Source organism: Ictidomys tridecemlineatus, chromosome 4 (genome assembly GCF_052094955.1).
Source record: "Ictidomys tridecemlineatus isolate mIctTri1 chromosome 4, mIctTri1.hap1, whole genome shotgun sequence".
Lineage (NCBI taxonomy): Eukaryota > Metazoa > Chordata > Mammalia > Rodentia > Sciuridae > Ictidomys > Ictidomys tridecemlineatus.
Window position 1 is genome coordinate 73467877 of NC_135480.1, and position 288358 is coordinate 73756234.

General features: G+C 39.6%; 2 protein-coding genes and 1 pseudogene across 8 annotated transcripts; 1 reads left to right on the top strand and 2 right to left on the bottom strand.

Annotated features, from left to right (window-relative positions):
* Positions 1-8037: 8037 nt before the first annotated feature.
* LOC101955481 (protein tyrosine phosphatase type IVA 1) lies at positions 8038-12625 on the top strand. The gene has a single exon (XM_078046826.1). The coding sequence runs from the start codon at positions 8038-8040 to the stop codon at positions 8557-8559; it is 522 nt and encodes a 173-aa protein (XP_077902952.1). The 3' UTR covers positions 8560-12625.
* An 824-nt stretch (positions 12626-13449) lies between these two features.
* Me3 (malic enzyme 3) lies at positions 13450-205180 on the bottom strand. 7 transcript variants are annotated; one of them, XM_005323295.4, is made up of 15 exons: positions 204907-205180; positions 204350-204547; positions 119093-119226; positions 116102-116251; positions 84104-84179; positions 72671-72832; positions 62064-62167; positions 37811-37920; positions 22688-22785; positions 22290-22403; positions 20457-20562; positions 19750-19892; positions 19007-19180; positions 15006-15104; positions 13450-13688 (listed from the first exon to the last, which is right to left on the bottom strand). In XM_005323295.4, the coding sequence occupies exons 2-15, from the start codon at positions 204530-204532 to the stop codon at positions 13527-13529; spliced, it is 1815 nt and encodes a 604-aa protein (XP_005323352.1). In that variant the 5' UTR covers positions 204533-204547; positions 204907-205180; the 3' UTR covers positions 13450-13526. The 7 variants fall into 7 exon arrangements, with proteins under 7 accessions (XP_005323352.1, XP_077902951.1, XP_077902948.1 ...); XM_078046825.1 differs by lacking the exons at positions 204350-204547; positions 204907-205180 and adding an exon at positions 204089-204228; XM_078046822.1 differs by lacking the exons at positions 204350-204547; positions 204907-205180 and adding an exon at positions 153254-153402.
* A 38634-nt stretch (positions 205181-243814) lies between these two features.
* Positions 243815-244696, bottom strand: LOC106144802 (heterogeneous nuclear ribonucleoprotein H3 pseudogene; annotated as a pseudogene).
* Positions 244697-288358: the final 43662 nt, after the last annotated feature.

The following is a 288358-nucleotide window of genomic DNA, read 5'->3' on the forward strand; positions in this document are numbered from 1 at the left end:
ATCCATTCTTAACTCTTTATGAGCTACTGAAGAGGACTTACCTCCCTGGTAAGGTATGTTCAAAGAATTTATTCATTTATGTTTACCTTTTTACCTCTTCTCCCTCTGCCCATTGATTAGAGTGACATCTGAATTTCTGAAATGCAAATGCCAGGAAGAAAATTTTTTTACAATGAAAAATAGGAACATATTGAATTCTGAATAGTTAAAGAGAAAATACTGATGCAAGCTGAACTTGTCAGTGCATATTGCTAATGTTACCTTTTTGGATGGAATCAAACATGCCTGATGATGACTGGAATTCTCTTCCCCAACTTTCCTACAGTGCCATCTCCTTGAATTTTTTCTGATGATCACTCCATGAAGGTCTAAGCATCATCAAGCTATATTTAAAACAATAGCCTTTTACCAAGATTGGTCCACCTACGGAACCCAAACCTGTGTACCTGTGAAGCAAGTCTCTAGTATATAATAAATTATTATAATAATGATGTTGTTTTAATATTAACTAAAATATAGATTGCTTAGTTAAGGAAAAATAAAATTTTGATATGTCACAGTGAACTGATTTAACATCTATGACATTTTTACTGGAGGAACTGAACTTATAATTTGCTATAATTTGAGTAGCAGTACTCTTACTATATGCCAAGTACTAAGGTGATTTTTGGTGACTTGGAGATTAAGACCTTATCAACCACTTTGGAAAGCAGTATGGAGATTCCTCAGAAAACTTGGAATGGAGCCACAATTTGACCCAGTTATCCCACTCCTCGGTATATACCCAAAGGACTTAAAATCAGCATACTATAGTATGCCTTAGCCACATCAAGGTTTATAGCAGCTCAATTCACAATAGGTAAGCAATGGAACCAACCTAGGTGCTCTTCAAAAAAGGGATAGAAAATATGTGGTATATATACATGATAGAATATTACTCAGCCATAAAGAAAAATGAAATATGGCATTTGCCAATACATGGATGGACATGGAGACTATCATGCTAAGTGAAATAAGCCAATTCCCAAAAACCAAAGGCTGAATATTCTCTTTGACACAAAATAGATGGGGGAGGGAAGAATAGAAGTTCATTGGATTAGACAAAGGGGAATGAAGGGAGAGGAGGGCGGATGGGAATAGGAAAGACAGCAGAATCACCTGGACATAACTTTCCTATGACAAGACCAGTGTAACTCCTGGTACAACCACAAGAATGGGAAGTTGTACTCCCTATAAAATGTATTAAAATACACCCTACTGTCATGTATATGTAAAAACAAATTGTGTAGAAAAAAACCCCAGTTCATCAGTCCTTTCCTGCTTTCAGAGCTCTGTCTAGTGCAAAGGTGAGATGTGATAGAAGCTTTATATAACAAGGTAAAAACTTAGTAGCACTCTGCATTGATTGTTATGGACCAGCAAGGTGGAGTCCTCCTTGTTCCATAAAGCAAGCTAGGGCTATCTCAATTTTATTGATCTTTCAAAGAGTCAACTTTTGCTTCCATTTTTCTGATTTCCACACTTTCCTTTCTTTTGCTTGCTTTGGGTTAATTTATTTATTTTTTCTTTTTTTGTATTTTATCTAGAAACAGGGTCTCACTGGATTGTTTAGCCCCTCGCTTTTGCTGAGGCTGGCTATGAACTTGCAATTCCTCTGCCTCAGCCTCCCATGCTGCTGGGATTACAGGTGTGTGCCACCACATCCAGCTTTTTCTGGCTTTATTAGGAGGGAACTCAGATTATTGATTTGAAATTTTTCCTAATATAAGGATTTAATGCTATAAATTTTCTTCCCTCTAAGCACTGCTTTAGCAGCAGCCTACAAATTTTGATGTAATTCATTTTTATTTTCTTTCAATTCAAAATATTTTCTAATTTTTGACTTTGGACTTCCTCTTTAATCCATAGCTTATTTAGAAGAACATTGCTGATTTCTAAATTTTTGGAGAACTTTTCAGATACTCTATTATTGATTTCTAATTTAATTTTATTGTCTTTAAAGAATAAATGTGTGATTTTTAAAAACGTATGATTTTAATTCTTTTAAATTTGTTAAGGTTTGTTTAACCTAGGATACAGTACATCTTGCTGAACATTCCATGTGTACTTGAGAAGAATATGTATTGAGTGATGTGTTCTATAAATGTTAAGTCAGGTTGATTGATAGTGTTATATAGATCTTCTATATCATTGCTAAATTTCTAATTATTCTCTTAATTTCTGAGAGAGGAGTGCTTGAATCTTCAAGTATGATTGTGGATTTGTTTATTTCTCCTTTCAGTGCTATCAGTTTTGATTCACATATTTTGACACTGTTGCTTGGTGCTCACCATTTAAGATTGGTATGTTTTCTTGGTGAATTGACTCTGTTATTATGTAATTATGTAATGTTCTCCTTTATCCATTGCCAGTATTCCTTATTCTGAAATCTACTTTGCCTGGTGTTAATACATAGCCACTCCAGCTGTATTATGATAAAGCTTTAATGGTATATTCTATTTTTTTTGGTACTGGGGAACAAACCAAGGGCCTCACATATGCTAGGCAAGTGCTCTACCACTGAGCTACATCCCCAACCTTTTTATTTTATTTTGAGATAGGGTCTTGAATTTATGATCTTCCTGAATCAGCTTCCTGAATAGCTGGATTATAGGTGTGTGCCAGTATGGTTGGCTGATTCTTTTATTCTATCTATGGCATTATATTTTAAATGGATTTCTTATAGATAGCATACAAATACAATTAAAAATCCAATATGACAATCTTATTTTTATTAAATTGTCATTTGTAATTATTGATAAATTTGGATTTTGAACACTGTATTCTTTTGTTTGTCCCCTTTGTGTATTTTTTAGTATGCTATTTTAATTTATCTTTTGGATTCTTGTGGGTTAAATCTCTTGATTTTGTTTTTTAGTGGTTGTTTTAGGAATGAACCCTAATTTTTCACTGATTAAATTTGTTTATTTCTTCAAGTAAAATTTAGCAGCTTTATAATCACATAAATTACTTGACCATTTTATCCTTTCTTTGGGTTAAACACGACTTAATACAACTACATACACTGAAGACCCCAAAAGGCAATGTTATAATTTTTGCTTTAAAACTCATGTAGTTAAAAAACCAAAAGGTGGGGGCTGGAGTTGTGGCTCAGTAGTAGAGTGCTTGCCTGGCATGTGCGACACTCTGGGTTTGATCCTCAGCACCACATATAAATAAATAAAACAAAAATGATCCATTGACAACTAAAAAAAAAAATTAAAAAAGGAAAAAGGTAGTCTATTATTTTTGCTTAGATACTATTTCTTTTGCTCTTCCTTCACTCCTGAAGGTCCAGTTATTTTTCTGGTATGATTTCCTTTTCATCCTGAAGAACTTCCTTCAGCATTTCTTTTGAGTAGATTTGGTGGCTACAGGATCTGTTAGTTTTCATTCATCTGAGAATGTCTTCATTTTGACTTTATTACTGAAGGAGATTTTTACTGGATATATATGAGTCCTAGGTGGTCAGTTTTTATTTCCCTGTACTTTAAAATTGTTAGCCTACAGTTTCTGGTTCCATGATTTCTGATTAAAAAAAAAAGAATCCAGTTATTTAAATAATTGTTCTTTATTGGTAATGTAATGTTTTTCTGGCTGCTTTCATGTTTTCTCCTTTTCTTGGTTTTCAGCAGTTTATGATGTATTTTTTTTTGGTGTGGCTTTTTATTTTTTAAAATATTTATTTTTTAGTTTTAAGTGAACACAATATCTTTATTTTACATTTATGTGGTGCTTAGGATGGAATCCAGTGCCTCAAGCACTGGTGAGCCACAACCCTAGCCCCTGGTGTGGCTTTTTAAAAGTTTATTATGTTAGAGCACACTGAGTTTTCTTAATTAATTTGTCTTTCACTAAATTTTGGAATTAGTCCAGTATCTTTCTTCCCTCATTTAGGGACGTTGATGAATTACAAAACTTTTTAATATAGTCCAAAAGGTCTCTGAGGTTTTACTCATTATTTTCACCCCCTTTTCTTTCTTTTTCAAATATGAATTTCTATTAATTAGTATTCAGACTTATTGATTTTTTTTAAAAAAACTTATTTTGGAGATGGTGTTTTGCTGTTATTCACCATGACCTTGAACTACTGGGTTCAAGTGATTTCCTGCTGCAGCCTCCTATGACCCATCATACCCAGCTTTAAATTTTTGATTAATATGTATTAATTGTATATGCTAATAAATTTTGGTGTGACATTTTCATACATGCATCCAGCATGCACTGACCAGATCCTACCTTCTATTTTCCACCCTTTCCAATCTCTAGTAATTACTATTCTACGTTTTTTAGCTTCTACAGTACATATGAGAACATATGCTATTTTCTTTCCATATCTAGCTTATTTTAATGTGATTTCCTCTACTTCAATTCATCTTCTGCAATTGACAGAATTTCATTCATTATGGAGAATACTCCTCCATCATGTATATTTATACCATATTTTCTGTGTCCATTTGTGTTTGATTTCTGTTACTGTGACAAAAGACTTGAGACAAGTAACTTAAAAGGAGGAAAGGTTTATTTTGGCTTAGTTTCCATGCTTAGTTGGTTCCATTGATTTCGGGGCCTTTGGTGGGGCATGCATGGTAGAAAAAAGCTGCTCACCTCATGGCTGAAAGAAAGCAAAAGAGAGGCGGGGGCTAGAGAGCATGTGGGAGTTTCTTTTAGGGGTATGATCTGGAAGGAATCCCCCTATTTCTTACTGTGTCTCTTTGGAAGAACTTAGTCACATGGGCACACCACACTTCAAAGGAAGTTTGGGAAATGAGTATTTAGCTCAATAGCCTGTGTCCAGTGGAATATTTAGGGAATTCAAATCAAATTTAGGAAAAAATAGCTTGTAGTGGCAACTGTCCATCCACCATAATCTGAAATTATGGGGAAACAAAGCTACAAGATAGTTATAATGTTGGCTAAAATATTTTAAAAATGTAAAGCTTCAAGAAAAGTCTCCAGAAACAGGCAAAAAATGAGAGCAAGAGTCCAGAAAAGAGAGTATCAGCTGATTTCTTATGATTCAGATCTTTTAAAAAATTTGTTCTTTTTAGTTGTACATGGCAGTAGAATGTATTTTGACATATTATACATACATGGAGTATAACTTCCCATTCTTGTGGTAGTACATGATATGAGGTTACACTGGTTGTGGGATTCATATATGAACATAGGAATGTTATGCCCAGTTCATTTTACTAGACCTAGATATTTTTTTTTAAAAAAATTAATGCTAAAAGATAAACTTTCATTTCATTTCAACCTTACAAAGAGTATTCAACATAGTAAAAATAACTTCTCCCTCAGAACTATATGGGAGCAGGTGTCTGATGTATCTTTCATTACTCCTGAGTAACTCAGGATACATGTCTTACAAATAAGGGCATTCTCTTCTGAACCATGATAGAATTAACATAGATTCATTAGTACTATATAATCCAGAGTCCATTGAAGTTTTGCTAATTTTCCCAATAACATCCTTTAAGCAAAAGGATCACATATTACATTTAGTAGTCATAGCTCTTTAATCTCTGTCAACCTGGAACGGTTCCTCAACTTTTCCTTGACTTTCATTGTTGACACTCTCAAAGATTACAGTTCAATTTGGATTTATCTGATTTTTTTCTCATAAATTCCAGGAACATATTTTTGGGCAGGAATATCACAGATGTGATGCTATGTTCCTTGTACTCCATCCTCTCAGATGGTACACATTTCAGTTTGTCTTGGTACTGGTTATCTTAACTTTGATCATTTAAGGCTTGTGTCTGTAAGTTTTTCCACTGTTTTAGTTTTTTTCTTTGGTGAAAAATTAGTTTTTTTGGTGGTAGGCATTTATTAAAACAAATATCCAATTTCACATCAGCTTTCACCCCTAGTCTTACATAAGTGATGTTTCTGTGCTAAACAAATGACACTCTTTATGATTGCTAAATAAACATTTTTCTAATTCCATCATTTCTGCTATATTTATTTAGTTTACATTCTACTGTAAGGCAAAGCTTTTGTTTTTCTCACTTGTTTATATCAGTATGGATTCATGGATTTGTTTTTATTTTGATGAGATATAATCCATTCCTATAATTTTTAGATAGAGATCTGGCCAGTGGAAGCCCTTTAAGCTGGCTTTTATGATGTTTTAGATAAACAGAAATGTAGCAATGATATTAAGAGAGTTTCTTATATACTAATCCATTTTTCCCTATTAACAGCTTACATTACTATGATACATTTGTCACAATTAAAGAAATTGAACTATTAACTAAATTTTACACTTCAGATTTCATTACTTTTCCCTAATGTCCTTGTACTGTTCTAAGATTGCATCCACATTACAGCTGTCATGTCTCCATAGCCTCTTATGGTCTGTTTTGTATGTCTGTTTTTCATATTCCGTTCATTCTTGAATACTTCCTTACTTTCTGTCATAACTAGATTTTCAGGGCTACTCTTGTACTTTCCCTGCCCCGGGTCTGGACTCAATGATTTCTCCACGGAGACTTGTAATTTTTTTTAATAGAAAGTGGTATTTAAAAATCACGATGGGGCAGTACCTGTGTCCATTGCTATGGGACGGTCATTGCTTCAGGCCCTCTTTATTTGCTGTAGGGGAAGTTAAGGAATTCACAAACGTGTACACACACACACAATTTCTATTCCCATCTCTAAAATGGGAATCCACACTGATACCACGAATTTCAATCTAAGATCAGAATTAATTCTACTTTTTTCCTTTCCATATTTGTAACTCCTGTTTCTGACAGTAAGAAATCCGATTCCCATTATTTTCCACTTCGTACTTGAAGAACTCCTGGTAATCTCTGATCACTACTGCCGTCCCTACATGTTTAGTAGGGACTACTGTCTACTCCTCGTGGGCTCTGATAACCTGCGGCCGCTACTACCATTACTAAACATTTGGGTCCAAAAGCACAAAACAATAGGGCAAAAATGATAGCTAAATATTTTAGTTTAAACACAAAGTTTGTCAGACTTAAAAAAAAAAAAAAAAAAGCTAAACGTTCCCAAGAGGTAGTCAAAACACGAAGCTGACAGACTCCGTAGCTGGAACCTTCTCTTCCTGGTTCCTGTCCACCCACGTTTCTCTTCAGCCTCTTCCAAACTCGGCCCCACCTCCCTGCGTCCTTTCGCGCCCCTCTTTCCTGCCAGGAGGCAGGAGACCACGCAGGTTCGGCGCTTCTCCTTCCGCACAGGTTCACCGAGCAGCGGCCGTGGTGACGTTTGCGGGGTGCGGGGGGACGGGTCTCGCTCATTGGCTCTCGGCCCGCTCGACCGCGATTGGTGCGGGCGTTCGCACGTCGCGCCGGCTATAAAAAAGAGGGCTTGTGACGCAGGGCCGTCTGGGCGCGCGCGCACTGCCTCCCTCGAGGCTTTTCTTCCGAGCCGCTCGGCCACGGTAGAGCTAGGTGTCCCGCCGTCGCCGCCGCTGTCGCCGCCGCCCCGCGACGCCCACTACCGCTCCTGGGCCTGCAGCCGCCGCTGCCGCCTGTGTCGCCGCCACGGGACTGGCTGTATGATTAGGCCACAATTTTTCATGAGTAAACATATTCCTTTCTGTGGTGTTCTTGGTCACGCATTTATGGAGTTTCTGAAGGGCCCTGGAGATTACTGCCAGGCACAGCACGACCTTTATGAGGACAAGTGAACTGTAGGAAGACATTACCACTCCGGCAGGAAGCCCTAGTGGAAGCGAGTAACCTGGACACAGAAGTGCTGAAGTCATCTGAGCATTTTACAAGAGTTCTGACTGGATGGGGTAAACCTCCGTGCACTTCCTTTCTATTGACTCCGTTTTAAGGACTTGAAGAGCTGCTGTGGCTTGTTAGGAGGTTCCTTTCGTTTCCTGTCACTCCCAACTTCATATTCTGAGCGCTGAGAATTTCATCTGGAGTGCGTTGGAGTAGACTTCAGTTTCCTCACACCATTACTGTATTCAAAAAATTTTAATTTTTTCCGTGACTTTTGAAAAACTAGATTAACATGGCTCCAATGAATCGCCCAGCTCCTGTGGAAGTCACATACAGGAACATGAGATTTCTTATTACACACAACCCAACCAGTGCAACCTTAAACAGATTTATAGAGGAACTTAAGAAATACGGAGTTACAACAATAGTGAGAGTGTGTGAAGCAACTTATGACACTGCTCTTATGGAGAAAGAAGGAATCCAGGTTCTAGATTGGCCTTTTGATGATGGTTCCTCACCATCCAACCAGATTGTTGATGACTGGTTAAGTCTTGTAAACATTAAATTTCGTGAAGAACCTGGTTGTTGTATTGCCGTTCACTGTGTTGCAGGTCTTGGGCGAACTCCAGTGCTTGTCGCCTTAGCATTAATTGAAAGTGGAATGAAAAATGAAGATGCAGTACAGTTTATAAGACAAAAGCGGCGCGGAGCTTTTAACAGCAAGCAACTTTTATATTTGGAGAAATATCGTTCTAAAATGCGGCTGCGCTTCAAAGACTCCAATGGTCACAGAAACAACTGTTGCGTTCAATAAAACTTGGCTGGCTGATGCCATTGCCTTGAAAGTGAAGCTTGAGACAGGACTTAATTTATCGTACATGTTAGTCATCATATAGGCTTAGTGAATATAAGTCTAATGAAGCTTCCATAGGAAAATTGAAAAGCCACAAGCTTGACAAAATTGCAACCTCTGTTTTTCTTACTACTATCCCATGCCAGAAACAATATATAAGAAATTTAGTGAGATATGAGGTACCAAGATACCCAGCACAATACTTGTATATTTTTAGTTATACAGAATTAAAATCCCAGGAACTATAAGCACTCTAGACCTTATGTGATTTATTCCTTCAGTTATTTCAGCATTGCAAGTAGGGTCTATATAGTTATTTGCTTGCTTCTTTATGCTTACCACCTCATTGTGTATGGGTATACATCAGATTTGTGCAACAATTGATTTTGTTCAATTATTACCAAGTCTCATGGTGATTATTTTATGTCTCTGTAGATCTCATTTTATGTTATGAAATCCTCCATTTTGGAAAATCAACTTCTGGTTAAAAGTTCAAGCAAAATCCACATTGTACAGAAGCATATATGTTTAATGTCTTCAGATAAAGAAGCCTTATAGTAAATGTTTACATTTGGGATGACTGTACTGGGGACCTGAAGACAGACAGAATGGAAGGAGAATATGAAATATTTCTAGTAAAATGTTGCCTTTGTCTTGTATAGGAAGTAGACAGTAGACTCTTTAGTTAAAAAGAAAAGGTAAACAATGCTTAATTATAAAATTTCTGAAAATCTTGTAATTCTTCCCCATACCCATTGGAAGTTACTTATTAACTATTATTTTAGTTTGAACTGTGATATTTTTCCTTGTCTTCCCAACAAAAAAAGTAGATTTCTACTAATTAATTAGAACTTTAAAATTTTATATGCTTTTTTGAACTATAATATTGGGATACTTGATAATTATTTATTATGAGATTGATAAAATGGTGATATGTTTTAATGTTAATACAACCATATTTTCATACTGTCTTGGAATAAATGGTAGAGTTCTGTGGGAGAAATAACTTGTCAGCTAGTACAAGAGCTTATATATCTAAATAAAGAATTGCAAGTGAAAGACTTTAAGATGACATAGGTATGTTAATAATGGTAAAAGTAGCAGCAAATGTATTTCTAGATATGAGGAAAATCACAACTGAAAGTTTCAAGAGTTTGAATTCATGAGAAATTACAACATTTCTAAACTTTATGCATCTAATAACATTAATCCAAAAATATATAAAGCAAATATGGACAATACTATAGGGAAAATAGAAAAGTTTACCATAGCAGTGGGAAATTTTACTATAACTTTCAGAAACAAATAGACAAAAATCAGTAAGGATGTAGATTTGAACAAGTTTGATCCCATGAATATTGAAGGAGCATTGCATTCAACAGTATGAGAATGTGTTCTTTTTAAGAGTATATGAAATATTTAAAAATTTATTAAATTTATAAGCAAATTTCAGCAAATTTCAAAATATTTGAATGATTCAGAATAAACTTTTCAGACCATCAGTCAATTAAATAAGGAAATAAAGGGCTGCAGATATAATTCAGTTGATAGAGAGCTTACCTCACATGCACAAGGCCCTAGGTTCAATCCTCAGCACCATCTCCAAAAAAATAAAAACAAAAAACAAAAATCCATACATTTGTAATTTTGAAAATCTTTGTCTAGAGACTTTCACTTCTAGTCAGGCTTTATTACATTATGGAAGCCCAAGTTGGTGCACACTGCAACAACCAGAAAAATGTGGAAAAATTACAAAACTCATAGATTTAAAGATATGTGAGTGCTATGAAAGCAATTAGGACTAGGTGACTAGGAGTTCCAGAGAGGGAGGAACCTTCCTGAGGCAATCAACCTCAGGAAAAATTTCTTTTCTGCATTATTTACTGATTCTGGACATGGACTAAAAAGGATCAGGCTTGGTTTATGCAGAAGGTCTCTCCTGGGGTAAAGAGAAACCCAGAAAAGCTTTTGGTCATATGGGACTGGTGCAGAAAAATTGAAAATTTGAAAAGCCTGACTGGTTTCTTCCATTGTTTTAAGCTGAGTTCCCCAGGAAACAGACACTGAATCTGAGATTTGCATTCAGAGATTTATTGGGGAGTCTTTTCAGAGATAACACCTGTGAAGGGATTGAAAGAAGCAGAATGGGTTTAGGAAGTTGAATGGTTGATACATAGTTACAGTTCATTCCCTTTCATGGGGAGCTCTGCAAATGGGATGGCTACTTAGAGACATCTGCCACTGAGGTCCTTTGAATTTAGAATCAGCCCATCATTGGATGCAGGCCACAACTGGGAACCTTGGGTGAAGCATCTTCCTTTAGTTAAGTAAGAGCAATTCCCAGAGAGGGTTGCAGCTATGAGCTCTCAGCTAGTAATTAAGTGGGGTTATGAGAATTTCAAACCTGAGTGGTGCCACCACAGCACCCATTATATTACATAACATTTGTTGAATTCTGGGGCTATGTATCAGAAGCTGAGGAGCTAGAATGAAAATTTCCTTAATTTCGTAGTGCTTAAGAGAGAACACTGGAAAAAATTCCAATTTCTCCACAACCTCAATACATTATTATTTTTTTAATGATAACCATTGTGGTGACTGTGGAATGGTATTCCATTTTGGTTTTAGTTTTCATCTGAGTAATGATCTTTTCATGTGCTTGTTATCCATACACACATATTTTGCCCATTTTAAAAAACTGGATTATCATTGAGTTGTAAGTGTTCTTTATAAATTATGTATCTAATGCCTATATTAGATAAATGAATTGGAAATATTTTCTCCTACTCTGATGTTTTTTCTTAATTCTATGCTTCAAAGTGCAGAAATTTTAAATTTTGATGACATATATCACTTTTCATTTTATGAATCATGCTTTTAAAATAACATCTAACAACTCTCCTCAACTCAAGTCCCAAGGATCTTCTACTTTATTTACTTCAAGAAATTTATAGTTTCAGCTTTTACATTTAGTTTACTATCCATTTCAAGTTAATTTTTGTGTGTGGTATGAGGTGTCAAAAGTTTTTCTTTCCTATTTTCATGTGGATATACAGTTGCTTCAGCATCATTTTTTCAAAGGTCTCTCCTTTTCCTATCAAATTATCTCAGTAGCTTTGATGAAAAAATCAATTTACCATAATTTTAAGGACTATTTTCAAACTATCAGTTTTTTTTCATTAAATGTCCACACAGTCTTGATCATTGTACAATTGTGTAAGTTTTGAAAGTAAATAGTGTATACTTTGTTCTTTTTCTTTTTAAAATGTGGCTATTCTTGGTTCTTTGCATTTCCATATATATTTTAGGATCATCTTGTCAATTTCTGCAAAACAGAAATTGGGTGTTTGGGACATGATGGCAAAAAAGATAGTGTAAATAGTTCTCTGAAGTTCAGATTTTGGTTTCATTCTTTAAACCCTCTTCTGAATAGTTTCTCATTCTGTGTGAGCTCAGGAATAAGAGGAGGGATAATTTCTTAGGATTTTCTTGGCTGAACACTGGAACCAAGGATGCAGATGTTAAACAGAATAAAATTTGAGAAAGAGGTGATTGATAGCTTTGCTAATTATTCTTCTAGAAGTGTAATAGTCCACCTTGCTTGTCACTGAGAAGTGGACATGTAGGACTTACTTCTTGTGGGAAGTGGGGAACTTAAGGCTGAGGTGGTAGTAGGGGCAGGTTCCTAAAGGTGATTTATACAAAGAAATTAGAGATTGGAAGCTGCTATCCCCATAGATCTTAGCAGGGGCTGCAACCTCTATCTCATCCTTACTTCTCATGGTGTGGGCTTTGCTGGACATGAGGGAAGTGGTTAGTGCTGAACTTGGTCTAAGAAATACCTAGGACAACAAATTAGAACAAACACATTTTAAAAAATAAATAAAATACAAAATAGGGCTGGGGATGTGGCTCAGTGGTCCAGTGCCCCTGAATTCAATCCCTAGTATCTGCAAAACAAACAAACAAACAAACAAAAAAACCAAAACCAAAACCAAAACCAAAAACAAAAAAACAAAACAGAAAATACCTAGGACAGTCTGACATCACCTCTACAGGAAAGCTGTTACTGATTGCTCAATTATTTCAGAGTGTAAAGGATGGAAGAGAGAGTGCATTCCAGAGCCAGTAAAATAAAGTTCCTTAGAACTTCCCATTGCACTCTCACCTCATTGCCTCTCTTCCTCCTCACTCACTGGCATGCTGACCCTCCACACCCACATTTCTCTGGTTTTTCTTTTAGTAATAACCTAAAAAGAATGTTTATTACCCAACAGTCTATTGGGCAGTGAGCATTCCTAACTAGCTTCTGAACTACCTCCAGTTACTCAGCCCTCATACCCTGCTGACTCTTGAGGGCAGTGTTCAGTCCCTCTGGCAGGGACTAATGGGTGGGCCACATTTTCTGGCTAGTGACTGTGCTTATATTCCTCATCTCACCATGACTCCCACCCATCCTTCACTGTTGGGACTCAGTGCAAAAAACTGCTCCCATCTCCCTGAGCCTATGTGCTCATAGGAAGTATTTTCTCCCTTCTGTTAGCACCCTTGACTTCTACCTGCACATTTTTCATGATTTGTGTTAAATCTCCTCTACTAGGTCCTGAGCTCTATAAACATGGGATTCTAGGCAGGATTCGGTATTTCCCACCAGACCTAGACAATAGTTGGCAATTAGTGGATGAAGAAATGCTTGGGAAAGAATTCTGAAAAGGGTCATAGGAAAGTGAACTTCCAGGACCTTTAGGCACAAGGCTGTCATTCATTGTATGCCTCAGCATCTCCCCTTACATCATAATACTCAAAGGAAAAATACACACACACACACACACACACACACACAGACAAGGATGACCATTTTGGAACCTATTTATATTGTGGGTGTTACTCTGGGCTTCATCCAGCCTCATACCAGCCCTTGAGACTCATCAGACTGTCTGAAAATTCATGGCTTCCTTGGGCCAACTGTAGCTGTCCAGTGTAAATGAGTCATAGTCTGGAGTGTAGACGAGGGATCTTATGAAAGCCTCCTTGTTCTCAGGCTCTGGGTAGCAGGAAGCCAGGTTGTGTTTGTAGGCATAGTCGAGGACCTAGGGAAAAACATTTGTGATTGAAGAACTGGATCTAAGGAAAACCTGCCTAAAGGCCCTTGTTTGAGAGCCTGGGGTGGCAGAATACATTCTGATTAGCCAATCATGTTCTTCTCATGAGTTTGGCCCATGAAACCACTGGATAGAAAGAATTTTAAGCTTTCTGCCTAAGAAGGCAGCTTTGACATAGTGGAATAAATACTGGGCCAGGGTCAAGAGGCCCAGCCTAAATTCTGCTTGCTTGTATCTGCCCACGAGTCCCTAGCCATGATATTATCCTTGCTGAGCCTCAGTTTCCTTATCTGTAAAGTGAGGGAATGATGCTTTTATCTGGAGTTGTGTGAGGATAAAATTACCAAATTTTGTTTTGGATGGGAGTTGAACTGGATGAACATCCTGAACACCTTCTCTAGGTATTAGATTTGGCTTCAGGAGAACGTGAATCTAAATATATCCTCAAAAAAAAAATATATATATATATATCCTCAAAGGAAGGAACTAAATGAGGGAAAACCCTGCACTGAACAACTCTTAGAGACTGTGTACTGTTAGGCAATGCATTTTTTGAAATTATTTTTAAAAATTATAGAAAAACATACGCACTAACAGAAATAATAGCATATTGAATCGTTATATATTCGCTATCCACTGTCAACTATTATCATCTGGGGCCAGTATTTACTGGACTATGCTCTGGTTCTTTGAAAACCCATCACCCTTCATAGTTTCATAGTCTGGAATATTCCACAACCATGATCACTCTATGGCCCAGTCATTCTGAGAGGGGAAGAATAAACATCTCCTCTGGCCAGGCAGGCACTGGTTATGAAGCTTTATTACTGTCCTCTATCAATCCTTTCTAGAATTTTGGGAGACAGGCATTACTGGCCTCTTTGGAAAAGGAGGAAACTGAGGTTCAGGGAAGTGAAGTGATTGGGCCAAGCTTGCTTCACTGTTGATTCACAAAGCTGGGACCCCAAGGCACAAGCCCTTTTCCTCACGTAATGCAAGCTGACCTTTCTTATAAATGGGTGATTATGATTCATTTAAAAAAAATTCCACCCACGTTCTGGCACACAAGACCATGGGCTTTCATGACTTTTCTGTCCGCTGTTTTGAAGGGAAATCCAGGAGCTTTCCAGAACTGGCCTGGGCAGGCTTCAGGCAGGAGTTTGTTAGCCACCCTCTGGGTTGTATGCAATGCAGCCTGAGGAGCTAAGTATATCTCCAGAGCTGCTGTCTCCTTGTCTTTCTAAAGTCACAAAGAGAAAGTGTTTGTGCATCACTCCCCATTTATAGGTGTAAGATGCCTCTTACTTTGATGGCGATTCTCAGAGATACATCTCTGATGGTGCTGAGTGGTGGGTACAGTCTCCCTTGGGATAGGTGATGCTCAGAGACCTCCTGGGCAATATGCTAGAGAGAGGGAGAGAACCAAAAGGAATAAGCCGAGTTTCTGCTTTCAAAGAACAAGGTCAACCCATTACCTCAGAGATTTACCCAATCCTGCACATGTGGTCAAATGCTGCAGTTCCTACTGTTAACTCTGCTGCCATGTGGCACCAAGGGAGCTTAATGCTTAGCCTTAAACAAGGACAAAACTTTTCTGTACTGTGATGGTTGAGGCTTAAAACATGGGGATTTTTGAACTCTAAAGGAAAATTACTAAGACTAAGATGAATAAATCATGGTTTGCAAAGCAAGGACTATGGGATTTCTTCTTGGTTCATCCAGTCTATTGCACAAAGATCCTAAGTTTCTCGCTTCCTTGCTTTCAGCCTCTTCCCATGTTTGGTACCATCCTGATTGCCCATCTAAGAAACATTCCTGTATTCAGGGCTCCATGAACTCTCCAAGCCACGGTCTCAGACTGAGGAAGGCCTTTTCTCCAGTAAGTGAATGGCACGAAACCTCTGCAAGCCTTCCAGCCTCAGGTTCTGGTGCCCAGTCAGCTTCGCAGGTCAGCTTTTTAAATGAGTATCTTTGAAAATACTCCTACCTTATCTTCTTGTGTCCAATTTAAATTTGAGTAGATTCTTTGTATTTTCTGAGAATTGTTTGTCCGTGAAGTGACAGGGCAATGAAGTTGATCTCACCTTAGAGTTTGCAGACATTATTTCAAAGGAGTGAGTTTCCCCCATTCCCTTTCATTCAGGCACACATTCACTGAGCTCTACAGCCTGATGAGCTCTGTGCTAGGTGCTGAGGACTCAAGGTGAAAAGACTTTTCCCTCACAGAGACTGCTCATAGAAGGCAAATAGAAACAATTCTAACAATTATAGTGGGGAGTGCAATGAGAGAGGGCATAAAGACAAAGAGGAAGACAGAGTCTCATGTGCTATGCAGAAAGGGCTTCCTAGAGGAAGTGTCAGAGACTGACAGCTGATGGACTAAATAGGAAATAGTGGAAAAGAGGAGATACATGAAAGTATAAATTATATGCAAATACTTGTAGGTGAGAGAGCAAGGACCTGAGGCTGAAAAAGGCACGCTGGATGGGTCTGATGATAGGGAGAGGCTACAAGAAAGGCAGAAGAGGAAAGGAGGGCCTGGTGATGAAGTACCTTGTATGAAAACCACAGGAAAAGGTTTGAATATTATTCTATAAATTCAAGAAGCCTGTTATGGTTTGGATGTGAGGTGTCCCCCCCCAAAACTCACATGTGAGACAATGTAAGAAGGTTCAGAAGAGAAGTGACTGGGTTGTGAGAGTCTTAACCCAACCAGTGAATTAATGCCCTTTTGATAGGGATTAACTGAGTGGTAACTGAAGTGGTAGAGTAGCTGGAGGAGGTGGGAATTAGAGGTGTGGCTTTGGGGTATATATTTGTATCTGGTAAGTAGAGACCTCTTTCTGATCTGCTTCTTGATGGTCATGTGAGCCACTTCCCTTCACCACACTCTTACACCATGTTGTTCTGCTTCACCTTGAGCCCCCAAGGAATGGAGCCTGCTGTCAATGGATTGAGACCTCTGAAACTATGAGGCCCCAAATAAACTTTTCCTCCACTACAGTTGTTCTGGTCAAGTCTTTCTGTTGCAGCAGCAAAAAAAGAGCCATACGAAGGTATGAAATTAGAGGAGATTTGGCCTGATCTGTGTTTTGAAGTGTTCTCTTTGTGGAGGTACAGAAGACGGATTGGTTAGAAAGAAACAGGATTGCCATGACTAGATCTGCATATAGAAAACTTGTCCTGTGAGGAGATAAATCATGGTATTATGGGCACTTCTAAGGTGCAGGGCACTGGTAACGTCTTGCAGCATGATGTCAAGTAGCCTGGGCCATCCTAGTGCTATGGCTCACAAGCCTAGAGATCTTGGGAAAGTTCCTTAAAGTCTCTATGCCACATATTCCTTGTCTATAACATAAGGATACACTCTATACTTAGTTTTACAGAATTGTTAAGATTTTGAAATGAGGTAATGCATGTAAATCTCCTAAAATCTATATTAATTTTCCATAGGAAAATAAAATTCAACATAAATTGTCTTTTTTTATATTTATTTTTTTAGTTGTAGTTGGACACAATACCTGTATTTTATTTATTTATTTTTATGTGGTGCTGAGGATCAAACCCAGGGCCTTGCATGTGCTAAGCAAGTGCTCTACCACTGAGCTACAACCCCAGCCCTCAACATAAATTGTCTTAATGAAAAGCATCTTTTTCAGAAATATAAGCTGTCAGGGCTTTGAAGATAGGACTGTCAGCTCCTAAAAGTGAGAGACCTGAGCTGGGCATGGTGGCTCATGCCTATAATCCTAGTGCCTTGGGAAGCTGAGGCAGGAGTATCTTAAGTTTGAGGTCAGCCTCAGCAACTTAGTGGAACACTAAGCAACTTAATGACCCTTTCTCTCAAAAAAAAGCAGGGGGATGTGGGTCAGTGGTTAAGTACCCCTGGGTTCAATCCCTGGTACAAAAACAAAAACAAAAACAAAAAAAAGTGAGAAAGTTTATCCTGCTCACAGCAGATGCTTAATGAGTAGATTGAGAAGAGTTTCCTGTAGAATCAATGCACACTCATCATGAAATGAGGGAGTTGAAGTATTCCATGGCACAGGGTGTTGGGTGTGCAGATGTCTCAGGGTCCTATAGGAAAGGCTATAGCAACTATGTTTCTGCACAACAGGGAAATTTACTTGTAGTCTCTCTTTAAGCAAGAGTGACTCTTCTCATCCAAAGGGGATTTCAAACAGCTCTGCCCACAGTCATAAGACAAGAACACCATTTCAGCAATAGGAAGAAATATGAATGCAGGTTACTCAGACAAGATGGACAGAGGGCTGTGGCACAAGGTCATAACTGGTGTGCATAGCATGGGAGGTGGCTTAAAATTCTTCAGGGAACATTACTTTACGGCCTTGCAGTGCAGGTGATCAATGACAAGACACAGTAAAAAGGGATCTAGGATGTGTTACAGTTCCCTGTGGGGACTCATAGGGTGGATCTGGACAGAGATTCATGGAAGCAGTTCTCATGCCTCATTGGCTTAAATTTTTTTTACCAGTGCCATGGTGAGAAGGAATTCCAGAGGAGGTTAGGAGTATAAATTTATTTACAGGTTAGAAGTAAAAATATATTTAATATTTATATATATCTTTGATTAATTTAATCCTCCCCTACTCAAGAAAAACATTTCTAGGCAAAGGATTCTTCAGAGTGAGAATAAATGTCAAGTGCAGGTTATTTGATAATGTCAGCAATGTAATTGTTATTCATAACCATTATTATAAATGTGAAATGTCGTCCTTAATGAATTTTTTCATTGTAAAGAAACCATTTCTTCCAGTAAAGAACCATTCTGGGGCTTTTTCTTGTATGATGCTCAGAACAGGTATATGCTCAGAATTCCACCTGCTTCTTGTGGAAAGTGTCCTAGTGGGGCTAACTGTTGCCAGTTGCCCCAATGATATAACCAATGCACGTGGCTGGAAAAATCCATCATCTGTCATGGTTCACAAGTTCCCAGTTTCAGGTACCTTTAGTTACATCTCTATCTAGGCATCTAGATGACACGCTGGGAGGTGGGGAGCAGTACTAGACATATCCCTTCACTGCTGGTTCCTTCTGACAATAGCTCTTCTTCCAACTACTTCCCATCCTTCTTTAAAAGCCTGCATGCAATTGGAAAGAAGGTCAAGCCTGAGATAATCTAGAAAGATGTCTGAGGTTTAAGTACTTTGGGGATCCATTGCCAAGATTTGGAGCAGGCAGGTAGAAGAGACAAAAAGAGGAGGAATCTTTAAAGACCCAGTGTAGGACCTAGTGTTAACCCCCAGGCTCTGTTGAAAGCATTCAAAGGAGCAAGGACAAGATACCTCTGCTGTTAGGAGGAAGATCTCATCTGGGATGTGCCGGATCCCGCCAGCAATGACTCCCAGTGCCACTCCAGGGAACACATAGGCATTATTTCCCTGTCCAGGAATGAATGTCTTTCCATCTTCCAGAGTCACACTCTTAAAAGGACTTCCACTGGCAAAGATCCCTCGGCCCTGGAGCCAGGAAGAAAACCAGAGGTTGGAGTTTAGAGATGGGTTTGGGGCAGTAATGATAACTTGTTCTTGTCTTCCATATGTTGAACCCTTCTTCATCCTTTCCCAAATGCCCAGCATTGTGCCGAGAACATGGCAAGTACTCAAAGCATGTTTATTCATTTGATTAGAAAGCTCAGCCCCCCCACCCCCAATTTATCTGACCACCAAGAATTTCTGATAGATGATAGAGTTCATCGGACCCCTTTTACCTGTCATCTCCTGAGAAGGCCAACTCAGGACATGACAGCCATGAAAGTATCCTAGGGTTTATAAGAGCCTTGGGTTCTGGCCAAAGCTTCATGTTATTTAGGAGAAACTTGTCCAGCATTGCCTGATTGTAAGAGCTTTGGAGTTAGAGCTGGGTTTGAGGACCAGCTCTATATTAGCTCTGTAACTGTGGGCAAGTTACTTCATCTTTCTGAACCTCAGTTTACTGATGATGAGGATTTTTTTCACCCTCAAAGGGTTACTTATGGTTATTGTTACTATGTCCTCTCAGCTGGGGGAAGGAAGGACTCCCCGCTGACCTCGGTGACCCGGTAGCACTTCTCAGCTGTGCACTCGGCCTTGCTGGTGGGATTGCTCAGGGCAAAGATGATAGGGCGCTCGTGGAAGGAGGCCATGTCCCTCAGAATCTGCTCCGTGAAGGCTCCTGCGATGGCAGCAACACCTACAGGGAAAAGTGGGGTAGTGGGGATACCTACTCTTCATTAATAACCCATTCCTCTCCTGGGGAAACTAGGTGTACCATATAAGGCTCAGGAGTCTTGGGGATAGCATGTGCCAATGAGATTGAGAGAGAAGAAGGGAAGAGCATATTCTTGCTTGAGTTGCCTGAGGCCTCCTGTTCATCTTTAAGGGACTACTGGTCTACTTCCCTGCCATTTAGATGCATCTTGAAGATGTTATTGGGCTTTGCCATTGAAAATGGGTTGCTCTCTTAGTACAAGGAGAGATACTAGGATCTCTGCCTTGGTTGGGGGAAAGCTCATATCATTTGGGTTAGAGATATCAGCCCTGCACTTTTCTATTATACTATATAAGCCCCAACTCTGGTAGCTTAGTTCTATGGTTTTTATATTGTAGTTTTTCCATAGAAATCTGTGACATTGAATTTGGGGATAGAGCTGCATTTCTATAAGTTACTTATGTTTCCTGGATAAGTCTTAGTTTCTCCATCTGCAAGTCAATAGAGTTAGTTGGGCTATACAGCATATCACCTGCATCTTCCTACCTATGATGGCTGTGGGCTTCACCAGCCTCACCACCTCCTCCAGGGAGTTCACTTCAGGATGGTCTTGGGCAAACATTTCTTTTTCATGGTTCAGGTGGCTTCTCCCCTACAGGAAAAAAAGGTTCGTGAAAAAGTTGTGGCGCTGAGAACCTGTTGGGCAGGGGCAAGAATGCTTTTGGAAACTCTGAGAGCATTCCCTGCTGAGCCCCATAATTTTGATCTTTCAGAAGTCTTAGGGCCTGACCTCTTGATCAGATTTCCCAGTAAAGCTTAACATGTAGTGTGTGTGTGTGTGTGTGTGTGTGTGTGTGTGTGTGTGTTTCTTTAACCCAAACCACATCAGGAGAATTCACAAGGCATTTCTTTGAGCTGGGTTAGAACAAAAAGCTTCTAAGGAAATACCTGACTCTGACCAAGTCCCTTTGCCCCAAGACATCCAGGACCAGGCCCATATGAGGGATAGGGGCTTGAGCCATCCAGGACCAAAGATCCTTGGCACTGGAGCCAGGAAGAAAACCAGAAGTTGGAGTTTAGAGATGGGTTTGGGGCAGTAATGATAGCATGTTTTTGTCTTCCATATGATGAACCCTTCTTCTTCTTCATGGAGCTAGTGTGAATATATTTTATATGAGTCATTAGCCTCCCTGTGAATAATAATAAGCTGAGTTCCAGAACAGGCTTGGAATAGCTGACTGACTCTATATTTCTTCCATTTTCCCAAATGGAGGTCCTTGGGAGACAGGCTGGCATGATTACTAATAAATGAGCACAAACATTTCTGATGACTCCTTTGGACCAGCTGGCCTCATGAGAAACAGAGAGACTATGTCAGCTTTGAGAGTTCCTTGGGCAGGGGTGAGCTCCATGGGGTGAACCAAATTATGGTGAAAAATGGTCAAGCGTGGCAAGCTTTGGCAACCTATACTTGTGACTGGATTATGCTCTGGAATGACATAGAGTGGGAGGAGGAATCTTCAGGCCTAAGTTCCTATGGCAGTGATCTGGCTCTATAGGAAGACCAGTTTCTGAGGAGGGTATTTGCTATTCTTGGTATATGATCCTATGCACTTCTCCATTCCTACTATGCTCATTGTTTTTCATCTCTCACTGACATTCCATGCTAGTGGAATTCTGGAAATTAAAGGATGAAGCTATGAATCAAGCTCTAAGGGAGAGAGGTAATCTAGTTGTGTCCCTCTCCACATTCTAGTCAAAAACTGAGCTGTTTCTCTCTCTCATTCTTTCACTCATACATCACACATTAATTACATTAATTATGTGCTTACCAGGTGCCAGGCATTGGTAGCTTAGTGGACAAGTAAAAAGCATCTGTTTTATATAGTAGTGGGTGCAGCCTATGGAAGGGGAATGCCTATGTGAGCATAGATGTAAGAAAAAAACCTAATGCTCTTAGAAAGCTTCCTGGAGTAGCTAATATTTGAGTTCAATCAGAAGGTAAGGAGGAAACTATGAAGGGGGATTGAGAGTGGTATTTGGAAAAAGGGAGAAGAACATTCCAGGCAGAACAAATGTGCAAAGATGTGGAAGAGAGGGAATGTGTGACTTTTGGAGAACTACCATTCAATAAGGCTGAAGATTAGTGCAAGGCAGGAGTAGTGGGAGGTAAGGCTGGAAGGAGCATACGTACACACTCACACACACAAATTCAGAGTGTTGGAACAAGAGCAATTAAGGCTACTTTGGGATGAATCTTTTGTTTTGGAGGTTAGGCCATTGCCATTGCTCTCCTTCTTTATTCTGAGAACTTCACCCCTTAGGGAACTCTTCAAGTTTAGTTCTTGGGAAACTTTCAGGTCTCCAGACTGACAGTACCTTGACAATCAGTCCCTTGGAGTCCACCATCCAGATCTTCCTTGTAGCCTCTGCCTTGGGTACACCTTCTTTCTCCAGGGCCATGACAAGAAGGTGGGCGATGCCCATAGCTGCCTGAGAGGTACCATAAAGAAAATGTTTAGACACAGGAGAAATAGCTGCTCAGCATGGATCAGATATCTCACCAAAATAAGCCCTTATTCTTTCCTATAGCCCCATGACTCCCAGGAGGCCCAGGTAAATTCTTGCATTGATAAATAAAATTGTTGAGGTTCAGGCAGCCGAGATGATCAGAATATACTGATCAGAATATACTGAACACCACCCTTCTTGATTCTCTTCCATGCATTCTTATTTTTCAACTGCAACAACAGTAGAGACCCCCTGGTGGCACCTACCTCACCTGCACCTTGGAAAACAAACACATGATTGGAGAGCTTGTTCTTGGTGATTCTCAGAGCAGCCAGGATCCCTGCCACAGCCACAGAGGCTGTGCCTGCAAGAGAGTGGACTGTGATCAACTCTGGCCATTGGCTCCCAACCTCCAAGAGAAGACCCTTGACAGAGTTTACAACACTTAGGACCTGTGCAGGAAGAAACAACATTTTTCATCCCTTATGTATGTCAAGGCTAAAGGCATGAAAGCCTAAAGCCATGCCCTCTTTTGTAGATAACTGTTCTTCTTCTGATGGGCAGATCCTTAATTGTTTCTTGACTGCAGGAGAGATGACCAGATAGCCAGGTTCTGCTACTGCCATTGTCCATAAATGAAATAACAGGATAAACATAATTTAATAGATGACAAAAGGAAGTGTAAGTCTCCAGAATGCTTTAAAGGTTAAGTGGACAAAGACATCTTTTAAAATAAGAGGACAGCCTAACCATCAGACATTAAGAGACCATATGTCCTGACCATATGTCCTGAGCTTTTCCATCAAATCATAAGGTTGGTTGTTTCTGGTAGCATATTATCAACAAATGGCTTGAGTATGCCCAGAAGGAATAAATAAGTTGCATGAGCAGGTAGTTGAGACTTGATAAAGCCACTGCTGTATCACTTCCTCTCCCTCAGTCCACATCTAAGGACTTATTGGGAATTTTTTAGACTACAGTCCAGGAAGGAAAAAAACCTTAGGCTCAGTTTATAGATTGTTCTTAATGCTATATTGGCACCAACTAAGTGTCAGGTTGCAGCTTCACAGGCGGATATAAAAGATAATGGCAGAGGGCAGTGGACAGACATGACTTCAATGGTAAATCTGGTTGTTCTCTTTGATCCAAAAGATGTCTAGTTCTACTTTTATTTTTTAGGGGTGCTGGGGATTAAACCCATGGCTGCATACATACTAGGCAAATGCTTTATCACTGAGCTAATCCCCATCCCCTGGATCTCATTTGATTCATGATCAGTTGTTAATGGTTGAGATGGGTGGTCAGGGACTTGGAGAGAACAAAATTATAAGATTGGTGATGAATGGGGAGTGGGGAATCATTATCTGGCATAGAATTTCATTTTACAAGATGAAAAGAGTTCTGGATGTGGATAATAGTGATGATTGCATAACCTTAAATATATTTAATATTACTCAACTGTACATTTGAAAGTGTTTAAATGTCAAATCTTATGTGTATTTACCACAAAAATTAGAGGTAAAATCCCTATAATCAAATATTTAAAAAAAATAAGATTGGTGATGAATGGTTCTGGGAAGTGGAATGAGGATGACCTCTTGAATAGGAATAGAGTGTGACGAAACTATGCCTCATGTGAAAACTCACCAAAGTATGTAATAAGAATAGTTTCTCAATCACCAAGCAGATAAAATGTAATGTTCTCTAAATATGAGCTTGACAGCATCTTTCCCCAGCCACCTAGGGTTTGCCTAATGGGCTTACATACAAAGTAGACATGGTGGCCAAGGATGGAGACTATGCATGGACTTCCTTTTACCAATGCTGATCTGTTACTGATACTGCTGAGTGACTAACTTGTCAATGGCAGAGACCCAAGTTGAACTTCTGATATCCATCTGGTGGATGGCTGGTTAACTTGGACTCCTTCCATCATAGACAAGCTTTGGAATACATAGCTAGTCCAGAGAGGAACTTCTTTCCTTGTCTATCATGCTGCTGCTAGTATCATCATCTGTAGATGTTTAGAACACTTATTTATCATCCTGTTATAATCCAAACAAGGCTCCTATAATAAAAAAATTAATTTCACAGTAAAAGAAGTGCAATAGAAGGCTCAAGCTCAAGGAATTCACTGGTCTTAATGTATTCCCAATCACTTAGAAGCAGCTGACCTAACAGATCAGTAGAGTGGCCAGCTGACCAAGGAGAAAGAGTTGGGTTGAGGCAACACCCTATACAGATGATGTTCTATCTTAAAAGATACAATATATAATCTGATTTAGCAAATAATATATTGGGTTCTTTCTCAGAATACATGAGTCTGGAAATGAAAGTGATCCCATTTTCCCTAATAATCCACTTGCAGAATTTTTATTTCCTGTCTTTTCTCCTTTGTGTCCCACTGGATTGAAGGTTTTAGTTTCCAAGAGAGAAGTACTTATACTAGGGTACACAGCATGTTGAATCAGGAGTTGAGAACCACTACTTGACCATTTGGAACTCTTTATACCACTACACCAGTGGGCAAAAAAAGAGGCTTTTGATCTAGTTGTATTGATTGATCCTGGTAACCAACAGGAAATCTGGGGCAGGAAGGAGTATATCTGGCACTGAGGGGATCCTCTGAGGTGTGTCTTAGTATTTCCATGCTCAATAGTAAATATCAATGAACACTATTGCAACTCAAGGGAGGCAGGAATACTAAAGATTCAGAGGTCTTAAAACTGAAGGTAAGTTTTTATCTACTGGGTAAAGACTGAGGACCCTGGCTAGCTGAGGTCCTCTCTGAGAACAAAACAAAACAAAACAAAACAAAAACCCAACAACAAAAACAAAAACACGGAATAGGAGGTTGAGGAAGAAATTTATAGATATCAGCTATGGCCTCACTTCTAGTTAAAAAATAAGAAATGTAACAGTCATGCATATTTCTTCCTTTATTCTTACGTAACTATAACAATAGTATAGATTAGATAATTTCTTCTCCCTCTCCCTTCCCTTTATTATGTTATACACATTTGGTTGGAGGTTTACTTCTTTGCTTTAGTGTTCGAGTAACTGAGTTTATAAGTGTGACTATAACTGAATTTTAAGAGTGGTTAATCCTTTCCAGAAGATGAAGAGTATGACTATCTTCCAGTAATGAATAAAATGACTATTGAGACTGTCTCATCCCTTTTTGGGGAGAAGGTGAAAATGTATTCATTTCTTGGAGATAGTTGCATTTTGTTAGAGTAGTTTTTGTTGTCTGGGAGTAAGAATGTGTAGAATAATGTGCATGGATTCTAAAGAGAGCCAAAAAAGGTGAACTGTGCCACTTATTGGGAAATTGTTTTTCAGCTCCCAATATACCCTTCTCTTACACTGTTTGATCTGCAAACCCTGTTCAACTTTGCCAACTGGCTCTGTGCTGGGATTTGGCACTAGAGGGAGACTGGAAAGCTAGATGTGGGGTAGTGAGGACACTTTTTCTGCATCGCCTCAGTTGCCAGGTAAAATGCAGGACACCTAGTAAAATTTGAATTTTAGGTAAACAAGTAATTTTTTAGTACAAGCATACCCTTGCAACATTAGCATGCATATTCTAAGAAAGTTTTTCTTATTTATTTCATATTGAAATTCAACTGAGCAGCCTTGGTTCTGCCCCTCCACAGCAGCAGTTGAGTCCAGTCTGCAGATTGTTCATTACTTATCCTCATAGCAAGCCTCTCCCACCCCACCCCAAGACACTAATGCCAGCGGGCTACCACCTCTTCTTTCCTTTGTTCCTTCAGCCTCAGGGGTGGCAGCAGAACCTTAATGTTTCTTTTCTGCTTTTCAATTCCTTAATACATAATTGACAATTCTTTATTTAATTTTCTCTGTCAAAGCAAATGGTGTAGACTCTGACTGATAGAGTTCATAATAAAAACCTAATCACAGTTGGCAATGTTAAGTTTCCATGATGAGCAAAGAAAAGGAAATTAAAGTGAGGCTATTTATGGCTTGTTGAATTTTGCACAAATTAAAAAAAAACCCTAATATTTTCTAGTGCTAGTGAGGGAGCAGTAAAAACTAAAATGTTCCAACACACTTTGCATTTTGAAGGGCTACAATCCTTTTTTGGAAAACTATTTCCTGGTGCAGACCAAAGCATAAAATGTTCATGCCCTTTGACTTCATACTTCTACTTCTGGGAATTTGTGTATAAAAAATTAGAAATATATGTTCTAGGACATTTATAAAATGTTATTTGTGATTCAAAGTGGCTGGAAATTACCTTAACATCTAATAAAGGAATAGTGATCAAATCGGCTGGTGTAGACACTCAGTAGAATATTTTGCAGCTATTAAAAATGAATATTGTGTAAGCAGTATAAAAATACTATGAGTTAGTAACATCAGAGATTTTTCTAAGTGCCTTACATGTCCTAATATAAATATATTTGCTCATTTAATCCTAACTTCTATCATCCCCATATTACAGAGTGGGAAAATGGACAGTTTAGTTTGTTGAGTTGTTCTAGATCATATAACACAAATCAGATTTGGACCCAGGGAATCAGACTATAAGGGCTTATGCCTTTAACCACTGAACTTTTGCTTTATTGAATTTGTTGGAAAGAAGAGAACCTTAAATAGCACACATATCGTGGTTCTAATCCTAACACACATACACAGACACACACACAGACACACAGACACACAGACACACACACACACACACACACACACACACACACACACACTCAGAATCCAGAAGGGACTACAAAAATATACAGTTGCAGTCTGGGGTATTTAAGTGAATCTTCTGTGTTCTATTTCTAGTTTTCCAGATGGTTTGCTTTTTGCTGGCTCAGGAGTGGGATTTTCTTCTAGAACAAGAGTTGGACTTATGCCTGGCTTGGAGACTCTGTGTTGGGCTGAGATAAGGGGCTTAGTAAGCATTTGGAGTCTAGTAAGTGCACATTCATCATTGTGGACATCAGGAAGTAGGACTCTAACCAGGAACACACTCCCTAGAAGATGGGGTGCAGACTTTCTTGTCTTCACATGGCTGTGGCCTGGGGAAACTACTGAGCTGTCAGCAGGTCCCAGAGGCATGGGTGAGGACTAGTGGGATTTCCCAGTTCCTTCTAAAGGTTCCCAGAGTGCTCCTTATGCCTACCAGATGCTCCATGTGCCTACCAAAAATCTATGGAAGAAAGAGAAGACTCTGACATAACCCCTGCCATCGGGGAATACCCTGCTTACCAAGGCTTTGGTACAATAACTATAACAATCAGCAATCAGAGGTCTTTGGAAATAGTTACATTCATTTAATTAGTGAGCAGCACGTATGAACCAGACTGTGGATACTGAGGGTACCATAGGTATCCAAATAGGCCAGGTTCACTCTTTTTTCCCCAGGTTCACTTTAAAATGTAAAGAAAGAAGTGATTAAATGATTACAAAGGTGAAAAGTGTTATAAAGAGGTTTGTAAATTAGCTTGTGTAATTTAAGAATAGAGAAATATATTATCAAGTTACTTTTGTAGCCTCATGCCTCCATATACCAGTAGCATTATTCATGGCTCCTAAACATTGCACCTAGCTTTTGTTCATGCTGTACCCATGATCTAGAGGAGCTTCCGTAGTTCGTTATTTATTCCTTAAAACTTAGCTCAGATGATCTTCTTTGCTTCCCCAGGTATCATTAGTCACCCCTTCCTCCCCTATATTTACATTTTATTCAACCTGAACAAAGCTAGGCTATCACACATCCAGAATTAGCACTATACTACAATCAAACAAACAAAACAACATCAACAAACCGTCCAAAAATCACATCCAACAAAGCAAATCTAAATAATTATTTAAATTAATCAAATCAATTATTTAAAGAGGTGGTGAGGACTATTTCATTATATGATCTCTTTCCAAATCCCCATTGTCCGTTTTTGCCAAAGTCCACTTGTGGTGGCTGTTCTCCATATGTGCCTCCCTGTAAATAATCCTATCCTGCTTACTCTCCCAGTCCCTCAAAACCTGCTTTCATTTTAGATCTACTGCATCAGCATCTGTGTTTCAAAAGATCTCTAGATGATTTTCATGCTAATTCAAATTTGAGATGCATTGAATTGAATGGCTTCTCTTGGTGAAGTACTAGTTTCCTGTCATTTGGACAGAAGGAATTTTCTGCTCATCTAGTTCTACTTCAGCAAAGCCTTCTGCCTGAGAAGAGGCGATGCGCAAAGCACACACCACCAGATGGCGCTAAAGATATTCTCTCAGAGTCGTTCTCAACGACCCAATTTTCTTTACGTTTTTTTTTTTTCCTTTCTTTTTTTGGTGTCAAATATCACTTGGAGTTACATAGAACTTGAAGGTTTAATAACCGAGCTTAGCTGCAGAAATTCAGTGCTGGAGGAGAATCAGAGATTGCAACATCCTCTAAGTGTACAGATGAGAAAACTGAGGTCAGAGAGAAAAGGGGAAGTAAAATAGGGAAACTTGGAGAGGTGCTTGTGCCCATATAGGGTCTGCAGCCCAGATAGCCTTTCCTGACTGGAGTTGGAGGTAGTGAAGGGACATTATAATTTTCCTGGGGGAGAACTATGAAGTGAATGGTAAAGTGGAGGCAGAGAGAAGGGAACTTAGGCAGGAGATGTCACTCAGATGCTTGGCTGTGATTCTGGAAAGAGGGGAACACAAAACAATGGAGAGGAAAGAATTGCACATTTCTGTACAAGAACACAAAGGCAGCTACCATTTATTGATCCCTCTTATCATGACCTTGGCTCTATGCTAGGGTTTATTTGCCTTTGCTCACATAATCTTCACAACAACTTTACCAAGTAGGTTCTGTCATGTCTCCACAATTGTGCTTCCTCTCTCTCTCTCAGAAGAGGACCATGAGACTCAAAGGAAATAGAAGCAATCAGGACAGAACCTGTGATGCTCTCACCACCAAGTCTGCAAACTCTTTTTCATGTCCATGTACTTCATGCTTCCAGCTGTAACCATAAAGGTCCTATCACTGCTCCTAGCTAAAGCCACTTCTCTTTGTGAACTGGATCCCGTCATTTTTGTCTGCTCAAGGAATTTTTCCTGGGATTCTCTTCCCTGTTCTTGCATCCTCAATATCTCTCTCTCTACTGGGTCATTCCTATCAGGATGCCAACATGTTGTAAAGTGTCCATTTTTAAAAAACCTTCCTTTGGCCTGATGTAAGTTCCACCTTATTTTTTACTCCCCATTATGGCCATGCTTTTCTAAAGAGCAGAATTTACTGCTTTGATTTCTTTTTCTTCGTTTTTCTGTGAAGATGAATCTAATCAAATGACTGACCCACCTCTTCTTGACGTCACCAAGCACCCCCACCTTGCCAAATTCCGTGGTCAGGTCTTAGCCTTTATATTCCCTGACCTGTCAGCAGCACTTGATATTGTTGCCCATCCTTTCCTTTGGGGAACTCTTTTTGCACTTAATTTCTGAAACTCCACACTCACTGTCTACCTGTGGCTACTTCATTATGATCTCCTTTCTGGAGTCCTTTTTTAAGGCCATTCTCTGAGGTGGCAAGTTATCCTAATTATGGACCAGAACTTATCAGGCAAAACTGCAGTTGTTAAACCCAAATTATAAATTTTAGCAAATAAAGTTATCACATCCATTATTAAATTTCGTGAAGTGTTATGTGGGGGTGGTTCTTGGGCTGCCTGCCAAGAATTTAAAAATGCATAGGAAGGAAATTGCTTAGCTTTTTGGAGGTAACCACCCTGAGAGGCCTGGGGGTCCAGGGATGTACAGAAACATGGCTTGTGCTCATAAATGTCGTGGGCAGCTGAAAGCGTGACTGGTTGTTCCCATTTGTGATGAAAGAAAAACAAGCTTTCTTTTAAAGAGGGAGCTTTCCATAATTACATTTCCTGCAAACTGAATACTTGAGGTTGTAGATTCAGGAAATAACACAAAAGCACAAGCCAAGTACGTAGTCTCTGCTTTTAATAGTCACATTCAACAAAGTTAAAGGAGTTTTTGGGCTGATCAACAGATTATTGGATGAAAGGGGAGGAACTCCTTGCCTTATCAGGAGAAGGCGACACCTAGGAGCCAGGCAACAAGGACGGGCAGAGTACCACTCCATCAGGGTCTGGCCAATGTGGCCTTGGAGCCTGGGCCCCTGCTGGACTGGAGAGCCTCTGCAATGAAGCCAGGCGTGCAGGAGTCTGCAAGAGTCATTCCCACAGCAGCCAGCTACTGCCATCAATTAGTCGCTAGTGCCTCTTTATCACTTGTTCTGGGCCTTTAAGGGACAAACTCTTGAATCTATAAAGAGGAATGAAATAGGCTTGTTCTTCAGGAGATGCCACCAAAAGTGTCTAGAAAAATCAGTTCCCCTTACTGAACACCAAGCAAAGGCCTTGTAAAATACTTTGACACTATTTTTGTCTCATGAAGGAATTTTCCAGAGCCCTTGAATCCTCTAGATGGTAGTTTCTGGCCCACAGAGAAGGCAGGGCTAGGCCTATTCTGCCACAATCTGAACCAGAGGGATACTACTACTACTAATAATAATAATGATAATAATTGCCATCATCTCAGCTTCTCTGGGATTGTTAGTTGCTCAATAGGCTAAAAGAGATGTCCAAGGAGCCAGGTTCAGATATGTGAGAACAGAAAGAAATTTAAAGAAGATCTTAGAAGATGGAAAGCTCTCCCATGCTCTTGGATAGGAAGAATTAATATTGTCAAAATGGCCATACTACCAAAAGCACTATACAGATTTAATGTGATTCCAATCAAAATCCCTTTGTCAATCCTTATAGAAATAATAATAAAAAAAATCATGAAATTCACTTGGAAAAATAAGAAACTCAGAATAGCCAAAGTAATCCTTAGCAAGACAAGTGAAGCAGGAGGCATCATAATACCAGACCTTAAATAGTATATACTACAAAGCTATCGTAACAAAAATGGCATGGTATTGGCATTAAAATAGACACATAGACCAATGATACAGAATAGAAGACACAGAGACAAATCCACATGAGTACAGTTATGTTATACTAGACAAAGGTGACAAAAACATACAATGGAGAAAAGATAGTCTCTTCAACAATGGTGCTGGAAAACTGAAAATCCATATGCAGCAAAATGAAATTAAACCCTTATCTCTCACCATGCACAAAACTCAACTCAAAGTGAATCAAGGACCTAGCATTTAGACCAGAGACCCAGTAGAGAAAAAAGTAGGTTCAAATCTTCACCATGTTGGATTAGGCCCCAACTTTCTTAACAAGACTTTTAAAGCACAAGAAATAAAATCAAGAATTAATAAATAAGATGGATTCTAATTAAGAAGCTTCTTCTCAGCAAAAGAAACAACCAATGAGGTGAAGAGAAAGCTTACATGTTGGGAACAAACTTTTACCACATGCACATCAGATAGAGCACTAATCTCCAGATATACAAGGTCCATGTAAACCTTAGGACTGGGGCAGCTCTGGAAGCAGAGCACTACCTTGGTAGACAGGATCTAGTGAAAGGAAGGCTTTGCGGATTGGGAAGTAGGTAAGATTGGGGGACCATGGGGGAATTGCACTGTGGGGAAGACCAAGGCAAGGCCTGGAACTATTGCTCAGTATGTGATGTGTGAAGTGGGTCAAAGGAAGGCAGTGGACCCCTGACAACCCTAAATAACTACTGGTTATTTATAAACAAAACACACCAGCTGGACAAAGTCTTCAGAACGGGGCTATTCATGTCATTCTGCTTGTTCCTACCATGGCATCTGTAGCCCAACTGGACTTCTCCCACCCCTACCCAGGGTGTCATCTTTCAGTGATATGATTCACATCTCTTGGCCATTTGTGGCCCCAGGGAACTGTGAAGCACCCTGCAAAGTGGGCAACCAATGCCTGGTACCACTTTTGAGAGCTGGAGAAGGAGGGGTCATCCAGACATCTGTAGCTTGGCCTTGGATGCAGTATCTTGGTTGGTGGGGATAATACTTGAGCTACTAAGGATAAGCCCAAATTAGCCATGAGTGGGAAGAGAGTTCTAGGCAGAGGGATAAGCACATTAAATATTATAGACTTGGCAGAAAACTCACAGATCAATGAGTAATGTAATGTGCTGGAGGAATATGTGGGAAGTGGAGGAAAGTGAGCTGGGCCCTCCTGCCCTTCCTTTAGGCTTCCCGTGCCCTGTGCACACACTGGGCCTCTCCTCATCTCCTTCAGAACTTCTTTCTGGGCTCTCAATCCATCCTTCATGTCAAGAGTCTCTTATGTACCACAAGCTGAGTACTGCTACATGCCTGTCCCTGCCTATACATACCTACAATCCTTGCCACAACTGGTATTGTAAGTGGAGAGTGATACCGGAAATACTTAACAATGAAGTAGCACAGGTGTCAACTAACCAGAACAGATGCTGGCCTTTGGAAAGCATCCAGGCCATTCTGGTGGTACCAGCTGATTGGTAGACATGGCTGTTAACACCATTTTGTCCATTTTGCAGGTGAGGAAAAGAATACTCTGAGAATTTAGGCCACTTGGTCAAACTCACAAAGTGGAAAGGATTCAGATCTAGACTTGCCTCTGTCCAACGTCTGACTGTTGAACATCCAGGCCCACAAATTAAGGCTTAAAAGTATGAAGGGGAGTGACACAGGCCTGATGTAGCAAAGGACACCCTGACAAACAAGCTCTCTGGCTCCAGGGATGTGGAAGGACTGGGGCCAAGGCAAGTCCAGGGAAGGCTGGTGGGGTAGAGGATCCTCTGGAGCAGATAAGTCAACCAGACTTTCTTGACCCCAGCCACTCTGTGTGGTCAGCTTGCAGCCCAAGGGCACTAGGCCAGTAGCATTCTGGCCTAGTACCTGGTTCCTTGCATGCTCTCCTTGCCAAGGTCAAAACTGGCCTGCCCCCAGCATGACCATTCCTACTGCCTTTCCCCTTCCAGGCCTCTTTCCTCCCATAAGAGTAGAGATGCTTCTTTGGTTCCAGCTGAAACAACAAAAGTCACCGGAGATTCTGCCTATTCCAAAATTCCTGAAGAGGCTGCCAGCAATGAGTCAGAGCATCAGCAACCCAGCTCACCAAGGACCAGCCTGGCCTGGCCCGATGCTTCTTGAGTCTGAGTTGGGGTGGGAGCAGAGGAGACAACCAAAAGCCCTGGGGAGCTCTTACCTCCAAGTGCAGTGGCCCAGCCTTGTGGCCAGCCCTATGGGGGCAGTGCTTCTGAGGTGCATGGTGCAGTGGGTCTTGCTGGGAGACAGTTCAGTTAATGTGTCCCAGTTCCTATGCAGCACCAAGCCACAGTCCTGCCTTCATGGAGCTCAGCCTTGGAGGCTCCTGAGGACTTCAGTTCTTTGTTTCACCGAGAATGTGAGTCCAGGCTGGTGTTCAGAGAAGGAAGCATGATCTCATTTTCATGGGGCTACTTGGTTCTAATCCCTGAAGTCTGTGGGTTCCAGGAAGATTCTGAGAATCTGTCTCCAAGACCTATGGGGATGAACTAGGCCTGTCCTAGCTCACACATCCAGTGTTCACACATTCAGAGGATCACAACAGCAGGCTATGGGGAGGGAGCAGCAGTGCCTACAGCATGTGAGTCTGGAATGTAACTCTCAGCAAGAGGATCTGTCCCATCATCTCACATATTGGGGAGCAATTGGTAGCCTGATGTCATGGAGAGAGTGGAGAATTCCGTCAGAAATATCTGGGTATAGTCCCAGCTTTGTGCTTGTCTTGCTAAGTGACCTGGAACAAGCTTTCACCCCTTGTACTTTAGTGTCCTCGCCAGTGACGTGGGAAGGCAACCTCTGTCCCACCGTGAGGAGAAGCAGGGTATGGCCAAGAATTTGTGATATAGTATGGACAAGAAGCACTCTGAAACCTGAAATTTCATGTCCATGCAAAATGCATTATGTGGCACAGTTTGTATCCTCTGGGAAGATTTTGAGACATGAGTGTCAGGATGTTTTTAAGAGGGTGGGGAAGGAAGCAACATGAGACAGAGAGAGAAGCTCAGTTATGATGTAGGCCCTAGCATCTTGGCCCCCATTGGGAGCTCTGTCCTGCACTGAACTGAAATGGTTGGGCCTTGGTATTAACTTATCACCGAGTAAGGGTAGCTTCTGGCCAGGTAGGACCACGGGCAAGGTGGATCTCTATAGCTGAGCCTCTACATGATGTGCTGGTAACCTCGCAGTGAGCTGGGGTAACAGTTCTTTCCTTGAAGGAGTATCTGGGTGGTGTATCTCCATGACCATGTCTTTATTGTTAATTATGTGGTTATACCTAAATATCAGACTGTGTTCATCAAAGGCAGGAGTAATAATAGAGCTCCTGCCATTCTGGTTCTATTGAGTTCTAGATGAATGTCTTTAGTCTTTATTTCTGATAAAAGAATGGAAAAATTCTCTTTCTTTTTCTGTGAGGCCCAGAAAACTATTCAATTTGACTTTGCCTGGGAGTTCATAGGTAGGACATAAAAACCAACAAATTTAAACAAATGAATTGATTTCATTTTTAAAAATCTCCCTATGTGTGCATGTTGGTGTGCACATGTGAATATATACATACATCTGAGCATGAGAGCACATGGGGGTGCATTTATACATGAGTATATGTATGATAACTGGGATAAGAGAGAAGCCGTGGAGCAGGTGTCCAGTGTAGACATTCCCACATGAATGAGTAGGTGAAATTATGAGAATGTCCATTTGTATGTGGAGACATCATTCACTCACTCTTTTAACATTTAGTAACATTTATAATGTGCCAGGCTTTGTGCAGGGAGCTGGGAAACAAGAAGAGATACGATCTGGTAGCTACTACTGGAAGTTTATCATCTTGTAGGGGAAACAATACAATATAGGCATCCCAGGTACAGTGAGGGAAGAGATTGTACAGAGGGATCACCTGAGTGGGCCCCCAAATCAGACCGAAACATCCATTGCCAAAAAATAAAAAAAATGGTCTTTCACAACCATAATAACTTCTTGGATTTTCCAAATACAAGGAGTATTCCAATCAAGGAATCAGGACTATTCCTTCCCTGGACTTGAATGGAATATGTGCTGCTGGAAGGATAAGCCTGAGAGACCCTGGCACCAGGGACCTAGAGCACTTCTAAAGCCAATGTGAAACACCTTCTGTTTCAGAGGAACAGAGGCAGGAGACCTGGAGCTGTGTCTTGAAGGGTAAAGGTATTACTCAGGCAAAGATGATGGGAAAGGGTGAGCCAGACTTTCACATGGCAGGGAGAAATGACTGGTAAGGAGATTATAGGAGTGAAAATGGAGAGTCAGAGGACAGAGGAGAGACCTCAAAGCCATAGACTTGAGTGAAGGAGTATGAACTTTCGCACAAACAAGGGGTAGCAGACTAGTGTTTCCATCTTAGGGTTACATTCTGGCAGTAGTGTGGGGGCAGATGGAAACTGATAGATGGCAGGGCCGGCTGGGTATGTTCCTGTACACGTTTATGAGGCTGTATACACATGGTGCTGTGTGTCTGTACATCTGGAGTCTGTGCACCAGGTGTGCCGCCCACATGGACTTGTTTTCTACTCCTCCCCTCTGGCTTAGGCAGCACAAAGGCACGGGATGGCTATCCTGCTGCTGACTCATGGGTGAGTGCCGTGATGGGGCTAGCTGGCAGGTGCTTCCTCCAGGGCCACAGGCACACCCCTTCCCCTGGACTGACAGTGAAGTGACTGGCAGGCAGTGAGAGGATGGCTTCTGCGACTGGACTCTCCTGTCTGTGTGATGGCTTGTCTAGGAGAGGCTGGGCTTGCCTTGTTCCAGGCTCAGCCATCAGGGTGAGGGGCAGACAGAATGGAGAGGCTGTGAGGACAGGGGCTTAGCTATGGCCCAGCTTTGCCTTTCTGGGTCTCCCTCTCTCTGGACACTCACTTTTCAGGCTCTGAAGTCATGTATTTGAACTCAATTATCTAACAATGTACTATAACCATGCTATCCTACCTCTTGAAAATTCACAACAAATCTAAAAAAAACTAATTCATCACATTTCTTATACCCCACATATGGATCACAGGCTCTTGGTTTTGTGGGATGAGTATAAACTCTAGAATGGCATAGTAAGTAGTTAGGAACTTGGAATTTAGATTCCCAAAGTGTGCGTTCAAACTTCAATTGTACACTCAATGGCTGAGTTACTTATTCTCTCTGTGCCTCAGTTACTTCATTCACAAGACACAGATGCCAAAACCTCATAGGATTAAATGTATAAAGTTCCTAAAACAATGCTTGATGTATCATAAATCTTCAACTATAAACCTTAACTAGTTTTACTAGCTCATCTCGGCTGGTTCCTCAGTTCTAGGGAGTTAGGGAATTCGATTGATGACAAGTTGAGACCTCTTTGGGACTCTAGAGGAAACGTGTTTAATGAGATGTTGACCCATGTTTTACTCTCAGGGACCAAGACTTGTTCCCACCAACTCATTCTTTTTATTTGATGTGTGTCTTTGGTTTTAACAGGTTTTGGCTGTCAGACTTCATTTGCTAAATAATAACCTATGTGGACCCATCAAGTGTTCTCTTGGACCTTACAAAATGCTAGGAATGGTTCCCAGTGCTCCTCACTGGGAACTTCTGGATTGGATGAGATCATCCTTGGGAGGCCACCCTTCCTGTTCCAGCTTCAGATACTGGCACCTCCACAGCAAGAAGCAAGTGCCTTCAAGTATTTCTGGGCCTTATAATAAGTGGCTAAGTGGACCCTAAAACAGAAGGTGCTTCACATTGTCTTTAGAAGTGCTCTAGGTCCCTGGTGCCAGGGTCTCTCAGGCTTATCCTTTCAGCAGCACATATTCCAGCCAAGTTTATGGGAGGAATAGTCCCAACTCCTTGATTGGAATACTCCTTGTCTTTGGAAAATCCAAGAGGTTATTATGGTTGTGAATGACCAACTTTTTTTTTTTTTTTTGGCAATGGATGCTTTGGTCTGATGGAGTCCTAGGTACTAGTGCGTTCTCTATACCAGCTCATTAAATTTTCACAAAACTCTCCTGAGGTGACTGTTGTCATCTCTATAGATTAGAGAATAAAATTGGTCAGAGAAGGGATTTATTCAAGTACCAGTAAATGGCAGCATTGTTTGGAATTTCTTACATTCATTAAATCACAACATTCTTACCTCTGAAGTAGTAATGATCTCCAATTTGTAGATAAGCAAACTGAAGCTTAGCAAAGTTAAGAGACTTGTTCAAGGTCATAGAGCTAAGAGTTAGCCAAGTGGGAGTTGAATCCAAGTTTAATGTTCTGTCTCCGACAGCTGCTTGGAATGAACTGGCTATGAGGTGACACCTCTGCCCTGCTTTGGCATCCAGGTGAGCCTTGTGGAAAGGCAGGTTTTAGTCCCCAGTGGTTTTGTAGGGTGGAAGCCTACCTTGGATGTCATCGTTGAACATGCAGTACTTGTTGCGGTATTTGTTGAGCAGGCGGAAGGCATTGGCATTGGCAAAGTCTTCAAATTGAATGAGGCAATTTATTCCAAACCTGTGGAGAGAGAGGAAGGAGCACATGACTGACTCCCTAAGACAAATCCCTGCACATCACAGCCTGCATGGGAGAGTGGGTAGGCTCAAACAGGAGGTGGAGGGAAACATGGCTCCTTCATCTGGGTTTTTTGCCATCTGGCTGGATCTGGAACTCCTGGGCTTGGAGTTCTGCCTATCCCATCATATGGATAGGGAAAGGAGAGAGTAGGGGCACCTGGCTTAGTTGTCAGCCAAGCCAACATCACTGTATCTAAGGTGGACTAGTGGCTCCCTTGGGCTTCCATGGCAGGCAGTGGGCATGCCAGGAGGGCTGAGATGGAGCTGCCTTGTCTGTAGCCTTTTGCCAGCAGAAAAGTTCACCCACTCCAAGCTCAAATGCATAAAGAGAGCCAGGCTTCCCCACCAGAGATGGCTGGGGAGCTTCTGCAGCCTCTAAATATCTCCCTGTCCAGACTCCGAGGCCAGGAGCTCCATCATTGGAGACTCCTCAAAGTTCAATCATTGGTCCCTGACATGATGCAAGGAAGGCTGGGAAAGGCCAGCATGTGAAACCACTGTCATCTATTTACATCTTGGTGATGTTGTTTTCCAATTTGCAGAAGTAGAAGAGAATCAGGTAGGGAGTGCGTTTAAAATGCAGATCTCCAGGCCCATCTCACAGCCTCATTCAGAAGGTGGATGAGGCTCAGGAATCTGCATTTTAACCAGCAGTCCAGATTGTTCTAATTCTGCCATCTAGAGAACTTTGAGAAACACTGCCTTGGTGGATGAAGACAATGCCCAATAAGCTGCTTCATGGGCCTTATTGGAAATCTGTGAGGCAGTGCTGTCTAGATTGTCCCATCTTCCTTAAAAAGGGAAGAGGGGCTTGGTTAATTAGAGTTTCATAACCTATTTTTCCTTTTAATATTTGTTGTCTGTCAGGAAGCTGAGAGAAAAATTCCCATCTATTTACAATAGGCATCCTTAGTCTGAGATTTCTGCCCACAGATTTCCCTCTTACTTCATGCTTGCTCTTTGATTCTGATGTTTGGTAATTTTATTGGTGTCTTGGTCTTTACAGAATCAGGCATGTATGGATTCTTAAAAATTACTTAACACATGGACAAAAAATAATTTTCATCTCATGGGTCAATTTGTGATCGAGTAATGGTATCTGAGATCATGTTCATTGAGAAAAAAGTCCTGATTGATCCACATGAAATTCAGGAATGTCAGGGTATGTGATAGGGAGAAGTGGCTTGCTATTTCCAACCTGGTGTGAACCACAGGCTTGAAGCCCTCTTGAGATGAAGAGGTGGGTGGGCCACCTATGTGGCGGGCTTCCTATGCTCTTGAGGCATCTTTCTGGTGAGGTTAGTGCCTGTGGGGGAGTGGATTGCCCTGAAAGATCCAGAAAGCAGTTTTTCCAGCCTCATAATTTTCGGCACAGCCTACCCTGTCCAGCACAAATGCCAGTGAATGGGTAAATATTTGCTTCTGCTATGTTTTTTTTTCAGATCCTTAGCTGGTCAGAGCTGCTGTTGGAGGCACTGGAAATGGGGTCATGTTACAGGGGCGGAAACGAAGGGGTGGTGACTTGTTGTAATCTAGTGCTAAAGATTTCCAGGCTTGGATCAGGAGGCTTGAAGGCCTGACAACTGAGTGGCCTTGTACCTGTCTCAGTTTTCAGTGGGCACACTGTTAGTCCTCTGATTGAGGACTAACAGCTGAGGATATGTTTTTTTCAGCTTACTGATGTATAATTGATAAATAAAAATGGTATGTATTAGATGTACAACATGATGATTTGATGTACGTTTACATTGTGCAATTATCATCACAATCAAGTAAGTTAACACCTCACATAGTTATCTTTTTAAAATTATTTTTGGGATGAGAAAGCTTAAGGTCCATTTTCTTAGCACATTTCAAGTATACAGTATAGCACTATTAGCTATATATAGTCTGAGGCTGATTTTAGACTGAAATCTTCTAGCCATAATTCTTATCTACAATGAAGAGTAAGTGCTCATGAGGTTTGTGGTGGGATGGTAGGGTAGGGTGTGGCAGTGGTGGGGGGCTTGCTGTCTCCTGACCTACTGTTCAGCTATTTTCTCTTTGTACAGGAGATTTTGAGAGAGAAAAGGTCACAGATGCTATTTAGTAACAGTAGCAGAAAGGATACTCAGCCCAGCTCCTAGGCTTGAGATATCATTGGATCGAGAGAGCACACAGCCTTGAGAAGTTATAGGGAAAGTAGTGGCCTCAGGGGAAAGCTGAATTTCAACAAAACCAGGAAGACAGGGAGTTGTCAGAGGAATGAGAATATTTGGTATATATATATATATATATATATATATATATATATATATATATATATATACCCAATTTGTGAATATATATATATATATATATATATATATATTCACAAATCCAGTTCCAAAAGACTCTAGAAAAGAGTTTGGGAGGAAAATGAGGTGTAAGATATTGGGTTGGACCATGGAAAGCATAAAACACTTGCTTTGAACTTCTGTGAGCTCCTGAGTTGACTTTATGACTCCTCCCTGGGCACCTCAATAGGACAGTTATAGATAGGGTTACAAGATGTATCTCTTTGGGGTCATCTTGGAATCATTAGGTACAATCATTAACATTTCCATCTGTCTGTCTCTGTGCATAACTAAATATAGATTGTCATTTAAAAAATGTTTTAAAAGAGAAAGTCATCTCATAGTTTGTCTCAATAATGCACTCCATGATTTGATAATCCTTTAACAATCAGTATCAAGAACAGTGCCTGATACATAAGTACTCAACAATATAATACCTTCATATCTGCAGGTTCTACATCTGTGGATTCAATCAATCCTAGATTGGAAATATTTTTTTAAAAAATGCATCTGTACTGAACATTTACAAACATTTTCATTGTTATTATACCCTACATGATACAGTATACCAATTATTTACATAGAATTTATGTTGTATAAGGTATTATAAATAGTCTAGAGATGTTGTGAACCATTCAGGAGGATGTGGGTAGGTTACTATGCTATTTTATATAAGGGACTTGAGCATCCATTGACCTTGATATCCACAGGGGATTCTGGAACCAAATTCCCTTGGACACTGAGGGAAAATTGTACTATGACTAGAAATGATAAATAAAACCTCCCATGCACAAATTTAATGCCATGCTTGCCAAGCAAAATTTACTGTGAATTTTTGTTCAGCGTATGAATTTCAAGTATTTGAAGTGGAAGTGGGGAACAGAGTGTCTTTGGTTGTTGGTGACAATTTACTCTATATAAGTTGCTTCACAACTAGCCTGGGGCTAAAATGTTGAAAAGGTCAGACAGCAAAGCAAATGGGGCACATTCTCTTGCACACACCACACACATGACCCTTAAGCAACACCACCACTCATTTGCCAAGGTAAAAATAAGGCAAGCATTATAAATACCATTGTGCAGTGTATTGTTACTGTTTTATATTTAATTCAATTTTACATATTCTCCTCCTTCCGATGGAACAATTTAATAGAATATAGAGTAAAACCTCATTAACTCAGGTCACTTTAGTCCCAGCTTGAAATTGCACAAAAGGCCTAGGGACCAACCATCCAATGATGCAGACTGAGTTCCTAGGACTCCAGAACCTCTAGGACCCTGTCCTTGTACACACATCTCCAGGGCTGCTCCCTGGGCCTTCCACTACCAGGAACTACCCCTGCTCTAGGGTTTCACACTGTCCTCCTTCAGCCTCTGACTGCAGCCTCTACTTCCCTTCACTTTTGCTGCTTCTGCTCTGCATCAAGGCCTCTGGGTCCTTAATCACATCATCCAGTCCCTTGGCCTCTTCCTTATTGCATTTCATGAAACCAGGACAGTCTGGATCAAGAGTGTTTACTTCAGTCACTGTCTCAGCACCGTCCATCCACCATCTGTCTATCCACCCCTTGTTCTGCTATCCATCCACATTTATTTTGAGCACTGGTGATGAGCCAATGCTATAATTCAACAATGTTTCAGGAAAGTATAGATAATGAAGGAGCTGGTGAAAATGTAGTATCATGAATTTGTAAACTAATTAAAAAAGTTAAGTAAGATAAAAAAGCTTAAAGTGAAAATCTAAATGGCTCAGATCAAAAAAACTTTTCTCCATTCATCCATACACATCTGAATAGGTTCTCTTCATAACATAAGTTTAAATGTTAGTTATCAATTAATTTATGTACTCGTCAAAATGCTAAGAACAATGGTAAAAAAATGATCATCTTTATTAAATATTTATTACCTGCTGGGCATTACACTAAGTTCTTTACATATCACTCTTTCAATGCTGCATGACCTTAAGAGGCAGTTGCCATTTCCAGAGAAGGAATGTTATTTGCCTAGGGGCTGTTTACACTATTGCACTTGGTAGGTGGTGAAGCTGGAATTTGGATTTGGCTCTAATCTGACTACAGAATCTGTCTTTGTTTAACTTTAAAAAGCAATACAGATTTGTAGAAGATAAAATTAAACAGGTAATAAAGCTGGATTTCTTTTTCCACATGGAAAAACATACATCAAACAGGGAGACAGAAAATGGTCTTCTATCAACCTCCTGATCTACCTGCTGGAGGAGGAGCATAAGCTACTTAGTGTCTGGGGTTGAAGTGGGCATGCTAGGAACTTCACTCAGATTTTTCTAGCAGACTAAGTGGGAGGTCTGACCCTTCTTAGCATGAGCAACAGGGGGCAGGAGAATCTGGATAGTGGGTGTCTTAGAGTCCTCTTTGTGCTTACACAAACCAGATCAGCAGGTGGCCACCTTCCAGGGCTGTGGGAGCAGTCACAGGGCCCCCTCCCAAGAGGCCTGCTCAGGAACCCCTACCCTGAGGCTCTGGGCAATTTCCTGATTTTAGAGCTGGCTATGTGCTGCTGTACTCCTGTCCTTTCAGAAGCTGCCCTTTACTAGAGAGGTTCCAGGGTATCTGTCCCCCTTTCCACCTTTGAACTCTTCACCTTGTATCCCTGGCAGCAGTGGAGGAACATTTGATGCTTCTCCAGTGAATAATTCCTGAAATGGAGAAAGGGCACCTCCCCAAGCCACATGGAGCAGTCTAGACCTCTTGACCCCAGAGACTCAGCTGGGAAATGGCCTTGGAGCCTCAGGGAAGGCATTCTAAGGTTAGAGCTCACTTAAAGAGAGGATGTTGGATGGATGTTTGATTCCCCCGGCCCCCCAACCCCTCAGTGCTAAGGCAAGAGAAAGTTTGCAAATGTTAACCTGAGTCTGGGTATCCTAGCAAGCTGTGTGACAGTGTGATGAGACCTAGGTCAGGGCCAACAGAGCTAGACACTAGATACCTGGGATACAGCCCCCAGGGTAAGAGGTGTTCTGCCTTTCCCCTCACAAGCTGACCAAATGCAGAGCAAGGGCTATTGGCAAGAATCAAACATTCCAGGGACTCCAGACCTGGTTTCTCTGTTCAGAGGTCAGGACCCACCATTCTTTCAAACACCTGAGTCTGACCTCTTTCAGGCCTGAATAAACACAAGGGACCTGGGAGGAGCAGGTGAAATTGCTCAGCCTGTTTCCAAATGGAATGACTAAAAGCTACCACTCAGATTTCCATGGGCGTCTGCTCTGTTCTTCCAATGCAAAACACATGCAAGACTTCTACAGCAGTGTGTAAAGTGAGAATAACACACCCAGAAACCCATTTTTCTTGTTTCTTTCTTCTCGTCTCTTCTCTTTCCTTCCAGGACCTAGAGCTGATAGAACCATGAAACTCTAGGTCTTTTTAAATTTTTACATATTCCATTAAACTCTGGGCCCTTGAGATGCTCTTAGAAAGAGATTCTGTGGAAATGCTCTTTATCTTACGTATTGCTTATATAATGTATTTCAAAAGCTCTGAAAAGTCCTGCATTAAGAAACCTGTTCGACCCAGCCTTATCTAAGCTTATTTGACCAGAGACCTTCCCCTACTGCACCTCTGCCTACTCCTCATCCCCACATACGGTAGAGCACACTTTGAGGGACATGATTCTCTGCAGAAAGAACTTTGTTCAAGTGGGTTTGGATGGATTTAGGGTGAAGCCATCTCTCTGGGATCGGAGAATCTCAACATTTGGCTCTGAAGTAGGGAAGGGTGACAGCCACTGGGGGATGCAGGACTGAAGGATAGATTTGTTTTGGAGATGAGAGGGGTACATAATGGGATAAAGGAACCAGTGTGGTTCCTCCCCAGTGTGGAGGAGAGATGAGAGATGAGGGATGAGGGATGAGGCATGAGAGGATGGGGAGAGCCTGGGATGGGGTGAGAGCTAGAGTACAGCTGGAATGTGAAAATGTGGTCAGAAACCATGGGACAGATATGAGCTGTCATGCCCCAGCTCAGCCACAGATTATATGAGGGAATGATTCATTGGGGATGGGGGAAGTAGGGAGGTGGGTGTTGGGGAGGCATCCATAAGGATGTTCTGTTGGTGAGGAAGCTGGAATCCGTGGATTGGAGAGAGAGGACACTGAATCTGAAAATGAGAAGACAGAGTGGAATGAGGCACAGTGATTCACTTCATAGAAGGGCTGTTCTGTGGACAAGGAATTAAGTTGACCTATTTTTGCATAGTCTTGAGGGAAAAAGCAGAGCACGAGGTGGAAGACAGAGAGACCCAGATTTCAGCACCATATAAAGCAGAGATTTTGAACACTCTAGACAGAGGCCGCTGGTCACTAGAGGTGATTCTGTGGTCACTGGAGCTCTACTTGGCAAGGAAGTCATGGAAGGGATTCCAGCCCAGGGTGTGAGGCTGGACCTCTGAGGTCCTTCCCTTCCCAGCTCCCAGACTGGGAGATTCCCTGGTGTGCTTGCCTGGCAGCCAGACTGGCAGGCTCCTGTGACTGGCATTTTGGCCTTTGGGGGAAAACCCCCATCAATTTAGCAAGATAAGTCACAGGAAGTAGCAATTTCTAAACAAAGTCCCAGGAAAATGTGGCCATTCCTCAGTTACTGCTCTGATGGCGAGTGCAGGCCAGACAGAAAACACTTCAGAACATGAGGATTTCCTCCCGAATTTCCCTGTTTGTCTGAGTTCCGGGGCAAGCACACCCATGGCGTCAGGAGGACCAGTGCTGGGAAGAGGGTGGTAGCTAGTCTGCTGACCTCTCAGTCCCTCATAGGTCAGTGGCCTGTGCTGAATTTTCTTTCTAGGGCACAGGAACTCACTTCTCAAACTCCTGCTCATAAAGCTCAGGTGCTTTATTCAGATATCAACTCACTGGTTAGCTCAGGGGCTTTACTTAAACCAGTTGTATGTGCCCAGATGTCATACAGCCACTGACGAGGCTTCTATGAATAGTCTGGCCCATTTGTATCTCTCTATTCAGTCTAGTACTTAGTGTTTGCACTACAGTCTGTGATGCTGTAACATCCAGATCCTCTGCAGAGTCTGTCTCACAGAACTGGTTAAACTAGAATTATGATAGTTAGTTTTGGGATAAAAGATGGTAAAGTAGGGAAACCTAGTCTGTGTGTATGGGCTTTTAACACTCAAATGAGCCAAAGTCAGAGAGGGGAAGAAACTAAAAAGACCAGTCCAGGTTAAGCAATGCTCTGGATTGAAGCAGGCAGTAGACAGAGTTCTAGAAGGCAAGGTGCTATCTTACTTTTTATTGTGTTGAATGGCAGCTAAAGAAGAAGCTTTAATGAACTCCCTTTTCTGCCTCCTGCTCCGGACAGGTCAGTCTCAGACACCTGTGTTGAGGACAAAACATTCTGCTACTTATCTGCTACCCTGTGCTTTCCTGGCTCGGTCAATATTTGTTGAACAATCAACAAAAAAAGAAAGACAGAAAGCAAGCTAGCAAGCTGCAGAACAGTCCCTCCCATGAGTATCCAGTTGTGCACATTTCATATGATATCACCAGCTACCCCTGAAGCCAAATTCTCCTCTTCTAGAAGCCTGATGACAAAGTATTGCTATATTATAATATTTGAGGCTTCTTCCTTGTGCCCAAAGGGTTCAAGTTCACATGAACGAGCACCACCAGCAGGGCACATCTTTCTAGTTAGCAGAAGGCCTATGGACCCTCTATGGTCAAAAGCTTTGGGTTTTGTAGTCATGTGAATTTGAGAGTCTAGCTGGGTCATTTGGGAAAGTTTACTTATAACCTTTATAACTTCAGTTTTTTGGTTTCAGGGTTGCTGTGATAATTAAGTGTAATACACCCAGCAAAATGTAGATGCTCTATAAAAGATTTTTCCTGGGAATAAGACTGTGACTTTTTAAGTCCAAGTAAGTATCCCCTGTCCCTTGACAAAACTGAAGACAGGGATATTAGCTAGGTACACATTAATCTACACAAACACAGCATTAATTATTTGGGCATCTCTCCCCCCCCCCACCCCAACCCCAAGCAGATTGTAAGCTCCATGGCAGCAAAGTCTTTTTTTTTGACTTTGCTATCTTCAATAAATGTTGGTCCAGTGGATGAATGGATGGATATTATTTATATGAATAATAATAAAAACCCAACTAATGGCATGCTGTCCTGAATTATTTTTCTTAAAAATTTTGTTGTGGATGGACACAATACCTTTATTTTATTTATTTATTTTTATGTGGTGCTGAGAATCAAACTCAGTGCCTCACACATATTAGGCAAGTGCTCTACCACTGAACCACAACCCCAGCCCCCCATCCCTGAACTATTTTATAATTATCTTATGTGTCCATATTACAATCCCAGGGAAATTTGAATTCTTCATGATCAAAGAAAACCACATTCTTTGTATCTGTCAACATTGTAGGACATACAGAAGGCATGTACTAAATTCAGGATAAATGGAAATTTTGTAAATTATATAAATGAGAGAAAAGAGCTAGATAGATTCCCCTTAATTTCTCACTACTTTTCCCATTATTTGGCCTTGGGGAAACAGTTTTCTCTTGTGGTCTCAGTTTCCTCACCTATAATGTAAAGGAGTTGGATCAAACGAACAAGTTGTTTTTTGCTAATTTATTCTAAGACTGTTAGATTTTAGTCCCATGGAGGCCCAGGTAGGAAAAATAGAATGGTCACATATAGATTGAATCACAAAGGAATTCCTAAAATTTAGGTGCATATGGAAATACTGAACAGTGAATACTTCTGTTGAGAGAGATTCAGAATGTGCACATCTCCTTGAGACATTGCAATCAGGGCTCAGGGCTAACAGCAATATTTTTATAGTCTTTTAAATTAAAATAAAACCCTTAAACTCTCGTTGTAGCCTGGATGCTATAAGCTTAGGGGTTTTTCCTTTGCTTATATTACTTTAAAACTAATAGAAGAAACTTGAAGCCCGAGAGCCCCAGTTTTCCCCCTGGTCTGGCCTGAGCTGGCTGGGGTTCGAGGTTTGTTGAGAGTCTCAGCTCTAGTAAATTATGGGGCAACTGGACAACTGGCCCTTAAGTAATCAAGAAGGAAGACCAGGAGAGTCAGTCAATTAACAATTAATGGACTTCCTTCTCTACTAGAAAATGGGAACTGATGACCAGCCTTCCATTGTTCCCTTATAGTGAGGATGGGTGGGACACTAACCTTGCCCTTGGATGAGTCACACAGAGAGAACACATATAAAAAAGGTAAGTAGAATGCTTTTCAAAGATCTTCCTTCCATTTATACTCACTGTCTACTATATCAAGAAGGTGTCTCGAGTGTATTGGGATGTCTTTTTTTTCTATGGAAGAGAATAGAAGTAAAGAAAATCCAATTTAGAGGGTGAGTTCTGGAGTTAGATCAACTAGGTTCACAGTTTGTGTCCACGGTTTAGTGAAGTCATGACCTTGGGCAACTTTCTTAACTTCTCTGTGCCCAGGCCTTTCATTTGTAAAATGCGCATTCATTCAATAAATATTTATTGAAACTTCACATGGTAGTAGGCATTGTTTTGGGGGCTTGAGATAGAATAGTAAACACAAAATATAAAGCTCCCTCCTAGAACTTGTATTTTAGTGGGATAGGATGATAATTTATTCACTTAATAGGGTTTGGATGAACGTCCCCCTAGGGTCTTTGTGTTAAGAGTTTGGTGGTCCCTAGGGTGGGATGACTGGGAGGTAATGTAGACTTTTAAGAGGTGGGGCCTTATAAGAGGACATTAGGTTATAGGGGTTGTACCCTCAAAGGGCATTGGGACCCCAGAGGGTCATGAGATGAGCAGTTTATTCTACCACATGTGCCCTGCCATTGTCCCCACCAGAGGCCCAAAGCAATAAGTCTGTCTGATCTTGGATTAGAACCTCTAAAGCCATGATCTAAACAAACATTTTCTCTTTATAAGTTAATTCTCTCGGGTATTTAGTTATGGTGATGGAGAGTTGACTAACACAGTGTTTTAGTGGATGTTTAATAAATTGATATATGTGGATTGCTTGTTGTCCATAGAAGCTAGGTTAGCCTAGTGCCCAGTTCACCACAGGGTGAAGGGTAAGATGTCTGCTTGCTATATTAGTTACTGAATTTTTTTAAATGCAAGAAACTATCTCTGGGTAAGAGTTACTGCTTAACACATTATTTCAAAATTCATTGTTTTTTCTAATTACAAAAGAAATGCCTCTGCATAAACAATCTAACATTACAAATATGAATGACTAAGAACACAAAAATCTCTGGCAATCCCATTCCTTAACTGTAATCACTATTAACAGTTTGGTGTATACACATCCAGATATTTTTTTTTCCTTACATAACTTATTTTGATTAAATCATTTGTTTTTAGGAACTTTGTTTTTTTGTGATCCAACTTTATTAAAAAACATCTGGTAATCTTAATAAAAACAACAAAACAGAATAAGAAGAAGCTGTATGTGTGTGTATGGATGAGCATGACATGGAGAAAGACAGAGAAGATGAGAATAACACTCTATGCCATGGGGTGGGTGGGGGCTGCTTCATTCTTTCCACATGAGGCTGGGATTTGGGGGGTCCCAGAACCTATCTATACTTTCTTTCCCTCCAGAAACATTCTGTTTCATCAAGTCTTCCTGGTGAAACATTCCTATTTCTTAGGGTTCTAATTCCTGTACTGGTTGCATATCTGATTTTCCCACATTGTGGACCATTTGCCTGTGGGTTGTTATGACTCATGTGTGCACTTTCCTTGGGGAATTAAGTTCTTCGTAGCATGGGCTGTGGGAGTATCCCTAAGGACAAGTTTTACTTTTCCTGTTGCCAGGGCAACATTTTATATTCATTTATTAACAGGAATTTTTGCTCCAAGTAGATGTTGTAAATGTGAACTCCAAATCCCCAATGTGGTGGAGGCTTGGTGTTTTGGTTTCTCCTGTTTCTTTCACATTTTTTTTTCCCTAGATTGGTGATCAGGACCTATTTCTTCTTGAAGTTGGGGACAGCCATATGAGGCTCCCAGTTACTGGTAGGACTCTGTTCCTTTGTGCCCTGTTGTTCAGAACTCGACACTTGATCCTTCCTGGTTGTGGACCCATCTTTAGGTTGGAATGATGAGGAGAAACAGCCATAAAAATGGAAGGACATTCACGATTGGAGAGTTAACAGCACGTAACAACGATGATGTGTTTAAAAAGCAGCCTGAAGACCAGTAACTGGAATCCAGGGATCAAGGGAGAGGGTGGTAGGAGGTGAAATCATCAAAAGTATCATTCTAGATCTGGAAGAAAAGTTTGGGGCTGCCATAGGTGTAATCTTTTAGTAAGTCAGTAGCAGTGGGTGGGCTTTGGATGGGTTAGTGACTTTCTTTTGGGCAAGTTTATAGTTCTCATTTCTGTACCAAGAAATGTGTCTGTGTCATAATAATCATGTGTTTGATCATGCAAGATGACAATTCTCTCAGACTGGTAGGTCTGCAAGGCTGAAACAACATTCATCAGAAAAAAAAAAAAGGTACAAAGTGTGAGAAGACCCTGCCCTCTTGGGCACATGGACACTCCTGCTCTCTGGGTATACATGGGTTGGGTTTACACAATCTCTTTCCACTGGGTGGGGGCAGTAGGGAATGAACAAAATTTACTAATTGTACATACCAGGGATCTAAAATGGATGAGTTACACTCAGGACTGTTGCTTTTGTTTTTTCCTATTTAAGTTCAGCATTGGGAAAGAGAAAGTAATATTGGAAGGGAGAGGATGGATGGGTGGGGCACTATGGAAGGCAGTGATGTATAGATTAAGTCAGACATGGATATAGGAATGTAAAAATAGCACTAAACCACTGCCTAAAAAGGAGTTTTAGAATTTTCCTGAATTAACAGTAATAATAATAATGTATAATAGTAAACTCTACGTGTTTATAATCATTTAGGTGAATGTTAAGTATTTTATATAGATGGTTTCAGCTAGCCATTATAAGTACTCTACAACTTATTCTTAAAAATGCACTTTCAAGGGCTGAGGATGTGGCTAGTGGTAGGGCATTTGCCTAGCACATGTGAGGCACTGGGTTTGATCTTCAGCACCACATAAAACAAATAAACACATAAAATAAAGGTATGTGTCATCTACAACTAAAAGAGAATTTAAAAAATGTACTTTCAAGCTGAGGAAACTGAAGCACAGATAGGTTAAGTAGTGTATTAATAAGTATCTTGTTAATAGAGGTTCCAACTTAGTCTAGCTTTAGAATTCATGCTTTTAATGACCACGGTTAATAGTGGGGTCTTCCATGGGTCCCTGTATTTGGTGAGACAATTATACTTTAAAAACCTTCAGTTTCTTCATCTCTTACAATGAAGCTAATGATAGTACCTACATATTAGGGTTGTTGTGGGAACTAGGTGAGTTAATGTTGTAGGGACTTCCAGCATTAAAAAAAGAACAAAATCATGGAATTTTCAGGTAAATGGATAGAGTTGGAGAATATTAGGCTAAGTAAGCCAATTCTCCCCAAAACAAATGCTGAATGTTTTCTCTGATATGAGGATGCTGATCCATAATGGGGATGGGGTGAGCATGGGAGAAATGGAGGAACTTCAGGTAGGCCAAGGGGAGGGAGGAAAGGGATGGGGTGGGGGGGCGTGGAAAGATGGTGGGATGAGATAGACATCATTACTTTAAGTGCATGTATGAAACACGAATGGTATGACCTACTTTGTGTACAACCAGAAACATGAAAAATTGTGCTCTATATGTATAATCTGAATTCATTGTATTCTGCCATCATATATAACGAATTAGAATAAATAAGTAATTTAATAAAAATATTGTAGGGAGTGATTATACACATAGTGTGTGTGTGTGTGTGTGTGTGTGTGTGTGTGTGCACATAGTAAACAATTAAGTAAGACTTGTTGCTATTAATCCATTGAGGGAAATCAGAACTGCCATTCCTTCTCCCTCCCCACATATGCAAAAACACACCCTTCTATTACTTCATCTCCTCTACTATAATCTGAAAGTTTCAGGTCTGGACATGATTTTGTTCCTATTCTTGAAGTCAAGCTATAAAATCAGGCTGCTAAAAGGAAACAGCCATCTGGCATCACTGAGTCCACTCCCTGGCCAATGGGTTTCTTCTAGCACATTTGGCCTCAGTCCTGAGGCTGGACTTAACTAGTGAAGTGTAAACTCTTTCAGTTATTCACTCTACTTGATCACCAAGAATATGAATAGGTCCTAAAGAGTTGGTGCCAATTGCGTTTTGATACAGTCTTCTAGCCCTTTCTGTGACCCAGGACAGATTCCTTGCAGGCTTGGGAGTCCATCATCATGCAACATCTGGCTCCCATTCTGATGGGAATATGTAGGGGCCAAATTGTCAACAATTAGCCATATCAGGCTGAGACTGTCCTGCTTCTTCTTCAGAGGCCAAACAAGCCAGAAGGAGTTTCAGAGTTCCTTCCTCTGAGCTTCCTCAGATGTGGTCAGATTCACGGCCTTTGTACATTCTAATTGATAGCTAGCCTGGGCAAAGTCTTTTGACCCATTAACCAATGAGCCAATCAACCAACCCACCTTTGCCAGTTCCTGAGGGCCCTCTATAGTGAAGCCATGTGCCCTAGGAAGTATCAGTCTGGTAGTGATAGGACTCCAGAGAGGAATGATCTATAAAGGCCATCCACTCCAGACTACTTCAATACTTTAAACTTTTACATTGGTTCAGGCACATCTGTGCCCAATCTCTTCTCTGACTGTGAAAGATTAAAGTACCAACCAACAAACAAAAACAAAAACAAAAACCTTAAAAAAACACTTGACAATTATATATGTCACAATATGGTACATGAATATTTAGTAAGTGAAATATATATTTCATCGGATAATAAACAGGGAAAGAATTTCAGGTCTTGTTGGTCAGGGTTGATTTCCCTATGTTGGGCAGAATTTGAATTGGGACCTTGCTATGTGTTCTGCCTCTGGTCTCCTCTCACATCCTGTCAATTTTAATACACTACTTTTATTGCTCAGGAACATCCTGTAGCTTCATATTGCTCACTGTATCAAGACCCACATAAGGTTATTATGTGGATCAGTAGGTTTCAAACATTTTCAGCAGAATCCTTTAATGAAAAAATGAGCAGAAACCTGATACAGAAAGAAATTAAAAACAAGGTAATATAGTATTTCTTCAAGTTTAGATCTTTTATGGTTGATGGAAAATATTTCATTTCTAGCATCCCTGATGCACACTTGTAGAGTCCTGGGCTCTAGGAAGCTTGTATTTTAAAACACCGAATTAGATGACTGAAGCCCTTTCCACTTTGGAAATGATAACCTTCTCTGTGGGTTTCAAGGCCTATTATAGTGCAATGATCAATTTAGATATCAACCTACCTGGAATAAGGGTTACTCAGATAGTTGGTAAAGTATTATTTCCAGGTGTGTCTGTGAGGGTGTTTCCAGAAGGACTGACATTTAAATCAGTGACCAAATAAGGGAGATCTACCCTTACTCAAAGTGGAAAGGCACCATCCAATTGGTTGAGGGTCAGGATAGAACAAAAAAGCAAAGGAAAGTTGAATTTGCTCTCTTCCGGATCTGGAACATCTATTTTCTCCTGACTTTGAACTTCAGAACTTTAGGTTACCTTAATTTCTGATTCCAGGACATGTACTAGTGGCACCTCTTCCCTTCCCCAGCCCTACTCCAGGTTCTCAGGCCTTTGATTTGGACTGAACTTGGTCACCAACTCCCCTGATTCTCAAGTTGATCTATTGCCTATTATAGGACTTAGTCTCCATGGTCGAAGGAGACACTTCCCTTTTATTTATCATTATCCATCTCTCATTGATTCTGTTTCTCTGGAGAAACCTGAATAATATGTGTAGTTTGTCTCACTTCTATTTAATCTGAATTTCAACCAGTAAGCCTTTACCTCTAGTTGGTGAGTCTTGTAGCTCTTGTAGAGTCTTCTGTGTACACCTTGTTTTACTGTGTTTTTGCTTTTCTTATGATGTTTTGTCTACATGAAACAGCATTCTTTTTCCTACTGTTTTATCAAGTTTGGCCTCAGATTTGGACAATGTCTATCCCTCCCCAGTTATCACTGATTGTTTCTTTTCTAAATTTCCATTAACTGAAGATCAATACCAAACAGTTAAGTACTTAAATCTTCCCTAATTATTTTTATTAAACATATTGTTTTCTCAGAAGCACTGTAAAATTCTTTTTTGGAGGAGTGGGGTGGTACTGAAGATTGAACTCAGGGGCACCTGACCACATCCCCAGCCCTATTTTGTATTTGATTTAGAGACAGAGCTTCACTGAGTTGCTTAGTGCCTCACTTTTGCTGAGGCTGGCTTTGAATTTTCGATCCTCCTGCTGCAGCCTCCTGAGCTGCTGGGATTACAGGCGTGCATCACTGCACCTGCCATGGACTGTACAATTCTTAAGAGCACAACCCATATCTTTTTAATTATTTTGAGTCTTGTTACAGTGCCTAAAAGAGTGGTAGGCATGTTTTAATTATTCAAGAATTCTGGCAATGGATGATAAGATACATTATGAACATTTGTTGCTTCTAGCGTCTCAGAGTTTTCTCACTCGGTGGTGAAAATAAAGTTCAGTTCTCAGAGTTCTGAACTTTATTTTCAGTGACCAGCAAAATACATCCATGACTTTATGGGGCACATTTACCCTTTCCAGTTTGAAAATTCCAAAAAATTGATAAATTTTAGGAGTGTGGTGTGATATTCTGTTTTTTCACAGGAAGCTTTTTAGAAGAAATTCCCTGAACAAGGCAATCACCATTGTCTTCATCTGATGCACATGTTTGCCATTTCCTGTTTTCAAGCTTGTTAGCTGTCATGAAGTCAAGGATGAGTCCAGGAAATCAGGCTCATGAGTCAGGCAGGCCTGACTCTAGCCCACGATGTGTCTTCTGACCTGGGTGCCCAGATGCATGAGTGCTTTCTCTAAACATGGAAATGCAGTGATGCCAGGCATGAAAGCAGCTCAGGGTCCTTGGGGCAAAGGGATGCCAGCAGAACCAGGGGCACAGTCCTGCTTGGAAGGACTCCAAAGTAGAAGGAAGGCATTAATGTGGCAGGTGCATTGTTAACATAGACCAGCACAAAGAATGAAATCTTTTACCTTCATTGCCATTTCTACCAATAAAATCCCAGTTGAATCCTAAATTATGTTGGGCACTGGGACTTGCAGTTATCCACAGGGCACAGTTCAGAGATGGTGATGTGCCCTATTCTCTTCTGTTTCTACCTTCTTTTCCTAGGTGAATTTAATCTTCCCCTTGACTTTAAATAACATTACGGGATGGAAATTCCCAACTTTATATATATATTTCCGCCTCAAAACTCTTCTTGAGCTCCAGATTTTACATAGATACTCAGAGGCAAAGAAAGTTTAGTAATCAGTTTATATAAACTCCAGTAGACATATGAAATATTTTTGGCTGCAAAACTCTTTGAGAGCAGGACTAGTCCTCCAACCCCACAACCCTGTTGGATTTCTCATCATGCCTACTTTAGTATCTGGCATTTAGCAGGTTCTAGGTTAAAATGTCCATAGATTTTACATAATACATTTCTCTCTGTGTGTAGTGTGTATATATATATCCATATTTACACACATTGATATAAATCTGCATATATGTATACATATAATATGTTATTATTTTCTTTGCTCTTTTTTCATTTCCAGGGTGCATCTTCCTATAATGCTGGTGCTCCCATATCTTGTCCCTCCCAGGCTGTTGTATTGGTGGCTCCCAGTGAACCAAGCCTCCTGATATTTATGTCCTCGCTTGGAGCCCAGGATAGGCCTGTGATTTGCTTTACCCAGTGTAATGTGGTGGAAGTTATACTGTGCCAGTCTGGGGTGTCATACTTGAGAAGGCCTGGCAGTTTCTATGTTATGTTCTTGGGATCCCTGGACTTCCATGTAAGAAGTTCAGCTATCTTGTTAAGAGAAGAGGCCACATGGAGAGGCCCTGAAGAGTCAGAGAGACCTTGACACTTTATACATATAGGGAAAAGCATATTTCCAGTGTCTCAGCTGAGCCTGCTTCCAGCAAATCTTCCAGCTGAAAGCAGCTTTAAACATGATCACTGGCAAACCAGCAGATGAACCCACCTGTTGAGTGAATCAAGATCAAGTAACACATTAGGCCACTAAGATTTGGGGTGGTTTGTTACATAGAAATAGAAATGGAGGTGTGTGCCTTGATATCATAGACTAGGGGACAGTTAACAGTCTTGCAATCACACCTCCTTGTTTCTAGTTTTTACTTGAGTGTTCTGCTTTGTATGAAGACTGGACAAGCACTTGTTTCTTTGCTCCCTGTCAATCTGATCAGGGCACAGGAGACATACTTAGTTGTATATTTAGTATCTTTGAATGGAAATCTTTGGAGTACTTACCAACATAAGGGTAGAAACAATGGAATGAGCTGCAGAAGGGAGATAGAATTAGGGAGTCCCATTGAAATTGAAGGGACATGAGGAATGCATGCTGGAGATCTTGGGGTTGGCTCAGGAAGGGCAGGGGCTCACATCAAATTCGAAAGGTAGCAATAATGGGTGGGCCTATGTAGTAGCTAGCTCCAGAAACAGAGATCCAAGGCTGTCTAAATTTGTTTGAAAAGTTCTTCTGCAAAGAAAACTAACAGTGAGCTAATGACTTCCACTACCGTGTGAATTTCATGTAATGTGTGTGTGTGTGTGAAAAAGAGAAAAGGGCGGGGGGAGCACGCCGTGGGGGAACCAGACAGAAAAATAGAAATGCTCAGAAAATAAACTTTCTTGGAGCTAAAAAGGAAATGACATATTTTAAAAAGTGAAAAAAAAATTCTTTTTCTTTTTCTTTTTTGTAACGGGGGATTGAACTCAGGGGCACTCAACCACTGAGCCACATTTCTAGCCTTATTTTGTGATTTTCTTTTTTATTTAGAGACAGGTTCTCACTGAGTTGCTAAGTACCTCGCTAAGTTGCTGAAGGTGGCTTTGAACTCATGATCCTCCTGCCTCAGTCTCCCGCGTTGCTGGGAATACAGGCAGGTGCCACCTAGTAGAGTTTCTTTAACTATGTTGTTCCTTCTTATTTATCACTCTTATCTTTGCAGCTTAAGAATCCCTACATGTGGAGTTTGGGAAACTAGAGAAAAAGGAGGTGGTTTCCTTTCCTGGCCTGCCTAAAGGTTGAAGCTGCAGGTAACATCAAGCTTCTGTCCAACCCAGGCCAGTTACTAGACAGCTGGGGCTCTGGGGCCAGACTTAAGATAGATAGCCCCCATAATTCTGCTGTAAGTAACAGAAATGAAATTGGAAACTTATCATAGCAGGATATGGTGCTCAGGTGCAGTGTTCTGGTTCCCCTGCAAGGCAAAGTAAGCCCAGGAAGGATGGGATGACTAATCTCTGCCAGGGAACTTCAGTCTTGGTCTCAGCTTTGAGGAGGATGCTCCCAGCTTTCTGTTGTTGTGAATCACTGACTTAAATGGAGATTCCCTCTGTCCTTCTTAGTGGCCAAACCCAGGACAGGAACTGAGCCACAGTGAGTTTTTTTTTTTTTTTTTTTTTAGGCCAAAAAAACCCCTTAAGACATCTGCCAATGAGTGGGGAGGGGTAAGAAGATGAAGATTTTTATTAGCAGGATGTTTGGAGATGTTGAAGGCAGGAGTCAACATTTCCCAAGTTTTTTTTTTTTTTCTTAAAATACATTGTGTGGGGCTTCAGGACTTTTGAGTTACCTTAGGCCAGGCATTCCATCTTGGGGTTACTATATTTCCAAGTAGTGCCTGGGGAGACTAGCTCATTCCCCACCTACAGTATCCACAGGAACATCTGCTTTAGCTTATCAGAAAGTCAAAACACCCGCCCGTCAACCCTCATCTTTTCTGCTTAAAGACACATTCCTGATGTCTGATGCTCAGCCCTCCCCAGGAGTGCACCCCTGGGCCGCCCATGTGAGTGTGTAAAGCTGTGAACTGATCTTCATGATCCTTTGAAGAGCCTCTTACATCCTAGTTTGTTTAACCTTCTCACATGCATAGCAGGACTTCTCTTTGGGGAATCATGGAATGACTACTGACTCATTAGATAAGGCAGGAGTCCTGGAAACGGGAAACTAAAAACAGGCTGTGAAACCAATTTCATTCCCTTCTCTCAGGTAATTCAGAATGTGGAAAGCAGCCTGGACTCTGAGTCAGCACACTGGTGTTCAGCTCACAGTCCCACTAGGTACTGGATGACATGGGACAGGCCCTGTGGCCTCTCAGAGTTTAGTTTTCTCTTCTATAAAAACGGTAATAATAATACCCATGTTTCCAGCCACACAGATTCTGAAGAGGTCAGAATAGAATAATGGGGTGGGAAGGCATGTTAAGAAGCATCTGATGCTTGAGTTCATTCTTATAGTATCATCACCAGTAAGTCATGAATCCTATCCTGGAATTTCTCTGTGATGGGGATCTCATTCTTACAGAGGGCAGTATATTGTGAGATGGCTCTGATTTATTTTGTGCTTTAAACAGCCTCTGTTGGCATCTTACCAGTTGATTCTTCTTTGCTGGATACACAGAATTGAATGAAATACTATTCTGAAAGAATGTTTTTCAGATGTCTGGAATTAGTACTGAACTCTGATACACATAGAGCACAATCATTGTTATGATTCTCCAAAGATGCTTTAGGTAACTTATGACCCTTGATGTACCTTGTCAGACTTAAATGTGGTATTCAGGATGATTTGAAAGGGGAAGAATGAATTGGGCATTCACCTCCCTTCTAGATACTCTGTCTGTATTAATGGCTGCTGAGTCTTGAGTTAACTTTGCTGGTGACCACATCCCAATGCACTTCCTCCATAATATCAACTGAAATCACCGAACTTTCTGATCACTACCTCCTTTCTTTCCAGCTTATTCCGCCTTGCATCTAGACCTCACCAGGACTTATGGACCATCAATCCTGTCACCTTTTCTACCTTACTTCCCCTGCTGCACACATCCACATGTCCCTTTTTACTTAGCCTAGACCTTCTGGCACATTGTTAGAGTTATTCCTTTGAATATACTCTCAACTCCTGTCTCTTTCCCTTTCTATCTTGCCTGGCAAAATCCCAACCCTGATGATATCTTACTCTCTGTCTCTTCCTGCCACATACCCAGACAGTTGAACCTAGGTAGAGAAATACAGAAACAGTTTAACTGATTGTCTTAGTCTGTTTTGTGCTGCTGTAACAGAATACCATAGTCTGAGTAATTTACAAAGAAAAGAAACTTATTTCACACAGTATAGCTGCAAAGTCCAAAATAAAGCTGCCAGCATCTGGTAAGGGCTTTCATACTGTATCGTCTCATGGCGGAAGACAGAAGGGCAAGAGAGTAAGAAAGTAAGAGCTTGAAATCACAGCTGTGATCCCCACTGCTTTTTTTTTGGTACTGGGGATTGAACCCAGGGGCTCTTAACTTCTGAGCTACATCTTCAGCCCATTTTATTTTTTATTTTGAGACAGAGTCACACTGAATTACTGAGACTATCATCAAACTTGCAATCCTCTTGCCTCAACCTCCCAAGTTGCTGGAATTACAGGAGCCCCACCATATCCATGTACTTTTATAATTGGTATCAACTCATCTGTGAGAGTGGAACCTTCATGACCTAAATGCCTTCCATTAGGCTCCACATCCCAGGATTTGGTGCATAGGAAATTAAGGTTCCAACACACACTTTTTTTTTCAATTTAAAATAATGCTTTATTTCCAGTAAAATAAGCTATAAAAATATATACAGTTTTTTTTTAAAATTACAGGTTATACAATATGTGTAGTATGATCCCACTTTTAATAAAGAGTATGATAATTTAGTACACATTTGTGTGCAAAGGAAAGGGCTGGCAAGAGTAATCATCAATCTGCCTTAAAGAGGGGAATATATGAAAATATAAAAAATGTGACATTCTCAATTTATATAATTCTGACAAGTTAAAACTATTTTTCAAAATGCATATGTTTCTGTTGTAAATCTTAAAAAAACTTTAAAATATAAGTTAAAAATTATAACTTAATTAACAGAATATCATTTTACTTACAATTCAGAAAAATGCCACAAGGGCAGGTGAAATGACTATGAATCCTTGAAAATGTAGTTTGAAAAGTGTCTCTCTATGTTAATTGATAAGATGGGTGTTTGAAAGTACTTGTATTTCGGTTCTATTGAACAAATATCTAAGACCAAACAACAAACTTGGTGAAAAGTTCTATTAAAAGAAAAATGCAAATATGTTATTAAGAAAAGAATCTTTGAGAAAGGAATTAAGCAGAAGAAATCACTTTAAAATGAAAACAAGATTGGTTATCACTTAGCACAGGCAGAATGACCCTCCCTTCATAGGCTCCACCATACTTTGGAAACATGAAAACGTGCCCTTCACACACAAATCCTTAAGGCTGGAGATTGAAACCTGGGCCACTGGAGAAAGTTAGAGAAATATCACTGGGAGTACAAGGTCAGGCCCCTTACTTTCCTCCATAAAGACTACACTGAACTCACAAGACATTTTTTAGTATTCCTCCTCATCCTCCTCCTGTTTCTCCTCCTCCTTTCTTTCTTTTTCTTTTTCTGTTTTTCTTTTTTTTTGCTTTTATAGGTTTTATTTAGAACTGGGTGGGCCTATCTGAAAGCTATCATTAAAGATATAGGTTTTTCTTAAGAACCACCATTTGACCCAGTTATCCCACTCCTTGGTATATACCCAAAGGACTTAAAATCAGCATACTACAGTGATGCAGCCACATCCATGTTTATAGCAGCTCAATTCACAATAGCTAAACTGTGGAAACAACCTGGATGCCCTTCAATAGAAGAATGGATAAAGAAACTGTGGCATATATATACACAATGGAATATTACTCAGAATTAAAATACAATAAAATCATGGCATTTGCAGGTAAATGGATGGAGTTGGAGAATATCATGCTAAGTGAAGTAAGCCCATCCCCCCAAACCAAAGGCTGAATGTTCTCTCTGATATGTGGATGCTAACACATGATAAGGGGAGGGGTAGAGGGAAGAATAGAATTGGAAGGGGAATGAAGGGAAAGGAGGGGAGATGGAAATAGAAAAGATAGTAGAATGAATCAGACATAACCTTCCTATGTTCATTTATGAATACACCACCAGTAAAATTCCACATCATGTACAACCACAAGAATGGGATCCTAAGTTATACTCCGTGTATGTGTAATATGTCAAAATACACTGAACTGTCATGTATATCTAAATAGAACAAATAAAAAGCAAAACAAAACAAACAAAAAGATCCAATAGGGCTTCCAGATCCCATATCTGTAGAAGATGTTTTTTTGTACTTTTAACTTTGATACTTGTTAAAAGGGAATTCCAACACAAGCTTTTTCGGGGACAGATTCAAACCATACCACTGACCTAGGCTAAATTCATGACCAATAGCTTCAAGTGGGTCGATGGAGCTGCTCAGAATCACACCTCAGTCCCCAGGTCTAAATTCCCCCACTTTCCTAGATAACTAACTCACACCTCCTCCATCCTTAAAGCTTTACCACTTCTTTCTCCAATCTCAAACTTACCGATGACCTTATCTACAACTAGACTGGACTCCCAAATGCTCCTTCCACCATGTCTACCCACCTTCTCCCTCTGTGCCCAATATTCTTCCTTCCCTCTCTCCCTGTGATTGGTTTCTGTGCTCTTCAGAATAAACTCTCCAGGTGTGCATTGGATCCTTGCCTTCTAGCCTACTCAAGAACTTTTTCCCCCCATCCTACATTCCATCACTGACTTCTCTACAGGACCATTCCCTCCTATATGACCACAATATTATTATAATATTTTTTTTCAAATGAGGGGACCTGCTTTATCTTAAGAGGCCCAATGAACTGCAGACACCCTGATTCTCCCAGCTTGTGTTGGACTGTTACCAGGACTCCATCCCAGCAGCATGCCAGCTATGGCAGGGTGAGTGTGTGGCCAAGATGCCAGACAGTTGGGGCAGGCAAGTTGGGTGGGGCTGCCAATATTGTGCACCCCAGTGAAGAGATGACACCTCATAAATCTAGCTGGCTCAGAGTCCATGTGGTCTGTTTATTAATACTGCCTTGTCTTCACATGGTGGTGGTGGAGTGATGATAAATGTGGCAAGCTGCCTTCCAAGGTCATTTTGTCATAAGAGGAGTGTCCTCTTTTTACCACCTGCAACATTCTTATTCATGCCAAGAGCTATGAACACCTCAGACCAAGAGAGTTTTCTTCCTGGAAAAACATACTTTTCCTACAGATTACAGAGATATTGGCCATCATCCCTCCACTCCCCTCTCTACTGCCAAAGATTCTCCCAGAGAATGAGCCCATTCAACCTCCAGTCTTCCCAATACGTGGGGTCCAGTTCGAATATTCAGACCACCCAGAAAAGTGTCTTCTAACACTTGTTTGTGATTCTAACAAAACCAGGGTTGACATCAGTCATAGTAGCTCTTAAGAGCCCTCCTTCCACAGGAAAGATGATGGAATGTGATGGACATTATTACCCTAGGTACATGTATGACTGCACATATGGTGCAACACTACATCACGTACAACCAGAGAAATGAAAAGTTGTGCTGCAATTGGGTACAATGAATCAAAATGCATTCTGCCGTCATATATATCTAACTAAAATAAATAAATAAATATTTTTAAAAAAGAGTTCTCCTTCAAAAAAGCTTGGCCTACTTACTTATCTGTCACAGCCTGCATGAACTCATCCAGCAAGTCATCGTACTCCTTCCCACGCACACGCTGGTGTTTCAGGCCGATGTAAAGAGGGTCTCTGAGCAGCTCCTGGAACAGACAGCACCCATTTACTTACTTGCTCCCACTGTTCCCGATTTACTATTATTATTATTGGTTCTTTTGGGGGGATGGTACCGGAGATTGAACACAGGGGCAGTCAACAACTGAGCTCCATCCCCAGGCCTTTTTTGTATTTTATTTAGAGATAGTGTCTCACTGAGTTACTATTGTTTTTAAAATAAGTGTTTAGGTTGAGTGGGAAGGAGCAAGGAGGTGGAAGAGGAAGAGAATCCTTCCACCCCCACCAAGGGGTCAATTCTGGAAGGGTCTGCAGGCCAAGCCACTGACAGAAGGTGGACTCCCAAGTGGTCCCCACTTTAGGAACAAATGATGCTTTGAACAAGGCAAGCCTCTCAAACACAGTCCTCTAACCCTGACTGTAGGCTCTGGGTTTATTTCAGGATTTCTCAACAGTACCACTATTGGCATCTTGGCTTGGATAATTCTTTTTTAAAAAAATATTTATTTTTTAGTTGTAGTTAGATACGATACCTTTATTTTATTTATTTATTTTTATGTGGCCTCACATGTGCAAGGTGAGTACTCTACCACCCCAGCCCCAGGCTTGGATAATTCTTTAGTACAAGGGCTGATTGACCGATATCTTTGGCTTCTAGCCAGTAGAGGCCAGCAGCATCCCCAGTCATGACAATGAAATATGTCTTCAGACATTGCCAAAGGTCTTCTTGAAGGTGAAACTGCCACTAATTGAGAATCATTGTAGCTGACTTTAGGCAGCGTCTTGTATTGAAGTTTTGGGCCTCATCCAAAGCTCCTGATTGGACTTAGAAAATCATTGATTTATTTATTGATTGATTGATTCATTCATTCCTTCAATGAAATCTTACCTACCACATGCCTCACACATGGGATACAAATATAGAATGATACAACCAGAAATAGCTCAAGAAAGATGCTCACCTTAAGCCCTAGCCTGTGACCACTCTGCCATTTGCAGTTCTTGCCGTCAAAGCAGTCACATGCTGTTGGGTCATTTGCTGTGTCTACACTGGTCTGAATGACCTCTCCCACTGGAGTTTCCACCTTTTCTATCCCCTATGAATTGGAAACTCATTCATGCATGGTATGTTTTATTTATTTATTTGAATTTTTATAGAAGTTTTATATGTAAGAGCCAAAAATCTGGAAACAAAACCTTAAATGTCCTTTAAAGGTGAATGGTTAAACAAATTGGCACATACATTCTATAGAATATACTACTCATAAAATTATTGGAACAAACTACTGATACATAACAACACCTGCACTAATCTCAAGAGAATCATGTTGTGTGAAAGAAAGCTAATTCCAAAAGGCTACATCCTACAAAACTCCATCTAGAACATTCTTGAAATGACAAACTTATAGAGATGGAGAATAGGTCAGTAGTTTCAGAGGTTGGGGAGAGAAAGGAAGGAATGTGGGCTTGGTTATAGAAGGACAGCATGAAATATCCCTGCGAGGATCTGCTCTGTATATATACTGCTGTGATGGTGCAGGAATCTACACATGTCACAAAACTACATGGAACTAAACACACACACACACACACACACACACACGAATGTAAAACTGGTGGTGATATTGTACAGAGCTATGTAAGATGTTACCATTGGGGGAACTAGATAAAGAGTATACAGGATCTCTCTTATTCTTTTATTCACATGCTGAAACAGCATGTTAATCCACATTATTTCAAAATACAAAGTTCAAAACTAAACAAAGAACTTCATTAAAATGTTTGCAACTTCATATAATAAAGATGACACACTTATTGATCTTCTACTACTGCTGATGAGGGGCCCCCAGAGGGGTTTGGAGGTGAGTGAGAAATGGTTGCTGCCTTCAGGGTGCTCAGTCTATTGCAGGTAAACTAACTCTACTGCAGGGTAGGGAGACAGTGTTTGGAACAAAGTGAGGCACATGGAAGCACAGAGGAGTGTGGTAATTTTCCTCGGCTGTTGCATGTGGGGTTGTGTTACAGAGAAAATTGTCAGGCACTGAAAGACTGGCAGGTTTCAGCAGGTGGACTGGGCCCTCTAGGCAGAGGTGTTGGCACAAAGAAAGGTTGGGGGCTGGAGCATAAGAATAAAGAAAGTACCTGGTGTGTTTGGGGAATGTGAAGTAATTCCATGAATAATGGTCTTCTGAAATTACCTATTTTTGTATTTGGATCACCAAAAATAAGAGTCCAGGACAGGAGGACAGGAGTTGTTTTATCTTCATCTCCATCTGAGCAGCTACTGCAGGATGCAAAGATAAGGATGACACCTTACTACCCTCAAGGGCCTTAGTGTAGAGTCTCACCCTACCATCCACAAGCTGTGTGACTTTGGGCAAAGCATGTGACCTCTTTGAGCCTCCTTCTCGTCTGCCAAGTGGGGATGAAATACTAGCTGCAGAGGATGGTTGTGATGATTGAGTGAAATAACACCAAAGAGCTTTGTGAATTATAACACATGCTATGAAATAATGGCAGCAGTTGCCGTTTTCATAGTGTTCCTATGTACCATGTTCTGTCTAGAGCAATTAGCAGCCTAAAGTCATGGAAGCCATTGGAAAAGTGAAGCTCACAGGTGAATCTGCTGAAGGGAGGGTATTTGGTATCAACCTTAAGCTGCTCAATTACTGGTCACTGTGCAGGGCTGGGATGGGCCATTCCTGCCCACCCGAGATTCCCGAGGCAGTCTTTGCTTGGGGACTTTCCATTGGCCAGACTTCCTCTCCCTGGGCTGCACTGCAGTCAGAACTGTTCTTACTCAATTCTAGATCCTTTCTTCTCTCCTTTCATAGGAGTCTGACCTGTTTAGTAGTCTGAAGATCCTGCCCATCTCCTATGACTTTGGAAGCCCTCCCACTTTACTTTTGTTTTCTCTAGGAATTTCTTACAAAGGATCTGAGAGACAGGTCTCATTACTTTCTTTCATGTTACAAATGCAGCAGCAAGATACAGAGTGGTTAAGCAACTTGCCCTAAACCTTGAACTAGTAAGGGCAAGAGTCAAGATTCAAACCCTGAGTCCACGGTCTCAACATGCAGCCATGCTGCTTTGGTGGCTTTTTGGTACATCAACAAAAATTGACTTACAAGTTTTTAAACCCTCTGCTCTCCTTCTGTCCTATTTTGATGTCACTGGAGGAGGTGGTGGGGAAAGGTGCAGGGACAGAAAATAACAGGTAATATTTGCCTTTACAATCCTTCATCCCCAGTTCTGGGTCCATATAATCTGTGGGTTTAGCACTTTGTTTAACAGGTCTGCATTTAGAAAGTGGATCCTCACCTCCTTCTCTCATTCTCTTTGTTCTCTGGATTGATCCTTGAAACTGTTAGGGCTCTTTCTTGTTAGGGGTGTGTGTGTGTGTGTGTGTGTGTGTGTGTGTGTGTGTGTGTGTGTGTAGTGGGGAACAAATAAAAGGTTGAAGGTGGGACATATTTGGTGGTCACCCTCCACATGCCTCTTTCAAAGTAACCATCTAAAGGACTCTTAGTAAACACCTAGTGAGGAGGAATGATAAAGTAAATGATGGTGTAACAACTCCATGGACAGCTGGGCAGTCATTAAAATGGGTTTTTAGACTTTGCAGCCACCTGGACAAATGTGGATGAGACTATTTAAAGGGAAAAAGCACAATACAAGATTGCTCAAATCATACAGGTATCATGATTACAACTATCTAAAAACACATCCACACAGGCACATATAGAACCTAGAAAGACAAACACAGAAATCATTGAAAATAGGGCAACTCCATGTTTTGAGTTCATGTAAAAATTAGAAGGATTCATGGTAAGTTATAACTTCTAATATTTCCAAGTCACAGATTTGAATCATGATGCCGCAGGGAGCATAAAATGAATTTCTCAGTGCAAAATATGGAGTTTTGGGGGTGAGTCAAATTCTCCAGGGGCATGAAAGAATTTTTTGATTTTTCAAAGTTTCTCATTATATCTCAGTGAAGATCAAAGCTCAATCATGAGCCAGGCACTATGAAGCCTGTAATCCCGGTGACTTGGGAGGCTGAGGCAGGAGGATCTCAAGTTCAAAGCCAGCCTTAGCAACTTAGTGAGACCCTGTCTCAAAATAAAAAAATAAAAAGGGTAAGAATATAGGTCAATGGTTAAGTACCTCTGGGTTCAATCCCTGGTACCAAAAAGAAAAAAAAAAGTCAACCACAATGAGATACTATTGAGATATGAGTGGCTCTAAAAAGGTTTTCTAAAAGTCCTTATATTTATTTTTGTAATAAAATGTTCTCTGCCTCAAATACTTCAAAACTACAATCAATCAACAAGTACATGGAAAAATGCTCACCATCTCTAGCAGTCAGAGAAATGCAAATCAAAACCACCCTAAGATACCATCTCACTCCAGTAAGATTGGCAGCCATTATGAAGTCAAACAACAACAAGTGCTGGCGAGGATGTGGGGAAAAGGGTACACTTGTACATTGTTGGTGGGACTGCAAATTGGTGCAGCCAATTTGGAAAGCAGTATGGAGATTTCTTGGAAAGCTGGGAATGGAACCACCATTTGACCCAGCTATTCCCCTTCTGGGTCTATTCCCTAAAGACCTAAAAAGAGAATGCTACAGGGACACTGCTACATCGATGTTCATAGCAGCACAATTCACAATAGCAAGACTGTGGAACCAACCTAGATGCCCTTCAATAGACAAATGGATAAAAAAATGTGGCATTTATACACAATGGAGTATTACTCTGCATTAAAAAATGACAAATCATAGAATTTGGAGGGAAATGGATGGCATTAGAGCAGATTATGCTAAGTGAAGCTAACCAAGCCCTAAAAAACAAATGCCAAATGTCTTCTTTGATATAAGGAGAGTAATTAAGAACAGACTAGGGAAGAAGAGCAGGAGACGAAGACCAACATTAAACAAGGATGAGAGGTGGGAGGGAAAGGGAGAGAGAAGGGAAATTGCATGGAAATGGAAGGAGACCCTCAGGGTTATACAAAATTACATACAAGAGGAAGTGAGGGGAAAGGGAAAAATAATACAAGGGGGAGGAATGAATTATAGTAGAGGGGGTAGAGAGAGAAGAGGGGAGGGGAGGGGAGGGGAGGGGGGATAGTAGAGGATAGGAAAGGCAGCAGAATACAACAGACATGAGTATGTCAATATGTAAATCAATGGAAGTGTAACTGACGTGATTCTGCAAGCTGTATACGGGGTAAAATGGGAGTTCATAACCCACTTGAATCAAAATGTGAAATATGATATATCAAGAACTATGTAATGTTTTGAACAACCAACAATAAAAAAATAAATAAATAAATAAAAATACTTCAAAACTGACCTCCAAAATGGAAACAATTTCATTATTGAGATGACACTAATATTATAGATATGCATCTATATTTATGTATACATATATATACTAATATATACATATATGTACATATATATTATATATTTTGAAGTATATATACATATATGTATATATTAATATATATTATGTATACTAGACGACATCAATATTATATACTTGATGACATATATATGCATATATCTATATTAGTATATAGATATATATACATATATATTATATATATTATATATACTGATATATATATACACACACACATATATATATATATATATATATATATATATATATATATATGTTTGTGTAGAGCTTTCAAGTAACTTACTTATTTGAACCTTCTAATCCTTCTAATAGTCTGACCTATTCTCATTTCTGTTTCACACACACGGAACTTGGAGTTAAAGGGTTAAAATAAACTGCCCAAATCATAGAGCCAGAAGTGGCTAAGCTGACTGGAAGCCTTACTCTAAAGGGGTATCATGGCAGTGCCTGCTCCTCCCCATCACTTGATGTTATGGGGATCATGGAACTAGGCAGCAGCTCCTTGCCCATTATCTGGTTTTCTTGAAGAACTCAGTAGTGGCTGGGAAGGTTCAGGGGTTCAGGTTTTTTCTCTCTGCTTTCTTTTTCTTCTCTGTTATAAAGGCACAATAATGTCTGTCACCCATGATGCAAGTTCCTTGAGAAAAGAGTCCATCCTTCTTCATGTGCATCTCCCCAGAGATTTGTACAGTGCCAGCAAATGGGTAAAGCTTTTAAAAAATATTTATTGATAATAATTGCATGAGTCCCAGGGCTGGGTTAAGAAGATGCTAAATGAAGAAGTGAGAAGATCTTAGAAATCACTTTGTCCAGCTTCCCCCAAATGAATTTCTGAGTCTTGGAAAGGTTAAATGAGCTGTCCAAGGTCAAAAAATATTGGCAGGAACAACAGAGAAGAAACCATGATTTCTGGACAAAGAAAGGTTACCAGGGTTGGATCATTCTGAGCTCTGGTGTCCAGAAGGGTTCCCTTACAACTGTTATTAACTGAATAACTGAATATTTTATCTCTCTTGGATAGTTATCAAGTTCCCTTTGGAACTAAATGAATCAATGATTACAATTTTTAGGTGAGGGCATTTTCCAAAGCAGGTGAACCAGAATTCCTCCTCTGTCATAAGAGTTAGAGGGTTGAATATGCCCTTTGGGCTGTTTGCCTAGCTCTGCCTTCCTAAGGTTTTTCTTGGAGACAGAATGACATGGAAAACAAAATTGTTTCTTTCTCTTCACTGGACATATCTCTGAGTGTTGGATTTAAGTTGGAAGTAAGATGCACTTCCTGGTCTAGAAAATATTTATGATGCATAGCAACAGGTACACCAAGTTGTTTTGCAGAACATCTGTGGTTCTGGGAGGTTGTGGGGCTGGGTGTATGCTGTGGGCATAACTCCCTTCCTTTGGGGTAGCAGTTATGCCTACTGCTAATTTCCTGGGAAGCTCAGTGAAGCCCAGGAGTAAGCTACAAAGATCCCAGGAAGTACATCTTCATTGGTCACGTGTGTTCAGAGAGAGAGAGAGAGAGAGAAAGAGCTCTCTGATGGCTCTGTGAGGTGAATGCGGAATGTTTATTAGTGGCAGTGATCATAATCTTGCAACACCCAACTTAGCTGCTGACCCTATGCTCCTGTAGCAATCCACTCAGCCTCTAACGCATGGTTAGGAGGCTCTGCTCATGGTCTGCTCCTGTGTCTGTCGACATGCCTAGTTGTGAGTTCCGGAGTTCCACATAGCATCTCCTTGTGTGAAGTTATGGAGGCCCAAGACTTCAGCTAGGAGAAGAACTCCAAGGCTCAGGGGCATCATGGTAAAGCCAAGTCCCAGGGTGTTGCCCTGAAGAACCTTGGCTTGGAGAAGGAGGAGCACAGGGCTGGGAGCCAGTCCTTGGGGGAGCCATTTTCACTCTGGGTCTCTTTTCCTATGTAAAATGAGGGAAGGGAGTTATATCAGATAGTGTTTTAGATCTCTTCATGGACAGTGTGACCATCATGTATTTTGTTTCATTTACAAAATAGCTGACACTGAAAGGGGCTCCTTTCCCTTGTCCCCTTGAAACTGATCCACGGGATGTCCCCTTTTTATGAGATCACGGGTCCAAATGTTTATTTTTCCAAACCTCTTTGCTGTTGGCAGGTAAAAGTGACTCAGTTTCAGCGCTGTAGACAGCACATGTTTTCCTTCAACAGGAAACCTGGAGGGGTGTTTTCTTTGACTCTGATTAAAGCTCCCATTGCCTCAGGAGGTTAATAGAGACATACACACAGATGGTCTAGTTATTCTGACACTAAAACTCACAATAGCATCTTCCCTGCCCTGATGTGACAGATAAAAGTCGCAAGGTCAACCCTCTCTCTTCTATAGCTCGGTCTTTCTCTAGCAACAGATGTATTCAAGACTTCTGGGGAGAAAATCTTGTAAAAAAAATTCTTTTTTAAAAGAAAATGGAGTATGGGAGCTGATGTAATAAATCCATTTGAAGAGCTAAATCACCATCTTCCTAAACTTGGTAATTTTGCAACTTTGAATTCTTGTGTTCTGAGCATAGCTCTCGGGGAGAGAAGCCAACTCGGAGTAGATATAATACATGACCCATGAAAATAATCAATTAGGTGACAGTGTTGAAACTCTGACAACTAGAATATTCCATCCAGGTCTGGCTGCCATTTATCTCCATCATGCCTAGGAGAGAGCCTGACACCTACTAAACACTCAATAAACATTTACTAAATAAGTAAAGAGAGAGAGAGTGTTCATAAAATAATCTTAATTGAAAAAAATTAGAACAAAATCACAGGTACATTATGATTGCAACTAGGTAATATCTATGCAGATATTAGAAGGGCACATGAATGCAGCTTGTGGGAGAAATGCCATTTCTTTTTTCTTTGAAAAAATTGAATAATGTTCTAAAATTAGTAACAAAAATTTTAAAAAAATTAGTATTACAAATTCTAAAAGTCAAGAGATTATCTTTATTTATAAAGCAACAGAAATCCAGGCAGGAGTATGGTATGGGAAGAGGAACATACGCTCTAGTCAGAATTCTAGTCTTGTGACTTCAAGTATCTTTTGAGCAAATTAAACTCTACAGGTTCCTCAACTGGAAAAAGAGGGTAGATGACAGATGCTCTGCTCATGGGGTTATTATAAGACTTAAATTGGGTATAAAGGTATGGTCTTTGATTATGACAGGCTTCTTGTTTCTGGTGGGTTTGTTACAAGTTGGGGTCAGCCTTGAACTTCAACACACTGTTGCTGGATGCTGAACCTTCAACAATAAAGAATCCCAATAAATCTGCTAGAGCTAACCGACACCTAGGTCCTCAGTGCTCTGGGAAGGGATCAGGTCAACAGACGTACTGTGACTTACCTGGCTCATCAGTTATACCAGGATCAGGGTCCTGGCTTCTCAGTCCAGTCCTTTTCCCATGCCCCTTGCCCTCCCTCTTCTCATCCCACCTCCATGATTTCCCAGCTCTTAAGCAAGGTCGACCTGGTGCTCCCTTCTTTGATGGTATCTGTGGATAAAACCTGATGAAGCATTGTTCTTTCCAGGAGCTACAGTGCTCATTCATGTTTAGAAATGGGAACGTGATTTCTAGAGAAGCAAAGTCTCTCTCTGAAGAGAGATCACTGATCACTGAAGAAAGCATATGTGTTACCTTTTTTTTTTTTGACAATATGAATCAAGAATCTAAAAAGTGACAATTTTATTTGCCACAACATTTTGTTTCTAGAAATTTATCCTAAGAGAAAAGAATCATCGATGGGGACAAAGACTGACATGAAAAAAAAAATGGGTATCAGCACAACTTATCTCTGCAGAAAACCTAGGAATTAAGTAAATATTCAATGGTGGGGGGATTTCTTACATAAAGATATATAAGTCAGCTTTTCAAGTGACATTGTGGAATAGTGGTTAATGACCTGAGAGAAAACTCTTTCATGCTTTAAGCTTCAAAAGGGAAGATACAAAAACTGTACCTGCAATATAACCCCAAATTTGGTTTTATAAGTGCTTTTAGGGGAAAAAAAAAAGACTGGAAGGAAATAAACCAAAAATCTAAAAAATGATTAGCACTGATCATATGACTCATATTTCATTTTCTAATGCTTTTCTGTATTTTAATTTTAATTATTAATTAATATAATTTATTCATAGTACTGGGAATTGCACAGGCTAGGGGAATGTTCTACCATTAAGCCACCCTGCCTCAGTCCTTTGTAGTTTTTAAATTTTGAGTCAGGGTCTTGCTAAGTGCCCAGGGTCCTCCTGACTTAGGATCTTCCTGACTCAACACACTGTTGCTGGGTCCTGAGTAGCTGCAATTATAAGTGTGTATCACCCCATCTTACCGGATTTTAATTTTAAAAGGTGAATATACACCAGTCTCAGACTTGGTAATAAATGTCTCTGATGAGGAATTTTTGGGTGCCTTTTTCATGTTTTATGACACAGACATAGGGCTGAGAATCATAGACATGTACAAATACCATGTCTTACTGTGCCCCGAGCAGACAAATGCTTGGTGGGGTTTGAGTTCCTTCAATCCCAAACCACCTGGCATCCTGTGGGTAAACCTCACCCTCGGCTTGGCTCAGTTTCTTTCACTGGTTTGCTTGCAGAACACTCATTTGCCTGGTTCAGGCATTTCAACCCTTGGAGATGGTGCTTTCAATTTTAATCCTTCTCCTGAGGCAGCTTAATTTGAAAACGCTGAAAACCACACCTACTTTCAACTCCATGGGCTGCTCTCTCAACCAGTAGGTTAGAGAGTGGCCCCATGGGGAATACAAAGGGTAGAATCATGGAGGTAAGGGATGAAAGAAAACCCAAGCAGAGCACAGAAGTCTTCACAGAGGTAGAGGAAGGAGCAAAGGGACCCAGAAGTGGAAGAGGGCTGAGAGAAGTGGAGTGGGTAACTAGGGAGAAGGAAGTTCCTCTACTCCACAACTGTGTAGGGGGAGGGCCCTGGTCAAGGGAGGGGGTGTGAAAGAAATGGCCCATTGCTATGTAGATAGAATCACCCTGCAAAGGCACCCCCCACATCCACCTTCTGTGCCCTTCTGGCCCCCAAGCTCCTGGCCCGGACAGCCTGTTACCTCGTTGTTGGTGCCGACGTCCAGCAGGACTGGGAGGCACTGCTGTGGGTTCACCCCTCCACACGCGGTGTACAGGGCCAGCTTGCCCACAGGGATGCCCATGCCGTAGCAGCCCAGGTCTCCCAAGCCCAGTATGCGTTCTCCATCAGTCACTACCACAGCCTGAAAAACACAGCAGGTGCCATCAATCAGGGCCAGAGCCTCCTGTGACAAAGTGCTCATTTCCATGCCCCAGCATGTCAGGCTTGACAACTGCATGCCTGCTGACTTTGCAGGGGCTGAAACTGCTTGTCTGGAATAAGGCCTCATTCAACTGCAGGTGGCTGTTCCTTTCTGTCAGGCTGATGAGAAATCCCACTGAAGCAAAATGACAGAAAGACACCTGCCCTGCATTCTGAGGTTTGGGGTGGGGGCTTCAGAAACAGCTGGAGGGAAACCACATCTAGTCACTCTCCCTCCAAGAAACTAAACAGATGCTCTCAGCCTGAGACTTGGTGGGGGAGGGCGAGAAAGGGAGGGAAGGACATAAGGAAAGGAGAAAATGAAAAACAAGTGCTCAGCTGCAGCTGCAGTTCTGGGTTTAGAGACCAATGTAAGTGCTCCCTGGCCTGCTCCTGGGCTCTGATAAATCCGACTTGCAAAGAACTGAGCTCCTTGTTATGTCTCCTAGGATCACTGTTTCACATGAAACCAGGAAGATATGGAGCTGTATTGGGATTACCTTTTGTGTTTTGCAAACACATGGACCTGGGGGAGGTCCATGTATTAGCGCAGGTTCAAGGTTTCATACTGTAAATTAACAAATGAGGATGAAACTGATAGTGCTGATAAATATTATTATATGATTAGAATGGATGTTCTTTTGTTTGTTCACTTAATACATATTTATGAAACATGTACTTTGCCTAAGATACTGTGCCATGTTCTGGGGGAAGGAGCTTCAGTTTGCTCATCTACAAAAACAAGTATGTATGAACTCAGCCTTTAAAGAATTATAGGGCTGAAAGAGAGATGGAATGTGGATGTTAACAATGATGACTTTGGGGGGGAGTCCTGAGTGCACCAGACCAGCACAAAGGGCTGCAGAGTTTAAGAGATGGGAGATTTACCCCTCATAAGTAAGGATTTTGTGGGTGAGGGAGCACATATACCAGATCTTGGACAAGGGGGGATTGTGAGGATGCAGGTCAGGGGTGATCAGTTAATGCAAAGCAAGTTAAGACATAGAATAGACATGTTTATAACAATGCAATTCACAATAGCCAAGTTACAGAACCAGCCTAGATGCCCATCGACAGGCAATCAGATAGAGAAAATGGAATTTTCTATTTATAAACAATGGAATTTTATTCAGCTATAAGGAATGAAATTATGGCATTTTCTGATAAATTGATGGAGCCGGAGAACATCATGCTGAGTGAAATAAGCCAGAGTCAGTGAAGTGTTGAATATTTCCCCTCATATATGGAAACTAGAGAGTGGGGGGAAGGAATAAAAAGGAGTACTCTCACAGAAATAGAAAGGAGACCAATAGAGTGGAGGAAGGAGATTGAGAGAGGCAGAGGAAGGGAGGGCATAAGGAAATACTGGGGAATAAAATATGCCAGATTATGCTAGGTTCATGTACAAATATACCACATTGAATCCCACATATATGTGTGTGCATATATACACATATACATATATATAAATGATAATGCACTAATTAAAATGATAATAATAACAACAATAATAATAGAGGAGAGATGAGACTAGAGTAAATGGATTGGGGGAGGGGGGAAAGGAAGTACTGGGGAAGGAGACTGAGCAAATTGTTATGTACATGTACAAATATGGTATAATGAATCCCACTATTATGTAAAATTATAACGCACCAATAAGAATAAAAAGAGACAGGGTAGAGGTGGGGGATGTAATATGTAGGGGGAAGAACTAAGAGGTATAGCTTACATGAAAGGAAACAATGGAAAGTCAGGCAGAAATCAGACAGTGAAATCAGGCTAACAACAACCTATCAGAGTGTCAGTGAAATTGTTTATAGATTAGCTTACTATCTCTCCACTGGAACCTGGCTTTGGGCCACAACGTAGGACCAGCTTCAAGCTATGAATATCCTGGTTGGTCCCAAGCATGGTACCCACAGGGTTTAGATTAATCTATGAAGTGGCAATGTTGAGTGCACCAGGAATAAGGAAATGAAGATCCATTCTTGACCTGAAATAGTTTATGATCCAGTACCCAAAGGGTCCATGGTATCTTCTCACCTTGGTTCTCTTTCTCCAGGGGTGAGAGTGCATAAAGGCTGGTGCTGCCTTTTGGTAGAATTGTAGCAATATCAAAAAACACTTTTCTACTTCTGGAAAGAGGGTTATGGAGAGTGCAACAGACCCATGGAAATCATGATGTCCCCTCTTACATTGGTCCGTGACCTCTGTGGACAGTGTTCACAGCCCACACCCTATCTGACCCTCCCAATGGCTTGGGCAGGTAGAAATGTCTGAGACTGTTAACTGTTTTACAGGTGAGCAAACTGAAGCTCAAGAGCTTAGTGTTCTACTTATATTTGTTAGGTATCAGTCATGTGCCAGGCACTGGGCTGGATGTTTTCACATTGGTTATCTCACCAAGGTCATCTTGCTTGTATATGTGGCAGGGCAAACTTCTAATCAGGCTTTGGTTCCTGGTTCAGGGCTCCATCTACTGCCCCCTTCCACTGGGTGAAAGCACCTGTGTTCCTGGTAAAGTCATATCCCACCTCAGTATCACCCTCTCCGTAGCCCACCTCTGACCTCATCTTGGCAGCTCTCCTGGCAGGAGCTTGTGTCCTTATACTGCCTCTGAGGGCTGGAACTCTGAGCATTTGTCTACCATCTCTCCTCATCAAAGCTTCCTTATTTTGGTTCTCTCAGAATCTTTCTATCTGCTGAGGGGACAGTGAGTGACATGAAATTAAACTGAGGACCTCAGGTACTCCAGGACATTGTCCCTACAACCCTAGGATGGTGAGGTGCCTTCCCACCCTGGACGTGTCCAAGGGCATTCTGCTGCATCCCCTCTGAGGGGATGCCTCACCTCTACCTGTTGTCCATCCTCAATCTTATGGTGGAATGGTTGGTTTGTTGCAATAGCTTCACAGACTGCTTGCCCCTCGTACTTTCTTCCTTCTAATCTCTCCTTGCCAACCAATGTCAGATTCAGTGTACCAAAAACTATCATTGCGGCATTTCCAGACTCAGAGACCTTTAGTGTCTTCTATCTATAGCATAAAGTAAAAAAACATCTAACTCTTTAATGACCTGAACCCAACATATCTTCTGAAACTTATCTCTGTATATACAGCTGAATACAGTTGCATCTTCTGGCCAGTGGTTTCCTCAGTCTCCCCAGACTCTCCCCAGATGCACCTACCATATATCCCTCTTGACTTCTATATTTCTCCTTCCTGGAAGGTCCTTCTCCCCATTTTCCAAAAGCACAAACCCTCCATTAAAATATAATGCATTTTCTTTTTCCCCTGAACAGTTAACACTTGTTATATGCATTACACACTTCTGTCACCTGCCTGCCTTCCACAAATATTTATCAATTACCTACTGGATGCCAAGACCTGCACAAGGTGCTACTTAAACATTGGATGGTTATAACATTTCAGTTCTTATTTGCTATGTTTTGGATGGGGTTTGTCTCCCAAGGGTTCATGTGTTGGAGGATTGATCTCCAGTGTGGCAATGTAGAAGGGGTGGAATCTTTAAAGGTGGGGTCTAGTGGGAAGTTCTTGGGTCACTGGGGATACTCTCCTCTGAGGAGATTGAAGTAGTTCTTTTGGGATCTCAGTGTTTATAAGAGTGAATTATAAAACAAACTAAGGCTGGTCCCTCTACACTCTCTGTGGCTTCCTGTTTCTTCATGTGATCCCTCCCTTCCACACATGATCCTATTATTGTAAGGCCATCTGTCATGGGGTCCTCACCAAGCTGAGCTGATGCCAGAACCATGCCCTTAAATGTCCCAAACTAAAAGAGATGAATAAACCTATTTTCTTTATACATAACTCAGCCTCAGGTGGGTTCCATTGGGAAATGGAGTAATACATCATTTTAACATTTTTTAGAATGCGTATTTTTGTCTTACTAAATAGTCTAAAGGTTACAGAAGGGGCTTTGGAGTTGAATATTTGAATCTAGGCTCTTTGATAATGTGCCATATGTAACCTTGAGTAAATAGATAACTTTTCTTAGCTTTAATTTTCCACAAAATGGGTAAAATAATAATACCTAACTTTTCATATTGTTATAAAGATGAAATGAAATAGAACATGTCTCATTTAAACCTGGTGCCTTGAATAAAATAAAGGTGACCAGCAAATGGTCACTGCTCTTGTGGTAATAATGATGATTATCATTTGGAGCAAAGATTATACATTAGGTTTTCAAAATTGTTTTTCAATCTCTGAAGTTCAGAATTACCACAGAAAAAACATGTAATAATTATCTGTCAAGTGAGTGAATTTAAGAGAAACTAAGGGCAGGGGGACTGTGGTAAATGCAACTTTTAAGAAAGTCTGGCTATGTGGGTTTAACAGCATTTGAAACTTGACATCTGCATCCATCCCAAAGGCTTCTGCTGTTGTTTCTTAAGTATATGACGCTTGTAGCTAACTGCTAGGCACTGCCCCTTGGATGTGAAATGTTCTTCTCAAATTCCACAAACAAATTCCAAAACAAACAAATTCCAAAACAAACAAAGTCCCTAGCAAACAAATTCTCTTTTCCTTCTTACTCCTTCTGCCTTTTTTACTCTGCTGTCTTCCCTCTTGTTTCCCCACATATCTCAAGTTCTAAACTATCTATGCTTTGATTCTTCTCTGTCATTAGTTAACTATGGCCATTTGTCAACCATGTTCTGCTGATTTCACCTGCTTCATATTTATGACATCTGTTTCATAGTCTTCATACCAGGGCTTCTTCCGTGGACCTGCTGTCCACCTCTCAGTTGTCTACACATTGGTCTTCTAGCTCTTCTCTCCATTCTTGTACCTGCCCCATTTCATTAATTTTTTTTTCCAAAGCACATCTAGATGTACCACATTCTTGCCCCAAATATCCAGTTGTTTCATTCCTATTAAAAAACCCTTAAACCTCTTAGACTGACATTTAGATTTTCTGTAAGCCCAATTTACCCTTTGAATTTTCCCTCATCTTCTTCTTAATTTACAGTTATATACATTTCCTCATCCTTTATAGTACCTCTAAACTCTTGATACATACTCAATAAACGTTGAACAATGTAATAAATACAACACAGAGCAGAAAGTTATTTCTGCCCAGTTATTTGGGCACAAATTCAGAGTTGGTGAAGATTTACAAGTTCAGAGAACAGATGCTACACCCCATTTTCCATGACAACAATGAAGCTAATGTTGAGTAAATAGATAACTTCTTATTTGCTAAGTTTTGGATGGGGTTTGTCTCCTAAGGGTTCTGTAGATCATCAAAAGGCTTAGGGAAAACCTGGGCAGCATCTTTCAGTTGTAAAGCCCAGCAGCAATTTTATGGAATGACAGAATCACATTTTCCTTGCTTGGAAGTTTTATAACTCATAACTCCCTTGTTTTTCAGATGACTAGTGGGAGATTTGGAGATTTTGGGGTGGTATGCTGCGTTTTTTCTTTACCCACCTACCTCAGAGCTATAGTGAACTTGGCTTAGGTGACTCAATGGGCTTGACCCAAGACTGACCTGAGGATATGATTCTTTGCTTGCTGTGGGGCTTCTATGGCTTGTAGCTATGGTCAAGGGCTGCCTGCAACACTATATGTACAACCCTCTCCTTCCTCTTCCTTTGTTTCATTCTTCCCTCTCATCTTTCCTTTCTTCCTCCTCCTCTTCCTCTTCCTCTTCTTTTTCTTTCTCCTCACCTTCACAACATAGACAATGCATAGACTTTAGCTTCAAATTTTGGTTCCACTCCTCACTTGAAAAAAACTTAACCTTAGTTTTTACGTCTATAAAGCAGCAATAATAATGACCTCTATCACAGGTTGTCAGGAGAATTCAGTGGGTTAATCTACGTAAAAAACTTACTTAGTATAATACTGTGAGGTGGATATGGTGATGTGCTGCCCAAGATCGTCCTGTGGAAAGATCTTTCCCCATTGCTACTTTCAGCTGTCGGTCTACCTGAGGAATTTCGTCTAGTGAAGAAAGTCATCTTGCCCAACATGACACTCCATTCCAAGGATAGCCTGCTACCAATGACTGATCATTGCAGGAGTCTGAAGGCCCACTCCCTGGCTTCAGCTCAAGATGTCTTTGAAGGGGGTTGTTCTAGCTCCAGTGTCTCCTCTGGGCTCAGCTTAGTTTTCCTTGCACTCTCAAAGTGCAGTCCAGCCTCTCCTTGTGGTCTATATTGCCTCCTTCTCTTCCACGAGTGTTGACCCAAGAACACTACCTAATATGCTAATTTCCATCTCAGAGACATTTCCAGGAACATCTCAATCTCTTGACACTGACCTCAGAGTGGGGCTTAACACAAGCCTGTCCTGTGCGTGACAGGTAAGCTGGGCCCTAGCAATTTGGTCCAGCTTGAAATATCTCTGTGGTTGGTGCCTAGCAGCACAGGACGCTTCCTGGGCTCCCTACCCATCTACCTCTCAGCCTTTCTTCTCAGAAACTGTTGAGATTGGGTGAGGGGGAGATTTAGGAGCCTGGGAAAAGTGTTGGGGAGGAGGATGATTCTTAGCTGAGCCTTTCTCTGGCTCCAGGCAAGGGCCACTGTGGGAAAGAGTCAGAAAAGCAATTCTCACTCCTCGTTTTGATTTATGCTGGACAGTTCTGGGTGGCCTGTTGTGGCCTTCCTCCTCCTTCCTAAACAAGAAGGTCCCACAAAACCTCATACACTCCTCAGTCCTGGGCTTTGGCCCTGTTTCCCTCACAGTTTACTTCTCTTACAGATGTTTGCAGTTCTGCTTTCTCACTGAGAAATCACAGAAAGTCATTTTTTCCCTTCCACGTTGATTCAGAAGCTCCTCCAAATCTGCCCTCCTTTCCCACCAGGAAGTCAGTGACACCAGGGTCCAAAGATACCTGAACCTTGAAAAACTCTGCCTCCCCAGCTTGCAGCTGGGGGAGAGGCTGCTGAGCAGCAAGGTCTGGGTTGGGCACGGATGCTTAGGGGTTCTCTTGGGCACACCACTTAACCTCAGCTGGCTCATCTGAACAAAACACTCTCTGTTCTTCAAGACCCACCTCGGGGGTTTCAGAAGCAGTCCATACTGCACACTGATCACAGTGCCTATGAAGATCTGATCAAACGGTGAAGTCCTACATGAGCTCCAAAGTGCCATGCAAAGGATAATGAACAGAGATCCCCTACCTAGGTAGGGAGACTGTTGCCTCTTATTAAGGCAACTGTAGAAACACATCAGAAAACAAGAAAGTTCTATGACTTAGAACTTTCTGAGTTTCTGAAAGGGTACCCTGTGAGAGGGAGAAGGAACATTCAGAAAAAGCCCAGTGAGTGGGGCAGGGTTGGGGTCTGGTGTGTGTCAGGTGCAGTCCAATCAGCCATAGTGGGCTTGATTATATGTCAAACTATAGGTTCAATATTCAGAGCTTTTGGTTTTCTCAAAGGACCCAGAAATCCACGGATTTTGATATTTTTAAAAATAAACCCCCTTACTTAAAAATGATGTGACATATATAAAAAATGGAGTATTACCCAGCCATAGATAAGAATGGAATCATGGCATCTGCTGATAAATGGATGGAACTACAGACTATCATGCTAAGTGAAATAAGCCAGTTCCCAAAGCTCAAAGGTTGAACGTTTTCTCTGATATATAGTAGCTAATCCAAAGTGGGGTTGGGGGCAGGGAAGAAAGAGAGAGAGTGAGAAAGGAAATAAAATAGAGGGATTCCATCAAAATAGAGGAAAGATCAGTAGAACAGACAAAGGGGATTGAGGGAGAGGAAGGAGAGACAGGAAAAGGGAAGAAGAATGGAATGAATCTGACTGAACTTTCATATGTACATCCATGAATACAGCACAGTGAATCTCAACATCAAGTATATTTATAAGACATTAACTTAAAAATACTATAAATAAACTGTAGAAAGATGAGTAGAGAGAGGGAAGCAGGATGAGAGAGCAGAGGGGAGAGGGCATGTGCTGGGGACTGAATTAGAGCAAATTATATTCCATGCTTTTGGGATTATATAAAAATGTATCCTAATGTTATAAATAACTAAAAAGAATCAATAAAAAATAAATGAAAAAAATGAAAAAAAAACGTGAAAAGGAGAATGACTTTGAAAGCCTTCTCTACTCACTATATAGCTGTATTCCGAAGAATATTCTAGCCTGTTTCCAAATTCTGTATTGAAAAGCATTTTGGATGTGTCTAAAATGTCATTTAAAAATTTTAAAATCTGCAAGAAAGTTTGTCTAAAAATTCAAAAATTTCAACTATTACTCAGGACCAAATTGATGTATCCTACTGCTCATTTGTGGCCTCTGATTCCCAGGTAAGAACCCCTCCACGGTGGCCCCTAGGCTCTGTGTGCTACAGCTGTGTCTGCCACCTCTGGTAATAACAATGTCCACTCAAGTTCCCTTCAATGTGTACACACATTATTAGGGTTAGTCCCCAGGAATTCTTATAGAATAGGTGTTTATTGAATGATGACCAAGTGCAACTGAGTTAGATGCCTCTCACTGGCCCAGATCTGCTCATAACTTACACTGTTCTTAAGGGTATGGATGTCTCTCTGGGCTTGTTTGAGTCCCACTTCTTCTAGGGTGATCCCAAAACCTCCATTTCTCCTCCTCTAAAATCACTGTCTCCATCTCTCTGGTAATTAGCACTCCATATTTAATAGAGTCTCAAAATATGTTCAGCGAAATCAGTGGATATTTGGCTCCTAAGTTTCTTTTTCTTTCTTTCTTTAAAATATTTTTAGTTGTAGATGAACACAATACCTTTATTTTATTCATTTATTTTTATGTGGTGCTGAGGATCAAACCCAGTGCCTCACACATACTAGGCAAGTGCTCTACCACTGAGCCACAACCCCAGCCCCCTAAGTTTCTATTTTGAATTCATATCATGATTTTCCAACCCTAATATAAAGCATTTTTGGGGCAGAGTTCATGCTTTTCTTATTTTGCATCTCTTGCAGCATGGCCCTGGTAACATTTTTACAAATTGTGCCCTATGAAACGAAGCAACTGAAACCTGAAATCCAGTCCCAGTGCCAGCCTAAAGGAATGGGTGCCTTTTTATTTCTGCTTTAGTTGGTGTGCATTGGGGGAACTTTTCCTTCTTCTATTTACTTGTAATTTACAAAAAAGTACACTGTTTATTAATGGGGACCCCTCTGCTGTTCCTGGCACAGTGCCTGATACATGGAAGTTGCTCAACACAGTTGTTGACTGAGTTCATTCAACTCAGCAAGATTTCCTGAGTGCCTACTATGTCCAAGGTTTCCCATGGTTGCACTGTCCAGGAATGTGAAAAAGATTAGCTTGCAGGCCCTCAGCTATGCCTACTCAGGTTAGCCTGGAGTTTGCTCCCCTTCGAGTGAACTGGCTCTTCTCAATGTTCTCAAGATTTTATGATAGCTTCATCCTAGACATGCCCTGGAAAATTGATTCCCTGGGACTGAGACCCAAACCCGAAAGGCCAAGGCCTACATATAACTGGAGTCTAAGCAGATCAGCAGGAAAGAGAAGCACAGGGCAAATTACATGCACACAGAAGTCCTGCTCCACCATCCCCCTACCTGCTGTGGTTCTTCATGATAACACTTTCCAGAGACGGTCAGAAGTGGGTGGAACACAGACACAGATAGGAAAAAGAAGCTATATTTGGTGCCTTTTGTAGAAGGCAAACTGGCAGGGATAGAGGGAGGAGGGAGGCGAGAAAATAATGTTGGAGTGCCACAGCCTCCCAGTGGAGGCAGGGTGGTGTGAACCTCGGCTCTAAGGACTACTTGTACCACATTTGGTTAGCTCCAGTGCTTCATGGATCATGTACCAGATATACCCTCACTAGGCAGCCAGAAGTTGTTTTGCATTTTCTTTCACTCATGTTGTTTTCAGAAGTGACAATGACCATTGATGGTAGAGACCCTCCCTCAAACTTGTCCATAGAAATCCTTATGGTAGGAGGAGATCTGGAGATTTAGCCAGAGGCTAATAAATTTCTGCAAAGTTGTATATGTTTTATGTTAAAAAATTAACATAACAGTTGCATTCCATATTCTATCCTCTTTGTTATATAAAAATGTTTTCTCCCTAAGTTTTTTTTAATTAAAATTGGTACTCCAGGAAGAAGTTCCAGGTTTGCTTTGTCATTCTGTATATATAGCCCTACTGTCGTGTATACCTGGGGTCCATGAACCGGAGAGGGAAAACACTGCTCACTAGAAGCTTTGTGTAGAAGATCCTCAGCTATGCCCCAGTCTACAATGTCTGACTGGTCCAAACTCAAGGCCCTCTTCGAATGTCTTTTTCCTCTTGAAGTCATCCAAGACTTCCCCTGAGCTAAAAGTAGTCTCTTTGTCTACCCTTAGTTCTTCCTGTAGACTTCACTTTTCTCTGGTCAAGTTCTGCTTTGCTAGTCTTTGGTGTGTGTTGTGGTTTGGATCTGAGGCATCCTCCAAAAGCTCACATGTGAGACAACGCAAGAAGGTTCAGAGGACAAATGATTGGGTTGGAAGAATCTTAACCCAATCAGTGAAATAATCCCCTGATGGGATTAACTGAGTGGTAACTAAAGTGGTAGGGTGTGGCTGGAGGAGATGGGAATTGGGGGCATGTCTTTGGGGTATATATTTGTAAATGGAAAGTGGAGACATCTCTCCCTGCTTTCTGATCACCATGTGAACTGCTTCCCTCTGCCACACTCTTCCTCCATGATGTTCATCCTCACCTTGAGCCCCGAGGAATAGAGCCAGCCTTCTATGGACTAAGAACTCTAAAACTGGGAGCCCTCAAATAAACTTTTCTTCGTCTACAATTGTGCTAGTTGGGTCTTTTAGTCATAGCAGCGAAAAAGCTGACTAAAACAGTGTGTATATTTTATTCCCTTTATGGCATAGCAGCTACTTGAAAATACGGTCTGATTTCCCCCATATTCATCATGGAAATTGGCACTATATATTTGCAGATATGATGAATATATATTCTGGATGATGATGATGGTGGTGACAATGATGATAGGCAATTTCATATGGGTGCCTTATTAATGTAAATCTCTGCTCTGTGGTTTTACTATAACAGGTCTCTGGTCTGGTCTTGAGAAAGGTGTGCAGTATGTATCCTTCTGTATCATAATCCTCATTTTATAGGTGGAAATGACTGATGGCATTCACCCAACATTGAAAGAATTCACCCAACATTAGAGCAATAGCAATGAAAATAGAATCATACCTTGATATTGTCTTCTGGCCAAGAGTTCAACATTGTTGCAAGATGGCCTTTGTCATGAATGGTGATAAACAGCCCGCTAGGGAAACAAACACATAAACACAGAGAAACCAGGCAGTCAGACTTGGAACAAAGCAAAAATCATGAGCGCTAGGCATTGCATCACTTAATTTTGCCCATAGACCTGGGTAAGAGTGATCCCTTCCCAAAGCCACACATTTGGAAGGTCTTATTCTTGCCCTCCTCCAATTATTCTTCTCCATGGGGTCTAGAGCCCATGGGGCCAAGGAATGTGCCCCCCCAAGCCTGTGTTTTCCAGAGTCTGCACCCTTTTTTCTCCCTCTATACCAGGTACCCAAGACCCCAGAATTAAAAGACTGAATGACCCTAAAGATGCTTCAGAAACTGTGGTTCTCTTCCCCAGGTCCCTCCTCCTGAGTACAGATCACCCTGCAGTGGTTGGACTCCTAGACTTGGAGCTATGACTAGAACTTGGACATGTAGGTTGAGATATCAAGACTCATGTGCAGGCAGTCTCTGAAATGGGGTATGGAACAGGGATGGAAATGGGATGGGGTTCTAGTCATTGGATGGTTTTCTCTGCATCACTGGCCAAATTCAAACTTGGCCTTCCAGCCCATCAAGAAGGTATGTTTCTAAAAGTAAGTTAGTAGAACATATTTTATTTAATAGCTTATTAGCTTGGTTTAGAACATTAAATGTTTAGACCTAAAGTATGTGGATATGAGTCTTCTGCCCTTTCTCTTTCACTCACTCTAGTAGATGTCCCATGATCTGTCATCATCCATTAAACATGCCCAAGTCTTTATTGTCCTAAAAACAAAGACAAGACTTTTGGCTTCTGATAGTGACATAGTAGCTTATATAGAATAATCTTCCTGCAGATAACAATTATAAAATTATTCATAACTAAGCAATTATATTATTGTTATGTTATGAAGTGTGTGTGTGTGTGTGTGTGTGTGTGTGTGTGTGTGTTTATGACAATGGAGGTTAGCCAAATGTAGGTTAGCTTTCTTTGGAAAGAAAGAATTACACCTTTAGAAATTTGTGAATTTGCAGCTCTTTGCCCGAGGGCAGTTCAATCTTCAAGAAATTTAGGACAGCAGAAAGTGAAGGTTTTACTAGGTTGAGGTATCAGAGAATAGAGCTTGGGTAGAATAACAGCCAGGAAGTGCAGGGGGAAAATGCTGAAGGGGAAGGAGCTGCAGCGGGGATGAGCTCCTAAATCTGTGTATTAAATCTTTCCAAGTCACTGACTGTTGAACTCTGCATATACAGGGGGACTGGGGAAAAAACAAAAACAAAACCCCAAACTATTGCAGCTGGAATCTGAAAGAACTGAGCAGAAATGTTGATTACTGCTGATCAGGAGAGACATTTCCTTCTCACTGTTATTCTCTCTCTATGTGATCTCATCAATGTCAAAGCATTTGGCCAATGATTGTCAGATATCTGAAAACCAGGATTTCTTACCTTTGGCACTAATGATATTTTGGGTTGGGCAATTCTTTGCTTTGAGGAGTGGAGTTGTCATGTGCATTGTAGAATGTTTTGTGGCTTCCCTGGCCTCTACCCACTAGATGCCAGTAGCACCTCACACTCTGTTGTGACAACTAAAAACGTCTCCAGATATTAGCAAATATACCCTGGGAGTATATTTGCTAAAATCATTCTTGGTTTTAGAGTCCTTGCTCTAGATCTTTGTATTTAACTGTCTACCTGACATGTGTCAAAGCGACTTCATACTTGGGACACCTGAAAAATCAATGATCTAATTAATCTTCCACCACTTGTGACTCAAAGGCAAGACAAAGCAAAGACTCATTCCTCCTATTCTCTACTCTTCAGCCACACGGGCCTTCTTTCCAGTCCTTCAAGTGCCAAGTTCTTTCTACCTCAGGGCAGTTCATCTACTATTCTTTGTCTGGTACAGCTGCCACTTCTCATTCTTCTTTAGTTAATTGCTACCCGTTCTTTTGATAATGCCAAACCAAAGTAGAGGCTCCTTGTGATGTGCTCCAAGTTCCTCATCCCTACATATGCAAACTTACAACATTTATTTATGTGGCTACTCAGGTAATACACCTTCACACCCCAATTAGACCAGAAGCTTCATGAAGGCAAGGTCTGCACTTATTTTTGATAGTGTACATCACTGTAACACCAGGGTTAGTCAATAACAGATGTACAAGACAAATTTTTTAATAAATGGAGAGGTGAATAAATTAATAAGGACAATGGTTGAGGGATAAAGATGAAAAGTGTTGAATAAAGTTGGATCAGAGTCAGAGCACAGGCAATTTGCAGGGGTATTATCTTGTATCCAACTCAAAGGTCATGTGCACTGTGCTGGCTAATGCTGGGTGGTGCTGGACAATGCTATGCTATCTTGTAGTAGGGAAATAAACACCTGGAGGATGGTGGATGGGCAAAGGCAAAGGAAAACATTCAAGATGTAGGGTTCAGGGCCCTGTTTGGTTTAGAGTGTCCCCCAGAAGTTAATGAGACAACACAAGAGTTCTCAGGGGTGAAATGATTAGACTTTGAGAGGTATGATCTAATCAGTAGATTAATCCACCAAAATGGATTTACTAGGCAGTAATTGTAGGCAGGGAGGGTGTGGCCAGAGGAGATAGGTCCCTGGAGGCATGCTTTCCGTGTCCCTGGTAAGTGGAGCTCTCTCTCTTCTTCCTTATTGCCATTTCCGGAGCAGCTTTCCTCCTCCACACCCTTTCCCTGTGATGTTCTACCTCACCTTAAGCCTGGAGGAATAGAGTCAGTCAACTATGGACTGTGTCTCAGAAACCATGAGCAACAAATAAACTTTTCCTCCTCTAAATTTTTTTTTTCAGGCCTTTTGGTCATAGTGATAAAAAAGCTGATTAAAAAAGGTGTTATGCACTACATTGAAGGGAGCAGTGTAGGCATTTGACTTAACTTACTCATAAGGTTTGAGAGCAAGCTGCAGGTGAAGGGTACCTGAGTCTGCCACCCCAAAGCATGCCTCTTTAGTCCTGCATGGGCGAGGGAGTAAGTACCCATCGGAGAGATGGGCTGGTTCTGAAATAAGTTATGAAAGCAATATATCAAGAAATAAAGAGGAAAAGGCAAGAATCATATATTTTCAGAGCAGGGGTGTGACAGTTGAGCTGACCAGAGGGGTCCGACTTCTAACAAAGAAAAGGCCTGCACTTGCTTTATTTATATTGGTACAGATCAAAGGGGATGGATAGGGATCTCCTTCAGCAGGAACAGGATGGGAGTGGAGATAAATAGGTTGTTGGTGCTTGGCAGGTTATGCCCATCTCCATCAGCTGTGTTTGAACTTGGAGCTGTGATCTAGTTCAGAATGCCAGCATGATCTGGGCTTTCTTAAACTGGGGAATTTCACCTAGGAGTTCCCGGAAAAGCGGCTTCCCTGCCTTAATGAATCGAACATTGCCCAGTTCACACACGGCTCACACATGGCTCCCAACAAACTGTTACTTTGCATTAATCAGGGATGAGGGAAAACCTCTAAAAATTGGGTACAGTTTTATTTTTGAAAAGGAAATTTACATTCATAAAAAAATTTCCATTTGACCAAATACCTCCCTCTCCTGTATCAAAAGAAGGACTCTTATCAGTGAAGCAGGCACTGACTTAAATCTACATAATAGAACTTGTTGCCATACTTTTCCTGGACACCTCTTTAAAAATCCCTGCCCTTCCAAAGCCCCAACCCCCCTTTCCTTTGTTTTAATCTAGAATAGTATTAAATTACAAATTCTTTTCCACCCCTTTGGGTACTCATGAATGCTCCAATGCAGAATGGACATATTTTTTTTTTGTTTTTCTCTTGTTAATTTATCTCTGGTCAGTCTAATTTATAGGGCCTCAGCTTCAGAACACAAGATGCATAGCAGAAAAGATTTTTCCCTTCCCTTTTACAAGTATTTGCCAGGTCATTTTGAAATGACATATCAGTTAAGACAAAAACTAAGCATTGGATTGGAACTTGTGTCAAAAGATGATCTCTATGAAGCTTAAGTTTGGTAAATTATACTGTGTGGATAATAATGAGTCTCAAGGATTTCCCTGGATGAAAATAATAGTTACACATAAGTCTCTGAAGTTTAAGTAGGAGTAGGGGTATCAGTAGGATAAATGAGCCAAGTGGAACCTATAAACCTAAATCCTTTTAAAGAACTCTTAGGCCAGGTCTTTTCAGCTGCCACTCTGAGGTTTGACTTGAGGAGGTCTTGCTAGAGAAACCTCTCATATGAGTTTGTTTTTCACCCATAGATGTGGCTTTAATATTTCTTCCCTGTCAGTTCATCTAGAGCATAGTCACATAGGATGATGATACTAATGTAGGACATCAAGAATACGGTACCCCAAATATCCATGACTATGTACCAGTGGGGCACTCCTTTGTGGGTTGTCCTTTGCACGGTTACTCCTTCTCTCTTTGCCTAGCATTCTAAATCCTAAAGAGAAGCTGCATCTAAATAATGAAGATGTAAACTGCTAAATAATCTTTCTTTAGATTTACGGAACCCAGAACATCTGGTGACCCTCAGATTACATCAGAATATGTAATGCCCCTCCTTATTCCTTATTTCTGTACATAAACTAACACAAAGCATGTCAACTGCTATGAGGTTTAACTTGCAGAAAATTAATAGGTCTATCTAAAGAACTATACAAAATAGCTCCCAGAGGTCAAGGTCCATTGCAATTCTCTAGTCAGAGAAGAAGAGAAAAGGAGACACACTGTGGTTGAGGAAGACTCCCCCTAGCATGTAGGTTTCCTACCTGTTAATCCTTACACCCTACAAAGATGGAATGAGCCCCTTTCATGTACCTGAGTTTTCCAGGATGGAGCTTTGAGGATGATAGCTCATTCCATCGTCTTAGGACCTAAAGTAAATAAATGGATTTCCTTCTTATCAACTGTCAGCTCTCAAGTACTGACTTTCAAGCAGTGAGTGGCTGGACCTTGGTCTCATATAGACTATAGGAGACCAGACTATGCCACCCCAAAATATGCTACTGAGGATTATTTCAAGCTATTTATTTTGAGAAACTGCAAACACAAGGAGAAATTCTGAAAACAAGTAAAAATTATTTTGTTTAAAGATAAATTTACATCTACAAAAGAAGTCTCATTTGCAAGAAGGTCATCTCTGTATCAGGAAGATGATGATTCTAAATCATTGGAAGCTCTTATTAATAAAGGTGGCATCAATTTAACCCATGTCACAGCCTTACCTTTGTTTCCTAGTTACCTCACCATTATTGGTTGTCCAAAAATCTTCTTTCTTTGTTTCAGTGCAAAATGATATAGAAGTCTGAACTCAAAAGTCAGATCTTTGAGAATTACTCATTCTCTGGGTTTCTCCCAGAGGTATATATATTCTTAATTTTTTCTTTTGTTAATCTGTCTGTGCTTACAGGAGTCCGTCCCAACTAAGAAATATGAAGATACAGTAAATTAGGTTTACTCTCCTACACTAACAAGGAGGCCAATTATTTTAAGTTAGAAGAAGAGGGTCTCAGCCCCAGGCTCACTGATGACCTCCAGAATGACCTTGGGAAAGTCACTTAATCAACACTAGCCAATCCTTGGATGTACTTCTGGTTTCTGGATGCTCTTAACTTGGCCCTGTTCTAGAAATATCTCTCAGCCAAACAACCTTGATTCTCAACATTCCTTCTATGACCAGAGCCCAGATAGAGACTCAGTAAGATGCTCAGAAAAAAGGTCACATATTGAGAAGTTAAGATCTATGTCCTATTTTAGACTTTAGCAAAGCTTTGGTGTGCTTCATTGTAAACACAGGAAAAGTGTGATTCCTGAAATTAACTAGAACATTAAAATAAGCCATCTTTGTTAATAAGAGCAAGGGGGAGGATGGAATACTTGAAAAGAACTTTTTTTTAACATTTAAACTTGAGCTACTAAAAATTTCAGAAGAGTCTTTTTTTGTATCTATAATTTCATGCTCTGAATTATAACTTTATCTTGCTTCAAAAGTATTACCTTTTGAGATATATTAAGAGATTTTTTTTAACCACTTCTCAAAGTGCACCTAAACCTACAACTGAAGTTCTGGTCAGCTGAAGAGTGCAGAAACTCACCCCTCTGCATTCCTTCTCAGTGGTTTCAGAAAGAACATTTAGGTGCCTCAGGAGTACTCCCTCCTGGTTCTGCATAGTTCCACTCTGAGAACACAAACACACAGAGCATGGAGTGGGGATTTTCAATCTATTTACAATAATATAAAATACTGACAAGCAAAGAAGTTGCAAGCCACTCAAGTGAAATTTTAGAAAAAATGTCAAAGGGAAGGAAGCATAGATGGGGGGTTAAATGCACATGCCCTGGATGACAATCCTTCATTTCAGTGTAGATTGGAGGAAGGAACATCACCTACTTCTTACCTTTGCTATAATGATTAAATAAGGTGATGCAGGTATTATAGTGTCTGCTGGCACATGATGAAAACTCAACAAATGGTAAGTAGCTCTTTGTGTTGCTGACTTAGTGTAGGATTTAATAGTGTGATCAAGAGTCAGATCATCCTGGTTCAAAGGCTGACAATATGTTCATCAAGGTGCCTGGCTCATGGTATCTAATTATAAATTAGTATTTTAACTAGAATGCTACCCCATCAATGCAGAAGACATGACTGACCTTTATATGTGGCTTTTACTGGTAAAAGAGGAAGGTGGTCATAGAGTGTGGCAGGCGGAAAATCTTTCATTACATGGGTCAGTGAATGGGGGGAAAATAAAAAGGGCCTTTAGTGATACACAGTTGGGACTAAAAGTTCTCTACATGGGCTGCAAGAGCTCCTACTCAATGAGAATGAGGTCAAGGACAGCTTGAAAGGGAAAACAAATCAAAAAAGGTCGACATTCATTGATTTGGTCAATAAACTCTTTTGAGTGTCTCTGTTGCAAGGACCCTGGCAGACCCTTTGTGTACATCATCACTCTGCTTATGCAGTGCAACATCATCGTTCTACAGATGAGATGAAGAGGCAGCGTCATAAAGGGGGAACTGAGATCCACACATGGATCTCAGAAACATGACCCCATTAGGTGTGTGATATGGGGCAAGTCATTTCACCTCTCTGGGCCTTAGTTTTCTTAGTGTTATCCATCACAGAATGATTGTGAGGATCAGTTGAGGCGGTTTGCCAACCTCCACCCAACGCAAAGCCTTACAGACTTATGAAATTTAATATTTGTCTGACCCCATCCAATATGGTAAGTCTGAGCAGCAGTGCTAATGTGAGACTCTCTGAGCACATGCTGCTGCTCTGGTTTCCTTGGTAGTCCTGTCCAGATGTTTGGGGGTACTAACTTAAGTGCCAAGAGGCGCTCTGTGTTCCGTAGCTGGGTCTGTTTCAACCTTCTGTCCTTGAGAAGGAGCCAAAACCCCGGGAAAGAATGATGCCTGGAGGGGCCCTGTCTTTGACAGCTGTGTGACTCATTTTAAGTGTGATGTTACCATCCTGCTGGAGGCATGAAGGGAAGCAGGGAGGTGGGACGCTCCCAAAGGCCCACGCCTGGCTTTGAGCCCAGAGATATCTCCAGCTTTGGAGTAAATTTTAGGCTGCCTGGGGATCCCCAGGTGCTGGATATCCTGTGGGAAGCAGATGCAGCCTGAGTACTCTTCAAGGCTGGTGGCTCCTCTGAGTAACTAGAACTCCTGGGGCTGCAGAGATGGGCATCTGGGATAGAGGCACTCATGGGAATCTCTGTTAATAGCTGCTAACTGAAACAGCGCAAAGACAAAGTAATTTAGGTACTGATGACTTCTCCCAAGTTTTTCCTGTTTACCTCAGGAGAGCAATTTTAGAACTTGAGGGGAATATATATCTATATATATTTCTTCTTCTCCTCCTCCTCCTCCTCTTCCTCCATCTCTCCTTTCCTCTCTCATCCTCTCTACCCCCTCCCTCTTTCCTCTTACTCTCTCTCTCTCTCTCTCTCCCCCCCCCTCCCAGCTGCCATAAGCTGAACAGCTTTCTCTGCCACGCCCTTCTTTCATAATGTTCTGCCTCACCTCAGGCCCAGAGCAGTGAAATCAGCCAACCATTAACTAAAACCTCTGAAACCATGAGCCAAAACAAACCATTCCTCCTCCAAGTTGTTTGTGTCAGTATTTTGGTCACACCGATGAAAAGCTGCCTAGTAGAACCATAGCATCTGATTTATGGCTTTCCTCAAGTTTGGATTTTCGTTCTGCACTTCTTTAAAAACAGAGCCCAAGTTCTCTGTTATCTGATGCATAGTCATCAGGGCCCACTGAACAAAACTGAGAGGAGGTATCCTAAGAAGGGACATGGCTTCTCTTGCATGGCCACTTAAGGACAAGTGCAGGGAGGAAAGGGAAGACGTTCGTGCTGAACAAAACCCACGCTGAATATTTACTCTCTCTTTCATGTACTTAGTTCATTTGAAAGGCATATTTGTTGTGGGATGCTCATCCTAGAATAAGACTGAAAGTCTTCTTTCTAATCATATGTGGAAGCAATTAACTCTGCCCTCCAAAAACATCGTACGCTCTCTCATCCAGGCACAAGACAGAATGCTCCATGATTTTCTGAACTGAAACACAGCCTGGTGACCTGCTTTGGCTAATAAAATGTGAGTAAATTCAACCAGATACTTCTAGGTGGAAGTGTTTAAGGCCCATTGTGTGATCTACCCTTGTTTTTCCTCATTGTCATTGCAACCTGTACATTCCAGATAAGGCTACTTTATTAGCCTAGTCCCTGGAATGAGGATGACACAGAATACAGTCCCCAAATTGGGTTTGGGATTGGTAGTGATAGTGGTGGTGGTGAAGGTGGTTGTGTGTGTGTGTGTGTGTGTGTGTGTGTGTGTGTGTGTGTGTATGTACATGCATATGTGTGAAAGCAAATGTACATAATGTAGAGGCACAGAGTAAACTTTATTTCAAGCATTGAGAGTTCAGGGCTGCTTGTTCCACAGCATAAGCTGACCTTGGTATAATTTAACAAAATCTTTCAGAGATGCTCAATATATAAAACAAAATATTGGTCTCTGCGTAAAACAGAAACAAAGGCCACCCCCCTTTGAGGGATTTCTCATTCCTTTTCATCCCAGCAGCCATTAAATACCTCAACAGACCTCTGGCAATGACAGAAAAGGAAATGAATTCCTTCTTGGAAGCAGTGCTATGGCATTGGAAATTAGTAATTGAGATTTAGGAGATTAGATCTGTAACACATATCTCCTCCCACTACCCTGTAAGTTCCAGGAGGCCTGGAGAGCATCTGTCTTATTCACTGCTGTAACCTCAGGCCTAGCACAGTCAGGCATACAAAAGGCACTCCATAGGCAATATCTGCTTTAGGTACCATGTGTTGTCTAGATTGTGGTGCTAGAGTGAGACAGATTTCGTTCTTTTCTTCTTTTTTGCAGTTATAAACTGGTTTATAATAAAACTCCAAGGTGTTTCCGTGAAGGTATTTAACATAGGACTCCAGTTCCTTGGAAGAACTGAAAAGTCACACTGCAGTCTACCTACTTCTTAGGTACAAAGCCATTTGAATTGTCCCTCCTGCCTTCAAAAAAATCAGTTGACATTCTTACTTCAAGTACCTGTGATCTTATTTGGAAATAGGGTCTTTGCAGAATAATCAAATTAAGATGAGGTTTTTAGGTTGAGTTCTAATTCAATAGAACTGACATCTTTACAAGAGGAAGATATAGGCATACAGGGAGAAGATGACCATGTGATGTGGAGGTACAAATGGTGGCAATGTACCTACAAGGAATGGGATGCCAAGAATTGCCAGAAGATAGCATAAGATAGAAGAGGTAGGGAAGAATTTCCCTAAAGGTTTCAGAGAGTCCCTGGCCCTTCTGACATCTCACTTTCAGATTTCTAGCCTCCAAAACTGTGATAGAATGCACTTCTGTTGTTCCAAGCCACCCAGTTTGTGGTTACTTGTTATAGCATCCCTAGAAAGCTAATATGCACTACTAACATAGTAGCCACTAGTAAAAGTCATTTAAAGGAATGTCTGTACATTCCTTTAAACTCAAAGTCTGTTGGAATTTCGTAAGGGCAAGTGCAGGTGAAGTTTCCTCCCAAGGAAGGCTGGTAAATTACATCACTATCTCCAGTTTCCATCAGGAGTCAGAAAACTTCTCTTGAATTTCAGAACTTAGTTACATGAGAAAGAAAAACAAAGATAATGTTCACTTAAGGGAATGTTATTTCTTGAGAAAAAGACTCTTAGGCCTTATCTCAGCCTGCAGAGGAGTGACCCTTAGAAATTTCCTAAAATAGAATTAGGAAAAAAAAAAAAAAAGACCCAACAACAAAACCCATTGAAATAGTGTTTCTTTAGGCTTCTTGGCACCAAGTCCAACACAAAAAGAGGACTTAATTAAAACAGGGTCAATGACATTAGGCAAATGACTGCAGCAGGCTCAGAAGAGGGACATGTACTTTCAACTCTGTAACAAAGACTTGCTGTTGCCGAGGAAAAGCACCATTCCACACATTTTTTGGCAAGAAGGGAACCTGTCCTCCAAAAACCCACAGAGGCTATTTTTAAAGCCCTGCAGCAGCCTTCCAAAGCCAGCAGCATTGCAGGAGAGAGCACTTCTAAGAAGACCAGGAAGTAGGTCTAAGAAATAATCTACAAGCCAAGCACCTAGAGAGGCAGAGCCCTGAGAGACTGCAGGGAGGTCCCTGCCATGCCTGGAGGAACTGAACAGTCACACTGCAGTCTGAAATGTCCTCAGGGTAGTATGACTGAAGTGGGAGATGGGTGCCTATAGATCAATCACCGGGACAGTGGTTGGTCACCTACAGTCCATCTTGGGTTTTACTTTCTCTCTTGAGGACATTTGGATTATTTAAACACACTGAACCACCATGGCTGATTTCCTGCACTCTGGATGGCCCATCCTGTTTCCCTCTGAGGTGGGACGTTACAAAGGGACTGGGTGTATGTCCCTTTCCCTGCCTGCTGGAGGTCCCCTTTCCTCCTGACCTTCCCAGATAACAGTGGATGTGAAGCACTCCTATCTTTGGAGTAAGGCTTAAAGGTATGGACAGTGTTGTCTGTCCAGGTGGTGCCATCAGTGGGACCTTGGAGTGGGCAGGGCTTCCTGGATTTTATTGACAATTACCTTGACCCCGCCTGGACTTTAAGAATTCTGCTTTGTGTCAGGTATTATGCTGGGCATATTGGACACAAAGAATACAACTTTGTGTCTAAACCTGAAGGGTTTTCTGATTTAGGCAGATCAGGATAAAAGTTCAGTAAAATGGGTTCTAACAGAGACATTAATGTAGGAATGAGGAAAACCACAGGATAAGCAAGCCTGGAATGGCTGGATCACAGAGCCAGAGAGCAGCAGAGAGCCTTTTGGCCTTCCCCTTTCTCTGCCTTCCTCTTGCTGTTGGGGTGGTTTTCCCTAAGTAGACTTGAAACCTTACAAGTGTAAGGACCACATCCTTTACTTCCATTGATTTCCAAGTTTCCCTCAATGTAGCCCTGTAAATACCAAATCTACTCGAGAAAGAGATTTCTAAATAGATGGCATTTCTTTTCTCCCCTTCCCTAATTGTGGGAATGAATCAGTTACAACAGAGCAGTAGAAGTTTTTCACCACTATATCTAGACATGTGAATTTCAGAAGGTTACTAGAACTCTACGAATATGTTTCCTCATTCCCCAAGTGAAAGGAATAGATCAGATAACCTCTAAAATTCTTCAATTCTATGTATATAATCTAGCTATCCATGGAACAGATCCAACAGATATCCATAGAATCATTGCAAGAACACAGATTTGGAGCTAGATAGACTCGATTTTGAATTTCAGATCCAATCCTTATTCACTTTGCAAACTTACCTTACTTCTCTGGGTTTCGGTTGCTTATCAGTAAAATGAAGCTGTCATCACTAAATCAGTCTCACTCAGTCCGTGTGAGCATATACATGTACCTGTACAGTGTCAGTCATAAAAGAGCCTCTTGATACATTTAAATTGGAACTTTAGAAATGTTTGCCAAAGAAATGAATGTCAGTTTCCCTCCAAGAAACAGAATTTCATATCATGGTTAACAGAGCAACTTCATATTCTGGTTTCCCTGGTCTTGACAGAACTATTATTTGTTTTCCTTCTCACTCTCTAGAACCTGCTGATCTGCAGATCCATTGTATTAAATTCAATACCACAAACATTTATTGGGTGTCAACTATAAAAGGTCAAACTCATTCTTCTGGTGGCATTGTTGGAACCCCTTCCCTGTGTTGTTAGTTATTCATCAGAATCCTAGTAATAACACAAAACATATGCAAAACGTATCACCCAAAGTCTGTGCCTTTTTGATACTGTTATGGAGCTGGGGCCTTCTGAGAAGCTGAGGCACTGTGAAGACCACCTCTTCAAACCCTGATTCTTGCAACCAAGTCAGAAGGATTTCAGACATGTCATTCAGAGTAACAGGAATGAGTTTATTGAAGGGACAGGAAAAAGTAAAGGGAGCACTCTCAAAGAAAAGAGTGGGTCCTTTCAGAGAGGAGAGGGACAATATGCATCACCTGCACTCTAGTTTTATTGGGGATCTCAGAGAAAAAGTTTCCAGAGAGTCCCACCCAGGTCCATCTCTTGATTTTTGACTGATGAAAGGGTGACCAAAAAAAAAAAAAAAAAAAAAAAAAAAAAACATCCCCACTGTCATGGCAACTCTAGGTCACCTTAGCCCATGCTGACTGGTTCTAACTGGATTTTTAACCCTACATTCTTGCAGATTTTATGGTTAGGAGGAATATTTTATCTCCCAGAGTTTCAGGACTCTCACAAGAGTCTCTTCCTTTGGGGTAACTTGGGTTCCTCTTATCAACAGTATTTTGGGCCTGCATTTCTCCTTCAGTGAACAGGTAGTTTGCTGAGGAATGTAACATATCCTGTCCACTGAGGCCAGGCAGGGCTGTAGGTAAATTGCTTCTTAGAAAATAAAGCATGTGGAGGTCAGCACAGTGGGCCTATTTTACAGAATTATTCTCTTAACCTCGTGTTCCCACTATCCTCATATGTCTGTTCCCTAACAGTACCATCTGTAATGCACTATTTGCTAAACTCTGCATAGTTTTCAACACAGACAAAAATGATGAAGTAGTAAAGGTGTTAGATCAGCATACCTCAGGCCTGGTCTTGGCTCCTTGGGGTCCTAATCTTTGGCCTCAGGTAAGTCATGTTATTATTACTTTATGTCAAATTTACAAAGTAAGAAAGAAATAAATCAAGATTTGTTTTGTACCTACTGGGAACATTTACAAATGCTACAGCATTAACTTATGGCCACAAGCCTGGAGGCAAGGATTGTTGTCCCTGCTAACACCTGACAGTAGTGGGGCTCAATGAGATGGGATTATATTACTGAGGTAAGGAGTAGCCAATAGAGGGGAGAGCAGGAAAGAAGCTACTAGGCCCTCCTGTGTCTCCTGTTAACGTTTCAGGGGAATCCGTAAAACACACAGCCCTTTAGAAGACAGGCCTCTATTAACATACAGAAAAACTAGAATAGGTTTCTAATTTGCTTTTATTCTCTTATTCTTTCCTGGAATTTGCAAATATCATTTATTGCTTCAGGCTCTGTGTTGATTATGAGATAGTTTTTGGCAGTTAAAAAACATTGAGTTGAATTCCAAGCATTGGGGGAATTTCTCCATCTATTCTCTTTGAATAAGAAGGATCCTGATAAGGTATGTAACGAGGCAAACAAGTGAAGTTTTCATTCAAAAGTATGAACACATAGAAAAGCCCTGTATCTCCATCGCATCATTAGCCAGTGGAACACTTTATAATTAGGAGAAAAAGGCCTCATAGATGGGAATTTTAGCTGAAATTGACACTCCTGTTCAAGTAGAAAATCACTTCGGAATCTGAAAATTCAAATTCTGCAACTCACAGATGCTTTCAATTAGAACAAAGAAGGTTAATGTAGTTTCAGCTGTTACTTGAAATGCTCAAATGTGCCAAGAAACTCAGAGTTGGTACAAAGGAGTTTTTTTTCCACTGAAATATTTACTCCTCCAGAAATAATAATCACAGAGGCTTCAGGCCCTCTTTCCCTGAGAAGTCACACTTAGCACTCTTTACTTTCTTTCATGGCTGTGAACATGGCAAAGACCCACACATGTCTCCACTTTATAAAACAAACATCTTCCTGCTGCCTACAAGGCTTTTGGTTAATCTGGGTCTCTGGGCAGTAAATTTTTTGGAACAAGTTTCTGTTCTAACACAAATGTCTGATATCTAAAGCTAATAATGACCTGAGATTCTGAAATTGTTGTCCCCCTGACTCAGGGGCACAATGAGTCACTTGTTTATATGTATGTACAAAATAAAGAGAAAAAAACATCCTATCTGCTTGTTTTTCCAAAGCAGGTTTGAGAATTACTCACACATTTTTTTTTTCCACTGAGTCATAAATCTCTACAGTTTCAATTTGAGAAATAGGCTAGGAGCTCAGAACCCTATGAAGACATGCTGAAACAATAGGCCCCCAAGCCAAGGCTGAAGTTGTAAAAGCTCGAAATCCATTTTATGCTAGCATTTATGAGGCAATTCTATGGCCAGGCATCTGAGTCTTATCTTGAAGCAATTTGTAAGCGGAAGACCCTGCCCACTTTAATTTATCACATAAACATTTCTGGAGTTATCATTGCATATTAGTCATGAAAGCTGAAATTTAATAAGAGAGAACAGAATGCAGTTTCAAAGAGGACAAAAGTTCACTGGGAAAACATATGTTTAAATCGCAGGGACCCTGATCACTGGAAGCAAATGTAAGAGACAGCTAAGTGCCTGGAACTAAATGTCTGAAAGGGCCACTCATCAGATGCAATTAGGCAAGAGGAGGGAAGAAGGACACATTTGACCTAATTTGTTGTTTTGACTAAGTTTAGCCCCAAACTGCAAATCTCTTTCAAGGAAGAATCTCAGAATGTTCAGATCAGGAATTTTCAAGGCCAAGGAAGTATTTGCTTTCAAATGGCAGGAATGGTGAGACATAAGTCTCAACAATGTTATTATGAATCTTAAGAACACAGGCTTTGAACTAAATTGAACTAAATTCCAGGTCTAGATTAGTAGCTGAGCAACCTAGGAAATTATCACATTTGAACCTCAGTTTCCTTACTGTAAAATAAGGCCAATAAATGTTTCTAATAAAGTTATATGTGACAATTCAAAGCGGTGAGCACAATGCCTGGTTCACTTAGATTAAAATAGTCTATTTTTTTTAAACCAAGGATTGAACCCAAGGGCATTTAACCACTGAACCACATCCTTTCTATTTATTTATTTATTTATTTATTTATTTATTTATTTATTTATTTACTATTTTTAGACAGGGTCTCACTAAGTTGCTTAGGGCCTTGCTAAGTTGCTGAAGCTGGCTTTGAACTTGCAATCCTCCTGCCTCAGCTGCTCAAGCTTCTGAGACTGCAGTTGTGTACCACTGCACCTGGCAAAAGCACCTAATTCTCTGGAGGAAAGATTCAAAGCATGCTACTGCTGCCAAACCACAAAAGAAGACAGAAGAGAATAATGAGTCTACAAAACCTAGAAAACAATTAACAAAATAGCAGTAACCTGTCTTTAGCCATCAATAATTACTCTGAATGTAAATGAATTAAATTATCCACTCAAAAGGCATAGAGTGCCCAAGTAGGTAAAAAAATAAAAACCAACTACATGCCGCCAACAAAGGACTCTTTACCTTTAAGGACACACAGAGTGAAATCAAAGGGATGGAAAAAATATTACATAAAAATGGAAATCAAAAAGGAGTAGAGGACTAGGATTATGGCTCAGAGGTAGAGCGCTCACTTAGCACCGGCGTGACCTGGGTTCAATTCTCAGCACCACACACACAAAAAAGGCATTGTGTTGTGTCCATCTACAAAAAAAAAAAAAAAAAAAAAAAAAGATTCTCTCTCTCTCTCTCTCATTTTAAAAAAGGAGTAGAGATCAATAAAGTAAAAGAAAATAAACATTAAGTATAAATTGTAAAAAAACAGATTTGAAGAAGGTAGTGATAGTTGGGCATAACAGTGATTAAGGAGGCTGAGACAGGAGGTTGTGAGTTTAAAGGCAGCCTCAGCAATTTAGCAAGGCCCTAAGCAACTTAGTGAGATACTTTTTCAAAAAGAAAAAGAAAGAAAGAAAGAAAGAAAGAAAGAAAGAAAGAAAGAAAGAAAGAAAGAAAGAAAAGAAAGAAAGGGAGAGAGGGTTGGGGATGTGGCTCAGTGGTCGTGTACCCCTGGGTCCAATCTTCAGTTCTTTAAAAAAAAAAAAAAGAAAAAGAAAAAGAAAAAAGATAGTGATATGGAGTCAATCCATCAACAGGATATAACAATTATAGTACACAAGCACTTAACATTGAAGCATCTAAATATATAAAGCAAATATTCGGAGATTGAAAGGAGAGATAGGCAGCATTATAATAAGAGTGGGGGACTTCAATACCCAATTTTTAACAATGGACAGATCATCTAGTCAGAAAATTAATAAGGAAATATTGGACTTAAACTACATTTTGAATCGACAGACCTAACAGACATAAACAGAACATTTCATAGAACAATAAAAGAACATATTATTTTCGAACGCACACAGAACATTCTCCTGCATGGATCCTATGTTGGCCACAAACAGGTCTTAACAAATTTAAGACTCCAGTGGTATGAAACTAGAAATCAACAATAGGAGGAATTTTCAAAAATTCACAATATGTGGAAATTAAGAAATATTCTTCTGAACACCATTAGGTCAAAGAAGAAATTTAAAGAAAACTTTAAAAACATTTGGAGACAAAGACAATATACCACAAATTGATGTGGCAAAAGCAGTTCTAAGAGAGAACTTTATAGCAATAAATATCTACATCAAAAAAGAAGAAAGATCTCAAAGAACCAACCTATTTCATATCTCAAGAAACTATAAAAGGAGCAAACTAAGTCCAAGGTTAGCAGAAGGCAAGGAATAGCAAAGATCAGAGCATAAATATATGAAATACTAGAAAAACAATAGAAATAATCAACAAAACTGAATTAGTTAACTGAAAACATAAGATTGACAAACCCCTAGCTATGTAAGATAGTTTAGGAAAAAAGGAGAAAAACAAAATAAATAAAATCAGAAATGAAATAGAAATTGTTAAAATTGATACCACAGAAATTCAAGATCATAAGAGACTACTATGAACAATTATATGCTAAGAAATTGGAGAACCTAGAGGAAATGAATTAATTGCTAACCTACCAAGACTGAATTATGAGGAAATAAAAATTTTGAACAGATTAATGACAAGTATAGAGATTAAATTAGTAATAAAAATCTCCCACTAAGACAAGCATAGAACCAAATGGCTTTGGATTCTATCAAACACTTAAAGAAGAGCTACTACTTTTTTTTCTCAATCTGTTCCAAAAAACATTGATGAATATAGATGCAAAAATCTTCAACAAAATACTAGCAGACTAAAGTTGCACTATTGGGAGGTGATAGATATTTTAGGACATGGGGGCTAGTAGAAGGAAGTTAGGTCATTAGGATCATGCCCTAGAAGGGAATATTGGGACATTGGTTCCCTCTCCCCCACTGCCCACCTATCATGAGATGAATGGACTTCATCCACCATGTACTTCCACCATGACACACTGCTTCATTATCTGCCTCAAACCAACAGAGCCAAGTTATCGTGGATTAAAACCTTTAAAACTGTGAGACAAATAAATCTTTCCTTCTTTGAAGTTGATTTTTCTCAGGTATTTTGTCACAGTGACAGAAAGCTAACTTCATACCACTTATATTTAACACAGTACTGTTAGCCCAGCCGGAGCAATTAGGCAAGAGAAAGAAAGAAAAGGCATCCAAACAGGAAAGGAAGAAGTGAAATTATTTCTCTTTGCTGACAACATGTTTTTACACATAGAAAATTCTAAAGACTTCACTGAAAAAATTTGTTAGAACTGATCAACGAATTCAATAAAGTTTTAGAATACTAAGTAAACACACAAAATCAGTAATGTTTCCATATACTAACAATAAAATGTGTAAAGAAATTTTAAAAAATCCCATCTATGATAGCATAGAAAATTCTTAGGATTAAATTTAACCAAGGAGGTAAAGGTTGTGTATGCTGAAAACTATAAAACATTGATGAAAAAAGTTGAAGATCACACAAATAAATGGACTGCCTAGAATATTTAGTAAATTCTTAATAAATGAAGTTATTTTTATGATTGCTATTCCTTGTAAACAATCCTAGAGGATTCTTCACATTCCAGTATTACCATTAGTAAAGGAATGTAATAACTAAGGTTGAAAATAGAAACAGTTGACTTGCTCTAAATTATGTGGGTTTGAGATAAATGTTTGCAAGGTTACTGCTTTTTCTCTATTAGAATACCTTAGGTCCACCCAGCCAAACTCCAAACTAGTCAATGAAGGGAGTGTCAAATAGGGATCTCAATCTTAATCTGTTCAGGAGACTGTGACAATATTGATGTCGCAATGAAAAAGTCATATCGTTAGGCTGGGAACATAGTAGGTCAATTCTCTCGTTTCCATTGGTTTGTGTAAACTAAATCACTCATTTATTATTTCAATAATTATTTAATAGATCCATCCATGTAGTGGGTACTTTTCTACGCACTTGAGATATTTATCTAGTGAATAAAACAGACAAAAATTCCTGCCTACATGGAACCTATATCTACTTTATATAGTCATTCACTCATTATTTCACCTTATGGCAAAGGAGTTAAAGAAAAGGAAATATACAAAGAACATAAAACACATGCTGTCTAATGAGCTTCCTGCGTGAGAGAACAGAGAGTAACAGGACAGATCTGTAAATAGCTATTGAATTATAGTGCAGTAAATTCTACAGTAGGGTATTAGTAGAGGGTGCTGTGCGTGTCTAAGAGGGAACAAAGTATTCTGCAAGTGAAGAAGGGAGGACAGAGCTCGAGGTGGCAAGAGATGGATATTTGAGATGAATTTTTAAAGAACAAGCAGTGTTTGTCACCTAGATAAGGTAGAGGAATGTCATTGGGCAAACTGAAGAGTTTTTTTTTTTTATTTCTATCAATTAACAAAGTATAAGGCAGAATGTAAGATTAAAGGGACTGTAAACTGGTGTAGCCAATATGGAAAGCAGTATGGAGATTCCTAGGAAAACTGGGAATGGAACCACCATTTGACCCAGTGATCCCTCTCCTCAGTTTATACCCCAAAGACTTAAAAAGAGCATCCTACAGGGACACAGACACATCAATGTTTATAGCAGCACAATTCACAATATCTAAACTGTGGAACCAACCTAGATGCCCTTCAGTGGATGAATGGATAAAAAAAAATGTGGCATATATACACAATGGAATTTTGCTCAGCAATAAAAGAGAATAAAATTATGGCATTTGTAGGTAAATGGATGGCGTTGGAGAAGATAATGATAAGTGAAGTCAGATAATCCCCACCCCAAAAATGCCAAATGTTTTCTCTAATATAAGGAGGCTGACACATAGTGGGGTAGGGAGCGAGAGCATGGGAGGAATTGATGAATTCTAGATAGGGCAGAGGGGTAGGAGGGAAAGGAGGGGGCAGGGGATTAGTAAGGATGGTGGAATGTAATAGACATCATATCCAAAAGTACATGTATGAAGACATGAATTGGTGTCAACATACTTTATATACAACCAGAGATATGAAAAATTGTGCTGTATTCATGTATTAAGATTGTAATGCATTCCGTTATCATTTATTTAAAAAAATCAACAAAAATAAAATACAATAAAATTAAAAAAAAAGAAAGTACAATATATAAACTAAATTAGCTTATTTGGAAACTGTTATAAATCACTGGTTATTCAAACTCAGCTTTTGTTTTGTTTTAAAATGAGACTCAAATAAAAAACAGGCTTTATTAGCCCTAAGTTTTTCCATGAGGTGAGAAGAGTTGAGTGGGCTCCAGCTTGGATCTTCTCTCTGATGTTCTAAGCTTACTAGTGCAGGGTTTATGGGAATATAGTTCCATCAGATCTCTGCTGGAGAAGGAAGGTATGGATAGTTTTTAAATGAAAAATCTTGGACTCTTCTCCTGACATGATAGATCAGAAGCTTGGGAAAAGGAGCTGGATTCTGTAAATTTTCATAAGTAGACTCTTAGTGAAGTGGCACCCTTTTTCTCCACAGAAAAGTCTTAACTGGGCTTCTCCAAAAATCTTCACCATGGCTGATTTTAGGACTGTCAGCAAAAGAGCCTCTGCAAAATAGTTCAATGAAGATAAATTTCCTAGTTTCATGCCACCCTGTTTTACTTGGTCACTGGCCAAGAAGATACCAGCACTCCAGGTGCTGGACACCCCCTTACTAATTTTTCACAAACAAATCCAGTGGAGTAGTTTGTAGAAATGTGCAAACAAGGCCTCTGGCCTTGAGCTGGGACTTCACAGAGATGTCCACATTTTTAAGATAAGTTACCAGCTGGGCCCCATGGTAACAGCTGGCAAGGGGAGAGAAAAAGGGGGAGAAGAACCTCTCCCTTTCTCGGGTATTATCCTTGAAGGGTTAACTTGCCCAAAACAGTGAGAGAAAAAGCTGCTTTTATGTGAACTTCTGCAGACTGTGAACTTCTGAGCCCCTCCCCTTATATACTGGGTATAAAGTTCTGAAACTACCTGAGCTTGGGGTTCCGGGGATTGATTGATTACAGCAAAAGCTTGCCCTCTGAATCTGGCTGCAGCCAAATAAAACTGTTGACTGCTATCTTTGGTGCCTTGCCTCATTTATCCCCACAACATTAGGAAAGTTTAAAAACACAGACCTAGATAAAGACCAACTTTTAACCACCGCTTCCTCAGTTTGATAATCAAAACTATTTACCTGGCATCTTAATGATTCTAGTCAGCATCTGACCTGCATTTGTTCTACTATTTGTTAAATTAAAACTTCCTGTACTTTCTTTGTCTAGAGAGAATTCTCACTGCTCCTCGTTACTGGATAGCCTGACTTCCACCCCCATGTGAAGCAAAGAGGGTGACTCCAGCTTCATCTATTCTTCTAATCAGCAAAAAAGTTACCATGACAACTTCACTTCTATGTCCCTCTGCTTGGCTGCACATGAGAAGCACGGATTGGCTCACCCAGGGTCCATTGCGCACCAGCAGGCAAGGGCAATCTCTTCACTCATTTGTGATGAGGATTGGACATTGTTATTAACCCTCCAGAACCAAAGATCCTGGATGTGCAGGTCACGATCTCACTTCACTCAAGCTATTTATTTCTTCCCAATAGGCTTGAATTTGGGGCAAGTTATTTTTCAAATAATCAGTAAAGTTTATTCTTTAATTATCTTAGTAACATAGAGACTCTTCAACTACTTTTATTTCCCCATTCTAGCATTTAAATAATTAAATTCTAGAAATATTTACTGAGTGTTTACTATGCAATCTTCTTATTGAAAATTCTTAAAGTAATTAAGCCACTTTTTACATTAATGTTTCAAAAATTTAAGACCCAAGCATTTAAAACAGTTATAGAGAGTTATAACTCTTTGCCTTTAAATGGAGCCATTCATAATAGAAATTCACTCCCAGGGGTTCTATTAAAAATCATCAGGAAAATAAGATCCTGAATTCTTTTGTCTACTCATGGATCCTCTCATGCATCCTCCTTTCCATCTAACAAGGACCCTGTGGCAAGCCCTGTGCTGGGTGTTGGGTATACAATAGTAGTTCCTCTTTATTGGAATTCTACAGCCCAGAAGTGGAAAGAGTCCTGGATGCAAAGAGAAAGCTCCACACCCTAGGCTGGGTTTTTTCTCTTACTATTTATACAGCTTTGGGGAGTCACTTAACTGCTTGACTTCTCCTTTCTTTGTGTGAAGGGAGGCTCCCCTGTTTCATAGGGCACTTGAAAGAACTGTATTTGAATTCATTCTACAACTTTGATACATTATACAAATATAAATAACAATTGTGAATGAAGTTTGATTCAAATAGTGTGGGAATAATATCTCTTTGTAAAAATAATATCTTTGTGTAAAAATGGAGAAAAGTAAAGAGTTTTGGAATAAGAGGCAAGAGATCTGAGTTTTAGTCCCACCATTTCTACTGACTTGTGTCTCTGGTGGGCAGAGTGTTACTTCCTCTCTTGGCCTTGATTTGAGCTGCTTGATTTATAGCTCTGTGATCCTGCCAGTGCATGCTGCACGGAGAGGCAAGCCTGCAGAAATGCAGAACTCAAGGGTCTCTTAATGTCCACCAACTCCATCCATTCAAAGACAGGATTCCATATACTCCTTCTTGAAGAGATTTTACTGCTTTCAAAGATCTCTTAGGAGGCAAATTCCTCAGTCTGTCTTGGAACTCCAATGTGGGGTTATCTGGGAGTGCTTGCAAGTGGGCTACAGGGGCATATAGGTAACATTTGTGTTGGCTAGAATGCTCCACAGGCCACACAGGGGTCTTTTTAATGTACAGGCCATTAAATATCCTCTCACCAACTCAAAGGAATATTGTGGGAGCTTTCAGGATCCTTGCTATGTGCCTAAAAGGCTGTGCCTGAGCAGGTGTGAGAACCTGGGCAAATCCTGACATTTTCCCCTGAGGCACTTTAACCAAGTACCCTGACTTTGCACTGCAATTCACAGCTCCACTCATCTCCTCTGACTGCAAGGTTCTCTAGTCCTGAGAAGGAAGCACATGGACTCTCTGTAGGTACCCGTTGCTAATTTCATTCAGTATACAAATGTGTTTGCTTTTTGTTCTTGGGGAAAGAGGGGGGTTGGGGCACATTTTTGGGAATACACATGATTCAGAAATGCTGAGTTTTAACAATGTAGGACCATAGTTTCAAGATGGAAGTGGGAAAAGATCTTGGAATAGAAAGACACAGGTTTGGGTCCTGCCACTTACTAACGGCAATGGCCTTAGGCAAGTCTCTCTTCACTTCTGAACCTCTGATCTGGGACTATGATACAATCTGAATTCTTGAAACTACTGGGGATTCAAAGATAATAATGGCAACTTGACCACTCTATAAAAGCAAGTGGTAGTAGTTGTAGTTATAATTCAGCTCAGTGTACCATTTCTGGAGCCCAAGTTCAACTTTGCACAATTCTCAGTCCATGACAACACAGTTAATAATCTGAGAACTCTCACTTTCACCAGTCTGCATGCACTGCAGATTCTGTTTCTTGGCATCCTGAGTTTTCACCCTTCATTTCCCCATCTAGGTCACTAAGGCTCTTGTGAGCATGCTAGCTAATACAATAGCTTCCCTTGGGCTCTCCTCTTTAGTCTTCCGAGAATTATCATCCTCAAGAAATGCTTCCTTGACAGTATCCTCCACTCAACAGTGGCTAGCCCAATCTGAACTCCTCACTTTGCCTTACATCCAGCCTTATCTTCCCCATCCTTGTCAGTGGAATGATCTCCTTACATACCCTGCACATGCAAAGGTCAATGCCATGGAGAGTCCTCTGTCCTGGAGATGGGTGATCACCGGAGAGAGGCTCATGAAATGGGGAGAAGACAAGGGTTTACAGTTTGAAGCCTGGGAATAAACTGTGACTCTACCATGTACCAGATGTATAAGTCAGGTTAACTCTCAGTGCCTCAGTGTCCTCTTTGTGAAAATGGGACTGATACTGCATAGCACAAGAGATGTTGTGGATCTGAATGAGTAAAGCACACAGAAGAGTGCCAGTGCATTGGAAGTTCTGCATAAACAGATGTGAGCTATTGTTACATGACAGAGGCGATTCAAGAAACCCATCAGAGAGGGGGGGATTGCTTTTATCTATAGGTAACAGACACCAATTGGTTGAAAACAGGAAATTTATTTCATATTACAAGAAGTTCAGAGGTAAGTGCTGCAGAATTTGTTTATTTAGTGGCTCAACAATGTCATCAATGTCATCAGACTCATCCTTGGCATTTTACTTGGCCCTACGGTTGTTTTCCTCAGGTTCCTGGTGTCCCAGCAGATATGAGAGTTTCCAGGAAGGAAAAGGGGCTCTCTTTAGTGAGAAAAACCTTTCCCCAAAGTCTTTAGGCAGACCATTTCCCATCTTTTTGGCCAAACTTGGGTCATGTATCTACTCCTATGTGAATCACTGGCAAGAGACAAGAGTACCAAGATAGGTAGAGATTAATTTTGACCCACTGCTTTATTCGGAAAGGGCCAAGACTCAAAGTATGTGGCCATTTGGAGGGAAAAAAACCTAAGGGAAAAACTGGGGATGTTAAGAAGGAAGAAAAGGCAACCCAGCAGTGTCCTTCCTACTCCCAGTCCTGAGAGTCTATGGTTCTCGGTTTGTTCTAGTCATACAGCTTGTCTACACAGTTTCTCCTACTTGGAACCCATCTAATAAATTTGTATGTACCAGGGACTGTGCTGGGCCATCTTCCCAATGTGAATCAAAATCTTTTCAAGGAATAGATCAAGAACCAACAATTAAAAAAAAAAAAACCCACAACAATTCAGTGGGGACATTTCTTAACCACAGTGAATTACTTCATCAATACTCACAAAGTAAACTAGATGATCCAAACCCCACATCCCTCATTGGCTTATGTTGCCTTAAAATTGTTCTTAGTTGGACCATAAACTCCTCAAGGCCAGGGACCACGGAATTACTTCATTATTTCATTTGGATCTTTCAGGTGCTCATGGTGGCCAACCATAAAGATGGGGCTCAACTGATACTTGTGGAATCTAATCAGAAGTTTTGTTTGGTTTGTTTGTTTTTGCTGCTGAAGACCCAAACCAGGGCCTTGTGCACGCTGGACTCTACCACTGAGCTCACTCCCACACCCAGAAGATTGTCTTTAGTTGCTCTCTCTATTAATTGCTTAAAAGTACACTATGCTCAGCACCACAGGAGATTCAGGGGAGAACAACAAGCAGTTCCTCTTCCACAAAACCTGTGATTTAGAAGAAGAGAGTGTTTAAATGTCCCAAGTGGAAGAAATCTGTCTTCCACCACCCACACTCTTTCTTGTCCTTCTAATCTTTTCACTTGTTCCCCTCCAGTAACCTTTTGAACAATGCTGATGTCACCCTACCAGAGCTTTGTTTCTGTAAAAGACAGCACTCCAGACAGGCCCCTCTCAATTTCAGATAATATCTATCCTCTCTAAATTCCATTCTCTACTGGCTTGAGAAATGCTAGTTCGAGTTTCTAAAAAAATCAAGTTCAGAAATGAAGTTTTCAATGTTATGCCAACAGGGCACCTGGGAAATTTGAAGGGATTACTATGGGTAAAATGGACTAAGAGCAGAACATCAATATAATAAGGAGCATTGTGGACTGGCCAGCTGCTGATGGGGTTCATTTGGTCTGGCCTTCTGGGAAAGCACCCATTTTTGAATCACAGCTTTCCGCAAAAATGACACTTCAACAGATAAGCCCGCAAGTTCTGTACCCGTGATCCTTTACTTCTTCTGTAGCCCAGAACTTTCAAACCATTTGCACTGCTTACAGTTTCTCTGAAGAAGCCATGCTTGCTGGACTAAATTCAGTGTGAGTGGACATCACTCTCAGTGCATTTTACAGGTCAGTGGGAGATCAAGGTTATCTTTGGAAAGGTCTACTCAACCCCTGCTTGTATGTATTTATTTCCTTCTCGGAGTAAGGAAATTCTCCCCACACTTACTCTTTTGATCACTATGGCTAGGATAGGCAGGGACTTAGGGGAAAACACAGTGCCAGATTAAAAAAAAAAAAAAAAAAAAAGAAACAAAAATCCATGTGTTTAAATTGCCAGGGAGATCTGCCTCTGGCTAAAGGAAGTCAAACTCAGAACATCCTGTTCTACTTAATAAAGTTTATCCCTGCTCCAGGAAAATATCATCTTTGCCTCCGTGAGGAGCTTTTCAGCTGTTGAATCCCCGCCTTCATTCTCAGTCTTCTTTACCCAAACTCATGGATGACTGGGGAGTGTCCTCTGTCCTCCCCACAGAGAAAGAAGATCCTTTGGGTGCTTAATTGCTGAGGAGGTCCGTTAAGTACATACTTTTTTTTGAAAGTAAATCTCAAAACTTCCTTTGAAAAGGAACAAGCCAATTCTCTCAGTGATTGAAACCCATGTGACTCAGACATAAAAATAAACGTTCCTTCTTGCTATTCCAACGTGTTTCAGCAAAGTGGGGTCCAGGAACAATTTAACTTACTCCATGTGACATTCCTGTCAAATAATAGCTGAACAACCTCCTCCTGCTTTGGAGGGGCTCCTCATGCCACTTTTCTTAGATCTATTCCAGCATCCATTCCGAAGCCACAACACCAAACAACCCATAACAGATCCTGAACTCCCCTGCTGGCCTTCTGGGAAAGTACCCATTTTTGAATCAGAGCTCTCAGTAAAAATGACACTTCAACAGATAAGCCTGCAAGCTTTTTCTTGTCAGAAAATGAAAAGCATGTGTTTTCTTGTACTTTTGCATTTCTTTTCTCTAAAATGCCAGAAATCAGGAGAGGCAAATTTATAGCCATAGTTTCCTACTCTGCTCCAAGAATTAGAGACTATCAGGGTTGGAAGGAACTCCTGAGATCCCCTAGTAAAGTTCCCTCACTTTTTCGATGAGGTCTAGAAAGGGGGAAGGATTTATGGAATTTCATACTCCTAGTTGGTGACATGAACTGGAACCAGAACCCATATCTCATAACTCTCAGCTCTTTCTACTAATGTGCAGCTGGGACTGGAGGTACCTGTTCCTCTGCTTCCATCAGATGCTGTCTACATTTTACAATGAACTACTTTAATCTAGGGTTTCTCAAAGGGTGGTTCTTGCACCAGCAACATCAGTATCATCTGGATATTGTTAGGTATGAAGTTTCCAGGCATCTTCCCAGCCTTGCTGACTCTGTATTTTAGCAAGTACTCCATGATTCCCTGATGCTTTACTTTAATGTGTTAGCTTTATACAACCTATTAACAAGCGGATTAGGAACTAATCAGATCCAGCTGATTTCACAGGTCTTTTTCAATTTAGCTCTTCTAGATGCCCAATTTGGAGGTTGAGTTACTTCTTGAGAAAGAGGGTGTATGGTAAATTTGTGAACATGAATTAGTGTGTAAAACTGTCATGAACCAACACAACTCTGGGGACCAATCAGTTTCTGCCTCTGTCTTCCATCTCTTCTCTCTCATCTGGCCAGTTCTCTCCACAGGCTCACTCCTTTACTTCCTGTTCTTTTTCTGTTCCTTCATAACTGGCATTTACCTTTGGTCCACCATAACTTGACTCTAAAATGTAAACCACAGCATCTTCTTCTGCCTTTGTTTCCCTTCCCAACTATAAAATTCTTTCTATGTAGCTTTTTCCATGTCTTAGTACAAGTTCCCCAAAAGGACTGCAACTGGCCAGTTCATTTTTAGAGGCAGGCCACCCCAGCGACATATTTGCACAAATAGCTCACCCTTGAGTATGATGTTTGCTTCTATCTCATCAGTTGTTGGCATCAGATGGGTAGGCAGCTATTTCCATTACAAAGTGGTAATGGCACAGGAGAGCCAGGAAACTGGGGGTGCAAGTTGGGAGAGTGGTGATAGGAGCTGCAGGAAGAAGCCTAGGGAGGGAGGAGGACGTGACTCCCCTGTTCTACAAATCCTGTCACTGAGACATGAGGGAAGTTGGAAATGGGACTCAATTATTTGGCTTGCTGAGAGCCAAATAATTTGAGAGACTTTTTTTTTTTTTCTGTATGTGACTATAAATGGGCTCCAGTGGATACTTAGGAAGCAGAAGCACATGATTCATTTACCAGGGTTCCTTTTGTAGGTGTGTATTTTTGTGGGTGGTAGAGGTAGAGTGGATGAAGAGAAAAATGTTCCAAGAAAATGAGGTTCACCAGATGTATTGACCAGGAAGCAAGAAACTACAAGGAGGAGAATGTGTGCCTTAACCATACAACTTTGTGAGGATTAGGATGAGGAAGAAGAGATGAAAAAGTAACACCCTTTAAATTTATGAGGAACTTTGCAATTGATAGGGTATATTCACAGGCATTTACTCATCTGACCTTTGTAAAAACCCCCTTGGAGGTGGAGTAACAGGACACAGGTTATTAGGGACTGACCCATGGACTCTGGACTCTGGACTCCAGCCCCATTGCTCTGTTCATCATGGTATCCTGCCCCTACCATGTGTGTGTGTGTGTGTGTGTGTGTGTGCACGTGTGTGTGTGTATGTGTGTGTGTATATGTGTGTATGTGTGTGTGTATATGTGTGTGTGTATGTGCGTGTGTGTATGTGGGTGTGTATATGTGTGTGTGTGTATGTGCGTGTGTGTGTGTGTGTATGTGTGTGTGTCTGAGTGTCTCCCCATGTCCCTCTTGTGTGCAGACTCACCAAACAAGGGAGTTTATAAGAAGGCAAGCCTGCAAATGTTTATGTCAGAGGCACCATGTTTACCAGAGCCAAGCAAAGCTGGCTTGCATATTCAGGAAAAACACGGGGAATTGGCTTTGAGTCAGCTATAATGTCTTAGACAAGTTAGTTTACTTTTATTCTCTATAAAGCACCTTGTAGGGTTGTTGTAGGGCTCAGATAAAATGTACATTAAGTACCTATCCTAAGGCCCACCATGATTGTTGCAAGCATTTAGTAAATGGCAATTGTTAATAATGTGTATTAACTGTTACTGCTGGGTTACTGGCCTGTATGCAGAAACCCACCTGTTTGTAGATAGCAAATTGGCTTAGGGTCAAGGGCTGCTGGCTTTGTCCAAATCCAAATATTTCTTCAGGTATTATCAACAGAGCGAGCCTCCAACTATATAAAACCATGACCCACTCGTTTCTGGACCTCTTTAACTCATTACAGTCTGTTGTCTAATTCCTCATAGGACTTTCTAATGGATTTACTAGTTAAGCACAAGTACAGATAATTTGAAGTCTGAATCCCAAAACAGAAGACAGTGATATTTCAGGGGACTGAGATGCTCTCAGTGGGTTTATGGTTTACATTTTTGGGTGGGGTGTTTCAGTCAGATGTCCCATCCTGGGGATATGGGTCAGACAGTTCATGGCTGCTGAACATCTACTAGGGTGAGGCCCTTGACATATTGTATCTCATGAAATCTTCACAAGAAGCCACATGAATAGGTAACATTCCCATTTTACACATGAAGAAACTGAGGGGGCACTAGCTAATTGTAATGTCATCAGGAGCTGAGAGTCAAGGTCAAGATTTCCTGACTTCCAAGTCCAACCTCCTTTCACACCATAACCTAGCTTTGACCAAACTTTTAGTTAGGCTACTGAGCTTTCTTTTTGACTAGGCTTCTCTTTCTGTCCTTGAAGTACCCACTTTGTGAAAGAATCTTACTAAGTTCAGCAAAAATTTCCCACCCTTAGTATTTAACCACCTTGAAAACTTATCACCCTGGCTTGCCTTCAGCAATAATCCTATCAGACAATTTAGCCAGGAATTCCTTATTCTTGATGTCTTCTTTTAGTAATTTTTCATTCTCTGACTCCCATCAGGCTCACTGGTTATAGAACCTTACTCGTCCTTGTTGGAGTTGAGGCCAGTTTTCTTCTTTACTTCTGTAACCACTGCACTCTGTTGCAGTCATCCCTATACCTCTGGCCATGGCCCCCTTGAATACAGTTTGCTTCACCATCTTTAATAGGTGTCTTGAAAGTCTTTTTCTTTAACACCGATATGACCCATACAAATTAGATCTCACACTGGAACTGGAAATTTAAGTTCCACAAATATGTACACTTTGAAATCTAAGAAGATGAAGAAGGTGAAGGCAATGCTGGTCAAGAGGAGGTGGCCTGGGGAGGAAGAGTATTCACTGACACTGGATACCATGTAGCTTCCTCTCCATACTCCTCTTCTGAGTTGAATTCTGTCCTGGCCTCTGTCACAGCTGGCTTTCATTATTTCTAAGTCACATGCTGGTGACCTTCAGAGGGCATTCTTGCAAGCCAGGCCTATAAAGGCACATGGAAAGAATGGGCCAGGAGAGAGGAGTATAAGACAGGGGGGCGGGGCTACAGAGTCCAGAAGCTTCTCCTGTGTCTGGTTGCCCTGGACCCTCAGGTGCCCCTGAGATACTCTGGCATCTTCTTCCGGGTTGTGAGGTGATGGCAGAGCCCAAGTGTGTTGGAGATTCAATTTTAGGATCAGCTGGACTTAATTAGCTTTGGTGGAGGGCCAGGCCCTTTCACAAAGGATTCCATTGTTCCCAGGAACCTGGCAGGAATGTTTTATCATTTCAGAAACCGAGAAGTCCTGGCTCTCTTCCTCTTGGCCTCAGGGCTGTCCTCCCTTCAGATGCTAATCCATAAAGCCATTCTAAGCCAGGCCTCAGAGGAAGCTCAGGGCTGGGGTGGAGCCAAATGCTCATTTCCCCCAGGAACAAGGCAGGTGTGAAATCAACACCTGGAAAGCAGCCAGATGGAAACCTAGAGCAACAGCTCAGAATGGCAAATGTCAAATGACTTAATTGGGTAATCATCAGAAGAAGGGTTTGTGCATAACACATGTGGGAAGTCTGCACCAAGATGGGAGGGACTAATCCAAGAAGATGGTTCAGTCTGCCCAAGCTGGCCTCAGGCTAACCCAGCTGCATGCTCCAGGACTGGCTGAATCAATTCCTCCCAGGAAGGCTTTGGAAATGGTACCTGGTAATCTCTACCTTAGACTCCTGGGAAGTCAAATATACATGGAGCTCAATGGCACCCACCCTGAATGCCCACCAAATGTGCACAGACCTGAACCATGAAGCAGAATACTGTGATGGTTATGGGTCCACCTGATGTACTCAGGTTCCAAAGGCGTGGTTGAGTCCTGGCTTTGAGAGTTAGGAGCTGTGTGACTTTGAGCAACTTACTTCTCTGTCCTCTGCTTCCTCATCTGTAAATAGGAAAGTGCCTACCTACAGGGGGGACTGTGATAATTAAATAAGATATGTAAAGATTTTAGGATTGTAGTTGGTCTTGACAGTTATGATTTTCTCCTGGTTCTGGTTCATTTATAAGCTCCCTGCTTGGTCAGTTTCATACTCATTTCCTATGCTGTGCTTCTAGCTTCTGTAATACACTTGTCTACCTCCACTGAAGGATAACTTGGTTCTCTGGGAGCAAGTGATTGGCAGAGGCCGGTTTGCACCTGCATGGAACCCTTCACTGCTGCCACACCAAAGTCTGTGATTGACCTTTTGGAGGACCTTGAGTGAAGCTTGAACCAGTATGAAGCAGTCCCCTATTAGTCCAACCCCCTTGGTAGTGTGAAGGAGACAAAGGACTCTCACTATTGGGCAGAATCCCTTGTCAATTCTACTCAGTTCCTCTACTCTCCTGTTTCACCACTACAGAATCCCAGAGCCCATGCATTCTAGTCAGAATCTGTGGGTATGCTTGGATCACTGTAGACAAATGCTTTTTTGACTCAATTCTTTGCATTCACCTTTCATGACAGCACAAATTTAAAAAGCTGTCATAGACCCATGATTACCTGCTCTCCCTAGAACACATCAACTGTAAACCCTGATTTAGAAATTCTATATAAATGTAAATTACACATCTATACATGGTACACTGTATGTTTACATATCCTAACACAGTAATAATATTCTCTGGTAATATTCCATTATATATAACACTAATAACCACTAATCATTAGTGCTAGAACTGTGTATTTCTATATCAGGCACTTGGCACTGAGGGCTCTTTGGAAAATCTTCCCACTTTTCCTATTAAAAATTATATATATGTGTGTGTGTGTGTGTGTGTATATATATAAATAAATGAACTCAATACGACAAAAAAGTGACATCTTTAGAAAACCATCCCCAAATTCTTTAGTTCTGGAAGGAAATGCAATGCCAATATTTTTGCCTAATAACATGTCATTATTGCCCTCTGTGGAATGACCCCCCAGATCCGCTCACCGTGGCCGGCGGAACGTCAGGCCATAGTGCTGACAGGCCAGCCCCACGGTAGGTGTGTATACAATCGGCATGAACTTCTCCACGTCAGACGTCAGCACTCGGTAGAACAACTTCTCATTCCGGTCTTGGAGCGTCATGAGAATGATGTACCTTGTAAAGGGAGAGAAGCAGCAAGCTGAGCTCAGGATTACCGCAGGCCCTTGATACTGCTGCTATGGAAAGGGCTGAGGCCACTTGGGTTGGTGTGAAGCTAGGGTTTGGGTCTGGCTCAGCTGCCGTGGGACATTCAGGGACAAATTATCTGTCTCCCCTAAGTCTGGGAATTGACCTCTAAGAAATGTGGAGAATATGAGCTGCCTTCAGTTTTTTTTATCACTATACGCAGTGTAGGTACTGTCCAAAATAGGTTTCATTAAAGCTTCCAGTGACTTGTGAGATTGGTACTATAATTCATGTTATTTTAGAGATAAAGAGTCTAATGGACAGAGAAATTAACTTACCCAAGATTTCATGGCACAGTAGGGATTTGAACCAAAGCAGTCTGATACCAGAGTATATGCCCTCAAACAATGTATGAGATAGTGATATTACTATATGGACATTGATGAATGAAAATAGAACAAAAATACTCTGGAGGTCAAGTAGGCCCAGTGAAGTACTAGGCAGGAGTGCCATACAAACTGTCCTTTCCTACCACCTATGGCTATTTTCTGTCCTGAGCAGAGTGCACAAACAGCTCAGTAGCAAGTCATCTCAAGAGGAATAATATGAAAATAATCTTTCTTTTACCTGTTCCCAGAAGCCTGAAATCACTAAGCTAGGAAAAGAGCCTTTCACTCATACTCCTAAAAATGCAAAAACCCCTGGGAGAGAAAACTCAGGGGTTGAGGTTCACATTGAGGTCTGGCTGCTGAATCGGTCTTTCTGGACAACCACTTGGGAGAGAGGGTGGGGGCACTGGAGGCCCTTGCATGGAGTGGGCTGAGGGAGATGCCCTGGTAGGGGAAGAGACCTGGGCTGTAGGGGAATGAACCCTGGACATGGCATTGGCACTCTGGGTTTGACTTCTAGCTCTGCCACTTACTAGCTGTGTGACTTTGAGGAAGTCTTGTGACTTCCTGGAGCCTCAGCACCTTCTTCTTCATGAAAGACACTGAACTCTGCATTTTGGACAATGTTTTTAGGAAGGGAAGACTTACAGTAGGGATGGCCAGGATCTCAACTCATTGCCAGTGTAGAGGATTCCCATACCCAGTAGCCATCTAGGCACATCTCTTCTCAATTCTACATTCCGCTCCTCTCACTCCCAAAGACAGCCAGTTATTGAACATTTACCAGCCCACACTGCCCTTACCCAAAGGAAGCTGAGAAGCTTTCTTGGCATTTTTTGAAGTACCTACTGAAATGAGGGAGTCCTGGGAATGAGTGGGTCAAATAGTTAGCACAGCATTCAGAGTGAGCCTTCTAGAGCTCGCAGGGGTGGGCACTCCCATTTCTCCTTGAGCCTCCAGTGCCTTCCTGGCAAATGAGTGAGACCTATCTAGCTGGAAAGAACCATGGAGGGAAGGACTTGGGGAGTTTAATTTTTAAAGTTCAATATCTTTAATAAAGAAAATCTCACTTTGGACTTATTTTAATTTTTATGAATTTAACAGAAGAGGGGGAGGCTCAGATTGTTCAAAGTTGGGGTATGTTTCATGTTATTAGTTGAATTTGTTATATAATTTTTGGTTTGCTTTTCCAGGTGACATGGCTACTGAGTGGAATGATCAAGAAGGAGAGAATATTTGACCTGGGTTGCAGTAGGGCCTTAGAGTTAATGTGAGTAAAATCCTTAGAATCTAGTACTTTGGGCGTGGGGGTGAGCTGAGGCTTGCTTGTTCACTACCTCTCAGAAGCTATGGTTGATATGTGGAAAACATAGGGAGATAGGTGTAGGATGACTGTGAGGTGCTGCTGACCTCTGCTCTAGAGGGTGGCAATACCATCTGATCCAAAGACTTGGTCATTTAGCTCTAAGGACATAGAGGGAAATTTTGTCTTCTTCCAACATTTCTTCTAGACCCCATAGCAATGTGACACATGCATTTAACAAACTCTTACACAGTAGTTACTATGTGTCAGGCACTACCCCAAGCACTTCATAAAGACTAACACATTTTAGCTTCATTTAAGCTCTAAGAGTTAGGTACCTTTGACATATTCATTGTATAGATGGAGAATGACCCAGAGAGGTGAGGTAACTTGTTATTAAGCGGTGGAATGTGGATTTGAACTCAGTTTAGAACTAGAGTCTAGTTTTATAGCCATTAGGTTCTGCTGTTCTTAGTTGGGGCATAACAGAGAAGTTTAAAGTATAGACTCTGGATTCAATCATCTGTGTACAAATCCTGGCTGTGCCAATTTGTAGCCACGTGACCTGAGAGGTGACTACTTTCTTTAGTAAAGCTGCTAAACTGACCCAGGGTCTCCCACGTGGGGTCTGTGTGTCTACCTTTCTACTGATGGAGATTCAGAGAGGAGGCAGGGTTATTGACTGCTGCCTATCCAACTGCCAACACAGGACAAGGTGTCCCTGTCCATATGCCTTATCCCCCACCACATTCCCTTTATTCCAGGAACCATACTGCAAGTACCACTTCCTAACATGCCTCTTTATACATCTTCACCTCATTTCTTCCTTCTCAGTGAAATGCCCTTACTGAACCCCATTGCTGTTTGCTGAAGTCTTTGTGCTTCTTGGCTGACTCCTCTCCTGCCTTCCCAAAAGACCTCCCAGGTACCACTGGTTGAGTTCATGTTCCCTTCTCTGTTTTCCAAGAACATGTTGGCTATGACTCTGACATTATAATTCTCTCTCGAAAACACCATCACTCTAATGACAGGCTGGGTCTGGGGTCTCTCAGAGTTCTCAGCCTTTGCTAGCTGGAGAATATGCAAACAGCAGCTCAGCCCGATAATCAGATAGAGAGACAGACTCCAGGCACTCACTTGTCCAGGTCACTCTGCTGCTTCTCGTAGTATCTCATGATCCGGAGGAGCTGGACATCCTGGCTCAGGAAGCAGGGGGGAATCAGGCCATGGATTCCTAGCTGCAGCCTTTCTTCAAGTGTAAAGGCCATCCCCTGGGAAGAAACACACACATAGATAAATGGGTGTGCAGGAAGCCGAGAACAGAGAGTCTAAAGTCAGTGAGATTTAGTAGAAAGGGCCCTGTACTCAAATTGTACCTCTGCCCTTGAAGTAGGGGGCAATCTTGCACCAGTTACTTTGAGGTTCCCTCACTAGACAAATGACAAAAATACCTACATCATCAGGTTTTTGATTTGTTTAAAATTTGCTTTTTAGAAGTTTTAGATTTACAGAAAAACTGGGAAGATGGAACGGAGTTTGCAAATACCCTCCTTACCCAGTTTTCCAATTACTAACTTCTTAACATTTGTGTGATACATTCATTAGAATTAACAAACCAATAGTGAACCATTATTATAACTAAAGCCCATAGTTTATTCCTTAGTTTTTAACCTAATGTTGTCTTTGTTTTATTTATTTATTTTTTGTTGTTCTAGGATCTCACCCAGGAAACCACACTGCTTTTAGTTGATCACCTTTTCTTCATCTCTGACAGTATCTCAGATTTTCCTTATCTTTGGTGACCTTGGTAGTTTAGAGGAACACTGGTCAGGTGTTTTGTACCATGCCCTGTATGGGAATTTGTCTTATGATTTTCTCATGATTACAATGGAGATGTGGGTTTTTCAGGGGAAGATCACAGAGGTAAAGTGCCATATTTGTGACATCAGGTCAAGGGCACACACAATAGACATGATTTATCCCTGTTGATTTGAGTCTTCACCAGCTGGCCACGTTAGTGCTTTGTTGGATTTCTCTACTGAAAGGTTACCACTGTTTTGGGATTATGCTGCAAAGGAAATTTGTCTCTGTCACCATTTATTTATATTAGAATAGACTCATGAGTATTTATTTTATACTTTGGGTTATAATTCAATACTGCTTTATTTATTTTGATGCTTAGACTGTTTCAGCTTGGGCCAATGGGAGGCTTTTCACTTGGCTTCTGTGTCCCTTTGACATTTCCCATAATGTATTATTATTATTTTTTGAATGATTCCTTACTTTCTGGCACTAAAAGATGCTCCAGATTCATTTGATGTATTGCCTGGACTTGTCCCTTCAGCCATTTTTTCAAGAAGACCTGATTCTTCTTGTGGCATGGTATTGGTAACCCAAATCTTGGCATTGCATTTAGCACTATGCTCCTTACTCTGGGTTTCATTTTCTTTTCCCTCTTGACAGAGAGAACAAGGTGATATACTTGTGTCTGTTCAAACCTGGGCATAAACACATATCTGTAGATGTTTTTGTATTCAACTATCTGAACCTACAATAAGTTTCAATCAGTTCATACTAATGTCTCCAACTCTAATACATGACCACATGGCTCAAATCTGGCCTGATCTGTAAATTCTTACTCCAACAGCAAGAAGCCTGACTCCCAACATCTGCCATCTATTTAATCAATTGCTCAGTTCCAGTATACACACCAGGATAGTGTCAAAACTGTTAACTGTGCCACCATGGAAGCAACTTTGTAAACTGGAGGACTTAGGTACAGTTTCTTTTGCCATCAGTCTTACAAACCCCACTGTTTCCCAAGTTACTTTTTCCTTCCAACCATTTTACTGAGATTGTCATGTACATTTATAACACAGGCATGACAATTTTCTTGTCATATAGTTTGCATACATTCCTTGGATCCCCCAACCTATTAAAAGATTTTTAAAAACAAATACATTAAGGCATTGTGCTGTAAAATTGTGTGGTTTCTGATAAATATATAATTTGTGCATCCACCACTAGAGTATCATGCAAAATCATTTCAGTGCACAAAAATTCCATAGGCTGTACTTATTGTTCCTTCTTTCCTCCTCTAAATCTCTGGCAATTACTGATCTTTTCTATATGTACAGTTTTGTCCTTTTAAAAATGTCATAGAATAATAGAATATGTAGCTTTTTCAGACTTACTTCTTTCACTTGGAAATAAGCACTCAATGTTCATTCATGTATTTTCATGACCTGACAACTCATTTCTATTTTTAATCATTGAATAATATTCCATTTTATGTTTGTACCATAATTTGTTTCTCTATTTACATCATTGAAGGACATCTTGGTTGTTTCCAGTTTGGGGTGATTACAAATAAAGCTGTTATAAATATTCTGTGCATGTTTTTGTGTGGTCATAGTTTGAAATCAATTGGGTAATACATAAGATTGTGATTGCTAGATCATATGGTAAGGTGATGTTTTTAATTTTATATGAAACTCTTTTCTAAGGTAATGTTCACCATTTTTCATTTCTACCAGCAGTAAAAGAATTTTGACTGCTCCACATCTTCTCCAGGAACTTGTCATTTTGTTTTGTAAAAATTTTAGTCATTCTGATAGGTAGGTAGTGATATGTCATTATTGCTTCAATTTTCAATTCCCTATCAACATATGATATTAAGCATCTTTTCACATGCTGACTTCCTATCTATATTTTTTTTGTGAGATATCTGTTCAGTTATTTTGCTCATTTTAAAATTTGGTTTTTTCTATGTAGTTGAATTTTAAGAGTTCTTTAATCTACGGTTTTCATACAATCATTATTCAGATTCTCATGGTCTTTTTTTTTTTTTTTTGCAGAATAGAAAAGCTGATTCTGAAATTCATACAGAAGAGTAAGCAGCCCTAAATAGCCAAAACAAGTTTAAAAAAGATTTTTAAACTTACTACAAAGCCAAAGTAATCAAAACAGTATGTATTGATTTGAGAACAGACATACAGATCAATGGTAAATTGATTTTTGACAAGGATATCAAGTCCATTCAGTGAGGCACGAAGAGACTTTTTAAAACATAGTGCAGAGACCACTGAATTTTCATGTACAATGGAATAAAATTGAAGCCCAACTTGCTTTTTACACAGATATTAACTAAAAACAGGCAATTACAGAAACAGAAGATTGAAAACCAAAACTCTAAGAAAAACCACGGGTGTACATCTTCATGAACTTAGATTTAGTAATCGATTCTTAGATATAACACCAAAAGCACTAGCAACAAAGAAAAATTAGATAAATTTGGTGTCAAAATGAAAAACTTCTGTGCACCAAAGGACACCATCAAGAAAGTAAACAGATAATACAAAGAATGGGAAAAATATTTGAAAATTGTAAATCTGATAGTGTTTTAACATCCGGAGTATATAAGAACTTATATAACACAACAGAAAGAAATACAACCCAATCCAACATGAGTAAATCTTAAATAGACATTTCTCTAAACAAAATATACAAATGGCCAATAGCATATGAAAAAATGTTCAACATTATTAGTAGGGAAATACAAATCAAAATGACAATGAGATATCATTTTACATTTTTTTAAATTGTTGTTCTAGGATCTCACCCAGGAGACCACACTACTTTTAGTTATCACCTTTTCTTAGTCTTTGACAGTATCTCAGATTTTCCTAATTTTTGATGACCTTGATAGTTTATTGGAACACTGGTCCTACTAGGTTGGCTATGATTTAACACACACACACACACACACACACACACACACACACACACACAACCAGCTAACAAGTGTTGGTGAAGATGTGGAGAAATTGAAAACCTCATATATTGATAGTAGGAATGAAAAATGTTGCAGTCTCTATAGAAAATAATTTGTTTGTGCTTCAGAAAGATAGACATAGAACTAATGTAAACCCATCAATTCCACTCCTCAGTATATACCCAAGGAGTGGAAGCAGGGACTTGAACAGAAACATGTATGCCAATGAGCACTGCAACATTATTCATACCAAAAGCACTAGCAACAAAGCCAAAGGGTAGAATTGACCCAGTGTCTATTGACAAATGAATAGATGAACAAAATGTATAAGCATGCACTAAAAATTTATTCAGCCACAAAAAAGAATAAAATTCTGATACATGTTACCACATGGATGAACATTGAATGTTTTATGATAAATGATATAAGCAAGACACAAAAGACAAATACTGTATAATTCCACTTACATGAGATAGCTACACTAAGCAAATTCATAGAAAAGTAAATAAGAGGTTACCAGGAGCTGAAGGGAGAGGGAATAAAACGTTATTGCTTAATAGTTACAGAGTATCTGTTTAAGGTAAGAAAAAGCTTTGGATGGATGGTATTTATAGCTATCCAACATTGTGAATGCATGTAGCAATATTTGATTATACTTAAAAATGGTTAAAATTGCAAATTTTGTTTTATATATTTTAACAAAACTTTGAAAAGTTGATAATGTAATTTACTCTAAACTATTGAGTTATACAACCTGAAATGGGAGAATTATATGGTACATACATTATATCTCAATAAAATCTTTCATTTAAAAGAGTTCTTTGCACATTTTGGATGGAAGCTTTTTATTGGATATGTGTTTTGTACATATTTCTCTTAGTGTGTTGCTGGTCTTTTAATTCTCTTAGCTGTATCTTTCACAGAACAGCATTTTCTAGTTTGAATTGTTGCAGAGAAAGATGGGGCATAAGTAGGATGTCTTAGAATCTGCTTCTTGGCCTGGTTCACAGGAGAGTGTTTGAGGGTAGAAGGAACTGACCTTATATAGGATACTAGGAGACATAGGTACACAAGCTGTCTCCAGATTATAAAGTGCAATGCTTGTTGAAAAACAGATCTTTTATTGAAGAGCTCTGGGGACCCCGGTGGAGAGGGGGCTTCCCTGGCACTGCTTAGAAACTTCTGGACACTTCCTCACTCTTTCCTGGAAGGCCTGGCAATAGCAATAATAGTCAGTTTGGGATATGTTACCTTATTAAAATTTTATGTTTTGGTAAAATATAAAAAATATACAATTTGCCATATTAAGCATATAATTGTCATTAAATACATTCTCAATGTTTCATGCTACCCATTACCATTGTCCACTTCCAAAGTAGCCAGCACTGAATGGCTCCATGGGTGGTGGACATCAAAGAAGGGAGCCAAATTTGCATGGGGGCATTATGTGGAGGACTGAGAATTAATTAATTTTGTTTACTTGTGACTTCTGTATTCAAGATTGATGATACCAGGCAACTCTGGATAAGTCCTCTATTTGTAATGAATATCAATGATTCCAATTTCTTCCTAAAAGAGAAGAAGGCAGTACATGTAATAAGGGAGACCTCAACTATGATGCTGGCAGTCTAGTTTCCCCCAGACTCTCTTGGGGAAAGGAAATTGCAAAGGTAGGGAACTCTGATGCTTCATTCCTCTGCTAGCCCAAATCTCATCTATAACTATTAGAAGTTCTTTTGTAGGGTGTTAGCAACCATAGAAAGATTAAAATACATATATCAATCATTCACACCTTAGAGTTGTTGCTAACATTGGCTCTAAGGAAGGAGCTCTCATGCATATCCAATTTATATACTTCACTTAAAACTGCTTCATGAGAGAGGTGTTACAACCTCCACTTCACAGATGAGGAGGCTAAGCAAGAGAGGTCTCTTAATGCTCCTGAAGTGCCATACCTATGAATTCATGCTCTAGTGCTTCCTAAACTAGAATGCATCATATAATCAACAAGTATGTTTGGCATTATTTTTTTTCTCATGATCTTCTTTGACTAGAGCTAATAGGAAGAACTAAGATTTGGTTACAGGTTGCATTCTTTCCACCATAGAATATCTCCCCAAGAGCTTCAGGAAATGTGGAAATGGAAGGGTGGCAGGGAGGTATAGGAAAAAAGAAATAGGTGGTGGTTGGTGAAGAGAATGAAAGACTCCTTGGCTACTCCCAATTTCCTCTTTGTCTTCATTTTGTAATATGGGGATGTCTAATACTGGAATTCTCTTTATTTTTTTTTAAATTAATAATGATAATTTGACTTCTGTAAATCTTGAATTGTTCCTCCTCCCAGAAGAACTGCTGGAACTGTATGAAAGATCTATGTTAAAATAGATCCTACTCAATTTGAAAGCATGATTCACAGAAACTTCCCAAATATTACACATAAGAAGTTCTAAATTTTTTTTTCATCAAAGCCCAAAGTCACCAGTTCATAATCCCCTGTGATGGCCACCTCCTTTGTAAGCATGGAACAACACTGAAGCTCCTGGATCCTTCTGCAGGAAACCACCTCTCCCTGGAGACTGCACACTTTCACCAAATGCCATTATAGGCGACTGTGCACTGTCCTGGTAAAAACTGCCATCACCTCTCCTTGGCCCCGGGGAGCCCAGACATTTAATTATGACATCATCTTTGTTAATGACCACTGTGGTTTTAATAACAGTCAGCTTCTCTCTGCAAGGCTAAGTGTTTCTCTTGGCTAGTGTCCACTAACTTCTTTTGTACTTGAGGAAAAAGAATGACTGTTTAGCAACTGGTAATTTCAGGGATTTAAATAAAATATGTTCAGAAGCTTCTTTTCATCCTGAAGGAAATGTTAAGGCAACTTCAGATTTACAAATTTGTAAAGCAGAAATGCAGGCAGTTTAAGGGCATCATGCCTCAAAAAGAGGATAGGCACTTTTAAGACCATTCAGTAAGGCAGAGAGGAAAGGTTTGAGAACTTTTATTTATTTTTTAAAAATATTTACTTTTTTAGTTATAGGTAGACAAAATACTTTTATTTTGATTTTATGTGGTGCTGAGGATTGAACCCAGTGCCTCATGCATGCTAGGCAAGCACTCTATCTCTGAGCCACAACCCCAGCCTGAGAATTTGTATTTATCTACAGAAGAAGTACATTTTGCTAATTGGCACTTGGGCTTTTGGTCTATATGTCAAAGAATCACAATTCCCATGAGGTATACCAGGGGTCCTGAGGCAAGCATAGGTATAGTACAATATGAAGAAATCAACTTACTCTTTCTTACCACATTGAGAAATTATTTTCTGTGTGCATCATAAAGAGAATGGCAGATTATATTATCTAGTTTTAACAAAACCCTTGAAATAGGACGAGTGGCTTTTGAAACATGGCTGGCTCCCATAATTAAATTTAAATGTCATGTCCTTGTGGAATTTAACTAGGACCTACTGGCAGGGGCTTACCAGTTGGTACTAGTATGAAACATTTCGGATGTTACAGAGCTACTGCTCTGACCACTCCCTGTAGCAGAGTGTGCCTCTCCACCTGCTCTGAATTCTGCCAGGGAACCACTGGATGCTCTAGGATCCAACAACCAATGAATTAACTTCTAGCGAAGTGGGGAGCATCAAGACCCACTTTAGCGCTCAAGGCCTATGGCAATTCCAGCTGATCAGTGCCTAAGCCATGCCAGGTTTAGTCTTATCATCCCTGATTTTACCTATTTTGTCACCTTCCCCCAGCCCAACCACCAAACTTTCCCTGTGGGCCAATCTGCCCCAGTTCCCAGGAAAAAACTTACTGGCATCAGAGAGAGGATATTTGAATAGATCCCACCATCCATGATAGGGTTCAAAGACAGCAAGCCTATTAGATTGTGCCCCTATCCTAGCCTCCTCTAGCACTGGGATGCAGGCTTCCCAGCGCTCTTGTTCCTATGGCTGAGCTTTTTCTAAACTCAGTATAACCATCCTGCTTAGTGATCTGCCTAGGGTCTCTGGACCTAAGGCCCTGCTATGTACCTGAAGATCTCTTCTCATTTACTCCATAAGCATTCACGAGCTCCTACTTTATGCCAGGTGTGCCATGTTAGGCTGGGGAATCACAAAAGAATATGTGGATTAACATGGAAGAGCAGTCCTGGGCTTTCTGCCTTGTGAAGGCCACTTCTCCCACCTGGAAAACAGAGTGCTGCCTGTTCATGTATTGGGGGATTAAATGAAAAAATAATAATGCATGTGAAATGCTTAGCACAGATCTGTCATATAGGAAATGCTAATGCTCAATGAACATCAGCCGTTCTTCTTATTCTTATTGTCATTTTTGTTTAAGGGAAGGTGGCACAAGAGAGCTTATTAACAGATGTTGGAGAAGAGCCTTGCAGTTTAAAGCTAGTCTGGCAAAAAGACTAGAAGATAGGAGCCGATGTGATGTGGCCACAACTGCTTGTCCGTGGGCTCGGGCCAGGCTCTGCAGCTCCATGCCTTCTGCCCGCACAGCCACACTCATTCTGGCTGTCAGGCTTGGCTCACACCAGTGCCCTATCCACCATGCTCTGACTGCTTCCCTGCTGTGACTTCCAATCCCTGCTCTGGAAGGCCTCTCTGACTCTCCGTCTCACACAGCAACCAATGTCATATAGTTTAGCACATGCAATGTGTTGTCTGTTTGATTCTTGAGCATTAATTACTAGGCGAGGAAGCAGATGTGTTGAGAAGCTAACACAAGGTTTTAGCACAATAATGTCACTATTTGTAAGAACAGCAATGATTCCCCTATATGGGTCACCTATGAGGTTGGGTCAGGCACTGAGATATGGATACTTTATACTTGACATCTTATCTAATCTTCACAGTGATCCTGATAGGATGGTATTGTGATTATTATTCCATTTCATACATTAGGAAACTAAGGCTAGAGGGGTAATGAACTTGCCTGAGTGTTGAGAGCCACAGCTGAAGGGGCCCCAGCAAACTTCCAGCTGCCAGCAAACTTCCAGCTGCCAGCAAACTTCCAGCTGCCAGCTGATGATTGGCTCCCAGCGGCCCCAGCAAACTTCTAGCTGCCAACTGATTGGCTCCTCTGCGGTGATGCTCATTGGGCTGTTTCCCCGCCCTTTCAGACCACAGAGCTGCTCATTGGGGGACTTTTTTGGCTCCGCCCACGCGACCCAGCCAATCAGCCTCAAGAGCAGGAGGAGTGGGGGAGGTTGAGAGGCTTGTGGGAAGCCGGTGGTGGCAGTTGGGCTCTGAGGGTTTTTCCTGAGGAGCTGTGTGGTGTGGTGTGTGTGTTCTAAAAATACAGTTCATTTCTTTTGACAAGTGGCTCCTGAATTGTGCCCAGCCAGACTGCGGCACCTGAGGTCATACAGCAAGTCAGTAGAAAACCAAGTAGAACCAAGGCCCAGATGTTTTCCAAGTTAACGCTTTCCCTTTGAGCTAACCAACAACTCCTGAGACTGGACAGACATAAAAAGTTGTTGACTGAGTTGGCTTTTTTTTTTTTTTAAATCAGGGATGTGATTATTCTGTTTCTACATGTTGAGCTAGATCCTAATAATTTCAGCTCTTGTTGAGTGTTCCTCTGTATTTGCATTAGGCCACTCAGTCCATTTGCAAACAGGTGTGCCTCTACCTCCAATTTGATGCACATGGCCCATAGCACACACATAGCTGCATTTCGTCTCACCAGCATCATTAGTGGAAGGAAGGATTGGCAGTTTCTGTTCCACACATCATTACGTCATGCTCTGTGCCAATGGCTTATGTGATAACCAGTTTCCTCATCAATCAACCTTAACAGTATAGAGAGAAGCCATTAGTGGGATAGAGCTCTGGGCAACCAGTACTGAAGCTCTATAGTTAAAGATGATTAGCTGCTAAGGGACTGGAAGGCATTTTCTCCTCCTTTTGCATATTATTTATTGACTCTATTTTTGGAGTTTAAAGAATTAGGGTGATGTGATTTCTGGCTGGAGAGAGGAAGTGGGATTACTGAAACTGCTGTTCTTTCTCTTTCTCTGAATCCCAGGTTTATGAAGGCCCTGGACACACTCCTGGAATGAATATATGGTGGTCTCAGAAACACAAGTATTGGGAAGACTCTGCCAGCAGAGACCTGAGAATAGCTTTCCTCCCAGACATACTTCTGCAATCAGGTGCAAAATCACAGATCCAGAAACACATTGTAAATTCCACAGAGGAGACTCTATTCATTACACAAGGCCCAACCCAATCTTGGGCTCAAAGTCTAGGCTCTGGTGCCATGGGCTGCATGTGTGTGGAGCCTGCCTGTGACCTTCAGGATATGATATACACAGAAATTCACTTCTTGTTGGGAGATACATTTTTATTTTCTGTCTGAGGAGTTAGAGCCAGGGGGGAGAGGTACTGCATTCACACAGGCAGGATGGGGAAAGGGAAGAGAACCAAAGACAAAGATTCTACATTTGATTCTTCACGGGCTGTATGATTCTGGAGAAATTACCTCACCTCTCCGAGAGTACTGTCTTCACTGGGTTGCTGTATCAAATGGGAACATGGATGTTGAAATCTCCCTGTACATTCAAAGATGTAGTTAAAAAAAAAAACTATTTTTCAAAGGCTGTGACTATCAGTTTCAGATTGCTCTAGGTTAAGACTATAAGCAATTAGCATAATTGACAAAATACTTGATGGTATTTATTCCTTTCTTGTCCCTTTTTCCCTGCTAAAACAGTATATTCCTTGAGGACAGAGGTAGTATCAATGAACTGTGTTACAGTAACTGGTTCAGGGTAAGCATTCAATAAACACACATGTTGCTGGGGGAGTGAATTCATTCATTCATTTAACAAAATTTATTAAAAGTCTCCTATGTGCTAGATGGGGAACCTAAGAAAAGACATGGAAAGTTCCAGCTCTCTGGAGGCCCCAGATGAACTACTCCCATGGCAAGCTATTAGCAACCTGCCCTTGGTACTTTATGGACATTTTGTCGGCTCAGTGCTGAAGAAAATGTTCTGTATTTGCGGACACTGGTCACATCTAGCTATTGAGTATTTGTAATGTAGCCAGTATAACTGAGAAACCGAACTTTTTATTTTCTTTCATTTTAGTTAATTTAAATATAAAGAGCACATACTATCCTGGATAGTGCAGATTGTTGCCACATTGGGGCTCACTCCCAGCATGGCCTGGGGGAAAGTGTAGGAACCAGGAATCAGAACCTTGGCCTTGGTTCCTGCCTGTGGCCCACATAACAGGGACACCTTGATTTACCTTGATGCAGAGAATGATGATTTGTTTTATGGAGCAGGCTGCGGAGAGCTGGAGAAATAAGGGCTGGAGATGAACTTAATGATAGGCATAAACCCTGAGAACATGCAACTGCACCTGGGTGGCAGCAGGTGGGAGAGACCTTCTAAGGAGTTTAGGATCCTTGTCTTGGAGCTATAGAAGGAAAGCAGAATGATGGGAGGCTATGGGGAAGCTTCTGAAGAGCAGCACAGCTTTCACAGTGAGTGATTTAAAATTAAGGATGGGGAAAATTTTTTAAAAGAATAGCTAAATGCAAAAATAGATGCAATGAAAACCTATGAGGAGGAAGGAGGAGTCAGAAATTCCTGTGAAGGATGGAACAAGAATTTGCTTTATTTGGTGTGATAACCAAGGTAGACCATCAGGTACTTGAAAGCAGCTTCAAAGACTGGACATCAGTCTTGGAAATAAGAGAACCTTATAACTTTATAAATTCCCTTTGATGATTCTGATACTGATACTGTTTAGATTTGGGACTAGCTGGGCTGGATTTTTTTTTTAATTCTTTTATTGAGCAAACTGAAAATTCAGTATCAAAGTGATTAGAATTTTATTATTGGCATTAAGATGTCTATTAAACAAAATAGAAGTTTCATTCATTTTTAAAGAACTCATTGAATTATCTCAGTTAATGGAATAATTGATATTTATAGATTCCTGAGACACTTTTGAAAGTAATTTCTCTGTGAGGCACATTCCTAGGAATGATTTTTTTCTTTGATTGTTTTCTTTTGGTATATTTTTTTTAATCTAAAATTTTGAATTTGTTTGAAACAGGGCTGGAATTTTATAGCAAACAATTCAGTCTCTACCATCCTTCCCACCACTAATTTAGATTATTGTTTTCCGAGTTTGTAACTATTCTTCATAAGCTTAGTTTAGTGGAGCTTGCCAAAGCTTGAGAAAATGACATCTCTTCCATTCATGCAGAATTTCTTGCTGTTTTTCTTGCATACTTTCTTTTTCTTGTGAGTTGTATGTACTGTATCCATCTATTTTTCTCATATTTAAGATGTTCAGAAATAAAATTATTTTGGATTTTTTTTTAAACCTGATTTAATCTCATTATGCTCAGAGTCTAATTTTGCCATGTTTCCCTCAAATTGGCAACCAAATCTCCAGGATTCCTGTCCTGGCAGAACCGAGGATGGAATGCTTTTTACTCCACCACTTTTTGGACAGGATTGTTCCCTCACCTGCTCCCACTCAATGGAGACATCTGTGCTTCAGAACCCAGATGAAAAGCTTCAATAATCACGTGGAGAAAGAAGGGGAGAATAAGAATCAGCATGGAAGAGAGAAGAATTTGCTTCTTAAATACTTGGCAATGCTAGGATTTTGTCCTTACCCAACAAGGAAACAGACAACTCTGGCTTCATTTTAATCCAAAGAGATTGCTCACCTGGGGGATCAGTAAAGCAATGCTGAGGGGGACTCCAGGACCATATGTACAACCCTGTTCGAGTCCTCGCAGTACCCTCCTTAGTCAGAATGAGAAGACTGCCCATCCTGGTTTTGTATTTCTGGAGGCTCAGGCTGCTCTTCTGACCAATGTCTTCCTTTCCCAGCAGAGAGGAGAGGGCTGGGTACTTTGCTAGATTCCAGGGCTGCCACTATTTTCTCCAGACAGCTCCTAAAACCTCACTCAGCAAAATACTGGTATTAACAAGATTGTGCCTCATGCAGCATATAAATCAAAGTGAATTTCCCATTGGTGGGAAAGTGCAAAGAATTATAATTTTTAAAAAGTGGACAATTTTTTTGCATCCACATTATTTACTCAAGTGTTTCATAAAAATAAAATTCATTACACAAGTGGCTGTGTGCCTTGCCCAGTATCTTTGCCAATGATAAAAATACCTTGCATATTTTTGCTGCTTTATTATTTCTAAAATGCTCTCATATATGGTTTATGTCATTTGATTCTAGAGAGAGCAGGTGTTATTGTCCTCATTTAAAAAAGGAGAAATTGAAATTCGGATGGGTCAATGACATGCCAAGGGCATGTGGCTAATAAATGCCATTCAAACACATGTGAGAATAGTGGCTATTGAAATTGTTTTCTTTTGCCTTTGGAAGAGTAGTTTATGCAAAATTGTTGAATAAGAATCAGCATGGAAGAGAGAAGAATTTGCTTCTTAAATACTTGGCAATGATAGGATTTTGTCCTTACCCAACAAGGACACAGAGGTGGATAGTTGGAAAGATTATGAATCACTCTCCTGGCAAATTTCCCTGTGACAGTCTAAATGCTTCATGACCTTCTAGTCCCAAGAGACTATTATTTAAAATTTAGATAATATTGTTCTTGGCACCCTGCTGGCCCTTTGACTCAGCTGAACCTCAACAGGGTAACAGCAGAGGAAGGTTATGGACAGGGGAGCAGCGGAGAACAAGGGAGGCAGCTTCCTTCCTCCAACATCACAACTGCACTTTGATGGGCCAGCCCAGGAGGATTAGGTCAAAAAGTGAACTACCACCAGAAGGAATAAAACAAACAGACATGCTTTGGGAGGGTCTCAGAATAGGCATTGTACATGCAAGCCTGGTGCGTGCAGATGAGTGGGTGGGGTGCCAGAACAGGATGTAAGATGGCCAAGGGCAAGCTCGTCTGACAGGGTGATTGTCCACAGATGCGTTGCACTCTCCCAGCCTGAATGTTGACCAAATCCTTGCTTTCCTAGGCCTTGACCTCAACTCTGTCACCTTACCAGATGAACCAGGAAGGTCATTTTACGTGGAGATAGATGGCCACTGTGGCACACAGATGAGAATGACTAGTCTTTCTTTCTGTCTTGACACCAGGAGGCAGGATTCTAAGGTCTAAAGTCAATTTTGGACTTGGCTTGTTACAGTTGTTTCCATCAAAAAATTTTTTAAAATTTGTTCTTTTTAGATATACATGACAATAAAGAGAGTTGTTTCCATTTCACTGCCTTGTTAGGGTCTACAAAACAGTTTTATTTCCTATGATAGTGGTTCCCAAACTTTGCTACCTATTAGAACCCCCACCCTATAAGGTAGGCTGTGAAAACATCATCCTCATTTTGCAGATCAGAAAAACAGAGGCTAAGAGAATTTTTAAAATTTGCCTAAGATCATGGCCCTAGCAAAGCGAGAAATGAGACTTGAATCTTGAGTTCCATTTCACTGTGATTTATGTAATCACTCATTTAATGAGTATATTTCGAGAGCAGACCATGTAAAAGCACTGGGCATAAAATGAGAGACAAAATATATTTGGTTCCTACCTCCAAAGAGTTTTAGTCTGCCAACTGTTAATTCAAACCAACGTTCTTTACATATCTTCATATTTAAGAATTAATTTGAAACTATGTGGCTTGGCAGGTTAGCGGGCTCAGCAGATTTGCACAAATAATTTTTTTGTTTGTTTATTTGTTTGTTTGGAGCTCAGGTGTGAAGGGACATTCCCAGGAGGGACAGTAGACCACAGAGAAGGGAGAACAGGCCTTGAAATTGGTCCTGATATTCAAATTGTCACTTAGGCCCAACAGCTGTGGGATCACAAACAACTCTCTTTAGCGTCTCTGATCCTCAATTTCATCAGGTATAGAAATGAGATAGTAATATCTATTTCAAAATTTGTCCTGAGGACTGGCTGAGTTCCCTCTGTGTGATGTGCCTGGATAGTGGCCCACATGCCTGAAGCACCCAATAAACACAGCTCTGACTGGCCCTGACTACATGCTGAGCACTGGGCAGAACACGCAAATTGAAGCCTCAGGTTTCAGGATGCCTCTTCCTCTTGATTCTTCTCTCTCTAACCTCTACCCTCAGTCCGTTAAACCTGTCTTCCTTGGTTCTCAGAATTGGAATACCATTTCTTTGGAATTTAAAGTTGGGTGCTTGATTACTGGTGATGGTGACCTATTGCAGATCTATAATTAATGAGAGAAACTCGAAGGAGACTGAATTAAAAATCGAAAGTTCAAGAATGCATTTAAAATGACATTCCCATTTAAATTAGATTTATGTTAGAAAAGGGAAGGAAAATGTGGAGTTTCAAATCATGTGAATTGTTTTTATTACCAGTTCTTGGTTTATATAATCAACATTGAGTTGTTTTTCAAATTCCTTCCTGAGATGAGGAGATAAAATTTAATCCTTGCACTTAATGCATTTGAGTGTCTTAAAAAAGTTTCTCATTTTTGAACATGATTAACCCTGGGACCTGTATGCTTAGGGACTATCTGCATCTAGTTAAATCATTTTTTTTCCATACTTGATTTCCAGGAAAATTACTGGAATCCCTGCAAGTGTGCTCTGCTGTTCTAAATTGACATTGTCTACTCTGAAGGAAGCCATGTCGATATTCTCAGAGACTTGCAGGGTGACCTATCTTCCAAATGCCTCAACATAAACATAACTCCATGCCTGATACTGTATTTAGTGCCATTTAGCTACGGGCTCTTCTAAAACCTATATTCTGTGATAAAAAAGTCAATATTTAGAGCCTCCTTTAAGTAGCACCCCCCCACCCTACCATGGTAGCCTTCAACATAGCAAACTACTTTCCAGTTCCCAGAGGAAGCTGGCATTTACATGCCTCTGAGCATGCTATGGGAGTTCCTCTGTTAGAAATGCATTTCTGGGGTTGTCTGTGAATCACTGCAGTGGATTAAAGAGTGAAGAGGATGTTGACCTAAATTTATACTTAACACTGATTCTCAAAATTCAGTGTACATCAGGAGCACCTTTGTTGCTGGTTTATATTTGAAATGCTTGTACCTCATCTGTTAAATGCTGATTTCAGCAGGACCAGGGCTTTATAGAAGCACCCCAGTGATTATGAGAGACTGTACTAAAAGGAAAGACAAAAGGTTTTCAAAAACTCTAATCTCAACACACAAACTCAGGAGTAAAGGTCCTTGGTAAATATCTCAACAGAGATTTAATTATAAATCTTTCCTAAGGGGAAGAGAAGCATTGACTTCTTGGTAAAGCTATGTCTTTATTATTGAACAGCAATGAGAAGGTAAAATACCACTATTTAATATGATTATCAATTAACATTTTGCCTTAAAATATGAAACCGCACACTGCAAAAGCACAACATGGTACTGCTCTGACATTACTGTAGCAAGGTCTCTTTATCTATAGTTGCAAACTCTGATAAGAGTCCTGCTCTGGGTATGGTCATAACAAAAAATCATTTGTTGCACTGATGGAGGAGACAGAAGCGGGGCTGTTTACCTCAAGTCTGAAACAAGCAGCTTTTTCTGTTTTTCATAGTAATGAAGAAGAAATAAAGAATAAGACAGAAGAAGATGAAGATGAAGAAGAAGAGGAGGAGGAGGAGGAAGGAGGAGAAGGAAGAGGGAGGGAAGCAGTAGGAGGAGGGGGTGGAGGACTAGGAGGAGGAGGAGGAGGAGGAAGATGGCAGAATAGAAGCGTCTAGCTAAGGATCTGGGCATTAGGATTAGTTAAAATTTGGTGAGAAACCAAGACTATAGGATGACTTTTTATAGAAAACAAATCTCTGAAGCTTGTGTGTGTGTGTGTGTGTGTGTGTGTGTGGTGTGTGTGTGTGTGTGTGTGTGTGTGTGTGCGCGCGCGCGCGCAAGATTGAACCCAGGGCTACATCCACACTCAGCACAAGCTGTATCACTGAATCACACCCCTACCCCTGAAGCATTTTTATGGCTGAAAGTTGCAAATAAGGGAGTTAGAATGAATTCCTTGCCCTGTGTCTGTGGAGCGGGACTGCCCTGCTCACTCAGCCTAGTCATTATTTGTTCCTAATCATTCATTCCTAGTAATTATTCATTCCTCTTCATCCATTCATTCAGTGAGTGCATACTGCAGGATGCACATGGGTGCAGTGGAAGAGAGATGAAAAAGCCCAAATCTCACTCTTTATAGAGAAAACTGACATAGAAAATACAAAGTGAAATGATTTGTCATCCATTCAAACAAAATTCCAAACAAAGGGATACCATTTGTTCCACAGTTTGTGGAACACATACTTTGCATGATGCAGTATGGTAGGCAGCAGGAGTACAGCTGGAAAAAATAGAAGCTCACGTCCTAACAGGGAAGACAATAAATAAATGGTTTAAAGAAAAATAAACAATTGCCCAAATATTATTTCATTGGAAGAAATATTACAATATAGTAACATAGGAGGCTATAGTCTATAGAGAACTCAGGGAGCCCTGATGTAGTTTTCTTTGCAATGTGGGTATGTGATTAGAAGAGGTTCCTGGAGGAAGGCACATTCAAAATGAAATGAAACATAGAATTAATTATCTTAAACAACAAACAGTGTTGGGAAAATTAAATATCTACATATAAAAGAATGAAATTGAATGCTTATACACAAAATAGATTAAAGAATTAAGATATAAGACCTGAAATTATAAAATTCTTTCAAGGAAAAGCTTCATGATATTGGTCTGGGCAATGACTTTTGGGTAAGGCATCAAAAGCACAGGAAACAAAAGCCAAAACAGACACATGGACATCAGCTAAAAAGACTCTGCATAGCAAAGAGAATAATGGAAAGATGAAATAGAGAATGAGTGAAAATAAACAAGATGTGTAAGGAGCTCAACTCAATGACAAAAAAGTGAAAATACTAATAACTTGATTTAAAAAATGGGTTAAGAAATTGAACAGGCATTTTCCCAAAGACACAAGAATGTCCAACAGACATATGAAAAGATAATATCATTAATCATCAGGGGAACACAGATAAAAACTACAATGAGATATTACCTTACACCTATCACAATGGCTATTATAAAAACAAAAAACAAAAAACAAATACTGTCCAGGATGTGGAAAAACTGGAACCCTGTATCCTGTTGGTGGAAATGTAAAATGGAGCTGTCACTATGGAAAACACTATAGAGCTTCCTCAAAAAATTAAAAACAAAACTACCACATGATCCAGGAATCCAAATCCCACTTCCAGTTATTTGCCAAAGAGTTGAATTAAGATCTCAAAGAAATATGAGCATTTCATGTTCACTGTAGCATTATTCACAACAGCCAAGAGATGGAAACAATTTAAATATCCCCTGCAAATGAATGGATTAAATAATGCAGCTTGTATGTACAATTGAATGGCATTGAGCCTTAAAAGTAAAGGAAATCCTATGATATGGAACAATATGGATGAGCCCCGAGGACATTATGCTCAACAAAATGAGTCAGTAACAGAAACATAAATATAGGCATGGAATACTTGAAGGATCTCCTGTAGTCAAGCTTTTAGAAGCAAAGAATAGAATGGTGGTTGTCAGGGACTGCAGAAAAGGTAAAATGAGGAGTTGCTAATCAATAGGTGTAAAATTTCAGTTACACACAACGAAGAATTCTAGAGATGTGCCGTACAATATAGTGTCTATAATAACATCCGGCATTGTACACTTGAAATTTGCTAAGAGAGTAGATCTCATATTGAGTGTTCTTTCAATAATAATAATAATAATAATAATAATAATAAAAATTCTGTGATGAAGGCTAATAAAATATATTTAGATAAAATAACAATAACGACAAAGTTAATTAGGCCAAGTGGTTCGGGGGGTGGGGGGAGAGGTCCAGCAGAGAAACTTTCTTTCCTTTCTTTTTTTTTTAAAAAAATATTTTTTTATTGTAGTTGAACACAACACTTTTATTTTAGTTATTTATATGTGGTGCTGAGGATTGAACCCAAGGCCTCACACATGTGCTAGGCAAGTGCTCTCCTGCTGAGCCACAACCCCAGCCCCTAGTAGAGAAATTTTCCAGCTGGAGAAGAGACAACTTGCTTAAAGCTTTGGAAAAAGGAAGGAGCACAGACCAAACCAAGAGGTGTAATGTGAGCGCAAACTTTCTGAGGATTGAGGCTTGAAACTTCAGAGAAATGGGAAGTCTCTAAAAGTTTTAAACAGAAAATGCCTAATTAACTTTGGTTGCAGTAAAAGAATTTTTGGAGGAGACTAAGGATGTGCTGATAAGTTAGGAGTTCCTTGCTATAGCCCAGGTGAGGGGTAATGGCAGCTTGTGCCAGGATGGCAGAACACAGATGGAGAGAAATAGGATAAGAGATGTATGGAGATATAAAATGCACAGGATCTGGTGACAGATAAGACTTGGGGTAGAGTGAGTCAAGGATTGCTGCCATCATAATTGGATGGATGGTGGTGGCATTCACTGAGATGGGACACTAATGATAAGAACTGGAATTATTTTGGGAGGGCGTAGAAGGAAAGAAACTTACCTCAAATTTTACTTTATATACATTGAGCTTGCCTTTGAGACATCCATTTGAAATACCACTTAGGCAGTAGATATCTATATGTCTGAATCTTAGGGTTAGAGAAATAATTTGATAATTGTTAGCAAAGGAATGGCCATTGAAACCATAGTGGGGACATATTACTCTTTGAGGGGAGCTTAGAGTGAGCACTGAGCCCAAGTCTGAACTTTGAGAAACCCAGCATTTCAAGGTTAGACAGGCTGATGAAGGAGACTGAGATGAAACAGTCACAAGGCAGACCCATAAGAAGGGTTGTCACCAGGTGACAAAAGAAGATAGTGTTTCAGGAAGGAAGTAGTGGATAACCCTGCTGAATTTCTCTGGAAGGTCAGGATAACATGAGAACTGAAAACTTTCTATTGGATTTAGCAAAATGAAGGTACCAGGAAAAGATGATGCAGTTATACCAGAGTGATTTGAAGAAAGAGCAGAAGTTGAGGAAATAGAAATAGCAAATGCACATAAGTCAAGAAGTCTGGTTACTAAAGTTGAGTAGGTTAAGGTGGAGAGAACTAAGCTGGTTTAAATCTAATAGGATGTGTCCTCAAGAGGGGAAGACACGGTGGCACATGCCTGTAATCCCAGTGGCTCAGGAGGATAAGGCAAGAGGATTGAGAGTTCAAAGCCAGCCTCAGCAAAAAGAAAGGTGCTAAGCAACTCAGGGAGACCCTGTCTGTAAATAAAATATAAAATAGGGCTTAGGATGTGGCTCAGTGATCGAGTGCCCCTGAGTTCAGTCCCTGGTATCCCCCAACCTCTCAAAAAATGAGGGAAACACAGGGGCAAAAGTTTAGGGTATTATTAGGAAAAGTGGGAAGGATGGATTGTGGAGCCCCGCTGGACTGGGTGGATAGAGATGATGGCTGGATTAAGTGAATGCATAGGGGTGAAGTAGATGGCTGAGTGGGCTGGACCACTATCATGAGTTGACAGACAATTTTGACCAAGCAGCATCTGTGGTCACAATGTGTTGTTAAAGTCACTCATTTATGACCTGGAAGAATTTCATATGATGTTCAGGTCTAGGGTTTGACTAGGAAGTACTTTAGGGAAATTATTACAGTTGGGTGAAGCCAGTGTATTGGAAGAATCAGTCATCTTGATCCTGTAGTGACTCAGGATGATGGCAGGATTGGGATAGGGAAAGTCCATCTGTTGGTACCTAAATCGTCAATGAATAAAAGAGGACAAAATGTCAGTATCTCTAAATAGCACAACTCCAAAAAGGAACAGAAATGCAAGTTCTGTTATGGCAGAAGTTGATGGGAAGTACAGTTCTAAATGTGGCCTTGGGGAATGAAAGGAAACCTACCTGTGTCCTGACTTGGAGGGCCGAAGAGTGTGCAAAGAGAAACCACCTCCACGTGAGAGAGGATTGGATGCAGCAGTGAACTCAGGGTGCAGAGTATGTATTAGTTGATGGATGGAGTTAGGAGAACATTATGGAAGGGATTGAAGATAAACAGGAAAGTATTATTTTTCTGAAAAGTAGAGGGGAATGGGGTAGGGAATGGAAGGCTAGGCCAGGGACAAGGATGTACAGACATGAAAGTCTGATAGAGAAATGGGTGCAAATAAAGGAGTTAGGGTCCGAGGAAGGGAGCTAATTGCATGGGGCTACAAAGGAGGTGGGATGGCCACCATTTACCATCATTTGAGTCAGCAAGCATCCCCCTCACAAAGCCAGAGAGAGACTAGGTGGGGCACACAATCATAACTATGGGAGAACAATGTCTCTCTCATTTACAAAGAAGACAGAGCATGACTTGAGTTGTTCCTCCAGCATTGGAAAAAAGGATTTCCTTCTGTTCTCTGTTTTACTGTCAAAAATGAGTGTCCCCAGGTTCAAACAGAAACAAGGGCTGTTTGAAGTCCACGGCTTAATGCTGTCTGCCTTAATGATTGTGTAGCTGTAAGAAGTGTCTCAACCTCTTAGAACCTCAATTTATTCATGTAAAAAAGGAGGTAATAGTACTAATTCATCAAGGTCATCAGGAGATCACCTGAGACCATTCATGGATTCATTCAACATACTTATTAAGTGTCTTCTGATGTGCCAGGTATTGTGCTCAGAGCTGGGATATGACAGTGCATGAGATGGGAGTTACAGACCAGAGAGCGAGAGAGACAAACAATGTCACGATTCATGGTCAGCATGACAGGAGGCCAGCAGTACAGGAGGCCAGGCACCTTGTTCAGGCTGCACCGTGGGCACACATTTGTTCCCTTTCCTTTCTAAAGCTCTCTCAAAGTAAAGCAACAAGCACTGTTCACTAACATTTATTAGTTAACTTATTTCAGAAATTTCCAGGGGCTCTCTCACTGTAGGTAGGAACAATATCAGGCCCACACAATGACAGTTGGTGCACAGAGAAAACTATGACAAGGTGACTAAATTCATGTCCTACTGGGGCTCCTAAGTCAAAGGAGACCCAGTAGAAAAATGACAGCATCAAGTCACACATTTAAACCTCAAAACTTTTGGCTCACTGGAGCAGAAAGTGCAAACACATCAAGCTGCAGGGCAGACAAGCCATTGTCCCAGGACTTGGGCAGTGTGGAGACAAAACAGGGCAGCCTCCAGTGGAGCCTGGAATGAGGCTACAGAGTGCAGATGCCTGACATTCTCCACAGCCCATCCGTCCACTCAAAAATGAAGGGCAGAGGAAAGCCTTCAATTCATTTAATTTCTGGTGAAAGAAGGCCTGGGTTTCCCTAAGGTTTACTCATGAGTGACAACATTATTTAAAGACCACTGGGCACAATGCCCTCCTTAAATCCCCAGTGGCCTTGGACAAAAGAATCTGGCTGAGGAGCTGGTCCTGAGCATTGTGAGGGGAGGTGACAGCTGTGTGTCCGCAACACTGGAGAGGGATTTCCTCCCCAGGCCTCCCTGGCCTCCCAGGGCTTGCTCTGTGCACTTAGCAGTGCTGGGGACAACAGAGGAGGTAAGGCCCCAGCGGGTGCAGAGGCTCTTAACAGAAAAGCTTCCTAAGTTATTCCTTTAGCAGCAACAGTGGGTGGTGACTAAAGCTCCTGTCTGGGAATTTAGTCAATCTTATTTTGGATATCGGACTGGAGAATCCATTGCCCTCTCCTTTTTTGGTAGCCTCGCTGTCACCTGTCCAGCCCTGGAGCTCTAAAAATATTTGTCAGGTTTACTCCAAGTGTTTGTTTACAAGTCTGTGTCCCTATTTAGACTCTTGGCAGATACTGTGCCTTGTTTATTTTTACTGTAGTGCCTGGCTTGTCATAGGAGCTGAATAAGATGGGGTTGGGGGGGTGGGGGCGGGAGAAAAGGAAAGAGAGAGAGAGAGAGAGAGAGAGAGAGAGAGACAGAGACAGAGACAGAGACAGACAGACATAGAAGGCAGGAAAAGAGTATAAATAAATGAACAAAACTGGCTCCAAGGTTGGACAAATTGATTAGGAGATGTCAATTTTGACTTCACAAATCTCGCAGGTCCTCAGATATTCCATAGAATTCTCAGGTTGGGGGTGGGAAAAGGTGTGTCATGGTAACACACCTGTCTTCTTCTTCCACCTGTGCTTTAACCCAGCTTTTATAATATATATCAGCTTATATACCAGATTCCTTATTTGTGATTTTGTTTGAATAAAAAATTTGTTTGCTTGTTTTGTTCTGTGTCTGAGAGAATTGTTCAAAATAAAATTGGGCTAGGTTTTTTTTTTTTTTTTTTGTACTTGTATTGCTTCAGCTTTTGACCATTGCTGGAAAATTTTCTGCATCTCTTCTTGGAAGGCTGCCAGAGCAATGATATAAATAAGGAACTTCACTTTTAACTGTCTGCATGCTGCTTGGTATCCACATGTCCTGGTTTTGAAGTGTGTGGACCTTGTATGATGATCAAGTGTGCAGACCCTCCTATAGTACGGGCCATCTACAAGGTAGCAGAGGAACTCCCATGACTTCCTTTACCTGCTTATTTCATGCCCACCCACAGAGCACCTGCTCTGCATGGGGCTCTGTGAGGTACTGGCAAATAGAGGTGGTAGGAGAAAGTGTTTTGTCCAGGAGCTCACATCCTAGTGAGGCGAGGTGAAGAAATTACAAGGTGATGTAATTCAAGATGCTGAGCAGCTCAGTCAGCAATGTACAAGTGCTGTGGGCAGCGGAATAGGAGAAATAACCTCCTTGAGGACTTGGGAGAGCGTAGGGAAGGCTTAGAAAAAAAGCAACACTAAAACTGGGTCCTATTCTTGGACAATTCTGCAAGACTGGAGACAGAAGGAAAGTGGACCGGCCTAGAGGCACCAGCCACAGGGCACCTCCTGGAAGAGGAGGTCTGGGGTGCTGGACCATCTGGGAGGTGCAGCTGACAAGGCTATGTATGTCAGGCAGGGAGGCTGGAGGTAGGTCAGACCAGATGGAAAAGATCCCTGGAAGCCTCACTAACCATCTGACTCTAGAGGCGCTGGGGAGCCTGTGAAGCTATTAAGGCATGGCTTCATGTACAATCTAAGGAAAGACTGATGACCCTAAAGGCAATGGGTAAGGAAGTCCAGCAGGCAAAGATAGCCCAATTTTCACTTAAATGAGTTCTTGACAGCTGCGGGAGGGGCAGAGGCTGGAGGATGTGAGGCAGTAATAAGGCTGTTTCCAGAGTCCATGTGAAGGAAGAAGATTAGGGCAGGGCAGAGGAGACAGTGGAAAGAAGGGATAGATTGGGAAGCAAGACATGATTCCTCCTTGTGTGTTGAGCGGTGGTGCAGGCCTTGGACGTTTCCAGCCCAGGAGACTGAGGCTGGTCCTTGTTTCTCAGCACTGCTCTGTGTCTGTGCTGTGGTACTGAGGGTCTCGAAGACGCTGTCTCTTTCCTGGGGGTGAGATTAACCATCCCAGTACTAGAGGAGTTGTTGACATCAGTCCTCATGGTTCATAATGTAGCAATATGTTTCTATTCTGATTCTCCATGGGCTTCCATATTGGGCTAAACTGTGTACCCTCAAAATTCATAAGTTCAAGTCCTCACCTCTCAGTATCTCAGAGTGTGACCATATTTGGATATAGAGTCTTAAAAAAGGTAATTAGGTTAAAATGGGTTGGTCTGTGTGACACAATCCAGTATGACTTTTGTCTTTATAAGAAGAGGAAATTATGATTCAGACAACATAGAGGAATGAGCACATGAGGATGCACGTGATAAGGTGGCCACCTGCAAGCCAAGGAGAGAGATCTCAGAAGAAACCAAACTTGCTGGCACCTCGATCTTGGACTTCTAGCCTCTGGAGTTAGTTCACTATTATAAATTGTGTTGTGATGAGAAAATAAATTTCTCTTGTTTAAGCAGGTGAAATTTTGTTGTGATAGCCTGAGTAAATCATATACTCCCTGTGACTAAATCTCACCTGGGGTACCCTGCCTGGTCCAGGGGATAAAAGGATTCACCTGGGAATTGGGACCATGTTCCATGTTTTTTTTTTTAATTTTTAATTTTATTTTTCTTCAGATCATCCAGCTTCTCCACTGGCCTATTCCATCATTATCGTTTCAGGGTAGGTGAGATGGGCAGGTGAACCAGGGGAATTCAGTCACTTAAACAAGAATGTGGCTGGGTTAATACGTTTAGGCTGCTGCTTTTTTTCTAAAGAGCAGTTTGTTAAAAATAAAACAACAAACAAACTCATGTGACTCAGTTTCTAGTACTAGCTTAGAGCCAGTTTCTTAGAGGGCTGGGTATTTTGGTTTTAATTGGAATGACTATTGAACTTTGTGGAGGAAATGCAATACATAAATGAAATCCATCTTCAAGGAGGCAAAGGCCATCAAAAAGGTCAAGGGGACTTCATAAAACCTGCTTCCCTTTAACTGTGATGACTTCATTGTTACATCCAAAGAGAGAGAAGTGTGAGCCTGTGGCCTTAATTAGGTAAACATACAGTTGCTGTTTGGGAATCTCATTGTAAGCAGTGGGAAGACAGGATTTTCACAGACAATTGCTGGATGTGACTAGGTCTGTCTCCAGGTCTAACCAGATTATCTAAGCATTGCTCCTTGAACCCGCAACAAAGGAACCTTTTAACTGGTTCCCCTCCAGATTTGGAGATGCCAAAGATTCCTTGTTTTGGGATAGCAACAACAGAAAGCACTGAAAGAGCACAATCTAAAATATCTAAGGAATCTTAGAGTAGTTTTGATTTGCATTTTTCTAATTACTAGAGATGTTGAACATTTTTTCATATATTTGTTGATCGAATGTATACATCTTCTTATGAGAAGTGTCTATTCAGTTCTTTAGCGCATTTATTGATTGGGTTGCTTTTTTTGTGTGTGTGTTAAGTTTTTTGAGTTCTTTATATATCCTGGAGATTAGTGCTCTGATGTGCATGTGGCAAAAATTTGCTCCCAAAAGGTAGGTTCTCTGTTCACCTCATTGATTATTTCTTTTGCTGAGAAGAAGCTTTTTAGTTTGAATCCATCCCATTTATTAATTCTTGATTTTATTTCTTGTTCTTTAGGAGTCTTGTTAAGGAAGTCAGGGCCTAATCTGATGTGATGAAGATTTGGGCCTACTTTTTCCTCTATCAAAACTACTCTAATATTTCACCTCATGCAATTATCTCAGAATGGCAATTATCAAGAATGCAGACAACAATAAATGTTGATGAGTATGTGGGAGAAAGGGCACACTCATACATTGCTGATGGGACTGCAAATTGGTGCAACCAATCTGGAAAGCAGTATGGAGACTCTTAGAAAACTTGAAATGGAATCACCATTTCACACAACCATCCCACCCCTTGGTCTATGTCTGTGTCTGTGCTGGGGTACTAAGGACTTAAAAACAGCATACTATAGTAACACAGTCACATCAATGTTTATAGCAGCTCAATTCACAATAGCTAAACTGTGGAAGCAATCTAGATGCCCTTCAATAGATGAATGGATAAAGAAATTGTGGTATATATACACAATGAACTATCACTCAGCATTAAAGGAGAATAAAATTATGGCATTTGTAGGTAAATGGATGAGAGTTGGAGAATATCATGCTAAGTGAAGTAAGCCAATCCCCCAAAAACCAAAGCCCAAATGTTCTCTCTGATAAGTGGATGCTGATCCATAACGGAGGGACATGGGGAAAATGGAGGAAATTTGATAGGGCAAAGGGGAGGGAAGGATGGGGAACAGGCATAGGGCAAGAAAGATGGTAGAATGAGATAGACATCATTACCCTATACAAGTATGACTGCATATACGGTGTGACGCTACATCATGTACAACCAAAGAAATAAAAAGTTGTGCTGCAACTGGGTACAAGAAGTCAAAATGCATTCTGCTGTAATGTATACCTAATTAAAATTAATTAATTAATTTAATAAAATGAAATATCCAAGGAAGTCCCCAATTCAGATGAGGAGTACATACTGCCTAGTCACTCCTCTGGAAAGGGATACAGTGAGGGGGAAAAGCACAGAGCTTAGGAGCCAAACAGACCTGAGTTTGAATTGGCTCCATTGGTTACTAAATATATGACTTTAAGACCACTAATCAACTTTCTGTTGCCCTCAGCTTCCTCTCTATATACCCGGTGTAACATTGACAGGGTGACACATAGGATTCAGTGTATGAAAAAAGATCAAAAGAACTGCACAGAGATGATGATGGTGGCTTGGTCAGCACTGCCAGGAAAATGACTCTCTTCTCTAGTTCATGGTTACCTTGACAAATGAATGTGGAGGATCAGCAACTACCCAACCTTCCTTTATGCACTCAGCAAAAATGAACAATCACCTACACTACCCCAGCACTCACTACAAAACAGACAGACTCTCTCCTCCATGAACTGAAAGTGTCATTCCAAAACCTGTTAGGGATTTTAAATATCTGTCACAGTAAGATCTGATGATGCTTTGGACACTCTCAGAGAGTGACACCTGCCACAAGAGTAATAAGAACAGGAGTAAAAGCTACCACTTTCTACTTTGGTTTTATGCTTCTTCAAACAATATTTTCACACATAACATGTGAGCCCCACAGAGGCTTTGGAACCTCAAAACAGAACCAACAAGTGTGGTCTCCATCTCCCTAAGTTCAATAGGAACTTTGTAACATGTTTTCCCCAAGTTTAAAATTAATATATGCTCATTACACACAAAAATTGAGAGAAAAAAATAAAATCACACCTTAAAATCACCCTGAGACAGATGATCATTGTATCATTTTTGATCCATTTCCTTCAGTCTTTTTTTCTATGCTTAAAAAAGTAGAAAATTTTTGTTTAAACAAAATGTCATATGCCTCTTTTTTCCCTGATAATGATCTGATTAGCATATTTCTGCATACTAAAAATTCAGCTTAAGACATTCTTAAAAACTGAAAAATAGTACAAATTATTATCTGATAGTTCCCATTTTCTATATTATAATTATTTATAGACCTTCACTATTATAAGTTCTGTTGTGATGAGCACACAGGAAACTTTGCAATTGTGATTTTATTTTATTTTTTAGGTTGAACCCTGTAGGTGGATTTAAAAGACTAATGACTCAATAATTCAACAAATTCTTCATAAGCACCCACTAAGTGCTAGGCACCATTCCAAATTGGCAATATAGTAGAAAGCAAAAAAGTGAAAAACCATTGAAATATTTCTGCTTTCATGAAGCTTACATTCTGGAGAGATGTAAATGATTTTAAGTCCCTCTGGGTGTTGCCAAAACACTTTCAGTAAGACCGGAGTAATTTACAACTCCACTATCAGCACATAAGTAGCCATCTTGCTACATTTTCATCAAGTTTGCAATTAATTTTTTTTGGCTATCTTCATATATTTAATGGCTATGTTGTTGTCCATAAGAATTTCCCCCCTTCCTTCTCTACTCCCACGTATTCACCCACTCACAAAACACAAGTAAATTGAAGAGATGCTTGAATTCTCATTGAAAGTGTACTCTCCAAATGTCAAGTATCAAAGACTTTTTATCTCTCTAGTGAGGAACAATCCCAGCCCCACAGCAGGGAGGGCAACAGAGAAATCACCTCCTACAACCTGCTCATAGTCCCCAAAGGTAGAAGGAGAAGATCATGATGACAAAAAGTCAGCAGTGAGCTTCTCCATCCAAATGCCAGATTTCTTTGGGGAATTAGGCAGGCCAAGCCAGATGGTCTCTGCAGGGGTCTTGAAGTTGGGGTCAAAGAAGCTCTCCCATGAACATATTTGGTGCTATAAAGAACTGAACAATAAATAGAGGGAATTTGGTGCGTTTCCATAGAGGTCTTAAGAAGATGTTGAGCCCTTATAATGAAAGGGCTACACATATAAAAATGCAATTTATATAGGAAAACTTAAAATATAGGGAAATATATAAAAAGAAGTAAACAAAATAATAAAAAATGAGCCAAGTTAAAATAAGAAATATATGTGTAAAATTATCATGAGTATAATATTTTCAAAGTGTTAGAAACTTACAGAATACTTATTTATTTATTTTGTTCTAATTAGTTATATGTGACAGTAGAATGCATTTTGACACATCATACATAAATGTACTATAACTTCTCATTCTTCTGGTTGTACATGATGTAGAATCATGCTGGTTGTGTAATCATATCTGTACATAGGACAATATTGTCTGATGCATTCTACTCCCCTTTCTATTCTATAATATTCAGAATATTCTGAATAATATTTCATTGTATATATATATATATATATATATATATATATATATCACATTTTCTTTATTATCCATTCATCTGTGGAAAGGCATCTAGGTTGGTTCCATAGTTTGGCTATTGTGAATTGAGCTGTCACAAACGTGGATGTGGCTGCATTACTTTAGTATGCTGATTTTAAGTCCTTTGGGTATAAACCAAAGAGTGGGACAGCTGGGTCAAATGGTGGTTCCATTCCAAGTTTTCTAAGGAATATCCATACTGCTTCCCACAGTGGTTGCACCAATTTGTGGGTCCCCTCCAGCAATGTATGAAAAAACATTTTTTCCCTATATCCTTGCCAACACTTATTATTACTTGTATTCTTAACAATTGCCATTCTGACTGGAGATGAAATCTTAGTTTTGATTTGCATTTCTCTAATTGCTAGAGATGTTGAACATTTTTTCAAATATTTATTGCTCAATCACATTTTTTCTTCTGTGAAATGTCTCTTCAGTTCCTCTTCCCATTTATTAAGTGGGTTATTATTTTTTTTTTTGGTGTTGAGTTTTTTTTATTTCATTATATATCCTGGAGATTAATGCTTTATCTAAGGTACAGGTGGTAAAGGTTTTCTCCCATTCTGTAGGCTCTCTCTCTTCATGTTATTGATTGTTCCCTTTACTGAGGAGAAGCTTTTTAGTTTGAATCCATCTCATTTATTGATTCTTGATTTTACTTTGTGTGCTTTAGGAGCCTTGTTAAGAAGTCAGTTCCTAAGCCAATGTGGTGATGATTTGGGCCTACTTTTTCTTCTATTAGGTACAGGATTTCTCTTCTAGTGCCTAAGTCTTTGATCCATTTTGAGTTGCTGAATACTCATTTATTTTACAAATATCTATGTATGTGTGTGTCTATTTATCTATCTACACACACATGGCTTAGTTTGTATGAGGCACTGCTTTAAGCATTTTCAACTTATGACTAGATACCATAGTTGTCTCCACTAGACAGATGAAGAAATTGAACATAGGAAAGTACTTATAAAGTCAGGATCTAACCCCAATTAATCTCCCTTTAGAGTCCACCCTTAAACACTATCATAAAAGAAGGAAACTGATGATTTGGTATAGTAACTGCTCTGGCTCAACAGGTCAGATCAAGAGGAATGTATCAACTGACTTCTATGAAATAGGAACTGTTGTGGCCCAGCGTCATCAAGTTCGTGAGTGGGAGGGCTAGGAATTTGAATCTGGCTTAAGATCTATCTGGACTCAAGTACACTCTTTCTACTACATCCTGCTTAAAGGAAAGGGTTTTCTCACTTGGGTTGAAGTGCATGGGGCATAGTTGGCACAGGCCTCAATTTTCTTTGAACAAAAGGCCACAGCGGGAAGAGAAGCTTCCTGTGTGTTGTGTTTAGGGGAACCGTTATGTTGAATGGCACCTTCAAGTGCTCCCTCCCTGCACCAGGCCCAGACACTTTAATATGGTCCAGGTGGTTCAGAGTTTACCTTTTGGATTCAGAGGCCTCCATGCAACAAATAATAGTCTTTAAGGATTTTAAGAAATGTTCTTACAATTTCAACCTTTGGCATTAGAATCTGCTGAACCTCCAGTTATTGAAAATTCTTTTATATTTTTCCCTTGATAATTCACACTGGACTTCAGACTGCTTTGATAGCTCCCTAAACAGTTGCCTTCATATTTCAAACCTATGAAATGAACATATTTGAAGGGATTATTCATTTTTTTCCAATGGAAAGCACACATACCCCATAATGCTTTAATAATACTAACCAGATGGATTGAGAGGACTTTGACAAGGAGTTTCTTTAGTTAATTTGAGAACATACTGAATTTCAGTCTCTTTTGACCATTGCAAAAATGGGCAGAAGAAAAAGTGCTCCATAAATTTCCTGCTTATGCAATTTTAATACTTTCATCATGCTCAGATGAATATATTTAAAGCTAATTCTCCCCTTCTTCCATTTTGAAAGTAGAGGTTTCAGGATTTATTCAGGAAAGCCCAATAAAATATTTACCAATATGGACTAGTTACACCTAAATAATTCCCACTCAAAATAGAAGGAGGAGAAGAAAAATACCTCCATTCAGTGCTTATGCTTGTATCTTTCTCCATTACCCTCAAAGAGTCCAAGAGCCTTCAAGAAAGTTTCTTCTTCATGTAAAGTCATAAGTTGCCAGGGCCAGAAGGGACCTTAAAGATAATATGGTCTAATTTTTCATGTTCTAGATGAAGAAACAAAGAATTTCAGATTTGGCAAAGGTCATGTAGGTAAGAAATGACTGAGTTTAGCCTTGATCCCCATTCTGTGTAATGTCCACTAATTATATAACTTTGCCTCTTTTCTGCTCTACTTTCCTGTCTTTTTCTTACTTTCTCCACTTCCTTTGATAGAGCAGGTCTTGTGTGGTGATGGGATAGGCCAAACCAGAGCAGGCCAGATTGTGAACAGCAAAATTACAGGCAGTAGAGGGAAGGTTCTGGTAACTGAGAGCCAGAAAAGGTCTTTATACTATATTTAGATCAGAGAATTTGACATCAGGTCATAGAATTGCTGTCAACAGATCAAGTAAGCGAAGGGTAAGAGAAACCACTGAAATTGCATTTCAGTGTAGGACTCTTCATCATAAGAACTGAAGTACACATGCACAAAACTCAACTCAAAGTGGATTAAGTACTTAGGAATTAGACCAGAGACCCTACACCTAATAGAAGAAAAAGTAGGCCCAAATCTTCATCATGTCGGATTAGGCCCTGACTTTCTTAACAAGACTCCTAAAGTGCAAGAAATAAAATCAAGAATCAATAAATGGGATGGATTTAAACTAAAAAGCTTCTCTAGCAAAAGAAACAATCAATGAGGTGAAGAGAGAGCCTATAGAATGGGTGTGAATTTTTACTACATGCACATCAGATAGAGCACTAATCTCCAGGATATATAAAGAACTCAAAAAACTTAACACCAAACAAACAAACAACCCAATCAATAAATGGACTAAGGAACTGAACAGACACTTATCAGAAGAAGATAGACAATTGATCAACAAATATATAAAAAATGTTCAACATCTCTAGTAATTAGAGAAAAGCAAATCAAAACTACGCTGAGATTTCATCTCATTCCAGTACGAATGGCAATTATCAAGAATACAAGCAATAATAAGTGTTGGTGAAGATGTGGGGGTAAAGGCACACTCATATATTGCTGGTGGGACTGCAAATTGGTGCAACCAATCTAGGAAGCAGTATGAAGATTCTTTAGAAAACTTGGAATGGAACTACCATTTGACCTAGCTATCCCACTCCTCAGTCTATACCCAAAGGACTTAAAAAAGCATACTATAGTGACACAGCCATATCAATGTTTATAGCAGCACCACTCACAATAGCTAAACTGTGGAATAAAACAGGATGCCATTCAATAAATTAGTGGATAAAGAAACTGTGATATATATATATATATATATATATATATATATATATATATATATATATATACACACACACACACACACACACACATACAATGAACTATTATTCAGCATTAAAAGAGAATAAAATTTTGGCATTTGTAGTTAAATGGATAGAGTTGAAAAATATCAAGTTAAGCAAAGTCAGTCAATCTCCAAAACCCAGAGGCCAAATGTTTTCTCTGATAAGTGGATGATAATCCTTAATGGGGGAAGGCATGGGATGAGCGGAGGAATCTTGGTAGGGGCAAAAGGGAGGGAAGGGACGAGAGGGGATGAGAGGGGATATGTGGATAAGAAAGACGCTATAATGAGATTGACATCATTACCCTAGGCACATGTATGATTGCATAAACGTTATGACTCTACTTCATGTACAGAGAAGTAAAAAATTTTGCTTCACTTGTGTACAATGAATTGAAAAGCTTTCTGTTGTCAAGAACAACTTATTAGAGCTTAAAAAAAACCTGAGGCATAGAACCAAGGCAGAGACGTGGCCAGACAGACCCAGAGTAGCTGAAATCAAAATATGGAGCTCAATTCCAAGGAACAAGTTTACAAGGTCAGGGCACAACTAGCAGTGAACTTCTGGCCTAGAGTTCCTTCAACTATCCCCAAACAGTGTAGAAGAGAGTAGCTATCTAAATAAATTCACACACTTCCAAATATTTCCATATATGCTTTGTGGATAGATTGGGGGCCATGTGACTAATCAAAAGAATGAGGGGAAGTAGCAACCATAAGACCCACATTCTTTTTGTTGGGAGGGAAAGAAGACCTAGAGAATAGATCTCTGTCAGCTCTTTGTCCACCCTACTTGAGCACTGTGATGGAACACATGCATGCTTAGACACAACATGTTCATTTTACCTGAGGGCTTAATTGACTACATGGGAAATGCCTTTGAGCAAGAAAGTATACCCTGCTATGTAGGGGCTATCTCTTAGAAGAAAACAAGAACAAAGAAGTTTTCCCCATAAAACTAATGCTCTCTGCCTATTATAACTGCTTATTTTGTTGCAAGCAGGATAAATGTGGGGAATTTATAAATTATAAATAGCAATCATATAAGCATGCTTAATCATAAATATATTTATATACATGTAAATTGATATCAATGTATATACATCAATTTAAATCTATAACCCATTTAATCTTTCCAACACATGAATGAGGCAGATATTATTTCCACTTTTAGATCAGGAAACTGAATCACAGAGTGTGAGTGATCTGGAATACAAACCTCTAGATTAGAAATCACATCTTAATAAGCAGTTAGGAAATTATTGCTAAATATTTATATACTGGTACTGTAATTTAAACTGAATCAATTTATTATACTTACCTGTATTTTAATTTAAAATCAATCATTTTAAAGTAAATGATTCAGTAGCATTTAGTGCAACTCACAATGCACTTACAATTTCAATTTAGTTCCAAAACACTTTTATTACCCTCCAAAGGAACTTTCTACTTAGTCACCAATTGCTTCCTGATTCTTATTTCCTAAGCTCTATGCAGCCCCCACCCCTTACCAACAATTAGTCTATTTTCTGTAGCTACATATTTACATATTCTGTATGTTTCACATGAATGGAATTGTATAATATGTAAACTTTTGTGTTTGGCTTCTTTCAGTTAGCACAATGTTTTTGAGGTCATCCATGTCATATCATTCACTAGTACTCCATTCACTTTTATGGTGGAGTAATATCCCCATATATACTACAGATTATTTATCTACTCATTCACCTGTTGATGGACATTTGGTTTGTTTATCCATCTGTTGATGGACAGGACCATAGGCCCAACTGTACCTGCAGGGTTTCTCATCTGCATCACTCGTTACCCATTGGAGAACTTGCGCATGCTGTTATTCCACAGTTACAAGACTGAAAATGCTTCTGAGTCATGAGGCCTTCAAGCTGAGAATCTGACCAGGTATTGGTCCTGGAAAGGATTTTAGAAGTGGTAGAAGAAATTACTCTGGGTGTAGAAGATTTTTGGGGTTCGTTCAGCTTTGCCTCCAATAGCTATGTAACTCTGGACCAGTCTCTCTGGGTCTCAGCTACCTATTAATTCAGAGGAACTCTGAGTCCCTTCTAGTCCTAACAATCAATGACTTGCATTTTCTCTGTGAAAATTACTTTTTGCTGAATTACATCAGAGTCACTAGTCTTCAGTAATTGTTATTCATTGTTGCTGTCTATTTTAGGTTCTATTTAACTATATTATTTAAATCTTGGTAACAATTCTTTAAAATATATTTATTAAAAATCATGCCTACTTTGTAGATGGAAGAGACAAGTAACTTCCCCGGTCATATAGCCAACAGGGAAAGAATAATGACTGAAATTCAGACAGTTGGACACCAAAGACCTCTGCTCTTTTTCGAGTCTCTGTTTTTCAATGATTTTTCTCTTCCTGATTTTATTTTCCCCTAATACAGACCTGTGGGTCTTCCAGAAAAGTTGTCTGTCCATAAAAATTGACTGTTTCTCCACTCCACATATTTTCCCAGAGCTTCTGAAGCCCACATACCTCATTCCCATTGAAGAACCTGGGAATCAGATCCATGAGAGGAGAATTCACTTTTCCTCCTTCCCCAAGGCTACCTGAGCAGATAACAATATCACGTGACCCTCACATGATCAGTTTATCTACCCATTGATCTCTATTATCTTATGGGTTTGTTACAGTGATTCTATAAATTAGTTGAGGATTAATTTTACCGGTGAAGAGGCTGAGAGGTAACTTGCCCATGGTCATATACCTGGCTTATACCATTTTCTTCTGGAGCCTTTGATGAGCCGGGTTGAACTGGAGTTTGGGAAAATATCTCAGGAACATGCAAAAGTTTCTCTTTGTGGACAGCACGGGGATGAGGGTGCTACTTACAGCCATACACACAAATGCCATTCAGAATATTAGCCCTGACCCTACAGAATCAATTGGTGGCCTATTTCAGGTGAAGCTATTTCAGGTAGCTTTGGGTACTCTCACAATCCATTATGCAGGCCTTCTTCTCTGTTCCATGAGCTTGAGAATCCCCCAAAATATCTCAGACAACACCAATTTTCACCAGATTTTCACCAGATGCAGCTTAGGACTCATGTTCTCCTGTGGATATGGGAAAACCCTGCATCATACACTAGAAAGTGACCCACAGTTCAGTGCTGATTACTCTTCCAGTACATAGAAGTAGAGGGATTTCAGTGGAGTGATACAGTGCCTTTGGTTGGATCACTGTTTTTGATTTGGAGGCCTTATGTTTGGAAAATCTGGCTTTGGATTAATTGATGCTTACTCTTTCTGTCTTAATCAACCCCAATTCTTTTTCGAATCCAAGCGTCACAAGAAGAAGGAAATATAAATATGTGAGGTTGCTGTTTTCAGCAAATTCACTCAGCAATCAATGCCAAACCAGGCATTGCCCTAAAACCACTCTGTCACCAACAGCAAGAAAAGGAGATAGGGTTGCATTTCTTGGAAGCCAACAGCTTGATTTTCATTTTGGTACATTGTGGGGTTTGTTTTTGTTGCTGTTATTCTTGTTGTTCTGGAATGAAGGACAGGCTTATTTTCAGAGCTGGGTTTATGATTAAACTCAGCATTATTTCTTGAAACAACTTGCTAAATAAATTCTATTGACTTAATACATTCATAGCCATTAGAAACCTGTCCTCCCCAAGAGAGATCCTTGTAGAATACAAATGTAACTGTGCTACTCCTTATTTGGGATATTCTGACCACAAGTTGCTTTTTTAGCCTTAGTGGCCAGACTGATATTTAGCTGTTATTCCATAGCACTCTGAATCAACTGGTCTCTATTATGGTTAGTAGATCCATACCACACTGGCCATTTAGATACTTTGAATATCATCTTTTCTTATTAACTTCTACTTCTACCCTTATCATTTTGAATGAACCAGGCTCTTTGGTCTTTTCATAGCTTCCCTTTGGAAACTCCCAACTTTCTCTAAGTCCTCTTAGCCTTCAATGCTCTCAAGTTTGAGAAATCTCCCTAGCCTCATCTTCTCCTATCCTTATCATGCACATTACTATCCATCCCTCCTGATTCCACAGAACTGAACACAAACCAATGAGTTGAGAGACATAGGGTTTTTTTTTTCCCCCACTAAAGGGGCACATCTAAAAAGAGCTAAGTGAATATCATCAGAAAAAAAAGGCAAGCTAGTAAAGTAAGTCCTTCTAATAAGAGATTTATAGAATCTAAAAGTTGAAAGTTATTCCCATCCCCTTCTGTAGTATCCTCAATAGATTTTTTTTAGCTTCAAAGCATGCATGTCCAGAGATACAGAAGCTAGTTTTTTTTTTTAAACAAAGTTTGTGTGTGTGTGTGTGTGTGTGCGCGCGCATGCGCGCCCACAAGGGTTGTTTTGTTTTACATTGAGCAAAAGTTGATCTTAAAATAATCTCCACTTAATATGTCCTTGGTCTGACTTCTAGAACCAAGCAAAATAAGTTTCCATACTAATTGATGATCCTCCATATGTTTGAGAAAGGCTCTCATCTGTCTTCTGTCCTTCTAAAAGACAATGAGAGTCCTGGAATCATTCTTTCTGTCCTGCTAGGAAAAGGATTATGCCAAATGTACCTATCAGGTATTTCCCAAGTGTCTGGCAGCAAGAAGTTGTTAGAGAGGGTAAATACATTTTGTTACAGAATTGATTCCAGTACAAAAATAAGCAGTACATTGCTTAAGTAGAAGATTGCAACACAAAAGAAAACAGTCAGAAAACCTAGAAGGTATTTCTTAGGGAATGTTCCAAACATCTTGCAATGGATCCTGAAGATTAAAGTTCAGCTGCAGCTTATTATTTGTGAAGTATTATACCTATTTCTTGCAGAAGGACGAAGGGGCAGGCAAAAAATAATGAGTCCACCCACACTTGGTTAATTTAGGAAAAATTCCTAGGAGGGGCCACTATGGGGAGCTGGAGATCATTCTGGAATGAAACCCAATTCTAGTAAAACTAAGTATGCATGGGAAGAAAGCAGTCTGGGCAGTGTCTGAGTTGAGTTTGGAAAGTGATCTTGGAATTTTTCTCTGAGGATCCACTTACAATAGTGATGTTTTCAGGTTGGGGTTTTGCCTGGAGTTAGAGCAACTGGACTCAAATACTCTCTAAGCTCCCTCTAGAGGTTGAGGTGTGTAGTTGCCAATGGAACTAGGGGACTTGGAAGCCTGCCCCAGTGTCCAGAGGGAAGTCTAGATGAATTATTGGTTCTCGAACAAAATCTGTTAGTTGAAAACATTAAAAGCAAAACAAAACTTCCCCATTCTGAATATAGCAAGGCTGAGATCAAATGCATTGTGAATATACACTTGTATAAGAGAGGTAGTAAACTGGTAATAGTCTAAAACTTTAAATTAGATACTTTGATATAACTGATTTGATTATAGGAGCAATGAATGTAAAAAAGTCATAACGACTTCCTGGATATGATGACTTCTAAAAATGTACATTATCTTTTGGTTAGTAGATGGTAGAATCAACATGATCATCATTATAGCCACCAATTATTGAGTACTTTTTTTGTGTCAGGTGCTGGATAAACACTTTACTTACATTTTCTCTTGTAATTTTCATTAACCCCCTTTGAGATCAATTCTACAATTAGCACCATTTTACAATCCAGGGAGCAGGGATTTAGAGAAGTTAAATACTTTGTGTGAGTTGATTTAGCTAACAGGTAGTGATGCCAGGATTTGAACTCAGGCTTGCACTCTTAAGCACAAAACAATGTTTTCTCACTAGAGGAAACTGGATTCAGCAAGATTACTGAGTAGTCCCAGGAAGACAACTTTCAAGTGACACAAAACTAGCAAGTGAATGAAAGTATATAAGCGGTACCTGATCCATCACGGACATTCAGTGAAAACCAGCTCCCTCCCCCTCTGTCAAAACAATGCTGACTACCTGTGTCTTGAGTGAGATTTCAATAGCATAAATACTCCTGAGGAGACAACCCAGTCCATTTAATGTTTGCATCCTGTCACCTAGACCTGTATGCTGCCTTCATTGAGTGCTAAATGAATATTTGCCAGCTGAATCATAGAAAGATTGAATTCCACTAGGCCTGTCTTCAAGGAGCTTATGATCTGCTGGAAATGATAAAATTTGTTCACATAAACACACACACACATATATACACACACACACACACACCCTACTATGATAGTCAGAAGAAAGTTAAAATATATTGAAAAATATATAAAGCAATTCCACACTTTCACATAAGACAGAAAGATTTGCCCATGTGCAAGAAAACGTACAAGAATATTGATTGAAAATTTGTTTATAATACTGAAAATTCATCAACACAAGACTGGAGAAATACATTTTAGTATACTGGCACAGTAAATGTTACACAATAATTAAAATAAGTGATCTAAAACTAAATGTATAATTTGGATGACTCTAAAAACACAATAAGCAAAAAATGTATTGATGTTCTACTTATTTAACACTAACTGTGTTCAGGGCATTAACTTATGTGCTTGGCATGTCTTAATCAGTTCATTTTTTTCCTTGAAGCAAACTTTTGAGTATAGGAACCATCACCAAGTCCACCCCAGAAATGATGAAATCAAATAAGGATACCTACATCTGATATAATTGCCAAAATGCTTAACCATATGCAAATATAGTACAATTATAAAAACAGGCACAGGAATCATTAAACACAAAATTTATGATAGTAATTACATTAGGGGTGATGAAAGGAAGGGACACGTGACCAGAGAGGTGAATAGAAGGGGCAACAAATGCATTTATACTGTTTCATTTCCTAAGCTAGATGGTTAGTGTATAGATATTTTTTCATTCATTATAATTTTTTTCTATATCTGAAATATTTCATAACGAAGAAAGTGATATATAAGCAGAAACTACATACCCTGAGGGCTCAAAGGAAGGAGACATCATGCCTAAGACTCCATGGAGGAAGGGGCATTTAAATTGAGCCTAAACATGATAGGTTTATCCCAAAGTCATGGGCTATGGCTAAATATGATAGGTTTATCCTAAATATGATAGCCTAAATATGATAGGTTTATCCCAAAGTCATGGGCTATGTAGTCTGCTCATGGAGCAAAGAACTCTTTGCTCCATGAGCAGACTACACATCTTTTTTCCTTTCTGACTGTACTCTCAGTGGGCCAAGTAGACTTTAAAGGGCCCCCCAAAGGAAAAACAGCCTTCCTGGGGCACCCACGTCTCCTGATCCCCAGGGAGTTCTTAGTTCCCGTCTTCTCTGCTTCTTGGTGATAATCACTAATAAGGTGCCTAAGGATTGTGTGTGTGTGTGTGTGTGTGTGTGTGTGTGTGTGTGTGTGTGTGTGGTCTCCCAAAGGTAAATCCTCAAACCCCAAATATTCACCCCATTTGCCAAACACTTCCCTGAGCTAAGTGCTCTTGAAATTAAGCTTTTCAATATGTTCTTTGTATCCCTCTAACCTAAAAACAGGTCTAGTCACTTCTTTTATACTGTTTTTATTCTTATTATTGTATTAAATATTAAGAGTTTGGTTTTCCCAGTTACATACCACTTCCTATTTCAACTAAATTGAGTTACCTCATAAAATGTCTAAAATGCTAAATCACGTAACATGAGGCCACAAGAGGACTTCTAGGATTTTTCACTCTAAGTATACACCCGTCCTAGTAGAACCAAACACACACAAACTCTCTCTCTCTCTCTCTCTCTCTCTCTCTCTCTCTCTCTCTCTGTCTCTCTCTCTCTCTCTCTTGATAAAATCCCCAACATGAAAAGGCAAGAGCTATGGCCAGGACATGCTTTTCTGAATTTCTGGAAACAAAATAAATTTATGAACTATTCTTCCACATGAGTGAATGTTAAGGGGCTTCTGATTACATTTGGACCCTACACACATATTTTAGGGCCACAATTTGAGAAGCTATCACCTCTGGGTCATTGAAAGAGTGGTATTTTAGAGCTGGAGGTGACCTGATAAATCATTTAATAAAGGATTCTCAAATTCCTGGTGAAACTGATTAGTCAAAAACAAGGGATTGACTGGTCAAAAACAAAGCACCACTCATGTTTTATCCATTGCCAACCTACTACATGAGCAACTATGTCAAGCACTTTACACACATTAACTTATTTTTTCCCTTCCCCAAATCTCACAGGGTAGATACTTCTATTGTTCCCATTTTATAGATGAATAAACAGAGGCATACAGAGTTAAACGAACTGCACAAGGTTCAAATCCTGATAGGAGCACTCCACTTGCTCACTTCTTCATAGTGCCTCTTGAACGAGGCACAAATAGAGCCCTGAGGTGGGATGACTCAGTGCAGATCACAGAGCTAGAAAGAATCCACTTGGGTCTGAGTCTGCATTTGACTTTGCAGGGCTGTGGCAGCACAGCAGTGTGTACAAGTGCACAGACTGTTGGTGGTAGTGTGAGGTCTTGCAGCACCTCTTCCTCTTCTCTACTCCCCTAGTCAGAACATGTTAGCATCCAGACCCTGATAGGTGTCTTGGGGTTGGGACAAAATGAAGCCCTAATTCATGGATCTGACTCTCAAGGATTCTCTAATATCACCGCCTCCTAGAGTCACAAAATATTCTTGCAGTGGTTTAAGAGCATACTCCTTTGAGAAAATTTTTACAAACAACAAAAAAGAAAGCACAAACATCTTAATTACATGGAATTTATGGAAACATAGAAGAAAGTAAAATTTATAATCTGGCCACCCAAGAATAATCACTACTGACATTTTGTTACATTTTCCTCTAGTCACTTTTGGACAATGTGGGTATTGTTAGCCATGACTAAAAAGAATGCAATGTTATATCCTGCTTTTCCCACTAAATATTGTCTAAATTTTGATCTACCTTTTGTAAATATCTTTTAAAAGCTTGATAATACACCATTATGCACATATGCTATAATTTTCTTAAACATTCCTCTGGTTAGCATTTATGCTATTTTAAATGTTTCATTATCATAACTAATAGTATAATTTTTTTTCCATGAAAAATACCTTTTGTGATATTTACTTGTTTTTCTTGGAAAAATTTTCAGCATGAAAGTACTGGAACTTATCTTCACATGGTGACATTAAGTTTCAAGCTGTTAATTGTCATTATGGAAATTGGCAAGTTATCATGGGATTTTAAAATGCATTTTCTTTTCAAGAACTATTTTTTTTTAATTGTACCCAAGGTCTAGTCCTTTGTTAGGATGGGAAATAAGATGGCAAGTGGAAGTACCCTGCCCACTCACGATGTGAGCCAGTCTGAAAGTGGCAGCACCACAAAGTGGTTAAGAACAAAGGTTGTATCTCAGTGATAAGCCTTCAGGAAGCCCCCAGCCCCAGTCTAATCATTAGGAAAAAACATCAGGGGCTGGGGATGTGGCTCAAGCGGTAACATGCTTGCCTGGCACGCACGGGGCGCTGGGTTCAATCCTCAGCACCACATAAAAATAAAATAAAGATGTTGTGTCCACCAAAAACTGAAAAATAAACATTAAAAAATTCTCTCTCTTTCTCTCTTCTCTCTCTCTCTTAAAAAAAAAAATCAGGCAAATGCAGTTGGGAGACATTCTGCAGGACACCTGGCCAGTACTCAAGACTGCCAAGGCCATGAAAAATAAGGAAAGACTGAGGCACTGCAAGATGGACTAGGGAGATGTGAAAACAATGCAATGTATCCCCTGCATGAGATCCTGGAAGAGAGTAAACTGGTCAGATCCAAATAAAGTCTGGAGTTTAGTTAACAGCAATGTACCAGTATCAACTAGTTTGAACAAATGCTTTATGGAAATGATAACAATGTGAGGAAGCTAGGTAAGGGGCACATGTGAACTCTCTGAAGATCTTGGCAACTTTTTTTTTTTAATTAAATCTAAGATAGTCCAAAGTAAGAGGTTTTTTTTTTTTTTTTTTTTTTTTTTTTTTTTTTAAGAAAAAAAAGAAAAGATGAAGAACAAGGGTTCTGGAGCCAGTCTGATTTGGTTTTGAATCCTGGGTCTGGCATTTATTATAGCTGAGTTGCCTTGGACAAATTATTTCTTTAAGCTTCAGTTCATCTATTATATGTGAAGAAAATTACTGGCTACAGGGGGTGGGGAGGTTATAAGGTCTTAACAACACAGATAAAGCACTTGGCATTATTCCTGGTATAAAGTGAGCACTCATTTTATTTGTTTGAGGCTTCTTTCTTTGTTTTCCTCTAAGGTAATTAAGAATTTTAAAAAATAGAAATACATGGCTATGTAAAAAAAATTAAAAAAATAAATAACCTCATTAAAACATTAAGGAGACAAACTGTTACATGAGTCTGGAAATGGTAACTGATGTGTCCTTTTGTATTGCTGCTCTTGTTTTCTATTTTGTTTTAGGGTCATTTCTTAAGGATAGATGTAGTGAGAAGATGCAAGCTTTTGAAGACACTCTACAGTTTAGCAATGATTACCAAAAATAACCAGCTTACAGATACTCATTGTAAGACATGGAATTCTTTCATTTGAGCTGCTTAGAAAAACAATCTTTTAGAGAAATGAAAATGATCTATGCTTGGCCTCTATCCAAAGGCAAATTATTTTACTATGAAAGTCTAAGGAAAATAATTTAACCACAAGCTATGTGAGCAGGAGAGGAAAAATAACCAAAGTATAAAGAAAAATACACCCTGGCTGTTTCATATATATAATTTCTTTTTTGGGTGCCAAACTGCAGCACAGATGTAAATAAAACCTGATCTCTAAATGACACATGGAAAATAAATAACTCAAATATAAAAAATATTCTGATCTGATATTATATTGCAGTAGAAGACAGTGAATAGATATGGCTGAAGCTGCTATTCAATACCTTTAGACCTGGAATTTAGGTTCTGAGTTCAAGTCCACTGTCCCAGCCAAGAGATACATAATCATAGACTATCTAACACCTAACTTTAGTCTCCTCACTCCAAAAAAATGTGATAATATCTATTGAAGACTCTTGTGGAGTTAGCACAAAGATTATATGAGATTATGTATGTGAAAAATACTTGCACATAGCTCAAATGGAGGGAATACTTAGCTGAATCTAAGAAGAAATCTTAGTCTAGGTCTTAAGACATCCAGCATCAAGCTGGTCACATGTATGAACTTTTTTTCAATGTTAAAGAATTTGCAATCTTTTTGGTTGAAAACACTATTCATATGAAGATTATAAAATAATAAAGCGTTAAATTGAGGATTAAAACTCTGGTATTACTAGGCACTGTGGCATATACCTATAATCCCAGTGGCTTGGGAGGCTGAGGCAGGAGGAATACAAGTTCAAAGCCAGCCTCAGCAAAAGTGAGGTGCTAAGCAATTCAGTGTGACCCTGTCTCTAAATAAAATACAAAATAGGGCAGGGGATATGGCTCAGTGGTTGAGTGCCCCTGAGTTCAATCCCAGGTAACCCCCTCTCTCTCAAAAATAAATAAATAATTAAAATAACATGGTATTGATTAGCGTCCACTTCCTTTTGGCTGCTAAATTCTGCCTTACTTGTCAATGTGATCCCTTTTGGAAGTGGAGAGAAGAAAGGGTATGGATTAAATATCATACAATAATGAAGGCATCAAATTTAACTTTTGGGTAGGAACCGGATCATCTGATTAATGTTCTTTTAATTACAGGATTAAAAGAATAGGATTCCAACAGTAACAAATTTTTTTTACCTAGAGAGATTTTCCACCTAAACAATTTTCTGATGTAATAAATTTTGCCCTTTTAGTGATAAAATTTCAATATTTTTGGACAAAAATAAAATTGTTTCCACTGTTTCATACTCCAGATTACAAACAGATGACTTATCTTCTTTCAAATCAATAGCACTTAACACAATGTCTGATACCTACTAGATGTTCAATAAATGTTTTATTAAAATTATTTTTATGATGCATATTTATAACCTTGAATAGTTGATGAAAGTGATCTGGTTTTATACTGTACTCAGTCATTATTCTGAGCACAATAACTATATCTCATCTCATGTGAAGGAAGTCCTCTGTCTCAATTTGCCTTTGTAAAATGGTCTCAGGTCTGTGATTTTTAAATTTTTTCAGTTTGATTTTTAAGTCTTCTATCTTGTCTTGTTGAAAAGGCATTAGCCATCATTGCTATTATCTTACCTCCTTTAAAGGTCTACCCTTTTCTAATATGGTGTATGGAAAACCAGAGATGCAAATGGTTAGAACAACTTCTAAAAATCAGAGTAAATAGGCTTTCTGCAGGGACTTCCGAAAGTATCTGAACTCATATCTTTGGATTGAAAATTTATTCTTTCTCCACCACACCATAAGGCTGTAGAGAGAATGTTGATCACACATAAAGGAACAGCCATTTAAAGAAGTTCATCATGAGATTCACTTGCACATTGATCTCACTGACTATAAAAGGGTCACCTTTATTTCTTCAGATACAGGAACCTCTAACAGATAACCCACTTTGAGAAGTTAGTTTCAGCTACTTGTATACCTTAGATGTTTCTTGTTTGACTATTTTAAACTTCAGACACTTTGCTAGTTCAGCTAACCTCTCTGTCCTCCAGGGCCACTGTCCAATTCTCTGAGGTTTTACCAAACGGGTTCCATCTGACCTCTGTGCATTTGTCCTGATGCATGTTCCCATCAGTGTTAGGTTTCTCTTGCCTGTGATTGGTTAAATAATGGAACATGGTCCAAGATTCTGACCAGGCCTCCTCCGGAACAAGGCCTGGGTTTGGATCCAGGGTTCAGTTGATGTCCAAGGAATTCTTCCAGACCTCACAAGGGAGCATCCAGACCAAAATGTTTCTGTATCAAGTCCAGATCAGAAAATCAAAACCCACCTATTTGTGCCATCTCCAAATTTCTCCATAATTGCTTTGAGAAAATTGTTTGCCTGCTTAAAATATTCATTTCCCATCTTGACACAATGTTCCTTGAGGTTAATAAGAAGAAAAGCACCATTTTCAGTAATATCAATCCAGGTCTAAGACCAATGGAAAGAAAAAATTGTTATTATTGGCAAAGAATTCATGAGACTTAAGAACAATAAAGGTCAACTGCACTATATTATTTTTTAAAAAAAATTCCCCTTAGTCTTTGCTAATTTGTAAGCATGATTCTCAAAATTCTTAAACAAAAATGTAGGACTTTGAATTATTTACAATTGGTCTGAGAATTTCTCTTGAGTACAACAGGCCAGGACTAGTTTCATCATTTTAGCAAATTTTTACTTACTTTTTTTTTCATAATTTCCTTTTAAATTCAGGGACTACTTCCCATCCCTCCTATCCTCCCTCCCTCCCTCCCTTTCCTTTCCTTCTTTTATACCATATTCCCAAACTTTAAAACGTAGTTTTGTGAATGGGGCTGTATGAAAATTCAAGCTGACCTAAGACATAAGTTTAAGGTAATGTTAGTTCAACCTCTTAGCATAATTTAATCACAAAGATTTAGAGGGTTTTCAGGAGAAGCAACATTCAAATCATAATCTAGACTGAATAATAGGGAGATAGAAGGTCTGCATGAGAGTTGAAATAAGTCAGAATATAAAAATATTTGCTGAATGAACTTTCATATCATTGAGAATAAACCTTTAAAACAGAACATGAAATTATTATTTTATTTTTAAAAGAACTACATTTTTTATACTTATAGGAAATTTATGGATTATCTAATCTAGAAAGTTTCAACTATAATAACCAATTTCAAGCAATTAGTGGATGTCTGGGGTATTGCATTAAATGCTATATTGAGAAGTCAACTGGGACATAGCAAGGAGTGTCATGATTGATGAATGATGTCTTTCATGGTCAGGGGATGATGTGGGAAGTTGCAGGACTTGTGGGAAGACATGTGTGGAAAGACATGTTCCAGATACTTGTCACGGATTCAGTCCAACCTATAACAACCTTAGCAGAGGAGAAACCTTAAAAGGCAGGGAAATTAAGTATCTGCCAATGATCACATGAACAGTTTGTGACAGAGCTAGGAAATTCAGCAGTCTTGATTTTTATTTTAGACTCTCCCATCAATGGAAATCATTAAAACTGTAATGCATATCCTTCTGCCATGGTAGATAATCACAGCAATGATAGTAGATAGATTAAAGGAACACAATACCATATCCAGAGATATCTACATGGGTCATGGGTGTTATACAAAATAAAAGACTGTTTGCTACACACTCAGTGTTCTTGTGAGATGAGAATACCTGATAGTGTTTGTTGAAACATATGTTTTCTGATAGATCTGAGAGTTTTCTGATTCAGTCAGGGGCGCAATGCATTTTTATCAGTGCTCAGAAGGTCTGTGGAACACAATTTGTAAAACATGGACTTGGTAGGGCTCTTTTTTCCTGACTCTTCTGTACTATGGCTTTTCTACTCCATACTGACCTTCACACCAGCTCTTCTATTAATAGTCTCTATTTACACACACACACACACACACACACACACACACACACACACACACATATAAAGAAAAAAATACATATGCATATTTGTATGTATACATATGTGTGTGTGTATACATATGTTTTCTTTTTTCTCATGTTTTCGTGTAGCTCTGGCTACTATTATCAGTCAATGAAAAAGTCCTTCTATTTATTTGGTGAATTAATTCACCAAATCATTTGATTGGTTTTCTTTGCAGCTTGATCTTAGCAGCATTTTGGCTATTCTCAACCACTCCCCCTGAAAGCATTTTTTCATGTCCTGTGAAAAGCATTAAAAGCTTGGACTCTGAAGCTAAGCTGCTTGTATTCAAATCCCACCTCCAGCTCTTAATAACAGAGTGAGTTTGAGTAAATGACTTTACTTCTTTGTGCCTCAGTTACTATTTCTGTAGAATGGAAATAATAATATCTACCTATGATGGTTAAGTTTACCATCTTGACTGAGTTAAGCTCAGCCAAGTTAAGCTGAGTTAAGCTGTACCCAGACTGCTAATAGACCATTATTTCTGGGTGTGACTGGAGGGTGTGTCTGAAAGTGATAAGCATCTGAATCAGTGGACTGAGTAAAGAAGATCTGTCTTCACCAGTGTGGTGAGGCATCATCCAACCCACTGAGGGCCGGCTTGAATAGAACAAAAAGGCAGAGGAAGGGTGAATTGCTTTTTGTGGCTGGGACATCCATCTCCTCCTACCATTGGATATCAGAGCTACTGATTCTCCAGCATCCAGACTGCAGAATTACACCCTCAGCTCCCCTGGTTCTCAGGCTTTTGTGTTCAGACTGAGTTATACCCCTGGCTTTCCTGGTTCCTCAACTTGCAGATGGCAAGTTGTGAGGCTTTTTGTTTCCACAGTCACATAAGCCAGTTCTCATAATAAATCTCTTCATATATGTCCATATATATTCTATTGGTTCTGTTTCTCTGAAGAACCCTATTATAAATACCTGATAGCATTGTTTTGAAATTAATTTAGATGAGTTAATAAAAGTAAAGTGCTTAGAATAGGGTCTCTTATATAAGATGATCTGTACATCTTTGTTTATGTGATTTTTGGTTTCATACTGTTTGAAGCTATTAGAAAGTCAAAAGTCAAATAACCAGGGCATTGACTTAGAAAATGGTAATGTTACAGATATAATAGCATGAATGTTTGTGATACTTACCACTCTTCCCAATCAGTCTATTATTTCACAGATCCTCAGAGGCCCTTTTAGTTCAATAATAATAAGCAGTAATCAAGTGCTCCCTAATGTCCAGATGTGTTATGGAGCACACATTTCTCCTCTGGAGGTTGTAAATGCCTTTTTCTTAATATAGTAGAGCTCTTTTGGAGAGCTTCCCCTTCAAAGTCACCACCACCACCTACCTGCCCACATATATAGACTCTATCACTCCCCAGAGGCTATGGTGTACATGCTGTTGACTGAGCCAGGAGTGGTCACCTGACTCAAGCTACCCACATCCAATTTTTCTCTATAGTTTAGTTTTGGGACCAAGAGATGGGCTTATATCTCTTTGAGGCTAGAATTTTAACATAAACTTGGAGCTGTGGGGCAGCCATTGAGAAATTCCAGAAGTAGAAGTTGGCGTATTGGCAATAAGAGAATCCAGAGGATTCTGAGGGGTCTCCAGCTCCTAGTTCTAATATTCCCCGGGGTCTGCCTGCAAATCCACTAACTGTGTCTGCCACATACTTCTATGATTTCTATTTGTCTTAATCTAGACCAAGCTTGTTTTTATTTTAACCAGCAGAGTTAGCACTTACTTTCACCAACAGTGGCTATAAAATTTGTCAATTTTCTGATGAACCTCTCCAAACCAAAAAACATAAAATTAAGAAGAAACAATATGTTGATCTTGTATTTAGCTTTGAAACCAGTCCTTCATTCTCCCCCTCCTAGTGTTTCATCCAACCAGATTATTGCTCTAGGCCACAACTAGTATAGAGTTTCTGGAGCTGCTGTTGTTTATAGTAACATCTGGAATATCTAGTCATAGAAAACTGTCTAAGATTGATTTCATTGGTTTTAAAATAGCCCATGTGGAAAACTCAGCTGGTTACGCCGAGTGATTGGATTTTATTAGCTGTTTAAGTTGGTTAGAAGGTAAAATGAATGGATCCACGAATGTTTGTGATACCTACCACTCTTCTGAATTTCTCTATTTCCCTCTGATGTCTTTGAACTTCTACTTTGGTATCAGTGGAAGAGACAGGGCAAATGGGCTGCTCTGAGGCTCAGATCATGGAGTACCTCAGATACTACTGTGGAATGGTGGCTTTATAAGGCAGAGAGAAAAGAGAAAATGTAGCAGACCATGTGGTAGAGAGAAGATGAGAAGAAGTGGTGGACAGGGATTAGAAGATGACAAGATAGCAAGCAAGAATGCTGTCCTGAAGTCATGGAGTACCACTTAACTATGTTCAAACTGTCTAAAACAAACACTTATTTTTTCAGAATTTTTCTTTAGTATAATTGTTATTGAAAATCCAAATACTTGAACAGTATATGGAACAAAATACAAGAATTCCTACCCACAATGACAAACCCCTCTCCAGACATTAACTATAGTTAACACAGTAGCTGAGATACAGTTCCCTGAGTTTGATGACTGTATTTACAGGACAGTGTCTATTCATTTATTTTTTTAATGCATCATGATCAGGGAATAGAAAGGTATAGCTGATCATGCATTCTGAATAATTTGAAGACCATAAGAAACATCATCATTTGTTCACAATAAGGAGAACAGTGATGGATTTACATGGCTCAAGTTCATCATCAGGAACCTCACTCTGGCAAAGCACTAATATACCTGCTTGTGACTGGGAGAGTGTGAACTTTGGGGTCAAATAGATTGTTAATTGTTGAGTTAACTTTTCTGTGACTCAGATTCCTTCTCCATTTATTCAACTTTCAGCAACTAATTTATTAAAATCCTGCTTCATGCCAGAACTTGTGGCTGGCACAGGGATGCAATGGTCTCCAGGAAGTGGTCCAATCCATGCCCTTATGGAGTCAGTCTAATGAGACAGATATTGGGTCAGGATTTACAAGTAAACATAAAACTGAAATAGAAGGCTGTAGTGTACTGTTAAGAACATAGACCTTGGATCAAGACAGTTTGAACTCTCTGTCTTCATTTCATCATTTATAAAATGGGTACGATATGAGTATCTTTGTCCACAGAGTTTTTGTGAAGATAATCTTGAAAAGGGCTTAAAACTATGCTAGCTCATATGGCTTGCTATTATTTTCTTTCTTCTTTTTTTTTAAAGAGAGAGAGAGAGAGAGAGAGAGAGAGAGAGAGAGAGAGAGAGAGAGAGAGAGAGAGAGAATTTTTAATATTTATTTTTTTAGTTTTTGGCAGACACAACATCTTTGTTTGTATGTGGTGCTGAGGATCGAACCCAGGCTGCATGCATGCCAGGCGAGCACGCTACCGCTTGAGCCATATCCCCAGCCCCTATTTTCAATAACTGTATTAAATAAAATGGAGAAAAAGTACTATGACCTGATAGAGGACACTGGTCAGATCAGAATGTTCAGGAATGGCTTCCTTTGCTCATTATTAAATTATTATCTTTTTGCTTTAGACCTACTTCTCTATTGCCTGTGTTGTGATATCAAGGGTTCAGATCCTGCAACCACACTTTTGTTTTACAAATCACCTTTAGGTTCAGCTATGCCAAGAGGAAACAACAGAGGGAAACTGGAAGCTGGGGGAGAGAGAGAGAAGGAACTTGCTCCTCCTGGTCTACTCCTGAGAGATTTCTGTGGCTTCCTATACCTGTGAATGGCACCTAGGCAGTACTTTTTCTCTGAACAGCAGCAGTTTCCTTCCTGTGGCAGCAGCTCAGGATAGTGTGCAGTTTTTCTATTATTTATAAAATCCACTTCACCATATTCTACCCCAGAGACACCTGCACCAGCCAGCTGGTGCCCTCCCACTTCATAGGTCAGGCCCCTGGGTCTCTAGACCACTTCTCTAAGTTTCTATACTTCAATAATTCCAATTCTTGTTTCCTCAGCCCCATAGTGGTAGCTGCTTCTTGTGGTTGCCCCCCACCTGATGACTTAGAGCAGAGGTCTGTAAACTGTTCTTGTAAAGGGCCAGATAGTAACTATGGGCCACATGTTATCTTTGTTGTATTTTTTTCTAAGAAGCTTTACAAATATAAAAAACATTCTTAGTTCAGTGGTCATACAAAAACAGGCCATGAATTGAATTTGATCCATTGGCCATAGTTTGCCAACCCTAGTTTAGAGTTTCCTTTTCTCTTTCTGTTACTTTGTTAGTAACTTCACACTTTTTTAATATTCATCTCATTATATCCCCTCTGCTCAAGTAAGTGGTGTGGTTTCTGTCTCCTGCCTAGACCCTGACTAATGCACTTGGGATCTAAAGGATGACTTGGAGCTAATGAAGTAAAGGGCTAATGAGGACTTCGGGTGGTGTTTCAGAAGGTGTTAATGCCCTCAGTGGGAGAGTGCAAGAATCCCTCCAGAACTGCTATGCTCAGAGCAGAAAGAGCCACAGGCAGCATGTGACCACTCATGCAGGACTTTGGAGGCCATGTAAAGGATTCACGCTTCTATTCTAAAAACTCTGGAAAGCCACAGAAGGGCTTTATGCAGACAGAGTATGGGCTCATAATTGTTTCTTTAAAATATCTGTATGAATAAAATAGAGTGCAGCAAGGATTAAGTGATATACTATTTGCAAAATGACTTGTATAAACCTAATAGATGCTCAACAAATTTCAATTTCCCATTTCTATCCCCTTTCTCTACCATGGCTATAAGGACTGTGCTGGATTTCTAAAAACTTTAACTACATTTGCTTGTCTTTTATGGTGTTCAACTTTGGAAGGAGGACTTTTTCAAACAGTGAAAATCTCTCTACCCATATGCATATAAATATTAAATGCAATTCTTTTATTCTTCCTTGCCCAATACCACAAATATAATTTTTCAATCAGACACAGTGAAATTACCAAGATTCTGGGAATTATGTACACAGCCATTTGGCAAGCACATTCTTGGCAGTTCTGCTGACTTATAAAGTCTGCCCCCTCTCCTGACTCTGAAGGATTTAGTATCAACCTCAAAATCACAACCCTTAAGACCCAGTGAATATGCTCATGGCTCCTATAACAAGGCCATTCTCACTCACAGATTTAATGTACAGCAGAAGCCTGTGTACCTGGACCAAAGAAAAGGTACAGGAGGCTGAATGTGTGGCACAAAGCCTATGGACTTGCAAGTAAAGGGCAGCTTTAGTTACACCACACAAAATCATATTCCCAACTCCAGACATAAAAGCAGAATGGCTTCTGGGATGAATTAACATGGAAATATTGCTTTTCCAGAATGTCTATGCCTCTTGTTAATGTTCTCCAGAACCTCTCCATGCCCAGTCACCATGTGCCTAGTCCTGTGCTCTATGATGATGAAGAATAACTCAGATCCTGCCCACCAGGGCATATAGTTTAAAGGGGAAGATGGTGGGCATCTTTGGGGTGCTGGCATCTATCTCTGAGGGAACTTACAATTCAATTGGAGAGATAAGATTTAAGTACTCAATTATAAGCCAGCATATGAGAAAGAGTCAAACTTTTGGCTCTGACAACAATCACCATGGGAAGTTGGTGTGGTGGTTTGGTTCCCAGCTGTGGCTGAGCCCTATTCCCTGTCCCCATTTCACTTTCCTGCTAATACTGTTGGTGCCATGGGAGCATTTACAAGGCTCTGCCTATGGGACAGCAGAGGTCCACATTTTAAGACACTGGGTCTGTCTTTCCTAAGCAATGGCTTTCAAATTTTAAAAATTTACATATTTTAAAAATTTAAAAAATTTTAATGCCCAGGCCGTATATCAAGACTAATCCAGTCAGAATCTCTGGAGGTGGGACCTCATTAGTATTTATTTTAAATTCCTCAAGTGATTATGAGGTACAGTCACTATTGAGCCCCATTGTCCTATAGTGAGTCTAACCTGAGTTTGTAGACTATTGAATAATGGGGCCTATTTCTCAATCCTGACATCAGTCTTACCAGAGCTCCTAGCAATGGTTCTGTTCTGGTCACCTCTCTGTGTTTTGAAGGAAATGAGCTTGGTAACCAAAGTCAGGAAACAGAAATCCAGACTGTAAATTACTGCACCTCCAAGCCTCAGTTTTACAGTCCTACTTATAGAAAAGTCTATAAGGATAAAGGAAAAACTTCACATGGAGAGAAGACTATAGGTCTTATATTTTTCCACTGGCAAATAGGGACAAAAAAAAAATCAAACGTGAAGGAGGTGATGCGGCGTTATCTGATTACCCCAAACCTGGAGCCAGTCTGCTCTTATTCCTTGTTGTCCTGCATTAACACTTCCAATTACACAGGCTCTGCAAAGAGAGACCTGGGAGCCACATGCATGTCCCTTGTTCCTATGAAAAGCTGACTGGTAATACAGAGAATCCAATGGGCCTGACTGATGATTTGTCTTTTGGGGAAAGAAAATCCAGCCCTGGAAATTAGAGTCCCACTATCTTTCTCACTGGGGTCATGAGAATGTCTAGCGTCTCTGAGTTCATGTCCCTGAACTTGTATTCCTTTGTCATAACATTTAAAGCAGCTGGATTATTTATTCCCAGAGGCATGGCTTTGTCTGTAGGGTTTCAAAACACATTTTGAGAAAAGGAGGCAGCCTTGTATTCATTTATTTGTTTTCTTAAAGAAGCCTTTAACTTTAAAATACAGTTTAAAAACAAATGAATAATTCTTTCAGCTGAGAAAAGAAGGTTGACTAAATGTCAAGCTTTGGACAAGATCGTCCCCTTTGGACAAGATGCCTCCCCATGGGTAGAGGCATCACATTCCTCTTACCCAACACTGGTGCATTTACTGGTTCTAACTTCCTTCATCAGTTGGAGCCTTAGGCACTGTGTGAAGACACAACTTTTACCGTAAATTTTCCTCTTTGATAGAAAAATATTCCAGTCTACACTGTCTTCCCATATTAAAGTCAGTTCTTACTGCCTTGGATGATTTTTGAGACTTGTGTTCTAATAGTTATCTTGAGAGGTGAAGAGTGGCCCTGTAGACACAGGCCAGGTACATCTGAGATTGTAAGCAAGGCAATCTTTCTTATTTAATGAGGCAGCCTGTAGAACTGCTGGCTGGACTTACAACCTACTGATGTCTGGTGACTACTGGCCAGCTTTGATGGGTGAAAATTTTTGATTGAAGTTGCATGTAATTAACAGCTTAAATTAGAATTGTTGAGGTTGAATTTTGCTAACCTGCAGCATGACAATGAGGTGGTATGAAGCATACAGAAGAGGAAACTGGGTCTGAACAACTGAGTCTGAAACACTTGTTTCAGAACTCCAGAACCAGAGGAACTTCAGAGGGTCTATAAACAATGTCTTCCTCGCCACTGATAAAGATCTCAGTCTCCTGATGAAACTTTCACTGCCTTGACCAATTTTAAAAGAGAGTTCATGGCCCTCCTAACAGCATATGAACAAAAGACTTGAGCTACCTCTGCTATCAATAAAGGGAAAAAGAGCAAGCAGCAGAACTATGGATTCTATCAGGAGGCCCTGGCTGACAACACTCACTTGAAATATTTTGCAAAGGCAGCTAGACTTTCTAGGCTCAGGCCTCCCACCCCAGTGGCTGGAGCTGGACACCTGGGTTTTGTTTTCTATGACTCTCATAATACAATGGATTGTGCCATTTTGGAATTTCCACAGATCACTGGGAATGTGTTCCTGAACTTTTCTTTGCTCAGAGACAGAATTTAAATAGCAACTTGGTACTCTAAACAAAACCTTCCAAGCCCAAAAGCAACATAATTTTAGGTAAAAAACCAAACCTCCTGCAGTGTTTGCTTCAAACAAGTCCAAATGCTAAAAGAAATCAACAGGATGAAGCTGATTTGATCAAATCAGGCCTGTGGCCTGGAGAAAATGCACTCCTTGGCATCTCTTTGGAATACCAACCTCCAGTATTTCTCTTCAGAAGTGGCTGTTGTTTCTTGAATAATCATGTTAATAAGTCTGAGTCATATGCTAGCGACCTGAGTCAGACCTGAGGTTGGTGCCATGCAATGCTGCTGGGGGTTGTGGGCAAGGTGAGGCCGGGCAGGTTTGAAAGGAAGCTTGAGATGTTAATCATGATCTTCTCAGGCGGGCTGATCTGGGACCACCCAAGGCCTGGAAAGGAGCAAGGTGAAAGCCTGCAGGTGGTGAGAAGGTGCTCATGAAAGCCTCATTTCCAATGAAGGTGGCAAGGATGGTGGAAAGGGCAAGAATCGGGAAGACACTGGGGTAAAGGACTGACCAAGTCACAGAGGAGCCCAGACTTGGGGCCTGAGGTCCTGGGAAACAAAGAATAGAAGAAGATTGGGTTTGGGGGAGGGCTATTATGTACTGAATTGTAGGTTTGGGATAAAACAAAATGCTTAACAAGCAGTCTCAAAATGGTGGTCCTTTAGCTTGGTTTGGGAAGATTCAATGATTTGCCAAAGGTCACACAGCCTATATTTGACAGCTTGGATTTGAAGACAGGGATTTCCAATACTGAATCCTAGCTCTCAAACCTTTTGCCCTCTTGCCTTCCCCTTCTCTCACAATAAAGTCTTGGTGGCATGTAACTCATTAAGAAGAATAGATAATTTAGAGACCTGAGTCAGGATTTTCCAAAGCTAAGGTCAGACCACCTACAAAACTGCTCTAAATTGTAGGTAATGAAACAATGTGAAAGAACTAGAACCACACTCATTATACTATGGACAACGAGGGGGTTAGTAGTTCCCAAGTCAAAATGTAGATCAGAATCTCCTTGTAAACTTTTAAGATTTCCCAGCCCCTTCCCAGACCTACCTAATCAGAGTGTTTTGTTTTCAAAGTTCTTCAAGTAATTCTGATGCTTCTGAAACTCTTAAAAGATAATAAGTACTATCACTACTAATAGGCACTGCACTGCAGAATTTTGCAGATGAAGAAATTGAGGCTCAGACAACTTAAATACCTTGCCCACAGACCCACAGTGGCTACATGCCAGCTTAGATATGCCTAACTCCAAAGCCATGGTAGTATAGACTGGTACCTTGAAAAGTGATGAGTTTAAGAGATTCTGGGAGCCTTTTCTGGGCGATCATTTTTACTTGGGCCTCACAGTTTGTTGGAGAAATAGTAGGGAAATTCACTGACCCCAGACAGTAATGGAGGAATCAAGAAGTAAAACTAGACCACTGTGTGGAGCGGGGAAAAGCAGGCTTTGCTGGGCTGCATATCTGGGGCTTGCTTCCCTGTGCTCCTTCTGCCTATTCCTCACACCACAGGCACTAGATTCACTCTTTCACTTTACCAGGAGTTCCTAGAAAGCACAGAGACTTGGGCATCAGTCTTCGGGCTCCAGTCTTGACTGCTCTGTTCACTGTCCTGCTCACTTTCAGTCTCCAAATCTGCAGATTGGGGAGCTGCTCTAAACCTTTCCATTCCAGCACCACATGCACTGATTCTCTGGCCATGTGCTGGACAGCTGGCCAAATCAGTGATAACATCTACCCATGGTGAAGGAAGGACGCCCACAGGGGCAGAGCCACCCTCCCAAGGCCTTGGTTGAGCACAGGTGATGAGTGGTGGCGAAGGTGAGCAGTTCTCCTCGGGTGATTTGGCACTCGGCAGTTGCACAAATTCCTCTTGTGTGTTCCTCCTTCTCAGAAGCCCAGGCCCTGCAGCAGGACTGTATTGACAGGAAATGTACAGGGACGAAGGGCTTTCAGAGTTCACTTCCCTCATCCCTCTCATTTGTGAGTCAGTCACCACGGCTTAGAGGCAGCACTTAGTCACTGTCCTCTCAGAGCACCACATGGGGCCCTATGCCCAGGGACAGTGTTGGGATGTTGAGGGTTCCCACAGGAAAATGCTGTGGGTTTCTGATAAGTATGTCAGTAATGACCACTGAGTCACCATCAAGCATTGTGTGGCCTGGCTGAGGGTTTTTTTTTTTTGTTTTTGTTTTTGCAGAAACTCCTCTCTGCAAAATCTAAAACTGCTTTATAGTCACCAATTAGTTTATTGTCACACAAAAGAGATGTGACCACAGGCATAACACAGTGACAAACTGATATTTAATCACTTTCCATATACTAAGTACTGTTCTGAGAGCTTCAGGTGCGTTAGGTCATTTACTTCTTGTAATAGCGACATGAGGGATACTATTATTAACCTTATTTTATAAGTTAGGAAACTGAGCACAGCATGCTTACATAGTCTTCTCAAAGTCCTATAGTTTGGGTAGGCAAAGCCTGAATTCAAACCTAGGTTGTTATGGTTTAGATATGAAGTGTTCCCCAAGATCTTATTTGTGAAACAACTAAAGAATGTTCAGAGATGAAATGATTAGATTATAAGAGCTACAACCTATCAGTGGGTTAATCCACTTGGATGGATTAACTGGGTGGTAACTATAAGTAGGTAGGGTATGGCTGGAGGAAGTGGGTCACTGGAGGTGAGACTTTGGGGTTTATATTTTGTTCCTGGTGAGCAGAGTGCTCTCTCTCTTTCTGCTTGCTAGTTGCCATGTTCTGAGTTGCTTTCCTCTGCCAACTCTTCTGCCATGATGGTATGCCTCACCTTGGGCGCAGAGTTGAGCTGCCCACAGATCATGGACTGAACTTCTGAAACCATTAGCCCAAATAAACTTTTCCTTCTTTAAGTTGTTCTTGTCAGGTATTGTGGTCACAGAAACACAAAGCTGACTGACTCACAGATAGTACTTGTTGTAGGGACCCTGCTGTTAAATGCCACTGTTATGGTTTGAATGTGAGGTGTTCCCCAAAAGCTCACATGTAAGACAATGCAAGAAGATATGGAGAAGAAATGATTCAGTTGTGAGAGGCTTAACACAATCAGTGAATTAATCCCCTGATAGAGATTAACTGAGTGGTAACTGAAGGTGGGTAGGGTGTAGTTGGAGGAGGTGGGTATTAGGGGCATGATTTGGGGGTATATATTTTGTATCTAGAGAGTGTAGTCTTTCTCTCTCTGCTTTCTGATCATCATGTGAGCCATGACACTCTGCCACATCTTCTGCCATGCTGTTCAGTCTTACCTTGAGCTCTGAGGATTGGAGCTGAATGTGTATGGACTAAGACCTCTAAAACCATGAGCCCTCAAATAAACTTTTCTTCCTCTACAATTGTTTTGCTGGGTCTTTTAGTCACAGCAGCGAAAAAGCTGACTAAAACAGCCAACTTTCACTGTCTACATTAAAATAACTAGAAAGTAAGGACATGGAGGTAGAATATAAGAGAGAAGACAGGCTGTTGAATAATGTTGAGATTTGTTGGGGTGGTAGCAAAGGAGAGGAAGGTACCTACACAGTGATCTGGGCTAAAAATGCAGATTCTGAAACCAAAGTGCATGCCCTTCCCAAGCCAGATGGCAACAAAGAACAGTGCTAGGGGATCCCAGAGGAGGAAGACAGCATATACATCAGATGAAATCATGAAGCGTGATGGAATCATCGACCAAGGACCTTAGGGCTTTCTAGACACAAATGGATAGAGGGGTTTGGAAGGTTTTTTTTTTTTTTTTTTTTTTTTAGAAGGTGGAATGTTTAAGCAAAAGCAAAAACTTAGGGACAGTAAGAGTGAGAAGTTGTACTTTCTTGGATCAAGGGGTGAAAGGAAGTAATGGGGGAGCTAAGCTGGAGAAGTCTGATCACAGGAGATGTCAATGACAGCCTAAGAAGACAATTTCATTTGTCAGGCAATGGAAGCTGTACATTATTCCAAACAGGACAATTCAGGACAGAGCAAAGCCTTTGGAAGCATCTTGCAATAGGGTGTGGGGCCAAACTGATACTGGAGCAGAGCAGCAAGCAGGGAGACCAGATAGAAGAGTTCGGGACTGACAATTAGCATGCAGTGACTCATGGACCACAATGGTGGCACCAGGAAGCAAAAAGTGAAAAACACTGGGAAGGAAGAATTGACAGAATTTTGGGACAGAGAACATGTGGGTGGTGTGGGAAGCCACTCCTGAGCTATTTAGTGTCTTCACTTGGCCTTGAGCCAAGAAGATTTTGGTCTGGCACTGCACGCTATTTTGTGGTCTCTCCTACTTAATGGATACACAATGCATGATTTCAGTCTTCGCTGGGCTAGGAAGGCTGCTCTCATAGCTCTGGGATTGGACATGTCCCATTGGACCTGGACAGCCCACCTCCTACCTTATGTGGCAGAAGAACATTCTACAGAAAACCTTTAAAGTTTCTCCCATATATAAATAAGGCAAACACGGGCTCTCGCGCTCTCTTTCCAGTGTGGAACTTGACCTCACTTTCTAAAATTACTTTCTGTGTCATGTGGTTTAATTGCCACCTTCTTTTCTTACCTTTATTTCACAGCCAGCCCACTTCACCCAGAGGAACCCCAAATTCTATCGCCTTCACAGGATATGGGCAAGAGGGTGGGAAGGGATAGAAGGAGTTATAGCATCAAGGTGCTCACTCTTGAGTGTCTCTGGGAATAGGCAGGAAGGAATTGAATTTTATCTGAGACAGTTTAGAATCTTGGAGGTGGGTGATATCCCAGGGATGCAGCAAAGAATGTGGGCTGTGTGCTGCTTCTAGCTCCCAGTGGACTGAAGCCAAGGAATAGTACATACCACTGAGGCATTGTCTACTGTATTAGCACCCATACTTCTTTCTGTGCAATTAAGTACTGTTCATAGAAGAGGGATTAAGAATACAGAATCTACAGCCAGAGTGCTCTGATGTGACTCCCAGCTCAACGTTAGCAATTTACTTCTTTGGGCCTCAGTTTCAATTTCTAAAAAAATGGAATAAGAGCAAAAGGTAAGTGACATCAAAAGGTATGAGACATCAATCAATTAATATATGTACAATGCCTAGAACAGCACACAGGAGATGCTCCAAGAGTGTTAGTGGATGGTGTAATTAAAGTCAATATAAACAACACTTTTATGCCTTTCAAGCCACATTTACATTTGCCATTTGATTAGATTGTCATGGTGATGCTGTGAGGTTACATGTCTACCACCTAGGCTGGGAACTTGGACTCCAAGCAGTTATGTGACTGGCCTATCTTCAGTGGCCAAGCTGAGAGGAGTGCAGGGCCATGGGCTCACGTCATTGGGCAGATCTGCCACCTCACTGCCTTTCAAGTCCAGGATAGAGGAGAGAAAAGCAACCATAATTTCCTTATTCAGCTATTCAACTTCATACATTGCATCAACTCAGTCCCCAAATCTCTCCTAAATATACTTTCTTCTTTTATTTCAACCTAAAGAGAAGAAGAAGAAGGAAAGGAAGAGGAAGACCATAAGAATACAAATACAGTAAATTCTGGAAAAGATATGGGGGAAAAAGAACACTTTTATATTATTAGTGGAATTGTAAATTAGTGCAGCCATCAGTAAGGAGATTCCTTAAAAGACTAGGCATGGAACCACCATGTGACCCAGCTATACCACTTGTCAGTATTTATCCTAAAGAATTAAAGTCATCATGCTATAGTGATATAGGCATACCCATGTATATAGTAGCACAATTCACAATAGCCAAACTGTGGAACCAGCCTAGTTGTCTGTCGACAACTAAATGGTTAAAGAGATGTGGTATATATACATACACAATGGAGTTTCATTCAGCCATAAAGAAGAATGAAATCATGCTAAGTGAAGTAAGCCAAACTCAGAAAGTCAAGGGTCATATGTTTTCTCTTATATGTAGAAACAGAAAGAGAGAGAGAGAGACAAAACAAAAAGGTTGGGGAGAAATCTAGTGAAAACAGAAAGGAGGCCAGTTCAGTAGAAGGAGATGGAGGAAGGAGGGGGGGAAGGGAAGAGGGGAGTACTGGGGAATTAAATTGCCCAATTGTACTGTTATATTGTGTGTATGCATGAAGATTTAACAATGAATCCCACTCTGATGTAAAATGATAATGCACCAATCAAAAGGAAAAGAAAAAAAGGAGGGAGGAAGAGAAGAGGGAAGAAAAAGGTGGAAAACCTGTGACAGGTATTCAGAGAAGTCTCCTCTCTCCGTGTGAACCACTGCCATCCCTTCCAGGACTGTCTTCTTACTCTAACCTGCCAGCAGCCTGAGCAGCAGTGAGCGCATCCTGACATCCTCACCGTGAGGATCGCATCAGCTTGTGGGCGGCAGCCCCTTGGGAGGGCATCTTGAAACCTAGACTCCTTGTTTTCTTAGTCCACAATCACATCACAGGATTCTCCATCTTACTTGGCACTTAGCTCACAGCAAAGCTGCAGACATGAGTTTTAAATAAATTATTGTGCCTACAAAAGAGCACTATCCAAAAAACAAAGAATGACTAGTAGCATTTTAGTCCCCTACCTGAGGCATTGTCTACTGTGCCCAAAGTAGACAATCCTCAAGTCAGAGAGGATCACATTCCCATGATAGAAAATGGTTCTTTTTTTTTTTTTTTTTTGGTCTTTCTATTTTGGTTTTTATTCTGAAAATGGCAGGATGCTGCCAGGGTGGGGGGATAGATAGCAGCTGGTTTGTATATTGTCTTCTCTCTGGGAAACCTTTTGGAAGGTTTCTTTGAATACTATCCTTGACTTGCTCCCCTAGAAAAAGCTGAAACTGTGATAAGGAACAATAGCAGTTAATTTAGACAAAATTCTCCATCTTTATTGAGATAAAACAAAAACACCAAGAAATAAAAAACCTCAAGTGGTAATTCTTGCTACTGGATGTCACCATGCACTGTCAAAAAAAAAATCAGGAATTTCCTATGGGCTTGAAGCACAAGAATTTTGCATGTGACCTTAATATGTCTCCAAAACTGGAGGTCACAGTAACTGGCCCTATGTTCCTCTCTAATTTACAGTCTTCTTCCTCTGCCCACTCCTCGTTAACATTGTGAAGATAAATATTGCCATGTTGAGGGCTGTTGTGCGCTGAAATGTTTATTCTCCCCAAGTTCTTATGTTGAGCCCTAACCCCTGATTGGAAGTAGGGTCTCTGAGGTGGTAATGAGGCTAAGATGAGGTCACAAAGGCAGGGATCTCCTAACAGGATTTGTGTCCTTCTATGGTACCAGAGTTTGCTCTCTATTCAAACACACCAAGGAAAGGCCATGTGAGGAAACAGTGAAAGGTGGCCCCCTGCAACCCAGGAGGAGGGTCCTTAACCACAACCTGACCGTGCTGGTATTGTGATCTCAGATTCTAGCTCCCAGGGTCAGGAGAAGTAAACATCTATTGTTTAAGTCACCCAGACCAGGGTATGAGATTTTGTGATGGTAGCATGACTGACCAAGATGAAGGTTTTATATGATAGAGAACATGGGTCATTTCCTAAAACAACTTAATGATGGTATACCCATCTTACAGATGAGGAAACACCTATGGAAGTTGATGAACAAGCACTCGCTGATTAAACAGCAGAACTGGGATTGGATCTCTGTCTTTGGCTCAATCTTTTCCTTCCCTAGTTCTTCTGGGTCTGCTTTGTTTAGCCTGGTCCTCTTTGTCCTGGGAAAACTTGTGGCTAAAGTGCCCACAGCATTAGGAAGAGATGGCAGAGACCACTCATCAGTCCATGAGAATTACAGAAAGGAACCCTAGGGCCCTCACAGAAGCCTGAAGTTTCTGAGAGTTTGAAGAAATGGGTTCATGGTAGTGGTTGGGGAATAGAGTGAAGAATGTCTGGCATTAGACTTTCTGGGTTAAATCCCCCACAAGATCAAGGGAAATGTATTATATTCTCTGTGCCTCAGGGGCCTGTAAAATGGGGAATAATTATGGCACTTGCCCATTAGGGTTTTTATAAAGTATAAAATGAGATAATGTCTGTAAAGTGCTTTAGGACACTGCATGGCATAGTGTAAACACTTGCAAAGAGAGGGACTGAGGGCATGGCCTGGACTGGGAAGGAGTGACTGAACAATGCCTGACCACTGCAGCCAGCACTGGTTCAGGAGACACGTCATCCTGGTGAAAGTCCAGAGTGACCATACTACCCACACCTGGAGACACAGGCAACCTGAGAGAAGCACTTGAAAGGCCATTCTTCCCTCACTACTCCTGTGAGATTCAGATGGGAAAACTGAGATGTGGAGAGGACACAGTCAAGCAGAGCATGCACAAGCTTTGGAATCAGAGCTGAATTTGACTGTGGCTTTTCTGAATGCTGTGTGTGTGATCTTGGGCAAGTTACTTAACTTCTCAGATCCTCAGTTTCTTCATCCTAAAAAAAAAAGAAGAAGAATTGATAAATAACTACCTTAAAAGATGTTATAGGGATTAAGTGAGAAAGACATGAGACAGTGTCCCTAAAATTGTTGGTGTCTATTTTTCTCTAAGTGCCTTCTTGTAGTTACCCAGTAACTGGTAAGGAGCAGAGTGAGGTCTAAGATTAGACTTTTGAGATTAGACTTTTGGGCGCTTTGAGACCACAGGAATGTATTTAAAGAGAAAGTGAGATGCTAAAGTTCTGGTCAGGGGTGTAGCAAGGATTTGTTATTGGCTCCCTATCATTCTTGGATTTTTTCTATGGAAAAAAGTACAAAATAGAGCAAGAAAAAAAAATACAGTCATAGTGTCTGTATCTAGAATCCCCAAAGGGTCTCAAGATTAACAGTGGTTGGGTTGTATACATAGCTAATTTCTGCACATGGACTTTTAGTGAGTTCCTCATTAACTCATTCAACCAAAAAATAGTATGAAGCATCTGCTGTTTGTGGGAAGCTAGGTGCTTGGTGCTACAAAACTTGATGGAGTAGTCACTGTCCTAGGAGGACCCTATTACAGTACGTTAGATAAAAATAAAAGATTCACTACAGGGTGTGATAAGGTCATGGCAACGGAATGAACATGGAGGCACAATGGAAAAAGTCCATATTTGGTCTGGAGCTGTCAAGGAATAGATGTGAGAACTGTCAGAGTTAGGAGAAGCAGGAGAAAAGCACATCATGACACAGAACGAGAGAGAGCCTGGGCTGCAATTGAGAACTGTGACTTTGATGTGGCTGGGCACGGGGCACATACTGGGGAGCAGAGATGCTGAGGCCTGACTCAGACTGCCCCCAGTTCCCAAAAAGGCACTGTGTATTGTGTAAGGAGTTTGAACTTTGTCCTAGGCATGGGAGAGATCCACAAAAACCTTTTTTTAAAAAAAGTTCCTATTTTAAAATTTTCATCAGGTAGAGATTGAAGTAGACACTGGACTGGGGGTAGAAGAAATTCAAGATAAGGAAATCAATAGGAGACTACGGCAGTGTCTGGATGAGTAAAGATGAGATTCAGTATCATCAATGATGATAGGGCCTGAGCTTAAGATATAGAAATTTTATATCTGATATATATTTGGTTGTGAATACACGAACACACAAGTGTACACGCACTCACAGAACCAGCTGATTGGTTCTGTCTTTACTGTAACACCTGGCCTGAATCCCACCGGGCTCCCAGCTCCCCACAGGAGTGCCCAAGGCCAACCCTGGCTCCTTTTGCCTTGCCTTATCCTCTCACTTCTCCTCTGTGGTAAACCCAAATGGCTTTTCATTTCCAAGCTAACCTCAAACCCAGAGTTTGAGGTAATTAAACACTGCTTGTGAGGTTGTGGTACTGGAAACTTCCTCCCAAACCGTGTAAGTGCAGGATGTGCAACGTGCGTGGACACATGCAGCACTCCCAGGACCGTGCGGCTCAAGACAGCACAGCTGCATTCATTTCTGCAATCAGAGCTCTAACACAGCAATTACATCCACCCAGGGAATGACAAATCAGCATTTACGATGGATTCTGATAAACAAATGCAAACCAACCCCTGAAGAAAAACAATAAAAACATAACCCACAGCACACACTGAAAGAAATGAGTAGTACTAAACGTGCCTTCATTAAAAATAAAAACTCTTACTCAGAAACTCTTGTGGAGTGTAGGGTAAAGGTGGATGGCACGTTATCATCCAAGTTTCTGGAACTCTTATTACTGTGATGTTAATGTTAGTAAAAGGGTGAAGGACTAACATTTACTGCCTATTCTCTATTAGGATTGACCTCCTAAAACAACCTTAGGAGGATGGAGTTGTTATTCTCTTGGAAAGAAGGCATTTCAAATTCCCAAAAGTCCAACATTATCATGTTCAATAACTGGAGAATCAGCTGAGCACACACAGGTGACATGCTCTCTGTTTCACTGCTATCAGTAAAAGGCACACATGAGCAGATCTTAGAAAGATGAATGCATATGGAATATGATTTTTAGCAATCTGAAGCAGTTCTTCATTGTGTATCAGGCACTGTGTTAAATGAGTGCTTCAAATAGACCTATTCTCTTTTTAATCCTCAAAACAACCTTAGTAGGATGGAGTTGTTATTCTTTTCAATAGACAGGAAACTTTGGGAAAGAAAGCTCAAGTAGTCTTCCCAAGTTCATGCAGCTAGTATGTGGCAGGATCAGGATGAAAACTCAAGTCCCTTGAATTCCAAAGCCTGTACTCCTTCCATTGCCATCTCCTGCTCAACTTATCAAAATGCAAGCGACTGTACTCCACAGCCTTGCTGGAAAGAGTGCCAGTTCCATATCTGTAGAGAACATTAGATTAGAAGAAGCCTAAGGAAAGGTCAACACCAAACCCTCAGAAACTGAAGACAAGCCCCAGGTCGCACAGCTGAGGTGTCAGTCCACTCGATCACTAATGGCTTTTCTCCCCCAAGCCAGTATTCTTACAGCTACTTCAGGCTGTATTCTCCTGGTTCAGGAGTTTTTTTTTTTTTTTTTTTACAGAAGTTCATTATACTTGTTTTCTTAATCATGAGATTTCTATTCTTGTTTGAGTCTGAAAAGGAGCTGGGGAAGCAATAGCTTTTCCTTTGGCAGATGTAGTCAATGGAAATGAATGAGCTGAATCTCCCTACTGTACATATCTGCATCCACAAGATCTTACAAGAGGATGAATGAGAACTGATTAAATCACAACAAAATGGTTTTATTTATAATTAGTGCTCATGTCTTGAAACACAAAACTCCCACCCAAATATTTATCCTGAGGATAAACATGTCCCCCACGTGTTGCCATAACTAGTTCCTGCTGGCACAAAAGAACACATCTGAGCATCTGCATCTGGTATATAACGGATACCTTCCATAAAAAGGGCTCAGAGGATGCTCTTGTGTGGTAGAATCTGCCCAAGAGGCCTGGAACTGAGCTTTCTACTGGGTCTGGATTAAAAGGTAATTTTCTCTCAAAGGAAAAAAAAATAATTCATAAGCTCAGTTATTTGGATCTCAATGATATCTTCAACAGAAATCCTTTGGATTTTCTTCAAACTGAGAGACTATAGGGAATCACAATGAAGCTTGACATTAATACAGAAAACTTCAAGGTTAAAGAAATATGAATATCCTTTCAAATTAAGCTAAGAACCTAAGTTTTTCTCTAAGGGTATGTGGTTCAAAGTCTCTAAGATAGAAAGATAATTGGGACATGATCCTCCAACTATGTTTGGCACTAATGGATGCAGGTATAGTTAGATGGAGGTGGAGAGAATTGAGGGAAGAGGGCTGATGGGAATGAGAAGCCCCATGTGATCTCAACATCTACCATTGGGCAGAAAGAGCGGATGTGAGGTTGGAACTGACTTATACCACACAGGTCAATCCTTAGTCACCTATAGGTTTCTGTCTCAGTTCCACAATTCCCCTACTAGTAATAAGTGGAAAAGGTTAACCATTTAAGAAATCCTTGATATAGGAAGAAGAAACAACAAAAATAAGACTGCCTGACAGTTTTTTGGTGCTTAAGCTGAAATCCTGCAAGGGGATCTTCTGGTACAAAGGATTTTTCAGCAAGAGAGTTTAAGCTTGGTGAGATCCACAGAGCACACAGGGCCACCCCTGTAGGGGAAGAGAGACATGGGGTTTCCCAAGGCTAGAAGGCCTCTGGGTCTTATTTACTTGAACTTCAGCAGCCCTGAAGTCATTCAAGCTGCACAGAGCAATTGCCAAGATCTGCGGGGTTGACCTGCTGTGACCCCCATGTTTGGACAACAGCATTAGCACCTGACAAACAAGTGATCAAAATATATCTTCTCACATTGACTGGGAAGGTGCAGTCTGATTTGATTTTCTTAAGGAACTGTTATACCTCTTGAAGAGGTATCAAGACGTACTAAAGCAACAGTTCCCCATAGGTGCTCAGCATTCACTCATTCTGATCCTGAACTATCTGACCTTGCCTCTTGCAGGTCTGATTCTCATTCTTCTCTCTCTTCACCTCTCTTCCTATCTGGATGCTATACCTTCAGTTATATTCTCCAACATGATTCACAACACAGTATTTCTTGGTCTCTATCACTGATTCTCTTTTCTGTTCAGGGTTTTTTTTCTTCTTCTTCTTCTCCTTGGTGTTTCCCCCACTGATAAACCCAGATACATCCATCCTTCTCACTCAGTCCTGAGGATCTTATATCCAGGATTTTGCCCTTTCCTCCATCCTCACATAAAGAAAACTTGGAAAGAAGGCATTTCAAATTCCCTAGAGTTCAACATTATCATGTTCACTAACTGGGGAATCGGCTGAGCACACACAGGTGACATGCTCTCTGTTTATGACATGCTCTCTGTTTACATATGAGCAGATCTTAAAAAAAATGAATGCATATTAAATATAATTTTTAGTAATCAATGCAATTCTCTGGGATAAATACCATGCCTTTAAATACATTTTCTACTTCCATCAAGTAGAAAAGAAGAAAGTAAGAGAAAACCTTTTTTTTTTTCTAACTTGCTTGGTAAGGAAAATAAGAAGGCAACAGCAAAATGAACAGAAATGGAACCATAACACAAAAGCCAAAGGAAGGTGCCATAGGAAGATGACTGATCAAAGATGCTAGCATGGTGCTTCCTCTCTGAGTGGGCTGGTGGGAGCTGTACTTCAGAGGCAAAGGCAAAGAAATAAATGCTTCCTCATGCAAAGTAGAAACCCAAGAGCCCTCAGATCTATAAACCATCAGGTAAATGGATGCAAATGTGCGTACGGCCTTCCTTCTTTGGAACTACAAAATCATAAAATGTTTACAGTGTTAGACTCCATTATACAAATTTACTCTTTAGAAGAGGAGGTGAATTTAAGACAAACACTACAGTTAAAATACATAGAGCGAGTTTCACAAGATCAAAGTCTTGGAAAACCCATGGTGTAAAACCGAGGATCTTTTACAATTGTGAAACAATTCTAAGGCTACTAGCCCCCTTAGTACATTTCATTCCAAAAAACTTCTCATCATTGGACTTTCTATGATATTTGTGGCCTCAGAGTTAGAGTCAGATCATGTGACAAATAATCTTGCTCAGATGATGTCCTCCAAAATGTACAAGAAACAAGAGTAGGCTTACAGTGGTATTCTTATTGCTGATTCTATTAAAATTTCACTTTTTAAAAGTCTTTAAACAGCATTTTATTTAGAAAAGAGGCTGATATTGGGTCAAACTAGCCAAGAAAATCATTCCTGCAAGCTTCTGATTTTCTATTTTCGTTCTCCAAGAATCCTGGTTCATAAAGACAAACTAAGCCTTGGCAAAGAGATAGGCACGCTAAAACTGAGTCCAGTGGAGAAAGTGACAACATTTCATCTATAGACAGCCAACTTTGTGAAAGGTTTGTATTGCATGAACTTCAAATCCTTATTTTTATTTAAGTCCTCTAAAAAAAAAGAAAGAAAAGGAAGAAACAAACCAATAAAGAAACAAGAATATTAAAGAAAATTCTTATCTAGAAAATATATTTTCCAAACTATGAACATTCTTTTTCCATTTTCAATGTAAGGAGTGATTGTTTTTCCAGGGGCCTGAGATAAAGAAGGAAATCTCTTGAGCTTTTGTAGTGTTAAAAGAGTCTCACTTGTATCTTTGTTTACTGGGCATTGTGGAGGGCTGCACAATGTCCTCACAATGACAAAACCATGGGTGAATGTAATCATGTACTCACCAAGTTGCACCTTCTTTACAGTTTAGGTGATAAGTCTGCTTTGTGAGAATAGAACCGGAATGAGGCTAGTTAGTGAGAGAAAGCCAATGACAACAATATTCCAAATAAAATATCTGAAATTAAAAGGGCCTGAGTCCATATCCCTTACAAATTCACCAGTCCCAAAGTACCTCTTAAGGAACTTTACATTTTGAAAAATCTTACATTATTAATAACTAGTTTATTTTCCGATATTTAAGATAGACAACTGCCAAGAATAACTTAAGACACTGGCATAAGATAACCAGTGTCAACAGTTTTGTTTAATTCTAGGCAAAGACAAAGGTATAAGACATTCTGGATGAGTTGTATAAATTAATGACAAATAAATATAGGGTTTCTGTTAGTTTTTTTTTTTTATTTGTTGAACAATGACTTTTTTTTTTTTGACCATAACTTTTGGACTTTCTATTATGCAGCTCAGTGTAATCTGGAAAGAACTCAGTCTTCTGCTTCCTCAGGCCTCTCATATCTGTATCCACTTTACCACCAATCATATTGGGTCTTTCTCAACTCCCTCATGGGGATTAGATTTCTTTTTTCACTAAATTTCCTGACTCTGTTTTGGTCTCCTATCTGGGTTTAGATGATATGTCTAAAGCTCAAATCTCATGGTGTCACTTTTCAGTGTCCCTCTCACCTTCAGGACTAAGGTCAAACTCTTCACCCAAAGAATTGCCCCTGATGCCCCCATCCCATGTTCTGCTGTCCAACCCCATCATTCCACTACTGTCCTCCATCCAGAATCATCCACAGTTCTTCCACACCATGCAGATCTGCTTCATTTGATTGGGACATCTTTTCCCCAGTTTGTCTTTCCAGAGAAGCCCTGTACACCTTTTAGGTCTTAGCATTGTCAAAAAAAAAAAAAAAAGTAGTCCCCTCTTTTTAAAACACTTTTCTTTTTAGCCTATGCAACACATTACATAATTTAGCATAAGGACTAAAGATTACTCCCTTTAAGAAACCTTCTCACCCTTCATTTTCCCCACTAAGGTAAAAATTACGTGGACACATTATTAATCCCATATTTTAATATAACATGAAACCTATTATACTGATTTACATTTGTGAGCTCACACATCTGTCTGTCTTCTCTGGACTCCAAGTTCCTTGAGAGCAATGACCATGAACCCAGCACAGCTCCTGAACACAGTAGGACAGTAGGTACTCAACAGTTTGTTGAATAAATCAGCCAATGGTCTCAGGAAATCTGGAATTGCGTTTTGCTCTACCCTTTACTCATTGGGAGAGTACAGGCAGCTCAGTCCTCTGGGTCCCAGAGCACTTTCCTATAAAATGAAGGTAATAACACCCAACTCACAGGGATTTCTGTGAGGCTCAAATGAGAGGACAGATCAGGGGATACTTCAAGAGCTCTAAGGGTAAAACATGAACACTCTATTTCCTTATTATTATGAAATATGCTGAGAAAGAATGAGAAGTAATTGCAATAAACAGTGGTGGTAGCTTCGTGGGGGTGGGAAGTGGGGGATATGAGGAGGGAGAAAATAGATGGAGTCCTGGTGAGTTGCAGAAGGACACAGGAGCCTGTCTGTTCCTTCTACCTTCAGACTCCATTTCCTAAAAGACTTCTCCTCTCTCCCTCCTCTCACCTGACACCCCTACTTTCCAGTCCTCACCTTTGCTTGCTCTTATTACTGACCCAGCTTCTCATGAGTTCTCCTGCTTCCACTTTTGCTCGTCTCCAACCTATTCTCCACACAGCAGGAAGAAAGATCTTTTCTTAATGTAGATCAGATCACGCCACCTCCTTGTTTAGAGCCATTGAATAGTGTCCTGTTTTATAGCAGATGACACCCAGTTCACATCACAAACTCTCGGACCCTTTGCCATCTGGCCCCCCAGCTCTCCCCACCCTGATTATGTGCAGCTCCCCTCTTTTGCATTGTACTTTTTATTGGCCTGTCTACTGTCAGTTCCCAGAACCTGCCGTGTAAAGCTATTTGTTACCTTCAGACTCAGAAGAACTGCTCCCTCTGCCCCAAATGCTCTTCCTCAGCTTCTCCCCTGGTTGGCTCCTTTTTCTTTAGGTCTCTGCTCAAATACAATCTTTTAAAGAGCTCTTATCACATTTTTTAATCCATTGATCTATTGAAGGGCATCTAGGTTGGTTCCACAATCTAGCCATTGTGAATTTTGCTGCTATAAACATTGATGTGGCTGTGTCCCTATAGTATGCTGTTTTTAAGTCCTTTGGGTATAGAACAAGGACAGGGATAGCTGGGTCAAATGGTGGTTCCATTCCAAACTTTCCAAGAAATCTCCATACGGCTTTCCATATTGGCTGCACCAATTTGCAGTCCCACTAGCAATGTATAAATGTACCTTTTCCCCCATATCCTTGCCAACACTTATTATTGTTTGTACACATAATAGCTGCCATTCTGACTGGAGTGAGATAAAATCTTAGAGTGATTTTGATTTGCATTTCTCTAATTGCAAGTGATGATGAACAATTTTTCATGTATTTGTTGATTGTACATCATCTTTATATGTACACAATGGAATATTACTCAGCAATAAAATAGAATAAAATCATGGCATTTACAGGTAAATGGATGGAGTTAGAGAAGATAATGCTAACTGAAGTTAGCCAATCTCCCCAAAATAAATGCCAAATGTTTTCTTTAATATAAGGAGGCTGATTCATATTGGGATAGGGAGCAGGAGCATGGGAGGAATAGTTGAACTCTAGATAGGACAGAGGGGTTGGAGGGGAAAGGAGGGGGCATGGGGTTATTAATGGTGGTGGATGTAATGATCATTATTATCCAAAGTACAGATATGAAGACATGAATTGGTGTCATTATACTGTGTATACAACCAGAGATATGAAAAATTGTGCTCTATATGTTTAATAAGAATTATAATACATTCCATTGTATTTCAAATTATAAGTTGTAATACATTTATATTCATAAATAAATTAATAAAGAGCTCTTACCTTTCCATCCCAAGTACATCATCTATTATTCTTTCCCTTGGTGCCCTGTTTATTTTTTCCCAACCAACCACCAATAACTATCTTATAATTTGTTTACTTATTTATTATATTTCTTACTAGATGAATAAGAAGATTTATGGTCAAGTGTTTGATGCAATTCCTAATATTGAATAGTGCCTGGCATTTAGTAGGTGCTCAATAAACATTGGATGAAGGATAGTTGAATGCACAGGAAATGAAGCAAAGAAGAGATGAGATCCAGGAGAGGAAGCAGGATACTATATGGCAAGAAGGCCTGACAGTCCTGGGCAGCTCAGGGACACCATGAAGACTTTCAGGATATACCTTGTATAGCAAAGTGGAAGGAAGAGGCCAGGGAAGCAGGAGATGAGGGAGCAATGGGCCAAGTTCACTTTCTTCACACTGTTTCTTCTGCTTGGAAATAATCTTTCTAAACACCTATAAAAGCACAGGGTGCAGTGACACATGCCTATAATCCCAGTGGCTTGGGAGGCTGAGGCAGGAGGATCATGAGTTCATATCCAGCCTCAGCAAAAGCAAGGTGCTAAGCAACTCAGTGAGACCTTGTCTCTAAATACAATACAAAATAGGGCTGGAGATGTGGCTCAGTGGTTGAGTGCCCCTGAGTTCAATCCCTGGTACCCCTTTTCCCCTAGAAAAGCACCTGGCATGGTAGGCATTATAAGACAACTAGTACTAGAGGTCACTGGAGGTTACTGGAGGACTATTCCTCTGCTGGGTAGCCTTTCCAGCTGGCACCCCCTGGCCAGCTGCTCCATTGGCATGCATGCCATCATCTCCCACCGGCATGGCCAGGCAACTTCTCAGGCTCTGCAGACATGAGGAGAAGCTGCCACAAGCTCTTAGAGTGTGAGATCAGGGGAAATCTTTCAGCACTGATGGGTGGATTTCAATGTTGTTTCTAAAAATGGCCATTAATAGGTTTTTCTGCACACTATTCTAAATCTCTACTCACATTTCATCAGCAGCAACTGCACTGCTATTATCTGTCCTTGTGATCTCAAGTGATTTTTTTTTTTACCAGTCAAACAAATAACTGTGAACCAGAAGAGACCAAGAAGAAAAAGAGATAAGAAAGGAGTCTATGACATGGGAGCTGAGCTTTCTGTCAAACAGTGTGTGGACTGTCTTTGAGATCATGTCATCACAAAGAATAAATAGAAACTTAAAAAGCAAGTGGGAGTTGGGAACACGTCCTTGCATCAGAAATGGACACAGAAGTGATGGCAGGAGCTACGTTGCAGGTTTATTCAGATTTACAATATATGACAATGTTTACTGTAAACCATCACCTCTGCCATCTTGTGGAAAGATTCAAAAGTACTTCTGTTTAATCAACTGAGGTTGATTCTAAGCATTATTTCAGAATGGCAGGCAAAGCGGTGCCTTTCAAAGGCAGTAGATTTAAGAGGCAGACACAGTCAGAATCCCTATCCACCATTCATTTCATGGGCAGAAAGAACTTCCACTCCTGGGGCTCTAAAACCCTACTGCAATATGGTGGTCAAATGCTAGGGCATTATCTACCCAAAGACAACTATGACCTCTAAGTCTTTTGGGGGAATGCTCATCATGAATGCTCATTCAATGGAGGAGAAATGCTCATTTAAAATATGCATGTGCAAGTATATTGATCACTCACAGCAAAGTCTATGGCGATCACAGGACTATTGTAAAATTCCCTTCATAGTTTGACTGCTAGTTGGGAAAGCTGGCCCAGAAATGGCCCACTGAGCTGAATCTGAAGCAATGTCATAACTTTCATGCTAAATGACCATTGAAATGAAATGACATTTCCTTATCTTGCTATATTGCTATCAAAAACTCATAAGACTGGGAGTGCTATAATGATGGATACATTTATATTTATTTTTTAAGGTAGCTTTAAAAACCTTGGTTTCCAAAATATTGGAATAAAGTTCTGAGATTCCTGATGGTAGCCACTGTCTTCTACTCCAGCTTTAACTTCCAGAAGCACCAGCTCTTTAAATGACCCTTGAATTTCTGCTCCTAGAGATATTTTTTTTTACTTAAGGTTCTTTCAGACAAATGTTTAGATTATTCAGGCTTTAAAAACTCCATTGAGTACTGAGAAGTTATCTAAAAGGTTTCCATCCAGCCTGACTCTTCCCTGACTCACTCCTCTCCAATCAAGTCTGCCAAAATCAGATGTTGTTCATGCCTTTAGAGAATGAGGTTGATCCTTCGGTCTTCCCCTCTCCTGCATGCTCTAAGTGGGCATGAACCAGGTCAAACTCTGCTGTGTCTGTGACTTTTATGGCCAAACAGGGCTTCAAAATGGAACAAAAGCTTTAGATATGTAGATTAACTTGAGAATTAATTAAACACCTACAATTTGTTTTTCATACAATATTTCACTTAATCATTAGAGCAACCTGTCAAATAAGTGTGTTTTATTGTCATCCTCATCTGCAGACAAGGAAACTGAGGCTCAGAGAAATGAAGTGACCTTTACAATGACAGTGAATGACAGAACTGGTATTAGAACTGTATTAGTCCATTTTTTTAAACTATAATTAAATATCTGAGGTAGGTAATTTTTTATAAAGAGTTGTTTTGGCTCATGGTTCTGGTCTAAGGTCAAAGGGTCATATCTGGTGATGGCCTCCTTGCTGGAAGAGTCCCAAGGTGGCACAGGGCATCATGCAGCAAGAGAGAGGGAATGAGTGGTATGTGTGTGTGTGTGTGTGTGTGTGTGTGTGTGTGTGTGTGTGTTTGTGAGTGTTCTCTAATCTCTCTCCCCCTTTTTATACAGCCACCAATATTCAATTATCGAGTTTCCCCCAATAACCTGTCTAATCCTAATTACCTCTAAAAGGCCCAAACTCTGAACAACATAGTTGGATTAAGTTTCCACCCTCTTACTTCCTGACAATGAAGAGATTAAATGTCAACACATGACCCCCTGGGGGTACACTCAAACTACATCCAAACCAAAGCAGGAAGCAGAGGCTTTTCTGATTCTAAATCTTGTATTTTCCAGGCATTGTGTTCTGCTGTCCAGTATCTGGTCACTGGCCATGCCTCTTGGGGGATCATACATAATTGATACTAGCTGACTACTCTCCTTCATTCTCAAAATCCTTTAACCTGTTGCTAGTTACAGCAGGTCCAAATTTAATGTCTTGAAAGCAGCCCCAGGATAAGAATAAATAATCTCATCATAAAGATGCTGTTCTTTAGATAAAGTGCACCTGGCCCAGCTTCAGAGCAGAAAAACTCTTCTAAAGAAATGTATTTCCAAAATTTATATGACCAGAATGAAAGATTTCTCTTGGATTTTGAAATTCTCCAAGTTCATGGAGAGATCTAAAAATAATTTTTATTTTCAGATCAAGCTTTTCACCAGCTTTTCAGAAGAGATGGCAGATGGCAGTTGGTGTGACATTGGTTTTCACTCTAGTAGTTTCTGATTTGTGGAGAAGGGAATGTGGAAGTAATTCATGTAGTCATTTTTGCTGAGGGGATACTATGAGGAGGGCATTGTGCTGGCTATGGAGCATCTGAGAGTCTCCTGGATATGAAGATGACACAGTGATGGAGACAGACACCGCACTAAACAAATGTACACTGAAACCAAGTGTGAGAAAGAACCACAACTATCTATACACACCAAAGGAGTGTAGGGGATGAACAAGTTGCTTCTTTGTGACAATATTAAAGAGGACAGTGTGGCAGAGGTGACCCTGCAGAGGCTGAATCCTGAGGCATGCTGAAGATTTCTTTGAAAAGAGAGGCCCAGTATGAATGACTCTCTCTTGTTTTATGCAACATAAAATCAAGGAAAAGAAGAACAAGAAAGATCACATCCAAGTATGGAAGACATTAACTTTTTTGTTGAGCTCTACTGCTCAACTTCTGTACATTTAATTACAAAATCAATGGGTGGTTATTCTTGGAATTCATTCTCTTTCATGATCTAAACAGCTTCTCCTCTGCCACCTTCATCTGCCAACTCTGATTCTTCCATTTATCTTGGCTCTGAAAACACTGCCATTAGAAATGAATCTGCACCTCTCTTCCATCTTTCTTCACTTGAATGAATGACCCTCTAATTATACCTACACACTGCCTTGAAACTGCCTCCTTATTCACTCACTGATCCTCATGTCACCTCGGTTACACTTAACTCCTCAAAGGCAGAAGAAGAAATTCTGTGTTTACTGTGAGGTCTCCATTGCCTAAAAATGTAATAAGAACTCAGAAGATGTCTATTGATAAATTTAATATGTAAATAAATGAATAATCCTGTAATTTTTAAAGTTCCCTCCAACTCCGTGATACCCTGATTTTAGCAGAGCCAGTGGAAGTGATAACAACAGATACCCACAGGCAGGAACAGGGAATGCTCTAGTTACTATCCTGGAAAGGCCACAGTGCATCAGACTTCATGTAGTCATCCCAGGTAAGAGGGACCTTGCACACTGGAAATGGTAGGGTGGTATGGTGGGTGTAAGTGTGGGTCCTAAACCCAGGTGGATCCAGCTCCACCATTATGGGTTGCATGACCAAAGGCAAGTGGGCTAACCTCCTCATACTTCAGTATTCTCACTTATAACACAAGAATAATAACTGTGCTTATCTCAAAAAGTTATGGTATTGTATCAAATGAGTCAATGCATGTCAACTGCTTAGAACAATTTCTGGCACTCTGTATATCCTAAAAAAAAATGCTGTTATAGTTATCACTTGAATTCTCTCCATAACACTATCAAAGAAAATTCAGAATAATAGGGATTTAGATTGGAATCCTCAATACTTTTTTCAAAACCTTAGAGAAGGGGCATGGAGACTGTGAGCTGTTGACTGAAGACTAGCTCTACTGTACAACTGCACTCCTGTTTGAAGTCACTGGGCATCCCACACCTCAGGAAAGAGGCTACTTTGTAGAGATGTGGACTCTCTCCTTCTGTTTTCTGAGAGAGCAAAGCTAACCAAAACAAAGGACTCCACTGAGTCTGCTTTCTCCAGAATTCCTCACCCAGGGGAGAATGTTTCAGGACCATAAATAACAATACAGAATGAGATTAAGGCTTTAAAAAATAATATTCTCAAGTTGCTAATCATTCAACTATACCCCCTATCATCCCTGTAGTTTTTCGTAACCACTTTTAAAAGCAAATGCAGCTTTGGTTTCCTCTTATTCAGGTTCCTCAAAAGCTGATGATCTTTCCATTAAAAAACCCTCTCCTCAAATGACTGGGTGCATTTTACTTGTTCCTGTGTCCTTTTGGTAAGAGCTATGTTTTAACTAGGCTGCCTAGCAACCTCTGGGTATGAAATGAATGATTGCTTTTAACCACTGACCTCGGCACCCCCAAGTGGAGGACGTCCGTCAGATTTTCATCACAAGATCATACAGCATGTTTTGTGTTCTGCATCAGAAAGGCAGTTGGATACCAACCCAAAGGATTTCCCAAAGTGCTTTCTACACATCAAAGTGAAGGTTTTTAAAGCTGACAGTAATCCATGTCTTTGCAAACAAAAGTGCTGCACATTAGTGATCCTTTTGCAATTGCCATACAAATCAAAAGGATTTGCCTTCCTCCCCCTATAAGACTGGCGTCTGGAAAGAAGAAGGTAGATAATAAAAGAAATATTTGGTAGAACTGACAAAAAAATGCAAAATAAAATAAAGTCACAAACCCTAGAGCCTACAAAGGCCAAAGACAACCAAGAGAAACTGGAACGGGGGATACTATTAAGTCTGAAAAATCATCCAAAGAAACTCTATGTACAGCTTAGACTTGGACCAACTTAAAATACCAGGTGGTCCAGGTTGGAGTCAGACAATATATATTTCTGTACAGGATTTGCCTTCCAGAACCGCTGTTTACATAATCTATATATTGCTATTTACAGTTGCTTTTAGAACAGGCAGCAGGTTCCTGTGTTAACATTTTGTTATTACGTGAATCTAAATGTATCTGCTTCTAGAAAATAGGGGGTTATAAGCCTGAAATAAGATTACTTCAGAGAGATTTCCACTCATATATCACAGATGGGTCAACTTCCAAAAGCTGAATGTTGTCTAGAAACTGAACTCCCAACAAAAACCTGTGACCTAAAATTGAAACAACAATGGAACATTTAAAAAAATTTTATGAAGAGGAAATAAATTTCCCATAATCCCTCTGCCCTAATGCAATCATTTCCATACATTTACTTCCAAATCATTTTTCCAGAGTTACATCTTTTTATAGTAACACATGCTAGATTCCATTTAGCATTTTGCATTTTAAATTAAGCATTCATTGACATAAGCCAACATTTCTGAAGTCTTCCTAATGATCACACAAATCCTTATTTAATACATAATACCCTTTCTCTGGAGAACAATTCAACTATTTATAGCAACATGTTTATAAGAACATACTGTCTGAGTATCAACCTCAGGATCCAGGAGCAGCAAATCTCCCTCCTGAGCTCCTGGCACCCACCACACTTGGCTTAACTTTCAGATCCTGGGAGATGAGGCTCTCTCTTATCTTCATCAGGGCTCCTGTGGGCCAGGGAAACTGAAGGGGTTTGGAGTAGGAACAGAGACTCCAAGAAGTCAAAGTGGAGGGTGGGGTGGGAGTTCCAGGAATTTGGAGGTATTGACAGAAGCTAGGGCCTTCCAACATCTGGTCCACTCCCTAGATATCTCTTTGAGTTTTTCCATGAGCCTCAAGAATTGCCTCCATCCATCTCTAATTCTAACGTACCATTTTTGTCTTTTTCTTCCCTGGGTTCTGTTTAATGCTGATAAAAGTGGAAATACACAGAACAAACATCTTTTTGCTGTCCCCAGCTCAGCACTTCACTCTATGATAGGCCCCTGGACACAAAAAGGGCCAATGTGAGATTTGTTCATAGCCTACATGGATATGCCAACACCACCAATGGGGATGTTGAGGGAGGAAAGATTCTAGAGTGAAAGAAGGGGATTTTGGTAAAAGGAGAGATGAAGGAAAGGAATGAGAACAGACAGCCTCAGCAGATGACTCTGAATGACTCGCTTATTCACTATCTGTTAACTGAGCACCAACTAAATACCTCAGATAGATCAATGAACAAATAGACAAAAATTCCTGCCTAAATGGAGCTTAAATTATACTGAGGAAATATAAATAATAATATAAATAACATAAATAATAAGTGAGTTTAATAATATGTTAGAAAGTGTCAAATATGATGAAGGGTGAACACATTAAGGGGGTCAGTTTCATTTAGGGTAGTCAGAGTGAGTCTCATTGAGAAAGTGAGAAGCCTGGAAGAAGGGAACGAGGGAGCCACTTAGGCTATTTAGCCTATTTAGGGAAAGTGTGTTCTGCAAAGAGAGATGAGCCTGCACAAAGGCTCTAGGTAAGAGCTGTCCTAGAGTGTTTGAGGAACAGTGAGGAAACCATGCTGTTGGAGCAATGGGTGAGGCAGACAGATAGCAAAAGATGAGATCAAAGAGAACCACATCATGCCAGGCATTGTAGTCTTTGTCTTAGAAACATTTTGCACAGAAAAGTGGTGTGATTTATGAATTAACTTTCATAAACACAAGCCAACATTTTTGAAGTCTTCATAATGATCATAAACTTGTCTATTTAACACACAATATAAAAGGATCACCGTGTTGTTGTGTCAAAAACAAAGAAGAGGAGCAAAAGCGGATGCAAGGAGACCAGTGGGGAGGCTGCTGCCTAAATACAGCAGAGAGATGTTGGCGGCTTGAAACAGGTGGAACCTGCAGTGACAGGAATGGGGTTCAAATTTAGTCTGAGGATGGAGCAAGGATTTTCTGGTGGATTGAATATGGTACCTGATACAAAGAGAGCAGTCAGGAATATGTGCAGGGTCTTAGCCACTCAGGGTGTGGTTGATAGACACAGGAGTGGATTGAAAAAGACGAGAAATTGCGAGATCAATAAGGAGATCTTTGCACAGGTAAGTATGAAATGATGAGGGTGTGAACAAGGTTCGGGATGTTGAGAAAGAGACGGATTTTAAAGTTTGGGTTAAAACCGACAGCTAAAGAAGACAAGTTTGGGGATAATAGTTTGTGTCAATATTCCCAAATATCCATTCTCCCTTTCTTTAATGGTATACAATTGTTTGTTGAAAATGTGGGTGCCCCCATCAAAGGGTTACATTTCCCAGGTTCCGTTGTAGCTAAGTGTACATATGGTCAAGTTTTGGCCAATTAGATGTGAGTAAAAGTGATTTCAAGACTCCTGAATGGTACCCTTTAAAAAGGTGTTTCTCCATGGGATTAATTTGAAAGATATCAGTCATATTAGGAATATTCTTTAATAGATAGAATCAGTATCAGTTTCTAAATGATGTACCAAAAAATCTATTTTGATAATGTTCCTTAGGTCATCAAAAATTAACCTATCTAATTAAAAAAAAAAAGGTGTTTCTCCTTCCTGCTGGCTCCTGTATAGAATCTGCAGTGGAGGTGAGAGAAGCCCTCCTAGACAATAAAGTATAAAATGCACAGTGAGGATGACAAAATCAAACTCCGTGCCAACTTGTGTCTGCCTACCTGACTTGTTTATAGGAGAGACATTAATCCCATTTTGTTCAATTCTCCGTATTTGGGGTTCATTTTGCTAAAATTACCTGACCTTTCATCTAACTAATACAAGTTTGTTTAGCTGTTCTAAGAATAAAGCTCCAACACCAAATGCTTACCATCCCATGAAGCTAGGACTGTATTTAACAGGGAAGGATTTAATTCCACCCTGCTTCTGCTCAACTTTTCCTAAAATATCTGAATTGTATTTGGGCTTCAATGTCCTGAGTCACTGCATAAGAGGTTCACATCTAGAGTAAATTGCTGCATATGGAAGTCATGTTTACTTAACAACCTATTGTTTCCCAGTCAATCAGGAGCTCCAATTTTATATCATATTTGAAGCAGAGATTCCAGGAATACATATTATGTTATGTGCCTCAGGGCAGAAAATGGCATCACCAATAAACTTCTAATTCCTCACAAAACCCATCATCATCTCCTGGGTGAGTCAAGCCTGTGTTGACAGATTCTCCACACCCAAAGGAGGCAATATCAAGTTCCACTGAACAAAAATATATAGTTCATTCAACAACAAGTCCTGGCTGTGTGGGAGTCTAAAAAAACCACCACTGAACGCAAAAGGGATTCAGCTGAAACTTGTCACCTCATATGTGTAGCCAAAGCTGCTTTGCGGGCCACTAAGTCTGCACACATTCCCCAATCAAACTGCATCTATTCCACATAGAAGGGCTGTCACCTGCCATGCTTGGAAGTATCTGAGGGCCCACTGCACGAGACATGCTGGTCCACAATCACATGATTTTTGATTTTCACCCTTTTCATTATTTTTCTGAACATCAAACTCAAGAGATAAAAAAAAAAAAGGCAGATAAGCAGGTGAAGGGTCAGCAATGGTTTTGGGGCCAAAGGGGGAGGCTGGTGCACTCTGGGAAATAACATGATCCTCTGGTAAAATGAGAGTCTGGAAAGATTAGGGCAAAATAGGTGCATTTCCTCCAAAATGGGCTGCGTGTGGGCATGATCTAGGCAATGAGCTGTGAAGTAGTGACGTTAATACTAATGAGGTTGAGAGGGAAAGGGCCACAACTTGACAGAGATAAAGAACAAATATTTACTGAGTGCCTCAAGTCAGGCAGAGAGAACATCATGCGACAAGTCAGTCTCTATCCTCAGGGTCTGGGTGGGGTGGAAAAAAAATCGGTCATGATAGTAAGGAAACAGAGGGATAAGACAAATGCCAGGGACTCAATTCTAGCTTGGGGAGTGGGGAATAGGATAGCCCTTCCTAAAAGAAGATATAAGTGGGGCTAGAGTGCTAAGCACACATTCACTAAGCATGTGTGAAGCCCTAGATTCAATGCCCAGCTCTGGGAAAAAAAAAAAAAAAGATAAAAGATAAAATACAAAGATATAAATAAGCTGAGGCCAGAAATTTTGGTGACATCTGAATATGAAGAAAACCCTATAAAATGGGGTTGTTAGTTGCCTATTTAAGTATGCAAAACATGGCTGATGTCAAGCATCTACTCTGTTGCAACAAAACAGGTCATCATCACTGTGTTATATAAAAAGTGGAATGTTAGTTTAGAAAAATAGGAATTAGAAGTTGACTTAGGATGAATTTGCATTATTTAGAAACTCTGGCCCCATGGAGGGAACTTGGAATCATCTAGTACCAATTTTGTCATCAATAGGACTATGCATGAATCAGCCAGAGCAGATGTGAACTGCATTACAATGGATTGGAATTTTTAAGGCTTTCTGCTTCTGCCCACTTCTACAACCAAAGATTGTCTCTGTAAAGTCCTTTCACTCTCTAGATTATCTTTTCTTCTGAAAATGATGATGTTAGATGAAAACAATGCCTTCCAAATTACACCCCCCCTTTTTTTTTTTTACTACAATCCATAGTAGAAATAGACCTTCTACATGGTTACTTGGTAAAAGACCTATTTTATTAATTTTAAATGCATTTGCTCTTTTTTAATTTTAATCCATTTCTTTTTAAAAATGAATTGCTGGCAGACCCACTAAGCTAATATTCTGTTCCCTCCTTTGTGACCACGTAGTCAAAGCAATTCTAAACAAGATCACCTCTCATGGCCCTTCTAACCTCAGTTCTGGGCATCATTCACACAAATACCTAATATTTAACACATTACACTTTTCTAAGTGTGATTTCACAGGGGTTATTCCCTAGGATTCTCATAGCAGGGGCATAACAGAAGCAGAGGAACTTGTGGGATTCATCACAGACCACACAGCCAGGACACAACAGAGCTGAGTCCAGAACCCAGGGATTACATGGCAATAGTGATGCTTGCTCTGGTTAGTAGCTCATCTTTTCTCAGAGAATTCTACCTTCTGACTACTCTTCTGCTCTCAAGCTTCAACTTATATACCTCTCCTGATCTATCAATGAAAGATGCAACTCAACTAAACACATTCGGAGAATTTAATGTTAACTGCTAGATTCTTTAGGAACTAACCTTGTCACAGATGCATGAAACTCAGTCCTTGCCCTAGAATAGCTCACATTCTAGTGGGGAGGAAAATCTACCCAGACAACTTCTCATTAACCACAGTACCAAAGACCCTTTAGAAGCTGCCCCTCTCTTTTGCTTCTTCAGCTCTGTTTAACCTCAGAACACAGGAAGCCTCAAGTCTTTCTTGGAGACGGTGAGCACTGGAGGTGGTCAGAATAGCCAGAGGAAGGCAGTCCAGTGGGAAGAAAAATATATCTCTGCCTGGGCTGCTTCCCTCTCTTCCCAAGAACCAGTGAAAGGGGGTTCCAGCGGGTTCTCAGCAGAACCCTAGATACTCTCTTCACACCCAGAACTGCATCAACTGACTTCAGGGATATATAAAAAACATTATCTAACTCACACAAAGATCAGGCCCCATGGATTTATGAATCACATTCTAATTATATTACTTAGAAGGGAAATAATTTATATTAGGGACAAGTATGTTTTTAGGTGCCCCAAACCTCCTTTATTTTCTTAACTATCCACAAGGCGATAAGTGCTGGTTGGTAATATGTCCATACTTTTAAGGCAATTGTTGCCATAATGATTGAATCCTACAGTGGGAACCTTCTGTTTTGCTCTCCAGAATCCATCCCTCTTCCCTCTGATGGCAATATTCAGATTTACTGTAGGGAAACTATAGCCCCTTTAATTTAAGCTAATTGATACAGGTGGTCCTACCCTGTCTTCTAGGAATAGGCTCCAAATGTCTTAAGTTGCTGGTGATTGGTTTGGGAATGGGAAGAGAATCCAACCAGATCTATAAGAGAGGTTCACTTTCTGAGGCTTCAGAGAAAGCATTCTTTTTCTTTCACAGGAGCTTCAATTAGTGGGTGTGGTATGGTAGATAGGGCAATGAGGTCATATGGAGGAGAACACTTCATCAGATGGAGCCTAACAATGAAGCTGACATTGCAGAGGTGGAAAGAACCTGCAGCTTTAGGAATGAATCTCAACTCATGCCTTGCCTGCACCCTTCACCCTTTCTTCTCTATTTTTTTTTTTTAGTTAAAAGAGACTTTTGTGTGCTAAAGTAAGTTTGCATTTTCTAACACTTACTATCAAAATAACTAAACTGATACAAACCTTAAATACTTTGGGTAGTATATAAGGGCTCTTTGTGGGGGAGCAGGAGGTCAGTATAATACATAAAGTTTGAGAGAAAGATTTTTTTCCTTAGCTTCTTCTAGTAATTCTGTAGGAAACTATCACAAAACTTAGCATAATGTAGTTGTTTCTACTTCTCAAAAAATCTTTTCTACACAGATTGCCACATTTAAATCACAATCTTGAGTCAAAGCAATTATTAACATTTTCATTTTGTAGTAATTATTTACTGGACACTTCATGTAGTTAAAAATATGACTTTGAATTCATTAATTTATTTAATTGTCACAATTACTAAGTTAAATAAGAGTGGTGAGTCTGCCATAATCATTTCAGACTGAAGAAAGCTGAGTCTCCAAAAAGTTAAATGAATTGACCAAGTTAATGTGGGTAGTTAGGGCGAAAGGTCTCAAATCTAGGTCTCCTGCTTGTCTCTCTCTCAACTTGATCCTCTGAACCAGATACTGACTCTACCACCAGACACAAATATGTCTGCTCTTAGGTTAATGTACTGGTATTAACAGTGGGATGAACTTGATCCTAGCATTAAAGATCTGGATTCCAGTGGCAGATCCAGAACTGGCTAGGTGGTGACCTTGGGCATGTTCCCTTTGTCTGTTTTCCGTTAAAGGAGAGGTTTGAACTAGGGTCTCTGATGCTGCTTCAATCTCTAAAAGTTTTATAATTCTAGACCTTTCTGTCCCCACTCTCAAATTAATCTTTTCCCCAGAATTACAATCATAACCTTAGCTGATATTTATTTTCTCCTAGGTGCCAGGTACTGTGCTAAGAACTCTGCCTCTGTTTTCTCCTTAAGCCTTACAGCATTCCTATGTCAATTATATCTCTTTGACAGATAAGGAAACTGACTCACAGAGGTTAAATGAACTCTTCAAGATCAACAGGATTAGAAAACATCAGGGAGTCTTCTGACTCCAGGTCACACTCACCGTGAAGATCTTAACTGAGTCCACATTGTTTTTTCTGCAAAAATTAAGCTCCCTGCATTACTCGTCACCTCTCTCCATGTAGGAGGGGGAGGGAGGGAAACAAAAAAAGCCAAACCAATACATTAAGCTACTGCAAGGCAAAAACAGAAACCTCGGGAAGGGCGCTTGTAGGATCCTTTCCAGGCCGAGGGGGCGGGGCGCCCTTTTCCTCCAGCCAAAGGATGGCTCTAGCGTCCTACCCTTCCAGAGCCAGACCATTACCTTGTTGAGATGCGGGTTCCTGGTGACATCGTATCCACGCTTCTTCAGGGCCACAGGGCGCACCGGGCCGGGTTTGGAGTGGCAGGCTCGGGCGGGTGCGGAGGGTGTCCAGTGTCGAAGGGCACCGCAGGCCCTGCGGGGCGGGAGAGCCAGCCGCGCGCCCGTGCCCAGCGCGGCGCCCATGGTCCTTGCGCCAACCTGGACCAGAAAGTGACCGAGGTCAGGTGCGCTTTCTAGCCAGCCAGTACCCACACGTCAGCAGAGCAATCGGCCTGAGCCAGGAACACGTCCTCTGGGAGCGTGAAGGGGCACCCTAAAGGTTAAAAGCGCCAACCCTCACCCCTCCTCAGTGGCCACCCGCTCTGCATTCTGCTTGCGGTGTGCCAGGCCTCGCCAAAGGCAAAGCGAAAGCAAGCAGAGCAAGCAGATCCTGTGCGGGTGACAGCCCGCGCCATCCCCGCCCCCACCCCAGGGAAGCAGAGGCGACTGCGCAGCTAGAAGTCCTTGGACGCTCAAACCTGTAGGGTGGTTTGCCTAAGTTCCCTCCTCCCGCTCACCTGCGTCGTTAGTGAAGCCAGTGTCTACCGGCCCTGCTGCGGGGCAGGCGGGGCGAGGAGCTGCGGGTCTGTCTTTCGTCTCTCGCCAGTGGCTGGGTCGCGGGACTGTTGCGTTTTGGAAAAAGCCTTCCTGAAACCTTTCTGCACAGTGCCAGTTTTCCCCTAAGAACGTGCGTGGGGCTCCTCACAGTCGTGTATATTAGCCTCCCTAGTAACAAGATGAAGCTCAGGATGGCTTCTGAGACTGTCCATCCTGAAAAGACTGAACGCACAGACTGGTTAGCATCTAGGGATCAGCATACCCTCTTCCCCTCCCACCATTTGGAGAACACCCTGGCTGCAAGAAACCCTCAGGTGTTGTGCAGTGCTCAGTGTTGTCGTGTGTCATTCAATACAATAGCCACTAGCCACATGAGGGTGTATAAATTAAATTAGTTGAAATAGAATAAAGTTTAAAATCCAGTTTCTCAGTCACAGTAGCCGCATTTCTAGTGTTCAAGAGCCCCTTGTTGTACACAGAGAACGTTTCCATCTTTGCAGAAAGTGCTATTGGATATCGCTGGTACAGGATGAACTCAGGGACCATCTGAAGCCTGTCTTGGATTGTTGGGACCAGACTTGGACCTTGATGCCCATCTAGACCTGCTTTTGTATTTTATCCACAAAATAATGAGGAGATTCCTTTTTAACCAAATATTTCATAGTGTGTGGAATAAAATCCAGATCTTTGGGGGGCCTACCAGTTATCCCATAGCCCCATTTCTGCTAACTTCAAGCTCATCCCACTCCCTCATCCCTCTCATTGAGCTCTAGTTTCCCTTCTCCTCCCTGATTCTCCTCTCTACTCAATTCACTCCCTTGAGGGCTTTTCAGTTGCTATTATTGCCTTTAGATGAAATGTTCATACTACAACCTTCCAAACAATTGAATATTCCCATTCTTTATTTAGGTCTCCACTGGTTTGTCAGCCTGAATGCCTTTTTTTTCTACTCCATCCAATGTTGACCTCCACTAGGGGATACACAATGAAGAGGTTTTCCTTTTCACAGAACTTAACAGTTTGTAAATATTTAGCTTGTTTTTCTGATGTTTATTGTCTGTCCCCCCAGAATATAAACTTCACTGAGAGAGGCTCTTTGCTTGTAAACCCATTGGTCCTCACTGCTGAGCTCAGTGCCTAGCATATAATCACAAAATTGATTTTAGGTGAACAAAAGGAAGTAAGAGCCTCTTTGATAAGGATTGTGAACCCTCATACTGTGTGCCTGGCAAATGGCACAAGTCTCTCCTGACAGCCCTTCAAAGCCCACCCATCACACACTTTAAGTACAAAGCAGACATCATGATACATAATGTGTTTAGTCCAGGCAGCTCCTGTCTGAGTCCAGGATTTCCTCATCTCGTTGGGCATCATTATCTTCTTCAGTTTTTGCCCTCTCTGGTCCAATCTCCTATTTGTAATTTAAATGATCTATATAAAAGTGTGCTTTCCAAAACAGAACCAAAATCATCTAGTGAAGGGATAGAGGCAGGGGTGAGATTATAGATTTCCAGGACCCATCCTTGGAGCCTCATTCAGTAGAGTTTAAATGCCTGAAGTCAGGGTTGTTCTTGGACTGTGTATTTAGACTATAAATGATCTTTTAAAAAAATTCTTAAACTAGTTTGAGTCAGATTTTTTATTGTCTGCAGTCAAGAGTACTAACTAATTCCTTTTAATGCTGCTCATATATTTGCATATCTTTCCACCATTCTATAAACATCTTGAGGGCAGAGATTGTATGTGTTTCCATCTTTGGTACCTGACCCATAACAACTCATCAGAAACTGTTAAGCAAGTCTGCCCTTGCTTAGGGTAATGAGCTTTTCCTCACCTTGGGACATTTAATAGGTAACCTCAGTCATTTGAAACTTAGCTAGAAACTAGAATGTTAATCACAAAGGTTTCAGAGAACCAATATAGTTTTTACAACATCAATCATTAAAATTGTACAGCTTGCAAATATACTCTCTTGCATGTCTCATTTTGGCTTATGTTCACTAAGCCAGACATTATTCTAATAATATTGTTTTTCTTTGTATTTGTTGCTCTTTGATTGCAATAAAATGCTTAAAGGCAGGTTCACCAGGTGCAGTGGCAGGAGGTAGTAGCAAGAGGAGGTGGCTCCTCAAACCCGCAGAGGTATCTTAGGACCTAGGTTCTTCCTCTCTATCTGTTGTGCTCTTCTCTAGCTGTTCCCAAGCTCTACACAGAAGAGCAGGAATATCTCGATTCTACCAGTAGAAAGGGAAACAAGAAATGCAGGAGAAAAAAATTCTCTTTTAAGTAAGTGACATGGAACTTGTATACAGTGCTTCTATTCCCATTCTGTTGGTGAAAACTTAGTCACATGATCACATTAAGCTATAAGGAAGGCTGAAAACTATTCACTCTAGCAGAAAAACATGTATATGCTCTACTAAAACTCAGTAGGGAAGACTATTGCTAAAAGGAAGAAGACTAGAATGCATAGGGACTAGCAACTAGAAGTCCAGATACAATACTTATTTTATATTAAAGTGTTTGGCATGTTGTAGTTGCTCAGAAACTATAAGCTATTATTGGCATGTGTGATTTCCATCTCTGGTTTCAAGGCAACTTACTTGCTTTTAGAGCTGAACATAGGATTCCCAAAACCAAGTTTAATACTGTGGGAACATACTAGAACCTCTTCCAACTTTGTACAACTCTGACTTCTTAGCCAGCCAACCTGGTGGTCTGTTCAGCACTAGCTAAAACTAATGAGTCTCCATAATTTGTCTTGGCTCCTCTCCTTTCACATCCCATCTACTGATTTCTGCCATTGGTGTAATACTGCTTCTTGTAGTAAAAGGGAAATTCCATCCTCTATGGTCCGAGGTTCCATATTCCAAGTGTATTTAATTCCTTTGCTTTCCATTGTGAACACAGAGATTTGAATATCTATCTGTTGCAGCTATTAGATTCTGAGTTCCTTAAAGATTGAAGCCAACATTTTTAATTCTTTGCATCTCCAGTATCTGGGATAGTTCCTGGCACTAAAAACACATGTGTTGTTTTTTAAATAATCTCTATTATCTGGGATAGTTCCTGGCACTAAAAATACATGTGTTATTTTTTAAATAATTAAAAATTGAATTAAATAAAATTGATATAAAGAAAATTTGTGCACAATTTCTAATGAGGGGACTTAATTGAAAGTTAATTTGGCACATTGTTAAAAGGATATCACAGTAGAGTTAAGTAACATTTTAGTTCAATCAGCTATCTTGAAACAAAATCTTGTTTTCTGAAAGCAGATTTTAATCACCTTACCTAAAGGCTTAAAAAAGAAGGTGAATTTAAGATTCATTATTTTTTAGCTAATCCCATTGCTTCACAAATTTATTCACAATCATTTGCACAGTATTTTATGTTCACGATGGCCCCAAATGGAACTCTTTAATTTGTACTTTTGCTAATATATGTAAATACTTCAACTGTATTATTTTTTAACACTAAAGGAGAATGGTGAGGACTATTAATCCTCACCACTCTCTTTCTCTCCCACCATTTGGAGAACACCCTGCACACTCTCCACCCTACATATATGCCCTGCACTCTGGATCTTTGCTTAATATCTTCCAGCATCTGTCAGTTAAAGCCCTGTCCTTTCTTCACAACTCTACTCAAATGCCATCTCCTCCTGCAAGTCTTCCTCATTCCCCAGTTAGCAGCTCACTCTGCCTCCACCATGCTCCCCCCAAATGCTGTTTGTATCTCTCCTATTGCACTTTTATAATCTGTCTCTCTTGGAAGTTACTCATTTACGTGCCTCTCTTCTGTGAGCCTCACAGGGGCCATGAAAGTAAGCAGCTTTAGATTCAGAAGGTCAGGAATCCACCAGTGACTAACTCATGTGACTGTGGGTGAGCATTTTATGTGATTTCTTTAATCCTTACCATCCTCATGGACGAAACTGAGAACCTAATATTACTTTCCACATTGGTTTTTGGTGCACTTACTTATTTAAAACACATTATAATGCACTCACCCTATGCCAGACACTGTTCTGAGCACTTTATAAAATAATGGTCCTCAACTTAAGATTCTTAACTTTATGATGTTGAAATTTTATTTCAGTAGAAACTGTACTCCTAATATTGATCTTTTCCTGGACAAGCAAAGTGCTGCAGGAAACTCTCTTGCCATACTGGGCATCAGCAGCAGCTGCAGTTCCCAGTCAGCCATGTGACCACAAGAGTAAACAACCCATACTCTGCAGGGTTATGTATTTGCCAAGCTAGAGTTTTCTCTAGGTATATTAATGCATTTTTGGCTTATGTTACTGTGAATGCACAAAGGGTTCATCAGGGCGCCAGCTCATTGTGAGTCAAGGAGCAGCTATACTAACTCACTTAACCTTGTAATTTTTCTATAAATACTGAGTTGGATTTTAAATGATTTTTCTCAGCTCCAAATATACCCTTTTACACTTCAACTTATGGCTAGCACTTGGACCCTACAAACTAGTCCTTTTGACCACAGATTTCCTGTTAATCTCTGTCAACAGGGAGCAGTAGAGGAAGATGGAAGGCTGGAGAGGAGCGATTTTTTTTGTTTGTTTGCTTGCTGTTGGTTCCATCTGTATCCCTCCAGCAACAGCACTTTGCCCAGCATCAGCCATTGGTCCCAGCCTGTAACCTTCTTCCCTGTGCTAAACCCAGCTTCACCAGGCCCCTGCAGATTTAGCAGAAGGTCTCTTGTCCACATGTCCAGTTTCTGATGGGCCTATTCTCTTTCCTTGTTCCTCTAGCAGCTCCTCCTCCTCCTCTCCCTCCTCCTCTTCCTCCTCCTCCTCTTCTTCTTCAATTAAATACATGTGTTGTTTTTTAAATAATAAGTAATTACATTAAGGAATAAAACTTAACCATTTTTATAGATCACCAACTTACCAATAAAGGGAATAGGGAGAAACATAGGTTCATCGATATATTATCAAATGTACTACCCCAGTGATGACACGGCTATTTTTTTTAAATTAGAGCACTAACTATATACATATTAACATAGTAGTTATACATAGTAGTTGGGTTGTACGTAGTAGTTGGGTTTCTGCTGACAAACTCAGACATGCATGGAAATCGATTTCAGTTCATGATCCCCCCCCTTTTCCTTCTCCCTTTTCCTTCCTGTCTTCCCTTCCTTCTCCCATTCTCCTTCCTCTACTTTACTAAACTTCCTTTCACTCATCTATTAGTTTGTATTGGTTTTTATGTTATCCTAATTTTCCCTCCCCCTTGCCTTTATTTTACTCTAACTTCCATTGTACCTTTGAGTTTCTGAGTTTGTCTAATTCCACTTAGCATATTCTCCATTTCCATTCATTTGCCAGGAAATGACATATTCTTTCTTTTTAATGGCTGAGTAGAACTCCATTGTATATATACCAGAATTTCTTAATCCATTCATTTATTGACAGGCATCTGGGTTGATTCCATAATTTAGCTATTGTGAATTGTGCTGCTCTAAACATTGATGTGGCTATATTATGCCAATTTTAGATCTTTTGGGAAAATACCCAGGAGTGGGATAGCTGGATCACATGATAGTGAGGACTCTTCGTACTGCTTTTCAGAGTGTCATACTAATCTGCAGTCTCACCAACAATGTACAAGTGTTCCTTTCTCCCCACAACCTTGCTAGCATTTATTGTTGTTTGTATTCTTGAACATTGCCATTTTGATTAGAGTGTGATGAAATCTTGGTGTAGTTTTGATTTGCATTTCCCTGATTATTAGAGATGATGAACATTTTTTTTTCATATATTTGTTGGCCTTTTGTTTTTCTTCTTTTGAGAAGTTTCTATTTAGTTCTTTTGCCCACTTATTGTGGGTTATTTGTTTTTGTTTTTGTTTTGTTGTTAAGTTTTTTGAGGTCTTTGTATATTTTGTATACTAATCCCCTAATGGAGGAGTAGTTGGCCAAGACTTTCTCCCATTCTGCAGAATCTCTCTTCAAGCTCTTAATCATTTCCTTTGCTGTGCAAAAGCTTTTTAATTTAATGGCATCCCATTTATTGATTGTCAGTTTTATTTCTTGTTCTTTGGGCATCTTGTTGAGGAAGCTGGTGCCAGCCCTTATATGATGGAGTGTTGACCCTTACCCTTCGAGCAGTTGTAAGGTTTCTGGTCAAATTCCTAAGTCTTTGATCTATTTCAATTTGACTTGGTGCAGGGTGAGAGATAAGGTTTGATTTCAGGAGCTGCTGCTTTTGGTGACTATTTGTGGTGGTCTCAGCATTCTCTTCTTCTTATTCACCCCTCTAGCATGTGTGATGTCAGTTTTTTTCTATTTATTTCCCTCATGTGGGTCTGTTTTCTCTACTTAACCCACCCAGATAAGAGTCAGTACTATAGTTACCCCTATTTTACAAACGAGAAAACAAAACCAGAGAAGTGGATTAGGATTTGCCAGAAGTGGATTAGGATTTACATTTGGGCTCCAGATGCCACAGTGGTCCCAGGACACTGAAGACTCACACTTGTGAAGTGCCCAGCCAGGCCTGCTGCATGGACAGCCCCAGATGGACAGTGTTCCTCTGATCTCCAGTTATGTCTTCAGCACCCTTACTGTCACTCTTCAGTCTTGTGTCCTGCACAACAGCTTTGCACAGGGTGTTTGCAATGAATGCCTACTGAATTGAGTTTGATGACCTGGCGATGGGAGGACATAGTGGCATAGTGAACTAGAGGTGAAATGGATGTGGAGGAGACAGTGGGGGACTCAAAGCCTCTGCTTCCTTTTCCTCTGATCTCCGTCCTTTTGAGTGGTTTCCATGGTAACTGATTTTTCCTCTTCTTTTCCTTCTTCCCACCTCCTTGCAGCCCTTACCCTGTTCCATTATACTCTGGCTTCTTGACTTCTTCCTTTCTATTCACTGAGAATAGACACTTCTCTCACATTTTGAAAATACCACAAAGAGAAATGAAAGAGCAATTTTGTTGCATAACAGAAGAAAACAATTTCCTTGTTTTTGTGTATCATCACATTCTCTTTCTCTCGTTATCTGTTTCATTGTCATAATTTTAATATCTACTCTTAACAAGAAAAGAATATCTTTAAAATAGCCACATTTCTAATAGAGCTTAACCATCTCTGCATACAGTTGTCACAAAATCACGGGTGAAATCTTTGTTTTCAAACTCATTCAGCCTTCTATTCAAGCAGTTGTTTCACCAAACATAATTGCTTCCAGGCTTAAAAAATACGATCTATTGCATTTCTCACCAGACTCCCTGCCTGATTCTCATTTAGTCTTGCAGCTAATTCTCTTCAGGTCCACTTTTCTTCCTAGCCTGGCTGACAGGCTAGCCCTTATTTTCATGGCTAGTTTAGGCACAAACCATTTATAATCCATTTCATACACACCCCTACCTCTCCACTGCAAGAAGAGTTCCAAGAAGAAATTGTTATCCTTGAACACAGTGATAGGGAGAGAACTAATAACCAGTACTTTCTGTGTGTTTTTAAGCCTCCAGATTTCCCAGAGATTGTTTTAAAAATCTATTTTCTGCCCCGCTTGAAACACTCTATTCAAAGCACTTGGTCCTCTGATAGCCACAGCGCCATTTCTCCATTATGCTCGGGGACCCCCCGCCTCCTCCCTTCTCACACAAAAGTTAGACAAAAAGGCAACTGTTGGAAAAAGGCAGAACTCGGAAACAGAAACTCATGGCAGCAGCTGCTGAGCTCAGCAGCTGATAAGGGGGAACAAATTTGTGCCCTCTGAGTTTGTTTGGAGGTCAGGGCAGTGGCCCAGCAGGATGAGAGGAGGGCTCTTTGTCCATGGTGTGATTTGCCCATCTGGCCCATTCAGCATCCCCTGGACCAGCTGACCCAGGCCACCGGCTGCTCCCCTGGCTCCTTCCCCTGGCTCCAGCTTGTTAAACAGTAATGAGCATATCCCCCAGTTTCCTAATTGACTTTGCAACAGTCCTGACACACTACCATAATGGGGGAGAAATGTTTTCCCTGCTGACAGTCTTGTTTCTTAGTGGGACAAAACTCATCAGCAATCTGGAGGAATCCTTGAGGTTCTCATTCATGTTTGGGTTATATTCATTTTACATGTTTTTAAAGTGTGTTTTCTCTCTGCATAATTGGTGAGATTAGAACAGGCGATTCCTGGTGAACTTGGGTTCTCTTCAGCTCATTATCACTTCAATTGGTTTTTGTTTTCCTTCTCACAAGATTTAGCCAAAGGACCCCTCCTCTTAGCTGGCATTCAGCCTAAAATCCCTTTGCCTGATTCACTGAGCCTTCCTCCAAAGAGATGTAATTTGTTTCCTTTGTGGATTCCCAGGTCTTGAGCTTGGCCTGTGTAGTTTACTATTGTAATGGATGTTATCTGTGCCATCAGGCAGCCCATGGTGCAGGCATTCACTGGACTGTGAAGCCCAATGGGATTCTGGCAGCAAGGCCAATGTCTCTGCCTCCAGATCATGCCAATTGCTCACCACAGGCGCTTCACTTCACTATAAGGAATATCTATGCTCATAAGAGTAGGCAGATTTAGTTCTCCTCAGATTGAATTGTGGACTGGGTCTCAAATCTAAAAGAGTGGCTTACAAAGGGTAAAAGTGGGCACTAATCAAGCAGTATACAAGTGATGTGGCCTGCAGAGAGACCTTAATGCTTTATGGGCATCATAATCAGATCTCATTTATTTTTCCCTTTTGTATTTTTGACATGCTTGATGCTGCTGTTTCAAAGCACACTTTGAGACTTGAACTCCATCAGCCTGTTATTTAATGCTTTAATTTTTACAAAAAAAAAAGAAAAAAAAAGAGGGGGATATAAGTCAAAGTTTTTATCTTAGATTTCTGCCAACATAAACTTCAAGTTCTTTGTAAAGCAGCTAAGAATTTTTTCTTTGGAGTCTGATAATCTGGGTTTGGATCCCAATTCTGCCACTCAAAAGTTGGGTGATCCTTAATCTTTCTGAAACTCAGTTTTATCTATAAAAGGGGGTGATAATAGCATTTAGCTCATAAGGTCATTATGAGCATTAAGTACCTGGCATATAATTGATCTTCAATAAATATTAAGTTTTAGCACTTTAATACTTTCTCTGTATTCCCACAGAACAATTCTGTGCATGTAATAATTGCTGAATAAACATTGGTTAAATTGCATTTGATTGAATTTTCAAAATCTCAATGTGAAATATTGATTTATCTTGCAGGCAGATAATGACCAGAGGCAGAGGCAGAAAGGTTGAATGTTCATTGAGGATAGTTGACATTTAAATGGTCACACACATACACACACACCATTTTATTCATTTATTTGTAGAATGGGGCTGCTGTTTAATTTACACAATTTAGTCTGAAAAAAATCAAGAATTGCAAATTTTCATTTCATACTAATACACCAAGAGACAAATGTGAATACATATATACTCTCATTTCAATGAGCTTCACAAAGACCTGCCCTGGAAACTCTAACCAGTGATCTCTACAGCCTTGGTGCAGGACTGAAAACCAAAGTCATCATTGGTTTTAACAAAAACAAACCCATTATGCTTAGCCTGATTGTGAATGATGTAGCGCAGAAGTTTCTATCATGTGTCTGCCTCATTACAAAGTTTTTTCATTCAGATCACTCTCAACCTCACTTCTTTCTCCAAGTGCCTATTAAAGTACTTTCCTCTCTTCCTTCCTTTTTGAAATAAATATGCTACAAATTCTTTCCTGAGATTATTCTGTAAATGTGTTGGTACACACACCATTTTAGATACTATGGGAGTCATTTGATAGTCCCCTGGGCTCTACCAGTCTGGCTTTGAAGGTAAGTTCACTCACACCTAAATCAGCCTCAGCCACCTATCAGATGCCAGGACCTTGGCTCATCTCAGTTTTGAGCACATCTTAGAGTCCAACTGGCTGAGGAAGGTTTTATAATCTGAGCCAGACCTGTGACTCTTCTGCTCACTTTCTGCTTACTGGGGTTGGGACCATCTGTTCAAGTTCTCATCACTGCTGAAACTCTGCTCAGATCTCAGCTATAATTTCGGAAGCCCCTTGGGCTGGGGATGTGGCTCAAGCAGTAGCACGATCGCCTAGCATGCGTGCGGCCCGGGTTCGACCCTCAGCACCACATACAAAGATATTGTGTCCGCCGAAAACTAAAAAAATAAATATTAAAATTCTCTCTCTCTCTCTCTCTCTCTCTCTCTCAAAAAAATAATAATAATAATAATTTCAGAAGCCCTCTGGGTAGTTTTGTATTTAGCCAGTGCTGCTTGAAACTTGCCTGTTTCTACCTGTCTCTGCATTTCCATAGATTCCCTTTGTTTCTCTCCTAATGTGGCAGAGGAAGTTTGGAATAAATGTCTAGAACTCCTCTTACCATGGCTTATTTGGATTTACCACATTGGAAGATGGCATGTTCCCAGCTGAATGTCAGCAGGCTTTACTAATTTAGCTATTGCATCTCTCATATTCTCAGAGCACACAAGAGGTCCTGGCAAAGTGGATTCCAGAACAAGCTTATGCCTACTCTTAACGCTGCTTCCTTCAGCTCCTACTTCTAATTCTAGTCTATCCTATAAACGTTCTTTGTTCATTATAGTTTTTCTGGAATACTGGCATTTGCCCTCTCTGAGTTTGAGCTTCAGTAGGCTTACAAGGCCTAACAGACATAAATATCAGAAAATTGTAACTAAGTTCAAGTTCCTCTTCAAAAGGATCCAAGTCCCCATGTAAATCAACAATGTACCCAGATAGCATGCAAAAGTCACAGAGCACCCTGTCATAATTAAGACCTTTCTTAAGAGAAATCGCAGGATCTCTGAACATGGAAGAATTTATACGATCAACAGTCTTGGCCAAGATACCCTGCCACATATCTTTGAAAATATTTGCTTCAATAAGATGTATGTGACAGATGTGGGGTGGAGGTTGGAGTTTCTTTAAGAATCAGAAGTATTGAAGTTTAGTTGGAAGCAGTCTAAAACTCATGGTAATTATAAAATATATGAAATTACATAATTCTAAAGTTGGGAGGAACTTTAGAAATCATCTAGGTTTTATAATAAATTCATGATAGTGCTAAGAATAGAAACTTTGCTTCCTAGGAAGAGCTTTCTGGATGCCAGAAGACAGCAGCCCTGTGCTGGCTGGATACCAGATGAAATGGAGAGCCCTCTCCTTTGAGGAAGTAAACCTTTTCTTATGATTAAAACAGGATGATCATACCCAGAAGCCTTATTTTTTCCCCCTCTTAATTTTAAGAAGCATCATGTTACAGATAGGTATTTTCTCATTTTTGAGAGGAAAGGGAGTTTCAATAAGAAAGGAGAGTTTAAAAATCTGATAAATAATTCAGATACCAAGCATTGGAGCTATAATAGAAAGAATGTTCATGGCAATTCATAGACTTTAATTTGTGGATTTAAAAAATCTAATCATAATTTCAAACAAGTTCTAACCAAGTCAAGAAGATGAAAATCCTGGACAGAATGAGAGGTGATGGATAATAGATAAGAATTAATAGAAAATCTATCCAATTAGAACAATATGTTTGCATTTTTTTTTTAAAAAAAATCTTACTTACTGTTCTACAGTATATGACAGTACATAGAATGGGATTTTCTTATTAGCTCAGAGTTTTAGCCTAAGTCCCAAGGTAAGGCCCACAGGTGGTATCCCATATTCTATTAAGAAACTGAAGAGTTAGCATACATGGTCCCCAGTGCTGTGATGAGTAGACAAAGGGATCCTCCATCTTTCACCTCCACCCTATGAGCAGAAGGCTAGAGATCATTACTGGGGAGAGTTGGTAGACAAAAAAGAAGCCTCAAAGTAACTACACATGGAGTTGCAGACCACTGTAAGAGCACAGACTACTGTCTAGACTACTGTCTTAGTCTCCAACTAAATGCTTATTGAGCTGCCCAACTTGGAATTGCCAAGGAGGACAACCATAAGGCAGCTCAGGAAAGAGCCTGGGAGGTGGCAAATTTGAAAGAAGAGGTTGACTGGAGCAATCAGTGTGGGAAAGGAGGTGAACAGTCTCAAGATAAGTGCAGATTCTTAAAGACCAAGGGAACACCATAGAAAGAAGCTGAGCAATTTGAGGGGGTGATACCCACATAGTCCTCACCCTGTATAGGGAAGAGAACTACAGAATTAAGAGACTGTGAGGTTTTATCAACCCCACTTGAACCACAAGAGGCCAAGCAGGGAGCTTTTTACTCAAGGTCAGACCAATTCTCTCCTCATTCCCCAAAGCTTCCAAGAAAACATGCTCTTGCATTCAACCACGAAGCCAGCTTAGGGATACCTGCCACACAAATGGCATTGAAAGTCATGAGAAAACTACAAAGAATGTAATCTAAATACAGAGGCTTTTTGCCCTTTGGCCCCTTACATTAATTTCCCAGGGCTGCTGTAGCAAATTGCTATAAACTTGTTAACTTAAAAATCAAACATTTTAAAAAATATTTTTTAATTGTCAATGTATGATTGATTGATTGATTGATTAAATTATTTATATGGAGTACTGAAGATTTAACCCAGGGCCTCACAATTGGCAGGCAGGCACTCTATCACTGAGCCACAACTCCAGCCCAAATCTTATTTTTTCACAATTCTAGAGGCCAGAAATACAATGTCAAGGTGTCAGCAAGACTGCTGTCTCTCTGAAAACGCTGGAAGACAATCTGCTCCTTGCCTCTTTCACCTTCTGATGACTCTAGGTATTCCTTAGCTTGTGACTGCATCACTTCCATCAGTCTTCATGGTCACATGGCCTCTTCCTCTTTTCTGTGTGTTTCTTGTAATGAGAGGTCACTGAATATAGAGTTCACCTCGATAATCCAGAGTAACCTCAACACAAGATCTGTAACTTAATTTCTTCTGCAAATTCCTTCCTTTCTTTCTATTCAAATAAGCTCATAATCACAAATTTCAGGGATTAGGGCACATTTTGAGGGGGATCAAAATTTAACCCACTGCATTCCTTGTCCGCCTTCCCTCCTTCAGCCAGTAGGGGCCAGATTTAGTGGCATGAGCATGGAAAGGAAGCAATTCCTACCCAGAGATTCCTACTCCAGGTGAAACAGGCCAAATTTGGGGAGGAATCTTTGAAATGAATGTGAGATTGGATTGGAATTTTAATTCACTAAGCTTCCATTGCCTCAAAGTGACTTAGAAATTTTGAGATCTGCTTGCAATTCTCTCAAAGACGGTGAAGTGCAGAGATGACCAAGTATAATTGAAGGCAGTGGAGAGAAGGTGTCTCCTCTTGTAATCCATTGTAATCAGAACAGTCAATAAACCAGTTACACTAATGTTAGATGATAGTTTATGCTTTCTACTATTAGATGTCCATTATTTTTTCTTAATAAACACAATTTAGAGGGAAGCTGTTCTATGTTCTCAGTGATTAATATTAGGAAGGAGCAAGTTGTTTGGGACAAATATCCATCGAAGTCTAGACTATCAGATGGTAAGAAATGTCAATCACTTAAGTAGAGAGAATGAGAACTTGCTATTCTTTGATAGTAAGTTTTCTCATCTGCTGAGAGCCACAGCTGAGTTGGTATGGCCCCTGGCATTTAGCCAACAGTATTGGTTGACAGGCGAGAGATTACTATCCACCTCAGCCACTACTTTGGAGTTCTCGAGGGGATTCCCCAAGAGTTCCCATTGGTTGGGGAAGTGCAGGAGGAGGGATTGCTGGAGGAAATATTTCCGGTGGGTGGTTCCTGGACGAGCCGCGTGGCATTTGGGAGGAGTTGCTGCTGGAGTTCAAAAATAAAGTTTGTTCCTGCTTCAGTGGCTCATGATTTGTGCCCAGCCAGACTGCTGCATTTAGCGGCCCGTGGGGGGGGGGGCGCTACTTTGGAGTTCTCCTGGGGATTCCTGGGGATTCCCCTAGAGAGTTCCCATTGGTTGGGGAAGTGCAGGAGGAGGGATTTCCGGGAGAGATTAACTCCAGCTGCGGGTTCCTGGACTAGCCTCGTGGTATTCGAGAGAATTCCTCAGGAGCATGGGTGAAGTGTTTTCTTGCAGTTCAAAAATAAAGTTTGTTACTGCTTCAGTGGCTTGTGATTTGTGCCCAGCCAGACTGCGGCAATTGGCGGCCTGTGCAGGGAACGTGTGAAGCTTGGGGGTAAGTGAAATTGCTTGCCCCTAAGGGAAGGCGAGAGAATGGGTGACCATTTTAAAAAACAATGTGTTCTTGTTTTGATTTGTTTTGTTTTTGTTTCAAGCTGCCTATTCCTAGAACTTTCTCAGGCAGACTGGGAAAAATGGTTGGCTCAAGGTTTGAAGTTGTTCGCCCCTGAGGAAGAGATAGAAATAGACCCCAAATGCACATGTCAAGAAAATAGGAAAATTGATACAACGATTTTTTGTTCTGTTTTTGTTTCATTCTGTTTTGGTTTGTTTTGTGTTATCTTATTGGGTTGCCTTATCTTTATAACAGATTAGAAATTAGTAAAAAACAAATTGAAAGAGTGTTAAGTAAATTGTTAGAGGTTCAGACCATGGAGAAAGACATTTTAGATCAAGCAAAAGAGAAGGTCTCTCGAGCTAGTCAGACAGAGGAAGAAAATTTAAAGAAAGAAAGCTTAGAGGAGAAACAGCTATTAGGGAAAAAGCTACAACAGGAGGCTGCTACTAACACCGTTCTATCACCAGAGGGCGTAATTCAACCAACAGCTCCACCTATGGAGATAGCTGAGTGGCCCTCAACCCCCGTAGTTGATAGATGGGATCCTGAGACAGGACCTCAAAGATTAGCATGCTCTGTACTTGAGCAGGCAGGAGGGCAGCGAATTCACCGTGCTTTAGATTTCAAAACAGTGAAGCAGTTAAAGGAGGCTGTAACAACCTATGGTCCTCAAGTACCTTTCACTGTAAGCATGGTCGAATCCATTACCAACTTGGACATGACACCAGCAGATTGGGCTAGTATGTGTAAATCTGTGTTAAATGGAGGACAATATTTGTTAGGGAAGGTTGCCAATGAGGAATTTTGCATGGAGACAGCTAGGTGAAATGCAGCAGCTGGTTACCCTCAAAGAAATCTAGATATGTTGTTAGGAAAAGGACCTTATGAGGGCCAACGGCAACAAATTGAATATGATCCTGACGTATATGCACAAATTGCTGTAGATGCAGTTAGGGCATGGAAAACTCTACAGGGGCATGGAGATTTACAAGGACAATTATCTAAGGTAATACATGCAACTAATGAACCTTACGCTGAATTTGGAGATAGCTTATTCAAATGGCTTCCAGAATTTTGGGGGATACAGAACAAGGAATGCCATTTATAAAAAATTGGCTTATGATCAAGCAAATCGTAGCTGCAGAGAGGTCATTAGACCATGGAGACATGAAGATTTAAACACATATATTAAATTATGTAGAGACATTAATGAACAAGGGCAAGTTGTGGCAGCAATACAACAGGCTTTAGATGCTAGGCCAAAAACATGCTATAATTGTGAACAAACAGGACATTTTAAAAGGAATTGCCCCATAGGAGGAGGGTTTAACTAAGCTAGGTATCAAAGGAGTAGAATACCGGGTATTTGCCCACAATGCCATAGAGGGAGACATTGGGCTAATGAATGCCGTTCTCAAACTACCATAGAGGGTACTCCATTATCAAAAAATGGACAAAGACCAGGTGTTTACCCATGATATCGTGGAGAAAGGCATTGGGCTCCATTGCCAAAAAACGGACTGGGGGGCCCAATGCTCCAGGGCCCACGACCACAAATATACGGAGCACTGGAGGAACCCAGAAACACCATGGAGGAACCCAGCAACAGCATCAGGGTAGTGCCCAGGAAACATTATCTATCAGATCTCTCATCAGACAAACCAGAGGGAGCACAGGGTTGGACATCTGCGCCTCTGCTAGAGCAGTACTAACTCCAGAGATAGGAGTTCAAATCATTCCCACAGGAGTAAAAGGACCTCTTCCCCAAGGAACAGTAGGCTTATTGTTAGGACGCAGTTCTTCTACTCTAAAAGGACTTATGATAAGTCCCAGGGTAATTGATCCCGATTATGAAGGTGAAATAAAAATTATAGCTAGTTCTCCAAAGGATATCAGTAATTTCACCAGGAGATAGAATAGCAGAGTTATTAATAATACACAGCCTACATGATAAATTTTCCAGTAGTAGTATAGAAAGAGGTTCCAGGGGATTAGGCTCCACCAGGTGTAGATTGGGCTACACTGTCTTTAAATTCAGATTCTCGCCCAATGCTAAAACTAAATATTCAAGAACATGAATTTAAAGGGCTACTGGATACAGGTGCAGACCTTAGCATCATATCTCATCAAAAATGGCCAAAACATTGGCCGTTACAACAAGCCACTCAAACGCTTTGAGGCCTAGGAGTGGCAACTAATCCTCATAGAAGTGCAATGGTATTATATTGGAAGGATCCTGAAGGATGTGAAGGAACTATACAGCCCTATGTATTGGATCATCTTCCTATAAATTTATGGGGACGAAATGTCCTAGATCAATTAGTTCTGACATTAACAAATAACATAAATCCAAATGCACCCACTATTAGGGCTAGACAAGGTTTCAGGAAAGAAAAAAGATTAGGAGAACAAGGTATAACAGCACCAATTCAAATAGATCAAGGAATAAATAGACATGGACTGGGTTTTCAGAAGGGGTCACTGAGGCAATAAAAATTACTTGGAAATCAGATAGACCAGTATGGGTTCCTCAGTGGCCCCTGACTAAAGAAAAGATACAAGCAGCCCATGACCTGGTCAAACAACAATTAGCGGAGAGACATATACAACCTTCCATATCTCCCTATAATACTCCCATTTTTGTCATTAAAAAGAAATCTGGTAAATGGAGATTATTGCAAGATTTAAGAGCCATTAATAATGAGATGGTTATTAAGGGACCTGCTCAATCGGGGATTCCTCAATTATCTGCTTTGCCCAAAACCTGGTATGTTTTAGCTATAGATATTAAAGATTGTTTTTTTTCAATTCCATTTCATCCTGAGGATAGTCCACGTTTTGCAATTACTATCCCTGTACTGAATCATGAAGGTCCTGATCAGAGATATGAATGGAAAGTACTCCCTCAAGGGATGGCTAACAGCACAACTATGTGTCAAATTTATGTTAACAAAGCAATCCAGCCACTTAGAAATCAAAATCCTGAACTACAAATATTTCACTATATGGATGATGTATTGTTAGCACACAAAGATAAAAACACATTGCTAGAATGTTATGCCACACTTACAAATTTTTTAAAAAACTATAATCTAGAGATAGGAATAGATAAAGTACAATTAAATTTTCCAATTAATTATTTAGGAGTTCTATTATCCTCAACCATGGTCCGTCCACCAAAAATTCAAATACGAGTAGATCAACTCAAATCACTTAACGACTTTCAAAAGTTATTAGGAGACATAAATTGGATAAGGCCTTATCTAGGCATACCAACAGGAGAGTTGGGACCTTTATTTGATATCCTAAAAGGTCCATCAGATCCAAATTCACCCTGCATGTTAACGCCTGAAGCAAGAAAGGCATTAAAAATTATTGAAACATATATGGAAAATATGCATTTGGATAGAATTGATATAACTTTGCCTTTATTATTTATTGTAATACCAACAAAAAATATTCCTACAGGAGTATTTTGGCAGGAAGGTCCATTATTGTGGATACATTTATCTTATTCTCTTAACACTATTCTTACTAGGTATCCTGAGGCTGTAGGACAATTAATACTTAAAGGAATAAAAGCAGCAAAGGGAGTGTTTGGAATTTCTCCCAATAAAATTATTACTCCATATACTATGGATCAAATTGTTGAGTTAGCTAATGAGTTAAATACTTGGGCAATAATCATGTGTAAATCTAATGTTTCATTTGATAATCACTTACCACCTAATCCTTTGTTGTCTTTTTGGTCTTCGCATCCTGTAGTTTTTCCAAAAATGACTAGAAAAACCCCTATCATGAATGCTCCAAATATATTCACTGATGGGTCAAATAATGGTACAGCAGCAGTAGTTACACCTGATCAAACTTTTACATTTTTAGTACCCAAACAATCAGCTCACAAGGTAGAGCTTAATGCAGTTTTACAAGCTTTTGTGATGTTTAAAGATTCTGTATTTAATTTATTTTCTGATAGTTAGTATATAGTTAATGCTATAGTATCCCTTGAAGATGCTGGTAGGATTTCTCCTTCCTCTACTGTTTTCTCTTTGTTTTCAACTATACAAAGTCTAATTTGGGACAGAAAAGATCCATTCTTTATAGGACATATCAGAGCACTACAGGATTGCCTGGAGCCCTTAGTTTGGGCAACAATTTAGCAGATAAAACTACACATGACATACATATTTTCTCTACACTAGAAGAAGCAACAAATTTTCATAAAATGTTCCATGTCAATGCTAATACTTTACAAAAGCATTTTAAAATAACTAAAGAACAAGCTAGACAAATAATAAAACAATGTCAAAATTGTGTGACCTTTTTGCCACAAGTTAATCTTGGAGTCAATCCTAGAGGATTGATACCTAACCATATTTGGCAGATTGATGTCACATACTTGCCAGAATTTGGAAAATTAAAATATTTGCATGTTACAGTTGATACTTCTTCCGGATTTTTGATGGGCTCTCTTCATGCTGGAGAGAAAACTAAAAATATCATAGCTCATTGCTTGCAAAATTTTGCCACTGTGGGCGTTCCAAAACAGTTAAAAACAGATAATGGTCCTGGTTATACTTCTACCTCTTTTAAACAATTTTGCTCATCATTTGGCATTACTCATATAACAGGAATCCCATACAATCCACAAGGACAAGGCATAGTTGAAAGAGCTCATCAAACTATTAAAATGTACTTATTAAAGCAAAAAGAGGGAATTAGAAAGGGCTATATATCCCCCAAAGATAAACTTAAAATAACGCTTTTTATTCTAAACTTTTTAAATTTGGATTCATCAGGGCTTAGTGCTGTGGAAAGGCATATGTGTCCAAAAAATATACATAAGCCTAAGGTACTTTGGAAGGATATTCTAACAGGACAATGGAAAGGTCCTGACCCAGTGATTGTCTGGAGTCGGGGTTCTGTTTGTGTGTTTCCACAGGGAGAACAGCAGCCGATTTGGATTCCAGAGAGACTAACCAAAGCGATTTCTACAGACCAAAAAGAAGATGATTTGACTCAAATCCATAACAGCTGATATCCAGAGCTCTAGTTTGGCTATTCTTACATCTGCGACAGTGATTAACCAGGATGCTTTTTTCAATATGTATTTTATTATTGCCTTTTCCCACATCATAAAGTTCTATTTTATTTTTTGAGCTCATTCAGACCTAGGCTAATGTTTTTCTGATCAGTTTTATTTTTTGACTATGGAGTTTTTAAACATTGCAATGGAGATTTCACCTATGTAAAGCTACAAGGCCTTTACTATTGTCTTATGTGTTGTATGTTTGTGTGCACACTTGTGTTTGGTGTTGTATGTCTGTATGTGCGTATGTTCATATATCATATATGAGGAACGCTCATGAAAAAATGGATCCGAATTTTTTTTTTATTCATGTGATTTAAATGGTTTAATTTAAATTGGGTAAATAGCTGTTGAGGATTGTTTTAATATGTGTACAAATAAGGAGGGTAACAGATTTGTTTGTTTACTTTCACCTTTCCTTTTCATTATATTTAATAATTCTGTTCAGGATAATGTAAATTGTTCAAAAAATTGTTTTCTTAGTGCCTGTTGGAATGTTACATAATTTTTTTTTTTTTTAGCATCATTGCCAGAATTCCTATTTTCATCCCAGTGCCGGTGAAGACAAAGATAAAACCAAACTACAGCTTCTTCGATAGTTACCACAACAAACTGTGTAAACTGACACATCAATGAATAATAACTCAACAAGTGATGCTCAATCAAGAAGTCAATTTACTTTGGGAGGAAATAGACATATTGATGGATTCCTCTGCTTTGAACTGCTTGCAGAACTTGCCTGGACTATGTATCACTTGTATGCATTGTGAACTATCTGTTGGTGCTGCAAATTGTGGTAGTGCTGGAGTATCTTTGCTGATAGTGTCACCAGTGGTACAATTTTTCAAAGGAGCCCTCAATTGGCTTAATGTTGTGGCATTTTGCATCCTCCTCCCTTCTACTAGTGATGGTCTAAAATTTGGGGGCCAACAGAGGTGAGGCAAAGAACCTCACCCCTCACTGGCACCAAGGCTAAATTTGGGGGCCAACAGAGGTGAGGCAAAGAACCTCACCACACCACTGGTGCAAAGGCTTATCCACAAATATGGCTGTATGCTGGACCAGTAGTCAGTGACGGGTATGATCCAATTGCAGTGGTACCAACCTAAGACAGGAGGCTGACGCCTAGAGGTCAGCTCATCCGATGACGGGTAAGGACCATATGTTGTATTGGACAACCTAACAGGCACGGTCCCTAAGCCACATTGTTTGTTGTTTAATTAAACAGAAGGGGGGAGATGCTGAGAGCCACAGTCAAGTTGGTATGGCCCCTGGAATTTTGTCAACAGTATTGGTTGACAGGCGAGGCATTACTATCTGCCTCGGCCACTACTTTTGAGTTCTCACACTACTTTGGAGTTCTCGTGGGGATTCCCGGGGATTCCCCAAGAGTTCCCATTGGTTGGGGAAGTGCAGGAGGAGGGATTGCTGGAGGAGATATTTCTGGTGGCTGGTTCCTGGACGAGCCGTGTGGCATTTGGGAGGAGTTGCTGGTGGAGTTCAAAAATAAAGTTTGTTCCTGCTTCAGTGGCTCGTGATTTGTGCCCAGCCAGACTGCGGCACTCATCCACCTGCCTGACCACCAATTCCAGGTCTGAACTAACAAGGAAAGTACTTTGAAATTATTACCTAATCAAATCCACCAAAATTCTAGTATTGCAGTCTTGTGTGACTTCAGCTTTGTCAGAACTCTGTCATGTTGCTGGTTACATTGAGTTGTTATTAGGAGAAATCTGAAGGTCAGATGAACTACAAAAGAGGCAGTTGTCCACTTGAACTGTTGCTTTTCTTGAGATTATAGACAAATGTGAGCCTTAGTGCCTCTCTGTTCTTTCATACCTTTTAATTATAATTTTATTCATTTTAATTGATGGTTTCAACTTAGTTGCAATCTTTGTAATGCTGTGTTATACAGTGTGTCAACTCTCATTTGTAGTTTGGCACCTTGTGCATGTTTGGTAAACTGGGCTTCTGGGAATGGAGTAATAGGAACTTTGGGCCTTTCGCCTGCTGCTGCTGCTGCTGCTGTGCCTGTGGGACCCCCAAGCCCTGGGCCCCCTGCTGTGCCCGTGGGACCCCCATCTACCAATGGTGGGCTCCCCTGACTGCCTCCATCTTGGGACACTGTGGCTGCCTCCATAGCCACCTTGACCTGGTAGCTTCCATCTTAGGACACCACACAGGGTCTGGAGCAGCCGTCTGCCTGCCACAGCACTTCATCTCCAAACAGTCTGCCCAGTGCCACCACACAGCCCACCCTCACTGCCTTATCTCTAAAAGCAGTTACCTCCATCTTGGGACACCTCTGCTACTATCTTGGGTTACATCTGCTGCTACCATGGCTGTCTTTAGTTGGGGTAGCTTCCAGCTTGGGACACTGGCCAGGGTCTGGAAGCCCAACATCAAGATATCTACAGGTTAGCAACTATGCTGCTACCACCACCAAGTAGGGACACGACCATTTCCATCTAGGGACAACAGCCAGGGCCTGGTAGACCATCACCAAGGTCCCTGCAGGCTTGGTTACACCTGAAGTCTCCCTGCTAGATGTACTAATAGCCCCCATATTGCTGCAGAGGCAGAGGAAAGCTTTGTAAGGGCTTGTAGTAGATTGGAAGAGATTGTGAGGGCATCTTGATCCTGGCTTGCCCAGCCACTCAGCCTGGCACCAACCAGGTTCTTAGGGCCAACTTGGGCAGCACTTGCTGGGACTGGATAACAGCCTGGTCCCAGACTCCCTCCCTAATCCAGCATCCACCAATCACCCAGGCCTGATGATTTGGCAATCAACAAGGCCCTCTGGCTCCCCAACCCCCAGACTCCCACCCTACCCAGCCACCAACCCATGCAGCTAAGTGCCCAGCCTGCAGCTGTCAATGTCTGGTCCTGATCTGCCCCAAACAGAACAGCTCTACACAACAGCTGCACAGGTCCCAGAGCTCAGCCCCCAGGACCTCTAAAAAGAGAGGTTCCTGAATGGTTCCTGAAAGGGCAGGGACAAGGGGTGAGAGAGAGAAAGTTTAGAGACCAGGAACTGTGGGGTCCATAGGCAATGTAAGGGGCTAAGACTAGACTCCCACATCACAGAATGGACTCCAAAGGAGATTCCTGGGGTACCGTCTTCCAACAGGGACTGGCAGTTGTTTTACTCTGTCTCCAGAAGTTCTACCTCCAAGACTAAGCCACCCACCTTAGTAACCTTCACAATCCTTAGGGTGGAGATACCAGCAAAGTCCAGACAACCCCACCTATTGGAAGAGAAGGGAAGCAGGAAAGATACTGAACTCCAACAGGAACAACCATTCAATTTCCTTTTGAGATTTTCTTTGCTTTCTTTTTCCATCCTCACATCCCTAACATTTGTGAAACCAAGTACTTTTCATGCATCAGGCTACTGAGGACTGGGATGTCTGAATAGTATATTACAGATTTGTTGTATATTCTTTTATTTTTACATGTTTTCTTTTTCTTTTTAAATAGGCAGAAAAAGATCAAAAAATATATTTAATAAAAAATATTCTTATGGAACAAGAAATATACTCCTTTACTCGCTTTGGCATTAACAAATACATAGTCATCTTTCACCATGTCTGTGTCATTTAGATTCATTGAGAAAGGGCATGTTGAAATGGATTTCATGGGATTTCTTCTCTGAGGCAAGAGCATGGGGAATGCCCTGATGCTGCCTCCCACTTGTAACTGAGGATGGCTCTTCTAGGTATCACCAGAAGTGCTCTCACCTTGCTGCTTCCTTTTGTTCACTCAGTTGCCAGCTCCTAGAGCATCCTTTACTTATGGATGTCTCCAAGCTCTAGTTTATTTGCCACTTCACTCTCCAAGCTTTGCTCAGTACATCTGTCCTATCAGCATTTCCAAGGTCTTGAACTGGGCTTCAGGAAAGTGAGTTTCCAAATCTTGACACACATCCCAAAGACTTCTTGCTTCTCTGAATTCCATTTTTTTGAAAACAAAACAAAACAAAAAAAGTAATACCCAAGTAAATGGCATTAGAAAAAGTTCACGCTTTTTTGGGGGGGCAGTTTTTATACAACTATCAATAATGTCATTTTTATTTAGGATTATGAATCGCATAATCATATGAATTACATCATGGTAGTCGGGGCACTAATTACAATAATGAAGGAAACATTAAGTCAGATGGCCTAACTCCAGCTATTGTGCTAATCTGGTGTTTAGGGTCATGCCTGTTCTGGACATGTTTCATGGGAGTACTGAAACCACCAAAGCTGTCCGCAAAACCATAGGTCACCCACTCACTGTTTCCTAGAAATTCCAATGATGTCATTGACAAGAAATCAAAGCTACTGGTGAGCATGAACTAAGCCCTGTTAACACAGAGTTGATATTATTTTGGCCTAAAGAAACTTGACCTTTTTTTATATCTTATGTGATAAGCTTTCAGTGTCTGTAAAGCTGAAATCGTTTTTTAACCTAATGCTTCACTATCTAGACTCTCTAAGGTCTGAGGCCATGGTAAGAATGAAGAACCTCTTTTCTAAGTCTCCCTGATTCTTTGACCAAGCTCTAGCTGTGTTTAACACTGCGGTCACTTCAAAGGCTCTGCTTACAGAAAACAATCCTCATAGGCTACTGTTCAAAATTTCATATAGCAATGTTAAAGTAAAAGCTTTGGAATCAACTTTAGTCCTGCCTTTCAAACACATACTTGGTTGAGTTTGGAAAGAACTTATCTTTACTCTTATAGAGCCATAAAAGAAAGTTTTTTAAGCATAATAATTTATTGTAGTCCCACAGGCACTGAATTAGATACTTCTTGGAGGACTGTTCCTCCAAGAGCGAGCTTTGCTTGTGAGCTTTATCAACTCAATCTGATGCACAGGGATTTGCATACTTGTGCAACTGATTTTTTTTTTCTTCTTTAAGCTTGGTGCCTTCCTCTATTCAAACAATTTTGACACTAATTATCCAAAGTAAGCCTATTAGAGCAGAAATAAAAAGAGGATCAACATAATGCAATTTCTGCCTATAAAACCTAAACAATTGTCTTGGAAGAACACTTTCAAAATGAATTTTGACTACAACAAAAACCATAAAAATTTCTGGGCTAATGTTCTAGGAGAAAGAAAGAAATAGGATTTCTAAATTCATCCTTTTAAAAAAGAACTTCCTTATTTCTTGTTCACTTAAGTCTCAGTAGAGCCCTTTGGATCCCCAACTGAGGATCTAGAAATCTAGTGTTCATCTTCTTTAGAGGACCCTGAATTCTTGTTTTCTGAGTGTATGACACTGGGAAAGTTTCATCTAAGTAACTCAGTCTTTTATCAGAGACTGAAGTTTTTGTTTGGGGCTGACTGGGACATGGCAAATGCCCCAAGGGCTCACTTCTCTGCACTTTCCTTCTTTCCTCAATGTTCTTGGCCCCTCAAGTCCTACATGCTTTAGTATCTGAATCAGCTCATGTTGCTATTAAAAAAAAAACCCAAAAAACGCCACAGACTGTTGGCTTAAATAACACAGTTATTCTCACAGTTCCGAAGGCTGGAAGCCTGAAATCACAATACCACCATGATTTGTTTCTTGTTGAGGGACCTCTTCACAAATGCTACCTTCTTGTATCTGTAAGTGGTATAAGAAAAGAGATTCATAAGCTGTCTCCTTTCTCTTCTTAAAAGGGTGGCAATTTCACCAGGCAAGCTCCATCCTCATGATCTAACTACCTCTCAGAGGCTGTCTTCAAATACCATCACACTGGGGATTAGAGTTTCAGTAAATGCATTTTAGGGAGACACAAGCATAAATTCATAGCACTTGGTAGCCCTCAACTCTAACTTTTGAATATTAGCTTGATACCTGTTGCAGCTCTGCTCAACTGCTGCTTTCTGCTTGTCCTCTGCTCTGCCTTTTCCATGTCTTACTGCTTCTGATGAGTGAATGCCTCATAGGAAATACAGTGTGGGTATGTTGCTCACCTTATTTGTAGTTCCCTTGTCTCTAGGACTTGAGTTCTAGGATTGTAATCCTTGGTGCCTTATGGCTCTTTAATGTCTTCAAATAGTGTTCATTTCTTTTAACATTTATCCAGTTCTTTCCATTGTTTCTAGCAGGAGGTCTGGATTGATGTGCTGTTGTAGCCAGAAATGGAAGTAAGAATAAATAATGAAGTAGAAATGGTGCAAGGTTAAAAAAAACCAACACCCTATTTAAAATACGGTTTCTGCATGCCCATGGAGTCTTCGTGCCCCTCAGTGTTCCTTGGTGAGCAGCAAAATGCCCTCCCTTGTGCTGTGACCACTGAGGAGGTAGCACCAGCAAATGGCAGGCCTGAAGATGTGGGCACAGAGCAGGAAGGACGTAGTAGCTGATGATGGCTAAAGACCAGGTGCTTTGTACCAGCCTCCCTCACATACTTCAAAGCCTTGGCTCTCCTTGCACCCTTCTCCAGAGAAGAAAGAGGAGAGGAGGGTGGAAAATCTTGTGGACTGAATTTACTCTGAATTGACCAAGATTTCGATTTCATCATCACGCATAAATGATGACTCAAGACAGGACTCAATTTCAGTCATAGAAAAATAAAGACAATTACATAATTTTATAAGACTGATTTTGTGGTCCAATAAGGTCATTACTGCTAATAGAATCATGTCACAAACAAGTGCTCTCTGACTTACTTAAAAATCAGTCCTATATTTTCCCCAGACAATACATATAGCTCTACCTTCTTTTCTTTAATAACTGCATAGTATTCCTCAGTAGAGTTGGATATAATTTATTCCTCCATTCAACCATTAGAAATGGAAGATTTTTAATTGTTTTCTATTAAAAACTATATTAGCATGCTTACATGGTTTTACTGATGAATGACAAAAATCTTAGGAGTGAAAGTGTTGATTTACAATAAATACACATTTGAAGCTAAAAAAGTTGGGGAATACAATAGTGGTTGTCAGAGGCAGGGGTTGGGACAGAGAAAGGGAAGATGCTGGTGAATAGAAATAAATTTTGGTGTTCTGTTTTACAGCAAGATGACTAGAGTTAATAATCATGGATGCTGTATTGCAAAATAGCTATGAGAGAGAATGTTAAGTGTTATTATCACAAAGAAATAATGAATATTTTAGGTGATGGATATGCAAATTGAGTGGGTTTAATCATTCCACAATGTGCACATGTATCAAAACATTACATTGTACTCTATAAATATATAGTTATTACTTATCAGTTAAAATAAAAATAAAATGATTTTCTAAAAAGGAAAAATATATATATGCATTAAAAAATTTAATAGATACTATTCAGTTACTCTCTCTAAAGTTACAGCAATTTATATTCTTATCAATGTATACAAAAATATTCCTCTTTCCAGCCCCACAAAACAATGATCAATAAGTTTCACTGTTTTTGTTAATCAAATGGGAAATAATAATACTACATTGTAATCTTAATTTGTGCTTTCCTTGTCACTAATGAGAGTGAAAATATTTTTATATTTTTATTGTCTACTCATAATTATTTTTCTATAAAATGACAATTTGTTTTAAATATTCATATTTATATTGTTATTTTTTTCTAATGATTTATAGACATTTTTCTTATTGTAAGCCTATTAGCCATTTTTTTACTATGTCCTTGAGGAAGAAATATCTACGTGTATTATTTGGAATCTGTAATTCTCTTCTCATTTATACATTCATCTCACATAGTGATGATTGTGTCACTGATGTGATAGGGCCCCTCTATGGGGGAGATTGACAGTAAAGGGGTAAGATGAGTGAAAGTAATAGCCTCAGTTCCTTGGGCATTGAAATCTCAATGAAGGATTTTCTTGGCAGCTTCCTCTCTGTTAGGCTTTGGAAAGTGAAATTTAGAGATGTCGGTTTCATGGAAGAGAGATGCATAGTGGATATTTCCTGAGAGGAATATGTTTTCTGAAAGGATACTCCATGTTGTATTTGAAAATAACGCAGAGATTACCTCAGAAATGTCTGTGAGCAAAGCCTGAATAGCTTCAAAGGATCTTGCCTTTGGTTTTCCATAAGAGATGGTAGATGGAACAAAGGAAAACCTAGTCTGTCTACAGGGTAGCGAAAAAGTGTTTGGCATAGGGTTTGATGGATTCCTCCTGTAACTCTGTTTTGTTTTCAAGGAGGTTTAGAATATTAAATATGGCATTAAAGACTATTTCTGGTCAAGAACTTCCAACTCAGTAACAGGTAGAAGCCAGGGAAATAATTCTTTGTATAAAACCTTCTCTGCTTTACCAGTTGTATACTAAGTCATATGAGCTAACAATAACAGTTTTCTACTGTATAATATGGATATTTTCACTTCCATAAGTGCTTGTTTAAAAGCTAATATGTGGAACTTGGAAAGCCTACAAATCTATATTAGGGTTTCAGACCCTAATATTTTCATCATTCACACATAACTCAAGTTTTCATTGCTACATCATGAAAAATTGCAATTGCATAAAGTTGAAATCTGATTATGATGTGTGTGTGGGGGAGGGTGAAGGGCATAACTGAATATCACAAAGATATAGGGAAGATCAGTAGAGCAGAAGGAGATTGAGTGGGAGGGAGGGAGAAGGGATGGGAAAGGGAAGGACATATGAAAAGAATTTAACAAAATCACATTATATACATATATGAATATACCACAGAGAATTTCACCTTTATGTATATGTAGAAAGTATCAACCAAAAATAAGTAAATAAATGAGCAAAAGAAGATCAGTAGAGTAGAGGAAGGAGAATAGAGGGAGGTAGAAGGGGTGGGAAAGTGGGACAAATGGGATTGAAATCAAATTTCATGCATGTAAGATTTTGTCAAAAAGAACCCAACTACTATGTATAACTACAGTGCTCTAATAAAAATCTAATTACCTCCGTATTAAAGCTTCTACCCATTCATCCAGCTTTATGTCTTGAGCTTATAACCAACCTCTGATAAATGAAGTGATATAATATTGGTTTATATGCATGTATTAATTAATTAATTATTGAATATCTTATTTCTGCCAAGTACTATACTGGAATTTATATATCTTGTATCATTTAATCCTCAAAATAACTATTTGGGTTAGGTAGCATTATCTCCATTTTTATAGATGAGGTAACTGAGGCCCAGAGAGATGAGACATTTGTTAGCAGAATTCTCTCTTACTCTCTTTTCTGGGAACTAAACCCACATTTATGGGAGGTGGCCCCTGGAAGCTAATTTTGGACAGAATGTGTCTCCATTATTATTATTAATTGGGACTAGTGATGAACATAGAATTCAAGTTGAAACAACCAGATTTTTTTTCCCCCAAAACAGAAATTTGAAACTGGGATTCAGAAACTGCAAGTCTCTGCTTGTGGCTGAAACACATAAACTTGAGAGTCTTATGAGGCAGATTCTAATAGTGTGGTTGGAGAAGTGTAGCTGGCAGAGAAAATTATGAAATTACCCTAATGAGAGTAGTAGAGGGGACAGTCATGACAGCCTTCCAGCTCCTAGTTTCTGTCCTTTTTTGAGCCCTACCTGTATTTCTACCCCAGAATTCCACATAAAACCTCTCTATCCTTATAACAATTTCCCTTTTGAGCATAAACTAGCTTGTTGATCTCTATTACTTGCAATTAAAGAGTCTTAATTAATGAAGTTAGCATATGACATAATTTAAACTCTGGTATAATTCCAGGTTACATTTGGAGCTAATACTATATATATTATATATATATACACGAATACTATATATATATATATATATATATATATATATATAGTATTATATATTATATATCCTAATATATTTACTAATATATATCATATATCCTAATATATATACATTAATATGTATATCCTAATATATATATCCTAATATATATATATATATACATTAATATCCTAATATATATATACACATTATATATATCCTCTCTAGGAAAATAATTGCTTAGTTCCTAGACAATGTATTAATTATCAGTGAATATTTGTGAATTATAGTCATGACCACTCATCATTTATATGTTTCCAAAGGAAGGATATCAACAATTTATACACCATTTGTATATAGATTTTTAAAAAGCAATATTAAAAAATTTTGGTTGCAAACTCAAGCTCATCAGGAACTCTGCAACATCAACAACCCAACATTCATTTTTATCATCACATTCAGCAAGCTACTCTCTATAGAACTGTATACCCTGGAAGATTTCCAAATATTTGCAAATTTCATGTTTAGTTTTAGACCACTGATATGCAGTGACTTCAGGGACAATGGAAGACATCAGAAGTTCATGAAACCTGTTACTCTTACCCATGGGCACAGTTTTATGACATTTCCCAGAATCCTTAAAATTAGTGTGGCCATGAGATTAGGTTCTGGTCAATAGACTATGAGCAGAAATGATATGAGCTAGTTGTGGACCTGGACACTAGAAAAACCCAACTGGCATCCTCTGTGCTCTTTCTGCCAAGTTAACAATCTTGGAAGCCAATATTGAAGATGGAGGAGCTCTAAGATGGAGGGAACCTGGGTTCTCTAATTACTACTTAGAACAGAATCAATCACTATGTAGGAACACCCATTTGAGTGAGTAAGAAATGCATCTCAATTTTATTTGGCTGTTAATATTTTGACATTTATGTGTTACAGTACTTAACATTACTTTAATAGGGATCATCTCTTCAGTTTATGACTAATTAGCACACATCCCAAGACAGGAGATATTCATTAATGAATAAATCTTTCTAGAGAGAAAGTTCTTCAGTGCTAATAGGTCATACTTAGAATTTTTCCTTTCAAGTCTTGACTATATGCCAAGCCTTCCACAGAATAGGATGGTTTTAGTTGAATACATCTGAACATTTGAATTTATGAAAGAGGCCAGTGTTTTCAGTCCTTAATTGATGAATCACATTTCTAGCTATTAGTACAGAAGAAAAAAAAAATGTGCTTTGGTTTCTAGCAGACACTATCACCATAGAAGAGAAACTACCCCATGCCAACAACACCATTAGTTGTTTGTACAAGGATGAATTTTCTTCAAACACTGATTCAGAGTTCAGACCATATAGATACTTATGCAAAAATTGCTAAATGAGGTCAGTGCCCAACCCTCAGACGGGGAAGTGAAGCAATTCTGTGGCTAACCCACTTAACCATGAAGACCAGCTTTCCAGATATGTAGGCCACATAATGGATTATCATTATTATTATGCTATTATTATTTTGTATTTTTATTAATATATACTTTATGCATCAAGGACCAATAAGCTTAAAAATGGAATAGACTGTCAGTCTAGCAAGAAACATTCCATTATATTCTCTGTCCACTTTCTCTTTAATCCAGACTCAGAATAAAACTGAGTGGTTGCTTGTGTCAGGGCAGAAAGACGTGATATTACCTTTCTTTACCCCAATTCATAAGGGTCATGGACAACACCTTATTACGAAAGTTAGGATATCTAGAGAAAAGCATAACATATATATTTAATCAGTTTTAAATGACATAGGAGCTAGGCATAGTGGTGCATGCCTATAATCCCAGTGGCTCAGGAAGCCAAGGCAGAAGGATTGCAAGTTCAAAGTCAGCTTCAGCAACTTAGCGAGGCCCTAAGCAATTCAGCAAGATCTTGTCTGAAAATAAAAAATAAATAAATAAAAAGGGCTGGAGATATGGCTCAGTGATTGAGTGCTCCTGGGTTCATTCTCTGGTACCAAAAAAAAGAAAAGAAACAAAGCAAAGAAAAGACAGGAGCCTTCAGAAATGAAGACTTGAAGACTCAAAAGACCCAGGGAAAACTGTCCATTTAATGAAGAATGGACAGTCATGTGGAAATGTGACTGAACAAAAAGAGTCTGACCTCATGGCAATAGGCTGAGAAGAAAAACCAGCAAGACCTATCTGTTAGAATATTTCTGGGTCTTTCTATGTGGCATTCCTTCCTTTGGGGTACAAGGCAAGACCCCTTCTTGAATGAGGCTGCTATGAACTATAAGACAAGGTAAATGAGAGAATTTATTTATGGCCAACTCTTACACAGAGAGTAGAGGAAAGTTTAGAGTAATAGTTCTAGGTTTTATGGCCACCTTTGAGGGAGAGAATTCCACCTTGGGGAATTCTGCTTTCTATGTTCTGCCTTGGGGGAGAAAGGAGAATAGCAGAAAAAAAGAGCAGGAGAAGGTCAGAGAGGGACTTTGCTTCTGACATTTTCTCATGTCTTTTAGCTCAAACTACTCAGCATGCCAACGTGTCACTCAACCCTGGTTTCCCTGATCTGGGTAGGAAACCCCAAACAAAAATGCAGAAACTGCAGGTGTATGCATTGGAATATAGCATCTGGGTTGGATGAAGTGAGGGTCTTATTACCCTGTTGGGGGAGGAACAGAGATCTGAGGTAAAAAATCTGGGAGTATAGTTCAGGGGCCAGTGTTCCAATGCAACTGATTAAACCTGTAAGCAGACTTCAGGGCCCAGGCATTTAGCCACAGGGCGATACAGGAATGTGGACAAGAACCCAGTCACTGGGGCAGAGCCTCCTCTGCTTTCCCAGTACTCTGAGCATACCCCCTCCTAACTTAGTATCTTAAGCTGCTATGATTGTTGTTTCCCTGAGAGCTCTGTGAGGGCCTGGACCACAGCTTTCATGCAAGTCAATTTTAAATGTTGATCACTGATGTTAAAAAAAAAAGAAAGAAAGAAAGAAATCTCAGTGGAGAAAGTATGTGTCTTTTTGAATCACAATAGACAATGGTTAGGCAATCAGAGTAATGGGCCCCAATTAAGGTATTGTTCAAATGCAAAGACCGTGTTAAACTAACCTGTAGAAACATTAATGGGCTCCATCAAGGCCTTATTCTTTGTACAGAGCATAAAGCACAACAGCCAGAACATTCCAGCCAACTCCTTTGTCCTTAGAACAGGAAATGGAAGGTGGGTATGAACCAGATGGGAGTTACAGGAAAAATTAACACCCAAAGGTTAAGGACACAGCCAATGACTTTGATATTTTTCCAATGCCTGTTTAACACAGATTTTGATCAATTCTCATACCCCCCAAAACTGTATAAGCCCTTAGGCTAGTACCCCAAAATGGATTTTCCTGCTATCAGGTCCCCTCCCACATTGTTCTCTTCTCAATTAAATAAAATCCTCTTCTGTTTACTCTTCCCTTCCATTATTGTCCATGGATTTTATTCTTCAAATTTGTAACAAGAACCCAGAAAGAAATTGGTGATGCAGTCACATATATATGCACTACATCATCAATTTCTTTCTGCAACCTGTATACTCAGAAAAATGAGAAATTATATCCCATCATATTCAAATGTATGATATGTCAAGATCATTGTACTGTCATGTATAACTAAGTAAAACAAATAAAAAAATTTAAAAAAAAAGAAATTGGTGAGGCAGAGAATCTAGTTTCATCTCAAAATTCCTGTTTTATTTTCAACAAATTGTGCTGGGAACAATTGGATATTTCTGGGCAAAAAAAAAAAATGAACTTTACCTAAACCTTACATTATATATAAATATAAATTCAGAAATGGATAATGGATTTAAGTGTAAAATACAAAACTATAAAACCCTTGGGGGGAAAAACTGAAGAGAATCTTGGGATCTAGGGTAAGTGAAGGGATATAAGAGATAATACCAAATGCACAATCCATAAAAGAAAAATGAAAAAATTAGACTTTATTGAAATTAAAAACCTTACTCTATAAAAAGATTATCTTAATAAAGGAAGAAAAGACAAGCTAGTGAGTGGAAGAAAATATTTGCAAATTATGTATCTGACAAAGGTCAATGACCATACACACAACTGTACATGCATCCACACACCCTTTTGAAATCAACAGAAAAAAATTCAGTAATGAAGTGGATAAAAGGAGACATGGATGGCAAAAAAATGTATGAAAAGATATTAAACAACATTACCCATTAGGCAAATACCAATTAGATTACAATAAGCCATCACTACAAACCTCCAAGAATAGTTAAATGTTTATAGTGGCTTTATGCATAACAGCAAAAAACTGAAAACAAATGCCATTCAGTAAGTGAAAGGTTGACCAACACATTCTTAGCGTGTGATACTACTCAGCAAAAAACCAAGAATAAACTACTAATGCCTATAACAACTTGTAAGAACTTCAAGAGAGATGCAGTAGGTCAGGCACTCTACACTGAAGAATCACATAATCTGATCTTGTGTAAGTGATGTGTAAATTCGGGCTTATTTTCCTTTGCACTCCCCAAACCTAGCTATTTAGCTACTCCCAAAACCTAGTATTTAGCTACTCTGCTGAATGAATGAATGAGGTACAAGTCAAAGGAACCAAACTAACTTCAATGTAAGTAGCAGGATTGATACCTTACTGAGATAAGCCACAAAAATGGGCAAGATGTTTCCCTAAGCCCTAAGTTTGATTGCAGAGCTAAGAGCTACATGCAAATGGAGGTTGTGGAATTTACTTATAAAAGTTAGGACCCAATGCACAGTAGGATGGGGAGCCAAGAAAAGAATGAAGGATTACCATCTTTCACACTATTTTCTATGCTACACATTTTAGCACTTTATATATTGCTATTATTAGTATTTCAAAGAGTCAGATACTTGCTAATATTGAAATCTATTAGATTGTCAAATTTCTATCTGTAGACTATTTTATTGTTTGTGTTTCTGAATATGTTTTTGGTAATTAGGTTGGAACCTTCCTGAGGGGAGAAGTTTTGTTTCTGTTTTTTAAAGTTTCTCACATGGTGTTCTCTTTGTAAAAACTAGCACAGGTTAAGCTGGACTACATTTCAGGAGATAATTTTAGTTCCCCATTCTGTGCCAACTCATTTTATAAATAATGAAAGCCAAGGCCTAGAGCCAGGAAATACCTTTATTGTGTACTCTCTTGTATGAAATTTTCATGCTCACATTGGTTCCAAAGCATGGATTATGAAAGTGATCATATTAGGGAATATTAGACCTGGAAGTTCTCTTCAAGGTCAAGGTCACACAAGTAATTGATGATAGCCAGAAAAAGAGCTTCCTCCCAACTCTGTGTCTGATACTTCTGTGACCCAAGAGAGGCTCTCTGTTAAGCCACTGTTGACAGATCCATGGTGGGTCTGTTTATAATGGGTGACAATTATTTCTGGCCTGATAAACTTCCTGCATTAAGTGGGAAACTTGTAATTCAGTCTGCCCAAGGTCACTTTTAAGAGTTAAAATTTTTACTACTAATGGAAAATTTCAAAGAATATTTGCAGATCTGTGCTGTTCTCTTTGCTTTTAAAACCTAGCAGAATTCAAAAGAACCATTCTTGGGATTACTGGTTTCTGAGAGCATGGCATGGCACATTCTGAAATCCATGTATGTGCATGTCCACAGCCTCACATTAGGTGGCATGTAAGGCTCCCCTGCTATGGGAACAAAGACAGAAGACTTACATTTCCCGATGTGCCTGACTCCGCGTGCCCTATCATGTTTTCCTCAGAGGTTTGTTTTCCAATTTTTAATGGCAAAATAAAAGAGAAGCTAAGCATTTTCAGAATTTAGAAGGTGCCAAACTTTCACTGGTATTGGGATGCTTTTACTCAAATCAGTTCTCCATTTGCCCTGGGCTTAAAGATTTTCCTTCCTGGATCAGACTCTCCACCAGGAAACTTAAATTGAAAGATTGGTTCAATTAAAATTGTGTGTGTGTGTGTGTGTGTGTGTGTGTAATCCAAAGCACGTATATATTGATTAACATGTATAAACAGTTCATTTTGACAAATTAAATCAGGTGTGAACAGTTTAATTGGACAAGTTAATCAAGAAAGATATAACATAATCTAAATTGATGTTCAGATTTCAAATGAATGTGATGTTTTTCTTTACATCAGTTTCAGAGACAAAAGAAATGAAATGCAAATGTAAAATACCTTCCCAAACCCCAACTCTACCCCCCAAAAAATCTCTTGCATGCTAGATTAACTTTTAAATGACTTAGGGTATAACAGGGGTTCACTCCATGCTTTGACTGTAGCCCTTGTTGCTTTGAAAGTTACATGTTTTTTTCCTTCTTTTTCTCAAATTTCTTCTCCCTGAACTTCTCTTTCCTAATCTTCTTTTTTCTGATCTTCTTCTTCCTAATCTCATTTTCTCTGAAATTTTCTCGGTGAATCACCCTTTAAAAAGCCCCCTTTTCCTACTGATGGGCAGAATTACAGCCTTTGGGACAGGAGTTCCCTGTGTTATAATAATGTTACTATATACATATAGAAGAGAAAGTTCTTGGGTAAAAATATTGCTTATTCAGTACTCAAAAATGTTATGCACTATGTAAAATAAAAATCAGTATTTCAGTAATATAGCACATTGAGTCAAAGAAAGACTATTTATCACTCCTAGGTAATTGAAAAAGAAAAGCATGTAGTCTTTTCCTACCCACACAAAGTAGAAGCAGGCCAAAAACTCGTGAAATAACATTCATGCATCTTTAGTATTATGATTAATTATTTCCCTGAAGCTTTCAAATGCATACCTCTTTGTTCCATAACCCTAGGGAACTCTAAAGCAAACTGTAGGTTTATGGATCACTTGTAGTACATATCAGTAGTAGAAATTAATTTAAATATAGAAGTTTTTTTAAAAAATTTTTATTTGTTTTAATTAGTTACACATGACAGTACAATGATCTTGACATATCATACATTTGAATTTAGATGGGGTATAATTTCTCATTTTTCTGAGTGTACAGGTAGCAGAATCACATTGGTCATGCAGTCACGTATATACATACAGCAATAATAATGTCTATTTTATTCTGCTGTCCTTCCTTTCCCCCCTTCCCCTTCTCTCCCCTCCCATCACTAATATAGAAGTTTTTAATGAAAAAATTTTGTTTTATAAAGTTAAATTTATAGTCCTCTTTTCAGAAAATACTCCTTGAGTTTAGTTCTGGAGTATTGACTATAAGATAAGTCGTTATGTCTCAACTGGCTCTGCCACCCAAAAATGTTTGTTATAGATTTTAAATGGGATCCTATATATAAAGTTTTTAGCACAAGACATATCAGGCAGAAAAAGTTTAATAAATAGTCACCAGGAGGTTCTCTTAAAGGGACAGGGCTCCTTTTTGCTGCTGCTTTACAGATGAGTGTACCATTGCAGAAGAATTTTGGTGGCCCAGCTGCCCAATACTGCCATAACTAAAGCAAAGAAAGCACTGAATTCCAATGCTTGATTTATTCATACTTCTTGGTGTTTGGTATTAGCAGCAAACACACCAAATGGTATCAGTGTTCTTTAGCTCCACATCCCTGGTTGAGAGAACACATTTACATATTCCGGTTAAGATCACTTGTGGTACATTTTTACATGATTCATTTCACATCTCGTCTCTTGGAAACAGGAGGTAGAACAAGCAGAGTTTCAGAGTATTATCATTTCAGCTGTTGCTGTTTCCCTTCTTTTTTCTTTCAGAGTAGAAGGGAGTTGGCAGGTCTATAGGCATCTAGGCATCATTAAGCTTGAACTTGCCAGTGCTGAAGGCTTGTGGGCTTAGATATTCATTCTCAACTGTGAGTACTGACCCTCATAATTGCTGTGCTTCAGCCAGGAAGTTATTTGTCACATCCTCATCTGAAAGTCTTAGAATGTATATTTGACTTAAATCCTTGAACATATTATCCCTAAATTACATTTCCAGTCTTATCTTCTCCTGCTGCCTTTCCCACACCTTATAATTCAGCTAAATTAAATATTATTTGTCTTCTCAAATTTTAGTTCAATTCTCATTTTCTCTCTTGAACTTGACTGTATATCCAACTACCTAGTTAATACCCCACTGAATGGAGAATAGGTGATCCTTAACTCATCATGTCCAAAACTAAACTCCTCAGTTTTCTTTAGTTTTCTATAAGAGTCAGCCTATTTCTGGAAAAGTAAGGTATCTGTTGTTTTATTCATCTCCTGAAAAGGTGGGCACGTTCAGCCTTAGAACTACAGTGTGGGAATGGAGAAAGATTGAAAATATTTACTTTAAAATCTGGAATAAGATAAAGATGTTCACTTTCACGACTTATATTTAATATAGTACTAGAAATTGTAGCCTGAGCAATTAGGCAAGAGAAGGAAATAAAAGGAATAAAAAGAGGAAAGGAAGAAGTCGAATTATCATCCTTTGCAAATAACATGATCTTATACTCAGAAGATCCAAAAAGTCCCACCAAATGACTTCTAAAACTAAAAAACAAATTTAGAAAAGTATCAGGTTATAAAATTAACATTCAAAAATCAATAGCTTTCCTATGTACCTGAGAAAGAAGTCTGAAGAGAAAGAAATCAGCAAAACAATCCCACTCACAATAGTTTCAAAAGAAATAAAGAAAAGAAACAACAAAAAAACTAACAATAAATGTAACCAAGGAGGTAAAAGAACCTCTACAATGAAAATGATAGAACACATGAAAGAACAAGGAGGAAAAGAATTGAAGAAGAACAATGCAATGATCAATCTGAATCATTAGCTTGATTGGATTTAGAGATATATAAGATTAAGTGTCTTCTGGGTGTGTCAATGAGGGTGTTTCTATGAATGATTGGCATGTAGGACAGCTAACTGGAGACCTACTATAGGTGTGGGCAGTACTGTCCAATAGGTTGAAGACTTGGATGGAAGAAAATTTAGAAGAACAAGGAAACAACAGCAGATGCAAGCTCTATTCTTCTTCAATGAGTTCTTGATGACTGCTGCAATCATCTGAGCACATCAGACTCTAGCTCCCTCACTCTTCCAAAGCAGATTATGCCCAGTGTCTCTATAGTTTCCAGGCCTTTGCTCCTAGACTGGGGTGCATCAGTAAACCCTCTTTTTCTGAGACTTTAGCTTCTTGTACTGTGCAGCTCTCTGAACTACAGATGGCAATTGCAGAACTATTCAACTTCTTGTTGTGTAATTCTGAGGGCCATTGCCAAGTAGGAATGACGCATCGAAATTTCCTTGCCAGCATACCCCATGTTGCTTAGAGAAAGGACTCGTGGAAATGGACTTGCCTTGGACATTTGCTGTGACATTGTATATTTGAGAAAGGTGACCTTGCTCAAGGACCAGGGTGGATCCAGGTTTAGGGTGGATCCTGCAGGTTTTAGGAAGTATCCCGCTCCTTGGATTTAGGGCATTCCCGGTTTAGGACAATTTGGGTTTAGGGCAGTTCCAGGTTTAAGGTTATTCCTACTGGGAATAGGGTGTATCCTGCTGCCTGAGTTCCCGTTGAGTTCTGTGGAATTCAGAAAGTATTTGGGATTAAAAGCCTGGTGGAGTATGTGAATTTTGCGGGCAGAACCTGAATTCCCCCAGAACATGTGTAGAGGCCAGTGTGAGTTCGGGAATAAAGAATTGCTGTTTGAATCTACAAAGCTGTAAGTGGCTCGTGATCTTGTGCCCAGCCAGACTACGGCAGTGTAAGCCAATCTAATAAATACCCTTTTGATAATCATACCTATACATATATCCTGTTGGTTCTGTTTCTCTAGAGGATCCTGACTAAACAAACACAAGAATATGGAAAGACCTCCCTGATTATCCATTCCATCTCTGCTATCGCCTCCTATTGTAGAACCTCTCATTCCAGAGCTACCTCTAGGAGTAAATTCAAGAAGAATTCAATTATCAATGTTGCATGTTATTTTTATCTTTAGACATGGCAGCTACTGCATCTTCTTCCGTTATGAACTCTACATCTGCTTCTTCTATTGCTCTGCCATCAGCTCCAATATTAACTCATATTGGATTTAGTGGTGAGAATAAATTAGCAACATCATTTTCAGTTGCATGAAAAGGCAACTCTCTCATATGTACTAAATGACCACTATGAAAACCTGAACTTGCATCACTAGCTCCACAATAGCCATGACCTCCCATACCTCTTCTATCTCCCTGTCATCCAAGCCATCCTTTCCATGGCCTAATTATTATAGCCACAATAGTCATCGAAACCTCCAAAACTACATCATTTCCATTACCTCCTTGTCACATTCTATCATAGGTACTTCCACACCCAGCTCCATAATAACCACCACTTTCTCCTATTGGTCTATCATGTAGTTCTGGTAGCTGTCCCAGCAATCTTCTTGGTGGGTCATAAAATTCTTTGATTTCACTCTTGCTACTTCTGAAGATCTCAATATACTTGTGCCCTATTCTTTCCTGTGTTTCCCCCCAGAGCATTTTCTGCTATCTCCTTTGAAGCAAATGGCACAAAGGCCTCCTCTGTGCTTCTCTCTTGGTAGTCCATCATCACCATTATCCCATTTGGCACAATTTCCAACCCTTGAAAGAACTGAACACTTTCCTCTTTGCTGCAACCAAATGGCAGTCCCCATAGTCATACTGTCCTATCACTAGTGTCATTTGGACCATTCTATTTCATAACTCAATCCATCTCAATACCATTTGATTTAAATGTTCCTTTTACTTCAGACAACCTGTCAGATGAGAATAACATCAACTCCTGTGCATACAGGGTTCAGTTATGAGGAGGGAGAAGTCATTTGTCTCTTGTAGTGTTCCCCACACATTGGTTTTTCCCACATCCACTATTTTAATGCCTCATCTAGAGCTCTCTACTACAGAAAGAACCAATCCCTAAAGCAATCCGTGGCCACTAAGCTCTAAGGTACTGTTCACCTCAGGGGAAGAATATAAGTTTGTGAGTCTTTAGATGGACACAATTTAATCCAAATAACCAACTCTACTGGTAAGAGTGTCAGGTTTCCAGGATTAAGAAATAGACACAGGGACAGTTAGAACTCTATAAGGGTTGGGATGAAATAGGGGAAACATTATCATAAGCATTGGAGCCTGACAGACTTGCAGTCTAATAGGCATCCTAGTGTGTTTGACCCTTGGAGCAGATCATTTCTTTGAGAGTTTGTATGAAAAAAAAAATACTTGCAGCAAACAGTGTAAAGCTAGCCTATTTATTATTTATTCTATAACAAACATTTTGCAAACATGGAAGTTAGTTCAGAGAGTTTCTTACAGTTTTCTAATGGTTCACAAATATTTGAGCATTCTTTGGGTGCTGTTCATGTTTTCAGCTCCTATGGAAGTACATATTCCTTTGTTTAAATGATAGATTTAGAATAAACAATAACTGCACAGTGATTGAAAAGATAAAGGAACAGAACTGGAGTCACTTCAATTCTATCACCCTGTGTATTCATTTGGAGTGTTTATCCATTGAAATTTTAAAACAGGAAGAAAGGGTGGCTGGAGTGATCATTTGAAAACTGTGTCCAGCTGATTATGATCCAGGGGGCTCTCTCTGATTTACAATGTGAGTCAAAGGCAATGGCAGTTTTTTATATTTATTTAAATATATTATTAAAACTCACTAGTACTCACACCACAATTGTAGAAATTCTTAAGTCAATAAAAAATATTTAGGAGAGGAATATTTTATCACTGAAATTGTTTGCAGTTCTCTAGACTTGAAAGTAATAAAAAGCAGACAAATACTCATTCAGTATTAGGATGGTTCTTAAATTCATTGCACCCAGGGCAGATCACTTCACTGTCACCTTGGTTGTTCACTACAGGTGAGTTCAGATCCACACACTGTGAAATTTCCTGTGCAATTTTGAACAAAATTATATGTATTTTTTTTAAAGTTTCTAACATTATCAAGTACTTAGAATGCGCTGAGCCCATGTTAAAGATTTCACATTATACCACCTTATTTCTCCTCATGACAATCCTAGTAAATGGATGCTACCATTAACTCTAGTTTCCAGATGAGGAATTGGGACTCAGAGAATATAAATAACTTTCTAGGGGTTCCCTCAATGAGCAAGCTGCAGATCTGAGACCTGATTTTAGGGCTGACATCAAATGAGAGACATTTGATCTAACCTCTTCAAGCATCATTTAAGTAATTTGTGAGTAGGGATGGTCATGTCTGTCTCACACACTCTTCTATTACCTTGCCCCTGCCATCTCTGATTCTTTGTTTCCAGCTCACTGATGGCTCCCATGTCAGGTTGAGGCAAGACCACACTGCTATGGTGTTCTCAGCTCCTCATCTCCTCTTGGTTGTCTCCTATTCACTGCTTAGGATTCAGCCCACATATCCTTGTCAACCACTTCCATTGCCAATACCCCTTTCCTGAGCTAAGTGACCCCTCCATTGTGTATCCACAATGTCCTGCACATAATTCTGGTCTAGAATCTAAATGCCCAGTAGAAATGGTCAATGTGTTTGTTCCCCACCTCCACCGCCTCCAGCCATCCTGCATGCATCTGGAGGGTCTTTGTCTTCCATCTTTATTCACACAACAGCCAGAACTGTGCTGTTCCCAGAATAGAGAAAGTTCAAGAAATATTTCAAAACAATTTAGAAAAACTGAATCTCAGAACTGGCAGGATGCCTGAAGATCAACCAGTTCACTCACCCATCGTGTGCTTAGCTCCCTCTATAATGTGCCATTCTCCCTTTCCTGGAGACTTACTACTTCTTGAGATAGATTAATGGACAGGCAGAGAGTGGTTTGTATATTGGTCCTCATCTTGTCTCTTTATACCCTATAGAATTAGCTTTTTTGTGTTATTAAACATTCACCTGAGGGTCATTTCCAGCCTTGCCAACAAATGAACTTGACTAATACAGTGATGCCATTTTCTATTTTAGTAAATAAGAAGCCAGGAGGATCCAGGGTCCTACCTCTAACAACCAATTGGCTACCCTCCAAGACTTTAACAATCATGAAGAAGTCACTTGTTTTTTATGAGATGATTAGCTTGGGCAGGTGGCTAGCCTAGGCAGGTGGCACCATTGGTAGTATATGTAGGTAAACAGGCTTGAGGATCTTCTCTACTCAAGGAGCCTCATTTGGAGGCAGTCTTTATCTGAGGAAGTACCTTCAACACACGGTATTGTGCACATCCCTTGGGAAATATTTTCCTGGGCTTTCATTAATCCACATTTCATTCTTCTACGTTTTCATTAGTTCAAAGCAAGCTACTCTGAACACTGCCTGTGGTTGGACTGCAGCAGTTAAGAACACCTAAATCCAATATTTGCCTTTTTGTTTATAACTCAGCTGGGACAAACATCAACATTCAAGATGTTTTCATCCTGAATGCCAAAGCATGATATGGCCAGAGAAGGCCCTCTCCAAATCATTTTCACTGCCTAAATTGTAAGCTAGGTCAAAATTAGGTCATCAAGTATTTGAAGGAGGGAGATCTGGGCCTCTCAGTTTCCTCCCTGCTCCTCTCCAGGGAACCAGATGTTCAGGCTGATAAACCTCTGTGTGAAATTCAGCAGCTCTAGCCTCATTCCTCTTTCTTCTTCCCATTGCCATGTTTACTTTGCTGTGTTTGCCGTTAGAGTTCTGCCTGTTGAACAAACTTTCTAGCTTACATATGCCTGTGTATGTATTTGCCCTGTTGTGTTACAGTAAAGGACTATTTACATTCTATCCTTCAGAACTTCTGGAAGACTAGAAATAACAGCAGCCCTTGGCCTCTGAGCTGTGGAAGATGATGTTTTCTGTGGTCAGAAAATACAGTGGTTTTTGTGGTCCAGAGCCAGAATGAGCATCTCAGAATGTCTAGATTTGCAGTATGGTCTTCTACTGAAGGGCAGCAAGGAACTCTGAGACACTGGCACAAAACACTTCTTTTCAGAATAACCATAATGACTGTGCTTCATCAATCCCAGAGGAAGAGCCCATCAATGCTTATATAACTTCTGTCACTTCACAAGCAAGACTTCTGGTTCTGTCATTTACTTAGTGTGATTCCTGGGAAAGTTTCTGTTCTTCTTTGTGCTTCCATTTTTCCATCTCTAATGGGGCTAATAATACTTATCTTTTGGGTCATTGCCACCAGCAAATAAACTGATAAGGATAAAGCACTTAGCAGAGCACCTGGCACATAATAAAAACTTAAAAGTACAATCTTTGTTATCTTGCTATTGCTGATATAAAATTTTCTCCATAGTACCAGTTATTTTCCTTTCTGATATTCTTCTTCTATAGCAATGAATGGCTGACTTGATTATATAAAAACTTATTTACTGTGTGCTGTAGAAAAATGTTATAATTTTGACTTTGTAATAGAACTATTGAAAAACATCTTCATATATCAAATTGCTGGCAATCTTCTTTGTACTGTTATATATAGTAAATGCAAACTCATACACAATACTAAATTTAATAGTTTTAATGTTCTGTTTTCTTCCCTTTTATTTCAAATGACTTGTGTTCTGCCCAGAGCCCTGCCATGCATTTAGGTTCAGCTATGTTTACTTTGACATTTCTGTTTCAGAAAGGAATATGTAAACTTATTTCACCTCACTATGTTTCAGCTTCTTTGTGAAATGAATATCTGAATTGCTACCCAAGAAGTATGGAGAAGCAATTTAAGTACTTACTAAGTATCTGGCATGTAATATGCATTCAGGGAGTGATTGCTTTAATCATTACTAATGGAATTTTTCTTTTGGTTAATTGACTTAATTCATTTTCATCCTTTTCTTGGATTCAAAGGCATCACTTAGGGGCTGGGGTTGTGGCTAAGTGGTGGAGCACTTGTCTAGCATGTGCAAGGTGCTGGGTTCAATCCTCAGCACTAATAAAAATAAATAAAGGTATTGTGTTCAACTACAACTAAAAAATTTTTTTAAAAAAAGACATTATTTAGACTGGTGATGCATTCGAAAAGTTCCTGAACCTTTCTGGATCAGACTTAGATACTTGTTTATTATCAATAAGCGCATGAATTGCCATATGAATCAGAGCAGAAAGAGCAAACCTTCAAAGTGAGAAGAATGAAGCAAACTGAGGAATAAGGAAAGTGACGTAGGGAGATGGAGGGCTCAATGGCTCATGGTTCTAATTCTTTCCAGAGAGTAGGATACACAACTCATGTCTGATCTTATTAGGATCAGTGCTAGCTGCTTATGTATGTTAGCTTATGTTATTTTCTGTTTGCATCTAGACAGACCTGATACAGTTAGCACCAATAAATGATTAGTAATTAGTGTAAAATTTAAGTTATTTTAGTTACTTTTTCCCCCAATGTTCGTGGCAGAGTTGTAAATTAAATATGGAACATTAGTGCTCCATGGAATAAAGGTTAAAGACATTAATATGGAATTTTAGAATTAAAAGTTCTTGGGAAACATCCAGCCCAGTATTTTCAGAAGTATGAAAGGCAGTATCTGTGATCATTTTATATGGTCTATGGGTAAATAGGTTAAAATCTTTGATTATTATTGAATGTATATTAGAAAAAATAACAAACACATCAAATCTCTTATTTCATGGATATTCTTTAGGACAAGGCTACACTTAATTAAGTTCATATTTCGAGGATATATGGAGAAGCTTATATCAAAAAGATAATTCTACCAATAAAAATGAAAAACTATAGATAAAACTTATTTAAAAATGGCTACGGGGCTGGGGATGTGGCTCAAGCGGTAACGTGCTTGCCTGGCATGTGAGGGGTGCTGGGTTCGATCCTCAGAACCACATAAAAATAAAATAAAGATGTTGTATCCACCGAAAACTGAAAAATAAGTATTAAAAATTCTCTCTCTCTCTCTCTTAAAAAAAAAATAACTGCTTAAAGATCCAAGGAATGAAGGGGGCGGGGGGGGGCGGGAAGAATATAAATTTGAGAGAGTTTGACTTTTGAAAGAAGGAACCCCTTGACAGAGATCTGAGGGCATCAGTACTCGTAGAAGCAGTGAGTACATGCAGTACTCATAGAAGGAGTTCCAGTTGAAAGACAGTCTCATTGGTCTTAAAAATCATATAGCAGAGTTTGGTGTTTTCAGAGGAGCAAGAAATTGAGGTTGGAGATCCTACTAGGGAAGGAACCACAGAAAGGAATCTCCAAACGTGCAAATAAAACCCCCTGAAGTCCTTGGCTTACTACTGACCTGTGACTGTTTAGGGGAAAACATAAAGGAAGTAGCAGTTAGAAAGCCAAAGTTGCCAATTAGAGGTTATAGCAACTGCCTGGACAAGGAAGATAGATCTTGGAGTTTGAGTCTCATAAAGTTACGAGCAACATGGCAGCTTCCCATCCAAGTCACCGAAAGGCAATGGTCTGGAATAAAGATTATATGCTAGGACTAGGGAAATTAACCTAGGACTAAATGCAAATCCCCAAAAGACATGCTCTAACAAAGATTAAGACCAAAGCTCCACAATACCGAGGTGAACTATTATATCATCTTGTTGCTAGAACAAAACTCAACACTCTTCAGAAGGAGATGATAAAAACCAAAACCTCTAAAACATACTATCCACAATGACCAGTGTACTTTAAATCCATAAAAAACAAAATAAAAATGCAACCCATACTAAGTTGAAGAATCAGTAAATACCCAACCACAAGATGACCCAAATGTCGGAATTAGTAGACAAAACTTTAAAGAAAATATTTTTAAAATATTTTTTTTAGTTGTAGTTGGACATTTATTTATTTATTTTATGTGGTGCTGAGGATCGAACCCAATGCCTCGCATGTGCTAGATAAGCACTCTACCGCTGAGCCACAACCCCAGCTCCTTTAAAGAAAATTTTATTAATACATTTAAGGAACTTAAAATATGATTAAAATGAATAATTAGAAGGGAAATCTTAGCAGAAAAAAAATAGATACCCTTAAGAATAAGTCAGTGGAAATTCTGTAACTACAAAGAGGAATATCCTTAATTTTAAAAGTCTCAGGATGAGCTTAATTATGGAGTAGAGTTAGCAAACTTTGAGATACATCAATATAAATAACTGCACCTAAAGAATAGAGAAAATTAGGTGGAATAAAAATAGAGTCTTACTATGGAACAACATCAAGCAGAAAATTATTTTAAAACATATTGACTGAGAAGTGTCCAGAATAGGCAAATTTATATAGGACAAAAGAAGATTAATGGCTATCTAGAGCTGGAGTATATAGAGAAGAAGGGAATGACTGCTAATGAGTACGGGATCTCTGTGATGATAAAAATGTTGTAAAGGTAGGATGTGGTAATGATTGTACAAATATGTGAGTAGATTAACAACCATTGAGTTGCACAGTTTAAGTAGGTGAATTGGCTGGCATATGAACTAAATCTCTTTAAAGCTGTTAAAAAATACTTGCTGAAAGTTTTCCAGAAAACAGACCCAGAATATTTAGCAAATTTCAAGCAACTAAAAAATAAAAGATAAAGAGAAATTCTCAAAAGATATAAGAAAGTGAGTACATATTGTATTCAAGAAACTAATAACATGCATGAGAGTTGATTCAGAATGGTAAGGTTAAAAAATAATGGAATGGCTAAAATAAAACAAAAAATTTAAAAATCTTATAGCCAGTATTAAAATATTTGGAAAATTGAAGATAAAGTAAATCCATATTCAAATAGATGAGAGTCAAGATAATTGTTTACAACTGACTTGCATTTTAAGAAGTGCCAAAGGAAATTCTTCAAATTAAAGGAAAATAATAACAGAAATTTATATGTGCAGGAAGGAATGAAGAACAAATAAATGGCAAATATCAGGTTTAATAAAATAACTTTTCCCCTTTACTCAAACTTTCTAAAAGTCATTTGACAGTTTAAAGAGAAATAATAAAATATATCATGGGGTTTAAAACACACATAGACATGAAATACATGATAACTATAACACTAGGTCAAAAGAAGTTATAAATAAATAAGATTATATTGTTGTAAGTTTTTAATATGTGAAGTGTAACAATTATTCAAGATAGACAATAATAAATTCAAGCTACATATTATAATCCCTAGAGAAGTAATTTAAAAACTACAAAAAGATATAGCTAAAATTCAATAAAAGAAATCAAATGAAATATTTTAAAAATATTATTGTGAATTAACCCAAAATAAAAAAGAGGAAAGAAGATCTAAGGGAAAAGAAGCACATAAAATATTACAGGTTTAGACCATAGCAATATTCATATTAAATGTAAATGGAAAGGATTATTGAAATCAAAGGAAGAGATTGCCAGATTTTTTTAAAAGCAAGATGCAATTAAAGCAATTTATAAGTAACTCACTTTAAATATGAAAACTCAAGTAGATTAAAAGCTAAAATGGAAAAAAGTATACAGTGCAAATATTAATCATAAGATATCAGTGTGGCTGTAGTAATATCATACAAAATAACAATCTAGTTAAGAAAGAATATCAGCAATAAACGGGTCATTTAATAAGGATGAAATAATTTTTTTTTTTGCAAAGCATTTACATTTTATTTTTTTTATTTTTTTTATTGATTGTTCAAAACATTACAGAGCTCAAGACATATCATCTTTCATACATTCGACTCAATTGGGTTTTGAACTCCCCAAATACATAATACAGACTCACTTCTGTTACATACTCACATTTTTACATAATGGCATATTAGTGACTGTTGTATTCTGCTACCTTTCCTATCCCCTACTATCCCCACTCCCCTCCCCTCCCCTCCCATCTTCCCTCTCTACCTCCTCTGCTGTTGTTCAATTCTCTCCCCTTTTTTCCCCCCACCCCCTTGCCCCTCATAACCTCTTATAATTTTGTGTATCACTGAAGGTCTCCTACCATTTCCATATGTTTTCCCTTCTCTCTTCCTTTCTCTCCCCCCATTCGTCTTAGTTTACTGTTAGTCTTTTCCTCATGCTCTTCCTTCCTGTTCTATTCTTAGTGGCTCTCTTTATATCAAAGAAGACATTTGACATTTGTTTTTTAGGGCTTGGCTAGCTTCACTTAGCATAATCTGCTCTAATGCCATCCATTTCCCTGCAAATTCTATGATTTTGTCGTTTCTTAGTGCTGCATAATACTCCATTGTGTATAGCTGCCACAATTTTTTTATCCACTCATCTATTGAAGGGCATCTAGGTTGGTTCCACAGTCTAGCTATTGTGAATTGTGCTGCTATAATCATTGATGAGGCCGTATCCGTATAGTGTGCTCTTTTAAGGTCCTCAGGGAATAGTCCAAGAAGGGCAATAGCTGGGTCAAATGGTGGATCCATTCCCAGCTTTCCCAGGAATCTCCATACTGCTTTCCAAATTGGCCTCACCATTTTGCAGTCCCACCAGCAGTGAACAAGTGTGCCCTTTTCCCCACATCCTCGCCAACACTTATTGTTGTTTGACTTCATAATGGCTGCCAATCTTACAGGAGTGAAATGGTATCTTAGGGTGGTTTTGATTTGCATTTCTCTGATTGCTAGAGATGGTGAGCATTTTCTCATGTGCTTGTGGATTGATTGTATGAGGATGAAATAATTTTACTTAGTAACAGATTTTCAAACTACACACATTAAGAATAACAAAATTAAAAGACAAATGGAAACTTTAACATTTCAATATAAGTAATTGATGAAACAGTAGATGCCAATGTCTGGGCTTGGCACAAGATTCAGGAGGCACCCACACTTTGTAGATTCAATCAGCAATTCTTTATTCCAGCTCTCACACCACCTCCACACAGGTCCAGGGGCAAACGCGTTCTGCTGTCTCCCGCACCAACCACCTACTCCACGAGGCTATCTCCAAATCCCATTTTAATCTCACGAGAACTCAACGGGAACAAGCAGCAGGAACACCCTAATCCCAGCAATAATCTTCAACTTCCAACTTCCCTAAAACCCATTATCTTAAACTGGCAACGCCTTAAACTCAAGGAGCTGGTTACTTCCTCAAACCTGATCAGCTCTAAACCTGGATCCGCCTTGGTCCTTGAGCAAGGTCACCTTATTAAAGCATGCATGCAATGTCCCATTGAATGTCCTCTAAGCAGCATGGGGTTCGCTTGGCAAGGAAATTTCGATGCGTCATTCCTACTTGGTAATGGCCCTCAGCAAGTAGATAAATACATCTAAGTAAAACAGTTAGTTGCAGAATATACCTTCTTTTCAATAGTACGGGAAATTTACCAATATAGATTTTATTCTGGGCTACAAAACAAATCTCAATAAGTAATAAGTTTCAAAAGATTGAAATCATGCTAAGCATATAATCTGACTACAATGGAATGAACAGAATAAAATAACAAATTAAAAACACCCCCCAAAACTCCAATTATTGGGAAATAAGTTAGCAAATTTCTAAAAAACTCACAATTCAAAAACAGAATCAGATGGGAAATTTGCAAATATTCCAAATTGAATGATAATAAAAACATGACCTGTCTAAATTGGCATGCAGTTAAATCAGTACTTATAGGGAAATTTTTAGCTTAAATACTTAAGGGAGGGATGAAAGGAGGAGAGAGAGAGAGAGAGAGAGAGAGAGAGAGAGAGAGAGAGAGGAGAGGAGAAGAGAAGAGAAGAGAAGAGAAGAGAAGAGGAAGGAAGGAAATACATAAGTTTCTCCCTTAATTTGCTGGAGAAAAGAAAAGTAAATAAAACACAAAGAAGAAGAAAAGCAATAATAGGAAATAGAAAAAAGTCAAAATTTGATTCTTTGAAAACATTGACAAAATTTATCAAATTTTATCCAAGATGATTTTAAAAAGGGAGAGTGAGGAAAACCACATATTACCAATATCAGAAATGAAATATATACAGGTCTTACAGTTATTAAATGGATAATACAGGAGTACAAGTTCAGTATCCCTTATTCAAAATGTTTGGGACTAGAGGTGTTTTTATTTTTGGAAAGTTTGCCTATACATAATTAAATATCTTAGGGGTAATATCCAAGTTTAGGCTTAAAATTAATTTATGTTTTATATACACTTAATACACATTGTATGAAGGTAATTATATACAATGATTTAAATAATTTTGTGCCAAGATCAAAGTTTTATGGTATAGAATTTTCTACATGTGGCATCATTGCAGCACTCAAAAATTTTCAGACTTTGGAGAATTTAGATTTTGGATTTTTTTGGATCCAAACTCAACCTGTTCTACAAAAACTTTCTGCCATTTAAATTAGTAATAAATGAAATAGAAAAATTCCTTGGAAAGCATGACTTACAAAAATGAACAAAAAAGTAGAAAACATTTTAATAGCTCTATATCAAAGAAATTAAATGCATAATTGTATACCTCTACAAAGAAAATTTCAGGTCCATATTGCTTCACAGGTGAGCTCCATCAAACATTTAAGGGGAAATGTTATTAAAATTATACATTCTTTTTCAGAAAATAGAGGAGACAAAAATGCTTTCCAATTTGTTTTATTTTATTTTTTTTTAAAAAATATTTATTTATTTTTTAGTTTTCAGCGGACACAACATCTTTGTTTGTATGTGGTGCTGAGGATCGAACCCAGGCCGCACGCATGCCAGGCGAGCGTGCTACTGCTTGAGCCACATCCCCAGCCCCTCCAATTTGTTTTAAAGGGACAGATGATATTACAAAAAAGACATCACATTTAAAAAAATATGGACATCAATATTCCTCATAAACATACCTGAAAATATTACTTGCAAAATATTCCCAAATAAAACACAGCAGGATAATACATTATGATCAAAATTGGGTTTGAAATCCCATTATAAGAAATGTAAGGGTAGATCAACATTTTAAAAAGCAATTATTGTAATTAATCATATTAATAAAATAAAAGAGAAAATCCAGATGATCAGTAAGTGTTAAATTTTTTGACAAAATTCAGCATCCATTTATTTTTAAAAATCCTTCACAAAATAGGAAGGGAAGAAAACCATTTCTATTTGATAAAGAAATTTATGAAAAAAATTTAAAAACTTATGGGCTGGGGTTGTGGCTCAGTGGCAGAGCACTTGCCTCGCACATGTGAGGCACTTGGCTCAATCCTCAGCATCACATAGAAAAAAATAAACAAAGATATTGCATCCATTTAAAACTAAAAAAAAATATTTTTTAAAAAACTTACATGAAAGTAACGTGATTCCTAATAATAAACATTTTCTCCTTACAATGAAAGACAATGGTTTTTGTTTGTTTGTTTTTTGTTTTTTTGGTACCAGGGTTTAAACAAGGGGGCACTTAACCACTGAGCCATATCACCAGCTGTTTTAAAAAAAATTTTAATTTAGAAAAGTTCTCACTAAATTGCTTAGGGCCTCGCTAAGTTGCTGAGGCTGGCTTTTAACTTTTGATTCTTCTGCCTCAGCTTCCAGAGCCACTGGGATTACAGGCGTGTACCATTGTGTTCCACGGTATGTCTGCTGTTATCACTTTCATTAAACATTCAGAAAGAATAAGCCAGTGCCATAAGAAAAAAAACCCCACAATATCTTAAAGATTGAAAAGTAAAACTGAATTTTTTCTTCATTCTTAGACAACATGATTTATTATATAGAAAATCCTAAAGAATTTTCTCTTCCTCTTGTGCCTGGTAGTATACTGAGCATAGGGATAACCCATGACCATGTCACACATAAGGTCAGTTCTCTCACAACCCACAGTCTTGAAGCAGATGAACAATTATGATACAGTTTGACCCATACGGTTTGGAGAAAAAAAGGACAACAGGCTACAGAAGTGAAAGATCAAAAACTGAGAGCAAGATGACACAATAACTTTTAGCATAGGTGAAAACCAATTAAAATTTATGGAAAGTCCTGATTATCTTTCCATATCTTAAAAGACACAATACTGTGAAAATGTGTTGATAGCATTTAATTTATTTTCTTATCACTGAGCAATGAAGAGAATTCAAAGTCAGATCAGTCAGATAAAATGGCTTCTTCTCTGTGTGTCTTCTGTGGTGGTTTTCTCTGTAACTCCTTTCACCTCTCCAGCCTTACTCCACCTACATAATAACTGATGTTAAAGGTCAAGTAGAAAACTGAGAATAGGACTAGAAACTTCAGAATAAAAGCTTAAAGAAGTGGAGAATGTTTGGATATGCCCCATGAAAAAACAGAAACGCAGGAAAGCATGGTAGTGTGGCTCTGAGGCCCAAGGTAACAGTTAAGGCCAGAGGCTGTGGGTTTCTCCCAACCAATAAGCTTGCTTGAGGCCTTTTCTCCAGGGTCACTCAGAGGGCTATATGGAGAGCAGAGAAGGTGAAATATATGCTTAAGTCAAAGTCAGGCTTTATAAAGATGGAGACAACAAAATCATATGCCTGCTAGGAAGCTTAAGGCATGACAGAATTGTAAATGGTTCACTCTGGAGGGCTAGGTCTGATCTGGACAAGAGTGAGGGCCTGAGAAGGAGTGGAAGGATTTGTGCTCCTGACAGGACAAAAGAAAATTCATGGAGAAGGAAGAAGATGGGGAAAGCAAAAGGATCAACCATTGTAGTTGAAGCTTGGTCTCTCTTGGGGAAATCCATTTTTATATTCACTGTATTTCTGAAAGCAAGATTTTTTTGATGAGGGATGAAATTTTTAAAGATTTTATGTGTAAATTGCATCTACCTGGGAAAAGTAATAAGAACAATACTTTTTTTAATCACTCCAATTACATGATATCTTTGAAATACATATAAGTGGACCTAACTGCAAAGAGGGGTTAAGAGCACAGATCTGAAGTTATGCTATCTAGGTTTATGTTTTTGAGCAAGTGTTTAACCTCTTTTTGCTTCTTAGTTTCCTCATTTGTAAAATAGGGTTATTACTAGTTAGTACCTTCCTCATGGAGCAATAGTGAAATTCAGATGGATTAACATCATGAGTGATACCAGACTTTACAATGTGTTTGATTTAAATGTTAATGATTTTTAAAATTTTTCATTTTTTTAGTTATTCATGACAATAGACTGTATTTTGACAAAGCATGCATACATGGAGTATAACATCCCATTTTTATGGTTGTACATGATGTGGAGTTACATGGCCATGTATTCATATATAAATATAGGAAAATTATGTCCAATTCCTTCTACTGCCTTTCCATTCTTATCCCTCTCCCTTCCCTTTGTCTAATCCAATGACCTTCTATTTTTTCCTCCCTCACCCTTTATTGTGTGTTAGTATCCATTAACAATTCTTTATCAGCTCAATAGTTCAACAATTCACCTAGGAGGGAGAGAAACACAGAATCTATAAAATCAGAAGACCTAACTAGAGCCAGATGATTAGTTTTCTATAGAAAAAAGAAGTCTTTCACATGCCTGAGCCATTTTTTTTTTTTTTTACCTTGGAACTTCAATGTCAAGAATGAAGTTGGTTGATACAATGATAACAGTGTCGTGATTAAACCCATTTTTCTGGTAACCTCCACATCCTTGCTAACAGATGTGGTATGAAATTAGCTAGAATATGGTTGGCACATGTGAAGTTTGGGAACACAGGATTCCCTAATATATTTTTTAAAAATCCTTATATCAGTGCCAAGCATGTGGTGTTAGTTGTGAATGTAGGCCTGCTATTATTATATGACTATAAATGATCTTTTACCAGCAATGAGAGATTGCTTATACAAGAGTAAAGTAGGTTATTTTGGTTTCTTTATTTAATATACTTTGTTATCAAATATTACTGTGTATTGAAAATATAGGAATAAAAAAACCAGCATTTGCCTCTAAGAGTTTTCATTTAGCTTGGGACTAGGTATCTGTGTTAGCTCTCCAGTGCTTGAGAAAGTCAATTGAAAGGAGGAAAGACTACTGTAGCCCTATGGTTGGCTAGTTTCATTGCAATAGGTCTCTAGTTAGGCAGAGGATCATGGAAGAGGGAGGGTGGTGGAGCAGAGCTGCTCATTATAGCATCCAGAAGGCGGAGAGGTGGGAGGCATGAACAAGATGTACCTTTCAAAGACATGCTCCCAGTGATTTACTTCCCTCAATAAGGCCCCATACCTTAAAGTTTTCACCACCTTTCAACAACACCACCAGCTGTGAACCAAGCCTTCAAAACAGGGGTCTTTGGAGGAGATTAAAGATCCAAACTATAACTGCACACAAGGTTGGTATATTACATGTACCAATAAACATATTTCTTCTGTATTTTAAGAAAAGAATGAAAAGGAGAAAGAGACCAAAAGAACCCTGAGTGAGAAGCTGATCAGAAAATTGTAGACAGACCCTTACTCCTACCCACCCAATTTACCATGAGAATAAAGGACCCGGGAAGAGGAGTGTTGGGGTGAGACAATTCATATTCACAGGCTATGCATTATTTTCCTAGGACTGACTTTAAAGCAGGAATATAAATTGCATATAATATTGAATCTATTTCCCTCATACTCAGAGCAGAAATATATGGACAGTTGGTTTTTCTAATTTAACTGATTTAAGGACCCTTGTTAAGAGAGAATTTGTCAATCAAGTGAGCCATGTTTCTTTCATTACAGGAACCCACACACTCCTGGGACTGAAATGTGAATGTGCTATCAGTTGACAAAGGTCTACTGCTAGTTCTGTCCCTGTGTTGTCTAAACAATGCCTACAAAATAAAATAGAAAATATTGAAGACACCAACAAATTTCTAGAGACATATGAGCTGCCCAAACTGAACCAGGAGTACATACACAATTTAAACACATCTATTTCAAGCAATGAAACAGAAGATGCCATCAAAAGCCTACCAACCAAGAAAAGCCCAGGATCAGATAGATTCTCAGCTGAGTTCTACAAGACCTTCAGAGAAGAATTAACACCAACACTCTTTAAATTATTCCATGAAATATAAAAGGAGAGAACCCTTCCAAACTCATTCAAAGAAGCTAATATAACCCTAATACCAAAGCCAGACAAAGATGTGTCAAGGAAAGAAAGCTTCAGATCACTATTCTCAATGAACATAGATAAGAAAATTCTCAATAAAATTCTGGAAAATCATATGATAATTTGAACAGATGCAGAAAAGGCATTTGATAAAATATAGTACTCTTTCATGTTTAGAACACTAGAAAAACTAGGGATAGTAGGAACATACCTCAACATTGTAAAAGCTATCTATGCTAAGCCCAAGGCCTACATTGTTCTAAATAGAGAAAAATTGGAGGCATTTCCTCTAAGTACTGAAACAAGACAGGGGGATGCCCTCTCTCACCACTCCTGTTCAACATATTCCTTGAAACTCTAGCCAGAGCAGTTAGACAGATGAAAGAAATTAAAGGGATATGAATAAGAAAAGAAGAATTCAAACTATCACTATTTACTGATGACATGATTCTATACTTAGAGGATCTAAAAACTCCACCAGAAAACTTCTGGAATTAATAAATGAATTCAGGAAAGTAGCAGGATGTAAAATCAACACCCATAAATCAAATGCATTTCTATATATCAGTGATGAACCCTCAGAAAGAGAAATTAGGAAAACTACCCACTAACAATAGCCTCAAAAAAAAACCAAACAACTTGGGAATCAATCTAACAAAAGTGATGAAAGACCTCTACAATGAAAACTACAGAACACTAAAGATACATTGAAGAAGACCTTAGAAGATGGAAAGATCTCCCTTGTTCTTGGATAGGAAGAATTAATATTGTCAAAATGGCCATACTACCAAAGTGTTATACAGATTTAATGCAATTCCAATTAAAATCTCAATGACATTACTCATAGAAATAGAAAAAGCAATCATGAAACTTATTTGGAAAAACTAGACACACAAAATAGCCAAAGCAATTCTTAGCAAGAAGAGTGAAGCAGGAGGCATCACAATACCGGACCTTAAACTATACTACAAAGCTGTAATAAGAAAAATGGCATGGTATTGGCACCAAAATAGACATGTAGACCAATGACACAGAATATAAGACAAACCCAGATAAATACTAACAAAGATGCTGAAAACATACATTGGCCAAATGATAGCCTCTTCAACAAATGGTGCTGGGAAAACTGGATCCACATTCACCAAAATGAAATTAAACCACTATCTCTCACCATGCACAAAATTCAACTCAAAGTGGATCAAGGACTTAGGAATTAAACCAGAGACACTGTGCCTATTAGAAGAAAAAGTAGGCCTAAATCTTCATCATGTTGGTTAGGAAGTGGATTCCTTAACAAGACTCCTAAAGCAAAAGAAATAAAATTGAGAACCAATAAATGAGATGGATTCAAACTAAAAAGCTTCTTCTCAGCAAAAGAAATAATGAAGTGAACAGAGAGGCTACAGGATGGGAGCAAATTTTTACCACACGCATAACAGAAAGAGCACTAATCTCCAGGATATATAAAGAACTCAAAAAACTTAACACCAAAACTAAATGACAAAAAACCCAGTCAATAAATGGGCTAAGAAACTGAGCAGACACTTCTCAGAAGAAGATATACAATCTATCAAGAAATATATAAAAAAATTAAACTTCTCTTTTATTGAGAAATGCAAGTCAAAACTACTCTAATATTTCATCTCACTCTAGTCAGAATAGCAATTATCTAGAATACTAGCAATAATAAGTGTTGGCAAGTATGTGGAGAAAAAGGTATACTCATACATTGCTGGTGGCACTGTAGACAGCCATATGAAGATTCCTTAGAAAACTTGGAATGAAACCACTATTTGACCCAGCTATCCCATTCCTTGGTCTATACCCAAAGGACTTAAAATCAGCATACTATAGTGACACAGCCACATTGATGTTCATAGCAGCTTAATTCACAGTAGCTAAACTGTGGAACCAACCTAGATGTCCTTCAGCAGATGAATGTATAAAGAAACTGTAGTATATATACACAATGGAATATTACTCAACCTTAAAGAAGAATAAAATTATGGAATTTGCAGTTAAATGGATAGAGTTGGAAAATATGCTAACTGAAGTAAGCCAGTCCCCAAAAAACAAAAGGCCAAATGTTCTTTCTTACAAGTAGATGCTGACCAATGATGGAGTGGTGAGGAGCATGGGGAAAATGGAGGAACTTTAATTGGGCAAAGGGAAGAAAGGGAAAGGGAGGAACCATGGGGGCAGGGAAAATAATGGAATGATATGAACATCATTACCTTGGGTACATGTATGACTGTACATGTGGTGTGACTCTACATCATGTACAACCAGAGAAATGGAAAGTTGTGCTCCATTTGTGTACAATGAATCAAAATGCATCCTGCCATCATGTATAACTAATTAGAACAAATTTAAAAAATCAAAAGAAAAACCAATGCCTAAACGCTCTATATCATGGAATGTGTAACTTAGTTTTCAGAATTTTACTACATGCCTTGAATGGCTTGAGGCTGAACAGCATTCTCAGCGGAGATATCATGATACAGAAATGGATTGTGGTCCATGGAGGTCATCATGAATGATTTATTAGAATTAAAAATGAGTAAATAATGTTCTTGGTTTATTTTGTTTAAAATGTATTACAGTGTTTAATGGGCACAGTGTTTCAATATTGCAAGGTGAAAAGAGCTTTAGAGATGAATGATGGTGATAACTATACAAAAATGTGAATTTACTCAATGTCACTGAAATATACACTTAAAACTCTTTGACTTTTTGAAATATATTCAAGACATTCTTTCCTTTTTGTTTATGAAATGACTTTACTGATGTATATCTGTCACCCAAAATTGCATATATTTTAAGTATACAATTTGCATGTGCACATACCCATAAAATCATCACCACAATCAAAATAACCATATCTATGACCCTCAAGAATTTCTTCATGTTCCTTGCTAATCCTTTCCTCCAAATCCCATCCTCATGCCAACATTGTCATTTATTTTTACCATAAACATTGTTTTCTAGAATCCTATATAAATGGAATTTCACTGTATGTTTGGTGTGGCTTCTTTTACTTAATGTCATCATACTGAGATTCATCATGCTGTTCTGTGTATCAACAATTCACATCTTTATACTGCTGAATGATATTCCGTTATATAAATATACCCCAATTTTTTATCCACTTACCTGGTTAATAGACATTTGAATTGTTTACAGTTTTGGGTATTACAAATAAAGTTTCTTTGAACAACAACAAAAAAAAGGTTTGAATGGCAAATGTTACATTATGCATATTTTAATCACATATATATGTATATATGTACATAAACATCCATAATAAATAGAGTAGCTTCAAGTTTATTAATTTTCACTGTTTCATGATTGTTTACTGATAGGCTTTTGAGAAGAAAAAAGTTGTATCATACCCATGGTGATGTAGGGTGAAAAGGTAATACTTTTTCCTCATGTATCTCAAGGGTAATAGTTGACACTCCTGTAACAAAAGATAGGGTAGCAAGAGAAAAGTATGAGAAAATTATTTAATGGATATTTTATATGACATGGGGAGACTTCAGAAATGAAAACTCAAAAAACCAGAGAAAAGTATGTATACTTTCCATGTAGAAATGTGATCCGATGAAGAACAAATAGGGGTAACTCAGCAAGACTTACTCTTCAGATTCTTCTCCGCCCGTCTGCATAGCATTCCTTCTCCAGGTTGACAGCAAGACATGTTATGTGAGAGTCTTCAGAGGAGAAGAGAGAAGATCAGACAGTGACATCTCTAGGTTTTATGACTTACTTTGAAGAAGAGGAATTCTAGTTTCTATGGCCTATTTCTGGGAAGAAGAAAGGAGGGCAGCAGAGAGACTTAAACCAGAGAGAACTGCAGCCTCTGAGGCCCTTCCAATCTCCTTTGGTTCCAAGTATTCAACATGCCACACTACATCATGGAGTACCATATTCTGGTCCTCAGTGGGATTGTGTCACACATTAATATTATTCATCAAGGGCTGTGAATCTGTAACCTTGAGTAAGTCTTTTGAGCCATTTGAACCCTCAATTTTTTGTTTGTAAAAAAAGAAAGAGCTTCTAGGATAACCTGAAAGGTTACAGTATGTGACTAAACCTAACCTGAGAAGGTATTTTAATGAGTTTTTTCTTTCTAAAAGTATCATTTAAAAAAGGTGAACCAAATGATTACAATTCACAGAATCATTAAAAGGAAGAAATAGTATCATGAACACTTAAAACTTAATATAACTCAAATGTTTCCAGTCCCATCAACCTGAGAGAATGAATAAGTTCTCACTAATACCCAAATTTTGCAAGCTCACAGCCCCACCTGCAGGATCTCTTCTTCAAAGATCTTTCCAGTGGTTTTGGGGAGTCCCTTTGTCTCACAGTATTTAGGAAGAAGTTCAGCTTGTCTGTCCCGCTGTCTCAAGTTTCCTTGTTGATATCTACTGACCCAAGGCACCTGAATGTTCCTCCACTGTCAATCTGTTCCCTCACAATCCTATTTCTCTCTCTGTCTCTTCATCCCCAAACCCCAAAATGCTGGTTTGTTAACATCTTACTGTGCCAGAGTGACACATAGTGGGATGTACATAATTGGAAAGAGAGCCCTCATAATAGAACTCCATTACACTTTGCCCATACTCCGAATGACAAGAAAGCCAATAGGACGTCAAAACTACTTCTGCCGAAGTCAGATAGGACAGCAGAACCTGGATTAATCCTTCTCCTGCCATTACCCGGCCTCCACCTAATTGTCCATTTATCCATCCCCTCCACGGATGGTCATATCTACCCCAAACTACACCCTTGCTCTCAGACATTCACACACAAGATTTTCTTCTCTCCCATTACTCTGCCATCCCTTAGCCCTTGTAAATTCTTTGCAACTAAAAATGTTTTTAATATTGAGCATAGGTATCAGGTATCTTGTTACATGTTTCACATATATTATCTCATAAATTTGTAACAAGACTTGAAGGTGAATACTATCCTTAAACTCACTAACAGATGAGGAGATAGGCATATTGGGCAGTTTTCTCAGGTCACACTGGTGATTAATGACAGAGCTAAGTTTGCACCTGGATTTTTATGCCAATCTCTTTAAATCTTTAGCCTTTAATCTCTATATCATCCTATTTCTCTAAACAACAACACCAAAAAGATATTACACTTTTTATTCTTTATTCTTCCCCAAACTATGAGTTCATTTAACTTAATCCAATCCTGATGCTTTCAGTGGATATTTATTAAGTACTCTTGGGGTTAGATTCTCTGCTGGACACTCCTTGTAAAGCAGGACCCTTATAAGGTTGGACCTATTTTCTGGTGTGGCCCCAACTCCCATCAATACCTAGAACTTATAGCACCTCAGACTGGGCATGACAAAATGACTAAGCACATAGGAGGCCAATCAAAATTCTTAAACAAGGAAATAAATTAAATAGAATCACTTCACAGATCTCAAGTAAATTAGCAGATCACTATTTCCCATAGACATTCCTTCCCTTCCAGTCACCACAGCTCTCCTCCTTCTTTTAAGTATTAACTCTGTTTTCTTTGTGAGAAGAAAGAAACATCCTTCTTATTTATAATTTTTTTTTACTTCCAAATTCAACAAGGTGTTGGACCAAGTTGCCCATCTAAGCTCCTGCAAGCATCAACAGCACAGTCTGCCCTCAAGGTGAATCACTGCCTTTAATCCAGAACTCAAGTTGATTAGCACATGAGTACTTGTGAGGACACGCTTGATACCCACAGCAAAGCAGCTTACTGTGCAGAAAGAAGACTGAGGCTCATGGTACTCACAGTGTCTACAAGGAACAACAATGCTTGTTCTTCTGTAACTAACAACTGTCACAGAGAAAACTTATGTCCCTGTAACACTCCACAAACACACCCTTCCTGATCACTTACATGAATCCAGGATTCTAAAATCTTTGGTACCCAATAGGACTGAATAAAATTGATATTAAAGAATATTTCATGAAGATACCTGGGTGGGCTCTATCCAGTAAGTCAAGTTAAAAAAATAAATCCTAGTGTCTTCATGGCCAACACAGAGAGAGAGAACACACACACAGAAACACACACAGGGGGAGAGAGAGAAAGAGACAGGAACAGATACACAAAGACAGAGAGAGAGAGGAGAGAGATCCCAAATATTTCCTTCTGTCCTACAGCTCAATCTCTGTTCAGTAGCAGATTTACCAAGAAGCTAATGAAATTCAATTTTCAGGGCCCCTTACTTGTATCAGCTCCTTCCAAGGTCCTGCTTCTACTTTTCAATTTGTAATCTTGTGTTCATTTTCTTAAAGAGCTCTCCCCTAATCTGTATAAACATCAGGTTCCAAAGAACTTGGGTATGACCTAACTCTAGCAAGAATTTTTTTGCATAGAAAAACTGTTGGGTTAGGTTTGGAGGGTATAGCTCAATCTTTCTAGATAATACAGGAGTTAATGATTTAACTCTGTCCCCATCTCCCCCTTTTCCACCCTCTTCAGTGTTTCTGATGCTGATTTCAGGAACCATCTGCCAGGGTTCCTAAGAAGGAAATGAATCCTAGGCAGGAGGCTCTTTCCCACACTGAAGGGTCAGATGAAGGATAAATTTCCTGTAATTTCCTCAGTAGAGACTTTCCTGAGCTATGTCATCACTTAGTGCCCAAAAATCAGATATATTAAAAAAGAACCAGAGAAGGAGAGAGGAATTCTGTGCATACTTTTCTCTCTGCTTAGAATTTCCTCCTAAATTCTGCAATTCATCCTCTAGGAACTAGCTCTTACACCTTGGAGGAAATAGGGACTTACTGTTCATCTTTCTGTTGTTAGTACCTGCCATTTTTATATGCACTTGATAAGTTTTTACATTCACTTGACCATATAAGTTAATAAATGAGCTAATCAATGAAATGTGAGTGATGAAACATTCTGAGAGTGAACTGGACATGAATAGAGAAGAAAAAGAGAAACAAAAAGCCAGGACATGTAACTAAGAGTCTGAGCTGTGTAAACAAAATCCAAAGCAAATATTAAACAGATGTGAATCCCTCTGGTGATTTACAAGAAATTACATAGATTCTCATGGATCCTGCTAGAAAAGGTACTTGGAATCCTTGAGGGAGGCAGCCACACCATACTCTTTATCTTACCTTGTACCTTTTGTATATTCAAAGGGCTGCAGTGTAGAAAGGAAACTTTGCAAATTGGGGAAAATTCAATATTGACCTAGAGATAGGCTTGTTTGTCCTTGGGCCTAGAAATTCATCCAATCTTGTTAAAGGCATAAGTCAGGATAAAGCTTTGAGAATTAGTTTAAATAATTGCTTGAATAGAATTATATCCAGCTAATATAAATGACAACAGAATAGAGCTAGCTTTTATTTCTCTTTTCTCATCCTCCAGAGACTCAGGGGAAGCAAAATAAATTATTATCTCCATTTTAGATGTTATAATTTTCCATAAACTTTGTTTACAAACAGATTACATCTCTTTATTTTTACAATTTATACCTTAGGTATTCAGGGACCTTATTAACTGCAAACCATATTTTAACAGTTATTTTACTGGCAAAAAGTTATTTGTTATAAAAAGAATGTGTCATTCTAACTTCCATCACCAAGACAAATGTAATTGGAGTCTGAGCTAATCTAAACACTATAAGGAAAATGAAAGAAAAAAATGAAGAAAAGTTCAACAATTTAATTAAAAGAAAAAAAAGAGAAACTGAAAAAAAAGCAATATAAAGACTAACTAATAAAACATATAAAAAATCCTAACATATTTATAATGGTAATGAATATGAATGGATTAAATCTACCCATTAAAAGACAAAGACTATCATGTTGGTTTATTTATTTAAAAAATTTGTATTAGTGTATCAGAGTTGTACACAAAAGTGGTGATCACATTTTGACATACTAGTAAATACACATAATATAATTTGCTCCATTTTAATCCCCAGTTTTTTTTCTTTTCTTGCTCTCCTCCCTCCCACTGCTTGTCTTCCTCTACTTTATGTGATCTTCCATTAATTTGTTAGTTTTTAAATCTCTTTATTTATTTATTTTAACTGGTGCGTTCTAGTTATATATAAAATTGTAATGCATTGTGAACATTCATGTAGCACAGTTTTGTCAACTTTATTCCCTAGTTTTTTCCCCTTTCTCTCCTCTTTTCCCTCTCCCTTGGTCCTATACTTCTACTCTGCTGACTTACCTTCTTTTTTTGTGAGATTCACTATCTTATTTATTTTTTTCTATCTTCCACATATATAAAAATATTTGATCTTAGACTTTATGAGTCTGGCTTCTTTCATGTAGTATAATGTTCTTTAGATATATCCATTTCTAACTGTGACATAATTTCATTCTTCTATGTGACTGAGTAGAACATCTTTGTGTATTTACACCTCATTTTCTTTATCCATTTGTCTATTGACAGGCACCTATGTTGGTTCCATAACTTAGCTATTGTGGATTGTACAATTATAAACACTGGTATACATGTATTACTATATTATGCTGATTTTAATTATTCAGGATAAATACCAAGGAGTGGGATAGCTGGGTCATATGGTTGTTCCATTCCCAGTCTTTTGAGGAATCTCCATGTTTCTTTCCAAAGAAACCACATAAATGTGTGAAGATTGAACAATACTTTTTAAATGAGGAATGCATCAGAGAAAAAATGAGAATTAAAATTTCTTATAATCAAATGAGAATAGTGATAAAATCTACCAAAATCTCTGGGACACTATAGAGGTAGCACTGAGAGAAAAGTTTATAACATCCAGTGCCAATGTTAAAAATGTATAAAGATCCTAAATAAATAATCTAATACTATATCTCAAGGTCCTAGAAAAGCAGAAACAAACTAATTCCAATAGAAGACAGGAAATAGGAGCCAAAATTAATGAAATAAAGAATAGAAAGACAATACAAAGGATTAATGCAAAAAAATGTTGGCCCTTTGAAAAATAAACAAGATTGATAAAACCCTAGCCAAAATAACAAAGAGAAAGAAGACCCAAATCAACAAAATTAAAGATGAAGAAGGAGATATCACCAAAATTTTTTGAAATCCAGCGGATCATTAGGGACTATTTTGAAACTGATATCCCTATAAATTGAGAAATCTAGAAGATAGGGCAAATTTCTAAACACATATGACCTACCCAGATTGAACCAAGAGCATATAGAAAACCCAAACAGACCAATATCAAGCAATGAATTGAAGCAATAATAAAAATCCTTTCAACAAAGAAAAGCATAGGACCAGATGGATTGTCACCTAAGTTTTTCCAGATCTTTCAAGAAAAAACAACACCAATTCTCTTCAAATAATTCCATGAAATAGAGAGGGAAGGAACTCTGCCAGACTCATTGTCAGTATCATGCTGATACCAAAACCAGATAAATACAAATCAAGGAAAGAGAACTACAGACCACTATCTCTGATGAACATGATGCAAAAATCCTTAAAAAATAAACTATTCAAAAACACATTAAGAAGATTGCACACCATGATCAAATGAGTTTCATCTTAGGGAGGCAAGTTTTGGTAAACATATGCAAACCAATAAATGGAATTCACCACATAAATAGAATCAAGGACAAAAATCAGATAATTATTTCAATAGATGCAGAAAAAGCCTTTGACAAAATTAGACCTATTCATATTAAAATCACCTTGTTTTAAAAACAGATCCAAAATATACTCCTAAACCAAACAACCATGGAAATTTGAAAGCTAGGAATGTTATGAAACAATTAACAATGCTAACAAAATGAAAGCAGGTGTAACAGTATTCATCCCAGATGAGTCACATTTAAAAAAAAAAAAAGCAAGATGTTAGAAGGAACAAAGCTTCATTTTAAATGTATAATTCAACCAGTGAGTTACAAGAAGTATCAACATACTTACATCAACATAATACCATAAGGTCACATTGTCTAAAGAAAATATCATGCCAATAGTTAACAATGACAAATTAACAATTATAAAAGAAATTAAGATATTATCTTAGACATGATCGAGTAAAAAAAAAAACCCAAAAGTAAGGTTTTAAAGAATCTGAATAATAGTATTAATAATCTTTATCATATTATAAAGAAAAAGAAAGAAGCAGAGAAAGAACTTATTATTTAACAAAAGAAAATATGCTTGACTTTCGAACATATGTGGATCATTTAAAAACATAAACTATGTAGTTGGCCACAAAAATACTCAATAAATTCCCCAAGTACTATCACAAATACCACATTCTTTGACCACACTATGATAATATTTATATAGTAACAAAAGTACAAAAGTAATTCTACTTTTTTAAGTAGTTCACACTGAAAAAACATTAAATATAAATTAAAATTGTGTATAAATGAATGCTAATTATTGTACTACTTATTAAAGTTTGTAGAATATTGCTGAAGCAACCCCCCCTCCAAAACAATTAAAGCCTTAAATATATTGTACCAGTAAGAATTCTTGAGGCCAGGGGCTCCCAAATATTTTTCTATAAAGTGGCAATATCTTAGAGTTTGCAGATCATTCAATCTATGTTACAACTACTTGATGCTGTTTGTTATAGTTTGAAAGCAGCCAGAGACAATAGGCAAAAATATGAGTGTGGTTATGTTCCTAATACACTTCACAAAAATGATGCAGGCAGGAATTGGCCCCAAGGTCAGAGTCTATATACATCTTGTGTAGGTTATGTGAGGTAACCAATAACCTCCAAATTTTAGTGGTTAATAGAAATAAAGACTTCTTTTTCACTCACACTATGGACTTCGCTCATGATATTGTCCTTACTTCGAGATCCAGGCTAACAGAGCAGAAACCATCTGAAACATTGGCAGTGGCAGTAGCATGACAAAACCAAACCGGCTCAGAGTTTCTGCCTAGAGAGGACACAGTGTCACTTCCACGTGCATTCCATGGACCAAAACAAATTACAAGGCCAGTTCTAACTTCATGGGAGCAGTTAAGTTCTGGGAACTCAGCTAGGAAGGACATATTAATGTACAGCAATACAATCTTCCAAATGTTGGACTAGAACAATATTTTAAGCTTTTGTGGTTTAAATTATATCTTCCCTTCTGATATGGGTTAAACTGTGTTTCCCTAACATTTATATATTAACCTCTATTACCTTGGAATGTGGCCTCATTTGGAGATTGCATCTTTATAGAGATAAAGGGAGGTCATTAGGTTCTCATGCAATATTTCTAATATCCTTCTGTGATAGTTGGTTTGTAAATTTTCCCCAAAGCCTCGTGTTTTAAAGACCTGGTCCCCAGGAAGGCAGAGTTAGGAGGCGGAGGCGATGGAACCTTTCAGAGCCGGGACCTAGTAGGAGGCCTTCAGGGCACTGGGGGGCACATGCCCCTGAAGGACATAGTGGGACTCTAGCCCCTTCCTCTTACTCCCTTTCATTTCCAGGTCATGAATGATTTGGTTCCTCCATGCACTCCCACCATAATGTGCTGCCTTATCACAGGCCTAAAAGTGATGAGGTCCTCCCACTATAGACTGAAACCTCTCAAACTGTGAGCCCAAATCAACCTTTTCTCTTTATAAACTGATGCTCTCAGGTATTTTTTATAGTGGTGTAAAGATGACTAACACATCTTATAGAAAGAGAAGAATCTGAAACAGACACACATGGAGGAAGACAATGTGAAGAGACATACCCTGGGTCAGGTCTTCCCGCACAGCCCTCAGAAGGAAAGAACCCTGCCAGCACCTTCATGTTGGACTTTTAGCCTGGAGAATTGTGAATCTGTAAATTTCTGGGTACTTTGTTACAGTAGCCCCAGTAAACTAGCTCTGAGACTTTCAGCATGTTACTTAGCAGTTATTGGTCTCAGCTTGATTTTAAAATGGGAGGAGGGATAATGTTATTCTATAGATAGAATAACACTATCTACTGCATAGAATGACATAAAGGTTAAGTCAAGTTACACCTTGCAAAACAGAATTTTGACTGACTCATTAGTGCCCACTGAGGGGCTTATTCACTGTCAGAGGTCAAAAGCTTTTCTAGACCACAGCCATGTTACCAAGTCACAGGCTTACCTTTCCTGCATTTCTTACAGGAGTCATCTATCTATAGGTAGCAGCATATTCCACTAGAGATTAAAGGCACATTTTGACTTTATTCTTCAGCAAGTAAACTACCAGAAAGTCACTTTGAACTCACAGAGGGTAGCCTCTAACAGAGACGTGGGAGGAAGATACCTTTGGGAATCTCTCTTAGTGCATTAGTTTGCTGCGTCTGCTATAACAAAGTACCATACTGGGTGGCTAGAACAACAGAAATTTACTGACTTGAACCTCTGCCCTAGAGCTCAGGATCCATACTGTGTGGATGATATGGATTGCTAGTTTGGATCTGAATTTATTTGTACAATAGTAGGCTTTTCAAAGCTATACATCAAAATGTCACTCCCAGTAGCACACATACATAGAAAGTAAACAGTTTTATTAAAAAACTTCTTTCCAGGTGCCAGGTGCTATACTATGCATTTGAAATGAAAGAACACATTACATTCTCATAACAATTCTATGAGGTATAGTGACCATTCTGCAATGAAGACATTGAGGCACAAAGAAGTTCAGAGATCGGCCCAAGGTCGCACTGTCAGAAAGTGTCAGAAGCTGAAACACAGATCCAGCCTTGCAGTCTCAGAATTCCTGTGCTTAATCACCATGTCTCAGGGTTGTCTAAAGCCATGATGGCAGAAAAACATTGAATTTCTCAGAGCTGAAGTCACCACAGAACATTTTTACAGGCTGTTATTTCTGTCTCGAATGCTCTTTACTTTAGCTCTAATTACTTGACTTTAGATATCAGTGAAATGGTACTTCCTGGGGAAGGTAAGTACCTTACCTGACCTAATTTACCAGTCAAAACATCACATTATTTACTTATCATTATGCAAGTCTACTGCCTATTATTTATCAAAATTGTAATGATACATTTATTTGTGTGACCACTTCACTAACATCTATCATACTAGACTGTAAGAAACATGAATAATAAGACCAGATCTAATTTTGCTTATCACTTATTACCAATACTTTGCACAATGCCCAGCACATAGCAAGTTCAATAAATATTTTTGGAATACATGAATAAATAAATGAAACACTTTTTAAAGCAGCTCATTTCATCTACATTCATGTAATAAATATGTGGAAGAGAAACTGCGTAAAATTTGGAACTGGGAACCTTGCTTTATGTTCATAATTCATCTATTATTAACACTGACAGGGAATATGCTAACATTTCTGAGCTTCTGGGTCCAGGAGTAATCACTATTTATAAGATTTTGGTGAAAATAAAATAGCACAACGAGAAAAGGAAATGAGTAGACATTACTACAGTATGCAATTGTTAAACCATTTAATGTTCTGAGTGCAACCAATACAGAATTTCACAGAACACTTTCTGCCCTCAGGGGATGAGTTTTTCTTGAGTTCTCAAAACATATACACAGACAGATTATAAAATCTGTCAAAACACGCTCATACCTATTCATACAATGTTTGCACTGATAACAGAATAGTGTATGACAGTGTATAGAAAATGTGGTGATGGGGCTGGGGTTGTAGCTCAGTGGGAGAGCACTTGCTTAGCATGTGTGAAGCACTGGGTTTGATTCTCAGCACCAAATAGAAATAAGTAAAATAAAGGTCCACTGACAACTAAAAAATATTTTTAAAAAAGAAAAGAAAATATGGGTGCTGATATTTTTCTTGACTGTGGGTAGAAGCAGAGAGGAGTGTGGGATATATTTGAATTTGAATCTCTTGCATCCCACTTAGGGGGTGGACACTATAATTTCAACCCTACCATTGACCTTAAATAAATAATTTAATCTCTACCAGTTTCCACATTGCAAATAGAGGAAATACTCTTTTTCTATAAGGTTGCTGCAAAAATTTCTAAGAGCTAGAAAGCCCTGTAGTAAGACAAGAATTAAGGCCTGAAATCAATAACCTAATAAAAGAAAAAGACCTCAAAGTCAGGAGCAAATTAAACCCAAAGCAGGCAGAAGGAAGAACATAAAAAAGATCTGAGGGGAGACAAATTAAATAGAAACCAGAAAGTCAATCAAGGATATCAACAAAAAAATTATGTCTTTGAAATGATCAACAAAATTGGCAAGCCATTAGCTAGACTGACAGAGAGACAGAGAGAGAGAGAGAGAGAGAGAGAGAGAGAGAGAGAGAGAGAGAACCCAAACTACTACATTTAGGAGTGAAAGGGGGTATTATTGTCAACCTTACAGAAATAAAAAAGAGTGATAAAGAAATACTATGAATAATCATATGTTAAAAAATTAGAATATCTATATGGAATCAACAAATTCCTAGAAAGCCATGAAGTAAGGAGATTATTTAGTAGTAAACACTTCCCTCAAAGAATAGCCCTAAACTGGATAGATTCACTGGTGTCAAAATTTCTTTAAAGAACAATTAACACTGATCTCTCACAAACTCTTCCATACCACTTTTTGAAGCCAGTACACTCTAATACCAAAACCAGAAAAAGATATCACAAGAAGAGAAAATTACAAATCAGTATATTTTGTGAATATAGGTGAGAAAGAGGGAGAGAATCCAAACTACTATATTCAGGAGTGAAGAGGGGATTATACTACATAGAGTACTGGGAGACAACCCTATGCAACCGAAAGAGAAGCAGAGATTTTGGTGTGGACTTATCCAGGTCTGCCTGTGTAGCAATTGTTAACCATAACATACTGCCATCATTCAAAGAAGGAAATATGTAATGCAATGCATTCAGAATCTATTTGATCTCAAGATCACTCCAATTTGGTAAGGCTCATCTTTGGCCTTTCTGTGTCCATGCTGCTATTCTGTTCTTAAAGGCTGAAAATTCTCTCATCTCAGGCACTTGGTATTGTTGTGACATTTGGGTTTCCTTTTATTCCCATATGGAATATGTAAACTCAGAGCAAGAAAAGTATGTGCTTTATGTCATTTGTACATAAGGCATTTCCTCTCTTGGCATCTCTGAGGCTGATGAATGAAATTTTTTTTCCTCCCTAAATACACTTCATGCTTCACAAGCTATAATGAAAAGATATGACATACTCTGAATCCATTGGATGCAGGTGATGCATATTGAATATCTTGTCATTAATTACATTTTTTGATTTGTGGTAACAGCATTTTTGTAATAACATATTTGTAATAACAGCATTTCTCTTTCATGCAAGGAAGAAAAGCCTCTGGGATATGGGAGAAAGCAATACAAACTTCCAGTCTGGTTTGGTTGCATTGGGATTAGTTAGCTATGTGATGATGCCAAATCCCCAAGCAGGCAAAAGCTCAGAAAATTATTTTATTTTCAGAGTGTGATGATTTCATACACATTTAATTCTTTTCCCTCCAAAATTATAAATCTGATTATGTGATGTCAACAAAATGGTAATTATTACAGTTGCAAAGCCCTTTGAAGCTTTGCAAATAGCTTTCTGATCTCATAGTGTGACAGAACACATAGCTTCACTCATCATTTAATGTGTACGTAGTGAGCATCTAATATGTGCAAGACATTTTCTTAGGCACTGGATTTCTCTGTCCCTGTTACTCATGAGGAAACGGAGGCTGAGAGATAAAGTAGTTTGCTCAAGGTCAAGGTCAATAAATTAGAACCTACGTTCCTTAACCCAAGTTCTCTTAAATCAGTACTAGATTATAGTAGGAAACACTGTTAAAGACTTATGTATGTCAGGCAAAGTGTGGGAACTTTATATATTATAACTGATCTAAACTTTTCACCAGTCTTTTGATGAAAGTCTTAAGTATTGTTTCCCTGTTTTACAGAAGAAGTGGCTAAGGCTCAGAGAAATCCGAAGTCTTAATCTGCAACATGTGTATGCGGTAAATCAGGAATCTATTTTTCTATTTCTGTCTGTCTAGAACACTCATTTGCCTGTTCTTTGCTTCCACTACTGTCTCTCCACTGCAGATTGCTCATGAGACCTTCCCACTGTGGCCACAGCTGATTGGGTAAGAATTGACACAGCCACAAGGGAAGCTTTCCTAAGGCCAGTACTCTGTAGTACATCACTCTGAGGCACAGGGATTGCCAGTTGCTGAGGTAGTTCTTGACCATTGAAAATAGTCATGGACCTCTGCCTGGTTCTGTGAGGTTCCAAAATCACTTGATGACTGCCCCTGCTCCCTGCCCTAATAACTCAGAGGAGCCTCTCCTTCATCTTTACCTCATTCTTTCTTCTAATTTTAATTTCCAAAAATGCATTTTTTTTATTAAATTCTCCCTGACCAGTACCAGTAACACATATTTTAGGGCCCAGTTAAAATGTTGAGTTCCTTGTTTAAAAATGATTAAGAATTTAGTGGCCACAGTAGAACATTAAACCCAGCCTGGGGGTCTTCAGAATGTGGGACCTTATGCTACTAAACAGGTCACATACCCATGAGGCCAGTCCAGGTCCTGGCATAGATTTATTGAAAATTTTGGGATGACCCAGATGTTTTAATACAGATTCTCACCCTGACAACCCCTCCTTGGTCTAATCTGGAACAGGCGAGTCTACATCTTGGCTCTGCCAGAATTGGTCTCCATCTGTAGACTCTTTCCCCCATTTGTAACTCTTTCCCTGATTTCTCAAGGCCCCAGTAATCTCCTTCCTCTTGAGACTAGTCCTCTTGCTTTTATTTTCCTGTAGACATCTCTCCCATTTAGCTTTCCAGGCAGAGACCTAGCATTATGTATAGACAGGGGACTGGGAGAGAGGTGAACATGGCGGGGAGGGTCAGGGGAGTGGGGGGCGGAGTGGGGGGAAGGGGATGGGGGGAGCGGGACAGGGAGAAATAGAAAGAGAAGACAGCATTTGTTTGGCCAAGCATTTGTTATAATGATTTCTGGCATCTAAAAATAATTTTGCTTTTTATTAAATGTATCTCTGCATTTCTGTAGCTGTGTCCCTGGTTCTCAACTTGTCCTGCGCTTTTTGAGGGAAATTTGGGGATTTTGCCAAACAATAACACAGAGCTTCATATTTATGTGATAAAAGCCAGCAGTGTCATCATAGACTATTTCCTTCTTTTGCTGGAGCAATTTTAAAAAGCATAGATCACAGCATTAGGCAGTACAGTAAACCACACCCTCTACCCCTTTAAAGCTATTGACAGCAGCAGAGCAAAATAAGTCACATCCAAATGCAAACCATGGCTCCAGTGCATCCTGTTGTGAAATCCTCACGCACTGGGTTACAGCCCTGATGAGAAGGGGCAAATGAAGAAATGTCAGGAAGGGAAAGAAAAAGGATTCCAAATACCATAGGTCAGGACATGCTTTTGTATGCGGAGACTTGGATGCTCTTGAATTAATACTAGTGGATGACAGCAATCACTTGCTGGGTATTCACAATGTGCAAGGCATCAGTTCATTAGATGGGTATTTATCTGATCTTCTCAACAACCTTGTGTGGTAGGCATTATTTCCCTTATATTACCGATAAAGAACCTAAGGCTCAGAGAAATAAGAAGACTTGACCAAAGTCACAAGTCCTATAAGTAGCAAAGATGGAATCTATACACCCCGAGCTCTGAGTGAGTGGGCCTCTGCTGTAACCCTTCCCATTCTGATTTCAACAGCCTAATGCCAGAGTCATCTTACTTCCTGGCTCCATGTCTCCCCCTTCATTTATAGTAACTATAACACCTACCAAGTGCCCCATGAATAGTAGACAAGCTACTGTTCTCATGGGTCATTTCTTGTCTCTGTTGCTCTGCTTAACCTTCCCACTGCCACCATCCTGAGCAGAAATTCTGTTTCTACCTTCAGGCTCCTCCTGATCAATCCCTACCCCTGTCCCTTCTATGGCCTACCTCTAGGCCACCGGCCTCTAAGGCTCTGGTAGTTACCATTTCAGGTCACTGGTCTGGAACTCATGGGACACCAATGGGCAGGTGTTCAACCCTGAATATTGCCCCCATTCTCATTCCTATAGGTCGCAAAACAATGACTGCACTCCTCCTATATGCAGTGATGTGTGGTTTGTAGACTCTAGGAATTAATCTGGACATATAATAAATAAAAATAGGCAGTTAGTTAAGATCTTAAGATGGGTGAAGACCCTGACCCCTGACTTCTTGTCTAAATTCTTTTCCTAATTGGCTGTGTTACCTTGTAGAATTTACTCAACATCGATGAGTCTTGGTCTCCCTCCCTCTCTCTCTCTCTCTCTCTCTCTATATATATATATATATATATATATATATATATATATATGAAGGTAAATGACATGTATAAGGCACCTTCCAGCTTTGACATTCTAACATCCAAATTTAAGTGTCATTCCACTTAATTGAAGGACCCTGGATCCTTCTGAATGTGTGCTTTATCACACCTGTTCTGGCCACAAGTATCAAACAGTACCACTGGAAGTGCTGGTTAGATATGGAAAAGGAACTAAATAGCATAGAATATATGGAAATACACCAGCTGAAGGTATAAAAAAAAGGAAGGTGTCCCACATGAATGAGAAGGTTTCTGTCACCAACAGCATCAAGAACATGTGGGCAACAGTGTGAACGGCAGAGGTGCAAGGACATGTGCATTGCTGAATTAGCAAGTTTCTAATGCATGTATCACAGCAGGCTGAGCGTGCAGGCTTTATTTAGGTAAAACTCCCATTGAGCTTCAGCTCCCAGGGCCTGGTCTGACTCAGAGCTTCAGAATCTTGGCCTGTGGTGCGATGAGTCATGGTGATGAAATTTCAGAGAAAGGGACATTCTTAAAATTAGCTTTGAGACAGCAACTGGCTTTGCTTTTGCTGCAAGTGCCTTTTCCGGGTTATTTTAATCTGTCTCCTTTTTAAGGGGACCTAGAATGAGTTGAGTGAATTCTGTGTCTCACCTACCCTGGACCCTTCAGACTCCCACAACCCCTGGGGTACTATTGCTTGCTCCTTTCAAGAAAGAAGCCTATGACTGAGGCACTCACCCCAGGCGGGTCTGACCTTAGCTCTTCCGCCTGTGATCTTGTTGTGGTTCCACAGGGAGATGCGCTCTCTGAGGAGCCCACGGCTAGGGCTGGTCTGGGTTGGGTTGGCCACCCCAGCGCTAGAAGTTCCTCCACTGAACAAAGATGGAGTGTGAGGGTCTCCTTTTGTCCAAATTAATTCCTCTGACTCTGCACAGACCCACTTTGTGCCTTTTGACCAAGCTTCCTCCCGGGGCAGGAAATCAAAGCTGACACTGACTTTGCAGTCTGAAGATTTCCATTAGGAATGAGATGTAGATGAACAATTCTCCACTGTTCCCTGCATAACAGAGGGTTCTGTTGCAGTCAGGCAGTCATGGCTCAGTTCCCATTTTTTATTTATCCTGATGGAGAGCTTGTTTTCTTCAGTGTCTCCATTCCCCTCAGGGACATGCTGTCTTGTGGATATAATAGGGATTCCCCTCCAATCCAAATGGGCAAAGAGTTACTCAGGTCCCCAAGGGAACGTGATTAGACCTACAAGTAGGAACTATGGACAGTCCAGCCAGGGAGATTCAAGATGCTTCAGAAGGCCTAAATATATCCCCCTTTGCCAAGTCCTTCCTGTGATCATGCCTGTATTCATTCACTCAATCATTTAACAAGATTTGAGCCATATGCCTTACTGTGATGGGTACAGGGAATATTAATATGGATAAAATAGCTGCTGCCATAAGAAAATTATCTTTTTAATATGGGAATACTGGTAAACTTCCATTTATAATACAAGATGGTGGGCTGTCATAGAAGCCTATACAAAGTATGAGATACAAAAAGAAGGAATGGAAAGGTAGGTATATGGTCAGGCTCCAAGAGAAAGGTGAAAATGTTTATTAGTAATTAAGAATACAGACTAAAAATCAGGCAAAAATCTATTCTAGTTTGTGTAACCAATATGTTGAAAAAGCATGACTCATGGCATGGCAGAAATGCAATTTATTTTTGACTCCTGTCCTGGTTTCCCTCCTCCCCCACACCTGACACTCATATTCTCTCTCTCTCTCTCTCTCTCTCTCTCTCTCTCTCTCTCTCTCTCTCTCTCCTGTTTCAGATCCATCATGGTCAGAGCCATAAATGACAGGAGGGGAAGGGGACAGAATAACTTTGACTTGAGCCTGGCTGTTAGCCAAAGAAAGCATCCCCGTGTGGGCCAAAGCAGGACTCTGCTCCTGGGGCCATGAAAGGGGTCTTCCAATATCCCCTTCTGAGATGTCCATTCCATAGTTCCCTTGACCTTAACAGATGCATTTCTATTCCTGCTGCCACTGAGGCATTAAGGAGCAGCATATCTCCAGTCTTTCTGTCAAAATCCCGTCACTCCAGCAGGCACTTAAGACAAAGATCTAAAATCACCCAATCACATGATGGTTCTCTTTCTGGTATTGCTTATTTATAGTGCCCAGGAAATGACTGCATGCTTAACCCTAAAAAATTCTCAGGGAGTTCAGTCCAAACCCACCCAGCAAACTCCACTTTTCCCCTAGATAGTAAGTCACCCTCTCATCCTCTACCTCTTAGGAGAAGAACCAAGTCCCAGTCCCAATTTACTTCCTTAAGCATGACTCAGGGACTAGTCCTCTGTGTTTTCTACTGCAAGAATATCTTTCCACATTCTCCTGTGTCACCTTTCCCCTTCACCCCACCCCAGGCAGAGGGCAGTAACAGCTCTTTCTTTCCAAAGGTACTTCTTCTCTATTTCTCTCTCCATTTTTTTTCTCTATTCTTGATCTGGCTGAAGACTGAGCCAGAAGATCTATGGGCCTTTTTATTGCAAGTCTGCATCATGGGGTATGCTGTCACACTGATTTCTGAATCTTGATATTTATTATATTGGACACTGAAATGAATTAGTGGCAATAAGAATCCTATTCCTAGCATCTTCTTGTGTTTCTGTGTGAACCTGGAATTGTGTCTCCCAGGATATTCAAATGAACTATGCCCTTCTTATAAGCAAAAAGAGGCTACAGTCTTCTTGAAGACCCAGTTATTCCCAAGATCTAGTCTATAGTCCTTATCAGCTAAACTTCTAACTCATATCCCAGGTGAATTTTTTCATCCCAGAGTTTACCTGGAAGACTGTGGCAGGTTTGTGGCCTGTATCAAGAAGAGAGCTCTACCAGTTTTCAGTAGAATTTGAGAAAAGATAGGTTTGGAGTGAATTCATGTTTCTTCACACAGAGGATTTATTCATCTGCACAGTAGATGACAACTCATTGCCACAAACAACCACCTACAGAGTGGAGGATCCAAACTTAGGATTTATACAACATCATCTGAAATGGAGATTTCCCTCATTGGTGAGGACACTTCAGTTTGGCCCATTCATGAGCAACTCTTACAATCCAAAGAAGAAAAGGCTATCCCAGGACTTCTGGCTCTCCAGCACATCACTAGTTTTATGTCACCTCCATATAAAGCCATCCCTAAGATCCCAAAATTCAATCTCTGAGCTCTGCGTAGGATGTGAAAACTGAGTCACAGATTGGTGACTCACTGACTTGAGACCACACAATGAGTCAGGCAAAGGAGGACTGGGGACAAACTTTTAAAACCTGAGTTCTCTAGACTGTTTCTAGAGAGCCACTTTCGAAGGAGAGAAAGCTTCAAGGTAAATGGGTAGGAAGACTCGTCAAGACACCAAAGCCCTCATAATAGGATAGTGATGTATATTGGCTTTTTGCACAACTCACTGAGAGCTTGAGGATTTGCAAGTAGATTTCCAATGCAGTTTTGCAATCCTTGTCCCTACTTACTGATAACAAATCCATCAATTACCTAGATCTGCTAACTTCCCTTAGTGACTCAACCCAGTTCATTATCCTCTGGCAACTGCCTGTATTTCAGTGTTTATGAAAACCATATTCAGAATGACTCTAAAGGGACAGGGGAGGTGATAATAGAGCAGTGGCAAAGGTCATAGCTTTAGCTATTACAAAAATCTGGGTTTGAAACCTGACATCACTTTTGATGGTATCTTCAGCAAATCATTTACTTCATTTATTCCAACATGAAAACAGAAATGACAGCATAACTGAAGTGGTGCCTGGAGGAATAAATGAGATACCATTTATAAATATTCCAGAATGTGGAATGTGCTCTATAATCAAATAAATATAATATTATTCATTAAGGAATTGCATTTTTCTTGATAATTATCTTTCTTCACAATTTTACTAATTGCTTACAAAGTAAAATAATTATTTATTTAAGGTGTAGCAGAATTTTTTATGCTAAAATATTCTTAAAAAAATCATAACAGCAGAGATCTAAACAACCCCTGGCACACAAACTCCTTGAGAGAAGGCTACATTTGGCCCATTTTATATCTTCACGACCTGACATAAAGCACTCAATAAGAGATGGTATGTAAATAAAAGGCTGAATGGTGTGTATTTCCACACTAAACATTTTTAGAGCTTGTGTCATGCATATTTGGACACAAACTTCATTTTTCAAGCAAGAAATTGCATATACAGTTCTACAGCAGATTAGCCATCCACACACAAAGCAATGCAGAAACAGCTCAGATTAAAGGGCAGAGAGGATTCAAGGCCACAAAGTGACCAATAAGTTTAGGCTACTTCTGAAAAAAACACTGGAGGTAGAACTGTATCTTAGTTCATTTAGGGTGTTATAACAAAAGCAGCAGAAACTGGGTGGCATATGAATGGCTCTGGAAGCTGGGAAGTCTAAGATGAGGCACAAGTATAATTGGTGTCTGGTGAGGGTCCTCTTCCTGATTCACAGATTGTACCTTCTGACCATGTCCTCACATGGTGGAGGGTACACAAGATCTGGAGGGTCTTTGTAAATAAGAACAGTAAATTCTATTCATGATGGTTCTGCCTTTATGACCTAGTCATTTCCCCAAGGCCTTGTTTCTTAATACCATCACATTAGTGATTAGGTTCCAACCTATGAATTTTGAGGGACATAAATCTTCAGAGCATAGCAACTGGTGACTGGGACTTGAGAGAACTGGTGAGGTCTACCAATAGGGAAGATGAGGTGGAGCATGAGGAAGCAGAATTACTAGAAAAGGACAGGGACAGAAAGTTCTGGACGCATACCAAGGTCAGCAAGGAGTCTCCTAGCCTGAGTTGGGGAGTTTGTGAGAGATCATAGGAATAGTAAAAACCTTGGAGAGAGAACATCTGTTCCTTGGACACAGTTCCTTGTCAATGGACCACAGATCCTCTGGGCTTCATCAACTGAACCCCACCTAGGTGAGGAGTAGTTTGCTTTGCCTATCTATGGGCAGACAGGGGGTAGTCGAGCTTCTGCTGATCCCATATTTCATGACCTTAGTCCAATTACTTCTATCCTCTGAGTTTGAATTTCTTCACCCATATACTGAATGGGTTGACCTAAGCTGAGGTTCTGCACTCTTTTGTAGATAAGTCCTAATGGAAGTGAACCTGAAATATAAGTCCCTGAATTCTACTACCAGACGCAGGTTCCTGGATCTAGACACACCCTAAGTGATTCTAGGAAATTCAGGCTTACAAAAAAGTTTCAAATATATTTTTAATATGAGAATGACACACATGATATAAACCCTCACTGAATATAGATCAATTTTATGTTGGTAGTTTGAAAAAATATGTAATAACTAGAACTATCATGAATATAGTAAAAATTTTGAGATGGATTTGTAGTTTATTAATTTCAACAGGAGCATATATGTTTGAAAAATAATAGTCTATGTATGTAGGGAAAAGTATCATTAATTCATAATTGAGGTCATATTTGGCATTTTCTGCACTAGGGTATAACAATCAAAAGGATCCTGGGATTGCAGCTCACAAGTTGGAAACCACTAATCTGTTAAAGATCTTTAAGTTCCTGCCTCATAACTAATAATCTATCATTCTAATTGAAAGCCTATAACTAGTTGGCTAAGCACTGGTTCTTTTGCTAGTGTTTTAAATTTGATAAGAAATCTTGGCTGAGTAAGAACCACTGCTTCAAACAGTCCTGACTATCACCACACCCCATCCCCAGAAAAAAAACAACAACAACTGTCACTTCTCTTTTTCCCCTAAATTCATTTGTATCCACTGGTTTGCAAAAGGACTAGGGAGTTTACTAGGAGAGTGAAGAAATAAATAAATAAAAGGGGACTTGAATTTTGTTTACCAGTGGAGTTTAAATACAACATACACAGACTTGCAGATAAGAGACAATTTTGCCAAGAGGAACTATGGAGTCTCTTGTAATTAAATGACACATCAGAGAAAAAGGGTCCGGCTGGCAGCCAGGCCCAGTGTAGGCCAGGGCTGGAGAGGAGCCATGATTCCAGATTCACTGTTAGTTGATAATTGGCCATAGCCTCTGCCAGTTACAAAGCACAGCTGGAAAGGGAATATATGCATGAACTTAAATAGGACTTTCATGAGCCACACCAACTCTGTAAGGCTGAAGCTGTACACCCCTGGTCAAGAGTGACATGCAAGGAATTTTTCTCTCTCTCTCTCTCTCTCTCTCTCTCTCTCTCTCTCTCTCTCTCTCTCTCTCTCTTTCTCTCTCTCTCTTAGTGTGTGAGAGAGGATCTAGCCTCTAGCTACAGCTGCAATGATGTTAGGTGAAAAACCACCAGTAATGATTCTTGGAATGTGTAAACATCCCTGGGGCTTTTCAGAAATTATTGAGGCAGGTTTCTGTCAGACTGGTCCTCCTACCTTCAAGTAGGTGGAAGCTCATACCCTATAGATCTGGGTACTAAATGTAAATGTGATTGCCTTTGCATTGCCTGTGATATTCAGATCATAAACATGTGAGGTCCAAGAATGGAATCCTAATTAGAGTAAGTTATACTCCATGTATGTATAATGTGTCAAAATACACTCTACTGTTATGTATATCTAAAAAGAACAAATAAAAATAAACATGTGAGGTCACGAACACATATCAAATAAGTACTCATTGACTGTTCATTTGTTTTTTTAGGTTTTTTTTTTTAAATTAATTGTTGTGCACTATAGTGGTAACTGATCTCAAAATAAAGTTTTGTTCTCATCCCGGCCACTGAAGCACCCACAACTGCCATCTCTTTACATCATTCAATTTCAATCTCAGGATGATGGAAATTATATCAAAGAGAACCTTTTCCTTTGCCCTCTGCAGATGGCTTCTGGTTTCCTGGGTAACAACTGATGTTTAGCTTCAGAATTGCAGGAAAGACCCTGGGGATTGACCTCAGTGAATTCCACTGGGCTCAGAGGCATTCTCTCTCTCTCTCTGCCAATTAGGGTCCACCCAGGCTTTTGGTGAGGGCAGCTGTAAAATATGCAGTGTGGCTACTCAGAATATTCTTAAACTTCTGCCACAAAGATGTCGGGGAGGCAGTTCAGAATTGTTGAAACATTATAGGTTTTGGAACCTGAAAGGTATGACTTTGAATCCTAGCTCTATCTCTGACCATCTGTGCAGCCTTACACAAATCACTTAACCTCACAGAACCTCAGTTTCATCATCTGTAAAGTGCACTCAATAACTCCAACCCATGGGGGTTATCATAAAGATTAGCAAGATTGTATATAAGGTGACTAATGTGGTCATTGCTCAGGCAGTGTGGTGGTATTGGGATCCAGGGAGGGAAGTTTATTTCAGACTCTGCATCACAGTACTGTATGTACTCCTTCAATCCCTCGGTGCCAGGCACCATGCTGAGTGTTTGGTTATAAAGATACATAATGCTCACCTCCTCTTCCCCTACCATGCCAGGAGTTCAGTACAGCAGCTGTCCAGTTTCCTTCTTAGTGTCTCAGACTGTGACAATCTCATATTGCCTCTGTGTAGGGGCCTATTCTGGATGCCTCATTCTGGGGTTGTACTGGGAATGAAAGCAAAATGGCCACAGGATATAAACAGCAGACTGGAGTGGGGCTGGAAAGCTGTCAACAGGAATGTGAAAATAAGATCTTGGCTGAATAGCTGTGGCAAATATTCTTGGAACATTCTTCCTCTGTTCTTAGGGTGAGGAGGAGGAGCTTTCACCCCATATTGTGGGGGTGGAAAAATCTGCTCTTCATTATGGGGACACTGTGCAGAGAGACTAGCCCTTCCAAGCAGCTCAGAGCTTGCAGTCTGGGTGCTAACTGGCTGAAGTCAGCTCTTCCCAGTACTCAAAACTGACTCCAGAGCATTGGAGGGGCTGTTAATTGTCAACAGCAACTGTCAGGTCTTTCCACCCTTTTATTCCCATTAAAGGCATGTTGCTTATTACAGTATATTCTCCTTAAGCAGAAGGGGAACAATCCTCACCATGGCCATCACTTATTGAACACTTAGTCAACAGCATTAAGCCAAGAAACTAATAAAAGTACAAGGCATCTCTAACCAGTCTTCTCCAGGTTCCCCTAAACTTTACCCACTTTCTTTTGCCTAATATCTTTCCTGATCATTCACTGAGAAAATAAATCACATCAGGTGAGTACATTTCACTTACAGAGGCCACTAGAGTCTTACAAGGAAAAAAATCATATTTAAGAACTAAAAAAAGAAAGAATGTTATTCTAGAAAATGGCTAAAAAAGATGGAAAATGTGAGAAGCCAAAGAGGAAGTGATGGGGTGGCCCAGACTTATCCTCAGCAGGAAGCAAGGTAGTGTTCCCTGGGCCAAGGTGCTGGGCTCACTTGCTGAAACCAGACCATGGTCAACATGAAGTCAGCCTGCAGGGGAGAAGCAGCATCAGCTGGAAGGAAACAGGAGGAGTACCCCACTTCTCCCTTCTTCCCACCCTATAATTTCTCATCAGTGCTTCCCATTGACCATCTACAGATCTGCAAGCTGGGAAATGTACCTTGCAGCACATGATATATCAAGCGGAGGGGGTGGGCATAGGGTCTCTCCAAGGGAAAGTATACCTGGGATTGGAACATTCACATTATTTAGTCCACATACAATTACATTCTCAAGTAGGAATTAATGTTATTTCATTTTCTGGTGAAGAGATTGGAGTTTAGAGGGGTTTTACAAATGATCTATATTCTGTTAACATTAAGATATTTTGAAATCTATCTAATTTAAGCTTTGCCTGAGATTTAAACTCTCAAATCTTTTTTTTTTCCATCCTGACAGGAGAGCTGGGTAATTTTTAATGAAAGTTATCCAGATCTATCTTTAACATAAACCAAAGGCTTTTAATTTAATTTTTGAAACCCACAATGAATTAGAAGCACATTAATTGCAAAGAGCCAAAGACTAAATAGAATAAACCTGTAGCCCACTGGAGCTTGATGAACAGTCAGCTTTGGAGAATGAGTAAAGGGGCTTGAAGGGACTGTACCATGGATTGACAGTGTGGTCAGAGGACCTTCAGGATCAGCTCCATGCTTGGTCAAGGTCACCTGAAATCTTGCCCAGTCACATAAGCATTTCCACCAGTGTCCCCGACTGACAACATTACTCTGAAGTTCCCAAAACTGTCAGTGATCAATGGAGGAAGGTGGCTATTTCATACCAATATCAAGAGTCCCTTCCTACTGAAAGCCTTCTTTGATCCCCAAGTCAGATCATTTGATGCCTCTTTTCACTCTCTTCTTGGCACTCTGTACTGCATCCATTATGGGATTTAATGCACCACTTGAAACTGCTTTCTCATTTATCTGCCCCAAGCTCCATTAGGTTAAGACCTTGTATGTCCTCTGTGCTTAGCAAGGCACAGAATTCATGGTAAATATGCAAAAGAAATTTGAGGAATGAAAGGGCAGACAGAAACCTAGAATATTCTTAATAGCACAGCGTAGAGAAAAGAATGTGCAGGCACATTGGACTTAGAATTACATCAAGTATGCTTCTCAGAAGATGTGTGATCTTAAATAATCCTTGAATAATCCTTGAGTTCTGAGCTTCAGGTTTCTTCTCTATAAAGTGGGATTCATATTCCCTTCCTTGGTTATCATGACTATTGAAAGAAATATCATTGCTGACTGAGTATCATTCCTTTCTCCCTTGCAATTATGTAAAACTTTATAGTTTACAAAGGGCTTTCTCTCACTTGAGCCTTTCAATAGAATGATGTAATATTTGTTGTAGTGTTTAAGAATATTCAATTGTGTTAAAGAACAAAAGAAAATAAATTATATTATGAAATTCATAGGTTAGAAACCATGCATGTGTATATTTAATATAGATAGAAAGGGATAGAAGGACAAGAGATACTTGATATTCTCAAGGTACCTCATGAGGAAACTGGGCACTGAACATAAATGATATTTAAATATGCATGAGGTATATAAGGCACTAAATATATATGAGCAGCCAGGGTTCATGAGGCTTTAATTCAACCATAAATCAATGGCATCCTTATGTGGTTTCACATCCTGTACAAGAAACACAAATGAAACTCATGGCTGCTCGGCAGGCTAATTGGCAAGCTACAGCTATTGGCCAGATGTACTTGTCTCTGCATCTTTCCAATACAGCCAGTATGTATTCTTGGCCAGGGCACTTTGTGCCTGTGGGACCCTTTGTTCAAATCTTATCTCTGGCCTTATAAAC

Coding starts and splice junctions, on each gene's coding strand:
- LOC101955481 (XM_078046826.1), top strand. CDS start 8,038: ATGGCTCCAATGAATCGCCCAGCTCCTGTGGAAGTCACATACAGGAAC.
- Me3 (XM_005323295.4), bottom strand. CDS start 204,532: ATGGGCGCCGCGCTGGGCACGGGCGCGCGGCTGGCTCTCCCGCCCCGC. Junction 22,786..37,810: donor GTTCAACGATGACATCCAAG/GTAGGCTTCCAC, acceptor ACTCTCTTGCAG/GCACAGCCTCTGTGGCTGTG. Junction 15,105..19,006: donor TCTTCCTCCTAACAGCAGAG/GTATCTTGTCCT, acceptor CCCTCTCTCTAG/CATATTGCCCAGGAGGTCTC.